This window comes from Xyrauchen texanus, chromosome 3, assembly GCF_025860055.1.
Source record: "Xyrauchen texanus isolate HMW12.3.18 chromosome 3, RBS_HiC_50CHRs, whole genome shotgun sequence".
In the NCBI taxonomy this organism is placed as follows: Eukaryota; Metazoa; Chordata; class Actinopteri; order Cypriniformes; family Catostomidae; genus Xyrauchen; species Xyrauchen texanus.
Window position 1 is genome coordinate 24103470 of NC_068278.1, and position 243793 is coordinate 24347262.

At 40.0% G+C, this 243793-nt stretch overlaps 7 protein-coding genes across 18 annotated transcripts; 3 read left to right on the forward strand and 4 right to left on the reverse strand.

The window, feature by feature from the left end:
- Positions 1 to 38160: 38160 nt before the first annotated feature.
- On the forward strand, positions 38161 to 42500 carry LOC127629827 (piggyBac transposable element-derived protein 4-like). Its single transcript, XM_052107092.1, has 2 exons — positions 38161 to 39684; positions 39793 to 42500. The coding sequence occupies exon 2, from the start codon at positions 40168 to 40170 to the stop codon at positions 42160 to 42162; it is 1995 nt and encodes a 664-aa protein (XP_051963052.1). The 5' UTR covers positions 38161 to 39684; positions 39793 to 40167; the 3' UTR covers positions 42163 to 42500.
- A 20229-nt stretch (positions 42501 to 62729) lies between these two features.
- zgc:110626 (uncharacterized protein LOC550588 homolog) lies at positions 62730 to 67342 on the reverse strand. The gene is made up of 7 exons (XM_052106042.1): positions 66685 to 67342; positions 66044 to 66085; positions 65889 to 65949; positions 65622 to 65769; positions 65412 to 65508; positions 64531 to 64787; positions 62730 to 64025 (listed from the first exon to the last, which is right to left on the reverse strand). The coding sequence occupies exons 1-7, from the start codon at positions 66944 to 66946 to the stop codon at positions 63279 to 63281; spliced, it is 1614 nt and encodes a 537-aa protein (XP_051962002.1). The 5' UTR covers positions 66947 to 67342; the 3' UTR covers positions 62730 to 63278.
- Positions 67343 to 87228: 19886 nt separating this feature from the next.
- Positions 87229 to 131560, forward strand: ssbp2a (single stranded DNA binding protein 2a). 12 transcript variants are annotated; one of them, XR_007968572.1, is made up of 15 exons: positions 87229 to 87430; positions 107918 to 107990; positions 112204 to 112265; positions 113994 to 114078; positions 125176 to 125253; positions 126986 to 127045; positions 127149 to 127209; positions 127666 to 127733; positions 127817 to 127884; positions 127983 to 128031; positions 128123 to 128158; positions 128303 to 128368; positions 130273 to 130301; positions 130433 to 130531; positions 130629 to 130771. XR_007968572.1 is itself a non-coding variant. In XM_052104379.1 (15 exons), exons 1-15 carry the CDS (start codon positions 87378 to 87380, stop codon positions 130778 to 130780), a joined length of 993 nt encoding a protein of 330 aa, XP_051960339.1. In that variant the 5' UTR covers positions 87229 to 87377; the 3' UTR covers positions 130781 to 131554. The 12 variants fall into 12 exon arrangements, 10 of the variants coding, with proteins under 10 accessions (XP_051960339.1, XP_051960364.1, XP_051960387.1 ...); XR_007968575.1 differs by having other exon boundaries at positions 128123 to 128162; positions 128314 to 128368; positions 130433 to 130496; positions 130629 to 130640; XM_052104379.1 differs by having other exon boundaries at positions 128314 to 128368; positions 130433 to 130496; positions 130629 to 131554.
- Positions 131561 to 133294: 1734 nt separating this feature from the next.
- On the reverse strand, positions 133295 to 135871 carry f2r (coagulation factor II (thrombin) receptor). Its single transcript, XM_052104340.1, has 2 exons — positions 135625 to 135871; positions 133295 to 134481 (listed from the first exon to the last, which is right to left on the reverse strand). Exons 1-2 carry the CDS (start codon positions 135695 to 135697, stop codon positions 133310 to 133312), a joined length of 1245 nt encoding a protein of 414 aa, XP_051960300.1. The 5' UTR covers positions 135698 to 135871; the 3' UTR covers positions 133295 to 133309.
- Positions 135872 to 136768: 897 nt separating this feature from the next.
- Positions 136769 to 202808, reverse strand: iqgap2 (IQ motif containing GTPase activating protein 2). The gene is made up of 38 exons (XM_052101137.1): positions 202529 to 202808; positions 193327 to 193426; positions 181503 to 181659; positions 180748 to 180825; positions 177363 to 177439; positions 171757 to 171824; positions 171114 to 171227; positions 170792 to 170970; positions 168354 to 168441; positions 167798 to 167961; positions 167619 to 167706; positions 166497 to 166657; positions 165667 to 165833; positions 165428 to 165552; positions 161821 to 161984; positions 156571 to 156661; positions 156153 to 156320; positions 155766 to 155908; positions 155480 to 155650; positions 154209 to 154292; positions 154043 to 154114; positions 153888 to 153957; positions 153550 to 153758; positions 152598 to 152750; positions 152235 to 152398; positions 150936 to 151160; positions 150540 to 150680; positions 150073 to 150157; positions 149589 to 149821; positions 145698 to 145830; positions 144394 to 144496; positions 143997 to 144138; positions 139643 to 139730; positions 139123 to 139335; positions 138701 to 138861; positions 138395 to 138538; positions 137789 to 137897; positions 136769 to 137622 (listed from the first exon to the last, which is right to left on the reverse strand). Exons 1-38 carry the CDS (start codon positions 202572 to 202574, stop codon positions 137509 to 137511), a joined length of 4992 nt encoding a protein of 1663 aa, XP_051957097.1. The 5' UTR covers positions 202575 to 202808; the 3' UTR covers positions 136769 to 137508.
- On the forward strand, positions 157240 to 161803 carry f2rl2 (coagulation factor II (thrombin) receptor-like 2). Its single transcript, XM_052101146.1, has 2 exons — positions 157240 to 158081; positions 160082 to 161803. Exons 1-2 carry the CDS (start codon positions 158018 to 158020, stop codon positions 161110 to 161112), a joined length of 1095 nt encoding a protein of 364 aa, XP_051957106.1. The 5' UTR covers positions 157240 to 158017; the 3' UTR covers positions 161113 to 161803.
- Positions 202809 to 207353: 4545 nt separating the features above from the next.
- Positions 207354 to 243396, reverse strand: sv2ca (synaptic vesicle glycoprotein 2Ca). Its single transcript, XM_052106441.1, has 13 exons — positions 243259 to 243396; positions 232054 to 232726; positions 227385 to 227565; positions 225918 to 226069; positions 219781 to 219914; positions 216995 to 217084; positions 216088 to 216195; positions 215842 to 215930; positions 213042 to 213206; positions 212756 to 212889; positions 212407 to 212610; positions 212044 to 212203; positions 207354 to 209955 (listed from the first exon to the last, which is right to left on the reverse strand). Exons 2-13 carry the CDS (start codon positions 232634 to 232636, stop codon positions 209772 to 209774), a joined length of 2184 nt encoding a protein of 727 aa, XP_051962401.1. The 5' UTR covers positions 232637 to 232726; positions 243259 to 243396; the 3' UTR covers positions 207354 to 209771.
- Between the last annotated feature and the right edge of the window lie 397 nt (positions 243397 to 243793).

The window sequence follows — 243793 nt, forward strand, 5'->3', positions numbered from 1 at the left end:
GATAAATGGAATGTACATTTTTAGTTAGAATTAGCACTTCTGTGTGTTCTTACAGTTTGAAAACATAGGTTAAAAAATTATAATTATAAATAAATAAATAAATATAGCCCAGTATTTGTTAAATAAAAGTGTCCCCCTTCTGTCACTTACTCAACGTTGTGTCGAATGAAGTGACACAAGGGGTCTTCCTGGGATGCCAAACGTACCTCTGAACCTGAGAAAAGGCCAATGTCAAGTTGGCAGACAGAATTTGCATGCCCCGCCCTGGACATACGGGTATAAAGGGAAGCGGGGCAGTGAGTGCCAGTCAGATTTGTTCTTCGGAGCCGAACGGTTGTGCAACAGCAAGCTGAAATTCACCACTGTTTCACTCACATCTGTCAGCGAGAAGCATTGCTGTTGGATCTACGGCGTGTTTCCAGCTTGTGTTCTCTCGCTGTGTAGACTACGCACCTTTTCACGACAGCGCTTTTCACTGTTAAAATAGTGTTCTCCTCCTAAAAGGTTTATATTTCTCTAAAAGAGATTGAGATTTCCACTCACAAAAGAGCAATACACAGCGGCATTGAACGTCCGTTTCAGGACGCGTCTGTTTCAAGATGCCCTTCCGCCCCTGTGTTGTTCCTGGATGCGGTCAATTTCTTTCCAAGACCGACGGCTACAGACGCTGCCTTGTGTGCCTGGGCAGCGATCACAATGAGGCGCCGTTCGTGGATGGCTCATGTACTCATTGCGAGAACATGACCATGGCAGCGTTGCGGTCGTGGCTCTCCTTCCTCAAGGTGAATGCCACTTCAGCCGCCCCCCACGTCGCTCCTTCTTCCCTTGGGGTTGAGGACGACCCGGCTGGCGATGAAGGCGATATGAGGATAACGCTGCATCGGAGAGTGTCCAGGCGTCTGACTCGGAAGACTCGACTGGGCTGCCACCTTCGGGCCAGCCCGCCCGGACATGCTGCAGGAACTGCGCTCTGCCACCGACCTCGCTCTCAGAGCCACGAAGGTCACTGCGCAGGCACTCGGGTGGGTGATGGCCACCCTCGTGGTCCAGGAGTGCCACCTCTGGCTGAACATGGTCGAGATGCCTGACGTTGACAAGTTACGATACCACCGTCTCCCAGCTCGGCCTCTTCAGCAACAACGTCGACGACTTCGCCCAGCAGTTCACACCGGTGAAGAAGCAGACGGAGACTAATTCTCACATCATGCAGCGGTGCCGCCCAACCAGCGCGCCCGGCACCCCGCCTGCTCACCGAGCGTGTCCCCCTGCACCAAACAACAGGTAGCTCCACCTCAACCTGGGCCCAGCCCTGAGCCCCAGCATCGAGAACCTCGCAGGCGGCTTACGCCTCATGTCTCCAGGACCCCTTCCAGGACCAGGAAAGCTCCAAAGCGTTCCTGAGACGGGCGACCCAGGCAGTCAGATGTTCGCTCCGGGCCGGTAGGAGAATCCTTGTTTTCATTACTTTCCTTTGCCGAACCACCTTCGGGCTGCGGTACCCACATTCTCAATAAAAGAGCGATTTCCTCACTCCCTGGGTCATCCAGCTGGTGCGCGCCATTCTCACGGCACCCCGGCCCCAAAACTCTACAGTCCCGGCTCCCCAGACGCAGTTCCCTCACCTTCGGCCCCGCAACTGCTCAGCCCCGGAGGCCAGCGCTGATGAATTCCGAAGATGCCTCTCTAGGACCTCTTCCTCAGATTCTAACCCGCCCCCTGCCGGGTGCGCGGAGGGAGGTAAGTGCTTTGAGACTTTTCTCAGCACCCAAGCCTCGGGATGCTCTTCTGTCTCCCGACGCACTATTACCTGCTCTCCCCGCCGTGAAGCCCCGCCCGGTACGTCAAAAGCGATCGTCCCATTAGTGCCCCTCGCGCAGAGTTTGGATGCGTGGCTTTCACTTCCCAATCCGTCGCGCTGGCTGGTCAGGTCCATCCAACTCGGCTATGTGATTCAGTTTGCCTGGCTCCCACCTCGTTTCAGCGGTGTTCGCTCCACTTCCGTGTACGGCGAGAAAGCAGCGCCTTACGAGCAGAGATCACGACCCTGCTCCTCAATGATGCGATAGAGCCCGTCCCTCCAGCCGAGATGGAGAAGGGTTTCTACAGCCCTTACTTCATCGTACCCAAAAAAAGCGGCGGGTTGCGACCAATCTTGGACCTGCGAGTTCTCAACCGGGCCTTACACAGACTCCCGTTCAAATTGCTCCCGCAGAAACAGATTCTTACCTGCGTTCGACAGCTAGATTGGTTTGCAGCGGTAGACCTGAAGTATGCGTACTTCCATGTCTCCATTCTGCCTCAACACCGACCCTTCTTACGGTTCGCATACGACGGCCAGGCATATCAGTACAAGGTCCGCCCCTTCGGCCTGTCCCTATCCCCTCATGTCTTCACAAAGATCGCAGAGGCAGCTCTTGCCCTGCTAATGGAAATGGGCATCCGCATACTCAACTACCTCAACGACTGGCTCATTCTGGCTCACTCTCGAGAGTTACTGTGTGCTCACAGGGACCAGGTGCTCAGGCACCTCAGCCGTCTAGGGCTTCAGGTCAACTGGGAAAAGAGCAAGCTCGTTCCGGTTCAGAGCATCTCTTTTCTCGGAATGGAGTTAGACTCAGTCTCAATGACAGTGTGTCTCACCAACGAGCGCGCTCAGTCAGTGCTCAGGTGCCTCGCTCTCTTTGAGCCTGGCACAGCAGTTCCTCTAAAACAAATCCAGAGGCTCCTGGGGCATATGTCATCCTCAGCCGCGCCACTCAGGTTGATGAATATGAGACAGCTTCAACAATGGCTACACACTCGAGTCCCGAGATGGGCATGGTGCCACGGCACATGTGACAATCACCCCTTCTTGCCGTCAGACTTTCAACCCTTGGACAGACCTCTGCTTTCTGCAGACCGGAGTCCCCTTGCAGCAGGTGTCCAGACGTGTCGTGGTGACCACAGATGCATCTCGACAGGATTGGGGCGTCATGTGCAACGGGCACGCTGCCGCTGGCCTCTGGACAGGACCCAGGCAGCGTTGGCACACCAACTGCATAGAGTTGTTGACTGTATCTCTTGCCCTACAGAGGTTTCTCCCACTAATCCGGGCCAAATACATCTTGATCCGTTCAGACAGCACCGCGATGGGAAAGTACATAAATCGCCATGCGCTCTCGCCATATGTCACAACTCACCCGCCGTCTCCTCCTTTTGAGTCAGCCGCGACTCAGGTCACTGCGCGCCACTCACATCCCTGGCAACCGCAACACGACGGCAGACGCACTGTCGAGGCAGGTCTCGCCCAGTGGAGAGTGGAGGCTCCACCCCCAGGTGGTCCAGCTGATTTGGACACAGCTGGCCCTGGGGGCTGCACAAGTACACATTTCCCCCAGTGAGCCATCTTGCACCGGTGCTGTGCAAGAGGCCAGCTGTGTAAGATCAGGGAGGACAAGGAACAGGTCATCCTGGTGGCCCCTTACTGGCCTTCCCTTTTCAGGCAAACTCCCTGTGATGTATTTCCCAAGGTACGGTCCCCCTGTTGGCGGAACCGCGTTTCCCTTGGGCAGCCCTGCTGCCCTTTCTTGTAGAGTCCCCACAAACTAGGCTGGACCTACCACTGCGCCATTTCCCACGTATGGCTTCACAACCCTCGTTGTGTATTTGCCACATGTTACCTCCCCCTGGACTGGGCAGGATGTGGCCTCCGCAGGGTTTTTCCCCCTGAAAGAATAGGACCGGGAAAGACCTCCTTCTCCGACGTATTTCATAGTGTTAAGATAGCCCCAGCCGCTTCAAGTCCTATGTGAGAGACATAGTGAGAGAGAAGGCCACAGCTGCCAGGCTTGCTACCACGCTAGTCATGTAGCACCTGTTCCCGCCCTCAGGGGTGCAGAGAACCTAAAGTCTGTATGTGACATCTCTTTGCGTGCGTTGGGGAGCGCTACCTGCAGCCAACACAGTTGCCTCTAGCACGCAGTAGCCTGCTTGCACCTGTCTCGACAGTTCACGTAGCATGGTCAGTGAGTGGCGTCTTTATATGGGACCCCTTGTGTCACTTCATTCGACAAGTCAAGTGAGTGACAGAAGGGAAACATCATGGTTACTGTTGTAACCTCCGTTCCCCGAGGGAAGGAACGAGATGTTGTGTCCCTCCTGCCACAGCACTAGACCTACCACTGTAAATGGCTGTACCTTATTTTCGGCTCCTCAGTGCAAAATCCTGACTGGCACTCGCTGCCCCACTTCCCTTTCTACCCATATGTCTGGGGCGGGGAATGCAAATTCTGTCTGCACACTTGACATTGACCTTTTCTCAGGTTCAGATATACGTTTGGCATCCCAGGAAGTCCCCTTGTGTCACTTAATTCGACACAACGTCTCGTTCCTTCCCTCGGGGAATGGAGGTTACAACAGTAACCATGAAGTTTTTCTGAGAATAAAACACAAATGATTAATATGCATTAATTCATATACTGTCAGAATAGGCAACATATTACTATTTAAGATTATCTTGCATAATATACTTTGATATATACAAATTAATGTCAACATTGAATGTATTATTTTATTTATTATTATTATTTTATTAAATGTTTTAGCTAATTCAGTTTTATATCTGAATCAAGCTCTTCCTCTTTTCTTCCTTGTTAGTATTTTCTGGTTTCCTTGCTAACATCCTAAAGGCATGTCAATGACTCAACACTGCCCCCTTGGTATAATGCTCTTAATCCTCTTTCCCTTATAGGTGCACAGAGCATTTTTATATATATATATATATATATATATATATATATATATATATATATATATATATATATGGAATGGAGAAATAGAGAAAATAATACTACAAACTGAAAGATGTCACTGAAATAAGAGTCCTGAGATACCTCACCGGTCTCTAGACTCTGTAAACAGCAAACAAAAATAGTGTCTCGCCCCCAGGTTGTGTCAAATTTCTAAGGAGGAGTAATAATAATGTTTAAAAAATACATACTAATAAAATACAAAAATTTCAGCATATGTTATTGAGCATTAATAATAAAAAAAAGTTTTAGGGGGCCCATGGTTTCTGTGGGCCCTAGGCATGCCTACTGTACCTTTACCTAGTTCTAAGTCTGCCCCTAAAGTTTATTACCATTTGCTTATAGCAGAAACCAAACCAAAATCAAAAGTGTAAGATTTTGGAAAATTATTAATAATGTGGAACTATCAAGCTACAAAATGCTATGAGCAACATTTCCTTAATAAACAAACAAATACTTTTCAAATCTGCCAATTTAGTCACATTGATTAGCCATAACCATATTAACCATTTAAGGAAATACTCTTGCCTGAGATTGTAGGAAAAATAATAGCTGCTTTTAACATTAGATAGTGCTTGTATGTGTGTGGGCATTCATGTCCGGCTTTGAATGTGTACACACACATTTTGGTAAATCAATGTGAAAGCTATTTCTGTGGTTTATTTCATCTAGGTGGGAAGTGCTTACTCACTGTCTGGGTTCTTTGGAATCAAATCTAGGCATCAAACTAGGCAGCAAAAGGTTTACATATAATGTAAAAACAAGACAGCATCATAGATCACAAACATATTGCTATTTGTGTTGTGCATACTGTCCTGTGATAGCCTAAAATGAGCATCTAAAATTATCCACTTAAATGAAGTAAAAATAGAATGTGTGCTAAGGAGCAGCTGAAGACAGAAGACTGACACATTCTAGAGGATCAGATAAAGCACTATCATCTCCTGAGAAAAACCCAGAACAGTCGAGGCAGTGCAGACATCTTTGGGCATGTGTCCGGTCCTTTAGAGGGGTCTGGAAAAGATACATACTAGTGAGAGGGACTCTCAAAACCAGTTCATTCTCTAGGACAGACAGTTAGGTTACCATTTCCTTAACTTTCCTAAATTTTACACATGGAATTAATAAAATAGTGTAGACTGATCTCAAAGTAAATTCGACAACAGCAGGTCAAAAGTTTTGCTGCTGAAAATCAGTCTGTGCTGACCAAAAATTTAACCACTGCCCCCCTGTAACCGAAGCTGATGTTGTTTGAACCTATGGACATGTGTAAGATTCTGATGGGTAAAATTGGAAATAATTATTTTATGTGTACATACTTTTATGTCATTTATGTAGGACTATCTGTTTAGTCAATACACAAAACAAGATATATCTTTTAGATTTTTAAGGATAACTTAACAGTGACATCAGACTATTCATAAACACATAGCAAGATATGCAAAACAAAATACAGTTTTTAAATGGATAAGAAAAAGTTAATGCAACCGTAAAATATACTACTTATTCATATTTTAATATTAACAGTTATGGTAAATGTATGTTTGCTTGTCTTCTGTGTATTGGGTCTTTCATTAACTGTGTAATAACTCTCTCATCTATAATATTTGAGTTTTTCATTTTTAGAATTATTTGCAGTAGTTTGTCAGGATTAAAATAATTTGCCTGCAGTTCCTCTTTGCTAGTGTCTTCATTCTCACCACAGAAACTCTTAACAAGTCAAAGCTTAAAGTGGTGAAAACAAATGCATGATGCTCTGAATCTTATCATGAGAATGCAGAGCATGTGTCCTTTGATAACCTCTGCTTCCACATTTACAGTGGAAACTCCAGCGTGTTGACAGGCTGTACACATCACAGGACAGATGTGGAGCCACTGTCCTGCCTACTCCTCCAAAGAACCATGGCACCTGTCAGAAGCTCCATATTTGAGCTCTTCCGTTCTACTTTCCAGCATGAAAGCCCATCCACAATCCTTAATGGTAAGAACACTGTTTTTCAGGTCTTATGTACAGTAGTTCTTCATGGGGTGGCGATGTCACTTCTGCAATCTTGACTGTGTATGTGAGTATATGTCTTCTATTTAGGGCAAATATTTATAGAAAATACAGCTATGATATGTTTTTTTATATATAGAGAGAGAGAAGTAAAACTTAAAAATTTTCCTCATCTGTTTTACATGAGTTGCTAATTCCCACCACATCTCTACAGAGTAAAGCTGTGAAAAAGAAAAAATTAAAAAAGTATGAAAAACACATGCAATACTCTTAGAATAAAAAAACCAAACAAATGAATCTTGTACAAACAAATGTGTGAGAACAATAATATAAACATTTGTCACAATGAAACATTTATTCAACACAGTCGAACATTGTTAATTTTGTTTGTGTGTGTGAACATGTGTATGCAGTATGTGCTTGCAGTCCAGTTAACTTGAAATTAAATACTTTTTGATTAAAATTAATTAAGTAGAGTAGAGATTAGTTGCTTTCATGTAGTAGACCACATATTCCTTACCTGATCGGTGTTGGATGCAACTGATTACAAAGTAATTAGTTACTGTAATCAAATCACTTTTTAGTCCATATGTAATGTAAGGCATTATATTTTACATTATTGTTATCAGATTACAGAGACTAACTTTCAAAAAAAGTTATTTATTTTAAGTGCATTATTTGTGCTTAAGTAATCTGTATTTGTAATACATTTAAAATATGAATTCATATGTACGTCTGTTAGCGTTTCTGTGACTGCTGAATGGTGTGTGACAATGAATAAGGAGAAAAAATTTACATTTTGAATTAGAGTGGAAAAACAACATTTTCTAGGAAAAGTGATTTAGAAAGTAACTTGAATTGACTAATAAGTAATGTGATTACTTTTAAGAGAAAGTTATGAGTACAGTAATCTGATTGCATTTTTAGAGAAGTACTTAGTAATTTGTAGTTGATTACTTATTTTGAGGAATTTACCAATGAGTAATTCTTTCCTCATTAAAAAAGTTTAACTCTTAAAGACATGAATTGTAATTTTGCAATACATGTAGGAAATCATGACCCCTCACATTACAGGGTTAGGAAGACTCCATATGAAGGGATATGAAGGCTCCAGTTACAGCACATGGGGGCTGCCATTTCAGAATCACATGACCAGCTGAATACTACTGGCTTGAAATCAGTAACCATCCTGTTATTTGACACTTTCACTCATTAAAGTAATCATGGCTGACTGTGAATACCAAATTTCTACAATGGCATCTGAAACTGAAATTATTGATTTTAAATTATGCTGCATCCAAGGCAGGTGTCACTGTAAGTCCAAGATGACAATGACAATAGTTACTTTAAGGTCAACTCTGTAATACTGAATTATTTCTAAAACTAGTTAATTATGATATCACCATATTTTTAGGTAAACCAACAAAATATTTTTTCAATGTATGAGAGTAAAAACAAAGGCAAAAGTGATGATTCAAATATTTTTCAGCTTGTTCTAATGTAACAATTTGTTGCATTCATATAAAATTATTTATTTGCAAATAATTTTTCAATAAATGTAAATTTGATCTGATCTGCTTAAAAACCAATAACCAGTTAGGTAACTGCACACCATTGTCTTACTTAAGAATAAACATTGTATGTCAGTCTAAGCAGAAATAATTGGTCACTTTGATCAGATTACATCTAATGGTGTTCATAACTCATTCACCCACAATGAACATGTAGCTGTTGACATAAAACTAACGAGAGCGTCTTCTGGGTCACTGGCCCATTGCCTGAAGAAGAAGGCTCTGCGTGTTCTCTTTGAAGCCTAAACATTTTCTCTCAGACTGCCCTCCTGCGGCAAGGGATCCAGGATAGAGGTTGTGGTAACAAGATTTTCCCACACAGCCTGACATCCCACTCACACTGATGAAGCTCTGACTCAGCCAAAGCTAGATTAGTTCGAGGAGGAGGAATAAAACACATGAATCTTCAAAGCCATCTGCTCAACAAGGGTCAAAACAAATGTTTCCACGTCAGTTCAATGATACAGCAAATACTTTCCATCATCTCCATACCTTTAACTCCATCATCTCCATACCTTTAACTCTCAGTCCAAGATGTGGGCATTGAATGCAGTGAGCGATGGCAGGGCAGAACTAAGTTGAACATCATAAATAGTAATCACTTTTCTTTACATCTTGTGAACACATGTATCTGACGCCAATTTTGCACTGCAAATGTTGCATTTTTTTCTCTATTATCTCCATCCCTGAAAGGCCATGATTAATAATTGTTGCTGAAAGAAAGTGTTTTGCTTTACAGTAAATGAGATCTGTTTTACTATTCTATGACTTGATATGTAGCCCTTCCAGCCAGATGGAGCAAGAACTGCTGGTCTGGTCTGCAGGCAGATCAAAAGGGATCTATGTCATTGTAGTGTACTTCCACAGAAACCAACACAATAATACAGCTGCTTTCCTTCACAAATTCTCAGATTTATTGAGCCTGTCAAGAAAAAGTCCATGTGCTGTGGCATACAATGTTTTTTCCTTAAATTTTCCTTTAAAAGCAAGGAACAATAATTATTTGCTAAACAGTTACATGAGCTAAAGGTTTATCATGTGTGCAGCAGAAGCTTGTACCTTCAGTTGCTCTGCAGATTATGCCAGTTTGCACTCCTTTGAATTTATCCCTCACAGTCTTTAAAGACCATGAATTTGCTTGAAGAGCATAGTTTTCTTTTCAGTGCTGACATACAGTATATCCTATAGAGTGCATCTGTAACAAAACAGACAAGGAGTGAGGATCTAGACGCAGTTTTTAATGGAAAAACATAAGTTGAACAGGGTAACTCAAATAACAAAACAACACAGAGAACAAATAAAACATCCATGATGGGAAAACCAAAATATAAACAAGAGAAACATCCACGAAAGGCACGGGTAGGAACACATTCAAGAACATACATACATTTAACCACTGACAACAAATGAACAAACAACAGGGCTTAAATACACAAGGATAATGATTAAATTAAACACAGGTAAGAACAATGAAACTGGCAGAGATGAGGGCAGGGAATTATGGGAAGTGTAGTAAATAGGGTTAATAGGGTTAATAAATAATAGCACAATGTTACAGTGATTTGTTAACATGAGTGTAATATATGAGGGTTGTTGTTGAAAATATCTCTGACTAATAACTGTGATATAAGTTGTAATTTGAGGGCGTACTTTATGTTAAACACAGTTACATATACGATATTTACAGTAAAAGAACCAAGAGCTCATGGGAAGGCTCGATGTTTATAGTTTGTGTGAAATGTACTGGTGTGAACATATAGATGTGGCAGGCCTTGAAATTACCTCTGTGGTCATGGACACTGGCAGAGACTCGTGAATGACCTCTGTGGTTGTAGGCATGGACCTAGTCTCGGGAACATGCACATAAAAGTATGTACACATAAAATAATGTACACATAAAATAATTATTTCCAATTTTACCCATCAGAATCTTACACATGTCCATAGGTTCAAACAACATCAGCTTCGGTTACAGGGGGGCAGTGGTTAAATTTTTGGTTAGCACAGACTGATTTGCAGAAACACAGGGCAGACAACAGGGAATCGTGACAGCAACAGTGCCCGCCCACTATTTCAGCTTTCTTGATTCCGGAAGTATATTTCCCATTCATTTCTTCCAAGGGATTTCATTAAATCCTTCATAAAAGCCTTGCGATCCATCACCAAACCAATCAGCTCTGAAATAAACCACAACATTAAAGACTTTGATTTGAAGCAAAAACTTTTTGATTATCATACAAAAAAAAAAAAGTACAAGACTGTGGCATGCTTTGTTGGCTTTGATACATTATTGGTGTATATTTTTCTGCTAGATCATGGGTAGTGTATAGTTCTTCACCAGAAATCTTCCAGGAACATTTAAGTTTAAATAATGTGGATTGATAACATTAACAGACACACATACCATTGATTAACACCCTCTGAGTTCACAGTAGGTCTGTCTTTAACCTCATGTGACCCTGTGTACACATGCATGGACATTGTATTTTGGCTTCGCTATATGCAACGCATAATTTTAATTAATTTTAATTGACTGATTTCAGTTCAGGAGATTCTGAGCTGTCAGTAAATGGTTAAACTTCAACATGCGTCATATGACCAAATAACATGGTGCCAACCACAGCGGAGTTGTCTTTGGGAGAAACGGCAACAAAACTGTATCTGGCAAGAAACTTAATTAAGTTTTTGCATTGAAACCCATTTTAGTCAAAAGATTGGATTCTCTAATTTCATTCAATATACCATTTTTTAAATTTGAGCAATTTATCGCAAAACACCATGCTGTTAAATACAATGCACACTAATGTGTACTTTAGTGCCTTTTTTTTCTATAAAACAAAAATCCTATATTTACTGTGCATTATCACATTGAGAATAAATTAATAAAAAAGATAAAAATAAAAATGCTTTTAGAGGCTTTATTTGGAGATGAAAATTAGGTGCATTTTGAACTGTTCTGAGGCCAGTATAGACAGACAGCACACTGGAGGCTAAGTCAATCACTTAATAGGGAGCAAGGGAACATCCTGTAGCTCTCTATGCAGCTATGTGCATTCAATCCAAACGTCCTATCAAAAGTTCAGTTTCAGGCTGCAGATTGATGTTTGGACCACTCAACATGTTTGGCAGACATGGGACAATGGTAATCAGAACACAGTCCTCACCTTTGTTTCATTAACTCATTATCCCTTGTGTATATAATGCCCTGATTTCTGTTCAGTCCTTGTGAGTTGTTATGTTTATGCATGTGATTCTCTAGTTCATGTTCCAGTTTAGTTCTTGTTTGTTTACGTTTTGACTTATTTCTCAGTTAGTTCTCAGTTTTACCCTATTTTGTATTTTGATTGATTCTTATATTCTTCCACACAGATTTATCCATAAGAGAATATTCCCACTTTTTCACCATAGTTGCCAGTCACAAAGAATTTGATGATTCCACCCAAAAATCCATTGACCAGATCAGACTCAGAGCTCGGCAGTGGAGGGAATTGCTGCAGACCAGAGGTTACACATGGGAGGAATACGTGAAGCTAATCTTAGAAACACTCGCTTCAGAGGATCCTCCTCTCTCAATCCCAATCCCGGTATCTGAGTCTTCCACATCCGCTCCACGTCATGTCACAGTCAAGACTGAGTCCGCAGAGGTCATTTTCATTTCTCTGCCAGTATTCACAAAGACAAAGTACCTTATTTCCATATATTACATATTAATAAAAATGGTCAATAAATACTCTATATTGTAATCAAATCACGTTTGCCTAGGCATCCACTGGTTACCAAGATCATAGCTCATGTTAACCATAATAAACCCAGGACGAGCTCCCCTTGACATCCCTTACTCAGCCCTCAGTGTGTCCATCTTAGCTTATCAGTAAAATAGTGTGGCCTTTTTTCTGGAATGGTTTGTTTCTTTTGTCATCTCATGAGAAAGTGAGCTCTCTCAATTCACACAAACATTCTGTCTTTCTATCCTATGAGAATACAGACCAGGGTTCGAAGTTTAGGATGGGAGGTCATGCCACACATGTTGCTGGCAAATCAATTTAAACATACAACGTAATGTTGCTCCAAGCAGAGTCTCTGAATAATGTGTGCCAATGCACAGGTTAATGATTCCTTATCTTTCAGTGTATGTCATAAAACTAAAAGAAGACTTTATTTATACTGCATTTATACCATAATTCACTGGTTTTCCAAGAAAAAGTTTGACAGCACCTTTCATCAGTGTATTTTACCCTTTTAAAATAATTTAATCATCAAAACAATGCCCACATAGCTTATTTGACCAGGTGTGTAATTACTGTATCATCTGCAAAGGAATTCTTAAGACAGTTGGTGGCAACATTTTCCCTTCACTATTAAAAAAGAGAATCCATAAATAAACAAGAATACTGCAGTTATAAAAGATATTCTTGCTGCTAATAAATATGTATTATTCACACATGCAGTTCCAATTTGTTGCTTAATATAATAAACTCTAAAAATGTTAGTTACATTTTAAGCAAGATATAATAAAGACATGAAGTTTGCTAAATTAAATAACAGGCTTTTATTTTCTCATTACACTAAAGTCAAAATAAATAGTAAATATATTATCTGGAAAATATTTTATTTGTATTAATTTAACAGTATTCTACCCACTATGAGAGTAATGTTAGATGTATAAACCTGATGAGAAACAATTGAACAAAAATTTCAATTAATATCTATTTGTTTTGTGGTTTTCAAAAAATATAAATAAATACATGTTCCAAAGCAACTTTATAGAGAATATTACCTAGCAACCCAGAGTGAGCAAGTGAAAGGCGACAGTGGCAATGGAAAAACTCTCTAGACAGATACACAAGTACAAACTATTTTTTTTTTTTTTTTTTTTTGTGATCAACTCTTTATTGTCTTTAGAAATAAAATAACATCCACTCAAACAAACAGACAGGGAAGGGGGAGCAACAGACATATTATCAATAATTTAACAATATGAAAGGAGGAGAAGAAAGAAATAATTTCTTTATATAGTCCAATTGTCACGGGCTCCTCCTCCTGAGCTTTCCAGAGCTCCGCCTTCCGAGCTTTCCAGAGCTCCGCCTCCCGAGCTTTCCAGAGCTCCGCCCTCCGAGCCTTCCAGAGCTCCGTCTTCCGAGCCTCCCGAGCTTTCCAGAGCTCCGCCTTCCGAGCTTTCCAGAGCGCCGCCCTCCGAACTTTCCAGAGCTCTGCCTCCCGAGCTACCCGAGCCTTCCAGGGCTCCGCTCTGCAAGCCACTCGAGCCTTCCAGGGCTCCGCCTCTCGAGCCTTCCAGGGCTCCGCCCCTCCAGCCTCTCCAGCCTTCCAGGGCTCCGCCTCTCAAGCCTCTCCAGCCTTCCAGGGCTCCGCCTCTCGAGCCTTCCAGGGCTCCGCCTCTCAAGCCTCTCGAGCCTTCCAGGGCTCCGCCTCTCGAGCCTTCCAGGGCTCCGCCTCTCCAGCCTCTCGAGCCTTCCAGGGCTCCGCCTCTCGAGCCTTCCAGGGCTCTGCCTCTCAAGCCTCTCGAGCCTTCCAGGGCTCCGCCTCTCAAGCCTCTCGAGCCTTCAAGGGCTCCGCTTCTCAAGCCTCTCGAGCCTTCCAGGGCTCCGCCCCTCGAGCCTCCCAGGGCTCCGCCCCTCAAGTCACTCGAGTCTTCTAGGGCTCCGCCCCTCAAGCCTGTCGAGCCTTCCAGGGCTCCGCCTCTCAAGCCTCTCGAGCCTTCCAGGGCTCCGCCTCCAGAGCCTCTCGAGCCTTCCACGGCCCTTCCCCCCAAGCCTCCTTCGGCTCTGCTCCCAGAGACTCCAGAGTTTTCTAGGGCTCCGCCTCCTGAGTGTCCTACAGCTCTTCTCCCTGAGCCTCCTTCGGCTCTGCCTCCCGATCCTTTTACGGCTCCGCCTCCCGAGCCTCCTACGGCTCCACCTCCCAAGCCTCCTACGGCTCCGCCCCCAGAGACTCCCGAGCCTCCAACGGCTCCGCCTCCCGAGCCTCCTTCGGCTCTGCTCCCAGAGACTCCAGAGCCTTCTAGGGCTCCGCCTCTGAAACCTCCTACGGCGACACCTCCCTCGGCTCCACCTCCAGAGCCTTCCAGGCCTCCGCCTCTAGAGCCGCCAACGGCGCCATCTCCCTCGGCTCCGTCTCTTGAGCCTTCCACGGCTCCGTCCCCTGATATATAATATTACCTAGCAACCCAGAGTGAGCAAGTGAAAGGCGACAGTGGCAATGGAAAAACTCTCTAGACAGATACACAAGTACAAACTATTTTTTTTTTTTTTTTTTTGTGATCAACTCTTTATTGTCTTTAGAAATAAAATAACATCCACTCAAACAAACAGACAGGGAAGGGGGAGCAACAGACATATTATCAATAATTTAACAATATGAAAGGAGGAGAAGAAAGAAATAATTTCTTTATATAGTCCAATTGTCACGGGCTCCTCCTCCTGAGCTTTCCAGAGCTCCGCCTTCCGAGCTTTCCAGAGCTCCGCCTCCCGAGCTTTCCAGAGCTCCGCCCTCCGAGCCTTCCAGAGCTCCGTCTTCCGAGCCTCCCGAGCTTTCCAGAGCTCCGCCTTCCGAGCTTTCCAGAGCGCCGCCCTCCGAACTTTCCAGAGCTCTGCCTCCCGAGCTACCCGAGCCTTCCAGGGCTCCGCTCTGCAAGCCACTCGAGCCTTCCAGGGCTCCGCCTCTCGAGCCGTCCAGGGCTCCGCCCCTCCAGCCTCTCCAGCCTTCCAGGGCTCCGCCTCTCAAGCCTCTCCAGCCTTCCAGGGCTCCGCCTCTCGAGCCTTCCAGGGCTCCGCCTCTCGAGCCTTCCAGGGCTCCGCCTCTCGAGCCTTCCAGGGCTCCGCCTCTCCAGCCTCTCGAGCCTTCCAGGGCTCCGCTTCTCGAGCCTTCCAGGGCTCTGCCTCTCAAGCCTCTCGAGCCTTCCAGGGCTCCGCCTCTCAAGCCTCTCGAGCCTTCAAGGGCTCCGCTTCTCAAGCCTCTCGAGCCTTCCAGGGCTCCGCCCCTCGAGCCTCCCAGGGCTCCGCCCCTCAAGTCACTCGAGTCTTCTAGGGCTCCGCCCCTCAAGCCTGTCGAGCCTTCCAGGGCTCCGCCTCTCAAGCCTCTCGAGCCTTCCAGGGCTCCGCCTCCAGAGCCTCTCGAGCCTTCCACGGCCCTTCCCCCAAGCCTCCTTCGGCTCTGCTCCCAGAGACTCCAGAGTTTTCTAGGGCTCCGCCTCCTGAGTGTCCTACAGCTCTTCTCCCTGAGCCTCCTTCGGCTCTGCCTCCCGATCCTTTACTGGCTCCGCCTCCCGAGCCTCCTACGGCTCCACCTCCCAAGCCTCCTACTGGCTCCGCCCCAGAGACTCCCGAGCCTCCAACGGCTCCGCCTCCCGAGCCTCCTTCGGCTCTGCTCCCAGAGACTCCAGAGCCTTCTAGGGCTCCGCCTCTGAAACCTCCTACGGCGACACCTCCCTCGGCTCCACCTCCAGAGCCTTCCAGGCCTCCGCCTCTAGAGCCGCCAACGGCGCCATCTCCCTCGGCTCCGTCTCTTGAGCCTTCCACGGCTCCGTCCCCTGAGCCTCCAGAGCTTTCCATGGTTCCGCCTCCCTCGGCTCCACCTCCTGAGCCTCCCGAGCCTTCCTCGGCTCTGCCTCCTGAGCCTTCCTCGGCTCTGCCTCCTGAGCCTCCCATGGCTCCACCCCCTGAGCCTCCAGAACTTTCCATGGTAGCGCCTTCTTCGGCGCCGCCACCCAAGTCTTCAACTGCTCCGCCTCAGAAGTCCTCCTTGACTCTGCCAGCTCCCCTAGTGGCCACTCTTCCTCCCAGGCCCCCTGAACCAGCCCTAGCCCTATGGCCACCTCCTAGGTCACCTAAGCCTGCCCCTGTCCCGTGGCTTCCTCCCAGGCCCCCTGAACCGGCTCTTGCTCAACGGCCATCTCCCAGACCACCTAAACCTGTCCCTACCCGGTGGACGCCCCCCAGACCACCCGACCCGGTTCCCTGCACACAACCCCAGAGACTGCTTACCTGCCCTCTCGGCCTCCCTGGTCTTCCTGTCTGCCCCTTGTGCCCCCGTGGACTGCCTAATTGCCCCTTGTGCCCCCGTGGTCTGCCAGTCTGCCCCCTCGGCCTCCCAGGTCTGCCTGTCTGCCCTTTGTGCCCCATGGACTGCCTGGTGGCCCCTTGTGCCCCCGTGGACTGCCTATTTGCCCCTTTTTTCCCCATGGACTGCCTAATTGTTCCTTGTGCCTCCTTGGTCTGTCTCTGTGTCCCTTGTGCCTCCTTAGCCTGTCTTTGTGTCCCTTGTGGCCCCTTTGGTCTGTCCGTTTTCCCCCTTGTCTAGCCCCTCTCTCCTTGACCATTTGTTTATTTTTTCTATTCTTTTGCTTCTTAGGACCGTCTGGAATCCGGTCCTTTTGAGGGGGGGGCTATGTCACGTTCCTGTTTGTCTGTCCTATGTTCTCTGTTTCTCTAGTCACGTTTATGTCACGTTGCTGTTTGTCTGTCCTATGTTCTCTGTTTCTCTATTCACGTTTCTGTCACGTTTCCTTGTTGTCCGCTCCGTGTTTTACGTTCACCCGTCACCGCTCTAATTCCATGTCACGTTTTCCTTGTTGCCCGCCCGTGTTTCACTCTCTATGTAAAATCTACAATTCCCACAGTTCCTGGCCTCTCTCACTGCCTGCACTCTTCATTGTTCTCACCTGTGTCTCGTTTAGTCGTCATTGTGTTTGTGTATTTAACCCTGTTTGGTTCACCATTCCCCTGTCGGTCTTTGATGTATGTGGACGTCTGTTATCCGTGCTCTTGGTCTTTGTTTTCTCCCGTGGAACCCTTTGTATGCTCTCCGTGTTTGGTTAACCCTTTGTATGCCCTCAGTGTTTTGTTTTACCTTTTTTCCCCTCGTGGATGTTTTCTTTGTTCATGCTTTGTCTTGTGATTTAATAAAAGATTCCACTGCAAGTAGATCCCTTGTCCCGTGCCTACCTTCACCGTCATTCGTGACACCAATATGTTGGAAGAAAAACGTTGCCATGCATCAATGGTACTAGGTTTAGCCTTGTTAATTCATGCTGTTGTAAATTCACAAGTCACTATTTTGTGGAGGCTATGAATCCAATATATTCGACGCATATTATTGGATGCATGACGCCCCTAAATAAAAACCGGTTTGGTCCTCCTTAATTAAGCTATGGATTACTTTCTCCATGCGAGAGGCAAGAACTTTAGCATAAACTTTTAAATCGCATAAGATGAGTGATATTGGTCTATAGTTGGAGCAATCTAGCGGATCTTTCCCCTTTTTAAGAAGCAATGATATCAAAGATTTTTTTGATCCCTATGAAATGCCCCGTGCTCAATTGCAAAATTAAACGAATCAAGCATGTGAGTCCCTACCAAATCTCATATTTCTAAATACAACTCAGGAGGGATGCCATCTAGGCCTGGTGACTTTGGAGCTCCTCCAAATTTAACGGGGCCTCCAAAGAGTCTTTATCCATCAGTGAGATCCGAGGCAGTTCTAATTTACCTAGATACTCTTTGCAAATTGACTCATCCAAATTGGTTTCGGCTTTGTACAAGTTTGTGTAAAAATCTTGAAATATGTCATTAATTATCACAGGATTCGTGGTGACCTGATCATCTGAAGATTTTATAGCACTGATAAATGCCTTAGAGTCGCATTCCCTCAAACTGAGGGCCAATAAGTGGGTAGGTCTCTCCGATTCAAAATAATATTTTTGTCTAGTCCTATGTAAAATAAACTCTGCCTTTGAATGTGAAAGTAAATCATATTCTTCTTTTAAGGAGGATAATCATGTAGCTTGTTGATCAGAAAAACTTTGTTTTTGTAAGTTTTGTAATAATTGGATCTTACAGAAGCAAAGCGTGCGAGTCGTGCTCCCCATTGCAAAGATTGGGGACAGTCTCGTCACCCTCAGCAGCCCCCAAAGCAAGACCTCAGGACACTAATTTCAAAGAGAAAGAAACCCTGACAATCTTGCACTTAATCTTGTGGGGGTAGCTCCCCTCGGAACGGGGCATGCGCTCTTCGCCCCTCCCGGTACCCCCACAAAAACCTCTCCATTCCTGCCGCCTCTGGTGTTTCGGGAGGTAGAGACTTCCATCAAAAAGTTGGGTGTTTCGCTGCTTCCTGGCTCCATGAATGAAGCGCGCGAGTAGAGGGGACAATATTTCATCCCCGGCCCAAATTGTGGAATCTTTCATATTTGGCCCCTGAAGGGTACCAACTGAGGTACACAGGGCTTTCTCCTGAGGTTATCGAGACCATTTTAAGTGCTAGAGCTCCCTCCACTTGGAACAAATCTGGGTGAGCTTTTACAGGGCAGAAGAGGACCTCTTCGCCTCTATGAACAACGCAATGTCTCCTCTACTTCTCCCTGAGTCACCCAGCCCCGGGGCTGGATGCGGTGGCGCATACATGGACCAGAATGCGCCTGTATGCGTTTCCCTCTACTAAAAGTTCATAATTCAGATCCAGTTAACTGACAGATTGCTTCAGTTCTGGACTTTCTGCAGGAAGAACTGTCAGCAGGCACATGCCCCGGCACTCTCAGGGTCTATGTGGCCGCCATTTCGGCTTGCCACGCCTTGATGGATGGGGTGCCCTTCGGGAGGCATCCTCTACTCGCACGCTTCATTCATGGAGCCATGCGACTGTGGCCTCCTGCTAGGTCCAGGACCTCTTCATAGGACTTAAAAATAGTCCTTGAGGGTTTGGTTGAGACTATGTCACATTGGGTGAGGGACGCTACTGCCCTGGCCTATGAGGCACGCGGTCAAGCTTCGTGAGTAAGTATCAGGGCTCGCCTCCTCTAAAGCCTTGGCCAGAGGTCTCCCTCTGCAGCAAGTTTGTGTTGCGGCAGGTTGGTCCTTTCCACACACATTCATTAGATTCTATAGTTTAGATGTTCATGCCACTCCGGGCTCTTATGCCCTCGAGTCGGCATCTCAAGCTCATGTCTGAGACCTCTCACGTTCTTGTGAGCACACTACACAAACGTAGAGGGTCCGGACAGCCTCAGTGCAGCGGCCAGGGGATTTCTCGTTCCCAAAGTGCTTCCGGCGCAGCATCAGAAGTGTAGCTTTTTGTAAATGGAACATCTCAGGTTACTTAAATGTAACCCTTGTTCCCTGATAAAAGTGGAAGGAGATGCTGCACTGGGATGCCCCGGGACTGCTCTTCAGACAAAATACCTGACGATGCTCCGGTGAAGCATCTATTTATAGCCCAGCCCCAGGTGCATCCAATGATTACACCGGCAGAGGCTATAAATTCCGGTCAATGTTCATTGACATGTTACACACATATTCACAGCTGGTCACACACATGAAGGTCTTCCCAAAGTGTTTCCAGCGCAGCAACCTGTTCTGCTTTTATCAGGGAACAAGGGTTACATTTAAGTAACCCAAGATGTTTCATTTAGGATTTTTCCGAAGAGCCGACAATGAGGTTCGGCCGCAACAGTGGCTCAGTTCAGTGACGTAGCCGGGAGGACACAATGTCTGGGACCATCCGTAACCTAGACGTTCCCCCGTCTGTCGCTTGTGTCGAAGAAGTGACAATAGGGGTCCAATTTAAATCACGCCATGCGTTGATCTGTGTTACGTGTACTGCTGACACATGAGCGGGCAGGTTTTTTATGTGAAAAAGCGACCAGCTGTGCCAGGCTGCACGTACCCTTCCCCAACGCCCCATAATATCGTCAAATCCTTCTGGTTCTTTACCCCCGACAGGGGGAAAAAAGGCGACGTGCCAAGCATGGGAGCAGGCCGCACCAGCCACACCTTTTCTCTCTCTATGTTTCTCGCATAGAGTTAAAGCGGCTGGGGCCATGTTAACGATATCATACGCATCGGGGAAGGCGATCTTTCCCAGTTTTCCTATTCTTTCAGGGGGGAAAGACCCTGAGGAGACCACACCAGCACAGACTGGGGGAGGTAAAGAGTGGGCTTTTAGGTCACATATGGAAAATGGCGCGGTGGTAGATCCTACCTCATTGGGAGGGAGGAGTTGCTACAAACACGGCGACCGGGGGTCCATGAGGACTGCCCAAGGGAGACGCATGTCCGCTCGCTAGGGGACCGTATCACGTAAAATACGCACAGGGTGAAAATTCCAAATGGGAGCCCGCCCTGTGGAGCACCTATTCCAGTACAGGGTAAATTGAGTTCCCGCATTGGTCTTGGTCGGCGAACTCCTCCGCTGAATTTGTACCAGATGGCTAGGGAGGAGTCATCCAGATAAAGATGCACAGTATTACCTCAGCGGAGGGAAAGGGTGCTATTTGCAAGCGGTCAACTCAGTCAGTTTGTTAGCATGTACCGAGTTCTACCGGCTTGGACCTGAGAAAACACAGGACGAAACTGACTCAACCCTGAGATTGTAAAATCTCGCAAAGGTATTGGGTGCTGCCCAACCCGCTGCTCTGCATATGTCTGCTAGGGAGGCACCCCTGGCCAGTGCCCATGAGGACGCAACACTTCTTGTTGAATGTGCTCGGACCCACAAGGGGGCGGGCATGGCTTGAGTGTGATAGGCCAATGTAATGGCATCCACTACCCAGTGGGTTAAGCCTCTGTTTGGAGACAGCGTTCCCTTTCCCCTGTCCACCAAAGCAGACAAAGAGTTGCTCAGAACATCTAAAGCTCTGCATGCGGTCCAAGTAAATAAGCAAAGCACGTACCGGACACAGAAACAAAGGGGCTGGGCCTGCCTACTCCCAGGGTCAGCGCTTGCAGGTTCACTACCTGGTCCCTGAAGGGAGTGGTGGGAACCTTGGGCCCGTAGCCCGGTCGCAGTCTTAGGATCACTTGAGTGTCTGCTGGACCGAACTCCAGGCAGGTGTTGCTGACAGAGAACACTTGCAGGTCCCCGACTCTTTTGATGGAGGCGAGTGCGATCAGGAGGGCCATCTTCAAGGAGAGTGCCCTGAGGCCAACTGATTCTAGAGGCTCGAAGGGGGGTCTATGAAGGCCCAAGAGGACCACTGGTAGATCCCAGGAGGGGAACAGGCTCGGCCGGGAGGGATTTAACCTCCGGGCGCCTCATAGGAACACGATAATTAAGTTGTGCTTACCCAAAGACAGAGATGGGACCAAGTCACACATGTGCAAGTCTCAAGTAAGTCTCAAGTCTTAACCTTCAAGTCTCAAGTAAGTCCCAAGTATTTTTTTCTTGGGCAAGTCAAGTCACAGGCTATGTCAAGTCAAGTCCAAGTCAAGTCACCTTATTATTGTAATTTTACCTGCAGAATCTGATCATAATAAAGTGAAAAGACAAGATATAAGTAACTGTCAGTAAATTACAGTACTCATGTTCAGTAAAATACATCATGGAATCAAACAAAATTTTAACTTCATAAAATTATTTATTTTTCACTTCTGCCAACAGTGTTTGAAATGTTTTAAATTTTCAACATTGAGCCCATAAAACAAATAACAGCTTAACATCCAACAGACTCCTCTCTGAACACCTCCCTCTCTCTCTCTCAAACACAGTTACGTACATTAAACTTTGTTACATTTCTCCTCTCTCTCTCGCACACACTCACTCTCACACACACTCTCTCTCTCTCACACACTCTCTCTCTCACACACTCTCTCTCTCACACACACTCTCTCTCCCACACCCACACTCCCACACTCACTCACACACTCTCTCTCCCACAATCCCACACCCACACTCACTCACTCTCGCGCTCACACACACACTCACTCTCGCGCTCGCGCTCTCACACTCCCACACCCACACTCACTCACTCACTCACTCACACACACACTCAAGAGTATATCCATTAGTCATTACCTCTTTTACAAGGTATTGCACTTGCAAAATATAAGATTCGAGAGAGTCTTGTCTGCAAGCACGTAAACGATGCACGATGTGGCCTCATGATGATCCCACCATGACTGAAGACCCTTTCAACTGGGGCACTTGAAGCCGGCACTGAAAAAGCTCTCATTGCAACAGGAAAAAGTGCAGGGAGGATACCCCTGTTTGCATCCCAGAAGGACAAACAAGCCTGCCCACAACAAAGACCAAAATAGTTATTTAGTTGTGTCTCTGGGTTGGTGGTTGTGTCCTGCTTGCGGCGTTTTCTGTACTCTGAGAATAAGCCAGTGCTCTCTTCCTCCTGGTTTTCATTTTCAACCTCTTGGAATCCAGAACTCTGGGATGTTGTGTCAGGTCGCACCTCACGTAGAATCAGATCTAATAAAAACAAAGACAAAAAAGTTAATTTAATTTAAAGGGCAAGTGTGAACGCCCATGATTGTTAGAAAGTGAACTTCCTCATTCATTATTTCACAGCTCAGTTTGATATGCTTGCAAAATCAGCTCTAAAAATGTATTATATTATTTATACAACTGTTGTGAATTTAATTTCCATAATTTGATAATGGTGACATGCCTAACTGTATATCATGTAATAAAAAAAATCACTGACCTTTCACCATGTCAACAGTGTCATTCTTGATGTCATCAGTGACAAGCACATCATGCTGAAGCCACATCATGAAACTGAAGAATATTCGGTACATCCTATACTGTACTCTAAAATTATCTCTAACTTTTGAAATTTCATTGAAAAGAACTTAGGCCCATGTAACCAGAAGTAAGATTAAAATAATTTTAAGTTTTTCTTTCCTCATGGGTTTACATTATATTCAACATTACATTAAATAAAACATTTGTGATAATCTGTTAATTGATAATCTCTATTAAAGAGTATGTGTACAAAGAGAATCGCACTGGTGCCAACTTTTTTTAAAATAAAAGTTGCTGATAACTTCTGGATTTGAAATACAAATAGTGAGTAAGTGTTTGTGGTACAGCCGCGGATCAGTTGAGCACTGCAAATGCAGCATAATGTGAAAGCGCTATAGCGCGTGCTGCTCCTGTACCATACGCACGCAGTATGTGTGAAACGGACGTAACATTTCACAGCGAGACATTTAAGTAACAGCAAAAAACAGCTAGCAGCTAACATGCAATCAACATTTCTGTCAGATGCAGGCTATGGTAGGACTTACCTGCTTTCGATTTCCGAAGTGCTGTCTTGTGTGTAGATCCAGCCGCATGACTTGAGAGCGCCGCTTCTCCCATGCTATCCACTTTGATTGATTTACAACAGGCTTTGCACCTGGCTAAGTGATGGCCCTTTGGATCTCTGGCAAGCCATTCTTTATAATTTTCTTTGGTGAGCCAAATATCCTGAAATTTACATTTTCCAGGCATCACGTTTCAGCCTATTTTTGCAATGTCTGTGAGTGGGAGGTACCAGCTCGCGTGAACGTCATGGCAACGTACAAAACAAAGTACCTCGCAGGGAAACACTTAACGTAAATGCGCGTAACTAACGTAAATCAAGCAGGCTAATATGCAGCATAAGCCACGAAGTGTTGGCGAAATTAAAAATTAATGGACAGATTTTTTTTTCCAAAAAACTTCTTGCACAAAATAAATTCAAGCACTTTCAAGGACCTGTATCAATGTATATTTATTTTCAAGAACTTTCCAGGGCCTTGAATTTTATTTTTCAGATTCACAAACTTTCAAGGATTTCAAGGACCCGTGGGAACCCTGCTATTATTACATTAGCTAACTACCAACTAACCAGATAAAATTAACAAATTGACAAGCACTTACTGGGCAGAATGGCTCTTCAAATGGTGGACGAAATTGGAGGTTGTCGTCTGGCTGTCCGCGATCTTAACGTTGCATGTCTTGCAAAGCGCTGTTCCTCTTTTGCCATCTTGATAATAATTTTTGAAGCCGAAGCTGATGACCCTCGGTAACGTTACCCTCCGGCTGACATGTTGATGTGTTATCTGATCTAAGTGGGCGTGGTGTGCATAAGGTACGAGAGGGCATGGCTGATGATAGCCTATAGTGTCGTGATCCAGTCATGACAAAACTATTCTCAGCCTGTGCTCCAGCTGGATCAACTTTATTTTTTAAAATAATGTACATATTTTATATTCAAACTGAAAACATGATGTGATTAACACTCAAGTCATTCAAGTCTTCGTGTCTCAAGTCAAGTCCCGAGTCTTTAACTTCCAAGTCCGAGTCAAGTCTCAAGTATTTTATTTTTTGTCAAGTCAAGTCACAAGTCATAAAAATAGCGACTCGAGTCGACTCGAGTCCAAGTCACCAAGTCACAAGTCCCCATGTCTGCCCAAAGACTTGCCGTCTACTGTGTCTTGGTGAGATCCGAGAACCAAGTCCGAGTGGGCCAATCGGGAGCCACTAGAATGACTTGTTCCCCGTCCTCCTTGACCTTGCACAGCACTTGTGCAAGTAGGCTCACTGGGGGAAATGCGTACTTGCGCAACCCCGCGGGCCAGCTGTGTGCCTGCGCGTGTGCCCCGAGGGAGCCTCCGTTCGGGTGTACCAGACAGGGCAGTGGGAGGTTTCTCGGGAGGCGAACAGGTCTACCTGGGCCTTGCCAAACCGTTCCCAAATCAGCTGGACTACTAAAGGTGAAGCCTCCACTCTCCACTGGGCAAGCGTTGTCGTGATAGCGAGTCTGCTACCACGTTGAGGTTGCCCAGGATGTGAGTCGGTGCTGGCTCCAAAGGAGGAGATGACGGGCGAGCTGTGACATGTGATGGACGCGTATGCCGCCTTGGCGATTTATGTACACTACCGTGGTGGTGCTGTCTGATCGGATCAAGACATGTTTGCCCTGAATTAGCAAAAATTACAGTCAACAACTCTACAACAGTTGATGTGCCAGCACAGCGGTGCCCCTTTCCAACAGGCCGTGGCTGCGTGCCCATTGCACACGGTGCTCCAATCCAATTTGGAGGTGTCTGTGGTGACCAGGACGCATCGGAACACCTGCTGCAAGGCGACTCCTGTTCTTAGAAAGCAGAGGTCTGTCCAGGGTTTGGCAGCAGGCGGGGTGATGGTCACACTGTGAGTGCCACAGTGCCATGCTCGTCTCGGGACTCGAGTCTGGAGCCAGTGTTGAAGCGGTCTCAAATAAATCAACCCCAGTGGCGCGACCACCGCGGAGGATGCCATATGCCCCAGGAGCCTCTGGAAATGTTTTAAGGGGACCACAATGCCCGGCCTGAACGCAGTGAGACATTTCAGCACTGACTGCGCATGCTCGTTGGTGAGGTGCGCTAACATTGAGACTGAGTCTAACTCCATGCTGAGAAAAAATATGCTCTGAACCGGGGTGAGCTTGGTCTTTTCCCAATTGACCTGAAGCCCTTAATGGCTGAGGTGCCTGAGAACCTGGTCCCTGTGGGCGCATAGTCGGGCGCATCTCGGGAGTGGGCCAGAATGAGGCAGTCGTCGAGGTAGTTGAGTATGCAGATCCCTACTTCCCGAAGAGGGGTAAAGGGCTGCCTCTGCGACCTTCGTGAAGACGTGAGGGGACAGGGACATGCCGAAGGGGAGGACCTTGTACTGATATGCCTGGCCGTCGAACGCAAACCGTAGAAAGGGTTGATGTCAAGGCAATATTAAGACATGGAAGTACGCGTCCATCAGGTCTACCGCTGCAAACCAAACTGGATGCCAGACGCAATTTAGAATGTGTCTTTGTGTGAGCATTTTGAACGGGAGATTGTGCAAAGCCCGGTTGAAAACTCTAGTCCAAGATCGGTCGCAAACCGCCGCCCATCTTGGGTATGATGAAGTAAGGACTATAGAAACCCTTTTTCATCTCGGTTGGAGGGACAGGCTCTATCACGTTATTGAGTAAGAGAGTCCCGATTTCCGCGAGCAGGGATTTGGCATCTTCGCCGTGTAATGCGGTAAAGCTGACAGGGGGGGGCCTGGCAAACTGAATTGCATAACCGGGTCGATTGGTCCTGGCCAGCCAGCGAGACGGATTGGGATGCGAGAGCCACACATCCAAGCTAGGGGCACAAAGGGGACGATTATCATCCAGCCGCGAAGGCTGTGGGGAGGACGGAGGGTTCCAGTCTAGCCCCACGCTAACAGCGGCCCGGGCAAGAATGTCGGACATCTGGGAATCAGCCTCAGACTGGGCGTGCTGGCCCAAAGGCGGCAGCCCAGTCGAGTCATCCACGTCAGACGGCGGACCACTCTCCAATGCTGTGGCGAGCTCATCCGGCTCGGGGGGCTCAAGAGGATAGGCAGGCTGGCCATGAGGCGAGCCGCTGTTCCCTCGAGCCCAGACGGAAGTCAACGGAAGTTAACGTGGGGCGGGTGGTTCGCAGGGACATACCTGCCGAAATCGCGTCCGCTGCCATCCCCAAATCGCCTCCATCACCAACTGGGTCGTCCTCAATCCCGTGGGAAGAAGGAGCAACGCAGGGGGTGGCTGGAGTGGTGTTCCTTTTGAGGAAGGAAAGCCGCGACCACGACGTTGCCATAGTCATGTACATGAGACCATGAGCTATCCACAAACTTTGCCTCAGTGTGATCATTGCCCAGAAACAAGAGACAGTGCCTGTGGCCCTCAGGAGTGGAGAGAGCACCGCACCAGGAACTACACAGGGGCGGAAGGGCATCTTTATAAAGAAGCGTCCTGAAAAGGACGTTCGCTACTGCGCTGTTGAAGCACCCAGGGGAAAAGCTGCACTGCCGTGCAGAGAAGGAGAAAGCCATTGATATGCGCCATAGATCCAACAGCAATCGCACTCAGAGATGGGAGGAACAGTGTGTGACTCGCAGCTCGCTGCATACACAACCAGTCGGCTCCGAAGAAAATTTCTGAATGAAACAGACGCATTTCCCTCCCTTTATACCCGTATGTCTGGGGGCGGGACATGCACATTTTGTCTGACAATTTCTCATTGGCCTTTTCTCATAGATCAGAGATGCAAAAGGCTCTCAAGAGAGACCCCTTGTGTCGCTTCTTCGACACAACATCGAAGTGAGTGACAGACGAGGAACTATAGTTTAAAAGTTATGGATTGAATAGCTCCATGAAACATAAAGTAGATATTTGAGATATTTGCTTGCTTTCCACAGAAAACAATGTAGTCACTTACAACAATGGCTTGTGGAGTAACGGGATGCGTTGAATGGCATTACATAATCAGGAAACAAAAATGTTAACAACTACACATAATCCATTATAGTTACATAAAACTCCAAATTAATCCAATTACAGTTAAATTTGGTAAACATTTGGGATTATTATAACATGTGGAGCACTTTTCCCAGCACTGGGCGTAGTTAGCACAATTACTTGGCTGGCAGTGAGTTTCTCCGCAAACTCTACTGCAGGGCTAGGAGGAAATCAACCAGGGAATGCATTTGTGAACACTGCTGGGAATCAACAATGCATATCTTCAGCTCGAGGGAGATAGGCGCAAGCAGTATACCCAGCCAGTAGATCCGGATTTACCTGTTTGTTCCTACTAAGACACGGGATGAGAGCGGCTCAACCCTGAGATTGTAGAGTCTCGTGAAGGTGTTGGGTGTAGCCCAGCCCGCTGCTCTGGAAATGTCAGCTGGAGAGGCGCTGGAGAGCTGGAGTTAGAATGTGTCATTTTGAACGGGAGATTGTGCAAAGCCTGGTTGAAAACTCTAGTCCAAAATAATCCGATTACACCCCAAAATAATCTGATTACAGTTAAATTTGGTAAACATTTGGGATTATTATAACATGTGGAGCACCTTTCCCAGCACTGGGCGTAGTTAGCACAAGTACTGGGCTGGCAGTGAGTTTCTCCGCAAACTCTACCGCAGGGCTAGGAGGAAATCAACCAGGGAATGCATTTGTGAACACTGCTGGGAATCAACAATGCACATCTTCATCTCGAGGGAGATAGGCGCAAGCAGTATACCCAGCCGGTAGGTCCGGACTTACCCGTTTGAGGGAACGAGGCAAGGTCTGGAGGGAATCAACCTCCTAGTGCCTCTCAGAATCCTGATAATCAGGTTGTGCTTTCCAAGGACTTGCCATCCACTGTGACGTTGACGGCAGTGTCCGAAGCCAGTGCTGAAGCGGTCTCATTTGCATCAAACCGAGTGGTGTGGCCACTGCCGAGGATGCAATATGACCCAGGAGCCTCTGAAATAGTTTCAGTGTAACTGCGGCCTTTTGTCTGAATGCCTTCATACAGGCCAGCACCAACTGGGCTCGCTCGTTCATGAGGTTAGCCATCATCGAGACTGAGTCCAACTCCAAACCAAGAAAAGAGATGCTCTGAACTGGGAGGAGCTTGCTCTTTTCCCAGTTGACCTGAAACACTAGCCTGCTGAGGTGTGTGAGCACCAGGTCCCCGTGTGCACACAACATGTCCCTAGAATGAGCTAGGATTAGCCAGTTGTCGAGGTAGTTGAGAATGCGGACATCCACTTCCCTTAACGAGGCAAGGGCAGCCTCTGCAACCTTCATGAAAATGCGAGGGGACAAGGTCAGGCCGAAAGGGAGGACTTTGTACGGGTACACCTGACCCTCGAATGCAAACCGCAGGAAGGGTCTGTGTTGAGGTAGAATCGAGACGTCCAAGAGTGCCCGCAACCCACCGCCTTTTTCAGTACATTGAAGTAGGGGCTGTAGAACCCACTCTTCATTTCGGCTGGAGGGACAGGCTATATCACGCATTTAGTAGAAGGGTGGCGATTTCCACGCGCCGAAGTGTTGCGTTCTCGTCCTTCACCGTGGTGAAGTGGATGCCAGCAAACCTGGGCAGGCGCCTGGCAAACTGAATCACGTAGCCGAGTTGGACGGTCCGGGTCAGCCATCGTGACGGGTTGGAAAGCTTGAGCCACGTGTCCAAACTCTGGGCGAGGGGGACCAGGGGAACAATTTCATTGGACGTACCGGCGGGAGAGGCCACATCCTCTCATGGTTCTACACTAGCACTCTCGAGAGCTTCCTGACTGGCTGCATCACTGCCTGGTAAGGCAAAGCACTGCCCTCAACTGCAAAGCCCTGCAAAGGGTGGTGCAAACTGCCAGACACGGCATTGGAGGTGAGCTTCCCTCCCTCCAGGACATCTATACCAGGCGGTGTGTGAAAAAAGCTCAGAGGATCATCAGAGAATCCAACCACCCGAGCCATGGACTGCTCTTACTGCTACCATCAGGCAGGCAGTGTCACAGCATCAGGACTCACACCAGCAGAATTCATGACAGCTTCTTCCCCCAAGTTATTGGACTTTTCAACTCTTGATCTCTCACAATCAATATACATAAGCACTGCACTTTAATCTCACACTAGACTGTCAAAAATTATATTCTCTCTTAACAACACACTGGCAACAGGCTATCAACCGACAGCCTGTATGTCAATACAGCACAATACAACCTACCAATATATTTGAAATATACTATTTTTATTGTATACTTAGTATTCTATATTGTGTGTCTGTGTATTCTATATTGTGTGTACATTGTATTACATTGTGTTGTGTAAATCTGATGTTTATTGTAAATTGTTATTTGTCTCATTGTCATGAGTGCTATGTTGCTTGGAACTGCACCCAAGACTTTCACCCACTGTTGCACTTGTGTATATTGTTGAGTGGCAATAAAGTGATTTGATCTAATTTTGGGGTGTCTGTCAAAACTTTACTGTCACTTCTAATTTCTATCCAGCCTGATTGCATACAATTTCTGTGACAATGGCATACTTTTTGCAAATCAAAATTACATGCTTCATTACACATTTGGCTGCAGTTTCCCAGTGAAATGTTCAGTGAGGGGTGCCAAAAGCAACTGAAATGATGCTGTAATCAGAAATGGTTCTTCAGGTGAATATTAGATTATTTTAATGAGTAAAATGTACCTCCCTAAACTAAAACTGTTGCCTAAACCTAACCTAACAGGATCAGTACTTCCAACTCCTGCTCCAGCCCCAAGCAGAGAACCGACTGATTACCCATGAGTACCTTTTAGATACTATTCAGGGGGAGAAAGCATAGAGGAGAGACCGCTGTTAATTCCCACCTCACCCATCCACTGATTTGGGGGATTAATTGATTTGCCTGATTTAAGAATTTATTAAGGAAAATATGTGTGGCTTGGTCCTGTGAAATAATGTCTCAATGTGTGACGTGATGATATGGCAGGAGAGGTGGTGCCAGGGTGTCTACATCTGCTCTGTATCATAATGATGCAAGGGAGGGAGTCTTCGTCCTGAGGGAGTTCCCTGAGAGCAATTTCCCTCTAGAGATATCACGTGACAAGTCCCTCAAGCACACATTTGACCAAGTCAGTGTAATCGATGGTCAACAGCTCAGCCCTAACGTCACGCTCACATATCCATATTTTTCAGTTATTAAAGATCAGTTGTATCAAGTGATGCAGGATACTCAAACAAAAGAAAATACAACTCAGTTATTAGTACAGAAGAGCTGTCAGGAAACTCTTTTCCAGGCTGCTCACCATAATCCGTTGGCTGGCCATTTAGGACAGAAAAACAAATTCCCATTTTTTTGACCAGCCATTCACGGAGACGTTCGCAGGTGGTGTGCAGCGTGTTATTAATTTCAGTTGGTGAATCCCCCAAAAGCGCCATTATGCCCTCTACCGCTAATTGAGGTCACCTTCGAAAGAATTGGCATGGACCTCGTCTGGTAATTAGAGCGATCGGCACTTGGATAATGCTTTGAATTAGTCCTGGTGGATTATACAACACAATATCCAGAAGCAGTGCCCCTGCACAATCTCAGACCACCTCGGGGTGGGGGTTTGTAGCCACCCCTACCGCCATCCTGCGCACAAAAAAAGTTGGTCAGGAAGAATTAGAGGCAATGCTCGAGATGGGCATAATAAAAGAGTTGCACAGTGATTGTGCCAGTCCAGTGGTTCTGGTAACTTAAAGCGACAGGACGGTCAGATTCTGTGTGGACTATCGAAAAGTGAACGCAGTGTCCAAATTTGATGCATACCCAATGCTCCGGAGTGACAAATTGCTCGATCGGTTGAACGCGGCTCAATTTTATTTGACACTTGATTAAAAAGGTTTGTTGGCAGATCCCCTTAACTCCAATCTCCCGAGAAAAAAACGACTTTTTCCACACTGTTTGGATTACACCAATTTGTGACTCTTCTGTTCGGTTTGTTCGGGGCCCCTGCCATATTCCAGCATCTCATGGACAAAATTCTCAGACCGCATACAGCATATTCTGCTGCTTATTTGGAGAATATCATAATTTATTGTAATGATTGGTGGCGGAATATTCAACATCTGAGAGCAGTCTTAAGGTTGCTGCGATGGGCGGGGCTCACAGCCAACCCAAAGAAGTTGGCTGTGGGGCAGTGGTGGCTCAGTGGTTGAGGCTCAGGGTTACTGACCAGAAGGTCGGGGGTTCAAGCCCCAGCACCACCAAGATACCACTGTTGGGCCCTTGAACAAGGCACTTTACTCCAGGTTGCTCCAGGGGGATTGTCCCTGTAATAATTGCACTGTAAGTCGCTTTGGATAAAAGCGTCTGCCAAATGCATAAATGTAAATGTAAACATAAAGAAGTGTGCAGGTGGAACACAACACAACCCCAAATTAACAAAACTGCAGTGACCGTGGTCGGTCCAAGGTCAAAAAGGAGGTGAGACAGTTCCTGGGGCTGGCTGGCTATTACCAAAATTTTGTGTCTAGTTACTCTGACATCACAAGCCCACTGACCTATCTCACTAGAAAGGGGGCGAGCTGGTTTTGTACTTTAGCCGTAAACTCTCTCTGAGTGAAACTAAGTACACCTCCATTGATAAGGAGTGACTGGCAATCAAGTAGGCCATCCTCTCTCTCCACTACTACCAGCTGAGGCAGGCCTTCACCTTCTGTTCAGATCACGCAACACTCCAGTGGCTCCACCACATGAAGGATCACCAGTGTGTGGATCACCCGTTGGTACCTAGCACTTCATCCGTTAAAATTTTAGTTAGTCCACAGACCAGGGGCGCAGATGTAACAATTTACATCATAATGATTTTACATTCAACATAAAAATCCAAGTTTTATATTTCTGTATTTTATATCTTTTATCTCAGTCAGTTATCTCACAGACATCATAGTGGTTATTGACTTGGGCTGGTAATACAGGGGTCTTTGGTTTGAAGCTCAGAAGTGAAGTTCCATGAACTGGAGAGTTGACCAGTTTCTTTATCACCATTGTGCACCTAACTGGCTACAATTCTTATTTCAACAAACTAAAACACTAACCAGTGACACATGTTCGTATTTTCTCTTGCTTCCTTCTGAACCTGAAGGGGGTAATTACTAGATAGATGAGGATATTTCTGATGTACTTTCCTGTGGGAAAAGAGTACAAAAAACAGTTGACAGATGACAGAAAAATGACAGGAGGTTAAGCATACAATGTGCAACATCAAATGTGCAATATGTTGTGGTAATACATTATTGTACTTACTGATGGCTACCCACACTCTTTTAGTCTCTTTAGCTGGATAGAAATGCAGAGAATAAACAAACAAAGCTGTTTTGCGGTTTTGAATTCCAAATATTTGTATCAGCTCTGGGGACACAAGTGCGTAAACTGAAACATAGTCATACGTAATGATTGATTAATGTGTGGAAAGTGGGATTACTGAACACAGCAACACAGCAAGATTTTATTCAGTGTATTATATATACTTGTGAATTTAGCAGATTTATTATGGTGTTAAGAAATATTATACCATATCCAGGAAATCACAAAATCCCAATCATTTATAATAATCAGTTTTATGGGACAAAATTGGAGTGGAAAGCAAGCCAGGTTTTAAACATTTGCTTACAGTCAAACCTATTGCATAACAAACTAGCCCTGTTTAGGAAGTATTCTTTTGTATTATACACTTATCTTAAATCTTAATATTGCATTAATGCTAACACCATAAGAATCAAATGATCTATAGGAGCACTAAAGCTAAATGTGTTAGGTTTCAGTACTCATATTATGACTAAAATACTGTATATACTGTAACAACAGCAAAAGTAGCCCCTGATTGATGCATAATGTGTAGCAAACAAATCTACTTTGCTAGCTTTTTATAAAGGGGGTTTCTCCTGTTCCAAAAATTTTGCTAATATTTGAGGAGATAAAATGCCTCCATTTTCATAAACTGATCAGTTTGGATGCCAATCTCCTGCAAAATTTGGAAAGAATTGTTCCGATGTAACTTCAATATAAAATTGGCAAACAATCTTTTTGACTATTTAAAAATAAAAAAATAAAAACATTTTCTTTCCAGAGTATTTCTAGCGAATGTACAACAATGTGCCTATTTTGTCACTGTAAGGAAAGATGTGTGACTGTTCTTTAATCATGACAGGCAGCATAAATTAAAGGCAACATAACTTTTAATTTAATTTCAGGATGTTCACAAACAGGCAAACATATTTAATTGCAATAATACACTTCATACGCAATATGTGGTGATACAAGTTAATAAAAATGTCAGATAGATAAATAATCCTAGGGTGGTGTAGTTGTTTTTCAAAACACAATGGAATTATTTATTTTCTCCCATATTGAAATGACAATGAGTCAACATTTCTCATGTTCTTTAAATTGACAAATTATTGACATCCAACTTACTTAGAAACATGGCTACATTTACATCATAGTGGATCTTTGAAAACTTCCCAAACCTTTGATCGTTTAGTACAAGGAAATACTTGTGCAAAAACAATTCTAAGAACTTTTACATTTTCCCATAAACTTTAGCCTATCACTTCTTTAGCCTTGGTCACTTACTGAAATGTTTGTCTGTAAATGTTGTCAGCAGGTTCTCTGAAGGTAGAAACTGTGTGAAAATGGCACTTTATCACTACACCACAGTATGACGGCAGACTGTGTGAAAGATTTTTTCATGATCCTGTCTCTCTGTCAGTCTGGGTTTTGGTCTGAGAGGGCCGTGGCATTTTCCACCTATGTCTGTCTTTGTATGAGCAAAACACAACAGACAGAAGAGGGCGCGGCAGAGAATATAACAGAAGCCATGTGCTCTTCTGTCTGTTGTGTTTCCTGTCTGGAGAATTATGTCTGGTCCTGACTTCCTGTCTAGTTCGATTCCGGTCTGTGTCGAGACCTGGACATTCATACTCCTTGTATGTCTGTTATTGACGTGGGTGCATCGCACATATGTCATCTTGACTGAATGCACACACGTTGATAATCAATGTCTTTGTGTCTGTCCCGCTTTGCACCGTGCGCCTGGGTCGCGAGCTGTCTTCTTGTTTGTGCTGAAGTTCGGTCACTTTGGTATGGTGTCGGTGTGTGATAAAGTGCCATTTTCACACAGTTTTTCTTGTGTATCGGTCCCTCTATTTATATGTCTATTAAATCGTTTGACAGTTGTTTTATGGTTTGTATCTGCATTCAACAATGCTACACAACCACAATATGCCCTCTGTTTTATACCTGTTTAAAACAGCATATTACATTTGACATTGTGTGACCTGAAGCGTTAAGGGTTAAAGTTATTTCCTCATCCCCAATAATAGGACACAATATTTGTTCATTATCCTACTTTGTCTTATTCTGCTGACTTCTGACTGATCTTCGATATCAATTTTGTCTTACTGTGAATTAAGTCAAATTTTCCTCTTGAAAGAAGAATAACACAAAACCCACATAGGTTTAAAATTGTGCTCAGGCCAGCCTGCACTTAGAAAAACATGGTCAAGCTAGGCACCGCGCTGTTTTGCGGTACGCGTATACACTATGCATCATGATAAGAGATTGTAAGAACTGATTTCAAAAGCAACCTTCCAGTGAACATAATTTCAGATTAAGACAGTCTGTCTGTCAATAATGAATGAATGAAAAAATAAATAAACAAATAAAACAAAAATTAAAAAGAATATATATATATATATATATATATATATATATATATATATATATATATATATATAAGAAAACGCCTGCAAACTTAATAATAAATTAATCATAAAGAATGCCTTTCCAAAGAACGTTTGATTTTTAAGCATTAAAATGACAGACGGACATGGAGAAACTCCGTTTCCAAAGAACACTTACAATTCAGAATGGTAGAATGTCAGAGCAGTCTGATGTTGAATTTCAAAATGAAAGCCCTAAAAAATATCCTATACATGCTGTGTTTGTAAGTCAGATAGATATTTAAACGAAACTCTGTTTCTAAAGAACAATTTCACTTCAAAGTGATAGTACACCACAATAAGAGAGACTGGAGTTAAAGCCAATCATACAGGAAGCAATCCAAAACTAGATTACATTTCAAATAATTTTAACTGCCAGTAATCTGACACAGCTTTCTTTCCATTTGCATTTTCAGTCTTAAAAGAGCTGTGTGAAGGTGAACAGAGAAACAAACTCTCTGAATGATGTTTAGTTAAGGAGGAATGTGATGCCATACTACATAAAGTCCAGATCCACATTCGTCACGATCACATGCCTATAAAGTCTCAGTACATCACAGTATCTGTTTGAATTACAGAACACATAATGCTTTATTTTCATATTTTGTTTTGAAATGGGCAATTTGCTGTATAGGTCTTCTACTTATGTAAAGTTTTAACTCATATAAACTGTCCACTAATCCACGGTTTGGGCCAATATCCAGTGCCTTTGAAATCGCCATCTCAAAAAATTAAAAATCATATTGGCCAAAAAAAAAGAGTGTTTCTCTACAGTCAAGATTAGTTATGGTGAGATTTTGTTTATTTATTTTTTTGCAGGAATACAAAAAAACCTTAGTTGAGTCGATCCAAAACCATTACTAACACAGTTCATCGCCATTCTAACCACTAATTAGAAACATGTGTTTTGACCACAAAAGAGTAAAGATGGCTAGATGGCCTTTACCTCCCAGGGTGTGTGTAGGGGTATCTCAGAGCAGTTCTCTATGAGAATTCAAACCAGTTTTGAGGAAGCAAAACTGTTAATTGTATGAAGTGTTGTTTTTTTGTTGTTGTTGTTGTTGTCGTCGTCGTTGTTGTTTTCTGGAAATGCACCATTCGTGACTTAAAGCTAAATATTAGTTGATCGGTTAGTTAATTCTTATGACTTTTAACTTAATTTTTCTTTTCTTTTTTTTTTTTAATCAGAATGTTAGATATAGACAAGGCAATACTCATCTTCTGGAATAACCTGAGCTGAGAAGACGGCTCTTTTGTATACTGTATGTTGCACTATAGCGCCATTCAGTGGTCATTATTGGTAAGGCAACATGTTTAGGTCTGCAAAACAATCTATATTAAAATGTATTTATGCAATGTGTGTGTGTGTGTGTGTGTGTGTGTGTGTGTGTGTGTGTGTGTGTGTGTGTGTGTGTGTGTGTGTGTGTGTGTGTGTGTGTAGTCAAAGAAACTTTAAGTCAAATACAATTTTTTAAGTTTTTTAAGGGTTGGATATCTCTGTGTTCCAGTGGCCCTGTTTGCTCAAGTCCTCAGCTGAGTAGAGACCTCATCTGGAACATGAAATAGATAATGAAGTAACACTGATGTAATTAAGAGTAAGGTATCCCTCTGGCAGAGCTTGCCTGAATCTCAGGGGTGTTTAATCCTATTTTAGAGACAGTATGCTAATATCTTCACGGAATAAGTATGTGCCACAAAAAGAGCATCAAAACAGTAGATGACTTATGCCAGTATATACTTTCACAGTTGGATTAGAAAATAAGACATTCATCTTACTTTATCTGCATGTCTTATCATTAGCTTACATTGATTCTGAATGGTTGAACTGCAGGTATCCTATTTCTCTTAAGGGTAGACATATCACAGAGGGGCACACCAGCTAAGCCAGACCAAGAGTCCGCACCATTGGAGGGATAGCATTTTTGTGTCTGGAGGACAGAAAGTGGTCTCAGCATATTTTATGCCCAGGTGGAGTATGTTGCTTCCATGGCTCACAGTGACCAGGATGCATCTGCTACTATTCTAAAGGAGCAATGGGAAGGTCAGTGCCAGAATGACTCTTTGTCATTCTGCATTGTTGCAGAATCTGGTTGATGAAGCCACAAAACATGTCTGGGTAATGTTACATCTGGGATCTGTGCTGCATTAATATAAAAAGGCATAGAGGATGTAGTTCTTTATTATTACCTGGTAAAATGACCGTTAATGAACTACACGTAAACTATAAGTTAGAGATACCAGGTGAAAGAAAATATAATAAATAAGCCTTCTGTGTCCATCCATTTGCCTTTATGTGAGCTACAGAACATTTGCTGAATGAGGTACTCAATACAGAAATGATCATATGGATAAGACAGGATACTAAATAAAATAAAAGGTAAATATCATACACTAAGACAACAACATTGATGATTAAATTAATAGGTTTGTAAGATCAATGCCACATATAATTTAACTCTGTACAAACCCTCCCCTTCATTTCTCGCACTTTACTCTCTCTACATCCTTTCATGTACTTTGTGTCTCTATTGGTCAACTGTCTCTCCACCCAACCAATAGAGTCACTGTCTGATCTAGGGGCTTGGAAATGCTGGAGAGAGTTGTATTTTGTATTTTTTTTTTTCTCTAATGCTGTTCAGTTTTTTTCTGTGTCTTTAGTTTCAAAAGAGTGATTCCAAATAGCCAACATTGCAAACAATAAAGCTCAAAATGAGCATTTCATTTTAGTATAATTATGTAATTTATATTTGTATAGCGATTTTCGCAACATATGCTGTAACAGAAAATTATGCTGTAATGTCTGTAGTGTCTTTAAATCCTCATATAGTTTAAATAAAAAGCGTGATTAAAAATCATGCTCTAAAAAACTTTAGTCCCTCAGTCATCAAGCCAAAACCAAAAGTGCTTTATTTCAGTATAATTAAGACAAAGTGATATAGTGTTCAACAAGCACAAATGAAATTATATAAAGCACTTACATTACAATGTGCTGCAATTTAGGCAGTTTTGAGCATGGGTACCTTGTTAGGTTACCCTAATCATGGTTGCTAAGCACATGTCTTTTGAGTTCATTATTCTTCAAAGAGCACTTTTGTTATAATAAAACACATCCTAATACATATATGATATATATGAATACATATAATACATATGAAATTAATGCATTTTAATTTCATAAGAAAATTCCATTAAACTGAATTTAGTAATATTTAACAAAATAAAAATATATATTTACTGTATACATTATGTATCAGGCTATTAATTTAATTGTATTAGAGTGTATCCAGCCAAGTCAGTTTAAACCTTAAATGCATGGGTGTTTCACCAAACATTATTACATACTTGGATTTTTAGAGACTTGGCACATATATCTATCACTAATGTATCTACAAAATGCCCAGATGGTGTCAAAGTTTCTAAACATTTTAAAAACAATTAGAAAATAAAATAGAATATATTATTATAAGTTTTGATGTATTATTTGTCATATATCAAAGAGACAATGCAACAAATATAATGAACAGAAATTAATAGGATTCATTACTTTGACACTGAAATTTCATGAGACACAACTGGCTGTCAAACATATAATGAATGAGCTACATACAGTATAACACGTAAGGCGCACTTATGTATTTTCTCATGCCTTTTTACTTACATAATCTCAGTAGTACACCCAAATGACAATAGCCAAATCATACTGTTTATGTGTTACACTTGCTATAGTTTACTTCCAAGTTGCTTCTTCATCTAATAGCATTGTCAAATGTAAATCAAGTCAATCACTGACACGTCAGCGCCACCTTGAGTAAGAAATAGCATGTATAATATCCATGTGTGGACACACATGTGAAATACTGATAATTCACAATTGTCATACAGAAAATCTGTGTAATTTGTATGAATATAGTACTAATTTGTCTTGTTATAAACAAATAACTATATATCATGTGATAGTAAACTTATATAGATAAGAAATAATCATACAAATATTATTTATGGAAGTGCCAAACAAAAACGAAGTAGTATATTGGTAACGAAGCAGTAAAAAAAAAAAATGTTTTGCCTTTATTATTTTGCCTTTTTTATATATATATTCAGAAGAGAACGGTTGAGGAATACTAGGTGTGCATGGGCATAGCTTAAAAAAAAAATTATGAGGTACAGGGGTTGGAATGAGGTCCCGGTCACTGAAGTATAATGCTGATATAGTTCAAACTAGGCAGAAAGGCCAGGTGTGATCCACCTTTCATAAAACATTATCAGAGCAAACCCCGTTATATGACCAATGCAGGTGTATGTATCATTGTAATCATTCACCTGTTTAGTTACAATTTGGCTTGCAAAAACAAACAAACGGATGTGCTGTCATAGGGCAGGCTATAGGAAGGTGCAACGTCAGAACACTTGTCACTATCATTCTCAATTTAAAAACTGGCGCTATCGGCTCTTTAACGCTTGAAACGCCGGTATGTCTCGAGGCATCAAAATAAGACATTGTTTGTTGCCATTACCCACTTCGTGTCAACGCGAACTTAACTGGTAGGTCACTGCTTTAACTCTTCGAGAAATAGAAACGAATTTATAATGACTCATTATTGTTTAATTTGATTTTTAATAGCTATATTAAATTCCTTAACTTTTTATCAGCCGTTCCATGGGGGTGCGTGGCAAGGCAAAGATAGTGGCAAGTGCCAACGGGCATTACAACAGCCAGGGGCCATCTGCCAGCCTAGCGAACTAGCAGCAACCCCACCAGCTGCAGTCGCAAAACGCCCTTACAAAGCAGGACATGCAAGCAGCTTCTGACGTCTGCGGCCACACTGCGCTACAAAGCGTACCGAAGAGAGAGCGGAAACCATGAGAAACTACCCTTCAAAACAGCGTGATTCTGAAACCAATGCGTTTGACGGGGGCACCAGCGAGAACATTTCAGCCGATTTGTAATGCGCGATTAGTTTTGACGAATATTTACCCCACTGAAATAAATAAAGGACTCATGCAGGGGCAGTTCAATACCTCGACATGGCGGCAAGAAAAAGAGGAGAGCTTTTTACTATTTTGGAAACTAGCACTGACACAGAAACAATCGCGGTATCCGACAGCGAGGGCTCTCCGTTAAATCTCCCCGTCGACGTGAAGTGGTTCGAGATTCCTTTCAGAAAGTCCGAGTCGGACGTCGAAGACGAAGAACTGCAGGAGAACAAGGGGGGGACTGAGCTGGAGATCACAGCGGCAGCAGCAGAAGAAGAGACTGCGGACTCCGCCAGCTACATCGCGGGAGGCGGCTGCAATATTATTTTAGTCACTGGAAACGGGATCACGCACGAAGAGTATGAAGAGGACTCCTATTATGCGACTTCCAATAACTGCTCTGAAACATCTTCAACCGATTCGGATATCGATTTTTCAGATTTAGAAGAGGAGGAGCACACGGATTTATTTGGCACGTATGATGCCTTTCATGAAGAATGCACCTCTCCGGATTTCTGGGGAGAGCCTGACCAGGTCATATCAATTGAGCCATTCACCGCTGACAGTGGCCCTCAGCACTCGCTAGGGGATGATGCTGACACTTTAGACTATTTCCGGTTGCTCTTCCCAGATTCATTGTTTGAACACATGGTAGAACAAACAAACAACTACGCCCTCTATCGGCAAAGGAGAAGCGGTAGATCCGACACCCACTGGCACCCAACTGACATTAGAGAAATGAAGGCATATGTTGGTCTTAACATTCTAATGGGTATCAATCAGCTCCCAGATTTTGGCATGTACTGGGCAAGTGACATTTTCATAGGCAATGCTGGATTTAAAAAAACAATGACTGCCCGGCGTTTTGAAAAACTCAACCAAAATCTGCACTTGTGTGACCGCGAGTCCGAGCCTTCCAAAGGTGAGCTGGGCTACGATGGACTTTACAAAATTCGCCCTTTGCTGGATATGGTTGGAAATACCATTTGGGATGCCTATCTACCTAACCGTTGTTTGACTATTGATGAATGTGCTATTGTCACAAAGGGCCGCTTTTCCCCAACACAGTACATGCCTTCCAAGCCTTTGCGAAAGGGCCTTAAGGTGTGGATGCTTTGTGACTCTCGCTCAGGCTACTGCCACCGCACTCATATATATGTTGGGAAGCCTAGTGACGATCTGGCAGCTGCTGCTGTGGGCCACAAAGTAGTGGTGTCACTGGTGAGGGGGCTTGAGGGTAGGCACCACCATCTTTTCATGGACAGCTTCTTCATATCTGTGGCCCTGCTGCAGCATCTACTGCATCAAGGGCTCTATGCCTGTGGCCCAACCAACCCATGCCGCCGTGGCTATCCCGATGACCTCAAACCTCGCAATGTTGGAAAACTCGCAACGGGTGAGTTCTATCAGTGTCAACATGGCAACCTTGTGGCCACCGTCACGAGGGATGCCAAAATCGTTAGCTGCCTTTCATCCAACTCTGCACCTGGCATTGTGGGCATCGGGCCGGGCAAGCGAGAAGGAGATGCGAGTGATGGAGACTGTGCTGGTATAGCAGGGCTTGCGATAACACGTCCGCTCCCTCTGCTTTTATACCAGGAGAACATGATGGGTGTAGACCTATGTGACCAGCTAAGGGAGTGCTACCACGTTGGGAGGCCTTGCAAAAAATGGTGGCGCTACTTTTTGTGGTTTTATATTAACCTCTGCATCGTCAATGCCTATGTGGTTTTGCGTGAGAGTCGAGGAGGGTCACCACCAGCAGGCTTTAATGGTAAACAGTTTACACAACGTCATTTCCGTATTCGCCTGGCACAGCAGCTGATTGGTGACTATCAGGGGGCAAGGGGCATGGAACGAGCCGCCCGCAAACGGCATGCAGATTCACCCCTGGAGTATGGGCACTGCCTTGAGCGCATGTCAGAACGGTCACGTCGCTGTCGGAACTGCACAAACAAAGGCCTGAGACATGAGAGTGTTTTTGGCTGTAAGATCTGCAACGTGCACCTGTGTAGAGGAGGGTGCTTCAGTGAATTCCATAAATAGGCATTTTGTTTATTTGTGTATGCAGCATTAAAACAGTGGATTTCTTATCTAAAGGCAACCACTGCAAGTGCTGTACCAGTCATAGTAGTCTGATTTGAATAGTAATTGTATTGTAGTAGTTGCCATAGTAATGCACGATTTGCAAGTAATTAGACAATTATACATTTGCATTAGAGTAGATCTAATTGACTTTCATATTGCAAACAAAAGGCCTTGTCACTTTTATATGATGATAAACAAAAATGCATTTTATGGATTAATAAAACTTTTCAACACATACATTGACACCTGAAATGGCATATGTTTTCTGTGAAAAGTTATTAAATTTGTAAAGGAGAGAGCCGTCTTTCATTTCAAAAAGGTGTATTATACTACAAAATCAAAAAGCAAATTAATACAAAATGCAAATAAATGTTATGTAGGTTTTGCCTTTTCTCTTTAGAAGGCCTTTCATTTGCTTCATTGTTGTTTTAGATGGTGAAGAAGCATTTAAATTGCTGAAATTGGGTTACTTTGCAGAAAAATAGATAAATTGTTGCATTTTGAATGCACTTAGCCTGCTACAGAAAAAAACACATCTGGGATTTGAGTCTTAATCTAAGTAAAATTGATGTTTATGAGACATGTTTATGTAGGGTATAAAGATTACTTTAATAATGCTCAGTCCAAAGCTCTGTTTATATACACCTAGCACAAATATACTTTCATGGTTGGACTGGTCATGTAGCTTATTGTTAACCTAAAATGCATGTTAACACACATTTTTAAGGTGTCTGTTTTCCAACCCTCATGAAAATGTGTACATATTTTAGGAGTTGGCTATTTCGTATGATTTCGTTCATATAAATTTGTACGATTTCATCACGTGCAAATGCCCGGAAGCGCGAGTTCTGCGCACAAGCTGTTAAGGACATGCTTATTAATATTGTGGCCTTACCCAAACCCCTTATCTAAACCTAACCGATCAGTAGAGTGTGTGAACATGATAGGAACTGGTGTGTGTGGCAGAAGCAAGTAATCGTTGTGTATTAGATGGAAATGATGTCCAGCGACATCATTGGCTGTAGTGAAAGTTGTTCAATATCATATGAATTAGCCAATTTTAGAGAAGTCGTATGAATCCTTCCGATTTCGCCATGAGAGTGTGTAGCTTTTTTCTTTGCATTTATGTATTTATTTAAATAATCAGGAGTAATATTGAAATTGTTAGTGTCTTGTGATGTTTGTGAGCGATGTCAGGTCTACTGGGTTTTTTTAGGGAACTGAACAAATCTACATGATTTTTTACTTTCATTTTTGTAACACATTATGATAAAGGTTTTAAAACTACTTTGAGTAATTATTAATACAACATCAGCAAGCTAATTCACCAGCTCAGAATGTTGAAGTGCCATTGTTTGGTTGTTCCCCCAGCTTGTTTTGGTGAGTCACAGCGTTAGGCCTCTTGAGGTTTTGGTTTTTCTCAGATCCACAGCACTACTTCTCGCTCCAGCTCTCTGGCGAAGAGCGGGTTAGTCAACTGGATGCCCCTCCTCATCTAGGGGGAGTCCCGCGGGGAGTTACCATGGCAACACCAACATGCGAAGACAGTGAGTTGCCAGCAGGCTCAAATAGTTGTCATGGGTACTTGCCGGCTGGGAGATAGCTCAAACCACACCCCATTGAGCTGCGTTCCAAAAACTGTCCACGTTTGAATGTGAAGGGGGGCAGTAGCAGAAGCAACAGCCGGGTTTGGTGTTTGGTTTGTTTAATCCAACAAATAGCAGTTAAATTTGTGTATATTTAAATGGCATTGAAAGCAAAACTATTTAAATGAGATAGGCCTATGTGGAGCTTATAACTTTATTAAATACTGTATATTATACAGTACATAGTGAAAAATAATTTGAGCCTGAAACATTGAGCATGAAACTTCAGTCAGTTTATATGGGGTCACAATTTATGTAAATAAATCTGGTTCACTTCAGTTTTCTGTTTGTGTACAGTGGAGTCAAAAAGTCTGAGACCACTAGTGAAAATGTTTTTTTTATTTTGCGTTTTTTTTCTATTCAGAATTTTGTCTGTCCCTCTTTTTCTTTAATGACAGCATGCATTAGTGATGGCACGGACTGTACAAGTATGTGCAAAACCTGATGATCCATGTTCTCCAGCATGATGCGAGAATGTTTCAAAGAGCATATCATGTGCTTCAGTGGAAGCAAGGAAATCTGACCTTTTGGGGGAAGCATGGTCAATGTTGATTAGTGACCTAGAAATAGTGAAGAATCTTTATACTCCATATAACTTTTCTTTGTTTGTGTTTTCAAAATCCTAAAACTTAGTTTATTTCCTGGTTTTAATGAAAAAATCCCAATGTGGTATCAGACTTTTAGAGCCCACTGTAAATGGACACAACCCCAATTTACAGTTGTGCATGAAATATTTGCAAACATGCAGAGCAGTATGCAGTGTCCTATTTTGTTGCCAATATTTGTGTATTTAATGGAAATAAACTTGGCATCAAAATCTATGCATTATCTTTGGGAAAGAAAAACAAGCATGCAATTCTACTGTTTAGTAAATTTGTTAAGGAGACTACACAGTTGTTAATCACGATGAACAACGTGTTGTTACTTCTACATGGGAGCAAATTAGGTATCAAATTAAATGCAAACTAAGGGCCAGGTAATCCGTGTAGAAGAGTATTAAGACAACAATTAACTTATTGATTGTCACAGATATCAAGAGTTGATATGAGCTTGGGCAAACATTGCAACTAGTGATAAAAAAAAAGAAAAACATTAGCAAACATGATGTGTGAAAAAAATTATTACATGAGATAGTAAATGAACCGAACATGTTGATCACATGATTAAAGGAATGCTATAAATTTATGTGAGGAATGATCAATAACATTTCAAAGCCCAGTGAAACCAAGCAAACAGCTCTGAAACAAGTAAGATGTCTAATAACTAGCTATTCTTTTATATTTTATTTCAAATACAGGCTAAATATGAATAATACAGAATCTGACATGTCAATCAATTATGAAATGAAAAAAACACTGTTAATGGAAATGGAACAAATGGTTTAAAAATTAAAAGTTAAAAATGACTTTTCCTGATTTTCAAACAAATCTCGTAATGATGGACAGTGAGGTGGGAGAAATCATGTAAAAATAGCTGTACTATCCGGTGCTTGGTCCAATTCCAAACACTGATGTTCATACTAAGACACAATCATTCTGGTTTGATGGAAATGGAAGTTTAATCTCTGAGTTTGTACAGCCAACCACATCTGCAATAAAGAGAAATAATCACAAGAAGTTCTTGTTTTTTTCTTGAGATTGACACCATTTTGTTGTGTTTACATGTATGCTCCTGCAGGGGGAGTCCTTCCTCAATGTGTTGCTTTCTTCAGTGGTAAAGCAAAAAGAATGTAGCCTAATGTAGTAATTAGCAATGTTCTAAATATTTAAACTGATAAAATGCATTTCCCTATAGGCAATAAAACAATAAAAAGATAATTTCCTTCTATCTATGTCATCTTGTATGGTTGCATACATATTGTGAGAACGAATGAGAGAAGAGTCAAAATTATGATGCATTATGTATAAATCATGCCACAGATGCTTAACTAATGTATTTAATATTCCTTTAACTTATGCATAAGGTCTGTTGATTAATGAGTAAATCCATGACTGTTTTTATACAGCATAATCATATGTTCAAGACATAATTCATGGGAAATAATGCACCAAAATTTCTAGTTAGTTGTTAGTCCTATCATACCTTGCTCTAGTTTTACAATCCTTGAAATAATTAGGAAAGATCATTTTGATTTTAGTGCTATGACTCATAAGTGATTGTGTTGCACCTCACATGTAATTTCAAACAAATGTAATAGGACTGAGGCTACGTCTACATTAATCCGGATACATTTGAACATGGCGTTTTCGTTTCAAAATGGTCTCTGTCCACACTAATGTTTTCAAGCGCTTTCCAAAAGTTGCTCGGCCACACTGAAACGTATAAAAATGCTTCATGTTAAAAAAATAAAATCATGTCACTGCGCATGCGGAAAATCCCAACTGCATGTACGGTCTGAAACGCAATTGTCCTCGTGTTCTGTTGCCGGACACCTATTCCGAGTAATCTTCCCTTCGCCTTTGAAGGAATGCAATGTGAAGGTTGTACAAAGTGACATTTAATTTTTAACAACGAGTATCAGGCACAACAGCACCGCTATCACATGACTAAAAACACGTCATAGTTTTTCAAAGCTTCAGTTTTCACAGTCCACACTACAACGCGAAAATTGTGTTCCCTATCGAGAGGTCTCTCCTATTGCGTAAGTAGCTTATGCTATGGGAAAAACGACTCGGTTACTAACGTAACCTCGGTTCCCTGAGAGAGGAAACGACTATTGCGTAAGTAGCTTACGCTATGGGAAAACTCCGTTTCTCGAGAAATATTGAAGTCTTTATGTAAAACGCATTGCAGCTGCACAGCAGACAGTGATGAGCGAAGCAGCTCGGTCATTGGCTGTGTTGCGGCAACTGCTCGAACCAATGACGGGGCGATTTAGAACTGGGGGCGCGCCCCGCTTTCACACGCTCATAGCCTGCTGAAATTAGCATATGAGGGCTATATAATGAGCATCCCGTCATTCCGGTTCTTTAGGTTCAATCGACTGAAGCGACTGACCAAGCACAGGCACGGCAGCTTACGCAATAGTCGTTCCCTCTCTCAGGGAACCGAGGTTACGTTAGTAACCGAGTCGTTCCTTATCGAGAGGTCTCTCCTATTGCGTAAGTAGCTTACGCTATGGGAACCCCATGTAAACGCCGTGCGTGCTGACTTCAGCTGTATAAAGCCAGAGGCGGGTGCCTGAGCCTTAAAGCAAAGTGATGTTCCACAAGCCGGCCAGAGGCTGAGCTATTTAGTGGGGTATGACAGGGCGCCCTTACCTACAAGGTGGGGTGCTCCTTGTACAAACACAAATACGTATCTTATGTACTGAGTTTTTTGTGTACTGGTACGCATAATAAACCCTCTAAGCCGGTCAGAGATGGACCTTATAAGGGAGGAGATAATGCCCAGCATGTACATACTCCAGTTCATTCCACAGTCAGACTGATAGAATGTTGGAATGTAGTGAGGGACCTGTAGGTTATAAAACCTGATAAATGTCGAAGGCGAGGCCCAGCCTGCCGCCGCACAAATATCTTCAATAGGTATCCCACTCGACCATGCCCACGAGGAGGCCATGCTCCTCGTAGAGTGAGCTCTGACGCCTAAGGGGCATTGAAGGCCCTTGGCTTCATAAGCTAGCGCTATAGCATCCACTATCCAGCGCGATATTCGTTGCTTTGAGACAGCGAGACCCTTAGTTCGGCCGCCAAAGCATACGAATAATTGTTCCATCTGTCTGAACAGGGCAGAGCGTTCCAAATATACTCTGAGCGCCCTGACCGGGCAGAGTAAATTCTACGTCGCCTCGTCTGCTGAAGACGATAAGCTGCCAGAGATATCACCTGTGCTCTGAAGGGTGTAGAGAGCACCTTAGGAATGTACCCGTGCTTTGGCCTAAGGACAACTCTGCAGTCGTTAGGTCCAAATTCCAGGCAAGCAGCGCTTGATGACAGCGCGTGCAGGTCAGCCCACTCTTTTAACTGAAGCGAAGTGCCAGCAAGAGCGTGGTTTTGAGCGAGCTGCTTGAGGTGCACGGTTCGGAGAGGTTCGAGCGGGCACCTTTGAGTGCGTCCAGGACCGTGGCCAGGTCCCAGATCGGCACCGAAGGTGGGCGAGGAGGGTTCATCCTCCTAAGCCTCTTAGGAAACGAACGATCAGATCGTTTTTTTCCTAATGAATGTCCTTTATCAGGATTGTGTGACGCCGCTATGGCAGCCACATAGACTTTGAGCGTGGAGGGTGTGCGGCCCGCCTCCAGCAGCTCCTGCAAAAAGGCGAGTACACTCGGTATCTCGCACGTTTTGGGTTTTAAGCTCTTGGTATCACACCAGTCACTGAACACTTTCCACTTTTAGGCATACAAGCGCCTCGTAGAGGGGGCTCGTGCCTCAGCAATGGTTTTCAGAACTCCACTGGGGAGGTTCTCGGGAACCCGTTGAGGGGCCATGCATGGAGGGCCCACAGATCGGGGCGGGGATGAAGAATCATCCCGCTGGCCTGTCCAAGGAGGTCTTGCCTCAGCGGAATCGGCCATGGGGCAGATTGCATCATCTATACCAGCTCTGGAAAACATGTCTGGTTTTTCCAGATTGGGGCTACCAGGAGCACTGCACATTTCACCTCCCTGATCCGACTGATGACCTGAGGCAGCATCGTGATCGGGGGAAAAGCATACAAGGGGCGGCTCGGCCAGATTTGGGAGAGCGCATCTGTGCTTTTTGAGAAGAAGAGAGGGCAGTGCGCGTTTTCCTTGGAGGCGAAGAGGTCGACCTCTGCCTCGCCAAAGGTTCGCCATAACCACTGAACCGTCCGAGGGTGGAGAGACCATTCTCCTGGGAGAACTTTGTCTCTGGATCGCATGTCCGCTCCTTGGTTCAGGACGCCTGGCACGTGCGCTGCTCTTAGCGAGCGCAGGTGGTGTTGTGACCATAGGATGAGCTCCCTGGCCATAGAGTGCAGGGAGCTCGACCTGAGTCCACCTTGGCGATTTATATACGAAACTACCGTCATGTTGTCCGTTCGGACCAGGACGTGTTCGTTTTGCAGGTACGGAAGCAGGGCTCTGAGAGCCAAGGCGACCGCTTTCATTTCCAGACAGTTTATGTGTAGGCGCTTTTCCGGGTTTGACCAAAAACCGGAAACAGGCCTGCCCTCGTAAAGGGCCCCCCATCCTATTTTGGAGGCATCTGTCGTTATCATTTTTCTCCGCGTATTCACACCCAGACTCATGCCGGTTTGATACCATTTTATGGCTTTCCAGGGCGTCAGGGCTTTTATACAGCCGTGATTCGCTCTGATCAAAAAGTGGCCTGAGCGCCACGCGTGAGTGGGGACGTGGCTCTTGAGCCAGCGCTGGAGAGGACGCATGTGCAACAATCCTAGCTGGAGTACAGCTGATGCCGAGGCCATGAGACCGAGCATTCTTTGAAATCGTTTGACGGGGGCGTGCGCACCCGTTCTGAACGATGTTGCAAGGCGTCGAATAGAGAGCGCGCGCTCTGATCTGCACTGAGTCTAGCACTATTCCCAGAAAAGAAATATTCTGGCTGGGGGATAGCACGCTCTTTGCAAAATTTATTCTCAGACCCAGGCATTGTAAATGGCTGATAGTCTAAGATCTGTGTGTCATTAACTGAACCTCTGATTGTGCTATGATTAGCCAATCGTCGAGGTAATTCAGTATCCGCACTCCCCGCTGTCTCAGGGGGGAAAGTGCTGCATCCATACATTTCGTGAATGTACGGGGGGCCAATGATAGGCCGAATGGTAGTACTGTGTACTGGTATGACTGTCCCTCGAAAGCGAATCTCAGAAAAGGCCTGTGATGAGGCGCTATCGGGATGTGAAAGTAAGCGTCTTTCAAATCCACTGATAGAAACCAACCCCCGGGGTGAACTTGCGCGAGGATATGTTTGGTTGTTAACATTCTGAACGAGCGAATCATTAACGCTTTGTTCAGATGTCTGAGATCCAGGATGGGGCGAAGGCCACCGTCCTTTTTCGGGACTAGAAAATAGCGGCTGTAGAAACCCGCCTCGCTCAAAGAGGGAGGAACAGTTTCTATAGCGCCCTTCTCTATCAGTTTGAGCACCTCGGTGCGTAGAACATGTGACACATCTTTCCTCACTTTCGTCTCGACCACCGCTGAAAAGCGGGGTGGTCTCTGAGCGAATTGAAGTGAGTATCCGTGTTTTATTATGTTCAAAACCCATTTCGGCATGTCAGGGATTTTTTCCCAGGCTTCTGCTCGCACAGATATGGGCTGAATGCCGGCTGGGGGTGTGTCGCAGTGACGTATGGGCCCCGCCGGCAAATCGCTTTGTGCTAACACAGAATCTACGGCTCTCAGAGGCGCAGGTGTGCGCTGAGCAGCTGTATTGAATGCCGAGTGCAGAGGTGCGTGTGAGAGTACAGGCACATGCGCTATTTCCAAAATGCTGACAGCATGAGTGCTTGAAACTGTATGAACAGTGTTTTGAAGTGGGGGTGCATTCATCATTATGGGCACGCGCGCCACGTTCATAAAGCTTTCCGCATTTAGCGGGGAGTTTCTTAGCTCGCGCATTACATCTGTGATGTTTGCGGCATAGCTGTTTGAAACTGTGTGGGTAGCTGTGTGTAGGGGTGCGTGCAATACAGCAGGCACACGCGCTACACTTATAGCACTTCCCGTTTTCACTGGGGAAGTGTTTATAACTGTGGGAACAGTGCTTGTGTGCACGGCACTTGCGGGGCAGTGGTGGCTCAGTGGTTGAGACTCAGGGTTACTGACGAGAAGGTCGGGGGTTCAAGCCCCAGCACCACCAAGATGCCACTGTTGGGCCCTTGAGCAAGGCACTTTACTCCAGGTTGCTCCAGGGGGATTGTCCCTGTAATAAGTGCACTGTAAGTCGCTTTGGATAAAAGCATCTGCCAAATGCATAAATGTAAAATGTAAATGTGTAGCGGTGCATACATGACAATAGGCACACGATCTACATGTTTGAGACATCCAGCCTGAGCTGGGGAGGTGTTTGGCACTGTTTGGACAGTATTGATATGTGGGAATGCGCACTTTAGTGTGGACATGCGAACCCCTAGTGACACAGGCAGAAAATGACTCTTTTGGTGATTTCTGTGTTGCCGTAAAAACGGCGTTTGATTGCAGGTGAGCGAGTTTTATGACTGGCCCATTGACTGCTGTATAGACATTTCCAGCCGCCTGTAAGGGGACTGGGTAATGTTTTGAATGTTTGAGAGGAAGCAGTCTGGCATCTGCGAGACACGTACTTCCTCTTTTTCTTCCTGCTGCTAGGAAGATTTACGAGGCTCCGTATTCAGGGTGATTCTGGGTCGAGGGCCTCGTTGCTCCTGCGGCTTTCTTCGGCCAGCGGAACGCGAGCGCCGTCGAGCGTCCTTCTCCGGTCTGCTCTTCGGCTGGGAGACGGGTGGCTCTGCCCTGGCTCGCTGCTGCTGCTGGGGCGGTTTTTGAGATGAGCTGGAGCCTTAGGCAGGAAGTGATGCATAGCTTGCGAATCTTTCCGTGCCGCAGTGAAGCGCTCCGTGAAATCTCTCACCGTAGGTCCGAACAGGTCGCTCGGAGTGACAGGTGCGTCAAGGAAGGGTGCTTTATCCGCGTCCTTCATCTCCGTTAGTGCTAGCCACAGATGGCGCTCAAGGACGATCAAGTTAGCCATGGCCCGGCCAATGGATTGGGCGGTGGCCTTTGTGGCTCGCAGAGCTACGTCCGTAGCACTGCGCAGGTCCTTAAAAGCATCAGGTTCAGGTCCAGACTCGTCCATAGAGCGGAGAAGTTTGGCTTGAAACACTTGTAGAACCGCCATCAAATGCAGATCAAGTGCGTCGAGAGAGGCTGTCATCCTTTCCATCGTCGTCCCCTGATGCGCCGAACGAGACGAGACCCACCGCTTCGTTGGAGGGGTGCAGGTCCACTCCCGTGAAATGGACCGGCTGCGGGGAGACATCTGGTAGCGGCGATGCACGCGGGGACTGAGCCGGCGTGACATCACCGAAGTCGGGGTGCTCTGGCAGCCTCTGTGAGCAGCGCTTTTTCTTGCGCGGCTCGAACAGAGTTGGCAGCACAGGGGCAGCCGGCTTGCTTGCGGTGAAAACGGCAAAGCGAGCGCGCAGCTCGGCGAGGCCCAAGGAGTCGCATTCAGGGCATCCGCCCTGAATGAGTGCAGCTTCTGCATGGTCCAGACCCAGGCAGCGAGTGCAGAGGACGTGCCGATCTCCGTCGTGAAGAGGGCCTCTGCACGAGGCGCAGGCTGAAGGCATTTGAAACAACGCCTTGGAAAATGACTCTTTTAATTCTAAAAAGCATCGCGTGGGCGAACGCTTGCAGAAGAAAAAGGATATGCGATGCGCGCCGGATGGCGTAGCAGAAGGCTTCGAAGGCGGCTGAAGGTGCCGGCGTCCTCTCAGCAGTCCCGCTGTAAGTGTGTCAACGGCGGCGAAAGACTCCAACAATCAGGAGGATCCAGCGAAGAAGGTCTTCGCTGAAGGAGATTAAATCTAAAGAACGAATGACGGGATGCTCATTATATAGCCCTCATATGCTAATTTCAGCAGGCTATGAGCGCGTAGCGGGCGCCCCATTGGTGGCGCGTTCTAAATCGCCCGTCATTGGTTCGAGCAGTTGCGCAGCACAGCCAATGACCGAGCTGCTTCAGCTCATCACTGTCTGCTGTGCAGCTGCAATGCGTTTTACATAAAGACTTCAATATTTCTCGAGAAATGGAGTTTTCCCATAAGCGTAAGCTACTTACACAATAGGAGAGACCTCTCGATAAGGGAAACTCCGTTTCGAGAAATATTGAAGTCTTTATGTAAAACGCATTGCAGCTGCACAGCAGACAGTAATGAGCGAGGCAGCTCGGTCATTGGCTGTGCTGCGCAACTGCTCTAACCAATGACGGGCGACTCTGAACGCAGCGACCAATGGGCGCCGCTGCGTTAGCGCTCAGAGCCGCCGAAATTAGCATAGCCAGGCTATATAATGGGCACCCCGTCATACGAGTTCCTTTAGATTTAATCTCCTTCAGCGAAGACCTCCTCTTCGCTGGATCCTCCGGATTGTTGTAGTCTTTCGCCTGCCGTTGACAAGCCTACAGCAGGACTGCTAAGAGGACGCCGCGCCTTCAGCCGCCTCAGCTTCTGCTACGCCATCCGGCGCGATCACTATATCCTTTTACTAAGCTACTTTGCAAGTGTTCGCCTTTGCGACACTTTTTGTGTTTAGTAAAGAGCAAATTCGAGGCGTTGTTCCAAATGCCTTCGACCTGCGCCTCGTGCAGAGGCCTTCTTCCTGACAGGGACCATCACATTATCTGCACTCGCTGCCTGGGACCTGACCACGCAGAAGCTGCTTTCACTCGAGGCGGATGCCCGAATGTGACTCCCTGGGCCTCAACGAGCCGGCCGCTGCCGCCTTCGCCGCGAACGAGCCTGCTACCACCGTGCTGCCGTCCCCTCTGTTCGAGCCGCGCAAGAAAAAAGCGCCGCTCACGGAGGCCGCCAGAGCACGCGGAATTCAGTGACGTCACGCCGGGCCAGTCCCCGCGTGCTTCACCACCACCCGAGAACTCCCTGCCGCCAGTCCAATTCACGCAGACGGACCAGCACCCCTCCAACAGAGTGGTGGGTCTCATCTCGTTCGGCGCGCCAGGGGACGATGGTGAAAAGGATGACAGCCTTTCCAATTGGCGCTGCATCCGACGACTGGCCGGGCTCGGCCTTCGACCCCGCGCTGTCGACATTAGCGGACACGAGCACGGGCACCAGCACGGTAAGAGAGTTCGCTCAACGCATCACTGCAGCGAGCAAAACGTGTAAAACATTACCCAGTCTCCTTACAGGTGGCTGGAAATGTCTGTACAGCAGTCAATGGGCCAGTCACAGAACTCACCTGCAATCAAATGCCGTTTTAACGGCAACACACAGAAATCACAAGAGTCATTTTCTGCCTGTGTCACTAAGGGGTCACGTGTCCACACTAAAGCGCGCACTCCCACATATCAATACTGTCCAAACAGTGCCGAATACTTTCCCAGCTCGAGCTGGACGCCCCATAAATGTAGATCGTGTGCCTATTGTCATGTATGCACCACTACACACAAGCACTGTTCCCACAGTTATAAACACTTCCAAGTAAAAGCGGGAAATACTATAAATGTAGCGTGCGTGCCTGCTGTCCTGCACGCACCCCTACACAAAAACACTGTATGCATGGCCAAAAACCCAGCCGCTAGCGGGAGGCTTTATGAAAGTGGCGCGCGTGCCTACCACAGTAGATGCACCCCCACCCATAAGCGCTGCCCATACAGTTCCAAACAGATCTCTGGCTCTCGCTGCGAGCATCACAGATGCGACGCGTGAGCCAAGAAACTCCCCGCTAAGAGCGGGAAGCTTTATGGAAGTGGCGCGCGTGCCTATATTACAATGTATGCACCCCCACCCGTAAACACTGTCGTTTCAAACATTTCTCCGGCTCTTTCTGCGAGCATTACGGAGATAGCGCGCGTGCCTGTAATCTCACACGCACCCCTACACTCAACAAAGCTCAGCGCGCGCCCGCGCCTCTGAGAGCTGTAAGCTCAGTGTTAGCACATTTTCTGCCTGTGTCACTAAGGGGTCACGTGTCCACACTAAAGTGTGCACTCCCACAGTTACAAACACTGTATGCATGACCAAAAACACCCCGCCGCGAGCGGGAGGCTTTATGTAAGTGGCGCGCGTGCCTACTACAGTATATGCACCCCCACCCATAAGCGCTGCCCATACAGTTTCAAACAATTCTCTGGCTCATGTCGCGAGCATCACAGATGTGACGCGCGAGCCAAGAAACTCCCCGCTAAAGGTGCGTACACACTGCCAGCGACTTTATCGCTGCAGGTCGCCAGTGGCTGGCGGTGAAGTCGCTAGTGGGTGTTCCCACTACTGGTTGCCTAGTAACGTTTATAAATTACATTCACGGATGCCATTCCATTGCTGTTGACAGCGAATCTCTTTTCTTGCCACTAAAAACAAACATTTTGGAGGGAAAAATGCAAATGCCGGTCTGTCTGGGTCCACAAAATCCCCGCGATCTCAGATACACCTTTCCACGCAGTATTTTTCTTAAAAATGTCCTTTTACGTGGGAAGAGACATATCATAGAGCAGTGGAAAATGTCTAACAGCAAGAATTAGCCTTTCATCCATCTTTCCGTTACTGCAGGAGCTGAGAGAGAGAGAGAGAAGGATCACGTGAGCTCTCTCGTCGTCTCTCCTATTGGCTGTCGCTTCCGTTAGTCGCTCCAAAGTTGAACTTTTCTCAACTTTGTCGCGTCGCAGGACACGCCCACATCTAGCGCCAACGGTCGCGACAGCTCGTGTCGCCGGAAGTCGCTGTGCTCGCATTGAAAATTAATGGTATTGAGTCGCTGTCGCGCGCAATGTCGCTGGCAGTGTGTACGCACCTTAAGAGCGGGAAGCTTTATGAAAGTGGCGCGCGTGCCTATTACAATGTATGCACCCCCACCTGTAAACACTGTCTATACAGTTTCAAACATTTCTCCGACTGCGAGCATTACGGAGATAGCGCGCGTGCCTGTAATCTCACACGCACCCTTGCACTCGCCACTCAACACAGTGCTGTAAACTCAGTGTTAGCACATTTTCTGCCTGTGTTACTAAGGGGTCACGTGTCCACACTAAAGTGCGCATTCCCACAGTTACAAACACTGTATGCATGGCCAAAAACACTCCGCCGCGAGCGGGAGGCTTTATGAAAGTGGCGCGCGTGCCTACTACAGTAGATGCACCCCCACCCATAAGCACTGCACATACAGTTTCAAACAGTTCTCTGTCTCATGCCGCAAGCATCACAGATGCGACGCGCGAGCCAAGAAACTCCCCGCTAAGAGCGGGAAGCTTTATGAAAGTGGCGCGTGTGCCTATTACAATGTATGCACCCCCACCTGTAAACACTGTCTATACAGTTTCAAACATTTCTCCAGCTCACGATGCGGGCATTACGGAGATAGCGTGCGTGCCTGTAAGCTCACACGCACCCCTGCACTCGGCACTCAACACGGCTGCTCAGCGCGCACCTGCGCCTCTGGGAGCTGTAAACTCAGTGTTAGCACAAGGCAATTTGCCGGTGGGGCCCATACGCCACTGCGACACACCCCAGCCAACATTCAGCCCATATCTGTGCGAGCAAAAGCCTGGGAAAAAATCCCCGACATGCCAAAATGGGTTTTGAACTTAATAAAACACGGTTACTCACTTCAATTCGCTCGCAGACCACCCCGCTTTTCAGCGGTGGTCGAGACGAAAGTGAGGAAAGATGTGTTACATGTTCTATGCACCGAGGTGCTCGAACTGATAGAGAAGGGCGCTATAGAAACTGTTCCTCCCTCTATGAGCGAGGCGGGTTTTTACAGCCGCTATTTTCTCATCCCGAAAAAGGATGGTGGCCTCCGCCTCATCCTAGATCTCAGACAACTGAACAAAGCTTTTATGATTCGCTTGTTCAGAATGTTAACAACCAAACATCCTCGCGCAAGTTCGCCCCGGGGGTTGGTTTCTATCAGTGGATTTGAAAGACACTTACTTTCACATTCCGATAGCGCCTCATCACAGGCCTTTTCTGAGATTCGCTTTCGAGGGACAGTCATACCAGTACACAGTACTACCATTCGGCCTATCATTGGCCCCCATACATTCACGTAAATGTATGGACGCGGCACTTTCCCCCCTGAGACAGCGTGGAGTGCGAATACTGAATTACCTCGACGATTGGCTAATCATAGCACAATCAGAGGGTCAGTTAATGACGCACAGATCTTGGATTATCAGCCATCTAGAATGCCTGGGTCTGAGAATCAATTTTGCAAAGAGCGTGCTATCCCCCAGCCAGAATATCTCTTCTGGGAATAGTGCTAGACTCAGTGCAGATGACAGCGCGCCTCTCATCAGAGCGTGCGCTCTCTATTCGACGCCTTGAAACATCATTCAGAAAGGGCGCGCACGCCCCCGTCAAACGATTTCAAAGAATGCTCGGTCTCATGGCCTCGGCATCAGCTGTACTCAAGCTAGGATTGTTGCACATGCGTCCTCTCCAGCGCTGGCTCAAGAGCCGTGTCCCCACTCACGCGTGGCGCTCAGGCCACTTTTTGATCAGAGTAAATCACGGCTGTATAAAAGCCCTGACGCCCTGGAAAGCCATCAACTGGTATCAAACCGGCGTGAGTCTGGGCGTGAACACGCGGAGAAAAACGATCACGACAGATGCCTCCAAAATAGGATGGGGGGCCCTTTACGAGGGCAGGCCTGTCTCCGGCTTTTGGTCAAACCCAGAAAAGTGCCTGCATATAAACTGTCTGGAAATGAAGGCGGTCGCCTTGGCTCTCAGAGCCCTGCTTCCGTACCTGAAAAACGAACACGTCCTGGTCCGAACGGACAACATGACGGTAGTTTCGTATATAAATCGCCAGGGTGGACTTAGGTTGAGCTCCCTGCACTCTGTGGAGGGCCCTCCATGCATGGCCCCTCAACGGGTTCCCGAGAACCTCCCCAGTGGAGTTTTGAGAACCATCACTGAGGCGCGAGCACCCTCTACGAGGCTTTATATGCCCAAAAGTGGAAAGTGTTCAGTGACTGGTGTGATACCAAGAGCTTGAACCCCAAATCGTGTGAGATACCAAGAGTACTCGCCTTTTGCAAGAGCTGCTGGAGGTGGGTCGCACACCCTCCACGCTCAAAGTCTATGTGGCTGCTATAGCGGCCGCGACAATCCTGATAAAGGACATTCATTAGGGAAAAACGATCTAATCATTCGTTTCCTAAGAGGCGTTAGGAGGATGAACCCTCCTCGCCCCCTCGGTGCCGATCTGGGACCTGGCCACGGTCCTGGACGCACTCAAGAGTGCCACGTTAGAACCTCTCTGAACCGTGCACCTTAAACAGCAAAACTGCGCTTGCTGGCGCCGCTTCAGTCAAGAGAGTGGGCTGACCTGCACGCGCTGTCATCAACGCTGCTTGCCTGGAATTTGGACCTAACGACTGCAGAGTTGTCCTTAGGCCAAAGCACGGGTATATTCCTAAAGTGCTCTCCACACCCTTCAGAGCACAGGTGATATATCTGGCAACGCTTATCGTCCCCAGCGGATCTAAAGCGACGCTTAATTTACTCTGCTCCGCCAGGGCTCAGAGTATATTTGGAACGCTCTGCCCTGTTCAGACAGACGGAACAATTATTCATATGCTTTGGCGGCCGCGACTAAAGGTCTCGCAGTCTCAAAGCAAAGAATATCGCGCTGGATAGTGGATGCTATAGCTTAGCTTATGAAGCCAAGAGCCTTCAATGCCCCTTAGGTGTCAGAGCTAACTCTACGAGGAGCATGGCCTCCTCGTGGGCTTGGTCGAGTGGGATACCCATGTAAGATATTTATGCGGCGCGGCTGGGCCTCAGCTTCGACATTTATCAGGTTTTATAACCTACAGGTCCCCTCATTGCATTCCAACATTCTATCAGCCTGACTGTAGAATGGACTGGAGTATGTATATGCTGAGCATTATCTCCTCCCTTATAAGGTCCGTCTCTGACCGACTCAGAGGATTTTTTTATGCATGCCAGTACATAGAAAAATGCATTCCAACATTCTATCAGCCTGACTGTAGAATGGACTGGAGTATGTATATGCTGAGCATTATCTCCTCCCTTACAAGGTCCGTCTCTGACTGACTTAAAGGATTTATTATATATATCAGCACATAGAAAACTCAGTACATAAGATATGTGCTTGTGTTTGTACTATGAGCGCCCCACCATGGACCACCTTGGAAGGGCGCTCTATACTATCCCATTATGTAGCTCGCCGTTGGCCGGCTCGTGGAATAATCACTTTGCTTTAAGGCTCAGGCATCTGCCTCTGGCTTTATAGAGCGAAGTCAGCATGCACAGCGTTTTACATGGTGTTCCCATAGCGTAAGCTACTTACACAATAGGAGAGACCTCTCGATAGGGAACGACTCGGTTACTTACGTAACCTTGGTTCCCTGAGAGGAGGGAACGAGTATTGCGTAAGCTGGCGTGCTTGTGCTTGTGCTTGGTCAGTTCGCTTCAGTCGATTGAACCTAAAGGAACTCGTATGACGGGGTGCCCATTATATAGCCTGGCTATGCTAATTTCGGCGGGCTCTGAGCGCACGAACGCGAGGCGCGCACCCATTGGTCGCGCGTTCAGAGTCGCCCCGTCATTGGTTCGAGCAGTTGCCGCAGCACAGCCAATGACCGAGCTGCCTCGCTCATTACTGTCTGCTGTGCAGCTGCAATGCATTTTACATAAAGACTTCAATATTTCTCGAGAAACTGAGTTTTCCCATAGCGTAAGCTACTTACGCAATACTCGTTCCCTCCTCTCAGGGAACCGAGGTTACGTTAGTAACCGAGTCCTTTTCGTTGTATCCACTTTGGAGTGCGTTTTCAAAAAGCTCCATTTTCGTGGACAAAAACGCTGTCTCAGTGTGGACGGAAGGCCAAAACATAGAGAAAAAGATGCGTTTTCAAACGAAAACGTATCAGTGTGGACTAGGCCTGAGTTGTATGGACCGATGAACAAACTGTTTTGTGTCTGCTGTCTTTCAAATCTGTATTTCAAAAAGTTGTGCAATTTCTCAAAGCCTTCATTATAACGCATGGTTAGAGAATTGAATTATGAATTAAATTCATTCTAAAATATGTTTTTATTATAATGTTTTTTTTTTATTTGTAATGAATTTTTTTATATCACCATAGAGTGCAAATAAAAAAAGTGTATCAGTGTTGTTGTCATGTAAACATTTACAGTAGATGGCGCTGCTGGTTATATATTAGTTGTAAATTACACTCCAGTTCTCACAAAAGTTATAAAGATGTAATGATTCTCAATATAAACGTATTTTCAGATTACAAAAACCCATGTTGTTCATTCAATCATTCGTTCATAAGGCATGGGCTTGTATGCTATGCCCCTGATCGGCCCCAAAGTTCGTCGGCCCACCGGGAAAATGCCCAGTATGCCAGATTACCAGTCCAAGCCCTCATTTTCAGTTGCAATTTTTTTACGAACATTTTCACGTCAGTTTCATCCTTCATAAATCCCGATTTATTCTTCACTTTTAACGGAGGATAAAATCCATGGAATTTAGGATTGAATAACATATACAAGTAAGCATTATAATCAAATGGTTTAGGTCAACTATTCAATATATCTCAAACAATGATAACACACCAGCAACGACAACTACGTCTCCTGTCATTTATGTCTATGAAAGATGAACAAACCAATGAAACTATGTTATGGGTGGGGCGGCATGTGTAGCTCCGCCCCATATGTAGCCCTGCCTTATTCTGCAGGCTAAAGCCAGGTCCTTCTCAGATGATGTGATCCCTCACTTCCTGTAGGATAGCTCTGGTGAGGGGCGGGTTTGGTACGACATTGTCATTCCTCATCTGACAACACAATGTATCCTTCATCACTGAAAATGAGTTGGAGAGGTGTGTGGTGGTGTTGACAAATTATACTTTCATTTTGGGATGTTTCATTTGCAAAACTGTGGTTCTCTGCATCATACTTATTTACATACAGTACTTGTTTCAGTGTCTGTATAAAGTTCATGGATATAAACATGTCTTTTTGATGTAGTTTACTACTATAGTGATCAGACCTTGTGTTCTGTTCCAACATGATCATGGGGTGCTAGTATCAGCAGTGTCATTGGTTTGATTCTCAGCAAACACACAAACTGATCAAATGCACTGTAAATTGCTGGTCCTTCAGCTTTTATAGACTCCATCTGAATGTTTGCCAAATCCAGAGTGACATGTGTAGTCACCAATAGTGCAAGTTCTGCTCTCATTTATTTAAATACAGAGGGGCTATATGTGTTGTATTTACTGCTTTAATTCTTCCCTGGGAGCTTCCACAGAGCAAAAGCAAGCTGCATTTATGTTCTACTTTTGAACGTGTAATGGTCAACATAAATATTGTTCCCCACATTGTCTACTTTGAATGTTTGGGTGTGGTAATGAGTCAGGTGTTTTACAGAAAACATGGAAAATATGACAGTGGGTCATATGTCATTCTGTCACTGATCTCATTTAGGCGACAACCTTTGAATTTGCTCTCAGAACTAACTCAACTTTTATAGCGCCATAAATTCATTTACCCACATTTTTGCCATTTTCAGTCACACAGTGTTAAAATAAACATGAATACATTTGACATGTATTGAAAGGACACATTTAAGGTAAGAATTTTTTTTTTAAGGCAGATTTTGTTTTACTGGTAAACCAACATGTCTTTCTTTGGTTAAAAGTGTGGTTTAGCTTTCTATTAAACTTTCTGGGATATATTTTTCGAAACACTATAGCATCTAAATTTTTTTATTTATGTATTTAATATCTTTTTTTTTTTTTTTGCCAATTATTGTAGCAAAGGTAAAAAAAAACTCAAGAAAGAAGGTGTTCCCAGAAGGCCTTAACATGTTATATGTGGTCATTTAAAGTGCATCCCTCATGCTATCCCAGATGTGTATGATTTCCTTTCTTCTGCAGAACACAAACAAAGATTTTTGGAAGAATATTTCAGCTCTCTAGGTCTATACAAATGAATGGTGATCAGGTCTTTGAAGCTCCAAAAAGGAGAAAATGGCAGCATAACAGTAAACTCCAGTGGATTAATCAATTGTCTTCTAAAGTGATCCAGTTGGTTTTAGGTTAGGACAGTCCAAAACATTACTCCTTTTAGACTGATCATCTTTTTGGGTGAACTATCCTTTTAAGATTATTATTATGCTTGCTTTACTCATACCAGAGATTTTTCTAGACACATGAACTTAAGTATTACACTTTGGTGCATAACTTGCCCTGCAACATTTGTGCAAACGAACGATAACTCAAAATGTGCAGCTTGTTGAGGAGAGATATGCCATTACTCTTTTAGGCCCATGCCTGTCATAAAAAGAATAGCATTAACATAGCATTTATAATGCTGTTGAACTTTAAACACACTCTTCAACAAAATTTTCACAAATGCTTAAATGAGATACAATCAACTTTATAATTGGACTAAAATGGACTTCTAAAGTATCTCTTTAGGAGGAAAAAAAAAAAGTGACATTTAAAAATGACAATTCTGCAGATTTAAGATTATTGATCATCTCATTGTATTGATATGCCCGGCAACAGGATCTCAAGTCTTTTTTAAATCTCATTGTTCAATTTGTACAAGGCTGAAGAATGTTTCCTCATAGTACACTTAAGTATGTTTAGGGCTATCTTTAGACCATATTAACTTTAGACCACAATGTGTCCTCTTTTAATTGAATCATGAACTCAGAACTGTTTATGTAACTCAGTATTCCTCATGACCCCTAAGGTATGTCTTCAGTGGCAAATATATTTATCGCATATTTTTTCTTTTGATGAGTGCTAACCTGTTTGTTGACAGTCAATATCATGATGGTTATTATCTGTAAGCTGCCCAGAGACAAAATGATTGCATTTAGCAAATCATGTCTCAAATGTCAAATATTGCGTGACTTGTACGTCATGGCATAGTAATCTCTTAAAATGTGGGTTGGGGTGTGTCAACTTGACAGTCGATACTTGAGAAAACATTACACACAAGGATTTGCCTTTTCTAAACTCCATTCACACTGCATTTTAAAATTATATTAAATTAATTAAATTGAATAATTTGAGCTAATCTTACTCTTAAGCATTTAAGAAAGAAGTGGTAAATTTGTAATATTACAGTAATGTGTATTTGAATGTATTCATTTAACACTGTCCTCAACTGATCTGTTTGTGTCATGCCACAAAGGAACCTTGCTGTATAGTTTAGTAGATGATAGGGTCAGTATTAAGGAGTATCTTAAGCAGATCCATTATTTTTTTAATCATCAATAAACAACAGAATGTCCACTATTACAAAGTAATATATTGAAGTAAAAACAGTTTTACTTATCATCACCTTCCTAAAATAATGTCTAAGTAATTTTTTCAGAAATTTTATCAGAGGTGGCCAACATCATGAGGAGATGATTCAGGCAAAAAAAAAAAAAAAAAAACATTTTTGTCAAAAAATGACTTAGGACATTACTTTAGGAAGGTGACGTTTATTCAAGAAAAAATTACTATATATAGATTTAAGTCTCGAGTCATTGTATAGAAGAATACTCTACTGGAAGATGGTACTCAACTTTGTTGATACATAATACAAGATTTCTTGGGCTTTAAATGAAAGTATGCAGGAGGTATCAAAACACTACACAGAAAAATTATAGAATCATATGTTTTGGCTTATTAAAATATAACATCACTTTAAAAAATAATAATATGAACTGTTCTAATCTTTACACAAAACAAAGAGCTCTAACTGGTATAATAATAATAAATGACAAAACTAATTTTGTCAAGATTTTGGGGGCAGTCCAGAATTTTCAGGGCCGTCCGGCATCTGTGGATATAACCGATATTCCTGGTAAGGAGGTGGAGCTGATGAGTCAGACTTTGAATTTGAAACTGAAGGACCAAGTTTACCTGGTACCCCAAAATAACCTGGAGGTCCAGGGTAAGCAGTTGCAGCAATTGGACCGGGAGGTCCAGAGTAAGCTGGGGCAGCATTTTGACCAGGAGGTCCAGAGTAAGCAGGGGCAGCAATTTGACCAGGAGGTCCACAGTAAGCAGGGGCAGAACATTGACCAGGAGGTCCAGAGTAAGCAGGAAAAGTAATTTGACCGGGAGGTCCAGAGTAAGCAGGGGCAGCAATTTGTCCAGGAGGTCCAGAGTAAGCAGGGGCAGCAATTTGACCAGGAGCTCCAGAGTAAGCAGGGGCAGCAATTTGACCAGGAGGTCCAGAGTAAGCAGGGGCAGAAAATTGACCAGGAGGTCCAGAATAAGCAAGGGCTGCAAATTGACCAGGAGGAGGCCCACAGCAGCCAAGGCCCCCAAACTGACTAGGAGGTCCAGCCACATTAGGTGGTGGGCCTGATGAAGCCAATGGAGGTGGATTGGGGTATGTATTGCCTCCTGCTTGTTGGTTCCAAATTCCAAAGTCATTGCTTGGGGGACCCTTTGAATCTGAGGCAGACTGAAGAGGAAGAATCACTATTGGCAATTTGATCTCTGGATCTGAGGCATACGGCACATCCAGGTACACCTAAACACAAAGTACACATATTAAACAACAGATGGCTCAGTTAGAAATGTGTAATGGCAAATATCATACAAAATGATATAAATCCTAATGTACATTACAACAGAACAGTAATATCTGCAAGGGCAACAAAACTTATGAAATAAACTAAGCCAGTTCAAATTAAGAAAAGCACCAAAAAGTTATTTTATTTATATATATATATATATATATATTAAATGTGATAGTTCAACATTGGCCATTTTATGTATTAAAGGCAAACAAAACATTATATCAATCATGGCAGTGGTCATTGTATTTATATACCCAGCAACAGAATCAAAAGAAAAGAAAAGTCCTTTTGAGAGTATTAAATCAGCATAGCCACTGATTTACGTATACTAATTTAAATGTGACAAGGTTAATTTAAAATACATACATATACTGTATATGGCATTTATTTCGTCACTGTTGCAATGAAAGACATCAAAATGTGTGTGTTTTGTTTGCTTTTGATGTGGAAACTTACTCGGAGTCTGTACTCAATCATAAGGATTCTACAGTTCAGGGTAGAGGCAGTAAGGCTTGGTGGAATGGTCAGCACTTTGGTGATATTTTTCTTTGTGTTTGGCTCGATGACTTCCCCCTCCTCTTTAAAAAGTTCCTTTGTGTGAACTCTTCTCTTGCCTCTTGCAAAAAAACTGTGTTTTTGATACATACAGTATTTTGGCTTGATTGCCCGGGATGAATTGTTCTGAACTTCAGCCAAAACTTTCAACCCCTCTCCTGTAGAGAGACATGGTAAAACACAAGAAGGTGAATTACTTAATAATAATTTTAAAAAAAAATCACTAGAAACTATAACTCTGTTTGTCATAATGACAAGCTAATTCAATTGATTGCACAAAATGTGATGTAACAATTGAATTTTCATAATGAAAACTTTTGAAAGAATAGACTGTAACAGTCTTAACTGTCTGTAGAAAAAGCTCTGTGAATATGCCAATGAAAAAAAAGAAAGAAAGAAGAAGAAGAAAAAAAAAGTAGAACCAGATCTACAAGTGGTGTGTGGGTTGTTATGGTTGATGTCAATCCTGAAATGTATCTCCAATGTCAAATGTTATCAGCTGAATGACATTTTCTGAAAAGACTTCCTTCATCGCAATCAACTTTGCTTACACAATAATGTTTACAGAGAGAGAGCACATCATTACCAAACCCATACAAAAGCCCACTGCATACATGTATTCCATAAAGATGCATGTTACAAAGATATAGGTATTATCATTAAAGCCTTTAACATAAATATATATATATATATATATATATATATATATATATATATATTTGGCACAAATAACCAAAAACAGATGAGGGAAAAGCAGTACTGCCGAGGTGGTCCATTCTTACCTAGGTAATATCCCATTTTCTCAGTGTTTATGTTCATAGAGACACTCCCAGAGGTAAAGAGTTTCATTTGCTTATCTTTGGTTCCATTCTGAGGTGCCTAACAAGAGAGATCATATAACAAATAGCTAGCTGAGACTCAAAGCATTAAAAGATAATTTATGGTAAAGAGAGGACCGCAAGTATGTAAACATAATATAGTAGAAATATCACCATTAGTTCAGGATTAGAGAGATCGGGTCTGGGTACGTAGTGGAACTCAGTTTTAGCTTTGCTAGAAACACGCATTGATCTGGCCAGTTTTGTCTTCAAAGTGTAGAGAACTTTTCCATCTCTACCTTGGAAAGTTTGTGGGAAGTTCCTATTTAGGAGAGAATGTGCCCTTTTTATGTAAAGTAATTTGTATTTAGATGTTTTACAAATCCCACATTATACTTTATGTGAAGAAAAGTCATTCAAGAACTTCTTTATGTAACTTACTGCTGAGGCAACTGGAAGATGAATGGATAAACATGATGTCCTGGTGCCACAACTGAGCTATCTATGAAGGCAAAAATCAAAGGCAAGTTCAGTTTAATTTTCAAGGTACTGAAACTGTTTTGCAATGTTCATATAATATTCACAAATAAACTTACAAGGCTGTCCTGAAGGATCTTTCAGCATTTCACAGTCTTTACCTAAAAAAGATCAAGTTGTAAAACTGTACAATAAGATTGAATTCGATAACATTAGTTAACCACATTACTTGACATTAACTAACAATGAATTAATGTATTCATTAATCTTGGTTAGCATTTCCTCCACATGCAGTGTAGGCAGCAACTAACACATTTTTATCATTAACATATGTTAACATTAATATTATTAATACCTTATGAACATGAACTGCCAATAATTTTGTAATGTTTTTAATTATTTTATTGTTATTATTATTTTGTCTTTTTTATTTGTTATTCTTATTGTGAGCCAGAGGTGTTCGTTGGGGGTCAGGTGGGGTAATAGTGGGGGTTAATTGTTATATGTTGATTTAACGTATATATGTTGTGTCTTTTGTCTATGAATCAATACAAAATTTAAATTCACATGAACCAAGGTTAATAAATATTGTTACAATAGGGTTAGAGTTAGGGTACCGAAAGTTTTTACTAACGTTGACAAATATAATCTTATATTAAAGTGTTACTGATCAGGTTAGCACATACAGATAAACTAAGTTCATATGTTTATGCAATGTTAACGTATACGCAAAAAAGCCAAATGCTTCACCTCGTCCTACCATGTGTGTTGTCGTCCTGAACGAAGAACCGCTCCACTGAATAATATTTTTCCTTGTCAGAGTAAACAACCGTGTTGTTACCATGTCGCTCCCACCAGAGGACTTCTGCCTTCCCTTTAATTTTGATACTTAAAGACTGCATTTGCGTGTCCTTGACAACATCTAGAATAACTTGTCCCGATATAAAATCTCCATTGGTGAAGGTATTGTTTTGATTAATAGGATTGTAAACTACAGAAATGTTCTTGACGGTGTGGAACATCTTGTCTCCCGTTGTTAGCTGCGTTTTCTCAATGAAATATGAAACAATCCGTCACCGTGTCGCCAGAATTTTACTCTGTGGGTGGCGCATACTGAAGAGTTTGAAGCCTTTTTCCAATGTGTGGGATGTTCCAGTGCAAAAACAAAACCTAAGACCGGTTTCACATATCCGGGGTTGGAATGCGGAACTACAGCAGGGGGAACTTGAATGGGAGTCCACAGCAAATACAGTTTGTGCTTGCCCGTTTACTTCAACAGCAAAAGAAAAAAAAATCAACGATTACGCTTTTGCTGCTTTCCAAAATAAGGAAAAAATTTTTAGAGAGCGGTGGATTACAGCAGTCAGAAGAAAGACTGCCGCAATCACTCCATCAGCAGCTTATAGGCCTAAACCTCATATGTTTTTTTTTTTTAATCCTTTCTTTTTTTAATGCCTTTATTATTTCCCTTAATGTTAGAGGACTAAACCAGCGAGGTAAAGTTGGTTGCAAGTATGGTGTTTAGGGAAAAATCCAAAAACTGATCTAAAACGTCACGGGCGTCTGAGCATTCATTCGACTGATGTTCTATCGTGAAAAACACTGCTGTTGGACAGACTGACTTTAATACAGGTGAAATCATTACAGTATGCCTTATCATTTGAGTACAATATTTAATTATTTTAGGAAAAAAAAATCACAAAAACTCAACACGTTATTTTCACATTATAAAGGTTGTAGTAAGCCGCTTTTGGACAGACTACCTCACTACAGATTAAATTATTGCAGAATTTCCTCTCACATTGGCAGGGAAAAAATGCGAAACAGTTATAACAACTCGTGCGTGTAGCCTACAGGCTCAACGAGAGGAGGTATAAAAAATGTATATCAAAGTGGACAAGAAACATCTCAAGACAAGTAGAGCAATGTGCTCTAAGAAACGCTGTTGTGCAGAGGATGCTGTAACAACCTCGCCACTGACTCCAGTTAATTTAAATGTCCAGTTGTACATTTGTCTTTCCAGTCATCTGCTCTGATGTACTGTTGCCTCCTGTGCCTGGCTAATAATCAGGTTGTCCTTTTCCCTTCAAAATCCACCACCAGCACTTTTATGTTTGTGATATTCAGCTACTGGTGGTTCATACTTAAACAATAGTAATCTATCTACCTCCTTTTTGTTTTTAGAGTCAGCTCCATTTTCAATCATGCATCCTGTAGAAGAATAATATTAATACAAGAACGTAATACAATAGCTTACTCTTCAATACAACAAATAAGTGTTGTTGTACGAGCATATCTCTGTATCTGGATATTTCACAGGACATTTAATTTTATTTCAGGTAAGATTTCACATAAAAGTTATTTTATTGTTATAATGTCTAGTAAAAATCTGCAATATTACAGTTATGTTAATTAATGTTTGTATATAGTAACTTGTAAAATGATTGAAATTATCATGTTAAAATTGTTTCAGAAATGCTCTACTTTTCCCTTAATAAAATGTACAAAATATCCACCAACATGGCTTATCACAATTATTATAATTGTATTACTATTTAAAGACAATTTAAAATTAATTTGAGGTCTTCAAAGAACGTGTGGGACCCATTTGGAGTTGTGAGTACCTTTTGTAGATTTGTTAGTGTAAACAACAGAATAAAATGTTACAAATTAATGTTATTTGAGTGACATTTAAGGTGGTTATTGAAGAAATACAATGGTTGTTTAATAGATGGTTGTTTCAATTAGGACCACTTCCGTCAAGTATATAACTTTATTGAAACTGAAGCAATCTGTTGGATGTATGGTTCTGTTCTTGGCCTTCCCGGCCATCCATGAAGCCATGTGTGTGAGGAGAGCAAACCATCTGTCTCCACCCTCAGGGGTAACAGAACAGATCCAGCAGAATTATATTACAACATCGTGCAGATTGTTTCATTTGCATTATTGTACATGTTTTTTTTTTTTTTTTATATATATATCATTTGTTGACACTTCATATAACTCAGGTGTCTGGGTTCATGGAGAAGGTAGGATTGCCAATTAACATGAATTGGTTTTGAAAGTCAATCAGCAGGTGAAATGATTAAATCAGGGTAAGTAAAACACAGCAAGAGTCACAAAACAGGGGAGATCACAGACTGAAATCATGACAAGATGTTAAGGAATTTTATATACATGTTAAGCTTAATCAACAGCAGTTGTGGCATATTGTTGTTTACCATAAAACATTATTTTGACTTGGTAGTCCTTTCTTTTAAAAAATGCATGAAATCTGGGTCACAGTGAGCCACTTAAAATGGAAGTGAAAGGGGGCAATTGGCAAACATTAAAAACTTCACTGTTTCAAAGTTATAACCATATATATGTAAAGAATATGAAAGTTAACATGATTTAATGTTAGAAAATTGCTTACTAACCTTCATTCCGTCAACGGAATGAACGATTGGACACCACCTAGTTTTAGTGTTGTGTGTGGAACTTGCAGATGGTCCCTTACTTACGCTAGGCAATGAACGTTCCCTTTACAAAAGGCTTCACTTTGATGTTGCGCTGCTAAGCGCTACGGGGAACAGCTTTCGCTGTGAGCCGAGCTGAATTATGTGTGGAACACGTCAATGAACATTGACCGGAATTTATAGCCTCGTTGATGTAATCATTAGATGCACCTGAGGCCAGGCTATAAATGGATACGTCAACAGGTGTCGTCAGAAACTCTTTTTTCAGAGCGATTCTGTTTCTGTGTGTTTCACACACCCTGTCAAAACTTTCTTTCCTCTGTTAGGAGATAGAATCAGTTAGGCAGTGTGCAGTGAACGTTGTTCTATTTTTCTCTTCTGTTTAGAAAATATTATATATATATATATATTTCTAAAAAAAAAAAAAAAAAAGAGAGAGAATGACTGAAACGGTGCGTGTTCCCCTCTTCTCGCTCTATAGCTGAAGACGTCACACATCAGTTTTTGCTGTTTGTTTGGGGGTAAGAGCACGCTGCTCTCGCGTTGCAGCAGGGCGGGTGCGAGCACTGCGATTTGCTTTAACAGGCAGAGTGCGTCGTGCTCGCCTCGCTTGCTTCCGGGAGTCAGCACTCACGAAAAGATCGTTCGTGGGGCTCGTGCATGGATTTGGTTGAGGAGCAAGAGACGGGTTGATCCCTTTCTCTCACTCGCTCCCCAAACCCAGCTGGTCCTTCACATGATCTCGAAGCGCGTTCCGACGCTTCTTCGGATCATGAGGTGTATCGCAATTCTCTTCCCGCCTCCAAGCTTTCCTTTTTTCGATGAAAAATCTACGGAGGAATTGCTCGATGTTGTTACTCGTGCGGTTGCCAGATTGGACTGGCCACGCGAAAAAGAGACCCCCAAACGCTCCAAATTAGGGGATAGATTTTATCTTCCAGTCTAAGAAAGGGAACGCCTCATGGGTCCCTTCCCTTTCTTTGATAACCTCCATGAAGAGCTTTTTCGCTCATGGAGAACCCCTAAAAAAAAACAACAAAAAAAAAATATATATATATTTTCTTCCCGTGTTCACATACCCTCGACATCATTATATTCGACTATCGTGGGTGCTGAGGCACGGGGTATTCAGTGATGCCGCCCGGTCGAAGAGACGGCTTGAGGGCTATCTCTCGCCGGGCTCGGCATCGTCACTTAAGAAGCCCTCTCTCTCCTCAAAGCCTTGTAGGACAACCTCCACTTTAGTGGGAAGGGCTTATCAAGGAGCAGGTCAGGCTGGTGCTGCTCTGCACACTATGCTGTTTTTCAGGCGTACCAGGCTGACCTCCTGGACGACCTGAGTGAGGGTTCTGCGCTTGACGAGCAAGCCTCAGACCCACCTCGGTCCTGACTGAAGGGAGGCTCAAAAGCAAAGCGTGGCCAGTCGTGCTCCTCCTCCCAGGGATTGGGGACAGTCTCGCCGCCCTCGCCAGCCCCCGAAGCAAGACCTCAGGACTTTAAATTCTAGTAAGAGAAAACCCTGACGGTCTTGCGCCTAGATTAGGGGGTAGCTCCCTCGGGACGGGCGTGCTTCACTTCACCCCTCCGGTACACCCTCGAAGCCCCTCCATTCCCGCCACCTCTTGGTGTTTCGGGTTGCAGAGGCTTCCGTCAAAATTGGGTGTTTTCAGCTGTTCCTGCATTTTATTCAGGACCTGAAACACCCGACAACCCTCAACAGGAAGTGTTAAAATATAATACCCATCTCAGAGATCCTGGCAGCGTGGAAACTTCTGCCGGATATATTCTTTTCTGTGGGTCTTATAAGGGCGTCAGGATTTAATTCTCTCGCCGCTTTTCCGTGTTTCAACGGCGTGTTCTCACTACCGTAAACCGGATTTCTTTTTTGTAAAAAAAAACAAAAACTCAATCTCCTGGTTAAAGGGGCCATGGTATGTGTTCCCTTCCAGAGAGAGAGTTAGGTTATTACACTAAATACTTCCCGTTTCCCATGGAGGGTGAGGGGTGGCGTCTGGCTTAGATCTTAAAGCTTGAACTACCCGTGGGTGTTCAAGTCCAAGATGATGCCTGTCAAGGCGGTCGTGTCTCAAGCCCTACAACTCGTTTGGCTGGTCACCATCGATCTTATGACGCACTTCTATACTTCATTTAGAAGTTCTGCCACAACATGGAAAGTTCCTGAGGTTCACTTCTGGGGCTGAAGTCTTCCAGGGTCAGGTTCTTTCACTCAGCCTAGCCCTTTTTACCTGCACATTCACAATGCATGATGTAGCGCTGGCTCCTTGCGACTCGGGGCATCTGCATTCTGAATTACGTAGAGCGACTGGCTGATCCTAGCGCAGTTCCAGGAACTGGCAGTTCAGCACAGGGACATCGTCTTAGCTCATCTGTTTCTCTGGGGTTGAGGCTCAACGCCAAGAAAAGCGTCCTCTCTCCCACTCAGAACACTGTCTATCAGGGCATCGTATGGAGTTCAATCTCAATCGCGGGCACAACTGTCTCCTGCTAGGATTGAGTCCATTCAGATCACCCTGAGCAAAGTCAGGCTAGGTCAAGGTTGCACTGTTATCAGTATCAACGATTTCCAGGTCTCAGGGCTGAACGCGTCCACGGTGATCCCTCTGGACCTTCTGCTCATGAGACCGCTTTTGTTGTGGCAAAAGCCAGGGGTTTTCTTCCAAGGGCCAAAACCCCTGGGCTAAATAGGGTTACTGCGCCTCAGGCTTCGTTCCCTTTCTATGTGGTTCAGACCCGGTTTTCTGCCTTGGGTCCCACTCTAGGTGCGTCTTGTTGTCGCAGACTGCTAACGACGGACGCCTCCCTGACGGGCGGGTAGCGGCCTTAAGTGGTCAGTCCAGCTTAAGGGGATAGGAGGGTCGTCAGCTCGGTTGTCACAGTCTCTGTCTCGGGTTGATGGCTGTATTTCTGGCCCTGAAATACCTCCTCCTGAGGCTGCCATGTCTTGGTGCGGGTGGACAATGCAGCGGTAGCCTCTTACATAAATCTTCAAGGAGACCCACGTTCTTGTCAGCTGTATTTCTGACACGTCGGATTCTCCTTAGGGCCCAGGGTAAGCTCCTGTCACTCAGGTCAGTTATATCCCTGGATGCCCGTATACGGGAGCAGATTTACGGTCCAGACAGGAAATACCAATGGGGGAGTTAAGAACTCCCTAAGGTAGCAGTTGCCCAGAGTTCGCCAGCAAGGGTTTTTGCCTCTTACTGATAGCACCGCGCTGGCCAAACAGGGCTTGGTTCTTGGAGCTAATCTCTTCCCTCGACGGCTCGCCTTGGGCGATTCCGAACAGGAAGGATCTTCTATCTCAGGCACAGGGCAATATTTCATCCCTACCCCAAATTGTGGAATCTTTCATGTTTGGCCCCTAAGGGTACCAACTGAGGGACACAGGGCTCTCTCCTGAGGTTATCGAGACCTTTTTAAATGCCGGGCTTTTTCCACTTGGAACAAGTTTGGGTGAGATCTTAGGGCAGAAGAGGACCTCTTTGCCTCTATGAATAGCGCAATGTCTCCTCTACTTCTCCCTGAAATCACCCAGCCCCCTTGGGTCTGGACGTTAAGACACATACATGACCCAGAATGCGTCTGTATGTGTTTCTCTCCTGGTTTCTCTGCTCCCAGGAGTCTTGGCAATGTTCACCAGCAAGGGTCTTGCCTCCTAATAATGGCTGCGCTGGCCGAACAGGATATGTTTCTCGGAGTTAATTCCTCTCCTCGACGGCTCGCCTTGGGCGATTCCGAACAGGGAGGACCTTCTCATCCTTGAGGTCATCGAGAGCATTTCAAGTGCTAGGGCTCCCTCCACTTGGAACTGATCTGGGTAGATTTTACAGGGCAGAAGAGGACCTCTTCGCCTCTGTTGATAGCGCAATGTCTCCTCAACTTCTCCCCGAGTTGCCCAGTCCCCCCCCCTCCCCCTCGGGAGGGGCTGAACGTAGAAACGCAAATGCGCCTGCATGCGTTTCCTTCTGCTATAGTTCTTATTACAGAACCAGCTAACTGCCAGTTTGCTTCAGTTCTGGATTTTCTGTAGAAAGAACTGTCAGCGGGCACTTGCCTCGCCACTGCCAGGCTCTATTTGGCCACTGCGGTTTTCCACGGCTTGGTGGGCGGGGTGCCCTCAAAGAGGCATCCTCATTATTGCCCAGGCCTACGAGGCGCGCGGTCAAGCTTCGCCAGTAGGTTTCAGGGCGCACTCTACCAGAGGGCTCTCCTCCTCTAAAACCTTGGCTAGAGGTCTCCCTCTGCAGCAAGTTTGTGATGCGGCAGGTTGTCCTCTCCGCACACATTCATTAGATTTTTATAGTTTGGATGTTTTGCCACTCCGGGCTCTTATGCCCTTGAGTCGACATCTCAAGCTCATGTCTGGACAAGTATGTGATGCGGCAGGCTGGTCCTCTCCGCTCACATTCATCAGTCTTTATGACAAGTTTGTGTTGCGATAGGGTTCTCTTCACACACATTCATCGAACTTTGTGGGCTAGATGCTTTGCTACTCTGGGCTCTTATGCCCTTGAGTCGACATCTCAGCCCATGCCTAAACAAGTTTGTGATGCGGCAGGTTGTCCCCTCCGCACACATTCGTTGGACTTTTTTTTTTTAGTTTGGATGTTTTGCCACTCCGGGCTCTTATGCCCTTGAGTCGACATCTCAGCTCATACCTGAACAAGATTGTGATGCGGCAGGCTGATCCTCTCCGCTCACATTCATCAGTTTTCATGACAAGTTTGTGTTGCGATAGGGTTCTCTTCGCACACATTCATCAAACTTTATGGGTTAGATGCTTTGCTACTCCGGGCTCTTATGCCCTTGAGTCGACATCTCAGCTCATGCCTGAACAAGTTTGTGATGCGGCAGGCTGGTCCTCTCCGCACACATTCATCAAAATTGAATGGTTTAGATGTTTATGCTATTCTGGGCTCTTATGCCCTTGAGTCGACATCTGAAGCTCATGTCTGAGACCTCTCGCGTTTTTGTGAGTACACTGCACAACCGTAGGGGTCCAGACAGCCCCAAGTGCGGCGGCGTGGGTATTGCGTTCCCCGTAGCGCTTAGCAGCGCAACATCAAAGTGAAGCCTTTTGTAAAGGGAACATCTCGGGTTACATGTGTAACCCTTGTTCCCTGAAAAAGGCGGAACGAGATGTTGCGCTGCTTTGCCGCACTGGGACGTCCCAGGACTGCTCTTCAAAAAGAAGTATCTGACGACACCTGGTGACGTATCCATTTATAGCCTGGCCTCAGGTGCATCTAATGATTACATCAACCGAGGCTATAAATTCCGGTCAATGTTCATTGACGTGTTCCACACATAATTCAGCTCGGCTCACAGCGAAAGCTGTTCCCCATAGCGCTTAGCAGCGCAACATCAAAGTGAAGCCTTTTTCAGGGAACAAGGGTTACACATGTAACCCGAGACGTTTTCCAGCATAATTTTCCACCCACACCAAGCGTTGACTGGTCTGGGTACAATTATTTATGCATTTATAGTATTGACTATAACTGTGCTAGTGATATCTTTGTAATATTGTCGCCTAAGTAAGATAAACTGATTATCCAACGAATATCGAACCTAAAGCTAACTTTACCCCGCTTAAGAAACCATACTAAACCTAAAGAACTTTTCCTATATCTCAACGGTTTAATTCTGACTTTTGCTTCTGGCAAGAATGTCACTCAACCAAAAAGGATTGACATTTTATGGAGATCATAATGGGACTTTGACTTATGGATGGCTCATGGAACAACAAACTCAGCTGATGTTTGCATTTTGTAGAATTGCTTTAAAGGGTAGGTCTTGTGCACTGACTGTGGATGACCCGACATTATGTTTGCCTTTTTCTTCAAATCTCAAATTTGACATATATTATTACAAATGTTTATGGATTTGACTAGCAAAAGGAAAATATAGCTTTTTATGATTGAATAGAAGAGTGAATACTGACATTGTTAATTCAATATCCCAATTATATATATATATATATATATATATATATATATATATATATATATATATATATATATATATATATATATATATATATATTTGTATTATCTTCCAATGATAATGGTATAAAGTTTTTTCCACCCTGTTTTTGGGCCTCTGTCTGAAACGCTCGATTTGGCCTTAGCGCCTTTTTAAAAATTAATTGTTAACACCCACTGTTATGATTAGCTAACATCATGCAGCACCTCAAATTCAGCAAACTCAATAAAACTGGAATTAACCTCAACATTATAAAACAAAACTGCAGGGTTTACACATAATGCACATCCAACAAATTGCATCTGAATATATTAAACGGTTCATCTCAAGCACAACTGTTAACACTCAGCACTATAATCTATCAAACAGTCATGACATTTGAAATATTAATTAATTAAATGGTTTAATTAGGGTTTTGAAATGTTTTTAACTGTCCATCCTTCAGTAACAGTTCCTTTCAAAGCTGGAATCGTATTATGACGGTTCACAAACAATCGAAACTGACATGAGCCAAAAAAACAAATGCATCATAGTCCAAATGATGAAATGACGCACACACATACTGTAGGCGCACATCACCAGAAACACATTGAAACATGATGTCCATTGTCAAAGACATCTTATGTTTACATACACCAACAATTAAATATAGTGCAGATGGGCAAAAGAATGTGTCCATGAGGTGCTTGAGCTAAAAGCAACACAGGCAGCAGCTGAATGAAAGAGAATTGCTTCTCCCTTTTAGAGTTGTAACTTGACAACGCATATTTTAAAAGCAGCGAGACACATGGCTGCTGTCAAAGAGTCTGTGTAGTTCATGTTCATATACAAAATAATTCAAAATAGTTCAGATGGGTCCTCTACTGTAGGTGTTATGTAAGGAAAAGTTAGCCATAAAAGGCCTGCTCTCTTGACTTGAACTGCTTACCTGTGGGTGGGGCCAAGGGTGCAATGATGCAGGTTGTGGGATGTGCAAATACAAATGAGCAATGTGTCATGACCTCACGAACAGATAGATTTCAAAATGAAATGTTTTAGCAGGGTGGAAACTATAAATGGTCTTTTTAGAACGAGGAGGAGGTTTTTAGTTTTGAAATTTACAAGTATGTTTTTATAGTAATGAATGTCTTATATGTCTAAATATCTAGGAAAATGTGATTCTTCACTTCATGACCCCTATAAGTTTTTGAAGGAGATCTCAGCATTGTTCTGAATTGTAGCATAGGCAGGTGTCTGCCAAAACCATCTTACAATTCTATCCTTTACTAAAAGAGATTAATGCAGAGATTTACTTTAGTTGATATCTGTAGAGAGACTCATCCCTTTCAAAAATGTATACATGGAGCAAAAACTCTCTCTCCAGCCTTTCTCGCATTGACCTGTGGCTTACTTCTAAGCAGTTGTGTAACATGGCTATCAACTGACATTATGCCATTGCCTTTTCCGATTATAAAATATTTGTATTCACATCGCTTTTTTAGCTACTGATAAGTCACATAGGACCCCTTCTTATTGGAAACTTAACTCCTACAACCTTGGTGACTTTAATTGTCAGCTATTCTGGTATCTGGGAATCCATAAAGTAAGGTACTTATTCTTATTCTTGTGAACAATATTTCTTCCCCACCTGCGATTTATTATCCGAATAACCTAAATCATTTAAATTGGAAAAAAAAAAATGTTGGTCCATGCAGCAAATATTTTTCTTCACTAATGAAGTAAAAGAAATATCCTTTAAGCTGATCCATAAGTTTTACCATGTCAAACAATTTCAAAAGAAATACAGAACTGACACTGACACCAAAAGATCCTTTTGCCAGATTTATAGAGAGATTGTTTTCCATTTATTTTGGTCATGCCATTATGCTCAACAGCTATAGAAAGACATTAGTATGTTTATTACAAATAATATCTTGCAATAATGTTTAATGCATTTTAAGAATATTATTTATGGGCATTTTTAGTGAGCTCCCCAAAAAAAGAGTGCTTGCTTTATTACAAACAAAATGTAATGTTCGAGCAAAATGAACTTTCAGAAATGTACTGTAAGATTTCAAAGTATATGCCTATATTTCTTAATTCTTAAAAGAGATGAAACATCATGTAAATACTGTATCACTGTCTGTTAACAACATGCACTTAGAATATTTATTTATTTGTTTACTTTTATTTTGTATTTTATGTAATTATTTTTATTTTGTCCCCTTATTTTCTGGTATAATTTGTTCTTCCTTGCTCTTTGTTTGATTTAATATGCTATTCCTTTAGTTAACTTAAACTTATTTTGTATGGTGATCTTTTCTCTTTTCTCTGTACTGTGTAATGAACAATAATACAAATACAAATAAATAAATAAAAAAACTCATAATAGCTGTGATCTTTTTTTTTTATTACAGAGTAATATAATAATGTTAAAAATTGACACTTAATAATTAATAAAAAAGGCGAGCACTTAGATATTATTTCTTAAGGTGCACTTGGTAATTATTTTCCTAATTAAAAAGGTTTTACTCTTAAAGAAATTAATTGTCATTTTGAGACAAGTGTGTAAAATCACAAGATGATTCACTCACATGAGATAAAGACAGTCATATCAGTAACCTTGTAAAAGCTGTTTTTACAGTATATGGAGAGGGTCCCCACCAATAGGGGCTGTCAGTTTTGCCCTGTCATTTGACACTTTCACTCTGAAGAATGGGTTTCTTTCCTTAAATGTATCATGGCAGACTGTGAATAGGCAATTTCTACAATGGCATTGCTATAAAGTAGTCTAACAAATTCTCAGCTTAAGAAATAAATTGATGATATCAAGACACTTCTTATTTAATATATTCTTTGTGAAATTACTTTGAAAAGTAATTTCCCTGATGATCATTGCACTGATAATCTAAGATGTTAACCTGAGACAGACATCCTGAGACCTGTTACTTAGAACTCAGAAGCTGATTTTATAATTGTTTGTCATACAGTGATACACTCACTGACTACTTTATTAGGAACACTATGGTCCTAATAAAGTGCCCGACATGGTCTTTTGTTGTTGTAGCCCATTCGCCTCAAGGTTTGACGGGTTTTGCATTCTGAAATGCTATTCTGTTTACTACAATTGTACAGAGTGGTTATCTGAGATACCGTAGCCTTTCTGTCAGCTCGATCCAGTCTGGCTATTCTCCGTTGACCTCTCTCAACAACAAGACATTTTCTCCAGAACTGCTGCTCACTGGAACATTATTTTTTTTTTGGGCACCATTCTGAGTAAACTCCAGATTGTTGTGCATGAAAATCCTAGAAATACTCAAACCAGCCTGTCTTGCACCAACAATCATGCCACGGTCGAAATCACTGAGATCACATTGTTTCCTCATTCTGATGGTTGATTTGAACATTAGCTTAAGCTCCTGACCCATATCTGGATGATTTTATGCTCTGCACTCCTGCCACATGATTGGCTGATTAGATAATTGCATGAATATGTAGGTGTACAGGTGTACCTAATAGTGTACTAAGATATGACACACGGAAGTATAGTAGGCTATATAGTTCATTTAAGAATTATGTCTTTGAAGATTCTCAGTTATTCAAGTAAAGAGTTATTCATTAACACTTTACAATAGCATTCCATTCATTAGCATTAGTTAATGCTTTATCATGAACTAAAAATGAACAATATATGTTTACAGCATTTATTAACCTTTGCTAATGTTAGTTAATAAGAATGCAATTGTTCATTATGAGTTCATGTTAGTTCATAGAGCATTTACTAATGTTAACATATTCACAGGTTTGGGTAGTAACAGAATACATGTAACGGTATTACATATTTAAATTACAAAATATAAGTAACTGTATTCCACTACAGTTACAATTAAATCATTGGTATTTAGAATACAGTTACATTCAAAAACTATTTTGATTACTGAAGAGATTACTTTGCATTTTATTGTAATTTGTTATTTAATGCTTTCAGATGGAAAACATTTATACATATAAATGATGTGATCCAAAGTGCATTTGAACAGTGGGGAAACATTTACATTACATTTATACGAGCAGACAGAGAAGTACGTTTGAAGTAAGTTTGGAGCAGAAGAAATTAAAATAAACCTTGTGTAAATTGTCAACTTTATGCTAAGCTTAAATGCTATTTCTAGCCATTTTACATGCACAAGTTACCAGGCATGATCATATTTTGTTATTAAAAAAATTCACGGATCAAAAATTATTTTTTAAATACTTTTATATTTGGGCAAAAATCATATTCTTGATGATATTTTTTTTTTATTATTATTATTGTTTTCCTGTAAAAATATCAAAACAATCCTTAAAACAAGATCAGTAGGATTTATCTTGTTTGAGAAACAACACTGCATAAGATATTTCGTTTTTTCAGAGAATGTATTTTTAACATGTATTTTGTCTTACTGTACTGGAAGAGTTTTAATAGTCAAAACAAGTGAAAAAATCTACCAGTGCTGAAGAAGTAATCCAAAGTATTTAGAATACGTTACTGACCTTGAGTAATCAAACTAAATAGGTTACAAATGACATTTTACAGCATACATTTTGTAATCTAGGGTGGAATACATTTCAAAAGTAACCCTCCCAACCCTGCATATACAACTTTTGATTTTGATTTAAAAATGTATTATTATATGTTGAAATTAACATTTAACAAAATGCTGTAAAGGTATTGTTCACTGTTAGTTAATGTTAAATATTGTTAACAAATGGAAAATTATTGTAAAGTGTTACCAGTTATTCTAGTCACCTGAATAGGGTGACCACCTCCAGTCAGACAAAATGTGGGACAAGTAGCATGGTAAAGTGGGACAATGTGGGACAGACGTAATAACTTTAAACTTAAGATATATTGTCTATCTAATTTACCCAGAAAAATTTTTTGAAACCCACTTTAAACTAAAAGATTAAGACACTACCTGACCCAAAATATCACCCAAAGTTTCTACAGCTTAAGGCATAGGCCTATAAAAGACAAAACACTAATTTCCATCCATCTCTCTTTATTGGGACTATCATATCGATTGCACTGATTTGCATGTTTCTTGATGATGTGCTTTTTTTCTGTGGTACTCACTTGCACCATGTCGCTTCACATCGTACTCTCCACCATGTCCCACAGAAAAACTGCTTTTGCATAAAATACAAAAAGCTCTCTCTGCTTCACCATCTACGGGTCTTAACCAAGAGTATCTTATGGTCCATTCGCTATTAAAAGAGCATCTTCTCTTTTTCGTGGCCGCAGCACTGGCCATGGCTGCTTAACCGACCGAACAGCGCGCCCTCCAATTTGAGATTGTTGACAATGTTGAGGAGGCGTTCGTGCACCAGTCAACAGTTTGATTGACACTCGACGATAGCCTATCGACTGCCGCATTTATTGCTCTCCTCTGCAGTATTGGACATAAGTTAACAGTACGCCTATGGACGCACCCGTGTATTTAGGCAGGGTCCAATGAAAAAGCGGGACAGATGCTCAATTTGCGTGAGGCGGGACAAAGGGTAAAATTGCTGTACAGTACAACGTAAAGCGGGACAGGTGGTCACCCTACACCTGAATGTCTTTCTCTGTTTCTCTAGATGTTTCGGCATCAGTCCACTGATGAAACCACGTCTTGGATATGTAACATCTAATTGTCTAACCTAAGGCTTAAACAGTGACCTTACAGATTAAACAGACAACTGAAAGATATTTGTTTTACATTGTGTTCTAGATATTCATATTGTAAATTTAAACAATCATAATGGCATGTGAAAACAATTATTTAAAAATAAATAGTTTTTGCATACATATCAGTCTTGGACTGTATATAATCAATAAAGTGGCAAGTGTGGATTTTGGAGGTCAATAAATAGCAAACAACTGAAATTAAGACTGTCTGGAGTGCATTCAATTGTCCACTAGATGGAAGCAGGCTTCACTAAACCATGTCTCTGATTGTCGAAAATGTCTTTATTTAGTCTTCCGAATCTCGTATTAAAGATCAGTTAAAGGAGCGATCTTAACAGAAACCTTGACAACTAGAAACAATAGTGTGATATCAACAAACCACTAAAGTCCGTTTCATTCCATTCTACTGAATACTTTTATATTTAGATTTACAGAAACACTAGTTCTCTTGCAGTGGTACTTTGCAATAACAAATGTTGTGCTGGCTGAATGGAACCCTAATATGAATCCTGAAGTCAGTAAACATTTGACATTTTTTAATACATTAAAAGGGTTATTAAAACTCCCCTAACATAAAAAATAAAATAAAAAATAAAATACCAAACCCATGTTAAAACAATTAGTTCATTCAATCAAAATGTCAGATTAAATGTTTGGTTCATTTGAAAAATAGCCTGTAACATGTATTATGCACCCCCTTTTTGAGTTTTAAAAGGCAATCACAATAAGTGATTATCTAGATTATCTAGCTCTGAAATGTCTGGTCATTCTATTAACCAACTTCATGAAGAGCAACCTGGTATGCTTTTTAACCTAACCTAACTTATTTAAAAAATAGTACCCAATATTCACTCACCTAAAGGATTATTAGGAACACCTGTTCAATTTCTCATTAATGCAATTATCTAATCAACCAATCACATGGCAGTTGCTTCAATGCATTTAGGGGTGTGGTCCTGGTCAAGACAATCTCCTGAACTCCAAACTGAATGTCAGAATGGGAAAGAAAGGTGATTTAAGCAATTTTGAGCGTGGCATGGTTGTTGGTGCCAGACGGGCCTGTCTGAGTATTTCACAATCTGCTCAGTTACTGGAATTTTCACGCACAACCATTTCTAGGGTTTACAAAGAATGGTGTGAAAAGGGAAAAACATCTAGTATGCAGCAGTTCTGTGGGCGAAAATGCCTTGTTGATGCTAGAGGTCAGAGGAGAATGGGCCGACTGATTCAAGCTGATAGAAGAGCAACTTTGCCTGAAATAAACACTCGTTACAACCGAGGTATGCAGCAAAGCATTTGTGAAGCCACAACACGCACAACCTTGAGGCGGATGGGCTACAACAGCAGAAGACCCCACCGGGTACCACTCATCTCCACTACAAATAGGAAAAAGAGGCTACAATTTGCAAGAGCTCACCAAAACTGGACAGTTGAAGACTGGAAAAATGTTGCCTGGTCTGATGAGTCTCGATTTCTGTTGAGACATTCAGATGGTAGAGTCAGAATTTGGCGTAAACAGAATGAGAACATGGATCCATCATGCCTTGTTACCACTGTGCAGGCTGGTGGTGGTGGTGTAATGGTGTGGGGGATGTTTTCTTGGCACACTTTAGGCCCCTTAGTGCCAATTGGGCATCGTTTAAATGCCACGGCCTACCTGAGCATTGTTTCTGACCATGTCCATCCCTTTATGGCCACCATGTACCCATCCTCTGATGGCTACTTCCAGCAGGATAATGCACCATGTCACAAAGCTCGAATCATTTCAAATTGGTTTCTTGAACATGACAATGAGTTCACTGTACTAAATTGGCCCCCACAGTCACCAGATCTCAACCCAATAGAGCATCTTTGGGATGTGGTGGAACGGGAGCTTTGTGCCCTGGATGTGCATCCCACAAATCTCCATCAACTGCAAGATGCTATCCTATCAATATGGGCCAACATTTCTAAAGAATGCTTTCAGCACCTTGTTGAATCAATGCCACGTAGAATTAAGGCAGTTCTGAAGGCGAAAGGGGGTCAAACACAGTATTAGTATGGTGTTCCTAATAATCCTTTAGGTGAGTGTATTTGTATTTTTATTATAAAGCACCCTGAACCTTTTTTAGTTCAAAAGTTAAAAGCTGAAACATATCGAACAGTTGATGGTGCTAGAGAGTCTGAGATAAAGACCCCCAAAATTGCCATAATAGAAGTTGAGACACTATTAGTGTGCCACATTTCACTTTGAACCATATGGTTTTATGGGCTGTCATAACTTTTTTAACTGCAAAATAAAAAGAAAATGTTACGCCTAATCATCGCTTCCACATTTAAGGTCCTTCCACATGATTCTCCAAAGAGAGTATGCATAGGCTTTCTGCCTCCAAGCACATTGAAAACCAGCACTAGGTCCTAGAACAGGATGGTAGGGGCCAAGAGGGTCTTGCACTACACAAATAAATTACTGACCAGAGGGTGTTTATCTACAGATAAGCACTCAAGAGGTCATGAGTGGAGGTTTATCCAAATGTTCAAACAAAAAGGAGAGTATCATCTGCACAGGGCAATTAGTTGGGTCCTCACCTCTGGAGGTACATCAATCGGCCACAATTTGGCATTTTAAGGCATGCAGCTGCCTCAGTGAGGGGGCCCTGGCCTGTAGTATGGTGTCTAGCATCGGTTTGCAACAACCCTATTGAGTCAGATGATCCCCATTCAGAGACCAGTCATGCGGCCTCCACAGCTCATGCCTCGAGCTTGAAAGAGCAAATCTGTCCCCAAAAGATATAATACATAAAAGGTAAAAAGTATTGTGTGATAATTATAATGAAGCAATGTTATTATTACTTTGAGATGCACTCTTCTGTGAGATACAATCATTAAAAACAGTTTTCAAGTGTAAAATATTTGAATTGTACATTATTGAATCGCACAAGGGCAACATTTGATTTGATTTGATTTGAAAAGAATTTCCCATGGGGGATCATCCACAGTTCTACCATCTCTGAGTTCCAGTGGCTGTTGGGCCATTTCGGTGCAACTAGTATCACTGTTTCCTTGTCTTCTTGTATCTTTCACAAAACTTGATGTAGCAAGATGATGGGGGAAACACATATTTGTGTTTTGCTGGCCATCTGTGAGCTAAGGCATCCAAACCTAGTGGAGCTTGTGTCACTGAGTACCAGATCCAACAAATCATGGTCCCTGGGGAGGCAAAAAGGGCTCCATGAAGGTTTGCTTCTGACCATCTTGCCGAGTGTCACACCTTTTCAATAAAAGCTCTCCTCCAGTAGGTAGTGTGGCTAAACAACAATGTGTTACTGGTTACTGTGTTGCCAATCATGATGAGTGACCCTCGGGCATAGCCAGCACTGGAAAGGTCTCATCCGTAGCAAGCCTAGTGTGGTGATGGCGGCTGCAGCAGCCAACTAGCCCAGTGCTCACTGGTACTGGAACAGCTTGAAGCTTGTCAAGTGTAAGAGAGTGGACTGAACACGTTCATCGGCCAAGTGTCGACATGGTTTCATTTCTAAAAATGAAACTTGCTGATTTCATTTCTAAAAAGGAAACTTGCTGACTGGGCACCAATACGCTCTTTATCCAGTTGACCTTGATGCCCCCAGTGCAGATAGAAGGCATCTTTGTTGTCTGTACTAGAAGTTAAACCGTGTCAGCTGAAATGTGCAGGTCAAGATCAGATCAAGAAAATGGTACAATTTCAGTGCATTCTGAACTGTAATTTTTATTGTTTGATTAATGTTCCATTCCTAAGAGCTCCATCCCATTATGCGGTCATACGTAAACTGCTCTCTACTGAAGAATAGAACTTTAATTTCAGATAAATGATGCCGTTATTGGTTTTGCATTGACTCTTCGGTTTTGTTTCGTTTGACCCTTGGCATTTTAGTTTGAACAATTTTATATACATAATTAGGGTGGTTCACATGACACTTAAATAAAACCATAAACATAATTGATAACTAAAACTAAACCAAACCCTCATTAATTCTATAGATGAATAAAAATAAAATATTACATTTGTACATTAATTCATATGTCTGAAGTTTTTAAAAGCTCAGATTGTAATGGGGCTGCTGTAGTCTGGGATCTAACCCAGGTCTGTAGTGCTCAAGTGTAAGGTGTTCTACCACTGAGCTAACTCCCCGATTGTTGAAACTATAATCTTTTAATCATAGAAAAAGGTAAAGTACAAAATAAACAGGAAAGCCAAGCTTCCACAAAACTGAGAAACAAAATAGACACAAGGGTCAAAAAGTACAAATAAACTGGGAGAGCCGAGCTTCCACAAAACTGAGAAACAAAAGAGACACAAGGGTCTAAAGTACAAATAAACTGGGAGAGCCAAGCTTACACATAACTGAGAAACAAGAGGGACACAAGGGTCAAACGGTACATCACGGATGAGACTTAAATTGAGAACTGGTCACAGGAGGAACACAGTTTGAAGGCTCAAAACTGAACACATGGTTGCAAGCAGGTTTACATAGGGCAATGTACAGGTGCAGGGAATGAGGGTAAATAAGCAGATGGTTAAACTGGGTTAGGGGCATTGGTGCCCTCTGCAGGTCTGGAGGGGAAAAGCACCCCAAAGAGGAGAACCTTTACAAAGACAATTTGAATATCCATCCATCCATCTTCTATTACCACTTGTCCTATATAGGGTTACGGGTAGTGCTGGAGCCTATCCCAGCTGTCTCTGCCAGAAGGCAGGAAAACACTTGGGGGGGGTAATGGAATACATGTAATGGGAATACATATTTAAAATACAAAATATAAGTAACTATATTCACTACGGTTACAATTAAATAATTGGTATTTAGAATACAGTTACATTCATAAAGTATTTTGAATACTGAAGAGATTAATTTGCATTTTATTGTCATTTGTTTAATTTAATATTTAGTCCTTTCAGATGGAAAAATGTATACATATAAATGATGCGATCCAAAGTGCATTTGAACAGCGGTGAAACACTTTCTTATGATGTGTTACATTCATAAGAGCAGACAGAGAAGTAAGTTTGAAGTAAGTTTGGAGCAGAAGCAATTGAAATAAACCTTGTGTAAATTGTCAGCTTTACGCTAAGCTAAAATGCCATTTCAAGCCATTTTACATGCACATGTTACCAGACACATATATGTCCCACCTCCATCACACAAAGTTTTCATTGGTAACATTGCAAAGGAAAAAAACATAAAAATCATTCAGACAGCAACATGATGGGACACTACGCTATAGATATGAAATATAATTAATTAGATGGTTTCATATTGAAGTACACAAAAATAACATTCAGGTGTCAAGGTGTTCATATAGGGTCTGTCTAAGATAACTATTTGCTCTCTAGGTGGTTTGCTAAAAAAAATAACATTAAATATTAAATATTTTGTATAATGTACATAATATAATGAAAATATAATATATGTAATATAATACATAAAAGGTAAAAAGTATTGTGTGATAATTATAATGAAGCAATGTTATTATTACTTTGAGATGCACTCTTCTGTGAGATACAATCATTAAAAACAGTTTTCAAGTGTTAAGATTGCCCCAAAACAATGCATGCTATTGTAATATTATGACTTTTTGTATTGAATACAAAATATGAAGTCTCACTCAATGTAAATATTTGAATTGTACCAGATCTGTTGGGACATATAAATGATTTTAAAAGACTGCAGGTCAATTTGATGTAGATAGAGATGAAGGAAAATGTAAAAAGTTACAATTGTGGGTCTACTCTATTTGATGAGAAATGTTTAAGTTATTGAAATCGCTGACTTCTCATTGTTTTAGTGTTTTAGCAAATCTGAACACAGTTTAAGGCATTTTGAAATCTCTTCTAAAACTCAATTATACTCAATGCAAAATGAACAATGTTAGTGTAGTCCGTAGGCTACAGTATGTGCATGAATATGATTTGAAAAAGTAATGTCGTCTTGTTCATGTAATATAATACAAAGATCTGGAGGTCAGGGTTTCAGGATTGTTTGAATACTTGTGTTGGATTAACTTGCGACATGTGTATGGTAAGACCATCTTGATTGACCATCTTGGTCAGATATCGTACATCAAACTCTCAGTGGGCGTGGCTGATGTCAGTGCAAAAGGTGCTGTGTGGGGGTGGTTATGCAGGGTTCTTTGCATCGGACATCTAAAGAGAGGGAGAAAGAGGCTATTAACCGCGGTCCATCCAATGGTGTGGTGCTTTTTAGAGTAGCTGTGGCGACGAGATTGTGTTGACGGAGGCTGTGATGGGTTGACAGGTGCGTGACAGTCGCGGTCAGTGCAAGCATGTATGCCAAAGGGAAGAGCAGCGTGCCATCGGACAGTCAAGCCAGAGAAAAGTAAGTTATATTGATCAGGGGCTGCAGGGAGAGGAAAATTCGCGATCATCTCTACAGTTCCTCACACACACACACATTTGGAAAGAAGAGATATGTCTGACAGTAGGCGCATATTCACTACTGTATGTTTCTTTACTCAAGTTACGTGCTTTTTTACATAATGGTGACCTCAGTATTAGGCTATAACGTTACAGTGTTACACTGTCAATGGTAGACATTGAATGGTATGGTCATGTATGCCTGTATGATTATCGACAGAAATATTGTTACCTCTATCGTTCAAGGTCAGAATTTCTCTGTAACAGCAGACTGGGAACAAACAGACAGTTTGCTTCCCGTTTTGTTTTTTACAAAGTGTTTTATGCGTTTTACGTTGGAGTGACCTTGTGATGGACTGGTCGGTTCGTTTCGTTTTAGACAGGTTGACTTGAAGCTAGAATTGATAAAAGCTGTGTTCACGACAGGTTTGGACGGTATTAATGTTATGGGTTTTTGGTTTTGTTGTTGCTTGTTTTTTAAATTGCATTTTAGAAATAAAACTTTTTTTAATGAGGATAAAATTACTGAGTGTACCTTTAAAGGTGGCCTCATTGTTTGTTGGGGTTTTTGTTAATTATCTGCAGGTCAGTTACATCTGATAGGCCTTGTAATTGATTGGCTTCAAAGGTAGGCTATGGTAATTTGTAGTGCTGCTTGGTTTCTCTCACTTTTCTGTGTCGATAAACTTTAATCTTAGTTTATGTCTCTAAATGTATTTATTTATTGAAAGCTGTACTACTACGCATTATATGATGTTTTACCCTGTGAATTTCATTGTTTTTAAATAGACAGTCATTTCAAATCAGATAAGACACTCCAAAAAAGTTGGACAGTTGACAGTGTTTACCATTGTGAAATATCACCATTTCTTCTAATAAAACGTATTAAGCGTTTGGACACTGGAGACACATATTTGTTAAGTTTAGGACATGGAATTTTCCCCCATCCATCCATTATGTAGGTCTCATGTAGCTGCACAATTGTACGGGGTCTTCGTTGCCGGGTGATGTGCTTAATAATGCGCCACACATTCTCTGTCTGAAGACAGGTCAGGACTGCAGGCAGGCCAATCTAACAGCTTGGATATATATATATATATATATATATATATATATATATGTTTAATATTTAAAGATAACTATGTATAATTATATATTGAAGATAAATATGTATAATCTTTATATATTGAATTAATGTTATATGAGGGGCTTTCTCAGCAAATATTTGTATATGCGATTAATTGCGATTAATTAATCGGGACACCATGTAATTAATTCGATAAAAAATTGGATTGACAGCCCTAATATATATATACACATATACATATGAATTGGCAGTATACAGTATATATAAAAAAATCACATAGGTGAATTAAAGGTAAAACATCATATTATGTGTAGTTATGGTGCTTTCAGTATAGAAAATGGTTCATATAATTTACAAATCACTCTTTTTTTTCTTCTTATTAGAATTTTTAAAACTGTCACAACCTTTTTGGAATTGTGGTTGAATTTGATGTGGTGAAAAAGCTCTGTCAAAGCAGTTGCTTTCAGTATAAAGGAGAATTTCCTGCTGCTGGAACACAGTTTTCCCACAGAATGCTTGGCCTCAAATATTTCTCTCCATCATTGATATACAAGCAGCATCACTCCGGCCTGACTGTAGGTTAAGTAAGCGTGATGGAACGGCTTAGAAACTGACTAGGAGTCACTCTTTCTATCTTTAGCCATAATACACACACACGCACACACGCACGCACGCATGCACGCGCACACACACACACACACACATACACACATGTGCCATTCAACCTGCTTGGAATCCCAAAAAGTTAAGCCGTTTCCCCTTTAGTTTAATATAACATTGGTCTATGTATCCTGTAGTTGTAAACTAGACTATTTTTTGTTATGCTTGTAAGTTGTAAGACTTCACATTTTCTCCCCTTTTTCATCTGCTAGATAAGCTGGCATTTCCTGTTGTCGAAGAAAGAGGCATTGTTTCATTGGCTATTGTGTAACATGCTCTTTTAAATGCATGTTTTGGTCAAACACCATTTCCTGTCATATTTGAATACATCAGACACATGCTCTCAGAATCATTGTTGCAGTTGCACCTTGTCTCTGTTTCATTCAAATTATTTCTATGTTCAGTTATTATGAGAAATATGAGCAAAATCTCATCCTATTAACCTTAGAGAAGAACTCAGGCCCAAGCTAAATTAATCCAGACTTGGGCTGAGGAATGTACTGTAACAGTTTCCTGTCCCCACTGCAGGATATGAGTTTCATTCCTTAGATTTACCAAAAGGCCACTTTTCCCTCCATAATTTTTTTTTATTGTTCTTCATAACTCCATTTCACCTGTTTTTGACTGAATGGCAAAGTGGAAGCTCTGCTTTCTTTTAATTATGACAATGTCTTTATACAGCATGTCTTATAGCTGAAGTGCGTAATTTCTGTGCCACTAGTGTCAGCAAACAGAATTATTAAAATAATTACAGTTCTGATATATTAAATCTAACAAAAATAGGTTAAATATTACATCAATATTACATCTTCTGTTACAGTTTTAGTCTGGAAGACCCCATTAGACATACTGCAACCTTCCCCTGAGGAACAGCCTCACTTTATACACCAAAAGCTCTCCTAATTTTCTTCACTCCATTCAAGTTCACTACCTTGTCTCCACAGTACCAAAACTTTTCTCTGCATGTCCAATCTTAATAAGCAAAATAAGCACTCTTGTCCAGGTCTCAAGAATGTTGTGACTAACCAATTCATCCCTGCTGTGAAGAATTCCATGGCCTAAGAATGTAGCCAAGATTGATAAGAAAATGCCAATTTTGTTTTTCTGTGACTTTTCCCCAAAATCTTTACAGCAGGTCATTTTAAAACCATACTACTGTACAGTATGTATTAAGATTGAGGATGCAGTTAATATAAATGAAAGGTCTACACAAAATTAAAATATTTTAATAAAAAATATGTTTGTTAATTCAGATATCCTTCCAAGCTCTTTAAAGGCTTTTAAATATTTGCGTAAGAGCTAATTTGAAAGGAAACAAGATAATTATTATAAATGTTTGGCTACTGTTTTTTACAGACCTCTTTAACATTCTATAACGATAATAAACTGTACAGATATAATTGGGATTATGTAGAGTAAGCCAGTCATTATCGCAAAATAAGCCCGGCAGGGTTATCAGGACACCAGTGTGAACTAGACTACAGTCAACTATATAGTTTAGCGATAATCATACAAACATTTTTACTGGCTGAATGCTATAACTCACAAATCACAATCATTAACATCTCAGGTTACTTTTACTGTAACCCCTGTTCCCTGATAAAAGCGGACCGAGATGCTGTGCTGATTTAGCACTTTGAGAACATCTTTAGGTGTGACCAGCTGTGAATATGTGTGCAACACGTCAATGAAATTGACTAGAGTTTATAGCCTCTGCTGATGACATCATTGGATGCACCTGTAGTAGGGCTATAAATTGATGCATCACAGGTAATTTGTCTGAAGAGAAGTCCTGGGGCATCCCAGTGTGGCAATGAAGCGCAGCATCTCATTCCGATTTTATTAGGGAACAGGGGTTACAGTTAAGTAACCCGAGATGTTCCCTATCAAAATGCTACACTTTGATGCTGTGCTGATTTAGTGCTTTGGGAACGAGAATACCCACACCACTGCACTGTGGATGTCCGGACCACCTACGGTTGTGTAGTGTGCTCACAAGAGCACGAGAGGTCTGACATGAGCTTGTGATGTCGACTCAAGGACATAAGAGCCTGGAGTGGCATGAACATCCAAACTATAAAATCTTATGAATGTGTGCGGAGAGGACCAGCCTGCCACATCACAAACATGCTGCAGAGGGACACCTCTAGCCAAGGCTTTAGAGGAGGCGATCCCTCTGGTAGAGTGAGCCCTGATACGTACTGGCGAAGCTTGACCACGTGCCTCGTAGGCCAGGGCAATAGCGTCCCTCACCCAATGCAACATTTTCTGCTTGGTGGCGGCCGCCCCCCCCGTTGTGGCCCCATGGCAAACGAATAGTTGCCCTGACTTACGCCACTGGCTAGTGCGGTGGACATAAGTCTGAAGGGCATGTACTGGACAAAGTCCGTGAAGACTTTCCTGCTCCGTTGTTGTAAACAGCGGGGAGCAGAAGGCTTTGAGAGTGACCAGATGTACAGTCGAGAATGGAACCTTAGGCAGGTAGTCAAGACGAGGGTGCAAAATTGCTTTAGCCATTCCTGGGGCAAAATATAAGCAGGCTGGCAAGACACACAGAGCCTGTAGATCCCCAATTCTTTTTAGAGAAGTAATTGCCATAAGAAAAACCATCTTGAGAGTAAGAAGTTTATCAGACGCTGACTCTAGAGGTTCGAAGGGGGTCTCAACCAGACCCTCAAGGACTATTGCTAAGTCCCATGAAGGGATCCTGGTCCTACCAGGAGGTCTCAGTCGCATGGCTCCACGAACGAAGCAAGCAAGCAGAGGATGTCTCCCCAATGGCACCCCGTCACATGAAGGTTCCACAGCTCGGGCCGGGGATGAAATATTGTCCCCTGCACCAGGGACAAAATGTCCCTCCTGTCCGGAATCGCCCAAGGCGTGCCGTCGAGGAGAACCATACCCTGTTCGGCCAACGCAGCACAATCATGAGACCTAGTATTCGTTGATACTGACGAACAGTGCAACCTTGGCCTAGCCTGACTTTGCTCAGGGTGTTCTGAATGGACACGATTCGAGCGGGAGACAATTGTGCCGGCATCATGATCGAATTCCATACAATGCCCAGATAGGTATGTAATTTCCTGAGTGGGAGAGAGAATGCTCTTTTTGACGTTGAGTCTCAGACCCTGAGAAACTATATGAGCTAAGACGATATCCCTGTGCTGAACTGCCAGTTCTTGTGACTGTGCTAGTATCAGCCAGTCATCTATGTAATTCAGAATGCGGAAAGCCCCGGAGTCGCAAAGGAGCCAGTGCTGCATCCATGCATTTTGTGAATGTGCGGGGTGATAGGACTAGGCTGAATGGAAGAACCCGATATTGGAAAGCTTTGCCCCCGAATGTGAACCTCAGGAACTTCCTGTGTTGTGGCAGAATTTATTTATGAAATATGCGTCCATGAAATCAATTGTGAACAACCAGTCGTGATGTTGTATTTGAGACACGACCATCTTGACAGTTAACATCTTGAACTTGAACGCCCTGATTGAGCGATTCAAGCCTCGAAGGTCTAAAATCGCACGCAACCCCCCACCCTTCTTGGGAACTAGGAAGTATCTGCTGTAGTAACCTGACTCTTTCTCTGGAAGGGGATCATGTTCTATGGCCCCTTTGACCAAGAGATTTTGCAGTTCTTTCCACAGTAGACATGCTTGTTCTGGTTCACAGTAGTGGAGACCACGCTGTTGAAACACTGAGGACGGCGATCGAATTGAATTCTTTAGCCTTTTTCTACTGTTCTTAGAACCCACATAGAAACACCTGGCAGTAGCTTCCATGCTGCCAGGTTCTCTGAGATGGGTATCATTTTTGACACTTCCTGTTGTGGGGATGTCGAATATTCCGCATCCTGGATTAAGGCAGGAAGCAACGGAACACCCAACATTTTACTGGAAACTTCTAACTCCTGAAACACCAGAGGCGGCAGGAATGGAGAGGTTTCGTGGGGGTATCGGGAAGGTACAGGTGAATGCTTCACGCGCCCCGACCCGAGGGGGGCTACTCCCACAAGGCTGTAATTACCTACGGCACTCTGCCTGCGGCCGAATCACAGCAGTGCTGATTTAGGACCATATAGCACGATTGCGAGTGTGATATTGCTTATATACAACAGTTCAATGAACAAGTAAATTAATTTTTTTTGGAAAAACCGATCATAAAAACGCATCTGTGCTTGGAACTACTTTCTTACGTGACGGATCAGAATCTGCCGTTGCTGGTTCAAAACAAATGATGCGTCCATTAATTCAAAAAGTTCATTTCAGAAATAGTATCACGGCTTGTGCTGTTTCTAACAAGTCATTGGATAAACAAGGATAGATGGCTGGATGTGTGTGTGTGTGTGTGTGTGTGTGTGTGTGTGTGTGTGTGTGTGTGTGTGTGTGTGTGTGTGTGTGTGTGAGAGAGAGAGAGAGAGAGAGAGAGAGAGAGAGAGAGAGAGAGAGAGAGAGAGAGAGAGAGAGAGAGAGAGAGAGAGATGGAGTGTGTACGATCACCTGTTGCCACACCCATTCAGAGATGCTGTCAGCATTCTCAGTGAAAAACAGACGTCCAAGCAGGGAATTCCTCTCTATTTCGCTGTAGCCATTTTAAACAGTATGTATCAAATGTGGAAACTCCGATAAAAGGTAAGCACATGAGTTCTGTAATAAATCAGTCAGTTGTGTCTCTCAGCATGAGCCTTAATCCTGAAGTTGTCTGTTTAAAGACCTTTAAAGCTATTTCCTAGCTTTGGTAATGTATTAGTAATAGGAGCGATCACGCAGCGCTGTTCTATGACAACAATGACTAACAGATTCACTTTACATCACAAACTGGCTCATATTACACACAAAAATTATCTTTTGCCACCACCAGCTGGTTAAAATATGTCATTTAATAAATAAAGACAGTAACTCCTAACAGCTCTGTACTGCTCTTACACGTTAGTTTAGAATGGCATGAACACAAGCAGATTGATTACACACACACAGTGAAGCGTCCAAGTGCTGATGCTGTCAGACCATCAGTGCTCATGGAACGTCTCTCGTTCAATCAGATTAGAGGACCGGAACTATCTGTGGTATATGTATTATATATAAAGATACATTTTATATAATAATTGTAAAATTTATTTAACAAACCTTGAAATTGCTACAGAAACCCTACAGAAATTTCTAAATATAGTATTTATATAATATATTTTGTATATCATGTGCATAGATATGCATGTCTGCAATCCTCCCCCTCTTAGCCATTATTACCATTATTGATGTAATTTTCATGCACACTGTTGAACTAGATCCCTGCATCCATTGAGAAGTCTTACTATTATGGAGTGTTTTGTTGAAAAAAAAAAAAAGGTGACTTGTCTATGTCATCAGGTAATTTACAAACAATGGTTAAAATATATTTTTTTTGTCTACTGTCACTCTCCTTCTTCCTTTTCAGCTCTAATCATTAATCAATTATGAGTTCTCCTTTTCTCTCTCCTCCTCTCCTGTATTTCCTGTTTCTCCTCTGCCACCCTTCTCTATTTTTGTCTTTCTGTATCGTCATTCTCTCTTCTCACTTTCACTGCACCAAATGTGTAACACATAGCAGGACTCACCCCAAATATATAAGAACTACACACACATAATATTTACTCCAGGAAATGTAAAATTGGCAAAGCATGTCTGTGAGCATTATCTTTTAGTTTTAGACTGTTGAAGCCTGATGGTTTCCTTGTCAATCCAGTCAGTAGCTGTAGGGATTTTGCTCATTTTGAGAAAAAGAAAACACGTCTGGAATATTGCTGTCTCTGTCTATTCTTCATCAATAGAATATGAACGTTTGCTGACAACCTCAGGATTATTAAATCTTAAGAGCTCTGCTCAAGACCCCCTGTGCTCCTCCAACATCCAGATCTCCTCCCTCAGTCACATTTGTCTTTGATATTGGTTTGCCAATGTTCTTTAAATATGCTGTCTTTATTCCAGCCGGTTCTGCTCTCTCTGTCATACAAACATTAACTTTTTGTTGTGAATTTGGTTTGTGCATTTACGGCACATTTGGAGGTCATTTAGTGCATCCAGAGTTGTGTGTATATAAACTAACAGCAGAGTGAAAATTTATTTTGTCTGCATGTGAAATATATACTGCCTGTCCAAAAAGTAGTTGTACACCCTAATATTGTGTTGGACAGCCTTTAGCTTTGATTACGGTGCACATTCGCCATGGCATTGTTTCGACAACCTTATGCAAAGTCACAACATTTATTTCCATCCATAGTTGCATTCATTTTTGGCCGAGATATTGTATTGATGACGGGAGAGTCGAACCACTCAGGAAAGTCTTCACCAGCACATCCCAAGACTTTCAAAAGGGTTAAGATCAGGAATCTGTGGTGGCCATTTCATGTGTGAAAATTATTCCTCATGCTCTCTGAACCACTCTTTTACAATTTGAGTCTGATGAATCTTGGGATTGTTGTCCTGGAATATGCAGTGCCGTCAGGGAGGAAACAAATCCATTGATGAGATAACCTGGTCATTCAGTTCATTCAGGTAGTCAGCTGACTTAATTTTTATTGCAGCATAACACTGTTGAGCCTAGACCTAAGCAACTGAAGCAACCCCAGATCATAACACTGCCTTCAGAGGTTTGTATAGTAGGCACTATGCATGACGGGTCCATTGCTTCATTCTCTTCCCTTCTTACCCTGACACGCCCATCTCTTTGGAATAGGGTTAATCTGGACTCATCAGATCACATGACCTTTTTCCATTGCTCCACAGTCCAATCTTTATGCTCTCTAGCAAATTGAAGTAGTTTTTTCTGATTAGCCTCATTAACAAGTGGCTTTATTGTGGTCACACAGCTGTTTAGTCCAAATCCTTTAAGTTCTCGTTGCATTGTGTATGTGGAAATCCCCTTACTTTCACTATTAAGCAAAGCAGTGAGTTCTACTGTCGATTTTTTACGATGAGACTTCACCAAGCATTTTAGTGGTCTCCGATCACAATCATTCAATATTTTTTCCAAACACATTTCTTCCATGAAGCTGATGGTTCACCACTATCCTTCCAGGTTTTACATTTACATTACATTTATGCATTTGGCAGACGCTTTTATCCAAAGCGACTTACAGTGCACTTATCCCCCCGGAGCAACCTGGAGTTAAGTGCCATGCTCAAGGACACAATGGTGGTGGCTGTGGTGATCAAACCAGCAACCTTTTGATTAACAGTTATGTGCTTTAGCCCACTACGCCACCACCACTCCAATAATGGTGGTTTTAATAATCTGTTGGACAGTTCTTAACCCAATTCCAGTTATTTCAGATATCTACTTAGTTGTTTTCTTCACTTGATGCAGGCCAATAATTGCCCCTTCTGAAATACAGTAATGTCTTTTCCACGACCATGGGATACGTATTCGAAATGGTTGTTTAAGAAATGAGAAGCTGCACACTGCATCAGTTAGGGTTAAAAGAGTAGTTGCCCGCTGAAACATATTAATCACAGCAATAATGATCCAATCATAGACTCTTAAGTATCTGTTTATTTATATCCAAATGCCGACTTTTTGTTTGGACAGGCAGTGTAATAAGATTTGACCCTACCTGAAATGCTAGAATTTGATATGATGCTGCTAGACTGCACTGACTCAGGTTCACTCACGAATTCACTATGATGATTTTAAAAGATTAATTTTGAAAATGTTATGTTTTACTACAGTTGTTCTCAGATGGTTTTAACATAGAAGATTTTACATTGAACATCATGTGGCAAACCAACACAGTGCCAACATTCTTAATTGTTCTATATATAATTAATGTAATCAGGGTCATACTTTCTTTTACCTTTTGTAGTTTTGTTTGTTGTTTTCAAGAATGAAGGCATGTCATGCAACCTGGCCACATTGGTATTCAGCTAATTTGGCTAGATTCTACAAAGAAACCAATTGTGACGAGGACTCGGGCTGGTTGGAATCCATGTGCGGTTTAAGGGGAGGTGTCAACTCGGGACGAGCAGACGGAGTCCGCAGACACACACAGTGAGAGGAGGACGGGCAGGCTCGTAACAAGAACAGGCAGTGGGTCAGGGCAGGCAGCGAACGATCGTGGGTGGAGAACAGGCAGAGTAAACTAGGCAGGCGGCAAACTATCGAGGTCGGGAGAAACAGGCTAGACTGGTACACGAGATAAACAAGAAAACGGGTAGAACGCTCAGAAATGTGGCCGGGGCTAACAAGACTTCGCGAGGAGGGAATTCACAGGCACGGTTTAAATAGACAGGGGCAATGAGAGGCAGCTGGGAACAATCAGGGCAGTTAATACTCGGGCGAGTGCGATCGCCGCTGGACAGGGAGAGAGACGCCCTCGTCGGTGTTTGTGACAGAGCCCCCCCCCTGCGAGCGGCTCCTGACGCGAAGACGAGACCTGCGCCGGGGTCTTCCCCGAGGTCGAGGGGCCGGTCTTTCCGGGTTGGCTCGGTGGAACTCGGTGATGAGGTTGGGATTGAGGATGTCGTCGGTGTCGACCCAGGATCTTTCCTCCACTCCGTACCCCTCCCAGTCCACCAGGTACTGGATCCGACCTCGGCGTCGCCTTGAGTCAAGTAGTTCTCGTACCTGGAACGCCTCCTGCCGTCTAGGAACAAGGGAGGGGGCCGTGGGTACCCTCTTCGTCTGCCCTCGGGGGTCGGCCGGTTTGAGTAGGGAAACATGGAAGGTAGAAGAAATCGCGGTAATCAGTGGGGAGTTGTAGCTGAACGGAGACAGGATTGATCTTTCTGAGGATCTTAAAGGGACCCACATACCTGGGGCTGAGTTTCTTGCTGGGCAGGCGGAGACGGAGATCGCGGGTGGATAGCCAAACCCATTGGCCAGGAGTGTAGTTTGGACCGGGTCGGCGGTGTCGGTCTGCCTGGGTCTTGGAGCGGTTCATGGCTCGTTGTAGGTGCACGTGCGCCTGGTCCCATACTGTCTCACTGCGTTGGACCCAGTCGTTGACCGCAGGGACCTCTGACGGCTCGCTGGACCAGGGGAATAGTGGGGGCTGGTACCCCAGGACGCACTGGAAGGGGGTCAGGTTGGTGGAAGGCTTGAGCAGGGAGTTCTGGGCGTACTCAGCCCATGGGAGGAACCGGCTCCAATCTGACTGGTTTTGATGGCAGTAGGTGCGTAGGAACCTGGTGATTTCCTGGTTGAGGCGCTCTGCCTGGCCGTTGGACTGAGGGTGGTAGCCGGACGAGAGGCTGAGGTTTACATTTAGAAGGCGGAAGAAGGCTTTCCAAACCCTAGAAGTGAACTGGGGCCCCCGGTCCGAGACGATGTCCTCCGGCAGGCCGTAGAGACGGAACACATACTGGAAGAGGTGTTCGGCGGTTTCCAGGGCGGTGGGCAGTTTGGGAAGAGGGATGAGGCGACACGCCTTTGAGAAACGATCCACGACGGTGAGTATGGCTGTGTGTCCTCGGGAACGGGGCAAGTCGGTGACAAAGTCCACTGCTATGTGGGACCAGGGACGCTGAGGTGTAGGCAGGGGCTGAAGAAGTCCGGCCGGCGACTGCTTGGGGACCTTTGCTAGGTTGCACGGTCGGCACCTCTGGACGAAGTCAGCGGTGTCCTCAGAGAGTGTTTCCCACCAAAAGCGGTTTCTCAGGAGGCGTGTGGTAGCAGTGATGCCGGGGTGTCCGGAGTTTGGGGCGTCATGTACCCAGCGGAGTACTCTCTCCCGGAGGCTGGGGGGCACGTATGTCCGGTCCGGCGGGCACTCGGGAGGAGGCGGGGCAGTGGCACCGGCTTCGGCGATGTCGGCCATGATGTCCCACTGGACGGGGGCTAGGATGAGCGCCGGGGGGACGATGGGTTCGACCGTGGTTTTCTGGGGTTCGATTTCGTATTGCCGGGAGAGCGAGTCGGCCTTGGTATTCCTGGATCCAGGGAGGTAGGTGATGGTGAAATCAAATCGGGTGAAAAACAAGGCCCATCTGGCTTGTCTGGGGTTGAGGCGCTTGGCTGAGCGTAGGTATTCGAGGTTGCGGTGGTCGGTGAGTACTTGGAAAGGGTGCCTGGCCCCCTCCAGCCATTGTTGCCACTCCTCCAGGGCGGCTTTAATGGCCAGGAGCTCGCAGTTGCCGACGTCATAATTTTGTTCGGCGGCAGTGAGTTTACGGGAGTAGAAGGCACAGGGGAATAGTTTCGGTGGGTCGCCCTGGCGCTGGGAGAGCACGGCGCCTATGCCGGTGTTGGAGGCGTCCACTTCAACCACAAACGGGAGGTCAGGGTCTGGGTGATGCAGGATGGGAGCGGTGGTGAATCGCTCCTTGAGTTGGGCTAGGGCCAGGAGGGCTTCGGTGGACCAGTGGAGTCTAGTTCGTCCCCCTTTTACCATGGCGGTGAGTGGAGAGGCGATGGTACTGAAGTTCTTGATGAACCTGCGGTAGAAGTTGCCAAAGCCCAGGAAGCGTTGGAGCCCCTTCACCGTGGTGGGTTGGGGCCACTCCTGGACGGCCTGTACTTTGTTGTCGTCCATGGCCACTCCCTCTGGGCTGATCACGTACCCCAAGAAGGCTACCGACCTCTGGTGAAACTTCGCACTTCTCGGCTTTGGCGTAGAGTTGGTGTTGGATTAAGCGCTTGAGCACTGTTCTGACTTGACTCACGTGTTCCTCGAGCGAGTCGGAGTAGATCAGGATGTCGTCAATGTACACTATAAGGCATCGGTTGAGCATGTCCCGGAAGATGTCGTTGACAAAGGACTGGAACACGGACGGACTGTTGGATAATCCGAGCGGCATAACCAGGTATTCGTAGTGGCCGCTGGTGGTGGAAAAGGCGGTCTTCCACTCGTCTCCCTCCGGATCGCGGATCAGATTGTAGACGCTCCTTAGGTCTAGCTTGGTATAGATTTTTGTGGTTCAGTAGTTGTTCCAGGGCCGCGGGCACTAGGGGCAGGGGTACGGAATTTGACAGTAACGTCGTTGAGGCCCCGGTAATCTATACAAGGACGAAGGGAGCCGTCCTTCTTGCCCACGAAGAAGAATCCGGCTGCTGCCGGGGAAGTGGAAGGCCGGATGAACCCCTTGGCCAGCTCCTCCTCGATGTAGGACTTCATGGCCAGGGACTCAGGCTCGGACAGGGGGAAGATTCGGCCACGGGGTGGCGAGGCTCCGGGTTTCAGTTCTATGGCGCAGTCACTTGGCCGGTGGGGCGGTAGAAGGGATGCTTTGGCTTTGCTAAAGGCCTTGCACAGGTCGGTGTATTCATGGGGTATCAGTGAGGTCACGTCGGAGACCTTCTGAACCTTGGTGCCCCCCAAGGTGGGAGGAATCACGGTCCTCAGGCATCTAGTCGAGCAGTGAGTCCCCCACTGAGCGATCTGGTTGGTCTGCCAGGAGATTCGTGGGTCGTGGAGTCTGAGCCAGGGGTAGCCGAGGATTACTGGATGGTGGGGGGAGGTGACGACGTTTAGGCGCAGGGTCTCAGTGTGCAGTGCGCCCACCTGCAGGAGGACGTCGGAGGTGGTGTAGGTCACACGTCCTGTGCCCAGGGGGCGACCGTCTAGCGCCGCCACTGTCAATGGAGGAAGGCAAGCCGTTAGGGGAATATTATGCCGTTTACAAAACCCTTCGTCAATGAAGCTTCCCGCTGCACCAGAATCTATCATAGCTTGGGTGTTCACGCTAAATGATGGATTGCTGAGCTTAACGGGCACTTCGAGACAGTCCCCGGCTGAAGAGGAAGAGAGCAGTAAACTCACCCCGGGGTGCTGAGGGTCGGGTGGTCTCGTCGGGCAGGTTGCGCGGACATGTCCGGCTTGGCCGCAATACAGGCAGAGGTGGTTGGCCAGGCGGCGCTCTTTCACCTCCTGAGTCAGGTGGGCTCGGTCGAGTTGCATGGGTTCCGAGGTTGTGGGATGCTGGGGTGTCGGCGCGGGCTGCAAGGTCAGTCTGCCCGGACGCCTGGAGCGGATGAGGTTATCCACACGGATGGCCAGCGAGATGAACTGATCAAGGGAGACCCCCTCGTCGCGACAGGCCAGCTAAGACTGGAGGGCCGTATTCAGCCCCTGGCGGAAGAGGAGTTTCAGGGTGCTCTCGAGCCAGCCGGTTTGTGTGGCGAGGGTACGGAAAGTGAGGGCGTAATCCGCTGCTGTGCGATTTCCCTGGCGGAGCGCCAGCAGCTGCTCCCCGGCGCTCTTTCCGCTCTCTGGGTGGTCGAAGACATCTATCAGGCTTTGCATGAATGAGTCGAATGTGAATTGCGCGAACCCCTGGTTGGTCCAGACCGCTGTCGCCCAGTCGAGCACTCGGCCAGTGAGCACTGAGCTGACGAATAAGATTTTGCTCTCATCGGTGGGGTACAGCGTTGGCTGTTGCGAGAGGAAGATCGAGCATTGCATTATAAAGCCCCTGCATTTGGCGGGCGTGCCGTCGAATTTCTCGGGAAGCGCTAGACGAGGGGTGGCGGAAGAGGGGGGGCCCGGTGAAACCGAGGACGCGAGGTTGGGCGGAGGCGCGGCGGCTGCGGGCATGGAAGCAGGCGCCGGGAGGTTTTGGTGGGAAGCCTGAACGGTGCGCATAATCTCTTCCATGGCGGAAGTGAGTCTTCCGAGCTGGTGCTGCTGAGCGGCCAATAGATTTGCTTGGGTAGCAAGCTCCTCCGACATGCGGGCGATAACCGCTGGATCGATGGGCGGCGAAGTCTTCTGTGACGAGGACTCGGGCTGGTTGGGATCCATGTGCGGTTTAAGGGGAGGTGTCAACTCGGGACGAGCAGACGGAGTCCGCAGACACACACAGTGAGAGGAGGACCGGCAGGCTCGTAACAAGAACAGGCAGTGGGTCAGGGCAGGCAGCGAACTATCGTGGGCGGAGAACAGGCAGAGTAAACTAGGCAGGCGGCAAACTATCAAGGTCGGGAGAAACAGGCTAGACTGGTACACGAGATAAACAAGAAAACGGGTAGAACGCTCAGAAATGTGGCCGGGGCTAACAAGACTTCGCGAGGAGGGAATTCACAGGCACGGTTTAAATAGACAGGGGCAATGAGAGGCAGCTGGGAACAATCAGGGCAATTAATACTCGGGCGAGTGCGATCGCCGCTGGACAGGGAGAGAGACGCCCTCGTCGGTGTTTGTGACACCAATGAATTTGTGCAAAAATACTGCACAGTTTGATTGGATGCGCTGTCTTTGGCATCAAGAACAATACATATGGGTAGCGATGCACAATTTTATTTTATTAATTGTTATTTTAATTGTATTTTATTATTTGCATGTATCATTGTTTTTCCCTGCTTTACATGAACATTAGGAAAGATCTGCAACCCATTTTTACCCATGAGTCAAGGACTACTGCTTTACCACACTTAACATTCACAAATAAAATAAATTAATTAATGAATGTAATGGTAGATATATGCATTTATAGAAAATATGTGTCCTACTGTAAATCTGAAAGTAAAAACTTTAAATGAACTCTGAGTGAACACCCCAATGTTTGTACACCCTTAAAGTCTTTCTTGATTATGATCTAACTAGGAGCTGCTTTGACTCATTTGAGAAGCTTTATTAAATTCTCAACAGTGTTTTTTAACCATATTAGAAGAGACTGTACACAGCTAGAAGATACAAAGAGCTAAATTTAGTGCCACTTCAGAGCTATCCAATTTAAAGTGCTGTAAGTGATTTTAGCCATTCTGGAACTTCCATGAGACTGAGCCGTTGAATAAGACACGCCCCTTTCCAAACCACCGTCCTGCTATGATAGTGTTGAGACTGTCACCGAACAGTAGCAGTAGTAGGAGCAGCAGTGCGTCTTCTCACAGTTGTAAGCAACAATAACAAAAAAACACCCTCAGCTGACAACTGTTATGAATTTAAATATGATACTAAACTAGCAGGGCTTGACATTAACACTTATTCGTTTGTCCGGGACAAGTTGAATTTTGAATAGCCATAATTTTACTTGCCTGACTGGACAAGCAGCCTGATTAAAATGTCAATAATGAATGTTAGCTCAATACCGTGGGTTTGTTGGTATTGAGCACAATTTTTATAATTCCTGCATGTTTCACTTTCAAAATGCAGGGAATTCCCTCTAACGCATCACCCTCTCTCCTTCTCGCCTTCACTTGTGGTGCAGCATTCAGCAGCTAGTGAATGTGAGCGGTGGGGATGCGCAAGTTTACTGAACTTTAGTTCCCCGTCTGTCGCTCTCTTCGACGTTGTGTCAGAGAAGCGACACTAGGGGTCTCTCTTGAGCACCGAATATACCTCTGATCTATGAAAAAAGGCCAATGAGAAGTTGGCAGCTAGTATTTGCATACCCCGCCCCCGGACATACGGGTATAAAGGCGAGGAAATACTAGAGTTCATTCAGAAAATTTCTTCGGAGCCGATGGTTGTGCATGCTGTTCGCGTGAGATCACACCAGTTCCAGTATTCCTCTGACGCTCTGCATGCTGTTGGATTGACGGCGCATTACAGCGGCGATTTCTCCTTCTTTGCACGGCAGTGCAATTGCCCCTGGGCGCTTCGACAGTGCAGAAACCCAAACTCTAAGAGAGTTATTTAAAAGAGTGATTTCCTCTAAAAGAATGATTTTCTCTAAAAGAGCAATACACAGTGGCGTTGAATGTCCTTTTCAGGACGCGTCTTTAAAAAGATGCCCTTCCGCCTCTGTGTAGTTCCTGGATGCGGTAGAGTGCTCTCCGCTTCAGACGGCCACAGGCGTTGTCTTGTGTGTCTGGGTAGCGATCACACCGAGGCTGCGTTTGTGGATGGTTCATGCTCTCACTGCGAGAGCATGACCATGGCAACATTGCGGTCGCTGCTCGCTTTCGACCGAAAGCAAGCCACTTCAGCCGCCCCCCGCATTGCTCTTTCTTCCCACGGGATTTAGGATGGTGCGAGTGGCGCTGGAAGCGATCTGGGGATGGCAGCGGGTGCGGCTCCGTCGGGTATCCCCCTTGGATCCCCCGGCACGCTCGTTGACTCCCGTCCATGCTCGCAGTACCCCTCAGTAATGTGGACACCGAGGAACTTGAAACTGCTGACTCTCTCCACCGGTGCTCCATTAATGGTGATGGGGCTGTGTACTCTGTCTTTTCTCCTGAAGTCCACTACAAGCTCCTTGGTTTTACTGAAGTTGAGGGAGAGGTTGTGCTCCAGACACCAGCGTGTACACGGCGAACGTGCCAAATCCCTGCGCGCGGAGATCGCTACTCTTTTACTCAAAGACGCGATAGAGCCTGTCCCTCCAACCGAAATGGAGAAGGGTTTCTACAGCCCTTCATTGTACCCAAGAAAGGCGGTGGCTTACGACCGATCTTGGACTTGCGAGTTTTCAACTGGGCTCTGCTCAAACTCCCATTCAAAATGCTCACGCAAAAGTGTATATTAACATGCGTCCGGCATCTAGATTGGTTCGCAGCGGTAGACCTGAAGGACGCTTACTTCCACGTCTCAATTCTGCCATGACACCGACCCTTCCTATGGTTCACGTTTGACGGCCAGGCGTTCCAGTACAAAGTCCTCCCCTTCGGCATGTCTCTAAAAAGTTGCAGAGGCAGCTCTTGCCCCGCTCCGAGAAGCCGGCATTCGCATACTCAATTACCTTGATGATTGGCTCATACTGGCCCACTCCCGAGAGTTACTATGCGCTCACAGAGACCAGGTGCTCAAGCACCTCAGCCGCTTGGGGCTTCAGGTCAACCGAGAAAATTGCAAGCTCACCCCGGTTCAGAGCATCTCCTTTCTCGGCATGGAGTTAGACTCAGTCTCAATGTCCGCACGTCTCACCAACGAGTGTGCGCAGTCGGTGCTGATATGCCTCGCCAAATTCAAGCCGGGCACAACGGTCCCTCTAAAACTCTTCCAGAGGCTCCTGGGGCATATAGCATCCTCCGCCGCAGCCACGCCGCTGGGGTTGATGCATATGAGACCACTTCAGCACTGGCTTCAGACTCGAGTCCTGAGACGAGCATGGCACCGTGTGATAATCACCCCTGCCTGCCAAACCCTGGACAGACCTCTGCTTTCTACGGGCAGGCGTGCCCCTGCAGCTGGTGTCCCGACGTGTCCTGGTCACTACCGGTGCCTCCAGATTGGGTTGGGGCGCCATGTGCATAGGGCACTCAGCTGCGGGCCTTTGGAGAGGGGCCCCGCTGCGCTGCCATATCAATTGCCTAGAGTTGATGACTGTTTTCTTTGCCCTGCGGAAGTTTCTCCCGTTAATTTGAGACAAACATGTCCTAGTCAGGTCAGACAGCACCACTGCGGTAGCGTACATAAATCACCAAGGCGGAGTACTCTCCCGCCACATGTCACAACTCGCCCGTCGTCTCCTCCTTTGGAGCCAGCAGCGACTCAGGTCTCTGTGTGCCACTCACATCCCCGGCAAACTCAATGTGATAGCGGACGCACTGTAACGACAACGCTTGCCCAGCGGAGAGTGGAGGCTTCCCCCCCAGTTGGTCCAGCTGATTTGGGAACGATTCGGCAAGGCCCAGGTAGATCTGTTTGCCTCCCAAGAGACCTCCCATTGCCTGCTCTGGTATGTCCGAAAAGATGCTCCCCTCGGGGCAGACGCACTGGCACACAGCTGGCCTGCGGGGCTGCGCAAATATGTATTCCCCCCAGTGAGCCTTCTTGCACAGGTGCTGTGCAAGGTCAGGGAGGACCAGAAACAAGTCACACTAGTGGCTCCCTATTGGCCCACCCAGGCCTGGTTCACGGACCTCGTATTCCTCGCAACAGCCCCTCCCTGTCAAATTCCCCTGAGGAAGGACCTTCTTTCTCAGGGGCAGGGTCTTCGGCCCTTCTTTCTCAGGGGCAGGGCTCCAAAGGTGCATCCAGACCTTTGGAAACTCCACGTCTGGTCCCTGGACGGGATGCGGAAGATCTAGCTGGTCTACCACCTACCGTCGTAGACACGATCAACCAAGCCAGAGCCCCTTCCACCAGGCAGCTCTACGCCCTGAAGTGGCGCTTGTTCGCAGATTGGTGTTCTTCCCGGGCTGAAGACCCACAGAGGTGCGCATTTAGGTCAGTGCTCTTATTCCTGCAAGAGAGGCTGGAGGGGAGGCTTTCCCCTTCCACCTTAAAGGTGTATGGTGCTGCTATCGCGGCCCACCACGACGCAGTAGACAGCGAGTCCCTTGGTAAGCACGACTCAATCATCAGGTTCCTAAGAGGCGCCCGGAGGCGCCAAGCCTGTTCCCCTCCTGGGACCTCTCGGTAGTCCTCGCGGGCCTCCAGAGACCTCCCTTTGAGCCGCTAGAATCAGTTAGACTCAGGGCCCTCTCTCTAAAGACGGCCCTGCTGATCGCGCTCGCTTCCATCAAGAGGGTCGGGGACCTGCAAGCATTCTCTGTCAGTGACACTTGCCTGGAGTTCAGTCCGGCAGACACTCATGTGATCCTAAGACCGTGACCGGGCTACGTGCCCAAGGTTCCTACCACACCCTTTAGAGACCAGGTAGTGAACCTGCAAGCGCTGCCCCCTGTGTGTATTCTCCGCAATACGGTCCCCTTACGAAGCGGACCCGCGTTTTCTGCCCTCCGGTCGCCGTGTTGTAGCAACTCCCCCTCGCTGAGGCTGGATCTAACACTGCGCCACTCCCACGTGTCGCCTAAAAACACATGTGATGTATTCACCAATTTACCTCCCTGCCGGGTAGGTGTGGTCTCCGCAGGGTCTTTTCCCCCTGAAAGAATAGGAAATTGGGAAAGACCCCCTTCCCTCGATGCATGTAAGGGCCCCGGCCGTCTATTGCTCTATGCGAGAAACATAGAGAGAAAAGAGGCCCAGCCAGGCTTGGCCCGTTCCCAGGTTGGCAAGCGTTGCCTTGTTCCCCTGTTTAGGGTAACCAGAAGAACTCTGACAACTTTGTTTGGGGCATTGGGGAAGGGTACGTGCAGTCTGATACAGCCGGCCATCTTGGTACGTAAAACACTGGCCCGCTCCTGTGTCAGCAGAACACGTACATGGCTCAGTGCATGGCGTGATTTAAATTGGACCCCTAGTGTCGCTTCTCCGACACAACGTCTTCCATTTCCGGCTCCTCAGAAAAATCCTGAATGAACTCTAGTATTTCCTTGCCTTTATACCAGTATGTCCGGGGGCGGGGTATGCAAATACTAGCTGCCAACTTCTCATTGGCCTTTTTTCATAGATCAGAGGTATATTCGGTGCTCAAGAGAGACCCCTAGTGTCGCTTCTCCGACACAACGTCTCGTTCCCTCCATCAGGGAACAGAGGTTACATTCGTAACCTAGACGATTTTACACATATAAACGTGTATAACCTGTTAATAGGACATGCAAATGGATTTGTGCCACATCTCTATAAATGAGCGATGTGATATAAATATTGCTCCTGTTTATTATCAACACAGCTTTCTTCATCGCAAGTGCGCAACTTTGGAGAGATCTCATTTTCTCTGCCATGTGTATCAGTACATTTTAATAACCATATAACAATATACATTATAATATTATTAATACTATAACATTAATAAGTCACACAATGAAAACATGATCTATCTTTAATATGTCTATCTGTTTTGAATATACAACATTACTGATTTAGCTGCAAGGTTCTCTCAGGATTTTATCTGTTAACATTTTCAATGCATAAAGGTTCCATTTGTTAATGATAGTTAACAGCAGCTCTATCAAAATAGTTCCTGTCTCTCGCCTCAATGTCTTCTCACCTTCCATTTTCTGCAGGTTAGCTCTCTATGTGTATGAATATCTGCTACATGTGGGGGCTCAGAAATCGGCACAGACCTTCCTTTCAGAGGTAGGTCAACTTTTATTATACCTATACCTATATACAGTACACAATTAAAATGAAATTTTAATTGTGAATGATACATGAGTCGCAATTCCTCTGGTTGCCACACTGGCAGAACCTGTTGGAGGACTCCTAGGCACCCTGAAATATCCTTTTGTGAACTTAAATATATATTTCAAGTGTTTCAAACTTTTAATTTATGATGGGAAATTTTTTTCTAAATGCTGCTAAAGTGAACAAGTTGGCTGTGTATATACAGTATTTTGGAATCAATTCAAGACACTGTAGGTTTCTTTCAAGATCTTAATATTTATTTGTAGGCTAACAATATTAAACAAAACTGTTGATGTTATCTGATCCCAGCTACATTTAATTAGACTGGATATAGACCTGCGCTGGCATGAAAAAAACTGGGTAATGTGTTTCTGTTTAATAGAACTGTCTCAGAGAGATACAGCACAGGGTTGTAAGCTTATTTACACAAATTATCCAGAAAGTGAGCGTCCACTTGTTCAGCCCATTTAATCCCACCGATCATTTAACCATTTTAATTTCAATTGTGACTGAAATTTATACGGAAATTGGCTGGGTCTAAAAAGAGTCATTGATGTATTTTACAGAGTTGTCCATTACAAATGAAAGTGCAGATTGTCTTGATTTCATGTTTTGGAACAGTTTATATGAGAGGTGAAAATAGTCACATGTTAAGTGCAATTTAATTCCACTGTGCTCCTCTGAAAGATGATGTCTGTGTCAATAATAGGAAGCAAGAAAAACCATAATACACACAGCTACCATATTTTATAAATATATTCTTTAAAGGTTCTATTAATTTATTAATAAGATTGCTTTGCCTCATATAAATCATACACCCAGGACAAGTAAACATGTAAGCTGTCAACATTTTGATCAGTGAGAAACATGGAGCTTCATTTTTAAAAAGGTGTCTATTTGAGACCCATTATAAAATTGTAAATTTCAAAGTATTGTTACAATACATGGAACAAAGGAAAATTAAAAAGAAAAATACAGTTAATCTAAGTTTGACATTCCCTTACCCCCAACAATTGCTTGTTAGTAAAAAACAAAAAAACTGTTACGTTATTTTTTGCAATTTTATATTGTCTTATTGAGCAATTAAGCAAATTTGATTGTAGTTTCCCACCAGTTACAGTTGTGACCCAGAATAAATCTCATACTTTTTCGATCTTTTAATTGTTTGTTTTTACACTACATTTTGTTTTGTATGGGTAAAATACCTCACTTAGCTTGGGAAAAAAATGGGATGTCAACAGAATTAGCCTTAGATAACCCAATACCAAGAGTAGATAATGTTGACCTGTTTCCAATGCAGCTGCAGTACATCAGACAGCAAAGGATACATTTTAGAAACCCTCTGAAGGGACTCTAAGAGAGACACTCAACATTAATGGCTTGCTGTCCTTCCCAACTGTGTTTATAAGAGAGATGTGTTTATAACATACCCACCAGTGTTTCAATTCAGGTTTGCTGATGACATGATTGCTGAAAAGATACAGTTAAACAGTTAGAGTAAAAGGAGGAAAAAATTTGTGTCAAAGCTCCGTGTCCAGTAAATATTTGCGAATGACAGAGGGATATGTTTACATTAGTTAAATAAATACATTTTGGAACAGAACAAAGATAGATGAGGAAAGAGAGAATGAGACTGACACGATCAGTAAGGTAAAAGACTGACCCACTGAAATCAATTAGCAAGGAATGCCGGTAAATAAAGCACTGACTGCTACGGTGTCCCAATTAAAGATCTTGGAGCCTTGTATATGTGTTATGAGACCTTTAATGGTTGCTCAGATTTGAACATGTGCAAGGTTTCTAAAAAAAATAAAAAATAGTCAGCATTTGAATTATTGAAGCATCACCACATAATTGTGTCACATAAAGAATGTAAATGAACATATCAGAACAAATAACATAAAAATACACATTCTCTCAGACAAGATTCTTGTATGAAACTCTGGATGATGCAATCTGCTAGGTTCTTTGAACTTGTTATCTGTTAGCCAATCAGCTCGCTGACATGTGATATGTCACACAATCGGCTCACAGGGTGTAAGTTGATAGGTCCTTTGATGTGTAATTGTGTAGCCAATCAACTTGCATACTCTCTCTTTGCCTAACATTTCAATTTGTTCAGTTTGCAATTAAGCCTATTTCTCTGCAGTGCGCTGTGAGTTTTCTCTGAAATGCTATTTACTCATGTGGTTGCTGAGGCTTTTTCTTCTATCAGCTTGCACATAACCTGTACTCAATTAAGGCACTGGCACACATCACAATTTTAGGTACTTAGTTTAAATAAATCTGCATAACTAGGCTAAGTCACTAGTTCAATAAGCACTTTGATTTCCTGTTCCTGATACACGGAGCTGTTTAAGCCTTTGGGCCAAGCAGGCCCAGGCACACATAGAGATTTAGTTTATTAGTGTCATACCATTCGGCCAAGCAGGCTAAGGCACACCTAGCTAGCATATACTCAGTGCACATGGCTCTTCGAATCAGCAGCAGTACACAAGTCTTGGGTTTGTATGTGTTTGTGCGGCTTCACTGATGTGGGATTGCAATTATGTCTAATTTTGCAGCAGCATGTCATACATGCTTGACGCAGCATGTCTTGCAGGATGTAGGGCGGTGCCGGGTCGTGATTCCACAAACCCAGCCCCTAATCAGGCTAATCAAGCCTCAGAGAGGGATAAAGGCCGACTGGAGACTGCAGTGGGACAGAGAGAGAGAGATTTACAGACAGCTGTCTGCACCTTTGTGTGTTTGTCTTTCTGTTTTTTCTTTCTTGTTCTTATTATTATCTTTCATAAATCATTTTTAATAAGAAACTTTATCAAAAAGACGAACACTCTCTCAAAATCTATCTCTCTCTGTCCCACTACAGTCTCCAGTCGGCCTTTATCCCTCACTGAGGCTTGATTAGCCTGATTAGGGGCCGGGTGTGTGGAATCATGACCCGGCCCCACCCTCCACCCTGCCACAGTATATTATAGCAGTAACAAGTCTTCATACTTACTCTGCAGCACAAGTGTAGCAGATCTAGTCCACCATTTAACATCGAGTTTCCATTCAAAGCAAAACATGCAGTCAATATCAAATAATAATGCAAATAATATCAAACTTCATTCTTTCCTAAAACACTCTCCGTATGACTTGAGCAATAAAACTTCTCTAGCATTATGAAGTGTAACTATGCCACCACATGGCCCTACTTCTGCTCATCAATTTCCGCAGCAATGCATATTGCTTACTGTTCGTAGCTGTGCTATTTTTAGACGGCTATGAGAGACTCTTATATGTGCTGCTCAATGATCACACCAAACTTGAAGAATTCTGAACACCCACCACTCAGATATGAATGCCAACAAGCTAGACAGCATGTTACGAGTCAAACCAGCCCTTGTGACTAAGCCACGCCCAATTTCTTTGTGATCTGCTTCCTCAGCAACTCCTGTCTTTGGCCTCTCTGCTCCTGTAACCAGTTCACACTGGACTTGCACCCAAAAATAGCCAATTCTCTTGCAACAATGAATTTAGATAATGTTGGGCACACTTGTGTCGTTTATTGCAGTTGCTGTTAGCCCTTTAATGTCTGTAAACCCATCTCACATTGTCAGTCACTTCAACCAACCATATCCACTAATCACAAATGACTGGAGATGTTATCAAATGAATGAGAAAATGTCATGGAAATTCATTGGTCATAAAAGATGGGAACCCTGTACAAAGACAGTATTTTAAGACATCACAGCTAAATTAATTTAACAGCAAAATTATTCTGCCTTCTAAGATACCTCGTTTTTGCCAAATTCAAAGGCAGCATTGCTTGTACCTTTTGTAGATAGGGCAATCCCAGAATTTATTGTGATGAGCTAAGTGGAAAAAAACTAAAAATCATCCATGGTGGTGACAAGAGTCAATAACTTATAAAGCCACTTATGAAGTTCCATTTCAGCTAGGATGCTGCCTTAGCAAGGAACAAATCTATTGACTGGTTACCCTGGGACTGGTTTCAAGCAGATGGCACTTTTATATCTCAAGTTACAGTTTTATCACTTAGATCTATATTTGGCAACATTACCATGCAGCGTTTGATCTTAATTCTGTTTTGTTTTTTTATCACAAAGGGAGTGCAGTTTCAGTTGTTCACACTGAATTTCTTCTCTGTTAAACTTGACAGATCAGATGGGAGAAGAACATAACATTAGGAGAGCCACCAGGGTTCTTGCACTCATGGTGGTGGTAAGAAACTCTAAATCTTTGCTTTTATATGACTTTAGCACTGTTCAGATAGGACATCTGCGTTTCATCTTATGTACTGATTTAGACAGGATTAGGATCTGTAGTTATTACTAAGGTGTAAGTGTCTGTTGTTGAATGTGGATAATATGGAAGTATAATGACTGAAGTCCTGAGAAGCAAGATGTAAGTGCAGCTTTTAAAGGAAATTGAAATCAAATGCAAGAAACCAGAACACAACAAACACTACAGCCTTAAGTATGGCTCTCACTATTCGATTGTCATACTACCTGAAGCACTACCAGTACTGCTCATATTGCACAACAAGGTTTGTTGTTATCTGCCGGCTTCTTGCACAAACTACAAGATCTTTGACGAAGAGCCAACCCGGACCGCAGCAAAACATCATTTTCTCACATAACTTCACGTGAGAAATTAGAGTGACCACAAGATTTATCCAAGAATGGAGGGACACGATCAGCTTGCAAGTTTTCTGTGGACTTATTTTGTCAGAAAAGAAAAGAAAATGTGATTGGCTGGTGCAGTTCGGACTTGTTCCTGCATCGCTCACACTACAAGATCATGTTAAGATAATATCAAGCACTGGGTGAAAATATCCCAGCATCTGTGTCTGCTTAAGTCTGGCTCAGATCGATGAACTGCTCATACTTAACAAGCATTGCCGACCGTAGCGAGCACCGATTTGTCGGCGGTCCAGCGTTTTTTGTTACAGACCTCGGAAATCTGTCTATGACAGCAAAATCCGCCTTAAAATCGTTAAGTGAGAGCTCGGCTTTACAAGAATAAGAACTGACAAAGACATAAAGACTAACAAGGACTAACATAAAGATTAAAAGACTAATAAAGTTACCAAGACTAGTAACAAGACACCTGGGACAAATCAACAAGGGAAACAGGAAACAAGTGCATAACTTAAAAAAAAGAGCCATACAAGGACAAGCACAAAAACAAAGACCCAATATCTTTACAGGAAGGTCATGGAACCTGTTTAAATAAACAAGACTTATATAAATGATTCATTGTATATTATAATACTTTGTAAATAATCAAGAATAAAAATACGCGGAGGCCATTCTCATACTTTGCTTATTGATTACGTTCTCTTTTTAAATGGATAGTTCAACCAAAAATGAAATTTCATGATGTTTCTATAACCATATGACTTCCTTTTGTGGAAAAAAGTGAAAAGAAGACTAACATTTTACATCTCATTTTGTGTTTTACAGAATAAAGAAAGGAAAAAAGATAGAAAGCCATAAAGGAAATGATGGCATCATTTTCATTTTTGGTTGAACTGTCCCTTTAAACAGAGAATGATATCAATAAGCAAAGTTTGATCACAGACTGCTAGAATGGCCTCAGCATATTTGTTCCCTTGATTATTTACAAAGTATTATCAAAGTATTAACTATTCCTTTATATTGGATGGGATACCAGCAGTACTTGAACTGTTATTTTATCCAGAAAGTTGACCAAAAACAGTGCACCAGAGAACCGATGATAAATTTAGCCTAAGTTACATTAGGACAAGCAGGTCGATGAAGGTGAAAATAAATGTGTTGATAGTTGGGGGAAAAAAGTAAATATTGCATTCACAGACATTCCTAACTAGTCCCATCCGGATCGGGTTTTAAATAAAGGAGAATAGTCATTTATTTTTAATCTGCAGCAACAATCCTTTTGTGAAACAGTGCACATCTTTTGTTACAGTGTTTTCTGGGATCTCTACTCTGCTGCTCCTGATAGGAGAGAAATGTGTGAGCACTCAAGTGAATCCAAAGCTTTTCACGACTATGTGAGTATCCACCGCACTGGCATTACTGCCATCTTTAATATGCATGCATTCTTTAGTACGTAGCCTATAGCACTGCAGGCAGTGAGTACAGCTGATCTCTTGAGACCACATAGAATAATTGTAAGTATACAGCTCATAGAAGGTGAGGTGAGATGAGCTTGAGGGGAGAGGGAAGCGAGAAGCTGTAGAAGAATAATGAATTGGTGTTGCATGCAGGCATTATGATGTAATACAATGATGTAATACATTTGCGGTCATCTTCACTAGCAGAATGAGGACACCTTGACCTCTGTGAGTGAGAGAGAAAAGAGGAGAGAGAGGGAAATTAAAGACTTGTCTGGAAGACATACGGACTGGTTTGCATTAGGTCAGCATAATGTCCCTTTGTTCCCCTAATACCTTGATTACAGACAGGTACACTGTAAAGTTAATCTATCATAAACTATACAGACCTCAGTACCACAATCAGGATTAATTGTTGACTAGATCATTAAAGTAAAAGCCTCAGCTTTTAGTTTTATGTTTTAATCATGTAAAGTACCACCCTGATCTTCATTCATTCATGCCATCCCCCATCAGACATTTTTGCATTGTTTCAACTGTGGTCAATTTTCCCTCTGTAAAAACTTTTAGTGCCGTTATGCTATCACAGACATGGTTTCTGGTCCCATAGGAACATACATTTTTACCCGTTCACATAAGCAATGGTGAGAATGATTTTACTCCACTGACAGTTAGGTTTAGGGTTTGGGTAAGGGGGTAAAGTTAATAAAATATGTATTTCTGCTCAATGTATTATATTATTTACAATACAACTCGCTTTTTGTTGGCTACCCATTCCCGTGCCATATAATAGCATCTTTTACCTATCAAATGCGCTGTAAAAATAGCCCCCGTTATTCTTATCCCATTCGAATTAACAAGTTGGTAAAAAGCCAGTGAACCCTTTAACTCATTGTTTCTAAAATTCACCAAGAGTCTGAAGTGGATGTTGGTCATTGAGAAGACACCATAAAATGTAAGACACGCTTCAAACCTTGGCTGTTGCATTTTGACCAATGCATGAGAAACAAACAAACATGATTTCTTTTGATTAGGAAAATTAGAATAGGACACAAGTGCTAATTTTGTCATTTGAGCAGAGTGAATGGGAAAATGTTTGTTAAGCCCTGCATTTCGCAACATATTTTCGGAATAAAATTACATAATGTGAAAAGAATATAAACATATATTAAAAATTGCACGTGTACATATGCCAGTCTATGTTACATGTCCTATTTTTGTATGACTGTTTATACTCTTACATTGTTTTATATTCTGTGTCTCAGTGTGCACTTGCTTTTTTCTTCTATCACCAAAAAAACACGAGCTCACTTGATAATAAAATCATTCTGATTCTGAAGATTGTCTTTATTTTAAATTCAAGAGTGTACTGTAGGATTACTGGCTTGCTAATTTAACCAGTGCTTTTGTACTTAATTGACTTAAATTTTTGTATTTAAGTCAATTTCTTCTAATAATCCCAGATACATATGAACATATTTATTGCTTCATAATTAATCAGCACAGCTAGCATACTTTTTCTGATGGGTCAGTTACATGTGACTGCAGTATGTAAATGCAGTCGACAATCATCTCTGTGATTTATACAGACATCGCTTATCCCGTGCGAATCGACGATAAACATTACACATGTTGTGGTAGCCTAATAAAATGATTTTACTTTACAAGCGTATGTCTGGGAAACGAATCTGTGTTTGAACTGCCTCTGCGCTCTCACCTCACTGTAGTCTGTTGTTGGAATTGGCACCTATCACCATCAGCTCGCGAATCACACAAGAGTTTAAACGCTGCCTCATCTCTGATAATCCACTCTGTTTAAAATCTTGGACACCAGATATTTGTCAGTGTAGAAGCACATACATATTAATATGACCACACATGAAATGTTGTGCATTCTGTTTGGAGCGGAATGTAAGCACCTCATGCGTGGTAGGAGCGGGGCTGAGCACAGTCTCGTGAAACACGCTCCTCGCTCCAGTGAATTTCTTATCGCTCCCGCTACACTCTGCTCACATGCTTTGGTGTACATACACGATCAGCCACAACATTAAAACCACCTGCCTAATATTTTGTTAGGTCCCCCTCGTGCTGCCAAAACAGCTCCAACCCAATTCAATTCTTGAGACTGTTGTGTGAGAATATCCCAGGAGATATTACAGAGGTTACAGAAATGCTCAAACCAGCCCATCTGGCACCAACAATCATGCCATAGTCCAAATTACTGAGATCAAATTGTTTCCCTAATCTGATGGTTGATGTAAACATTAACTGAAGCTCCTGACCTGTATTTGCATGATGTTATGCACTACACTGTGTCCACATGATTGGCTGATTGTAGATAATCGCATGGCATGATTGTTGGATCCAGATGGGCTGGTTTGAGTATTTCTGTAACTGCTGATCTCCTGGGATTTTCATACACAACAGTCTCTAGAATTTACTCAGAATGGTGCCAAAAACAAAAAACATCCAGTCAGCGGCAGTTCTGTGGACGGAAATGCCTTTTTGATGAGAGAGATTAACAGAGATTGTCCAGACTGGTTTGAACTGACAAAGTCTATGGTAACTCAGATAACCACTCTGTACAGTTGTGGTGAGAAGAATATAATCTTAGAATGCATGAGGTGGACCTACACAATATTAGGCAGGTGGTTTTAATGTTGCGGCTGATCAGTGTGTGGCTAATATGTTCACATTTTAGTCTAGTGGCATAAAGGTCTATGCCCCATAATCTTAAAATGGGTTATTTATAGACAATCATTGCTATATACACTTTGAATACATACTGCCTATTTACGTTTTAGTACTTTACCTTTTATTTCTACAATTATCACAAACTTCTAATACAACTACAGTATGTGTGTTATGAATTTAACATCATCCTTCAGGCATTCCCAATTTAATTGTATCCTTGACTATGCTAAATATTTAATTGACACAAGGAATGACAACTATCATGTCAAACATGTTTAAAGGTGCACTCAGTAACTTTTTCTTTGTGTCATCTTGGACTTACACTGACACCTAGCTGCTTGGATGCAGCATCATATAAAATCAATAGTTTTCAGTTTAAGATGCCATTGTAGACATGTAGAATTCACAGTCAGCCATGATTACTTTAATTAATTAGTGAAAGTGCCAAATAACAGGACGGATACTGAGATTAAGCGAGTAGTATTCGGCTGGTCATGTGATTCCAACATGGCAGCCCCCATGTGCAGACCCTCTCCATGTAGAATAAATCAGCTTTTATAAGGTTACTGTTATGACTGAAGTCTTCATTTTAATGTGAGTGGTCATGATTCTCTTACATATATTACGAAATGAAATTTTGTTCAGTTAATATGCCTACCCTATTGTGCAACTAATTTCTCACTCATTTTTTATTGTCTCACAAAATAGCTTTTATGTGTATGTATAAGTGTATCGGGAAATATTGTCTAGACTGCTGTAAGTGCTCTTCAAATTGTGTTCTCTCCTGCTTAAACGAGCACATTCCATTTTCTTGCCAATCGTAAACACACTTTATTTTTGACCAACTCTCCCTTATTGTGTTCCCGAAAAAACCTGCAGACAATTGACTGCATTTCTGTCGTTTAACACAAATGGAATGAAGGCTGATTCTCTGGGGATCAGTTTGATTTTCTTTTCTTCCTTTTTTTTTTGCTTTCCTGCAGTTGATCCAACCATTAGTGGCTTGCCTACACCTTAGAACATCTATAAGTTACATTGACTTATCCACAATAATATCTGCCTGTTTTTAGCTGTATTAAGTACACACAAATGTAGTTTCAGTGAAAACAATCAGATACCACTGGTTTAATGTCAAGCAAAAGATCACAGAAGGTCAATGTGTTCAGTGAACTACATCTTTTTTTGTTGTGCACAATAATAATGTTTAATAGCTTTTTTGTAGCCAAGACTTTAAGGCATGTGGCTATACAGAAACTGATTTTCAAAAATAAACATTCACTAAGAAATATTCACTGGCATAAAAATTGTAACAACTAGCCTGCCGTAGTTTGTGGATTAAACTACTTTTCTTTGTGTTCACACAGAGTAGAACAAAAACAGCAGCAAATTAAACATGAGAGGAAGGGGGAAGGCATGGCAGCATGAAATAGCTTATAATATTATGCAGTCTATTCAAGCATGGTAATAAAGATTTTCACCCCCACACTAAATAGTTTAAATGTGCATTTTTGATCTTTGCAGATGTTTGTCTCCCCATACTGTGAGGTTCCTGTAATGTCTATCTGGCTGTTTTCCAGAGGCAGAGAGGTGGAATCAGGATGGGGAGAGCTAGCAGCCGAGCAGGGTGTTTATTGCGGTTTAAACTGAAAACACTGTTGTCCTAAAGTAACCTATAGACATCAGCACACACACATACAGACTCAAACACACAGCAGTGGGTTAAAGTCTGCCATCTGTAGCAGAGTATGTTTCCAGCAGAGAGTAGATGTGGTGAGGATGACCTCATCACTTATACATTAGACTGCAGATATTGTGAGAAAGGTTGTCTGGTAGTTATTGGGCTGCATCATTACCCAGGAGGGTACTGGCTCCATTCTCGACACAAGTCAGGTGTTCTGTGGTGCCATCCAGATACTAAGACACCACATAACCCATTATCTGCTCCATGGGGTAGTGCTGTATCTGTATCTGACTGCCTGTTTGGTTTACTGAGAGGGACAACAAACCTGCACAAACCTACACAGTAGTAACTGTCCTTTTATGGCCTTTATGTCTTCCATGCACAAGTCTCTGAACAAATTCCTGTCATTTGACACATTTTAAGATTATCTGTAATTGCCAATACAGTATGTGCATTATCAAATTGTATGAAAAATTTTATTTGACACGAAAACAAATGTCTCTCTGGAATACTTTATTCAATACTGTCAATTATTTTTGTATAATGACTAGAGCTATCCTTTTAATGTGTTTATTATAGTTCACCCAAAAATTAAAATTCTCTCAACAATTACTCACCCTTATGCCATCCCTAATGTGTATGACTTTCTTAATTCTGCAAAACACAAATAAAGATTTTAGAAAAATATCTCAGTTCTGTAGGTCCATACAATGCAAATTAATGGTGACCAGACCTTTCAAGCTCCAGAAATCACATAAAAGCACCATAAAAGTAATCTCTAAGTGGTAAGACTCTATTGCTTTAATATACAGTGCATTCAGAAAGTATTCAGACCCCTTCATTTTTCACATTTTGTTAAGTTGCAGACTTATGCTAAAATGCTTTAAGTTATTCTGTTTTTTTCACATCAATCTACACTCCATACCCCATAATGATGAAGCAAAAAAAATATTTTTGATGACTTTTCAAATTTATTAAAAAGAAAAAACTGAAATATCACATTGACATAAGAATTCAGACACTTTGCTATGACACTTGAAATGTAGAATTATGCTAGATGCATCCCATTTCTCTGGATTATCTTTGAGATGTTTCTACACTTTGAGTGGTGTCCACCTGTGGCAAATTCTATTGATTTGACGTTATTTGGAAAGGCACAGACCTGTCAAAGGAACTGCCTGTAGAGCTCAGAGACAGGATTGTGTTGAGGCACAGATCTGGCGAAGGCTACAAAAAAAAAAGCCCCAGCTGAATTGAAGGTTCCCAAGAGCACAGTGGCATCCATAATTCTTAAATGGAAGAAGTTTGGAACAACCAGGACTCTTCCTAGAGCTGTTCATGACCAAGAGAGGTGTCCGATAAGAGAGGTGACCAAGAACCCGATGGTCACTCTGGTTGAGCTCCAGAGATCATATGTGGAGATGGGAGAAACTAGCAGAAGGAAAACCATCACTGCAACACTCCACTGATCTGGGCTTTATGGCAGAGTGGCCAGATGGAAGCCTCTCCTCAGTGCAAGACACATAAAAATCAAACAAACAAGATTCTGTGGTCTGATGAAACAAAGACTGAACTGTTTGGCCTCAATTCTAAGCGTCATGTCTGGAGGAAACCAGACACTGCTCATCACCTGTACAATACCATACCAAATGTGAAGCAGTTGTGAAGCATCACGCTGTGGGGATGTTTTTCAGTGGCAAGGACAGGGAGACTGGTCTGGGATGAAGAAAATCGGAACGCAGCAAAATACAGGGATATCCTTAATGAAAACATGGTCCAGAGTGCTCAGGACCTCAGACTGGGCCGAAGGTTCACCTTCCAACTGGACAATAGCCCTAAGCATAGCCAAGACAAGGCAAGAGGTGTTTAGGGACAACTATGAATGTCCTTCAGTGGCCCAGGCAGAGCCTGGACTTAAACCCAAACGAACATCTCTGTAGATACCTGAAAATGGCTGTCCACCGACGGTTCCCATCCAACCTGACAGCGTTTGAGAGGATCTGCAGAGAAGAATAGCAGAAAATCCCCAAATCCTGTTGTGCAAAGCTTGTTGCATCATACCCAAAAAGACCAGAGGCTGTAATTGCTGCCAATGGTGCTTCAACTAAGTACTGAGTGAAGGCTCTGAATACTTATGTCAATGTGATATTTCAGTTTTTCTTTATAATAAATTTGCAAAGTTATCAAAAATCAGTTTTTTGCTTTGTCATTATGGGGTATGGAGTCTAGATTTATATGAAACAAAATATTTAAAGCATTGTTGCAAAAGGCTGCAATACATCAAAATGTGAAAAAAATATGAATTGGTCTGAATACTTTCTGAATGCACTGTATGTCTTCTGAAGTGATTCAATCACTTTGAATGAGAAACCGATTTAGAATCTGAAAATGGAGATTTATAGTAAAAAAAGGAAGGACTAAAATATTGAGCTGTTTCTCACCCACACTTATATCACTTCTGAAAATATGGATTAAACCTATGGAGTCATATGGATTACATTTATGCTGCCTTTATGTGATTTGGGATATCACTATTCCCTTGCATTATTAGGACCTACAGAGCTGAGAAATTCTTCTAAAAATCTTTGTTTTCTACAGAAGAAAGTCATACACATCTGGTATGGCATGAGGGTGAATAAATGATGAGAGAAATTTCATTTTTGAACGAACTATCCCTTAAAGTGCAATTAATTTACTGGAAAATAATGCGTGAAAAATTAACGCAATTAATCATGCCCCCGATCGGTACGCAGATTCTGTAATTTGGAATGTTCCTACCATCAATGTTTTCGTACATCTGTGGTAAAAGGGGGCAGTCAGTGCAACTTCAGCTGTACAGGCAACATGCCGTGTCAAACCAAGGAGAGCAGGTAGCACAGACTTCCTCAGATAATGCGTCTTGCGCTGAAAGATAGCTGGACCGAGCACAACAGGATCTTGAGACACTTATGACTAGAGACACTGAAAACTAGTGAGATATGTAATTATTTCTATTAAAAAGGTTAATTGATAGACAGGCCCTGCGATGGACTGGCGACCTGTCCAGGGTGTCCCCCGCCTTTCGCCCAATGTTAGCTGGGATAGGCTCCAGCCCCCCGCGACCCTGTACACAGGATAAGCGGTTGACGATGGATGGATGGATGGAATTGATAGACAGCATTAAAAACGACTATAAAATTGTATACTTGACCACTGTCCCTGCCTGACACCTCATCCCTCATAATAGAGGCTGTTTTCTTAAAGTCTTAAAGGTACAGTAGCATAAAACAGTGCATTTAATTCTAATGGTCAGGTAGAGAAGGTTGAAAGTGTTGAAAATGTGTATGTGTGTGCATGAAACCCTGAGTAACATCATAACTGGACCTTAGTGGAAAAAATAACAACATTATTGAGTCTCATCCATCTCTATTTCTACCTAGCCTATATATGCACATCTGATCCTTGTTTGTGTTTTGGAGTATTTTTTTACATTCCAGTTTGCACGGGAACTGCCCAGTGGCATGACAGAGGAGGAATGGATAAAGAGAGCAAGGGAGAATTTAAAAGAGGAGGGCAGCTAGCGACTTCCTTCCTGTGCTGTATCATTGGTATATTTCCTGTTGTTATTTTGGTCTAGAGAGTCAAACTGTCTCTGTTTTCAGCTACTTTTAAAGTCTAACCTCACCATCCCATACACAAGTCATTATAATGTATCTTGGTTGTCTCGCCTTTCAATAGAGCTTGTTTAAGTTATCACACGCTTATTGGAACAGAAGTGAGAATGAGGGCGAAAGAGGTCAGACAGAATAGTGGGCAAGTCTTATTTGATTAAATTGCATTTCCGTAAATGTTTCTGGTTCAATACAAGTTAAGCTAAGTTATTTTTTTCACACTAAAATCATGTCTTGTGGTTATACTTTTGAAAAAGTGAGTATTATAACATTAAAATAAAGTCCCCCCATTCACTTCCATTATAAGTGCCTCACTGGAACCTTCTTTATTTGGAACGAGTCCAAATAAAATTTTGTGGTAATCAACATTATGCCACAAATGCTTTCGATTGAGCTTAACTTATATTGAACCCGGAACATTCCTTTAATTGCAGTAGTGACTTGGATGAGTTTTGGATGAATTTTGGGATGTGGATTTGGCATTTGTGCATTTTTCTAGATAAATATTACAAACTCTCTCCCTGGTTAACTTTGTATATGTTTGTCATATTGCATGCACTCTTTGGTTTGTGTTTCATGGTGAATTCCAGTTTTCCTAATACATTTTTCTTATAGTCAAATAATTCACTTTTTAACTTTTTTGGTTCTCTCTCCGTTGAGAGAACAACCTGAAGCAACTTGACTGAATGTTTTTTATTCATCTTTTTGAAGCTGTGTAGATTAAAATGTTTCTCTCTCACTCTGAATTATGGGCTGTTGTCCTGATGCAGCTGATGAGAATGTCTAGACGTGGAGACTTGCCATGCAACCCACATTTCACTAATGAGTATAGAAATGAGTCTCTACACAGCCAGCCTCTGGAGGAATCCTGCTCTCCATAGACTGCACGCACACACACACACACACACACACACACACACACACACACACACACACACATGTTGTGTTTCCATGTTTTATGGGGACTTTCCATAGACATAATGGTTTTTATACTGTACAAACTTTATATTCTATCCCCTAAACCTAACCCTACCCCTAAACCTAACCCTCACAGAAAACTTTCTGCATTTTTACATTTTCAAAAAACATAATTTAGTATGATTTATAAGCTGTTTTCCTCATGGGGACCGACAAAATGTCCCCACAAGGCCAAAAATTTCGGGTTTTACTATCCTTATGGGGACATTTGGTCCCCACAAAGTGATAAATACACGCTCACACACACACACACACACACACACACACACACACACACACACACACACACACACACACACACTATCACTCACTCACTGACTCACTCACTGCCTTCTTATTGCAGACAGAAGGACAGAATCTAATAAATATGAAAATGGGTGAACTTAGAGACAGAGTGAGCTAAAAAAAATAAATAACATACTGGAAAAGGTAGTGCCACAGCTGTTTCTTTACCAAGTTTAGTTTCAGAAATGTAATTTTAGCATCAGATCCTTTCCTTTGTTTTTTTATATATACAAATATACATAATTTCCCTTTTGTGTATGAGAAAGAATATTCCCTTATTTCGATGTTGTGCGTTGGCTAGCCCCAACCCTTGAGATTGGTTGAATTGTAAGAAAACATGTCTGCCACACCCCAAAATAATAATAATAAAAAAAATTGTAATATACATTTTGCATAAAGAAAATAAAGCCTATTTTTAGGACCATAATTTTTTTTTCCATTGCGACATTTTCACGACAATTAAGCCTGTTTTCCCAAAATTTGTATTCCCATAACTCATTACCTGGCATTTATACTTCCCTGCATTTTTTATTTACATTTTTACTGTATTAAATACAATTACGGTTCTACATTTTTAGCTGACCAATGCCACTGGCGCATGAATGGTCAGCTAACAGCTGACAATGTGTATTTATTTAAAAACAGGGGAAAGCAGTTAAGTATTATTCATTTTGATTGAGTAGAAATCCAAAACCACCCATCGAAACTTTAGCACATCAACACTAGTGCTGTTAATTATTCAGTGGACACAATGTGTTTGCCAGGAGGTGCAACTTCTGTGTCTCTGTCTTTCCACTGTTTCATATTTCCTCTCATTGTTTTGGTTTGTGTGTGTGCATGTGGGTTTGCTGGAGTAGTGTAGTGTAGGTGGCATCAGGCCTGAGGTTTTAAACGGCAGAACAAATAGTTAAGACTGCATGCTGATGACTGTTTAATGACCACCAACTCTGTAACATCACCTCAACTACGTGAAAAGTGCAAATATTTAGTCTTTTTTAGAAATATGTTATGATGAATATGTTCACAGGGTACCTGCTTACTTTATAACAACTTACAGGTATTTACTGTATGTAATTTTAATTTTTTAGTTGCTGACAATGCTTATTGGAATATCATTCTAGAACCCAGTACAGTAGTAACATGGCTAGCTATTAGAAAAGAGTTGCAATTTATATACAGTTCTGATATTAAATAACTAATATTGCCATTACAGACAGAGGGGAACTGGCCCCCACAGTGAGCCTGTTTTTCCCAAAGGTTTTTTCTCCATTAACCAACATCTTATGGAGTTTTGTGTTCCTTGACACAGTCGCCTTTAGCCTGGTCTCTGTGGGTCTAAATACAAATATTATTTACTTGCTTATTTATTTAATTATTATTTTTAAGGACAATTTACAATCATGTTTTGTTTTATTAAACCACATATTTTTTCTGTTAAAGCATAATTTTCTGTAAAGCTGCTTTGAAATGAAGTGAGTTGTGAAAAAGCACTATACAAATAAAAATGACTTGACTTGATATTGAAAGAGATTTTTTACTGCTACTATACTTCTCTTGCTCTTCAAAATGTCCATTCATTAACTGTTGGTTGTTGCTACTTATGCATAAGAACAAGTTTGTTATAATATAACATACATCCCACGCCTCCCCCACAATATCCCTGTGTCATATATGTAGTTTCTCAGAGGTTAGGTGAGGGTATTTTGTCTGTGTCATGTTTTTGTGTTTCTTTTGTATATCCTTTAGAGTGCAGCAACAGCACAGAGTCCTGTGATTGGAAGTCCTCCAGGAGAAGGTATGCCTATTCCCCCGGGATTTTTACAGGTACACACACACATATTACATGTATTGCACTAAAGCACCAATCTGGTTCAATAGATTGATCGATTTAGTTTCATAACTCTGTTCATTTAATTGGAAAATCTTCTGGATAAAGGTCATTGAATGACAGTATATTAGACCTGGTTCAGCTCCACCTGCACAGCATAGGCAGAGAGGCATTTTCACAGACAATGGCTGTGTCCAAACCAGAAAAATTCTGCCTTTCAGAGGCAGTATACGGAGGTAGGAAGGCATCAAGTCACATCCAAATGCAAAGTTTGTGTTACATCCTGTCTACTATGATGCCTTCATCTGGTTGGCTTTTGAAGGCAGTGTAGTTGTATCATTTGAATATGATATCCCCAATGCTTTGCATCTGGTTTGGCTGTTGAAAAGTCAGTTAATTCATATAAACAAGAAACAAGCATTGTAGTATTTAAATATGTGCTTAGTTATCTCTAAAACACAGAATTTGTCTTAAATCATTAGACATGACGTTATGGAATCTTGAAAGCCAGTCTAAAGCTACTTTTGCTAGGAGGTACCTTAACATAAAAACGCTAAATGGCAAGTCATTGACTGACTGTGCAGTGAGTCAGCAAGGCAGCTGTTTTTGGTTTTGTCTAAAGAATGTTGAAATAGTTTTCTTACCCTGTGATTGATAGATGAACCAGGAGAAACTCTGTGCAGAGTCAGGAGAGATTATGAATGATTCAGCATTTGAACTAAATGTGGAACGTCATTCGTTCAGCAGTGTGGCAGTCTACCACAGTAGATAATGCAAGGATTTTCATACTTCCATTTTTTAATTGGAAAGAGACGATCTGTGCTTTTTTAATATTGGGAGCATTTGAGTGCATAAATACTGGGCTGTTTGTACATCAGTGATAATGCACCAGACCTCATCAGCATGAATATATATATTAATTAACTGTCAGAAGTCAGTCTTAAGGCTTTCCTGCCTGCCTGATGTACATTTACCATCACTCATTGATAGTCTTAAGCTCAGACTGCAGAAGAATCCAGCTGTCAGCTCCAACAATCCCCCCTCCATTTTCTTTTCTAACTCATTTATTTTGACTCACTTCAGCCCTCTTAGATATCTGCTTTCTGTTCAAGTACCACTTCCCTTTATGTATTAAGTCATAAGAGAAGACAGCAACAGAACTGTCCCTTTAAACACGCTGTTTGTTTTTACAAACTGTAAAAGTCATAGATGGTGTCAGTAGAGCTTATATTTTGCCTAAGGCAGAATGTACTTTACTGTAAATGGTGCAAAATGATGACAGAAAAGGAAGTGTTTAAGACAGGCAGTGGGCTTTAGCCCATCATGAAGGCACCCAGAATTGGCTGGTGTTTCTCTATGTATTGCAATTGTGATCTTTCTTGTAGACTCTTCCTAACCTACAACTCCTTTGTATCGTACATGTCTCCTTGCTGGCTTATAATGCTTGTTCAATGTGCCGGAGTTAATGGATACCAAATACCTGATCTACCTAATTACAGTGGTATGGCTTTTACAAAAATGCACAGGTGCATAGTATCTAATGTGCACAAGAATATTAGCATTTGGCATTGGCTATTAAAATCCACTTAATGACTTTCATAGAGAAATGCAGTGTCTCCCTCTGGTGGTGTGAATTATGAAGGTCTTGTCCTTGTCTGTTTTTGCAAATTGTTGTGTGATTTATACTGATATAATCAGTTGTTCTCTGGTGCCCTTGTGTTTCCACAGCAGTTCATGTCTCCTCGTTACCCAGGTGGGCCTAGAGGTTCTCTCAAAATACCCAGTCAGGTATTTTTCTCTGTATACCCTGGTTAGTTGTGCTTTTGGGAACTGAGGTTTTCATTTAGTGAATGGAAATGACTTATTCTACAATCTGGTTTGTTTTGAGCAGGCTTTGAGTCCTGGGAACCAACTCTTCTTATCCAGTGGGATGGATCCTTCAAGACAACCAGGTATTTCAAGTCCTAATGACACTGAAATTTGACACTATACATGCTTCATGACCTGAAGCAGGCCCAGAAAAGATCTGCATATGCAGAGCTCCACAGATTTAGACAAAAATGGAACAAATGACATTTGCAAAGTTATATATTTTTGTATATATACTTTCAGGGACAAATACTATTCATTGCACATAATTCTGTAGATTTTCTTTAAAATAAGAAAAGAAAATGCTCAATGTCTTTAACACAAGTAAGATATCCCAGACATTACAGCATGATTTTCTGCAAAGCTTCTGTGAAATGATGTGTATTGTGAAAAGCGTTATACAAATAAAAATTACTTATGGAAATGTGAAATAAGTCTTCAGATTCCATCTGGGCCTGTTCCTGAGTAATATATCTGTCCATAATAACACATCAAACAAAGGAAAATAAATCACTATGTGGCTTTTTTTCTATTACAAGGCCATCCCAACATGAGTGGGCCCATGCAGCGAATGACTACTAGAGGAATGGTTCCTGTTGGACCACAGGTGAGCTGCCCATGAATAAGTAGAGAGAGCAAATGTGTGTAAGCATGCTGACAAACAGTTATGGATTGAATTGTTCTATCCAGAACTATGGTGGTGGGACGAGACCTCCCCTAAATGCCTTAGTGGGACCTGGAATGCCTGGGATTAACATGTAATTACACTTACAGTTCATCATACGTTTGTAATTCCCTTATTAAGTCTAAATCCTTATTGTGTTACTCAATACATGTGTTTCATGGCTTTGTAAAGGGGTCCTGCAGGAGGAAGACATTGGCCAAACACTGCAAATGCCAATTTGGTTAGTTCTCAACATGACACATGATTGATCAAAAGCCAATAACATCAACAGTAACAAAACCAGTACATAAACTCTCTCTCTTCCATCCCAGATTCCTTATTCATCTGTGTCTCCAGGCAGTTATTCGGTAGGTAATGTAACATTCTCTATGACTCTTATCAAATATAGTCTGTCTATGCTAAAATAAATAATTGGTAGAACATTTAAAAAAATTATTTACCATTGTAAATTTGGGGTAACATACTCTGGTCATTTGAATAAGCAAAATTAGTGTGTTTGCAGGGTCCCCCAGCAGGAGGAGGCCCTCCAGGCACACCCATCATGCCTAGTCCTTCAGGTAACCGATCCTGGATCAGTTGACTGAAGCACACATCACTAATTACATCAAATCCACTATTTAAGAGGTTCTTAAACTTTTTGACTCCAAAGCACCCCATGGTGCAAGACAATATTCGAAGGTCCCCTTTCATCGTAAACTAGAATTGTTAATAGGTTAAAATAATGAATCATCATTTTATGTTTATATGTTGTTTGTAGAGGTTTTCAGCGTTTTAAATGAGCTAGGTTATTGTAAAATAATAATTAAATAATTGCCCCCAGGTTTAGAACCACTGCAATATTTGACTGTTGACAAAGTATCAATCACTGTTTATCTGAGGTTTCAGACACCCGAGACATCTCAGTAGTGATTTCACAAAACCTATTGAGATCCCTATATTAACAATATTTTAAGGCATCATAGGCGTAATCTTCATACATAGTCTATTCCATTCCAAACAGTAGGTAGCAACACTATGTTGCCTTCTAAGATACCTCATGTTCTCCAACTTTTAAGGCAGCATAGTATATGTCCTTTGCAGATATGGCAGTCACAGAATGCAATGAGCTCAGTGAAAAATTTCTTCCAACATGATGGACAGTCAAAAGAAATGTTGATTATAAATAGACTAATTGTTATTCAATTCTGAGAAATGTTGATTAAAATTTGAGTATTTCACCCAATATTTGTGTGTATCTGTGTAGCGTATATTTTTTGCAATATGTGGTAATGCCAAATTTTTTTGTAATTGTAACTGTGAGTGTTAGTCAAGCCTCATGTGGTTTTCATGCTATTTGCCAGTATCTGTGTGACTGTTTATGAAGTTGCCAACTATGTAGATAGTTTCAAATATGTCATTTATGTGGTTCCATTTAGCATGCTATCGAAGACAAGACAAATAATGTAATAATAGTAATAGTAATAATAATGCACACAACCTGTAATGTAATAACTTTGATTTTAGAGTCAACCAACTCTGATGACAATATGTACAGTTTAATTAGCTCAGTCCCTCTGAATGGAAACAAAGCAAGTGTGAGCAAAGCCTTATTTGGCAGTTTTTAAATCACTTCATATTTAAGAAATATATGTGCTGTTTTCTAATGGGATTTATTTCTTTTCAATTTCCATATACAAGATTAATACAAATGCAAACAACTCACAGCAAATGTTAACCAAAAAGAAATCAATGAAATAAACTAAACAAATATGGCCAAAAGTATGTGGACACCCCATGATAATTTATGAGTTTGGTTACTCCATTAATTCCAGCAAAGACAAATCATAATGCTACTCCATACAATTGCGTTCTAGGGTATAGCGTGCTGCCAAAATTAAGGGCAAAGTTTGTGTAGACCCCTTTTTCTATTCAAGCTTGACAATGCCCCTGTGCATTAAGCGAGGTCCATAAAGAAATGCTTTCCTGCATCTGGTGTGGAAGAACTTTACTGGCCTGCACAAGGCCCTGACCTGAACTTCATTGAACATCTTTGTGGTGAATTTGAATGCCAAATGTGAGTCAGGCCTTGTTATCCAACATCATTCTGACCTCACTGATGCTCTTGTGTCTGAATGCTAGCAAATCCCTGCAGCCACGTTACTACATACAGTATAAAGGAATGCCTTCCCAGAAGAGTGGAAGCTGTAAAGGCAGCAAAAGGGGGAATTGATGCCTACGGTTTTGAAATGAAATGTTCATCAGGAACGTCCATAAACACATTCACCATCTTTTGGCTAACATATAATATAATTTATGCCAGGGGTAAAATTTTAATAAATTATAAATAAATAAATGACAGTATAAAAGTTGGGAAATTGATGCCTTGGGAATGAGAACCGGCTAAGTAACAATTTAGGCCTTATTTGTTTTCGATTTGCATGTTTTGTGCTTTATTACTTTCCTTTGTTGCTCATTTTGACAGGATCTGGTGACATTGAAAGCCTCCCAAAGGTATGGTACATATCCTTACTTTCTCAAAAGACAAATTTAAACAAAGACAGACATTCCTCTTGAAATTAATTCATGTTTGTTATAGTTCGCTAAGAGGCTTTGACCTCAAAATTCATGTTCACCTTACACAGAGCTCACCAGGAAACCTCAGCATAAATAATCAGCATGGCACACCAAGAGATGATGGAGACATGGGTGGCAACTTCCTCAATGATTTTCAGAGTGAAAATGTATATATGCAAAAAGCTTTTTCTCATTGGTGTTTATTACAGCTGTCATTTAAAACTATGTACATGTGTTGCTCTCTCTTTCGGTCTCTCCCTGCAGTATTCTCCAAACATGACAATGACTGTGTGAGAAGTTATCGCTGGATTCAATCAAGAAGCGGAATCTTTTCTCAACTGGCTTTTTGGTTTTTACTAATTTTATCTTTGGTGAACTATTTTGAATTAGAGTATATAAGTATACACCAAATCTGAACAAACCCAAGCAAGCCATGAAATGAGGCAGAAGAAGCCTTCAAGCAGCTTTATATTTTGACATTACATGGTTTATGTCTGTGTCCTATCAGCTGTTTGGAATTACTCCTGGCTGGACTTTCTTTTATTTTGCCATTTCCCCATAGCCCATCTCAATTTTGTCTTAAGATGACTACAGTCCAAATTATAATTTTTTTATGGAACTTCAGCTGATGAACTGAGATTTCTTTTTTTGTTTTTCTTAATATTCATCTATCAGTGTTTTCTTGAGCTGTGTATCAAACATATGCCAAGGAGAGGGCTGTATCTCCATGTATATGTTCCATAGTGATAACCTTCACTTTAAGATGCATTAATTACACAAAATAGTTTACACAATGCCAGATCTGTTATTGTTTAACAGCTTGACAGAAAATCAGTCATGTTTATACATTTATGTTTATTTTGTTTTTGAGTGGACTAGACTTTCAAGTATATCGTGAGGAATTTAGGACTTCAGCCTCAAACACCAAAACTGCCAATTCTGACCAAAAATTATAATAAATGTTTTTGACAGCCACCATCATAGTAAGCTGGAACATTGCCCTATATTAAATACATTAAGTTTAGCAAAACCAAAATGTTGATTTCATTTAAATTGGGTTTCAGCGAAACTAGGTATCACCACAACATTTCCTGTCATTTATTTTTCCTTTTCTTGTAAATCTATGAACAATTTGGGTATGCTGATATAAAGATCATTTTCACCATTTGTACTCTGTTTTGTGTGCATCTGGTGGTCTTGTGTGGTTATTGAAGAAGCAGTGGCTGAATTCACAAAACATATACCTAAACATCAAGAAACAAAACCATACTATTAACTTTTGAGAAAATTCACCAAGCAACTTTATAAAAACCAGCATATTACAGTAAACACAGAAATATACACAGCATATATAATTTTACTTCAGTCCTTACAAGCATTAAGTCTCTTATACTCTTTGTACAAAAGTGTTTTATTAACAAATATACAAGAGTTTTTTAAAAACACAAAAGAATACAAAAAAGAAGCAGAAATCTATGCATTATAAAAATGTTTTAAGAGCGCAGGAACAATTCAAGCGCAACTAGAGGGATACCTTTCTCAGATACAAAAATAAAAACGTAATGTTATCAATAAAGCTCAACAGTGTCCACCCACTTTTTCAGCTGTTTTGGTTCCGGAAGTGTTTTTACCATACATTTTTTCTATAAGGATTTCATAAAAGTTTTCTAAGCCATGAACCAAACAAACCAGCTCCAAAGTGAATCGTTACAAACATTACATACTTTATGAAGCAAAAACTTTTGAAAATCTGACAAAAAGACTGTACTTAATGTCTTTATGTAAATAACTAAAATCCCAATCCCATTATTCATTGCGAATTATGTAATCAAATTAAACATGATGGAAATATATAAAACTATTGATTTAAAGTTGTTGGTTATAGGTGTAGAATAATGTATTTTTAGTATATTGCTAAATAATAAAATATATTCGGATACACAGATGAACCAAAATATTATGACCACTTACAGGTGAACCGAATAACATTGATCATCTCATAACATGGCCACATGTCAAGGTCTGGGTAGATTAGATGTTAAGCGAACAATCAGTTCTTGTAGTCAATGTGTTGAATGCAGGAGTAAAGACCTGAGTGTCTTTGACAAAGACCAAATTGTTATGGCCAGATGACTGGATCAGAGCATCTCTGAAATGGCAAGAATTGTGTGGTGCTCCCAGTCAGCAGTGGTGAGTTCCTACTGATAGTGATGTGAGGAGGGACAAACCACAAACCGGCAACAGGGTGTTGGCCGTCCAAGGCTTATCGATGTGTGAGGGCAACAAAGGCTATCCTGTCTGTGCCAAACTGACAGAAGGTCTACTGTGGCATGAGTCACAGAACATTTTATTGATCTTACGGGAGGAGTGTGTCACAACACACAGTGCATCACACCCTGCTGCATATGGGGCAGACCGGAGTCCCCATGATGACCCCTGTCCACCATCGTAAGCTTCTACAATGGGCATGTAAGCATCAGAACTGGACCTTGGAGCAGTGGAAGAAGGTCGCCTGGATCTGATGAATCCCATTTTCTATAACATCACGTTGATGGCCGTGTACGTGTGTGCGGTTTACCTAGTGATGGCACCAGGATACATGGTGGGAAGATGAAAAGCCTGTGGAGGGAGTGTGATGCTCTGGGAATTGTTTTGCTGGGAAACCCTGTGTCCGGCCATTCATGTGGATGTCAATTTGACATGTGTTACCTACCTAAACATTGTTGCAGCCTAGGTACACCCTTTCATGGCAATGGTAGTCCCTGATGGCAGTGGCCTCTTTCAGCAGGATAATGCGATATAAGATCATTTTTACTTCCGGAACCAGACAGTTGCACTCAATTAAAGAGTTCTAAATAATGACAGTAGAATCAACTCAAACAACCTAAACTACCTGGACCTGGTACACCAAATACTGATTGAAAGTCCTCATAATACCTTGGGGCTCATGCCATCAGCTTCCTGTACTGGTTACTCACGCTGCTTTTTAAGGTCTCCAAATTGCTTGACCTGGTGCTTCTGGTAAACTGTTCATTCCTCTCAATGCCTGGTATCCCCTGACACTTCAGAGAAACAAGAACCTGCTTTTGGCACTGTGATGACCCAAAGTAGTAGATGAGGGGGTCCAAACAGCAGCTGATGCTCCCAATGCACATGGAGACCAGATAAGCAGCGTAGGACGTGTCATTGTACTTGTGAGCAAACTGCACATAATGTGACAACAAGATGATGTTAGTGGGGGTGAAGCATATGACAAAAACAGCAAAGACCGTGACAGCCATGAAGACAGCCCGTGTTTTTTTCGTACGGTTTTCCACGTTGGCTGCACACAAGGCTTGGATGATGCGCACGTAGCAGACGGTGCTAAAAATGAGCGGGATGAAGAAGAAAAGTGAAGAGAGGATAGGGAAGAAGTACAGGTAATACTCGCGGAGGTGCTGAATGTCAAGGACGTCGTGACAGGTGGTTATGCCCAAGTCTGCTAGGTGAATGGTCTGACTAGAGATCAGCAAAGGCATCACACCGCCGATGGACAAAAGCCACATGGCGCTGCACACGACGGATGCGCTTTGAGGACTGCGCCAGGTGAGTGAATTCATCGGGTAGACAACAGCCATAAACCGATCTATACTAATGCACATCAGCAGCAGCACAGAGCAATACATATTGCCATAAAAAGCAGCCGTGACCAAACGACACATCCCAGACCCGTATATCCAGTTATTTCCATTGAAATGGTAGGCTATCCTAAACGGGAGTACGAGCACAAAGAGGAGGTCAGCGAAGGCCAGATTCATCATATAAATCACCGCCGGTTTCTTCTGTCTCACTTTGCGCACAAACATGATAAGTGCCAGGAGATTTAGAGGAGCGCTTATGATGAAGACTAAAGTGTATATCGTTGGGATGACAGTGGTCACCACATTGCCAGTGAGGAATTGAGATGCTTCTTGAGAGATGTGGTAGTGCTTTTTGATCACAGCAGGGTGGTGATCTTTCTTGTGTTTGGATGCATGGTCGGAACCAGAGCCGCTGCCCTCCTGAACATCCAGATAATCAAAGGGCTCACCGATGACAGGCCGCAAATCAGCTGAAAATGTCCGAATATAGCTTGTATCTGGAAAAATTTAAAAAAGTTATTAACACTAATATTCAGGTATAAATGTCTGGTAACAGTCATCTGTGATTCTCACGAAACTATCAAACAATGAGGGTGGGGGAACTGCAGATTGTGTTGTATAGCCTACACAATTTATGCCAGACCAGTTTCTATGATTGTCAAAATCACAGTGACCGACATCAGTAGTTATTTATCGAGATAAATATTAGTCTCCTAACACAGATTGAATGTTGACGTAATAAAACTAAAGAGATTCAAATGCGGAGGGTGCTACATCGCTGATGATTATCCCTGCCAGGCACGTAGCATTTGTTGAGATTGATTGTGTTCATGGGGAGTGCTTGACACTCAAAGCGCTTCGCTCTTGGCTTGCTTCTGGGGAAGTTGATGCCAATCTCCTTTCACTGTATCTAGTGAGGGTGATTGCTGCTGGCTTGAGCCTGCATCTCTCATCTTCTCAGGAATAAACGTCCTTGCCAGGAATAGTCTTTACTTTTAAGGCAAGCTAAGAAGCACGTAGACACGACTAAATATATCCTGTTCCTTTTTCACTCCCAAATCAAAAGAAACTAATTATATATATATATATATATTGCATATACAAATGAAAATGAGGCCTAATTTAATTATATTAAGATTTGTTTACATTGTGATAGCTTATATATTATTTTTATGAAAAAAAAAATGTATGCCTCCTAATTATCATTTCCATCAATATGATTTTCTCATTACCGCAATGTGAAAAAATTAAAGGCCTATATTTTTTTAATTGAAAAGTCTTTATTCATCATAGTAGTACCCTTAATCTTCTATTAATTTGAAAAATCATAGTACAACGGCATCTTCCTGTAATGCGGTAAAAAGAAATGGCATGAGAATTCGTCTGGAAATCAGAAATGTGCTTAAGCGTCTTGAAAATAATGTCGCAATGCAAAATATTAAATGGTCCTAAATGTAGGAATTTTCTTAAAAGACCAGGTAATTTTTTTTGACAGATTTCGTGAGAATCAAGCTTGTAATCACAACAAGGCCATTTTTTTTAACAGTAGCCTATATTATTTTAATGTTATGTAAAAAAGAAAATATGTTAATTATATTTTAGCCTGTGCCTGGAAATAGAAAAATACAAAAGTTGTTTACCGTTTTGCGGCAGCACAGACGCAAAGGTCACGATTGCCAGCAGTCCAGTTAATACCACAATCCGCTTCATCATGTCTGAATTATACTGTTCCTCTCAAAAATAATGAAAAAGTTTTAATACAAAAAATTGACGTTTTTTCCCCCTGATCAAGCCAGAATATTCGAATCAGTTTAAACGCGCACACCAACTCTTCAGTTCTCACAAATCATAGAGTTGAGGGTGAGACGATCTCTTTTCTGTCTCTCTCTCTCGGATGTCAACACCCACTCGTCCAACTCAGGCTGTCTATATAAATGTAGAGAAGAGCGAGGCTACTTGTCACTTTTTATACCATATGTAATGTGAATACATGTGACTATTTCTGAGGTTATTTGTAAATTTCACTTTATGCTTGTATTATTGACCGTTAAGTCTTGACTGCAAAAAATCTATTTAACATGTCCACTATAATGTCACAATACACCGAGAAAGTTTTCAGTGTTAGTATTTGCGAATAATATATATATATATATATTTTTTTTTTACAAATGAAATAATTTCTTTAAATTTAAGTTGTAAAAAATCGTAAAAATAACACAACATATTTAATTAATTCAAGATACAAGTCTTAATTAATTAAATATACAATCAAGTGTCAACTTGACCTGATATCAATGTGGCAACTTACCTCAACCTGATATTTATGAAAAATATTAATAGATCCGAAGAACACAGTTTAAGCTTTCAGTAAAAATCTATTTTCATAGCTGATATTACAGTATTTGTATATGGCAGCGCTGTTTTATTGTGCTCCCTTATTTACCCAACAGCTATTTAAACACAAAAAATAAAATAAAATATATATATATATATATATATATATATATATATATATATATATATATATATATATATATATATATATATATATATATTATGACATTGGAATTTTGTTTGGAGGATGTAAAAAAATTCCACAAATATGCTAATTAAACACATGATGAGGTGTCTGAAGCCAACATGAATAACCACTAATAGAAAAGTTTTTGACTCAAAAGCTTATAGTTATTCTGAGATTCATTCCTTGTGGCAACTTTTCCAAGTGGCATCCAGCCCCGGTCTCCTCTATATTTAAATAATGAAACAAACATGCATATAGTTTTCATATACGAGATGTTATTTATTTTAAAATCAATAACATTTATTCATTTGATCAGATCAGAATAATATTGGATTTAAAAAGAAAAAGGAAAACTTTTGGGAATGCCCTTTTAATACAATCTTTTAAAATATGCACAGCTGAGCTTTTGGAAATGAAAGGCACTTGCTCATCACACTCCTGTCAAAAGGCTCGTCCAGTTTATCTTATTTAATATCCACATGGCAGTAGTGCAATATGAAACTCATTTAATCTTGTTAGTCCATCATTTTAATAACATCTTAAATGAGTACAACTATTAATACCATATAATATATATATTTCAATTATACTTGTCTTTAAAAAAATAATCCATACACAATCTTCAAAAATTAAATTCTAGTCATCATCAAATGTGCTCAATTTTAGTTGTTTAGATTATGGTATGATCGAAATTCCTTTCAATGTATCAGTAATGAAGTTAAAGCAATTTCTGTACAATTTGGCATGTCTCATATAACTCTTACAATAGTGATATCTAATTGTATAATTAATTTAATACCAAAGACCTTCAAAAACAGTTGCACAAATGTCCTGAATGCTCAGAGAAATTTATTTTACAAAAAACTACTAAAAACCAAAGGCAAATTCCATTATTTTTTGCACAATTTGTGTAAACTAACATCTAAAATGATGACACTTTGACATCTAGTTCATATTTCTAAGCATATGTGCATATGTTAATATGTTAAAACTACAGGGCTTTTCATTTTCCATAGAACTTTTTGTTCAAAAGGAAGATCAGTAGGTTGACATTGACTTTGGCCTTGTCAAACATTTTCATGACAGCTACTCCCTCATACTGAAGCTGCAACAGGTCCTGATAATAAAAACACACACCATGGAAAACAGTTCATTATTGATGTGTCCACAAATACAAATGTAATTATACTGTAATAATACAAGTAATTCCTACTTGCATTGCTGCATGGCTATGAGAAGAAAATCGACATGCATTGTAAGCTTTTGTGGACATGGCAACTGACCTGGAAATGCAATTGAACCTTCTCCATCTCAACTCCCATAAACTTGGCCTTTATTTCAAAGTCACCTACTTCCTCACATGGAGAAATGTCAAACATGACATTTTTTAACCTGAAACATATAAAACCCAGACTGAAGAACTGGAAGAGGTGAAGCTTAATACATTGTTGTGTGCAAATAGTTTCAAAGGAGCAAAATGACTTGTAGTGCCGGTTGAGACTCACCCTCACAGAAAAGTATTCTAAATTCCTGAAATTGTCTTCAAACTAAATGGCTGTATCCCTTAGCACTGAATGATAACATTGCTGGGCTAATATCTAACCATATTTGTCTCCCTAAACTCCCTTTTAGTTGGACAAAGACCAAACAAGGATGGTAAACTCCTCACAATTAATTCCTCTCTTTCTAATGTCACACAAAACTGCTAACCCAGCACTTGCACTCAATATTAGTATACTCTGAAGACCATCTTGTGCAAAATGTCATAGCTACTGGCCTGGGGTCAGTTTAGATATTCTGTTCTTGATGATTAAGGCACATTGTGAAGTTAGTACAATGTTTCATTATAAATGGAATGAAAATAAATGGTGAAAAGAGGAAGAACATACTGATTGGTTTGAAGGCCTTCAATCTCCAGAATTACTCCTTTCTCATGCAGTTTGGCAGCTGTGTACTTTAGGGATTGGACCTTGGATTTCTTACTGCCCTTAACCTCTTCCTTTTTGTCCAGTTTGATGGACCTGCGAGAATTCCTGTGACAACATAAATAGTTTAATACGCCCTATAGGTAAAGATTGTAGCCATTTTCCCCACCAGCACACTCAAATTGCAACTCAAGCCATTGTGTATGTATGTCAAGTGCATTATGAGCATGATTGTACAAATAGGAAAAATTCACATTCATTTCCACTAACTTTCTGTTGAGGTTATCCAAGCAGGTTTTGATGTATGTGTCGTAGTAGTTGATCTGTTCCTGATAGAAAGCCGCCTTGGAGTTGAGTGCTGTCAGAGTTTGCTGCAACTTTACCAACTCTGCTTTCCTTCTCTGCCTGTAGCGTCGCTGGTATCGAATGTCCTGTTTGACAAATAGCAAAAGAGCTGAAAACTCATATTACTTTTCTCCATGGAACACAAAAAGAGATGTAAGGCAGAATGTTAGTCTCAGTCGCCATTCAATATCATTGCAATGTTTTTCCATACAGTAGAGACAGTGAATGGTGACTGAGTCATTCTGCTTAACATCTCTTTATGTGTTACATGGAAGGAAGAAAAAGTCATACGAGTTTGGAATAAACAGTGTTCCTGCGCCCCTTGATTAAAGTCATTAAGGCCTAACCTTGGAGATGTCATTGATGATTTCCTGGTACTTTTGTTTTGAGCTGACCAAACCGGCCTGCTCCAGAGTTCTCAGGTTCCTGAGGATCTTCCTCTTCTTCTGCTCCAGAGGCAATTGTCGGTCCTCCAGCATGGCCTGGCTGCTCTTCAACCCCTCTGGAGTCTGAGCATCCTGCACAACTTGTCGCTCCACTAGCTTAGTGTGCTCTGACTCCTATAGCACAAGTGAGAGAGGGTTGAGGCATGTGGGGGATTCAGCTATTCATATACTCTCAGCTCTGAGTAAAAGCTAAATGATTAAGAGTAGAGATGTTAAATTAACTACTGGATGGCCAAATGATTCCACTCGCATTGATGCCACCATAGAAACAGAAGACGGCAAATGTATCTGATCTAAATATATCTAGATGACCTCTAAATCATTTGTCAGTATGCTGAATGATCAATAGTCAATGCATTTTTCCCTATGTTTAGTCTTTGTGTGGACAGACAGGTTAGAGATGGACACATCTGTATCATACCTGTGCAGCAGAGGCTGGAGTTTCCAGGATATTGGTCAGCGTCTCCCCTGATTGAATTCTCACAACGTCCACTATCAGTTTCTTTGTTCTGCATAGTGACAGACAAACAAAGAGGAGGATGTGCTTGTCAGGCTTATCAGAGTGTCTCAATATGTTCTTCAGTGTCACATCTTATAAGATACAGGCTGCCATTTTCCAGTAGTGAATGCAATAAAAATCTGTCTACTTCACACAATGGGGACTTGATAAAGACTGCAATATGTTGGCTACATAACGAAGAGGACCACTGATATCTAAAGACACTGATCAATTTTGACTTGGACTGTCAATCAATTATATTTTTATGTGATTTACCGATTAATTATTAAAATGATCTGTATTTGCCTAAATAAAGCCCATAGCAATCCATTTAGCTATTGAGTTCTCACAGGACAGGTTTTTGCATTGCAACTGTACATATGTGTCAGATAGACGCTTCTGTTTTTGCATTGCATTTCACTGGTGTTCAGTGTCTCTAGCCGTAAACAATGCATATTTATGATCAAATGCAGTTTGAAACTTAAAGAAAAAAATGTGTCTTGAGACCCCTACATTCTGTTCCATCCAGCATTCTTTGAACAGGTGACTGTACAGCTTTGCGATGCTTGTTCAACTGCTCTAGTCTTGCCTAGCCAGACCTTTGATTAAAACGGCAAAGATCTGGACCGTATAGCATCTTAGATTGGCCATGAACTGCCCACTTAGACAGCAAACACCATCTAACTTACATGTAAAGTGATCAATCGCAGTTGGTTTTGTCATTATGTGTGGTATAGGGGCGGGGTTATCGGAGGTAGACTATGCCATAATAAATATATATAGCGATTGCAAAGAAAACATGGGAAAATAGCAGAAAATGTGTAGAGTCTAAGAACATAACAACTGTAAGTAAACAAAGCAGAATATGCAGCTTTGCTCATGGATTTCCACTTTACTTTCGGCAACGTTCCTCAAACAAAACTCTGAATATCACTAAAAGATTTGATGTCACTAACCTGGAAAACTAGGGCAAACCTGGTGATTATTTTGTCCTCAAACGCACTCATTGGATCAACGTGGAACCTTTCCAGGTGGACTGAAAAAAAGTCCTGTGTGCTTCTACTTGTGCAACTTCTATCAAACATCCAATTGGATTAGGACTGTTTTACTTCAGAAAGCTAGCTACACCAATCAGCCACAATATTATAACCACCTGCCTAATATTGTGTAGGTCCCCCTCATGACGCCAAAACAGCGCAGAGAATTGCCAGACTGGTTCGAACTTACAAAGTCTACGGTAACTCAGATAACCGCTCTGTACAACTGTGGTGAGAAGAATATGCTGGTTGGCGCTGTTTTTGTGGCACGAGGGAGACCTACACAATATTAGGCAGGTGGTTTTAATGTTGTGGCTGATTGGCGTCAGACATTAGAACACTGATTGTGGGTGTTCTGTGGGCATGCCGTCTGTGGATGAAACTAGAGTTGACTGCGCCTTGCTGACTATGACTAGCAAAAACATGAAGGTGGTACTACAAGCTTGATTTGCTGTGTTGGTAATAAAATCATTTATGTATGGTCAGGGTGCATGATTTATTATTGTGTTTTTTTTTGTGTTATTTTTTTAATGCATTATTTGTTTATATGATTAATGACACAGAATTATTGTGTTAAATCGACAGCCTTCATTTTGACATCAATATTTATCTTACTGAAATAGAACACAAACCACTGACTCGTTGGACTGACAGACTTATAAATTATCCTTGACTGGATTTAATGCTCTAAGCGATGTTAGCTGTTTCGCTAAATTCCAACAGACTTAAGCCACTGAATTAGAATGCCCCCTCTCTCCAATATCCACACCTCTGTTTGCAAATCCAATGCTATTAAACCCAACGCTCAAATGCAACAGCGTTCTTCTGTGCAGTTTACGGAGCCTAGCGCAGTCACAGAGACAGGTGTGGTGTTACAGTCAGGATCACGTCTGTCAAATGAATAGTAACTTGAATATTGAATGAATAATTTATTGATTGTACACTGCTCTGGGCAAACTCCCCGCCCATCCATGCATCAATGCATTGCACCCATAAGATTAGGGAAATTGACTTCCAGCACATATACAATCAGCACTGGTGCCCCCCTATGGTTGTGGGCTCTCCCCACTACTCTTCTCCCTGTACACAAATGAATGCATCACCAATGACCACTGTGCCAAGCTCCTAAAGTTTGCAGATGACACTACTTTCATCGTTCTCATCCAGGATGAGGATGAGTCTGCATACAGAAGGGAGACTGAATAGCTGGCTGTCTGGTGCAGTCAAAACAAGCTGGAGCTCAACACGCTCAAAACAGTGGAGATTATTGTGGACTTTAGGAGGAACGTCCCAACACTGACCCCGCTCACCATTATGAACAGCACTCTGGCAGCAGTGGAGTCATTCAGATTCCTGGGCTCTACCATATAACAGGACCTGAAGTGGGAGACCCACATTGACTCTATTGTGAAAAAGGCCCATCAGAGGTTGTACTTCCTTCACCAGTTGAGGAAGTTCCACCTGCCACAGGTGCTGTTAATACAGTTCTACTCAGCAGTCATTGAGTCTGTCCTCTGCACTTCAATAATTGTCTGGTTTGGTTCAGCTACTGAAAAATATATATATATATATATATATATATATATATATATATATATATATATAAATCTGCAATTCCAACTGGCAATCAATTTTTTGTCTTAGAGCACAAAACAACAAGACACGGATATACAGAAAAACTAAAAGGCAAAGCTGCCATGCAAATTGTGGAGCTGGGGATGGAGGAGGGTGTTAAGTGCAGATTATAGCAATGGAAATATAGCTAAAGCAATGAATAAGAAAGGAGGACTTAAATGGGACCGCTCTGATCATCTGAATTGTGTTGGTAGACGTCATCATCAGCTGAGCATTAGCTGATTGCAAACTTACTAACGTGACCTGCCTGAACTGACTATATGCTTATTTTCAGGACATCTTATTCAGTGATATCTCTCTGGCTGTAGAGACATTTTCTGCACGCTATTCCTTAAAAAAAATGTTAGCACTTGTGATAGACTAATCATACAAAAACTGCCTGTAGGGAAAAAAAAACATCCATTTAACTCCATCAACGCAGACATCTTTAAGGTCTGTCAAAGCTAGTTCTTGGTTACAGTAATTCATGTTTAAATGGTCTGTAAAAAGAAGACAGTAAATGTCTGTATGTCAGGGACTTCACAAATGCTGTGTTTTCTCTGAGCAGAAATGGAGCCGAGTAAAAAACAGAGGCAATGAGCTGTGACATCCCAACCTTTGGCCTAAAACAATGAAAAGAGCCGACTCACTCTTCCTGCTTCCTCCCCAGGGACAGAACAGTCAATGGCCCAGAAAAAGACTGCATGGCATGAAAAGATCCCAAAACTAGAAGGCTAGCAGTTAGCATGTTAGAGTTGAACGAAAGGACAATACTGGCCAGCAAAATAGTCCACAAATGTTTCCTTCGAGTATCATTCCACATGATGCTCATTTGGCTTGGCTGCTTTCCTTACTCAACAATGCTAATTCCACAAAGCTGGTCAAAAGAGGCCCATTTTAACAGTGGATTTCATAACACCAGCCAACAAACCACTTCCTGCCATGGCTTAGGAGAGATATGGAGACAGGAAATGAAGACAGTGAAGATGTTGATTGTGGGCAGAGAGATATTTACACAGAATGCAAGGACATTTTAGTAGAATATGTGATGATTATTCTTATATATTTAAGAGTAATCACCTTTCAAAATCATGTTTAGTATGCCAATTTAATGCCTGTATTTTTCACATAACAGGCCTAGAACGGAAATAGTTGTGATAATATGTAAGGGTGACTATCTGCATTATACTATGTTTAAACAACTTGGTGCCTCAGAGTTCTCTCTCATCTGAGTTCCTTATCAAGGCTAACACACACTAAAAGAACCATAGTCATAAACAACATTTATAACTATACTGTTAAATGTCATTCTAATACCTAAGGGATTCATATCAACTTGGGCAGTGAATGCAGATGAAAATTAGTTATCTTGGCTAAATCTGGCATAGTTATTTTTTGGGTGAAATATCCCTTTAAGATCTATTGATATTTGACGAAAGTTGTTGTAAGATGTTACCATTGCCATTGAAGCAGATATAGAGTGCCTATATTAAGCAGTGCCTTCAGAAAAAAGTGGCCGTTGCTATTTTCACATTTTATTTTATATTGTGTTTACTACCAATATGTTTAAGAATGCATATTGTTATTTTATAACCGACCATTTTAGTGAACATGATCTCACTTACTTCATCATCAATCCCTTAATGTCCTTGTCATCCCCATCCAGCAGCTCAAACTTGTTGGTGAGGGTTAGGGAGATCTCAGTTTTGGCCATTTGACTCAGTGAGTTCTCCTTGCTGGGGTCATTTGGATCCACAGCACCTTCACCTGTGTGCAATAGAGTATTTAATATTCATATGTCAAGTCTCCTGTAGTTGCTATAATGCCAGTTTAGGGAACTATTTAAAGAGACAGTTTGCTATTAATTTCAGTATTATCTTATATTAATCAGCTGTTACTGACTGCACAAAGATATCAAACCATTTGTCTTAATACTTTACATACAATGTGGACATTACTGATGGTGTCTGAAAGGTGCTCCCAATCAATGAAATTATTTATAGGCATTCATGCAAATTTTACCAAGTAGTGACTCCACATCAGGAACATCTGCCAAGTCTTTCAGGAGTTCATGCAGAAGATCATTGTGGTCTGGAGCAATAGCTTCCTTGTGTTCCAACACCAGCTGTAAGATTGGAATAAAACAGTCCATTTAAGTACTCTAGTTCCAACCACAGTGTGTCTGTTTAATCTCCAATACAACACATCATGATATTGAGAGACAGCGAAAGTCTACATCAAGTATTCAAGTCAAGTTCTACTCTAGTTTTTGTCTTCCTGTCAAATAGATCAAGCTGAGATCTTATGACTGAAGTTAAAAGAAGAGACTGCATGATCAGTGATATTCAATTTATTTACTCTCCAGATTTGCAGATTAATAGAATACCTTATTAACCATACCAGAACCATACCTTATTCTGGTGAGAGGATGAAGAGACTACAAATACTGAATATTACAAATACTACAAGAGGTCATATAATTTGAATGCATATACAGAAGTTAAAACAGTACAGTATATTGGACCATCTTAGATTTTCCCTGTCTTTATATGCATGATTTATGTTTTTATATACATTTGGGATTTTATTTGTATTATTATTATCTGCAAGAAGCCAACTAAGGACATGAGGTATTTATTGTTTTCAATGCATCTTCTTGTTTTAAAATAAACTCAAAAACTTTGGTGTCAATACGTTTGAATTATGGGGAAAATATAAAAGGCAGTACTTTCCAATGTACAGCTCCTAAATTTCAGTTTTGGAAGCCATGTCTTCTCAAATCATACAACATATTCATACACAAGGATTCAACGAAATAATAATTGCTACACGCACTCAAATTACTCTTGGCAAAAGGGGCATCAAAACGGTTACAGATATGTGTTCCACAATAACATAAACTTACGGAAACGTCAGCCTGTTTTACAAAAGAGAGAATATAGGGGCTTGGCTGAGTGAGGGAAAGTAGGCAGACTGTGTGCTTATTATGTCTGCACAGGTCATGATGTCACTTCCTCACACATATGGAGCAAGTTAAGCTTCTCCCCACTTCCATCTCTTCTGCCAAATGACTCATGGATAAGTAATGAAGCTTTAAACTCAAAGACTTAAAAGTCTAAAAAGCATCCTATGTCATGTGCATACAGTATTCGCTGAAAAACCTTTTCATAATGAAGTGTATGAAAATTATTGTAGATAAAAGAGGATGTCATCTTCTAAACTGCATGGTGGGTTTCAAGATTTCAATTCAAGATTTAAAGCAACCTCTTAATATAACTCTTAATAAATTCATTTGAATTCTGGGTCAGTTATGTTGTATGTCTTACAGAGTGGGTGTTGATGATCTCTTCAACTGAGATGTAGATAACAGGTTTGCTGAGGGTCACCATGTCAGAGTACTCATCCACGTTAAACTTCTCCTCTGGAGCTGGGACATCACAAGCTGCCTGGAAAAAGCCCCTGAACACCAACATGCCAAAGTTACTACCAACCAACAATTAATCAATGGATAATATAATGTCTGTTTGTTTTGGCTGAGGAGAATATTTCCATATTGCACCATGGAAAGGAAAGACTGCCTCATAAATTATTTGAATTATTTGAAGAAGCAGGTTTGTTCTATTTTATTAACTGTAACTTCTAGTATTATTTATTTTCTTGATATACACTTGGAGTAGGATATTGATGATGACAATTAAATATATAAATGGATAATATAATGTCTGTTAGGGTGAGAGATGCACGTTTGAAAATACTGCTGTAATACAAACAAGCAATAATACAGTTTAAAATTTTGAGTTTACAACTATTTCAAAAATAAAGTATAATATTCCAAATAAAAAAAGAGTCCAGTCATTATTCCATTTCCAGCTATTGAGTGTCAGCATAGTCTACAATATAAAACAAGAGCAATAATCCAGCTCAAGTTTAAACTGCCAGGTCTATAATGGACATGTTCTTTGGCAGAGTTGCTAAGAATGAGAGAGTAAAAGAAAACTGGGAGTTTCCAGTAAGCATGACTCACTGGTATGGGAATGAGGGGCTTTGGGCAATAAGGTCATTTAGCATTTTCAAACCTCCCCCTACAGACACCCACACACACACAGTCTGAATTGGTGACACATTCCCTCCTCTTTGCTGATGCTTTACTTTCATACAAAAACACTTCCTCGCCTTTCACCTGCATTTCCATATACTGTATTCCCGGAGTCTGTCGTGACCCTCGGATCTTTGTATAACCCCATATTTTTTCTATTTATCAATTTTCACAGGACTGTATTTATGCTTTAAAAAAAGATGCTTGTATATGTTGCATGAATCATGTCAATTCTTAAGGACATGACCTGATATATTGGAACAATTCTTTCATTGTAAATTTCTGCTGAAGTTCACACATTTTAACTGTGAAGTCTACAGGCCAATGGGTTGTGACATGTTTAATGTCTCTGTAACATGTTTAAAGGTACATTTCACCCAAAAATGAAAATTCTCTCATACACATACCCTCATGCCCAGAGGTGGGTAGTAATGTTCTAAATTTACTGCATTACATTTACTTGAGTAACTTTTTGGAAGAAAATTTTTTTTCTTTTAGAGTAGGTTAAAAAAGGGTACTTTTTACCCTCACTCAAGTACATTTGTAATTATTTTTTTTACTTTTTCTTCATTTACAATGGGTGCTGTTCCTGGCGTTACATTACTGGGTTTAATTTTAGTAAATGTGAAATTTATTGAGAGATTATTGAATGGGACTTTTACAACAGTGGAAGTTCAAAGCTGCACACGCTGTCACAGACTATCACTCAAGCCGTGTCCATCACTGCTGCAGCATCATGCTCTTCTAACAAAGTGAAACACTTTCTTAGTTCCGCACAGTGAAAAAAAGAATAGTTTTGGCATGCAACACCATTTTACACCTAGACAAGCTGATATTTCAAGATTAAACTCACAGCTCCAACTTCAGGCAGCACGCTGAGGTAAGTTTTGGCTCTAATTCGAACGCAGGCTTTTCTTTGTGATGAGATGGTCATTTTCAGGGTGATTCTGTAATTGGGCTCTTATGACATCAGTTTCAAGTGTACAATTTTAAATCCATGCAGCAATATATCAGTGTGCTTTGTCCCGAGTCCCACATGTCATGAGCAGTATTTATGCATTTACTCCGCGCCCTGCGAGGATACTGTCAACTACGGCAGCTATGGGCTGGTTAACTGTATAAATCCATGTAAACATCCAAGTTAAGTGTAAATGTCTTTTGCTCTGTCGTTCGCGTTATTGACAACTGGAGCACGAACAGACAGCATTTCTGCACATGCACAGAGAAGTACAAGGGGCCCGCACTTGAGAGATGAGGGGGCGCGAGGCGATCGTATGGCGAAGACAGTGGCTGTGTCCAAAATAGCTCACTCATTCACTATTTCCAGTATAGTGAATAGCAGTGAGTGCCTTATATCTCAGCAGTGAGAGAACAAAATGTGTGAGTGAATACAGAAGCTGACGTATACACCAATCAACGTAGCTCTGGGGCTGTCGCAGAAACAACGACATATGAACTTTTACAAAACTTGAGCCTTACTTGTTATTCTTATTAAATGATATATTAATACAATAAATCTTTATTCTGTTTGTCATTTTTAATATATATGTTAACATAAAGAGTAAGCACAATTTAACAAATTACTTATTAAATTGTTAAATTTAACAAATGTACATTATTGTATTTATTTGTTTTACTTTAGTTTACTTTATCTTTAAAATCCAATACAAGCATTTCTGGGTGCATAGTGCCCTCATCCAACCATAAACAGCACCAACGTTATAATAACCTGCATGTTATAACAGAATATTTAAATCATCCACAGAATTATCATTTCCAATGTGTGTAGTGTAAATAAATAATTATTCAGCTGAATGGCAAAATTCTGTATAAATATAAATAAAGAGTACATTTTAAAATGTGTCTTTATGTTTTGCCTCTCTTTAAGTTATGTTATTTTAATCGAGTAATAATTTGTCAAAAAGTAATTAAATACATTCAGCATGAAATAAAACATTGCAGTGAAGGAAGCAGTAAACTTCCAGCTCGTACACATTCCCACGGTGGATTATGGGCAATTAGCCATCAATTATTATATATTATATAATTATTATAACTGAAATTAGAGCATTGTGGGTAATTTTTTTTTAACAAAAGTAGGGAATGAGTGGCTGACTCAGAATTCAGACACACCTACAAAATGGCAGACAGCGAAATAGTTGGTGGGGTTGGTGCCCTACACAGGATGCGTACTCTTCGTTTAGAGAGCGGAGGTACTGCTGTACAGAACTAATGATCTAAAAAATTTTAACACTCAAAAACTGTAACTAAACTGAAATAAGAATCCATGCAGGTCTTTAAAAGCTATGAAATAGTGAAAGTAGGCATTAATAATGCATGACCTTGCTTATTTCAGCATTATATATAATGTCCTATGGGACATTATCACATTTTCACCATAATATTTAATAGAAAGCTTTCCAAACCTTTCTTCTTATTGAAAAATGTATTAAGATCTGACAACAGTAGAGATTCTAACTGACCTAAGATTTTTTCTATGGTTTAATGTCAGGAATTGTGAAAAATGTGTATACATGTATTTGGCTAAGGTGTATGTAAACTTCTGACTTCAACTGTAGATTTAACAACTGGAGTCTTATGGATTACTTTTATGAAGCCTTTGCACTTTTTGAAGCTTTACAATTATGGTACCCATTTACTTGCATTGTGAGGACCTACAATATTCTTCTAAAATTTATGTTCAGCAAAAGAAAGAAAGTTATACACATCTGTGATGGCATGAGGGTGAGTAAATGAGAGAACTTGGGTGAACAATACCTTTAATCTAATATGACAAATCACTCTGTTGAAAAGGCCAGCGTATGTTGCTTTTTGGATGCTGGTGTCCAACATGGGATGCTGGTGCCCCCACAAGGCTTCTTAAAGGTATAGTTTATCCAAACATGAAAATTCTAGCATGAAACAAAGTGAAGAAGTATGGAAATTCATGCTAGTGTAATCTGGTCTTTTCAGCAGGGCAAGTCAGTATTTTACATATTCTCTTTTAGTAATTCGGTGTTCTTCAGTAGTAATGCTTAGTAATCAGGCGAGATAGCAGGCAGCCCGTTTACGGTTTGTCATTAAAGTTCCCAGCACATGGAACCTGCAGTGTTCACCTCACCTGAACCTTTGGTAGGTCTGTGAGATGTAGCTGTTCATGGGGGTGAGGTGGTCACTCTCGTCCTCAAACAGCTTGTTGGCAGCAGCATGCTGCAGCATCTTAGCCACTGAAGCCAGGTTCCTCCTCTGCTCTGAGTGTACCTGTCCTCCAGCGGTCATATCAATGATGTCAAAGCCATCAGGAGCCACAATGGCAGGGTTCATGTAACGGTAATAGAGCAGAGTCCCTACAATCTGTTGGAAGAAGATGTTACCATTCAAACAGCACATAATTTTGCTCGGTTCGATGAAATGTTTAGTCTTTCATTTATTGTGGTTTACCAGGGCAAGCAATTTTAGCAGCATTTCACATATGACAAGAACATGAAAATACTGTTTTAGTATAATAACAATTTATATAGACTTATTGATCTATACATTTCAAAGTGAAAATATATTTTAGAAGATCTGTAGATGTATTAAGACAAAAATTTTAAAAGACTGACCTTTAATAATTCATCCTCTGTGGCATCAGGGAATTTCTCATGAAGTGTGTCCTTCAGGACTTTAGCAATATATCTCATACCATAACTGCATGCATGCAAAAAAAAAAAACAAGATATGAAATGATGCAAAATAAAAATCACAAATCACCAGCATATTTGGCCATATTTTTAAATAAAAAGAGGTTAGCGATACATGAGCAAAATGTCAAATTCCATAATACTGACAATGTACTGAAAAAATCTGCAGTATCTTGTTTTCGGCTGACCAATGTTCGGTGCCATTACTTTATTTTTAAAGAAATTGTGCTGCCCCCTTATGCACAATGACACAATAAAGGCAAATAAAATGAAGGAACATTTCATAAGAGGCACATTTTATGAACACAATCAAATAAATGAAAATTAATGAAGAAGAACTGAACAGAAAGAATATGCATCTGATTGAAAGGCTGGGTCTGGCTGCTTACGGGATTGTGTCCAGCGATGACATGATAGAGCCGAGTACTTTATCTGTGACTGTGCGAAGTATCTGATTGGAGGATTCAAGTTTGACCCTCACTTCCTCATGTGAGAGAGCCTGTTCTGGTGTGACCTCATATGGAAGCTTACTGAGAAATAATGTTTAATAAAGTAAATATTTATTTACAGTAAAAATTCAAATTATAACACTTGTAAGGTAAGATACAATTTTTGTGTTCAGATGTGAAAAGTAAATATAATGTTAGCACTAATGGTAAAAAATAATTACATTAATGAGTGTAAATGAGAGTTGTGTGTAAGTGAACAACTATGTGTATACAGTTTGTGGAGTGTGAGTACATAGGTATGCAAGACCATTATTTTAAGAGTGAATGTGTATGAACCTGGCCTCTCCAGTAGCTGTCTCTAGCTGATTAACCCAGGTCTTGTAGATGTCTACAGGGTTAGTGTTGATGCCAAGGTTCTTGTCCTCGATGATCTCTTTAACCACAGGGCCTAGCAGCTGCCTGAGGGCATTCTGCCCGCGAGCACCACGGTAAAAGCTCAAAACCATCTTCATGACTGTAGGGTTCCCTGTCACTATTTCCTGGATATGATCCACCTTAGATCTGCCAGAGAAGTTAGAGCAAAGTTACAATCTGAATATTGTTGTGATATTTTCAATGTGTTATAATGCTACTGTACACAAAGGTCTAGTTGACATGGCATGTCACAGCAGTGCCTGCAGTATAATATGTTATACTACATCTGTGTAGAACTATTTTAAACAGCATTTGTTTCTAATTCTTTCACAATTAATATGCATGAAGTTGATATGACCTCATATTATAGGGATAGTTAACCTAACAATGAAAATTCTCATCGTCATGTCATAACAGATGTTATTTTTACAAGAATATCTTAGCTCTGTAGGCCGATACAATGCAAGTGAATTGCATTCTCCAGAGGTTAAATCCATATCTTCATTCAAGCGATATGATAGGTGTAGGTGAGAACCAGATCAATATTTAAATACTGTTTTTACTATAAATTCTCCTGCACGGTAGGTGAAGATATGCACGAAGAATGTGAATTGCCAAAAACAAAAGAAGGATGTTTCTCACACATACCTATCATATCACTCCTGAAGACAAGGATTTTAACACTGAAGTCTTGTGGATTACTTTTATTCTGCCTTTATATGCTTTTTGGAGCTTCAAAGTTCTGGCCACCATTTACTTGCATTGTATGGGCCTGCTGAGCTGAGATATTCTTATGAAATCTTTGTTTGTGCTAAAAACTGCCAAAAGGTGAATGCATTTTAAAATACACACTATTCCATACATTTATAATTTACAATATACAATACAATATATATAATATATATATATATATATATATATATATATATATATATATATATATTCAGACAGCAAAAGTCTAAGGCACATAAAACAAATTTGTCTTAAGATGGCTATTTATATCTTCAGCTTTAGTGTGTCAATAGGAAAATTACATTTTTCACATTTGCACAGTACTGTACAGTATATATTGTATCCAAAATAAGTTCTTAATTATCAAGAAACTGCTTAAAAAGCTGTTATTATAGAAGTTTGATCCAGAGTTTTTTCTACTGCATTTATATTCCACACAGAATCACAATGTTCTGTACTAAATATGTTTAAGTATTATTTGCATCTTACATGATCTCCTCTCGCAAGGCTGACTCAAAAAGCTTGAGCAGCAGGTATTCTTCACGCTGGTTAGATGCATAGTTATACAAAGTGAAGATCACAGTGTCCATGAACTTGGTGGATTTGTTCTGTGGCATTTGAAAGATTAGCTTGGCAAGGTATGAAGGGTTGGTCTGTTTTTTAAGGACAAAAACACATCAAAATAATGTTTTTAGAATGATATTAGAATTTACAGAATCAATAACTGATTTCTCCTAAAAGCCTTTGGTTAGCTGTTGTAAGGTGTTTAGCTGTGATTCAGCATTCCAGCATATTTCTAAACATATTTATATTGACCAAATTTAGTCTGTGAACAACAGGTACTTGTCTCACTTGTAGAAGGTAGAAGAGATGCTGATAGGCCTCCAGTTTCTTCCTCTTGTCTTTGCTCAGGCCCTTGATGCCCTGCTTCTCCCCCATGGCCAAATCCTCCTTACTCATTTTGTTCTTTTTGTTTTTCATTTTTTTGCTGTGTGACACCACATCCTGTCAGAGGAGACAACACAGCACTGGTTGGAATCATTAGGGTGAGTTGCACATGTCTCCTGCTGTGGGGCAAGGGCCTTTTTTGACTGGTTTGTACATCTGTAACTGCTTCTACTCTCATGAGACTTCTAAAATGAATTAAATTATTGTTTTCCCCCTCTCACTGACGTGTGTTTGTTGTATAATAAAATTTTACATCATGGGAAAACAAAACTATCCACATCAAAGGCTAATATAACTTCAAATAAGAGATGTGCACAAGTACTCGAATAATCAAGTACTCGTTCATCTTTAAGTATTCAACTACCTTAGTATAAACACTACACAATTATTGTCATTTATTTTCCTTTGTGCCTTTGCCTACTGTGGGCAACAATATAACGTCTTTTCTTACCTAAATCTTGACATTACAACTCAATGCATTGGTTGGCACTGTGGATACATAAAATTTTTAAAGGAATAGTTCACCCAAAAATGTCATTATTTAAAGTGATTGTATCTCTTCAGAAGAACTGAACTGTCCGCTTCCATGTATAAGGGCAAATGTTGTTTATGAATAGTGCTCATTCTTTCATCAGAAAAACAGGGTTAAAGGTTGAAGGCTGAACTTACCTTCTACATTTCTAGTAATCCATTAACTGTTTGTTTATGTGTTAAGAGTACTCGACTACAAACTTACTCAAAATGCTCATCCCTACTTCAAATAATTTATTTAATAAAACCATGGTTTTATTTACAATATCCTCAACAACAAGACATTTAAAATCACCAAATGAAAAATTTAGATTTTTCATCTAACCTGTAATGTGATCCTGTTCTTTACTAACAAGCCAATCTTAATATCCATCAAATTTAGATCCTTCTCATTTTGCTGATTAGCACGAATCTTGGTGACCACCTCTTCTCTGAGCCGTGTCAATTCCTGTTCTTCTTGTAGATCGAGGCTACTTTGTTCCAGCAAGTGCACAAATTTACGGACCACTGAGAGAGGGGGGTGCTGAGAACCAGCTAGAAGATGAAAAAAACACAATACTCTTAAACTTAAAAACAATTAATTGAAACTAAACTACACAAGTTCATATAATCAAATACTGTATATTAAGTATTACAATAAATATAATGAGGTAATTTACTCACTCAAAGTTCTGTAGTCAACTCTTGCTTTGTTAGCTTTAAGGAAAGCTTGAATCGTCACTATATCTTTCTCCTGAACACAAAATAGACAATGGAATAAGTATGACTGCACTTAAGATACTGTTCATGCACATCAGGGATTGTGAATGATGACTTACATGGTCTTTGAAGTACTGCAATCTCTTTGTGTACCCTTGTTTAGCTTTCCACATTTTCACCAACGACTGTAACTAAATAGTAGAGACAACAAACTACTGAACCACTGAGCCAGAAAAACTGGTATGAAATAATGTAATAAATGTCCATCAGTGATATAACTTTTACCTTAATCACAGTGACCACACTGTCTTGAAAGGTCTTTAATCTGTCTTTATAAGCCTTTCTTTGTTTGTAGCCCTTCCAAGATGCCTGTAGTCATAGAAAAAATCATATTTGACAAAAATAAATTAATATAAACAGTACATACAGTTTAGTTTTTTTAGTTTTTATTTTAATTTGAACAGAGTTGTAAAGAAAACAATACAATTCTGAATTTTACAATTCTAATAATTTTAACAAGTTTAGCCAATGTTTTGCATTTTTCAATACTTTCTCTGTATTACATTTCTTTTGTATTGTTAAAAGTGCTGTCAGTTGAATCAAACTTTTTAATCGCGATCAATCGCATAATTTTCCGTAGTTAATCACGATTATTCGCAGATTTTGAAAGTGCTGAAATTACAGTACTTCTACAGGACTTTTAATTATAAAGAAGACCAAAATACGCATGGGACTCTTATTTTGAAATGTGTGCGATCCCGGTTGTGAGGTCACTGACGGCTGATTCGCTGAGAAAGTGAATCTGTTTCAAACTGCTAACCTGAGCACCTGAGTTCAAACACTCAGTTCTTTTTGGGTGATTCATGAAAAAGATACAGTTCAAAAGAGTCATTTGTTTATGTATCTCTCACACTGGGTTTGTTGTTGCGTGAGATGCAGCGAGCTCATCAGAAAAAGAACGGGTAAAAAGCGGCGCAACACAGTGGTTGTGTGCATGCTAAAAATATATTCAATAAATCACAAGATGATATCTGACGAAACCGCATATGAACACTCACAATCCGACTGTCGCCAATGGAGAAGCAATTTTAAATTATTGTCGCAATTAATTATATTTGGTTGCATTTGCCACCATTTTAGTTGCTGTCTGGAGCCCTGATACACTTTTAAAATGAATCACATACGTTTACTCATTAATTTTGACAGCTCTATTTGTTAATGCTAATTTTTGTTAACTTTCACTGTCAGTGTCTTTTAATTTCTATTTGCAAAACACTTTCATGTGTAGTAATATGTGTACTGCAAAAAATATTTTTATGTGTACTCCTAAGACATAACTAAGAAATGACAGACACTATAACATTACAATCATAAAACAGTGGTCAAATATTAAAGTCTTGATATTAGGTAAACCTGAAGACTTAAACCTAGAACATTACAATTATATATATTTTGTAGAGATAATAGCGTGCAGTAAAACCAAATCTCAAGGACGTTGGTGGCCCTGAGCCAGTAATCAGGTTAAGTAGCAACACAGTGTGTTAAGAAGTATGCACCTGCAGTTTGATTACACTTGGTTCTTGGTTTTGTAGGTACTCCAGTCTGTTATTGTGGGCCTGCCTCACCAGGTATCCACGAATCAGAGCCTGCAGCTGGATGATGAGCGGCTCGTTAGCCAACCACAGCTGCTCTCTGTTATACTCCCCTGTTACACTACTAACAATGCTCTAGTAAGAGGGACAGAAGAACATACAAACTGAAATGCTTGAAAGAACTGCTGTGGTAATATATTTTAATTTACCACTAAAAACTCTAAACATATGTTTTTGCTAAATTATATACCTGTATATCTTCTTTGGTGAGCTGTGAGCTGTCGTGGCCAAAATTATCTGGCTCATCCCATGTCCCTTCTTTGGTTTCAATGTTATAGAAGTAATCATATTTATTCTTGATCTTGTGTTTCACCCATAAATTGCCACTGGTCCCTAAAGAAAACCCAATATGACAACAGTTAAAGCACTGTGAGCTCCTGTGAAGATTAGCATATACAGTATGCATAATTTGCCTCTTTTTGAAAACACTTTTTCTAGTACATATTTTACATATATAATAATTGATTATATTTCATGAGCATAAGGTAGACTGGAAGCCTTAAGACACAGCTAATTGAATGCTTTAATTAAAAGTTGACCCTACTGATCCCAGTCATCATTAGTGTGATAGAGTTACCTTGTTCTATTTGAGTGGTTTGCAATTGAGTGAGTTGAGTCTGGTAGATATGAGCACATTCAGACAGCAGTCCTTTAAGACCTGCATCAGGACACTGCAAAGCAGCCAGTGTGACCTTAGCATCTCCTTCAGAGATTGCCTTGTTAATGTCTGCTATTGCCTCAGCCACTGAAATGATACAGACAACATAACCAAGATTATATTACCTTAATGTTATACTGTGCGTATGCACTGCAACCACACAACGAGATGACTACTACGATATGAGATAAAAGTATTGCAGGAGTTATTAACCTTTAATAGGATTTATTAATTAGAATCTAATTTATTAACCTAAAAGGTATGTGTAAAAGAAATGAAACACCTTGTAGACTAAATCCCCATGATAGGTTTATTTATAGTTATGTGTTCATCTTACATTTGAGCGTGTCCTCCTGGTCCCGGTTGGCGGTATGCACAGCTTCCTGGATCTGGTCCAGCCACAGTAAAGCAGATTCATCTCCTGAGCTCTGTTACAGCCCAACACAGTACAGCGTCATCACATACTTAATACAAACTTGCACTGTCTGGTCAGACATGCTGTTATAAGCAAGCACACCACAGGCTACAGTACTTACATACAACCTTTTGTGAATTCAAGTGAAGGTGGGAGACTGGCCTATTATACATGCTGTGTAACTATTACTGTCAAGACTGGTTTCTCTCAGGCATATAAGTTGTTTAAGTGAAATACCTAGAATTTTCACAGCAGTGACATCTTTAAACAGCATGTCAGAAAATGTAACATGTTCAGAGATCACTATTATCGTCATCATTTTGTTATTATTATGATTAATCTATTTATTGTTGTACATTTACATTACTGTCTATTTACAGTAGACCTGTTGTAAGACAATTTTTTGTCCTCTTATATTGTCTCTGTGAAAATTAAATTGAAACTTGAAAATAAAATAATGTTATTTGCAAATAGATTTTGAAATTGGTAAGGCTCACTGTTAGGCCCAAAAATTATTTCAACATCAATGGATTTTCTGTCAGTGACATCCTGAAAGAAAACAAATATAATCTCCTTTACTTCAAGGGGCAAGACCTGAATAAAGTTTCAAACAGAGCAGAAGACCAATTTAACATGAAGAGAAATGTATACTATTCACACAATGCAGCATGAACTGTACATTCTTCAAATCTGAAAAAAATTAAATAAAAATACAATGTGAAAAAATTAAGACAGACAGACAGAAAGAATGAAAGACAGACATGAAAGAAGGAAGGAAGGACAGACAGGAAGGACGGACAGACAGACAGGAAGGACGGACAGACAGACAGAAAGAAAGAGACAGGCAGATAGACAGACATTTTCAAATGTTAAATATCAGGATTTTGATTAACTAATCACGCTCAGAAAACATAAGTAATTCTCGCATGAATAAGTACTATAATCTGCCACATTCATTTATTTATTATAGTCGTTGAGTTACTAATGAGGCCAGAAAACTTACCAAAATATAATCTTAGCATTCCTGAATACAATTAAGACATGCAGCAATATTTCCAGCTCACTGTTTGTAAACAGTCTGTTTGAAACCATTCAACAGAAGTCTCACATAATGAAGTATTTCCTGACATGCCTAACACATGAGCACTGAACAATTCAATCCAGACTCCCCAAGCCTTTCACAGGAAACAAGCACACACCCTTTAGGGAGGCATTAAGCTAAAAAAATGTATTTGAGCATAAACTTTACATTAACTTTTTTCAGCTAAAACATGTGATGGAAGAGTAGGATGAGTAATCCTCAGAAGAGATTCTAGTAGGTTATGCTTAGTTCAATGAACGTTGCAGTGTAAAAATTTACTAGAAAACCATGTGGAGAGTACTTGTGGTGCTGTTGTTACCATTGATGTTTGAGGACTCATTTCAAGAGACGGGTAAGTCAAACACTTCTCTCTAAGAAAGCAGTTACACAGAGATCAACACCTGATTTCTACGGGGATTCAGACTTGGGCTCAAGTCACAATTTTAAGGGCTTGTGACTAAGATTACTTGGCAGTCAACTTTGACTCTCCCAGTTGACACTTGACACTTTTAACTTCAGCTTTCTCCCTGTAGCTGTATTTGTTAGATTACACGTCAAATATATGTTGTTGAAAATCCTTTTATTCTAGTATGGTATATGGTAATAATGAATATGCTAGAAGATCTAAAGATTCAACCAGCTAATGTGAATTATTCACAAATGGTACTTGTCACAAATCTACTGACATTCACATAAAGCTAGAGAATATCTGAGAGGTTTGAGTGGTTGTACATTTCTGAGAGTGCAACAACTTGGACAGTCAGGACAGGATGTGAAATATACAACATATTTTAAAAAACAAGCACAAAACTGCATAATGTTTATTTGACTTAACTCCAAAAATAAGATACAACAATACTGTATAACAAACTGAAACTTATAGCTTTGTTGAGTCATACTCAGAGCTCTTTTATAGATTTGATGAGTTTATAAAGACTATATTAACAGCCACAATAAATTGACACTTGTTACTAATATTTGTATGTAATAATTTCATCGTAAGTCACCAATTCCCAATAAAATTATATATATATATATATATATATATATATATATATATATATATATATATATATATATATATTGTGGCTGTTAATATAGTCTTTATAAACACATCAAATCTATAAAAGAGCTCGGATCTTACATACAACAGTTAGTTCCGGTCCTCGAATCTGATTGGACGAGAGATGTTCCATGAGTATTGATGGACTCACACCATCAGCACTCAGATGCTTCAATGCGTGTGTGTTCACTCTGATTGTGTTCATGCCATTCTAAACTAAATTGTAAGAGCAGTGCAGATGTGTTAAGTGCATCTGTCTTTACATTTCATTTTGTAACATTACTTATTTTAGCCAGCAGGCGGAGGCAAAAGACCATTTTTGTAATATGAGACAGTTGGTGATGTGAAGTGAGTCAGCGTTACTCAGTGTTTATATTCAACAGTGCTCCGTGATCGCTCGTATTACTACACTACACTTCTAAATCTAGGAAATATCTTTAAACGGCTTTAAACTAACAACTTCAGCATTAAGGCTCATCACAGCTGAGAGACACAACAGACTGATTATTTACACTAACTCAAGGCGCTTACCTCTTACTGGAGTTTCCACATTGGATAGGACAAAATGGCGGAGGAGATTGCAGTTTCTATAGTGAAAGACTTTTGCGCACTGCCTACCGTGAAATAGGGAGGAATACCCCCACTTGGATAGCTGTTTTTCCACTGAGAAAATAGGATGTGTTTCACCAAAATTACATTATCTTCAGAAAGCTGACTAACAGACTACACACACACACACACACACACACACACACACACACACAAACACACAAACACATACACACACACACACACACACATCCTTGTTTCTCCAATATCAGCCCAAGCTGTGATACTAGTAGTTCTGAAGTGATGTTTTTGAGAGGCTTGGACACATCATATATATATATATATATATATATATATATATATATATATATATATATATATATATATATATGTGTGTGTGTTCAATAAAATAAACAAAAATTGACCAAACACTGAAAATGCTTCATATCCAAATTACTCAGGTGTGTCAGCTCAAAATGTCAAATACAATGTTTGCACACTGTCCATAGAAAAAAATCTGAATTGTATTCTATGCATTATTTTTTATATATATTTATTTTGTACTTTATTGAGCACGTTTTGCACTGTTAAACCTCTGAACAGAAAGAAGAAAAATATTTTGTCTATGATTACAGTGTGCAAAGTTTGAACAGTTTGAAATATAATGAATTAATCTAAGATCATATTTTATAACAACACTTTAATGTTGTATTTTTTTTTTTCCCCCCCAACATCAACAGATGTTGCATGCAATACACCACGCCCACCATTTCAGCCAAAAACATTTTTTGGAAGAACGGTGTGTAAGGTTACACAGTTCCCCAACTCATCCATCGACCAGCCTGCGATAAATGTCAGTGATAATGTCTTCAACCACACCACTGGAATTCTCAGCACGAAGATAATTCCATATGCCTATATCGTAGCAATCATTATTGGAATCCCCTCCAACGTCTTTGTGCTGGCTTGCCTCAGTAGAAAAAGGAATCTATCCACTGGCATCCTGTATTGTAGCCTAGCCGTTTCAGATCTACTCCTGCTAGTTTCTCTCACACTCAGAGTCCACTATCACATCAATAACAACAGCTGGATCTTTGGAGAGCTCATCTGCAAGTTGGTGACTGCCTGCTTTTACGGTAACATCTACTGCTCAATCCATGCCCATATGTGTATATGTGTAATGCGATACCTAGCAGTGGTTCATCCATTCCGTTACAGGGGACTGTCAAAAAGATACTGTGCGATCTGGGCAAGCTTAACTGTATGGGTGGTTTTTGCAATTGCTATGGTACCAGAGTTTCTGATTCAGCAGAGCTACTACGTTTATGGGCAAGAGATCATAACGTGTCATGACATCCAGCCCTATGACGAAAAATCTTACCGAGCTTTAATTCCATACAGATTCAGCCTGATATGCCTGGGATTCATCCTGCCCTCATTGATCATTGTCTTTGTTTATGGATCTATTATCCATCATCTAAATCGCTCCAGCCGTGACTGGGAGCATTACATCAAGGCAAGCACACTGGTGTTTGTGATATTTTTATTGTGCTTCACCCCAAGTAGTGTATTTCATTATATACATTATGTAAAGCTGTACACTCAGAATCAAGATTACTTGTATCAGTACTACAGAGCAGCAGTATGTCTGTGTTCCTTCCACAGCTGTCTGGACCCCTTCCTCTCTTATCTCTTAACAAAGACTTCAACTTCCCAGCCTAAGTTTAGATCCTTTACTTCTGGAGCTGAGAAGCCTTCTTTCATTATCTAAAGCCTAGGGATTTCTAAACATCAGGATGTTTTTGCTGTGGGCCCTGCATGAAGGACTTCCTTATCTACAGTGGTTCATCAGTGGGTTAAGGATGTTGTTAGGGTTAGACCCATCTAACTTAGTCCCTCAGTAGAGCTTGTTAACAGTGTAAATTGTGTGAGAATACCTATGTACATTATTAGCACAAACAGTGAACATAAAACATATAATAATTAAAGAAAAACTGAATTTGTGGGACCAGTAGAGAAAAGTCTAGTATTTTAACAACACTATTAGTAATCTCAATCAGATGGTCATTATCACAAAATAAACCCAAATGGGTTTATTAAGACCCTTTTGCAAAGTGGAGGGGTCTTGTATTACCCTGAAAGGGTTTATGTTGTGATAATGACCAGCTGATTTATTGATTTAAATTTAAATGATTTGATTATGTGTGTATTGCTATGATCTAGCACAGTGTGCAAAATTAGTTGAGAGCGCTAATTATACGGCTTAACGATCATTGAACAAAAATATTTGGTGCTGTGTAATAAGCCAACGTATTATCAGAGGTCTGAAAATGTTAAAGATGGCTTACAAATTACAGAACCAGAATAAACAATAGATTGTTCCAGATGCAAAAAGTAGCCTTCACTTTCAAGAAAACAAAGAGGTGACCTGAACTCTCAGACATTTTATTGGTTTTGGACAATGTTATGGTATTTTCACCTTGCAGATGAGGACCTTAGTGTGCAGCAGCAGATCATGATAGTGTTTCCCCATGGCAGGGTTGACTCCCTGTAGTTTAGCTGTAGGGAGGAGCAGGGCGGCGAGTGTCTTCTCTGGATCTCCAGAATTTAGGGCTTCATTGATCTCAGCTATAGCAATGACTCCTGCACAGAAAAAAAAAACAATTGACATGATAACCTAGTATTCAAACACCTTTTATCTAAACACTCATTAAAAAATATGTGAAAAAGAAAGAGTGAAATATGTTTCCATATGGGAGTGTATATGTATTGCTTCACTGTCTTTTGGGTAAGATCAACTGTACTTTATTAGGTAAATTAATGACAACTAGTGCTGTCGATTTAACATGGGATTTTAGTGTGGTTAATTATATAAAAAAAATAACATGATTAATTGCATAATTCATTTTTAACATGCCCTGTACATAAATTCCGTAATATGGAATGATTGACTATTGGAACGATTCAAGCTTGATGTACCACCTTGATGCAGTAGGGGGCAGTCAGCACTGCAGCTGTACAAACAATGCATCTCATCAAACCAACGAGCAGGCATCTCAGCCTTCCACAGACATGCTTTTGTGCTCAAAGACAGCTAAACCGAGCTGGGATCTTGAGATTTTCAAACAACAATAGGGTTGAGCATAGTTTAAGGTTTTTAAATGTTTCAAACTGTTTAACTTTGCACATTGTCCTGAAAAAACAGCGCTTAGAAATAGAGGCGCTGCAAACTAGTGAGACGCGGCACAAACAAAATGAGATGCTCCAAAAGCATATGTCTGACAGTAGTTCAATAGTTGTATTATGCTCAATGATATGAAAAACAATATATATATAAATATATATATATATATATATATATATATTTTTTGACTTTTAAAGCCACTTTGTATCTCTAAATTAGGGATGTTAATAATTAATTGATAATCTGTTAGTCCTCGTTAATACTTTTAATGATTAATCTTATCGATCGTCGATTAATTATTTTCAGGACAAATGTGTTCAGTAATCATGCCAGCTTTGATAAGGCTGACCTATACAGTCATCCGCCGCTAGAGGGAGCTTGCGCACTGCACGTCACATCTTCTCCGCATACTAGAAGAAGATGCACATATGAAGATGAAGCGGGCTCATTGTAAACAGTGTTCGAGGGGTTTTCTATAAATTAACATTATGTTTTCCATTTACACTGTGATAGTTTTTTAAAGTACAACATGAAAACAAGCACAGTTGGTCTCCTTGTTTCATCCCAACCTACAATTACGTCAGTGATCGCCAGAAAAGCAGATTCAGCTGACATCTCACCAGCACCAGAGAAACTGTATGCAATGTAGGCTACTGTGTTTACATAGCATGTTATGATTTGACTTCATTTTAAATAAAACAAATACGTCCAAAGGTCCGAATTGTAAGTTTTAATGAACTCAAATATGTAAACTAGGGCTGACAACGTCGACAATAAAAAATGGTCAACAAAAAATGTTGTTTGATCTAATTTAATGTAACATGAGATAACTTTAAACTCTAATGATGATGCATGAGAGCAGCACTGCAGCTCTCACCTGACTGAGGAGAGGAAGAATTACACTGCTCACAGTCCAGATGCATTCTATAAACTTTCAAAACAGCGTCAGGTGATGTAGATCACAAAGTATGAGGGAATTATAATGCAATAATGCTAAATAAGTAAATACAGAAGCACTCTCGTTGTGGAATAAATGGCTGTAGCTGCTGCTCCTTTAAAGACACTCGACACGCAAGTTTTGATTCAGTATTATTCAGTATTCATATCAGTTACATCACTGATGTAACACCCCGGCATTACATATTAAATGCAGTTATGTTTAATGCGGTATAGCTTTATTAAAGTTAAAATAATATGGAAGCAGATCATGTAAATAACTACAAACTCCAAAACTGGCATTTGTCTGTACAGTTAGCACCTCATCTATGAGTTGTGCGAATGTCCCAATCTGAGGGGGAGAGATTGAAACTGCACCCGGCTGATGCACACACTGTCACGGGGACGCTCCTCCCTTGATCGTGCACACTTGCTGCAACTAGATTATAACGTGATGGCTCACGACTTACTGAATCATAATATATGCCACTGTGCATTTCTTATCAATTGGCAATACTGGCAATACTCAGCTTTATTAATACGAGAGAGTTTGCTTTTTTGTGAGTTTAAGATGGATTGAAGCGAACAGAAAGGTGAGAGGGGAAGTCTTCGTCCCATTATACACTGAAACAAAATATGTTTTTTTTTTTTTTTTTTTGGCTTGTTTTCGAATATAAATATGTAAAACTCCTTTAAAACAATGTACATTTACTTTAGCAGCTAGACTATACTGCAGAAGAAAAAAAGTTTTTCTGAGAATGTTGAATATAATTTAAAAAATAAAAAATATTTTACAAAATCCTTTAAAAAAAGATGCATTCACCTGAGAAGCAGCATATAAGATATTTAGACTTGCTTTTAGAGAATAGATCTTGAATATAATATATTTTGTCTTTACTGCACTTTGCAGAAGTATAACCAAGTGAAAAATACACTTTTATACAAAATACACTTACTGTATATTTAAGACAAATTCTCTTAAAGCAAGTCTAAATATCTTATATGTTGCTTCTCAATTAAATGTATCTTGTTTTAAGGAATTTTAGATATTTTTAAATGGAAAACAAGACAAAAACACTTGATAACAATAGGATTGTTTAATTAAAAATGTTATAAAATTTATAACAAGTATTTGTTTCCCACTTTAATTCAGTGAATGTCATTTAGAGGTATTTTTAAAAGATGATTTTGTCCTCTATATAGTTAGGAAGCACGTTTAATACAACCTTTTAAGTCAGTGCACAAGCAGAATAATCGGTTAAGAGCTAATGATTAATCTTTGCAATAATCGCCAAATATTCGAATAATCGTTCGATTAATCAATTATCAAAATAATCGTTGGTTGCAGCCCTAATGTATACAAGTTATATATCTTGAATACAAGCTATTATTAACAGTAATTCATTCAAATAAATTAAACAATTCACAAAATCATACTAAACATAGCCTAAATGTATTAAAATACACTGAAGTAAGAATACTTTAAAGGTGCACTCAGTAACTTTTGTCTTTGTGTCATCTTGGACTCTGACACCTAGTGGTTTAGTGGAACCAAGTGTATTCATTTAAATTATATTTAAACAGAAGGCTACTCGCACATATTATATGGAGTCCTTCACATAATATGCGTTTTGCAGTATCAACGTTAACGATAAATACATTTATTGATTGTTAATATCCACAATGATTGATTATTAAAATTTCTGAAAATTGACATCCCTAGGCTAAATGCTTTACTTGTCTTTTGCCACAATATATGTAAATGATGTAATGTATTTGAATGTTCTGAATTTTAATATGTATTACAAATTACTACTTTTTGGGGCAACAGTTTGACTTTAGTTAAATAAAAGTCATCAAAATCAAAATCATCATCTTATAATTGTATCTAATGTTATAATGTTACACCCCCTATCTCATGTAATAAGCTTGTATTTTGAAACAATAACATGTTTGGGTCCCTTACTCTCATGCTCCTCATGGACCTGCATATTTACAGTGTCGATGGACTTCTGAACATCATTCCAGGTGAGGAACTCTTGTCCCTGGGCGAGAGACTCTGCTCTGAGTCTGATCAATGTGTCTGCATATCTGAGTCGAACAAAGCCAAGAAAGGCACACGGTGAAGTTAGTTTCATGTTACATCTCAGTATAATAGTGCCAGGTACCTTTCTTGTTCACTGAATTTTTCAGTATCACTCTTACCTCTGCATATTGTCAGCATCCAGGTTACTGAAGCCCATTGGAGAGTCACTGAGCTGCTCAATCACAGCGACTGAGTCTTTAGTGTCCAACACCTCATTTAACACAAACACGGCAGAAAGCATCTCCACAGCTACACACAGCTCCTCATGAGTAAGACCACTCTTGTTCTTATGCATAAAAGAGAAAGATGGCCAAAACATAAACTTTTTTTTTGTATGTAGGTAAGGACAAGAAAGAAAGTCCTGAGGACTGTGCCACAGAGGGCCTTTAAATGGGTGGTTGATGAATAACGTGACGACTGACAGTTATTTAAAATTAACAATATATTTTCATTTGTGTTCCACAGAAGAATGAAACTCATATGAGTTTGAGACAGCATAAGGGTTAGTAAATGATGAAGGAAAAATGAACAAAAGCATGCACATCCAATGGCAAAAAAGCTCAATGTGGGTGCCCAATTTGTCTGATGAAGAGCTGTAGGCTCCAAACGCCTGGGCTCTCGCTTAGGCGAGAACATTAAAATAAAATGATCTAATTTTGGAATTGTGATCTGCCGACTTTTCTCTCTTTTAGTAATTGATAAAATAATTATAATTTTGGTGTAAACTGCTCCTTTAACATCTAGACATTAAAATTAATATGAATACATAAGTGAAAGTTTTCAGACAATTTCTTTAGTTCTTTCATTATTTCTAATCACCTTTTTTGCCTTCACTAGTTTATTTTGAGTCACAATGGTTTAATATGGGTTTAGATGGAGTGTGGCATGTAACACAGAAGTATATGTCAATTTCCTAGGAGTATTTCATATCAACTAGCCAAATACTGACCTGAGATCCAATCTGCAGGCTGAAGAGCTCTGCCTGGTACAGGCTGGCAGCAGTGTGGTAGACGATGGGTAACTGGGCCTCTGGGTTCAGCAGCTCCTCCACTGTCTCTTCTGGAAAGCCACGCCGAATAGCTGCATTGATTGCAGCAACAGCCTCCTGCTCTGTGTCAATCAAAAATATCATATAAACAGATAGTCTGAAAAAAAAATCATGCAGCAGCAAATGTTTCAAATTATGGACAACTCTACTCACTTAGAGGCACTTTGATCTTGTAACATATTTACTTGTCTTAGTTTTTGTACTTGAATAGTATATACTGCCACTTGCTGAAGAATAATTGTAACAAAACAATATATAGAATAAAGCAATACATTTAAACATTAATCAAACTGTTGTTTTCTAGCTTTAATATATTATTTCCAAATCCAAGACTGCTAAAGGGATAGTTCACCCACTCATGAAAATTCTCTCATCATTCCCTCATCTTAATTCCATCACAGGTGTGTATGACTTCTGCAGAACAAAAATTAAGATTTTTTGAAGAATATTTCAGCTCTGTAGGTCCATACAATGCAAGTGAATGGTGGCCAGACCTTTCAAGCTCCAAACATTTCATATAGGCATCATAAATGTAATCCATACTCCAGTGGCTAAATCAATATCTTCAGAAGTGATATGATAGGTGTGGTTGAGAAACAGATCAATATTTGTCTTTTTTCTTCTTTTTTTTTTTTTACAATAAATCTCCACTTTCACTTTCACATTCTGAAAGTGAAAGTGGTGATGTATAGTAAAAAAGGATTTAAATATTGATCTGTTTCTCACCCAAACTGATTGGATCGCTTCAGAAGACATATATTAAACCGCTGGAGTCGTATGGATTACTTATATGCTGCCTTTGTGTGAGTTTTTAAGCTTCAAAGCTCTGGCCACCATTAACTTGCATTGAACGTATCTAAAGAGCTGAGATATTCTTCTAAAAATCTTTATTTGTGTTCAGCAGAATAAAGAAAGCCATACACATCTGAGATGGTATGAAAGCGAGTAAATCATGAGAGAATTTTCATTGTTGGGTGAATTATCCCACAAAAAGCCAAGGGTGCATGTACATGTACAACATACTTCGTCTCCCGGCCTCTGAAATCTCATTACAGGATGTGATGACCCTCTGGATCTCTTCCCTCTCTAGCTGTGCACTGGAACCACCATCCTACAAGGAGATGTAATAAATGTGCTCATCAAACTAATTTCACCTGACTTTGACTCTTGGTCAAGAGGAAGCAGAGTCTACTTCAGAGTACCTTAACTTTATGTTCCCTGTAGGATGCGAAGTGCTCCAGGTAACAGTGAGCGTTGGCGTCAGTGACTCCCACAAGACCAAGGGTAGGTAATCTAAGACTGGACAGGAGGGCTTTCTGATCCTGAGCATCAATAGCTTGGTTTACTTGACTAACTGCTGCTGATGCTACAAAGAGAAAATCTGCATTATTTTTAAACCTAGAGAATAAATATAATATCCATATTGGTCTAGAATGACATATATACAAATGTTATGTACTCCTACAGGCCCCTCAATGAGGCTCAAGTACCCTTTTAATTTTTGTCCACCATTTATACCACTTATATTTGTTTAATCTATTGACAGTCCTAATATTGGAACCCATATCAATGGTTGAAAATTGCTGATCTACTTGTATAATATTACAAATTCAAGGTTCCATTTTTATGAATGTATTCCCCAAAAAACATCTGAACATCCTCTTAGGATCCTCTTAATGCACATGTGAAATCATGAGGGGTTATGTATAAATATAACAGAACAAAAATGAGTAATAAAGATGTAAGTGCCAAACTTACTGTTTACAAGATCTACATTAGTCTGGATCTCTAGCTGTGTCAGTAATTCTTCATATACATCTCTCTCTTCAGTTGCAATAGAGGAGCGCTGAACACACATACAGACAAAGTTATGTGAGTCACAATTAGAGACATAGTGTTTTTAAAAGTTAAATAAAACAAAAGAAAAATCAGGGTGGGTGAATTCTGGTAAAAGTGAGCCATGACTCTCTAACATTGCGCCCTTGAGCAAGAAACTTAAGACTCTTTGCTCAAGGGGGATTGTCCATTTAATAAGTTGCTCTGAATACATTTAAAAAATATATGAAAAATGCTCTGAGCAGTTATTCAGAGGTCTGACACTGCCCCGAAACACCATTCACACACCCTTACCAGTGTACACACAACAAAAAGACTCTTTAGGTGATTGGATGATACTGGAGTCAGCTAAATATGTGTGAGGAGTGTTAGAAAACATCAGCATGAAGGCAAGGCTGATGCTGTGTTATTCCTTAATCTAAATCCTGCTGATTTTGCAAGTAAACAAATGCTGGACCTTGTTGGAAAGGAGGCTCTTTGCAGAAATAAAAACAAACTGGCTTTACATTTACCTTTTAGTTATTTTAATACCAAACAAGCCCAGCAAGATATTACCGGAATACTACTCCCTGTGCATTATTAGTGAAAAGGTTCAGATATTCACTTGTTTGGGAGTTTTCACTTAATCACAGAGCATAAGTATCAAAGTTTGCTGCTATGAGAAATCCTTGTTCTTACATTATATTTAGACATAAAGCATTTAATTTATTCTTGTGGCCTACAATCCAGGTAAAGGTTAAATGCGTAAAATCACTATATGCATATTTAAGCAGCTTTGAACTTTGACCTAAACAAATTTTTTCCACAACTATTTTAAAAAAAAAAAAAAAAAAGGTTTAAACATAAAAAAAAGGTTATCACCGATAACACAAATGCCATGAAATCAAGGCACAAACATTCTTTTAAAATAATTTCAATTATAAATAATCATTTAGTTAGGCTTTTTTGCACACTTGTTCGACCTTGCACTAATGGTTGTATTAAAAATAAGTACAAAATAAATACACAAATGACTTTTCATGTCTTAGAAGTGGTGTACCAGAAGAAGGGGACAATGATTTTTACGGGCAATTAACAATTTCAAATATATGTTCTAAAAAATTAGCAAAACAGAGTCAAGCCATTTCATATCATTACAGGAAAAAACTGTAATGCTTTTTCATGACTAAAAAAGTCAAGGGACAAGTTTGTAAACATATTTTGATACCGACCCAAATGATGTCAGAAATAACATATTTTGTGAAACACAAAGTTGTCTTTACACAAGGGGGCGCTAGAAGGCTCACAAAACTGAATCCTCCATTGATCTGCATTCAAATCATTCAAAACGTTTTATCTCATATATATTTTCCACTCTGGAGAGTAATTTATAATTAAAACTGATAGTTGCAAGGATTCATACTTGATAAATCTGCCACAGCAGTCTCTATAAAATATATATTTTTAAATCCTCCAGTAACAATTGATTGTGATTGGCCCATTCAGATCAGCGCTGCCAAAAGTAACAGGTGCCCTGTGACAGTGCCGTCTATGCGCTGCCTGCTTCAGCAGTGGTCTAGTGGTCTATTGTCGTGTTTTTCAGTAAATAAATAAATAGATATAGTTTATTAATTGATTTAAGCAACGTATTTTACGATTTTCAATAATTCAAGAACTTTTTAAGCACCTTAAAACAAAATGTCTATTTTCAAGGATTTTCCAGGACTTAAATTTGAAAACGTCAAATTCAAGTATTTCAAGCAACTTGTACGAACCCTGTTATATGCTGTCTTTTTGTACTTTTTGGACCTTCAAAGTTCTGGACATCATTCACTTGCATTGTATGGACCTACAGATCTGAGATATTCTTCTAAAAATCTTTCTTTCTTCTTCTGAACATAAACAAAGTCTTTCACATCTGTGATGGCATGTAAATGATGAGAAAATTCTAATTTTTAGGTGAACTATCAAGTCAATGGATCACACTGCATAGTAAATGATGACGACTTCTGCTAAAACCGGCCTCAAATTACTACATACTGTATGAACACTACCAGTCAAAAGTTTAGATAGACTTAACTGAACTTATTTTTGTCATGATCTTAAAAATCTTATGATCTAAAGGCTTATGCTTAAATGCTTGAAATTAGTTTTGTAGACAAATATAAATGATGCCTACATAAGAAGATGAATATAATAATGAAAGACATTTTGGTAATGCATACAGTAATTCATATACTTCCATTTGTGTTATTTCATAGTCTTAACTACTATTCTTAAATGTTGAAAATATTAATAATAAAGATAATAAAGTAAAATAATAAAAGTAGTTGGGTCTATATTAAGGATGTCTTAACTTCTAAAATGACTATCTAGATTACCCGTCCCGAGGCCTGATCCTCTTTCCTCCTCTTAGCTTTGCTCAGCGTGTCCTGGTAGGCCTGAGCCAATGGCTTTTGTGTGTTTCTCAGTGAGGCATTTGGATTCTGCAGAGCAACCATTGTGCTCTCTGCATGACCTTTGTCAATGGCCTCATTAATGGCAAAGACAGCAGCGTGTACTGCAGAGAAAAGGCACAAAAACATTTAAAAGATGCTTTAGGATGAGGATAATATACATTATATGTATTTATTGTAGACAGGTGTACTTACAAATGGCATATATATTTTTATACTGTAGGACATAAATTAAGTAGCAACTCACATGCTGCTTCATCTACTGAAAGCTCATTGGCCAGGATGCCACCAATCTTGCTGAAGGTGGGCATTTGGATGCCATATTTCTCCAGCTCTTTCCTCATGTTACTGATCTCCTCCTCTACAAGAAAGAGGATATTAAATGTCATGACTGTGTCTGGTATTCATTTATTTACTATCATAGTGCAGCACAAGTAACCTGCTCATGAATCCATCAAGACATATGGAGTGACACCATAGAGCCCCATGTGTTCTACAAATATGTCATGACAAGAAACAATGTCATGTTATTCCCCATAACATGAATCTAACAGGATTGGCACAAAACGTGATTTGAAAGAAAAATGTTATAGGTTATATTCATATATTCACTTTTCTATTCAAATGATAAGTAGCCTATTTGAATAAACTTACTCTGACAGGGTTAAATAATGTAGCGCTGTAGGATTAGGGTTATGAAATATATGTATAAAGATAAATAAGTACAGTTTTGGTACAAGGCTGAAAAGCTGTGGTTACTGTAGCCCTGATCCTGTACTTTAGGCCTGAGGTGGGGGGAAGTTATGTAAGTTTTGCAAAAAACTTTTCAAACAAGAAAAAAATAAACTAAAACTTTCCTGAGAATGACCCTACTAATCACTGTTCTGTACCTGTGAAGTCAACTTTCCCCAACAGGTCCTGGATCTGTGGGGCAATTCCCAATTTGAAGAGGTACAAACTGCAAAAAAACAAACAAAACAAAAAACAGTGATAAAAGCATTATATCATGTAGTTAGCGTGATCAAACAACAGCAAGATAATGATTATTCTCAGAGATAACAGAGCTGCTGGTCATGAACACTGGGGAGAGGACACACAATGAGTTTGAGATCAAAAAATTTGAACACTCTTTAAAACGTTTACCCACAAGATTATTAGCAATGTTAGTATAGCAACCTTTGTTCACACTGTCCAGCTCTTTTTTTCTCCCCAGTATATGACATTTTGTATGCCTGGATGGGAGGAAGCAGTCCATCTAAATGAACTGCTAAAATAGAAAACTGCACAAGTTTAGAAGCAGAGCAACCATTAATGCATCTAGGTTGCTAATGCTCATGCAAACAAAGCATCAGCATCTTGAGATCTAATATAATACAACCAAGTTATATGAGATAACCAATTAACATAGTAAAGGGATAGTTCACCCAAAAATGTGGATTCTGTCTTAATTTATTAAACATAATGTTGTTCTCTGGAACACAAAAGGAGATGTCAAGCAGAATGTTAAGACTAAAAGTCTCTGTGACCATTAATTTTAATTGCACCTTTACAATGAAAGTGAATGATATAATACTTTTGTGTTTCACAGAAGAAATCAAATCATAGAGCTTTGGAAAAATACAATGGTAAGTAAATGATGGCAGAATTGTTTTCTTTCTTTTTTCTGCGGTTGAAATAACCCTTTAAGTGATTAATTATGCCTCATTTTCTAAATATGTTTTTCTGCAAAACAGACCATTACGACAGATCACAAAATGTGAAGTTATAAGATTCTTCCACAAGATGGCAGTACAAAGCTGAGCCAATTGTAGCCCAAATCCACTGCATACAATTAGAGTCAAACGCTATTGGAAACTGTATTAAACTTTTATCTGTCTGCTGATTGAGGACAAATAGAGGAGTAATTAATTATTGAAGAGTTATGAGTGTTGTGCACTTGAGCATGTTTATGTTAGATAGACCCAGTTTGGTGTAAATTTATACTCGCTTGTATAAGAGATGTAGGTCACTACGGCTGATGAGTCACAAGAGGATCAATTACATTATTTAGAGCCAAACTGATAGCAGAGCTATGTGGACAAAGACTAGCTTTCAGACATCTACACTCACCGGCCACTTTATTAGGTACACCTGTACAACTGCTTACTCATGCGATTATCTTTTCAGCCAATCGTGTGGCAGCAGTGTAATGTATAAAATCATGCAGATATGGGCCAGGAGCTTCAGTTAATGTTCACATCAACCATCAGAATTGGGAAAAAAGTGATCTCAGTGATTTCGACCATGACATGATTGTTGGTGCCAGACGGGCTGGATTGAGTATTTCTGTAACTGCTGATCTCAGAAAACAGAAAACAGAGGCTGCAGTGGGCCTACCATTTGTGTAACTCAGCAGAAATCCAGATCTGTCGACCATGCAATGTTTTTCCAATCGTCTACTGTCCAGTTCTGGTGAGCCTGTTCCCACTGCAGCCTCAGTTTCCTGTTCTAGGCTGACAGTAGTGATACCCGGAGGGGTCATCTGCTGCTTTAGCTCATCCACCTCAATGTTCGATGTGTTGGATGTTCAGAACATGCTGAACTCCATCTAAAACTATTTTAATCAGCATTTAATTATTATTATGCATGCAGCTTTTACAACCTCATATTAATTAAAAGACTGCATTAAATATTTGTACTTTACCGTAATGTTTTCACACCACAGGACTTCTTAAAATGTGGTGCAATTAGGTGAGTACAAATTATGAATGATTGAAAGAATTAAATAATGTCAAAAACAAATGTGCACATCGTACATCAACTACCCATACATACATTTTAACCTATAAGTTCGATGTTGGAAAATAAAAAGTTCATGGACATGCTATTTATCAACAACCAATTCAAAGTATGTAGTACTTGTGGCTGATTTTTCTTTGGGTCTCTGCTGTGTCAGTGTTGTCTAGTGTCACTGAAGGGGTTAACTACAGGTTCAGGAAGGAAGAGCGTGTGCAAGGCAAAGGGAGGAAGCCAGGCAACCCACACACAAGACAAGAGAGAGAGAGAGAGAAAGAAAGAGAGAGCAGAAACACTATAAATCATTTACCAAAAAAGAAGCCATCTTGTGGTCATTCATTAGACACATTCCCCTGTGCACGCTTGAGTCAAACATCTAAAGCTTTGCATAAATTAAGATACCTATGCCTGTCACCAGGATTTCCATTTGAAATTGACCCTTTACCAGTTTTCTGCTCTCAGTCACACACTGCTTTTCTAAAAATGTATTTATCATCAAATAAAGTTCAATACATATAGTCACAGCTGAAACTCGATTTTACTAGGGTGTTGTGAGGGGTTGTCGGGGCATCACCATGAAGTTATGAGTGGTTTTTAGTGTGATGATATGTGGTTTGCTAGGCTTACAAGTCAAAAGAACCGAATCACTTAGAAAAGTAATAGCACACCTCTCCTCAACAATGTCTCATGATTTGAGGTATAATTCATGTCTGTAGCAAAAACAGTGCAGGCCAATATATGAACAGAAGTTTATCACTTATGTTATGTGTTATGGGTTTCTGAAAAAACTCTCAAATTGGCCCGGTTGCTAGGGAGGGTAGCGTCACATGGGGTAACCTCCTCGTGGTCGCTATGATGTGGTTCTTGCTCTCGATGGGGCGTGTGGTGAGATGTGATTGTATGCCACGGAGAATAGCGTGAAGCTTCCACACGCGCTATGATGCGTGGATTGATGGTCTCAGACGCAGAGGCAACTGAGATTCGTCCTCCACCACCCGGATTGAGGTGAGTCACTATGCCACCATGAGAACTTAGAGCACATTGGGAATTGGGCATTTCAAATTCCAAAGGGGAGAAAATAATAATAATAATAAATAATTTTTTTATAACAAATGTCATGATACTGAATAATGGCTAAAATGCCCTACAGATGAGATCTCAAATCAGTCTCTTGACTACACATTTATACTAAGCTCATCTGAGGGGATTCCCCCTGAAATTTCTAAGCATAATTTGCAATAAGCAAATAAGCAAACATTGATCATGATTGTGTATATAGCATGTTTCCACTGAAGGCAGAATAAGAAGGGAAACAGAAAGCTCAGCAAATCTCTATACACTTCCTGCAGGGCGGGAACCAGATTTCATAACAGTGTGCTGGATTACACCTCAAATTTCATAGTCCAGAGCATTCAGTCCAATGCAAGCCATAAAACAACAGAATGGTAATTATCAATGAAGTTTTATAACAAATAAAAACTAAAAAAATACCTATTGCACTAACTGAGGAGACATGTGTTGCTTACTCTTAATGATACTCTCAAATACTCTGATGACTCTCAAAAATGTAGATTTTGACATTACTGTTTTTATTCGAATTAATAAAGGTACATTTCTGATACATTTGTACTTCAGTTGTTTTGTTGGACAAAATTTGTACGTCCTTTGTTTTTTTTAACCAAAATACTGGCCTCATACCACATGACCCATATTTGGTTTTCAAACACTGAGGAAGTGTAACATCTAGGCTAACTATTAACGATTGAGAGACACATTTCTCTGAGATTAAACCATATAGTGTGTTAAATTGAATATACAAGGAAAGTTTGTTATGAACCAGAATCTAAAAGGATTTTAAGATACAGTATCTTCAATATTTCTGGAGTTATTGGCTCTCCAACATTGGAAAAACACTTAAAGGTGGGGTATGTGATTTACAAAACGGCCGGCAGATTTTGAAAATACACAACTCATAAGGTCCTACCTTCTCTCCTCCAACGCTGGCCCTGACTCCACCCATTCGAAAAACAAGGACGCGCAATCATGCACGAGCGAAAACTCAGATGCGCGAGAGCGAGCCAGGCTAGCATAGGTTGGAGTTTCTGCATGACGTCACCATTTACCTGCTAAGACCGTCAACATGGCACAACATTCAGCGTTAAGTTGCACCAGATATTATTAACATTCAACAGTCACATAAATCATTAGTATTGTTAGAAAATTTATGTTTTTGAAATGTAAATATATATTGTATAAATATATATAAAATATATAAAAATATATTGGACGTCCTGGTTGTCACCGAAGTTTATGGCTAAATATAGGGCTGACCGATATAATGTTATCAGATGAGATTGTTATGCGCATCTCGTCAGTAAAGCACATAACATAAAGTGCATTCATTGATTAGTAAATAGCCATCAGCTGCTTTCAGATGGAGGCGTATACTACACAGAGCCGTAGTTCACTAACAAGCTGGGCCGTGATAATGAAGGGTAAATTGCCCAGCTTGTCAGTGATGAACTACAGCTCTGTGTAGTAAATGCCGCTCCATCTGAAAGCAGCTGATGACGAACGGGACACGCGCGCCAGGGTGGTGGGGGGAGGGGGGCATGGTACGACCGTTTGATTGACACATTTTCTGTCCAATGATTCTAGATGGTCTTGAAAATGATTGGCTGGAGTTTTTCGAGTCCTGCCCGTTCCACAGATGATTAAATTGCTTAATTTTCATTTCAGTGCTTCTAATTTACATCCAGTAAGTGGGTTAGGAATAGGATTTCAAGTTATTTTGAAAAAATGGTCAAAAAAGAAAATCACATACCCCACCTTTAAGATTAGGAAACAAAAGTCTATTTCCAATTTTGGGACTCAAGCCACTGGCATAAAATGCAACAAGAGGTGTTCGAAATCAAGTGATTATCTCTTTGTAAAAATAAAATAATGACGCTGCCACCTTTTCAAGGTTATTTTCAGATCTGTACCTTTGCTCCAAATCACATTATTTCTCCCCCATCTGCAAAATAACGGATTACACAGAAACAATCCATGGCATTTAATATTTTGGCTGTGATGTGATATATTTATGTGCATCTTCCTTCAGAACAATCTGTTAACAAAATCAAATATTTCACCTGGAGAAATCTTGGAAATTAGGTTGGTTTGATATTGCATGAACCTGAAGGGTGTATTTACGTTCCACAGCACTACTTACAGTAAGTCAATGTTAGGAAACCCTTGCCCAGAATGTACAACAGAGCAGGTGTGACAAGACAGAAAGGTTTGTCTCTGGAGATAATGGCAGAAAATATCATGAAACTTTGACAGGAAATGACTTAAGACAGACAGGAAGTCAACCAGCGGGACTGATAGGTAGAGACAACACAGGGGGAACCCTTAGTCAAGCAACTAACCCCCCCACCCCAAAAAGTCTGCTTTTCACAGTGGTGAGATTGTCATGACAATGGCTAGAAAGAGGAAGCAGCAGTAATACATGCTTTACAAACCAGTTTTCATAAGTGAGAGATCACAAACCCATAACCACAAACTAACTGCCATTTTTATAACTGCAGGTTATGAAACTTGATGAAGCAAGCAAACATTTATAAGTACATAGCTAAAAGGTGTACATTTTTAGGTGTGCAATTCTTGAGTGATATGATATGATGATGTGAGAATTAAAAGGTGTATTAAAAATAACTAGAGTCCTGTTAATCTGTACCTTAGTGCATGTATGCAGTAGATGACTTTGGGCATATTCTTGCGATCATACACATCGGTTGTCTCAGGATAGAATATCTGAAAGAGAAAAACACATTAGACTTCCATCTTTTCTTTTGGTTCCATATAACACATCAGTCAAAGAAAAGACAGAACTCATTAGACACTCTGTTCAAAACCTATGAAGAAGCAAAAACCATCCAATAAGTAGGAGTACTGTACATGAAAGAATGTAACCAAATGCTCAAAACAGGGGATATATGTTATACCTTATGCACTGTAAAATGTAATAAGGTGACTTAATAAAAAAAAAAAAGTGAGGAAACCAATTGCTTTAAAGAAATCAAGAAAATATACTTACTGTATTTGGCTCAAGTAAAGTAGACTATTCCTAGTTCACTTTACTTGAGCCAAATAAGTACATTTATAAGTACATTTATAACACAGTGTGTTATAACACAACATAAGGTACTGTATAACGTATACCTTATATCAAATGTTTAAGTCTAACAATGTATCACTGAAAATTGAAAAACTTTGACCTCTAATTTGAATATTGGGAGGCTGTGTTCAAATATCTGTGGTGGTTAATATTTTAATATTATATAGATGGTAATACCATGGATCTGAATGACCACCATACAGTTATAAATATTGGGACATCATCACAATTCTAATCTTTTTGGCTCTATACACCACCACAATGGATTTGAAATGAAACGAACAAGATGTGCTTTAACTGCAGACTTTCAGCTTTAATTTGAGGGTATTTACATCCAAATCAGGTGAACGGTGTATGAATTACAACAGTTTGTATAAGTAATGGGACAATTGGCTGCTCAGCTGTTCCATGGCCAGGTGTGTGTTATTCCCTCATTATCCCATTTACAAGGAGCAGATAAAAGGTCCAGAGTTCATTTCAAGTGTGCTATTTGCATTTGGAATCTGTTGCTGTCAACTCTCAATATGAGATCCAAAGAGCTGTCACTATCAGTGAAGCAAGCCATCATTAGGCTGAAAAATCAAAACAAACCCATCAGAGAGATAGCAAAAACATGAGGTGTGGCCAAATCAACTGTTTGGAACATTCTTAAAAAGAAAGAACGCACCGGTGAGCTCAGCAACATCAAAAGACCCGGAAGACCACGGAAAACAACTGTGGTGGATGACCGAAGAATTCTTTCCCTGGTGAAGAAAACACCCTTCACAACAGTTGGCCAGATCAAGAACACTCTCCAGGAGGTAGGTGTATGTGTGTCAAAGTCATCAATCAAGAGAAGACTTCACCAGAGTGAATACAGAGGGTTCACCACAAGATGAACCACTCAAAAACAGGAAGGCCAGATTAGAGTTTGCCAAACAACATCTAAAAAAGCCTTCACAGTTCTGGAACAACATCCTATGGACAGATGAGACAAAGATCAACTTGTACCAGAGTGATGGGAAGAGAAGAGTATGGAGAAAGAAAGGAACTGCTCATCAGCCAAAGTATACCACCTGATCAGTGAAGCATGGTGGTGGTAGCGTCATGGCGTGGGCATGTATGGCTGCCAATGGAACTGGTTCTTTTGTATGTATTGATGATGTGTCTGCTGACAAAAGCAGCAGGATGAATTCTGAAGTGTTTCGGGCAATATTATCTGCTCATATTCAGCCAAATGCTTCAGAACTCATTGGACGGCGCTTCACAGTACAGATGGACAATGACCCGAAGCATACTGCGAAAGCAACAAAAGAGTTTTTTAAGGGAAAGAAGTGGAATGTTATGCAATGGCCAAGTCAATCACCTGACCTGAATCCGATTGAGCATGCATTTCACTTGCTGAAGACAAAACTGAAGGGAAAATGCCCCAAGAACAAGCAGGAACTGAAGACAGTTGCAGTAGAGGCCTGGCAGTAGAGCATCATCAGGGATGAAACCCAGCGTCTGGTGATATCTATGCGTTCCAGACTTCAGGCTGTAATTGACTGCAAAGGATTTGCAACCAAGTATTAAAAAGTGAAAGTTTGATTTATGATTGTTAATCTGTCCCATTATTTTTGGTCCCTTAAAAAGTGGGAGGCACATATACAAACTGTTGTAATTCCTGCACCGTTCACCTGATTTGGATGTAAATACCCTCAAATTAAAGCTGAAAGTCTGCAGTTAAAGCACATCATGTTCGTTTCATTTCAAATCCATTGTGGTGGTGTATAGAGCCAAAAAGATTAGAATTGTGTCGATGTCCCAATATTTATGGACCTGACTGTATTCATATACCATATACCATTAATTTACATGGTATTTCCCAGGTACCTGAAATAATAATATGGTTTTAATGTGGTGTATATTATAAAACAAGTTACTATCGTGATACCATGCCCAAAATATCATGTTAGTACCACTGTGTGCAGTACCATGGTCCGCACACCATTGAATATTTCTATAAATTAACATTAATTAATTTAATCTTAATATAGTTTGATAATGGAAAAATACATTAATAAAATACAGAACAGCAATAAATAATATGAAACAATTGAGTAATTTAGCTTAGGTGGCTTCGCATGGAGCCCTGCACATTGTACTGGGTTTCACTTACACTTGGTTGCAGCTCATGCTTTTCTGCCCTTGAGTGAAAGTTACTGCCAGTCAAACTGACTGACAGAGCAAGTGTGTGTATAATAATTTAAGTCAACAACTCACACCATGAGTAAATATTCAATAATAGCCTTTATATACTATTCTTATAACAATGGTAATCTATCTATCTATCTATCTACAGTCAGGTCCATAAATATTGGGACATCGACACAATTCTAATCTTTTTGGCTCTATACACCACCACAATGGATTTGAAATGAAATGAACAAGATGTGCTTTAACTGCAGACTTTCAGCTTTAATTTGAGGGTATTTACATCCAAATCAGGTGAACGGTGTATGAATTACAACAGTTTGTATATGTGCCTCCCACTTTTTAAGGGACCAAAAAAAAAGAAACAGGATGGCAATGATAGGCGTCAGAGTGTGTGTGTGTGTGTGTGTGTGTGTGTGTGTGTGTGTGTGTGTGGGCAGGTTTAAGTGGTTTACGAGGACTTTTGTTTTAGGTTACAAACTGGTAATTACAAGGGTATTATGCTATAAATGTGGTTCATGAGGATATTTCTAGCGTTCCCATAATTCAAATTGCTTAAAAAACATACTAAATTGTGTTTTATTGAAAATGGAAAAATGCAGAAAGTTTTTTGTGAGGGTTAGGTTTAGTGAATAGAATCTATAGTTTGTACAGTATAAAAATCATTATGTCTATGGAGAGAGATTATAATGATAGCAGCACCAACGTGAGTGTATGTGTGTGTGTGTGTGTGTGTGAGTGTTATTGAGAGTGTGTAACTGGACCTCACCTTAGGCAATCCTACAGACTCCATGGCTCTGAGCCACTGCACAGTGTTATCTGTGTGTCTGAAGTGGAGTCCTGAGTGCTGGAGAGAGCAATAAATACAAGAGCAGCACATTACTAGCAGCACATGCTTCATTTGAAATACATTTCTGTCTAAATATAAAGCTGTTTTCATCATTTTGGGAGACTGATTTCTACTGATTTTTTTAGTAAAATATGCACTAGAAATGAAATTAGAAATATACAGTATACAGAGGTGAGTATACATGATATTTTGAGGTAGTGAGGATGTCTGTGCAGCACAAAGGATAAGCTACATCCTGACAAATCATTGGGACATATTGTCACAAACAACTGGGCTTTGTAAGTGTCACAGATAAAAGCTGAAACGTAACCAGTCCAAGATGGTCTGCTAGTTTTAGCTTGTCTCCCAGCATGGTCAGGCTAGTCTGCCTATGTCCCACTTGGCTGGTTTCATAGGGATTTTAGGCACTTTTCATATGGTCAGCTAATAACCAACTTGGTCAGGCTGGAAGACCAGCTTAACACAGCAAAGATCAGCAAACCAGCTTAGGCTATTATAAGATGTTTTTTTATATACAGTACCAGGGAGAGGAGCATGATACATGTACAGACTCTATCCTCCATTTCCAACATAAGTACCAGTGTGTCAGGAGCATGTGCACTATCCACTACAGTGTGTCATAGGCTCCAACTTGGGTTTGATTCTGTCTGTTTACCTTAGAAGTAATTCAGTACCTTATAACGAGTTTGGTCCCTGTCATAAATCTTCTTCTCTGACACCAATTCGGGGGCGAAGAACCTGGCCAGTTTTCCAAGGTAGACCCCATTCCGCAAACCATCCTCCAGTTCTGTTGTTGGTGGTAGCATCTCCTCCAGACATGCCTCCATCCATCTGAAATAAAAAAGGCCAAAGTTTTAGCTTAAAAACTGCTTCAACCTAATAGGAATGTAGCAAACAGTAAGTGTTAAAACTGGTAGGACCTTCGTTATTGTACAAAATCAACACTTAAAAAGATGGTTTTTAGCATGACTTTACTGAACTGTATAACAAACAGAGATCTTTGGTGAAAACAAGTGTGCTGCTTTGGATATTACAGGATATATATACATTTAAATGAATTTACAACTATTACAAGCTAAAGAAAAAGAAACCTCGACACAGAAGCAATTAATAAAAGAACAACTCTGCATTCACAGTGTAAGAAAAAGTTAATTTTGCCTATGGCAGGGGGCATGGGAAGCTCAGCGAGTATTGACGTTGACTACCAACCCTGGAGTCAAGAGTTTGAATCTAGGGTGTGCTGAGTGACTCCAGCCAGGTCTCCTGAGCAACCAAATTGGCCCGGTTGCTAGGAAGGGTTGAGTCACATCGGGTAACCTCCTCGTGGTCGCAATTAGGGGTTCTCGCTCTCAATGGTGCGCGTGGTAAGTTGTTCGTGGATCACGGAGGGTAGAATGAGCCTCCACATGCTGTGAGTCTCCGCAGTGTCATGCACAATGAGCCACTTGATAAAATGCACGGATTGATTGTCTCAGTGTAACGAACGCTAATCCCCAAGTTCACCCCACCCCCTCTAGCTCTCACACTCGCTCCCAATCACCGGAATATTAGTTTCACCTGCACTGTTCTTTTCCCCTATTTATACCCTGCCCTTTCTCCCCACAGTTGTTGGTTATTGTTTAGTTTACCCCTTCGCTTTGCCAGCTCTAGTGTTTCGCTAGCTTTCCCCTGTTTAAACTACTCTCTTGTTTGTCTTGTATATTCTGATCTCCCGGCTTCGACCTTACGCTTCCCTTTACTACGCTTCTTTGGATTTGCCCCTTTGTTATATTCTGATCTCCCGGCTTCGACCTTACGCTTCCCTTTACGACGCTTCTTTGGATTTGCCCCTTTGTACTTTTGCCATTCTGCCAATAAAGCAGTTTTTCCCGACATTGTGACTATCTCTTCTTGTGCGTGTTACATTCAGAAGCGGAGGCAACTGAGACTTGTCCTCCGCCACCCGGATTGAGGTGATTAACTGCGCCACCACGAGGACCTACTAAGTTGTTGTAATTGGGCATTTCAAATTGTGAGAAAAGGGGATAAAAATTTTTTTTTTTCCTATGGCAGAGACATGGATAATGATTACAGTTAATGCTATTTTTTAACTTGTAAGAGAAGCCAAAAAAGCAGCTATTAAGGTATGCTTTTTAAAATCTATATAAGACTAGGGCTGAAACATAATTGCAATTATTTACAAGTTTATGTTGTTTGAAGTTTAGTTGACATCAGCCTTTTAATGCAGTGAAATACTTTCATCTGACTTTTGTCAACAAAAACCTGCAGACATGGGGTTATTTTAAATGTGTATAATAAATTGTAGCGGCCAAAAATGTGCAATTTAAGTAAATCCTAGGGTGCTTTAAATAATGCGCTCAGTGCACGTTAGCACACATAACTGAATTCAGAGCACATCTGTCACTCAGGGCAATGATCCCATTTACATGCATTTAAGAAAGCACTACACATTACTGACAAAATAGCCGTGCAAATAGGCACAGCACAGAGGGCAGCGTGTTGAGACTTTATTTATTTAATTAAATTGCATCCCTCGCGGACTCAAATTGAGATTTCGATTTTATTTTGGTTAAACTTTCAGCCCTTTGTCAGACTACAGTTCACGGGCCTTCCAGAGTTCTTCACTTTAACATGAAAGATAATTGACTAGGATGCTAGAAATCCCACAGAGTTTGAGCAACAAAAAAGAATTGCTATACTTTGATTAATATTAAATTCAGATGTAAGAGAGTTCCTAAAGCATACATAAATATAGAACTTCAGTTCCTCCAAAAATGTGAGAAACCAAGTGGACCAAAATCTGATATGTGATAATCTCTCATTTCCTCACAAAACCAATGCTAACTTTTTCCATAGCAACCCAGTAAAGTGAAGAGAATAAAAAAAAAAGTGACCTTCAACCATCCCCCAGTTTACGCCATTAAAACGTGTGTTCCAAAAAGTTAAAGGACATCAGTGCTTTAAACCATTTGGTAAATATTGGCTTTTCCAGCATAAACAGTATATAGTCAAGGTTGGGCTACAGTTATTCTCCATCCCACTAGGTGTCGACAAACTTGTGGAAAACTTCTGATCTCCTGTCACACTATTTTTACTAAAGCAAAGAGAAAAAGAAACATTGGCTTTAGTATTAGTTCTGCACTTACTTCATACATTATTTGATGCTGTTTTCAAGTCAATTCAATGAGATTTAGGCCTAAGCATGCACTCAGTTCACCATTCAGTTTTCCAGATCACTGATTCACTGAAATTCACCTTAAAACATTCAGGTCAACAAATTCCATTACATACTGGTTGCTAGTCTGTGACCAAGTGAAAAATTGACAGTTTTACATATTGGGAGACTGCTATATTGTGAAGGCACAAACACTGGTAGAGCTTTTCTCATGCCAGTAGGTGAAATTTACCCCTGCTGAACTGTCTGCTCTACCTTTCACTCAGAAACATGGAGAAGTCACCATTTACAATAAAAAGCTCAGATTTCCTTTAATAGTCAAGTGGCTTTTATTGTCATTTCAACCATATACAGCTAGTACAGTACACAGTGAAACAAAACAACGTTCATTCAGGACCATGGTGCTACATAAAACATCATAAAACAAACACAGAACTAAGTGAGACTACACAGAATTAAATAAGACCTACACATTACTACAACACATGTGCAAACAGTATAAGACGGCACAATAATTGCTAAATGTGTGTGGCAGGGCGGAGGATGGGGCTGGGTCGTAATTATACACACCCGGTCCCTTATCAGGCTAATTAAGCCTCCGAGAGGGATAAAGGCCGATTGCGGACCATGGTGCGACGAGAGAGAGATCGTTTACGGACATGTCCGTCATGTGAGTGTTTTTGTCTTTTGTTTAAGTTAATCATTAAAATATTGTTTATATCGCCAGGCCAGTTCTCGCCTCCTCCTTTCCATTGAACTGCTTTACAATGTGCAAATTGCAAAGGGAGTCAGATGGTGTTCAGTTGTGTGTGTTTTATGTGTGTGTCAGTCCTGTTTCTGAATATTGAGGATTCTGATGGTTTGCGGGAATAAACTGTCACACAGTCTGGCTCTGAGGGCCCGAATGCTTCGTTACCTTTTGCCAGACAGGCAAAAAAAAATTATATCACTTTACAGGGAAGTCTTTAAAATGTAAATAACAATTGCTAAAAGTTATACATATTATTGTATATGTTCAGACTGCTATTATAAACACAAAAAATAGACAATTTTGGAAAAACTGTAGTCTGAATTTGAATATGTATTATAACTCAGGCCCTATAGGCGCTGTGAAGCTGCTTCATTTTGTGTTTGTATCCACTAAGTGGTAGTTAATACTGGAAAAATATATTTATACAGTACTGTGCAAAGGTTTTAGGTACTGGTGAAAAATGTTGCACAGTAAGGATGTCTTCAAAAATAATGCCATAAATAGTTTTCATTTATCAATTAATGTCATGCAAAGTCCAGTAAACATAAGAAAATCTAAATCAATATTTGATGTGACCACCTTTGCCTTCAAAACAGCACCCTTTCCAGAAGGGTAGAAATGGTCTCATTTTGAAGAATACAGCCCAAGGCAAGAGAATATGTATTGCCTGTGGCTAGCTGTAGCCGATAGAAGCAGCAGTCGGAGCAGACATGTAAGTTTTGTCTTTGTTTGCTTGGAAATACCATTTTCAATGTTGCACTTCATTTGAAATGTATATGATCTGTGTGATTATGTCAACAATATACACTAAACGATTGCATTCTCAAGAAAGAGAGTTTGATAAAAGACTCAACTATGTCAGCGATGTTTGTGCAATATGTAAAATATTCATATTCATAGAAATACGTCATCAACCTCATGTAGTTCGGGGGGGTGCAGAAAGTATTTAAGCCTTAATATGTTACTTTATATTAAAATACACGCAAAAGTGATGGACATCAGTTAAATATAGAGGTTCTAAGCTTTCAAATGGTATCACTTATGACAGAACCGGTACAGAGTCCCAGAATGTAAGATTAAGCTAGTAGACTGCAAAACATTGACATATGGAGATTTAAGTGATTCTATTAAAATGCCAATGCCTATGCTGCAGTTTGCAAGCCTTTGGTTAATAATTTGCTACGTGACTCTTGAATTGGTCAGCTGAATGGAGCTTTTTAATAGGCCACCAAAAGTATATCCTTAAGTTGAAAAAAATGTTGGGTCAAAGGTGAGGTCACAAGTGTTCTTACTAGGCCTAATTCATTCTATGGTGCAGCACAACCTTCTGGCTTTTATTATGGTCTTAATGGGCTACACCACAATATTTCTGGTCATGGAAACACTGTTTGCTATTTGATGCTTACTTTCACATGGACCAAATGTCTATATTCCATAAACACCCATTAAGCTTTTTAAGTTGATTTAATTAAAGAAAACATAGAAGAAATTACAATGACAAGGAAAACATTGTGCCCAGGCATTTGTCAGCAATTCCCCAGCCTCCCACAAATACCTGCTCTCTCTTTGTCAACACAAACTGAGCTGCTAGAGCTAGAGAGTCTCTGTATTATATCACTACAGTACAGTACAGTACAGTACAGTACACAACATTTTGTCTCATTTCAGTGGTTGATATCTAACCTAAAATATGATATATTGTTTCAATACAGTATATTATGAGAATGTCATGTTCGTGCACAGAAGAATAACAGGAAAATGTAATTTATTCAGTCAAATAATAAATAATTGTTCTCTATAACGCAGCAACCTGGTCATGTGATCTCAACATGGCGGCCAACATTAAGAGGGCATTTCTATGGCTTTTGGCTTTTTGGGGGTTTTTCTAGGCCCTTTTACTCTCTTTAACACAACATATTTGTCATTTCTTTAGATTTAAAACAGAATATGCTTTGTGCACCTTTAAGGATGGAAATAACTAAGTATCGCTGTATCAGGATATGTGGCTGCTATAGACACCTCTCCCTGTTCCTGCTGCTCTCAACCAACAATGGAGGCGACTGTTACAGTGTCTTTAAGAGACCTGACTGTTTACTTCTCTTTCCTGTGATTGTTGGGCTGCAGTGGTTTAAACTCAATTTCAAACAGAGCTGAAAGAAATATTCAAAGAGATACACCATGTTAGTCTAAACAAACAGCTCTGAAAAAAAGATGTTTCTACATACTGTTCATACAAAAAGCTGAATAATAAAACAGTTAATTCTGCTCCTCCAATTTGCTTGGACAAGCACTCTTCCAAGTGTGCCGATACAGTATATGTATGACAGCATTAAGCCTGTTTAAATCACTCCACTTGTCTGTGTTTGCAGCACTGCAGACAGCATTTCAAAATTAGGTACAACTGATGTTCATTAGCATCAGCCTTTGGAAGTGGATGCGTTTGAGAGATTAAATGCACATTGCAATGAATGAACCTATAGAGATCAGTTCTTTCAATTAGTCAACCTTACACTTAGGCATTGGGAAACGTTTAATGTTACTTCTACTGGTGCTATTTCAGTGCATTTCTATCTTTATACTGTCAAAGGCTTTGATTGGAAAATGTTAATAAAACATTATTGCTACATATTGTATCATTTACTTTCCTGAGGAGGATAAAAATGGATTTTGCCAGGAAAAGAAACTATATAGAGTCAAATTTCAGCAGTTTCAAAATATTCGATGAATCGTGATTATGAAAAATTAAGCGATGAATAGCGATTATAATTTTTAATCGACTGACAGCACGAGTGTTTTGTTGCTTTTAGTCCATCTGTATTTGCTTTGAAGTCAACTATATTTAGTAGATACATACTTTTAAAATTTTCTTTAGAGAAATCAGAACAAAAATATTGATGACTCATGTACTCATTTTTAATTGGAAAGATTGTTATATAATCAAATGCTCTCTGGAATAAAAATGTACCTCCCTCTGCAACCGACCAGGAAGTAGCAAATCATGGTTCATGGCTTTGAAACAACTCAAATCTATTGTCTGTTTACAAAACTATTCAATAAGTACAACCCAAACTTCCTGTTTTAATAGGAAATACATCAACACAGGGCAGAATGTTGCACTTGTCAAGCGATTTCATGGGATCAGGCCTTGAGGTAAATGCTTCTGAGGCATAGATGACAGCTAAACTGCAAAACAAGAACACACTGTGGGATATTATTGGTTCAGCTGGAGAAGAAAGAATGCATTGAATAGCACCAAAAAATATCCCCTTGGTTTGGTGAAATGACTTGACTGCTGGTCCAAAGAATTCAGTTCTAAAGGATGAATATAACTGCAATCCTGAGGCACAGAGGTCATTGCTCTCTTATGACTTTTCACCTGTTTATCTCACTGCATGTATCTGTCTGATATGCTACTGAATTGAACAAATTCTAAAATGCTAAAAATGCCCAGGGTCTGTGTGCTGACTAATGAGTGGGTGATAGGACAGCTGACAGTATAGATTCTTATAATGGTGTAAACTCTATGAAATGAATCATGACATTAGCTCTGAATTTGCCTTATTTTTATGTAGCTAAAGCAGGATGGTGTCCCATTTTCCAGACTTGGCAAGTAGTGACGGTACTACCTGGAAAGTTCTGAGTGGAAAAGATGTTACTGGAGTACTAAAGTACAGGCACTGAATTTGACTCTGGGAAGTGAGAAATATCAGTGTCTAAACAGAAACCATTGGTCACATGAAAATGCCCTTGCACTGTATAAAAAAACAAACAAACATTGTGACTATTAATAACTGAGGTTTAGGACATCACACAAAGACAAAATTAGAGATAGAAAAAGTTTCACAACTGGGTCCCTCTATCTAAAATAACATGCTCTGTTTGCTTAAGTCAGTGGGTGCAAAGTCTTCCAGTCACAGTACTGGAATGGGAAGGCTGGGGGGGTGCATGAGGCATGCTTATCAGCTGACAGGTTGCAAAAGGATTCCATTAGATCTATAACAGCATAACAGACAACCATGCAAATTCCATCAGAGCTCATGTTGTTCCAAAACCATATGACTTTCTTTCTTCTGTGGAATACAAACCATCGGATCCTCACACAAAGCCATTACATGGTTTAAGAGATCTTGTAATATATTATATAGTAATTCCAAATGGACTGTATGAATAAAACTTGCCAGATATAATCAGGTCTGGAAATATCAAAGTTATTAACATCACATGTTTTGCATGCTCCATTTATTTTGGTGGCTTGGCTAGCCAGCTCTTTATTAAAACTTAAAAAATATCCTGTTCTAAACTGTTTTGATTGCAGTTTTGACTGCAGCAGGGGTCAGACCTCTGCCTGTGACTCCTGATGTAAGTGGAACACAGGGATGACATGTTTCCCCTTGTTAACAAGAAGATTAGTGGCCAGCATTATAATCCTGATCCAACAAGACAGGATTCCCAGAACAAAGGCTTAAAAACAGTCACTGCCACAATTACTCAGCAAGGAAAGTAATGATATGTAACAACTGATTAATTAATTAATGTGAAAATTAATCTTTTCTCCTTTTTTACAGTTTATCATAATCTGAAGAACTCCCTAGATTTTAGAACTGGTACGCTGAGAAGAACAAAGCTCAGAACAGCTCATCTCAGAACAATGCATGCTGTAATACTCCCTCACATTCTTCTTTGCTTTCATCAGATGTGGGTCAAGTTCCCAGTGATCGAAATGGCTGCTGATGCATATAACTGTTCTGTGTGCCTTAACGATTAAATGAGTCCCAAACCTCACAACTGGAAATATACAGGCCATGCACACAATATGCCTGGTTCATTACCAAAGCATATCATTTGTTGTAAATCTATAGCAAAACTACTTTTCCAAAATACAGTTGATTGCTATCAAATGTATTGCTTTCTTGGAGATTGAAAACAAGTTCATTTTGGTTGGGAATAGTAGTGATTTGCCCAGCTTATTGGGAAAATTTAAATGGTAAAAGTTTTTTTTTTTTTTTTTGGTGAAAAACAAAAGAAAGTCAGAGCTGTGGCATATTGGTAAAGCACATGTTCTTGAGCCATAACCACCCCATGGGTTCAAGTCTGGACTGTGTAGTGATTCTACAGCACGATGTTGTTACATTAGGCCTGCTACTAACAATTATTTTGATAATTGAATCATCTGATGATTATTAGAACAATTATTCGACTATTCAGCGATTATTGCAATGATTAATCATTATTAATGATTATTCTGCTTGTGTCCTGACTTAAAAGGTTGTATTAAACATGCTTACTAACAATAAAGAGGAAAAAAGGTGTATTTTTTTACTTGGTTATACTTCTGCAAGTGCAGTAAAGACAAAATATACTTATATTCAAGATCTATTCTCTAAAATCAAGTCTAAATATCTTATATGCTGCTTCTCAGGTGAATGCATCTTTTTCAATGATTTTTAAATATTATAAAATATATATTTTTTTTTATTATATTCAAAATTCTCAGATAAAAAAAATTTATTCTGCAGTATAGTCTAGCTGATAAAGTAAATATACATTGTTTTAAAAGGGTCATATAATGCCATTTTTGTACAAGTTAATATGAATCTTTAGGGTCTAAATGAAAACTTTGTAATATACTTTTATTAAAAATTCTCATTTGTATTTTAAGAAAACACTAATTTTACCTGCTCAAAAACGGCTCTGTTTTCAGCACGCCGTATCTGTGCATATGACTTTAAATGATAATGAGCTTTGGTCACCCCGCCCCTTCTTAGCAAAACCAGCTTTATACTGACCCTCGTTTATAAAGCAGTCTGGTGAAAAATGATTTGCGCAAACATGAACGCATTGACGTTGCTCGTGGGGAATATTCCCATCGTAAACAAAACTCAGCCACTGCGTCTTCAGCGGTTCAGATTTAGGAACATCAAAATGACTGCTGTGTTCGTTATTACACCGAAGAACAGAACACCACAATCGCTTAGGCGCCATTCTGCTCCAGTAATGATGACGGACTATGATTGACAGCTCGCTCACGAGTGAGGGCGGGTCTGTGTTGAAACACTGCTGTCAATCAACAATCCTGGGAGGGGCGTCCGACCGTGTGACGTCACACGGTCGAATGGCTCGATTTGAGGCAGGGGAAAATATATAAGGAGATTAAAACAAAAACACTGGATGGATTTTTATCATAATAGGATGGTTGTGTACAGGCACAGCCAACACACATTTCAGTACAATCAACTTGAAAAAGTGCATGTACCATTATATGACCCCTTTAAAGGAGTTTTACATATTTATATTCGAAAACAAACCAAATCAAAAACGTATTTTGTTTCAGTGTATAATGGGACGAAGACTTCCCCTCTCACCTTTCTGTTCGCTTCAATCCATCTTAAACTCACAAAAAAGCAAACTCTCTCGTATTAATAAAGCTGAGTATTGCCAATTTTCTTCATGATAAGAAATGCACAGTGACATATATTATGATTCAGTAAGTCGTGAGCCATCACGTTATAATCTAGCTGCAGCAAGTGTGCACGATCGAGGGATAAGCATATGCATCAGCCGGATGCAGTTTCAATCTCTCCCCCTCAGATTGGGACATTCGCGCAACTCATAGAAAAGGCGCTGACCGCACAGACAAATGCCAGTTTTGGAGTTTGTATTTATTTACATGATCTGCTTTCATATTATTTGAACTTTAATAAAGCTATACCGCATTAATAGCTGCATTAATTTAATGTTTACTTTAAAGACGCTCGACACAAAAGTTTTACTTCAGCGGAGCGGCAGCTCCTGCTCCACTTATTCCACAACGAGAGTGCTTCTGTATTTACTTATTTAGCATTATTGCATTATAATTCCCTCATACTTTGTGCTCTACATCACCTGAAGCTGTTTGGAAAGTTTATAGAGTGCATCTGGACTGTGAGCAGTGTAATTCTTCCTCTCCTCAGTCAGGTGAGAGCTGCAGTGCTGACATTCGGGTAAGTGAAACTTTGATTCTCGCAATTGATTCATGTAGGCTGCATTTAAAAGTGTGTAAACACATTTTCGTGGTATAATATAGCACAGGCATAAGCCGGAGAAATGTTCCTGTGGCCACGGCATGATTATACAGATACATACAACGTGGAATGATCGCTGACTGTTTGTGCATCTGAATTGCTTTGTTTTAAAGCTATCTTTAACTACTCCTCTAGGATCAGTTTGCATCCGAAATGCTCTGTGTTAAAGCATTTAACATTCAACATTCGGTTGAATGACACAAGATTGATTCATGTCATTGATTCATATTAAATCAATAAATGCATTTAGGCAGAGGGATTATAAAACTAGTCTTCCACTGGCCATGGCATGATGCAAAGGGTGAAATACTTGCTCAATTCACTGACCTATGCAGCCGAACTGCTCTGTGTTACAGCTCCCTGTAACTGGGAAAATGGAATGAGAAATGCTACTCAGCATCAGTGGCTCTGAGCAACATTCTACATAAATAAACAAGTAATGTGATTTGTGAAAAATATCGTTTGTATGACATTTTGGTAGCAGTAAATATATTACATTCAAGATGTATCAACTTGTGCGTTTGCAGTTGTATGCAATCAACCAGTGGCATCTGTACGCACCGTGGAGCAACTCAAAACAAGCTTGCTCTGTGATTGCTCTTAAGAGAAAAATATAAATGTATTAATCAGACTTATTCCTTGAATGTGTTAGGTTGGCATTCCCCACTGAATTTTATCCAGACTTCTGAAAAACATCTCAAGTTGACTCTAACATTGTCGATGGGCACAGCACATGATGACATATAAAGGTTCAAGTGTTGGACTTTGCTGCTTTAGGTAAGATTACGGCAAGGTTATTCTTCATTATTCATGTTGGCTGCCATGTTGAAGGAAAAACAAATCATGCATATTCCTGTTATTGAGTCTTTATTATAAATATGACGTGAGGACATATTTTCTAAATATCTGTATATTTACTATGTTGTTTTGACATTGTACAGTGTTGTACAGTAGCTCGCATGACCTGTAATATCTGTTGTATGCAGTGCATAGGTTATTTGTATGGAATGCATAGCAAACAGAAGAGATTGTGGCTGTAAGAAAAAAGTAACGCAAAATTAATGAGAAAGTAAAGTAACTATTTACTTTATATAAAAGTAACTTTTTAAAGAGTAACGCAATATTCTAACCAGTTACTTTTAAAAGTAATGTTACCCAACACTGTTTGTGAGAAACGCACTACCCTCTGTCACTGCTCCGACTACAGCATCATTTTGAACAGTGTACATAGCCTGCATTTGGTTTTTAATTGAATGGAAACCTAATGCAACTTTTGTGCAGCTGCTGCTTAAAGCAATATTGACTGATCACAAATAGGCTACAGTATTCCACCATACTCCTATGCTCTCCAACTATGAGCACAGCTGAAGCTAGAAAGCATTCCTTCATGTAATAATCACGCAAGTCAATGATCACAGTGTTGAATCTAAAACGTTAATTATGTCCCATGACCATGGTTGTATATTCATCAGTAGTATGACTCAAAAAAGTATTGGGCAAGTTTTACTTACTGTTTGGCTTCTTCTAGGTGACAAAGGTATTCATATGCTATATTCTGTCTTCTCCTTTCATCCATTTCTTCTGCTGAGAGCCTCTCATCATCCACAATGGCTGTAGAATAAACAAAGGAAAATAATGGTTGGAGAATGCAGCACCCAACAGACAGAATAGTTTTTCCATACTGGTAGAATAACACATTAGAATGCTGAGCGTGATATTTTCCTCCCCACAGGTTAATCAGCAAACTGTACCACAGCCAACATTATAACCACTGGACTCTCTAGTTTAGAAAACTACAGTAAAAGCCATTTCATGAATTTGATGATGCGTATAATAGGGATAGAAATTTCAGTTATTTTGTCTACACTACGTTTTTAGGCACAGCATGCCAAGTTAAAATTAATTTAACTGATGTGTGCATTTTTACATGGTTTTTTTTATATCCCAGATTAATATGCAGAATAAACTGCATGAAACTAAGTAAGACTTTTGTAGGTGGATTTAACATAAAAGTGTAAAACTGTGGCTCTGTAGTGCTATCAAAACATTCCTTTGTTTGTCCAGCCCGACTCATCAACATTGACTCACAAACAATGTAAGTTTGGGGCCGGACTACTGTATCTGTTTGTTCTACCAATGGAAGACGGGGGGAGTTTTCCAAATAATATTGCATAATATTGTTACTGGTTTTTGATCGTATTTGTTTTGAAGTAAAAAAAAAAAAAGTTGTGCAACAAAATAAAAAATTTATTGTTCTTAAAAGTCACAGAATTATTGTTCTTTCATGATTAATCATTGCTGTCACTTTCCAGTACTCTGTTATTCATGCCCAAGTTCCATTCTGTTAATTATTCTTTGTTCACTCTGTAGTAGTCTTTGTGACAGTTTTAGGCCATGTGAACAGTGGTGGGCTTTGCATTTAAAGTCTAGGCATTCAGTGTGATTCATGCCATTAAGAAAACACAGTTTCACAATGAATAAGACACCCTATGCCTTTGGGCAGCTAACTAATAATACCAATTTACTTTTTAAAAACACGTCCACGCATGAAAGCCGAAACTTGAAACGACACATAAAGCCAAATTTTAACTGCAGTGTGACTGTTTTGTGAAATTAACATCTCCCGAACAGACATTCAAAAATCATAATTTTTCATACGAATCTACCAAAGAGGTCTATAATATCTGGAAAATCTATCTAATAATATTTGCGATTTAAAGTTGCTTGCAATAAATTTAGTTTCGTCAGGGTACACTGTTATGCTGCGTTCCATTCAAGTTGGATGTGGGATATTCCTACTTGATATATCCGACCATAAATGCATTCCATTCCCTGATATTCTGAAGATGATGTTTAAGGAAACAAACTTATTAGAGATGTCTCCTAGCAACCCAACTGATAAACAAGTCTGCAGCGCTAGCATTTGTGCTTCAGGTGCACGATTATCAAAAGAGATTATAATGTTTTATACGCCTGTTTCTGCAGGTGTTTGTTAAACAAGTTTTAAAATCATGTAATGTGGAAATGAACTAATTTATCGCTATTATTTAATAAAGTGAATGTTTATCACTTACTATAGCTCCCTGAGTGTCGACATGTTTGTGTGATATCATGCTTCTGCTTCTCGGCAAAATCGGAGTTGAGGATTTCTGCAGAAGCCTACAAGTTGTAATTCTGACTTTAAGATGCTTTCCATTACACTTTTCCTAGTAGGAAGTTGTAAAATCTGACTTTCCTAGCTAGCTAGTCTATTTAGCTAATGTCAGCTGTCAGTACTTTTACATTATGAAACTATTTGTGGCTGCCAAAAGCTGACCTTTACATGACTATTGCTACATTCCTTTTCCATCTTCACAACACAGCTTAATCCAACCCAGTCTCTTTATTTCTGGTTAAGTACATCCTACATCCTCATCCCATGCACACACTGCTTAAGCTTTTCTCAATATTTAGGCCTCAGCCAATGTAGCTAAGTGGGACAAACGGATTTGCTAAACTACTCTAAAGGAAATGCCATTGACTTTCCTTCCTCTCATAATCTCACTACAATACATATTTAAAAAAATGTTTACATATTTGTTATTTAATTTTTTTAGACCATCATCTGTGCTGTAAAGAGAAACAATGGGTGGATATGGCCTTTGCATAGTCAAGGTTTGGGACAATGTATATTAAACATAATTACACAACAAAGTATGAAAATCCTACAGCTTGAAAGTTAATGGAATAGTCGTTCACCCAGAATGTTAAATGCTGTCATCATACTCACCCTCATGTTGTTTCAAACCAGAATGACTCTATTTCTTCCTTGGAACACAAAAGGATGTTCGATCTCAGTCACCATTCACTTTCATTGTAAGGAAAAAAAAGAATAAATGGCAGTGAATGGTGACTAAGGCTTTCTGTTCCAAACATTCTACCTAACGTCTCATTTTGTGATCCATGCAAGATGGATTTGAAAATAAAAAGGGTGAGACTAGGTTATTAATAAATAAGGGACTTTAGCAGCAAGCAATGCTAAGCAGCTTCAAAGCCAAGGAAAATGTATGTTAGATGGATGGATGTTGATGAGGGCATGGTATAATATTTCTAATAGTACTATAACAGAGGGTTAATAAGCTCCACAATAACCAGAAGTAGAAGTAATATTGCAGTGTCCCCCTTTGTGCATTCAGCTGCTGCTAAAATTTCACATGGTCCATTAATTTTCTTGATGCAACGTCAGCTGCACGCTTTCTAAACTGCATGCAGTAGTGATGTTTCGTTCATTAACGAATAGTCTTTTTGAACACATTTTTTTGTGAACAAATCATTCTTGTTCACCTCAATCCTCAATTCACTGATATCTCTCCCTCTCAAAGCCAATGTGCTCTAGTTTGAAAAGCGAGACTGCTTTGATGGCTTTTCATGCCTGTAAAGACTGAGTATAACACAAGCCACGGGTGAAGTATATCATTTCTGCACTAATAGTGGCACCAAACAGAATTACAAAAATAAAGTATGTTTTCAAACAACCCCTTAGACTCACCATGCCTGATTTCCTATGAACAATACCACTATAGCATATACACACCGGATATAGAGCGTGGTAGAGGAATCGGTTCTGATTCCTTCGCCTGATTGAACGGCAGCTGGGTGTGCAGAGGATCAATGAGATAGGAAGGTTCTGTTCTTTTGGTAACTAGTAAATGTGACGATACAACTTACGAATTTAGCTGGAGCTCAACAGTAATGAGCTAACTTGTGTCGCTTTAACTTGAGTGTAGTTTACCTGTTGTACAACTCTGCAAGTTTGGCATCTCCATCAAACCCCAAAAATTTCCACGAAGTCCTCCACCTTGTGAATGCGATGCCAATGTTCACTCTGGTTTTAGTCTCTGTGTCTTTTAGTGAGTCTTCAAATTTTGCCGAAGTTAAAATTGTTTTCCTGTGTACACGTCTGCGATGGATGTTCATATTCCTCTGGCTGAACAAGTAGCCACACCCAAACTCACACTATAGGTGGATTTAGAAATGGATGGGTGGAGATATATACTGTATAAACATCAAGGTTTTGATAGTGCCTGGGTGGCTCCGTGTTTATACTTTTGGGGGAGGTAAATAGGGCCCTATGATTCCGTGTTTGCGGAAAACACAGACGAAATAGTGGAATCCAGTCATAAAAATTGTATTCACTATAGAACGCAGCATAAATTGGTATATTTGGGATAAAATTGAATGCATATATGCACAATTAATCAAATTCAAATTTTGATGTCGTAGTTTGATGATTAAACCACAAAAGGCTGAGATTTAATTAAACAATATGGTCTTGCTGAGCTGCGTGCCTCATCAGTAAGTGAAAGTGAGATACCACTCCATACACACCTACCGCATCATTGACATCACATGCACATTGTGCGTGTATTAATGACAAAAAGCAGAGCTTTTTTCAGACATTTTTCACTGTATACTGAAAGCACACAAGGACATGCACACTATATATTCATATAATTAAATAATCATAGCCTTTTGTAGTTTAATAAGCACATTAGCCCATTTTCTGCCAAAATGTCAAAATAAAATCTCCATTTAACTAAATTCCTGAAAATGAAAAAATACAACAGAAATATATTACTTCTGTTTATTAAAATGTAAAAGTCAATGTAGTAGTAGTAATAATAATGGTAATAATAATATATAAATAATAACTATATTTTCATGCAAGAGTTTAATTTCTTCTTTTGTTAAAACTGTGATGCTCTACTGTGCAGCTCTGTAGTTGACAAAATAAATCAATAAAAATTCAAATTTGGATTTTGGATTATACTGTGAGGATCAACATAGAAGCTCTTCATTTGATAAAATAATGCAATGGTGTGTTGAAAAGTAATTGTTCTGTTTTCATTTTCATAGATTTTTCAGATAAAGTCTATACATTCATTTGATTAGATAGTTTTTTGTTTTACGATAAAATGTAGTTAAACTTTAAAACTCGGAATTTAGAGAAAATAAAATGGAAAACATGGAATTTGGAAAACAAATTATGGAATTTGGAAAACAATAAAACGGATTGCATAGGGCCCTACTTAAACCCACGAATAGCTTACTTATAGTTGTTAATGGACAATAAACTGAGATAGTAGAAGATATTTTGTCATCAAAAATGTTACATACTTCACGTTTCATAAATGGAGAACAAAAAGGAATGATTAGGACAGATGAAACATACTGCCAGTAAATAGACAGCTACAATAATATATGGTTTGTCTGTATTCTTCAAGTAATTTCAGTTGTTTTTATAGCTTTATAAATGTTTATCATAGAAAATGACAATATTCTGAATTAATATTAGCTGCTTTTACATCTTATATTATGTAAAAACACAGTTTAAAAAAAACACAATCTATGCAATAGAGTGGAATGAAATACATTAAATGTGTACATCTTACAGTATAGTAATTATGGAAATTGTCGTAAAGACTAGGGGTGTACCCCGGTGCCCTGGCTAAATTTCTCCCATTGGCCCTTTTATATCATGGCCTCCCAATAATCCACATCTCTTAATTGGCTAAATTACTCTACTCTCCAACAATAGCCGGTGTGTGGTGGGCGTTCTGGCGCACTATGGCTGCCATCGCATCATCCAGGTGGAACACTGGTGGTGGTTGAGAAGAGTCCCCTGTTCACTGTGTAAAGCGTTTTGAGTGCCAAGAAAAGTGCTATATAAATGTAAGTAATTATTATAGTGTGTCATTAGGGGATGAGCCCCCCAAAGATTGAAATCTTAGACCACCTCTGGTTTATATTATATATTTGTTTTTATGTTTAATAAAAATAGTGCAAGTAGATTTCCATGCAAAGGCATTATAATTATTTGACAGTTATTACTAAAGCTATCTATGCTTCCGGAGCCTTTTCAGTGTCAAAAGCTCCCAGTAAATAAATAAACACATATATGACAAGGCAAACATGAATGACCCATATAAAATTATTCTAAGGTAGTTTTAAGCTATTCCTCCAACGCATGCAAACATTGGTCTGGCGTTGCAGGCTTGTGAGTGCAAGCACAAAAGCACCACTGCTGAAGAAAATCCTAGGGGAAACATTGTATTGTGTGAGGTGGTGCCTTCGTTTGACATACTGTGACCTAACACATCAATGTGTCAGGCTACCTGTAAATTAAACTGTCAAGCCTACCGACTCAATTTTGGGTGAAAACATTTCAAGGCCCTCAGAAGACTCTTTATGAAAGCAGCAATTTTGCACAAAACATTGGTTGAGTTTACCACAGTGCCCTGATTTCATTCTTAGAATAGGTTACTAGAAGATTTAGTGGCACATCACACAGTTTTATAGGACTAAGTCATTTGCTTTTCCTGACATCTAAGCTCACTATGGAGTATCTCCATGACCTGGTAGACCTCAATATATTATGATCAGATTGTAGTTGAAACATCAATAAAATAGTAAAACATGACACTTACAGTATATTGACTCTTGGTAAGGTAGGTCACACCCATTTCTCACACAAGCAAAAGGCAATACAAGGGTACAAAGAGTGGTACAGTCAAAAAAACAACTCCAAGATAGGTAAGGTGCCACTTAAAGAGAACGTGTGATGCTGTGACAAGAAATTATGGGAGCTGAGACATTTTTACATCAGATCAGAGCAGGGATATTGAGTCACCACATAATCAGGACAGGAGGGGACCAAATGAAGCAATTTCATAATCAACCATTGAAAAATCCATTTAGATCAATCACTGATCTGAATATTGTGTGTGGGGGGGGGGCGGTATGTCTATGGTGTCCATCCCCTTAATATTTATGGTGGTTACGGCCCTGGTTCAGGCTGTGTCCAACTACCAACAGTTTTCACAATCCTCACTCATCTAGTAATAATTAAGCTTGCTGAAACACAATCCCATGCTGGCCTTTGTTCGAGCAAATGAGATTCAATTCTGTAATGATAAACAGCGCTGCAAATTTCTCACCCTGATTGCACAGGTTCAGACTTGTCGGTTAACCTCTGTGGGGTTTTATTACGTAGATCTTTTGCTCAGCCTTATTGCCAACATCTGTCCCACTCACAATAAACTCAATATTTTGAAAATATTGCGACAAAATATCATTAAAGTGCCAGTGCAATTTGATAATTTAAGATATTAAAAGTAGTGGGACAACAGTCAATGACTGGAGGTGCAATGCACTGGAGTAAAGATCAGAGGGTCAGTAGCCTTCAAATGAGAATCTGTTGCAACAGCAAAACAGTAGAGGTAAATTGTGCCAAAAACCATACCACCCAGATGTGAATGACTTTCTTTCTTCTGCTGAACACAAATAAAGATTTTTAGAAGAATATCTCAGCTCAGTAGGTCCATACAATGCAAGTGAATGGTGGCCAGAACTTTGAAGGTCCAAAAAGCATATACAGGCAGCATAAAAGTAATCCACAGGATTCCAATGGTTAAATGCATTTTTCAGGGGTGTTATTATAGGTGTGGGTGAGAAACAGATCAATATTTAAGTCCTTTTTTTACTATAAATTCTCCTTCCTTACCAGTAGGTGGCGATATGCACAAAGAATGTGAATCGCCAAAAACAAAAGAAGAAGCCTGTGAAACTGAAAGTATAGACTTATAGTAAAAAAATTCTTAACCTTTTTATGAGTAGGGTCTAAATTCCCCTCGCGCCAGAGTGAGTTATTTTGAGCGCAATACTGCACAGCCGGTAGAGGGGGTGGAATGTAGACAAATTGTTTGTTGAATTATTTATTTCTTGTCATTAAAAAATGAAAAAAAAAAAAACACACTGTAGATACCATGGCAAACATTTGAAAAAACTGGGTATGTCTACTCTACTGTATTTGTTTTATTTCTTTCATTTAAATATAACTATAAAATAAATAGACAAATAATATAAGGAGTACAGGGTTGCCTGTACACTGTTTGACGTATGTCTGATTCAATATTTGTGTGACTAAGAATGGCAGGAGCTTGTTCAGCGCATCTCTGTGTGTCGGCGCGAAAGCTGATTTGAATCTTGCAGCTTGTAATGTAAATGGCTGTTGCAGAATCACATATGTGTGACATTCAAAAGTTCTGGCCACCATTCGGTTGCATTGTATGGACCTAGAGAGATTAAATATTCTTCCAAAAATCTCGTGTTCAGCAGAAAAAACAAGGTCATACACATCTGAGATGGCATGAGGGTGAGTACATGACAGAATATACATTTTTGGGTGAACTGGTTGAAATAAAATTCTACTAAGGTAATCACAGCCGTGTTGATAGCTGGATAAACACCACTCTTGCTTGTGTGAAATTGCTTTAAGATCAATTTGGGTCTCAGCTACATCACATGATAATTAGGTGCAAAGCAATGCTGTTTTTTTTTTCAGTCTTCCTTTCACAACAGTAATTTTCTGTACACTTACATTCAAGGTTAATTCTATTTTACGACAAAAGTATATGTTCTCAAACATGGGATGTCACATGTTATGATGCACAATTTGATTACATTTTGGTCCCACTTATTGAAAGCATATTTGTGGGATATCTTCAAACAGCATCAGAGAAAGGGAATAGAAAAGGCAATCCATAACAAAAGGCCCAATGTAAACACCCTATATAAATCTTCTGAAATATACCACCAGCAGCCTTGTCAGCAGTTTAGCTGGAATGCAATATCTGTGCCAGTGTTGACATGAGTTAAATAAACTTTATACTGTAAAAATGGTGGTTAACATTTGCAAGTAAATCTCCAAACTGATATGATGGCGTTAGTCTGAGAGTTCATCTGAATCTAACACTTTCGAAACCAGCGAGGTTCTCATGAATAAAATGTGTGTTACACAAATAGCATCCTAGAAGTTCTACACCACTCTAGACATCAACAATACAGTATGACGACACAGTTTCATTAATAACACATTTTCAAAGTCTTTGTGTTTTAAATTGTATAAATTGTATAAAAGAATATTTAAAGACTTCTCATGATACCTAATCAGCATGCACCAAATCCACACAGATAAACTGTGCAAACAGAATACCTCAAATATCTCAACTGTACAGACTGTCAGGTGCTTTTACAAAGGGCAAAGGTAATGTTTAACAGGAGAAAACTCTTAATGGAGCTTCTCTTTGCACAGGCCACAGCATGAGATTTAATGCCAAGGATATAAAAGCAACTTTCTGAGGCAACATAAGTGCCAAAAAGGATAGGTCAGAGAAAGAGCAAAGATTCAGCTCTAGACAAAGAAGGGCTAAAAAGATGTCATGATCATTAAGAATCTATAGAGTGTGTAGTCTCATAGTATTATACATTTTATCATGGCTTGCTGGTGTAAAGTAGGAAGTGGGTTTGACAAGAATGTACAGTAACAGGCAAATGAGTTTAAACTGCTTTGAAATATTAATAACAACTTAAATTTCATAAAAGGGGTCATTACAACTACTTTTATTGACCAGACCGATTAATTGGACGATTTTTGTCATTTTTAAACAAATGGCTGTGTTATATTCAGTTATATATCACTTTAGATATCGAGAAAACCCGTTATAAACAGCATATCACAAAACCACATCATTTGTGTAAGGCCACCCACCACCCAAACCATCCATTGATCATGGGCGACAGATGTTTGCTAAAATGGATCCATGGTGCATTCATTCATTTCAAGTTTGAGTAAAAACTAGTTTCATTGACATAAATTGAAGTGACGTTACTTACATCCATATCGTGGTCTGAGAGAGTTTGCGCCGTCTTCATGGTACATCCTGCTTCAGTTTCCGTGCCCCTGAAACTCTGCTGGGCAAGCCACAACTTATTTCAGACTTCTTTTCGAGGAGTCAACTTGGGATGATGTCTTTGCGAAAGAAAATGTGCTCGTCTTGTCATAGCATTGGTCCCCTGTAAAGCCCCGTATCCATTGCATTCAGGCGCTTTCGGTTACTGCTTCTCTTCCTTTGCCTGACTGTCAGACTGATCTATCCTCTCGATCTGAGTGAGGCTCAAACTGAGCGCACCTCTGGCAGAAGATCAGCAGAGCTGAGAGACTGAATGACACGGCTCCACCTGCTGGCGAGTCACGCTCTCCTGACTTCCCGTCAACAGTATTTTCATCTATGATCTGACCCTTAAAAACGACTACCTAAGTTGATACAGTCATTTTAAATTATAATATTTATCACATGAAGCACATCTTTAGGTTACCTGAACAGGATAAAACAGGCTAGGATAGGCCTAATGCACTTTTAGGAAGACAATGTATCAGTTAATGTGATGTTTAATTGCTTAAAATTGTATTATTTTCTATTCTAACTATTAACGTATTAAGTGAAAACTAATGAAACAATAATAGTGGATAGAAAATAATATAATTTATTTAAATCACTTAATCATACTTAGACACAGATACAATACATTTCAAAAGTTAGCATTTCACTATTGGTAATAAAAAAAGGGATTGTTCACCCAAAAAAGAAAATGTTCTCATCATTTACTCACCCTCATGCCATCCCCGATGTGTGTAACTTTCTCCTGCTGAACACAAATTAAGATTTTAAGAAGATTATTTCAGCTCTGTCGTTCCTTACAATGCAAGTGGATTGTGGCCAGAACTTTGAAGGTCCAAAAAGTATATAAAGGCAGCATAAAAGCAATCCATAAGACTGAATAAATCCATGTCTTCTGAAGCTTTATGTTTAGTGTGGGTGAGAAACAAATCAATATTTAAATCCTTCTTATGTTTACTATAAATTCTCCTCCTAGCCCAGTAGGTGGCGATATGCATGGAGAATCCAAATAGCCAAAAACAAAAGAAGTGGAAGTGAAATTGAAATTGAAAGAGGAGATTCATAGTAAATAAGGGATTTACATAAATATTGATCTGTATCTCAACCACACCTATTATATCACTCCTGGAGATATGGATTACTTTTATGCTGCCTTTATGTGATTTTTGGAGCTTCAAAGTTCTGGCCACAATTCACTTGCATTTATGTTTAGCACAAGGAAGTCATAAACCTCTGGGATGGCATGAGGGTGAACAAATGAGGAAATTGTAATTTTTGGGTGAACTCTCAAAGATGAGGATCATAGTCATAGTGTTTGGTGTTTCCTGTAATCTAAATAATTATATTTTTCTAAATGCGTTTTTTTTTTTTTTTTTACTAGTGTAACAAATCATTTTAAGTTATTGTAATCAGACGACAGTTACAGACATTTAATTAATGTAACTACAAAAGCACATTACTTGGGTTACACACATTTCTAAAATAACATTATGTAGAAAACATGAACATAATTCATGTTTTAAATATGTACATCTGTTTGCATTTCATGACAGATGTCATTGTAAGGGAGAAATGTGAGGTGCTGAGCACATGACTTGTGTGCAACAATGAACGTAGAAATATAAACACCACTTCGAACGAGTGGAAACATTTTTTAGAAAGTAAATTAAAAGTAAAACAATTAGTAATGAGATTACTCTTCCAATAAAGTAGCTGATAAAAGTAATAGGATTACAATTTAAGAGAAGTAATTAGAGATAGAATGATTTCAGTAATTTAACCAACACCTCTGCTGATCAAGGAGTGCTTGCTACAGTCAATAGATGCCTTAAGGAGCACTTCGTGATCAGACCCTTCATTGTCTCTGTTTTTTGAGGAAGGACCCAAGATGCAGGAACAGCAATGGAGTTTTATTGGAAAAAAGTAAACAAAACAACTTATAGGCAAAACACTCACGAGGCACTAAAAAATAAAACAATAAAACTGAAAAACAAACCGACAGGGAGAAAGTGGATACACAGGAACTACATGAAACAAACCAACTGGGGGTAACTGGAATACACAGGAACAACACGACTTAACTGGGAACAAAACACAACGATCTGGCAGGAAAGACTAGACAAAGGAGAGAATAAATATAGGAAAGGGAGACAGGATACAGGTGCTGCCACTAATTACCAGCAGTGCAAATCAGTGCAGCCATGACAACTGATTTCTGCTGAGCAGCACCTGTAAGAAACACAAGACAGAGAGAAACAAGCACATATGGGACAACCTGAGAGATGGGCGGAGGAAACTGTCACAATCCTTTCAACAGAAGAATAAAACAAGACCGAAGAGGCAGGATCGTGACATCAATGATTTAATATTCTTTATTAATCTCCAACTACTTTTATTTTACATAGAAATTTGTCAAAAAGATCAAAATCCATGATGAATTTGCATTAGGAAATGCTTTTGTTTTGATGGTGATTTTAAAACACACACACACACATGTTTTACATGAAGCCGAAAACTAAGCGTGGCTTCTTTGTTTTCACGATGCTTTTGTTTTGATGGTGATTTTAAAACACACACACACACATGTTTTACATGAAGCCGAAAACTAAGCGTGGCTTCTTTGTTTTCACGATGCTTTTGTTTTCGAACCTGTGCTTGAGTGGAACATGATCCTCTACAGCACTGGTGGTCAGAGTGGAAGAAATGCGATTAAAGTGTTTGCATGCCCGTATAAAGCGATTAAAATAAGAGACATCTACATATTTTACTGCGATTATCATTACTGATTATAAGCATAATCGCAATATCATAATCACAATATTCTGTTTACATGAGCAACAGTTTAATCGCAGTATTGCCTTAATCGCATTATAATTGCATTATGAGGGTGCATGTAAACATGTTAATAAAAAATAACTCAATCACAACATTCCCATATGGATGTGATTAGATTTCTTAGGACACCCGAGTTATCTAAAAAAAAACAGCAGGTAATTTATTTGTGCAATTTTCACAGAGGTATGAAAAAAACGCATGACAAGTTCGATTTATCTTACAGTATGAGGTCCTGTGTGTGGTGTACTAGTAGTCCGCATGCCTCCTAAAGATGTCAGTATGGTAGTATATTGTAAATGAAGGAGGCCACAAAAGAAAAGTCAGGTACGGTGGCCCAGTAGTGCACAACACAACGAAATTCAAAAAGCAAACATAAGTTCACAACACAACGGAAACAAGCCACAACACAATGCAAAAAAGCCGCAACACAACGGAAACAAGCCACAACACAACGCAAAAAAGCCGCAACACAACGGAAACAAGCCACAACACAACGAAATAGCCACAACACAACGGAATAGCCACAACACAACGGAAATGATCCCGACCACTAGGGGGCAGCGTCGGCACTAAAAAGCCGATATTTCACACACACACACACACACACACACAGCGTCAAACTCGGAGGAGAGGAGAGGAAAAACACATGTGAAAAAAAAGCAAAAGCAGGAAAATGAGTCGGAAGCACAGCAGCATTTGGAACCACTTTAATGATGTGGACAATGTTAAAGCACAGTGTAGAATTTGCCAAAAAAAAATATCGCATAAAGCCGGTTCTACGCACAATCTACACCGGCATATGCGAACTATGCACCCAACTGTGAAGCTAGCGGAGCTTCGAGAAACAGCTTTTTCTTTAATATGGGTTCTATTATGTTCAGATTGTATTTGTTTTGAATGTTGTTTCTATACATTAAAAAGTTCTAATGCAAATGCTTAATAGTATTATTTTTTCATAACAAATCAATGCATTTTTAAAGAAATTGTGAGACATTGCATATCATACCTATCATAGAGAAAACATTTTTTTTTTAAAGAGCCGTTTGTGAGCCAAAATAGCCGGCTCTTTTCAGTGAGCTGAGTCAAACGAGCCGACTCACGAAAAAGAGCCGGATTGCCCATCACTAATCCAGACCGCCAGCGATAACGCATGGGAGATTGAGAGCAATTTACCGTTTCCGGAGACCACCTGTCCCCCTAGTGGTCGGGAGCATTTCCGTTGTGTTGTGTCTATTCCGTTGTGTTGTGTCTATTCCGTTGTGTTGTGGCTATTCCGTTGTGTTGTGGCTATTTCGTTGTGTTGTGGCTTGTTTCCGTTGTGTTGCGGCTTTTTTGCGTTGTGTTGTGGCTTGTTTCCGTTGTGTTGTGAACTTATGTTTGCTTTTTGAATTTCGTTGTGCTGTGCACTACTGGGCCACCATAGTACGGGACAGTAAAAATGTATATGTATATAAATAATGTTCCATTTCCCAAAGTCAGATCTCTTCTATCATTTTATGTAAAATAAATAAGTAAAGTGTACCCAAAAACAACTTTTTAAAGTCCTGCAACGTAGAGTAGAATTATTTTAAGAAAACAAAATAAACAATATAATGAATAATTATATATTTTAAAATGGAAATAAAATAAAATTGTAAAAGTATATATTCCTTTATCATTTGTTAAATTGCATTTGCACATACTAAACATAATTTCTGCACATACCTCAACTCATTTTGGCCATTCTGTGTGAGCCTCTGAGAGGAGCCATGTTAGTGTGGTTGTAAGACAAAGAGGGTTTTAACTTTACTAACCGTTTTTATGTTGCATTCCTCATTATTCTTGAAGGTTGAAACTTTTGTAAAGTTTATATTTTTAACTTCTAATAAGGATATATTAAACAATAACAGGCAAAGACACTTTTAAACACATCTTTATTACCTTCACAAAATATTAAAGTTGCTTCTTTTCTGCCATAAAACAAAACAGTACTACATTCTTTTGTATATTTGACTTTTTTAGTTTGTTCCTCTGCAACAGGAAGCACAAGAACTCAGAGCTGAGCACACAGACCCAAAAAGTTTAGTACATGCAATTTTGTTGGTGTCTTAGGGCAGCTGGCTCTTGGTAGGGATAATACTGCAATGACAGATGTATTGTAAGCGGTTTCAACAGTGTACATATAGTAAAGCTGCATCTATTGCTGTCCCCGAAAATATGCACACACAGTATTCAGCTTGTCAGTCACAGTAACCATATGTACAAAATGTACACAGACAAGCATACATTTTTTACTCATACACGTATATGTACATATACTGTACTGTTCACAAAAGCAGACACACATAATTTCAGACAGCATTTTAAAACTACAATATATACACAAATACAAGAAAAGGTCTTCGGGTGAAGACAGGCTTACATTAAATACAGTACAGCAACAGTAATTTCAGTAAATTATAACATAATCTCATTTATAAATAATGTTTTCAGGAAACTGCATAGCTTTGCTGAGACTGAGACAGCATTAAGCCACTTTGGTTAGTTGGAAGCCTAATCAAACATATAAAAAGTTAGACATCTTTTGCTTAGAGCTAAATTGATTCTGTAATCCTACTAATAAAAGTTTACATGATTGCTGTTGTGTTGGGAGTACTGAATTTGGCACAGAATGCAAAAGCAGACAATGATTTCATGTCATCAAACACATCAAACTGCTGAGTCTCAAAAGCACAGTTAGCATAAAGTTAGAAACAACATATATATTGACTGTAAACTGACCAAAACAAAAATGTATTGAGTAAAGGAAAAAGATTAAGCATTAAACAAAACATTATGGGCTATAACTGACATACTGTATCTGTATAACAAATATCTTCAACTGCTCTGGCTTATGCACCTGTGTTCACAAAGTCTATCGTGGTACCTTAATAAAAACCTAAATATATATATTTAATTCTTTATGTAGAAATAAGTAACCAAATAACAAATTCGAAACACTCTTAATGAACTTGACACTATTAATTAACTCTTAATGCCTTGGTGTCTTGTAATTATCTCTGTCCCTCTCTACAGATTGTAGATCCCATATGTTGAGGCGGGCCCTCAAACTCCCTCTGCACCTACAAACCTTGCTGCTCGCTGTCAAGTCAACAAGACTAGTCTTTGACATTGTACATAAAAGAGGCTTTTCAGCACAGCAGTATCCTTACCACCCTGATCCTCAATCTTTTCTGCCCATGTCATATTGAAAAGATTCATGAGGGTTTGCATGAGTGAACATGGAACATACTCTCTTTGAGTTACCTTAAGGTAATGCTATCTGCTTTTCTAGTTCATATGTGATGGAGAGGCACAGTTTCAAAAGGCCATTTACTGTTAGACAACTTAACATCACAAATGACCATGTCTTAGTGACAGAACAAAATAATTTATGCTTAAAGACTGCATAAAATATGCTTAACTCAATATGATCATCTGCAGAGCAATAATAATAATAATAATAATAATAATAAAACAGGAAATTTGATAATCCTAATTTTGTAAATCTGTCTGCAAGTACATCGTAAAATCAGTCTTTCTATATATTTAGCATGAGAACAATGTACAGCTGAGGCCTTTTCTTCAGAGGTTGGCATACATGTGCAAAAGGCTTGGTAATAAAAGTACAGGGTTATTACACTTTTAAATAAATAAGTGTCTGAAATACAAAGATTCTAAAAACAAAACGTAATATTTAATTGAATATATACTGTCAAGCCCTAAAGCTAGGCACTTGCAGTAGAGACTTGTTCATTGGGAGAGTTGTTTATCAGTATACCCTTACTCCTACTTCAGCTATTCTCTCATCTCTACATGTAATTCTCTGGGTTCAGTCAACCAGCTGTGATACAGCTGTGCAGCTTTCTCAGTTTTCTGATCATCCAGGTTCGCTGAATATTTACAGCAGGCTTGGACTGCTCATTAATAGCTTGCTTTGCACAAGTCTTAATAAGGGGACATTAATATTTATGCTCACTTCCACTTCCAATCCCCCAAAAAGCCACCCAGGAGAGACAAGGGCCATTTGAAGAATGCTGTTAAATCATTGCAAAGAAAAAACAGAAAAATATATTTTACCATCTGAAAGTGTATTTACTGAAAATGTAGCTTAATAAGGGAATTATATTGTATTGAACACAATTGCCTGTGGTACTGGCTATTCAATAATGTAACTAAACCACCATTCCCCATCTTCCTCCTGTAGAAACATCATTAAAAAAGTAAAAGCATTTGTGTAAAGAAGTGCACAACGCACCGTAATGAATTTAGGAATAAGGGTTAAGTCAAGCCTTTTGAATTTTTCCATACCTCTGACAAAAGGGTTACATGAGGACATTGAACCTGGTGTCAGGTAGTCGCAATCCCACTAAACCACCACCAACGAGCACTGATGAGGCCAGAAGAATGGGGATGGCTTTGGTGATGCCTACTAAAGAGCCAAAAATCAGATTGCCCATCACTGCAGATAATTTGCACAGTGCATTACAGAAGCCAAATCCAGTTCCTCTGAAATAAAGAAAAAGTTGGATAGGAAGAGAGTGTAAGAGAAAAAGACAACAACAACAAAAAAAAGGTTTAAACTGAGCTTTGAAGACACTATGAAATAAAAATGAGAGACCTTTCAGTTAATATTTATTAGCTTTGAGGCCAAAACGTTGACAAAAATAAACTTAAAACTGAAGTATGTTACTTTTCCTTTTTTAAAATAATTTCTTCTATCCCAGCTTAATATGGAGAGACAACTATTAGTAAGACATTCATAGGTTAAATTTCTCGAAAACTGTAAACACTGTGTTTCTGTTGCGGAATTAAAATTACTCTGTTTGTTTTGAGTGACCCACTTTGACCCGCCGCCCTAACAACATTTAGCCCAAAGTATACTTCGCTCAGAGGCGAATGCTGTGCGTCCACGCACAGGATGCATGATGCAAATGTTGTCATCCGCAGAGTGCTCGAGCACTGAGCATGCAAAGCCCGATTTTTATAAATGCATCTTTAAACAAGCAGAATGCACATGCGCCTAAAATTATTTGTACTAATAAGTCTGTCCACAAGGTGGCAAAACTCATGTTGGAGCCATTGCTGTTAGGGATGGGCGGATCGATACTAAAGTATTGATAATTCCGATACTGATGTGGTATCAAGAATATCGATCCTCACATAAAAATATTGATTCTGAATTGATATCTTATTTAGATAACATGAATATGAATGCATCTCATAAGCTTTGAAGTGGAAAATTAGTGAATAGTTATTATTATATTAGCGAATAGTTGCATGGCATCAGAACCTTGGCGTGCGGAAATGCTAAAATACACTAGCAGTCAGAGACAGCACTCACTCCTTCAGTCATAGTGCTCCTTCAAAGAGGGAGCAGTGCTTTCCTGAGGTAATGACAGAAAAACAGCATCTGGAGTTATTCACACCAAGTAATGACAAGCCTAGACATGACATGTATTATAATGGGCTTGTTTGACCATTTCTACAGGCTTATTTAAATTCAGAGTTGTTAAAACATCGATAATGATCTTTGATCCTCGTTAATAAATGACACCCTTATGAAAATTACCAATGTATTTACTGTAGTAATATTTTATTAGCCATGACTAGTAACCACGACTGTAGTAATCATGTTTTTTTGTTTTTTTTCGTAACCAAGCTTTTGATACAATTAACCATGGTTTAGCTACAGCATTACTATAGTATCCATATGGTAACTTGGTTTTAGTAATAGTAACCATATATAATAATATCTATGGTTAATTTTGTGGTTTTATATGTTGCTTATACTTACACATTTTTAAATGTAAACAAAGCAGCCTAATAATTTTCTGCTTAGGGCTATAAATATACAGTATATATATAAATAATAATTTAAGTTACTAATTTTATCCAAAGAATTTGTATAAATGTAATTTTATCTGTATTGGTATTGATATCGGCAATATTGGCCTAAAAGTACATGGTATAGGATCGAAAAGAAAATAAGTGGTATCGCCCATCCCTAATTGCTGTCACTAAGAAGCACTAGAAGAAGATGTATTCGCTGCTAAAAAACAGGTGACGAATGTGGAAACAACAACAGTCAATGTGCACATCAAGAGCACATTTGTGATGTCAGGAGACACCTGCATTTATACTTGAGTTTGAAGGAATATAAAGACATATTTATGCATCTAAATTGCTGATGAGACCTGGTCGAGTATCTCATAGCAGTTTTAGCACATATGCGCCAACTGATTGTGTATGCACGCACGGTCAAATAATGTATAATTTGAAAAGCTCTCATTCCCAATAAAATGCTCTCTATGAGAATGTTCCCTCCCCTTAATACCCCCTGCAAACAACTAGCAAGTATGTTTACTGCTATGACGTAACTAAAGCCTATTGGCTATTTAAGGGATGCTGCAGAGTTGAGTCCTTTAATATGTCCTGGCCAAACATTTATATTCAGTTCAGTTCAACATAGGACAGAAAACTGCCCTTGTCAAGCAATTTCATGGGGTCTTTAATGAGCTTTGAGCTTTGGGATAATTAAACTTTTTTTTATTTGTGTGTTTTAGCATATATCATAATGTATGAGTACAACCCCACCTTCTGTCTGTAGGGTAGAGCTCGACTGTCACAACGTCCAGGGAGTTCCAGGCAGAGATACTCAGCCCATTGTATAGGCACAGCATCCCAATCATCATTGACTCACTGGTGCCAAACCACAGGAAGAAGCAGCTTATACCAGATAGGATCATGGAAAACCCTGATAAAACACAGAAAATACTTCCATAGACTAAAGGACTATTCTTTCATGTTTTAATGATAACATTTACAGTAAGTGTTAATCTCAGTATAGTTTTATTTTGACAGTACCGCAAAGTATTTCAATTCACATAACATTACATATCTTATCCTTTAGCTATTTTGTTGTAAAAGGGTGTAATTTAAGGAAAATATCTGCCTCACCTAACATAGACAAGCGGCCAATTTTGTCCATGAGAAGTGCAGATACGATGTTGCCTGGCAGCACAGCTAGTGTTCCCAAAAAATTTACAAAGTAGACCCAGTAAGCACTATAATCATCCACAAACGTCATTTGACAGCCTGTTTTGTTGTGGTAAAATGTGCTGTTTATGATGTCCGTATTTATAAGTTTGGAGTCATCAATATCTGTTAAAAAAAATTATAAATCATTTCATGAGGTTTAGATCACTGTGTATACAGATTGTTATGTATGCATGGATTTGTCGCAAAGTGGTAAAATTCCAATATGATTATGATTATTCCAATATGAGGAATAATTGCCTTAATTTACCAGTGTTATAGAAGACAGCTTCAATAAATGTGCAGTTTCGAAAGGATGATCCTACAGAGGTGACATCATCAAAAAAGCAACTTTGAAAGGTGGAATTTATGAAAGCGACTGACTTGAATTTCATACTAATAAACCTGGGGAAAGAAATCAAATAAAAAGATTACTATAATAAGTAATGGGCAATCAATATAATATATATATATATATATATATAGTTAATAACATTTAAATACCACTTAGTACATTCATAAAAAGATAACTTTACATTAGCCTTTAAATAAGTTACCTGTCATTGACAAATAAGCCATTAGTGTGTATCTGGTTCTCTAGGGTGAAATTAAAGGTGAAGTCTTCAATCCGTTCGTTGGCATGCCTTTGTACTTTGGAGGCATAGTCATTGGCCTGAAGGTGTCTGATGACATCAGGGAACCATACAGATAAACCATAATACCTGCAGAAGTATTGGATTTCTTTAAAGAATAACTTTTTGCTTGCATAGACACATGTTTTGTCAAGACCAGTATCTAGTGAAGACCAGAAGCTTATTTTAGAGCTACAGAAGAGGGGAAGATTCTCAGTTCTCAAAAAATGTCTCAACAAAGCTATCATACTGTATGACTTCAGAAGAGTACAGCACACAAGTTGTAAAGATTACTTTTCTATATACTTTAATGGCGCTTTTTGTGTTGTTTTGTTTTTTCATTTTTGGAGCTTCACAGCAGCTGTCCCCTTTCACCTTCATTGTTCACTTTCATTTAGCAGTGTAACACAGTTAGGTTTTATTTTGTGTGTTCTAGAGAATAAAGTAAGGCATATGGATTTTTAATAACATAAGAGTGAGTAGATTCATTTTCATTTTTGAACTAGTACATTAACCTTCTAAAGGTGGAGTAAGTAATTTTAATCCAATACACTCTTTCAAAATTCCGTGAAAATCTATTCAAGGTCAGCTAGCTGTCTGTTCTGTGTGTGTGCTGAAAAAAATCTGGTGTTTGTACACAGCCCTGGCTCAGTAAATGGGAAAATAAACAAAGTGGATCAGACCATACCACACAACAATATTGAGCATACATGAATTTGGGGGGTGGAGCTTCTGAAGGAGCACTGAAGGGAGAGGTGTGTTTGTTTGGCTGTTAAGTTCAAATATCAAATGTCTTTCTCAGGAATTGCTTACTCCACCTTTAAGCTCTCAAGTTGTTTAAAATATTTCCTGTTTCTTATAACTCAGGCTTATAACTCAAAAACAAAACAAACAAACAAAAAACATTATGGTACCATTTTAAATCAACATTTATAATTATATATATTACAATAAATTATGAGACTCTCATCCTAAGAAACTGCTGAAAATTCAAAATTAACTTTTTTCTTATTTTTCTGAATTGACAATATATATCTCAGGGTTTAAATAAGGTAGATCCGAAAAACTGCTTTTATTTTGTTCCCAATCACGTCACCTGTAGCTTAGTAAAATGTTGTGTTGATACGATAAAGCAATCAAAAGTTATAATATTACAAAAATTATTTATCCTAGTGTCCAAAAGCCTTTCCAAACAAATAAAACCTAATTGTAAAAGGATCAATGGAAAGGAGGAGGCGAGAACCGGCTTGATAATATAAATAATAGTTTAATTATAAACTTAATAGAAGACACGAACACACACATGACGGACATGTCCGTTAACGAACTCTCTCTCCCGCACGATCCTCTGCAGTCGGCCTTTAACCTTCACAGAGGCATAATTAGCCTAATACGGGACCGGGTGTGTATGATCACGACCCGGCCCCGCCCTCCGCCCTGCCACATTAAGAATTTTACAGAAATAATTATGCATGCAAATACAACAACGACTAAAGGTATGCTCTCTCTCCAAAGCCTGCAGGCATGAGTAGCAAGATCTCATTTAGTTCCATTCTGTGTCTGCACATATTTGAATGACTTCCACCTCTGGTAGCATCTGAATCCTAATATGATTGGTTTAGCATTCCATGATACTGGATAGCCAGATTGCACATAATGTGCTGTGTGCACATTGTGCTTCATGTGGATTTTCTAATTATCTATGCATCCGATTATGTTGCTTGTAGGCACTTTTTAACAGACATCCCCTCCTCTAAGTATTGGTATGTGATATTTTGTGTTCTGTTTATTTTGCGTGAAGTTATATGCGAAAATATGGCTTATAAGCAACCCCTGTTTATATGTAACATCTATGTCGAAGACTGTGAGTAAAACAAATAGGCTGGATGTATTCTACTCTTTGAGAGCTTTCCAAAGACATACTATTGGCCATTTGATCAGTGTAATGTTTTTTTTTATAATTTGTTTTATAAATTATTTCTCCCCAATTTGGAATGCCCAATTCCCAATGCGCTGCTAAGTCCTCTTGGTGTCGTAGTGACTCGCCTCAATCCGGGTGGCGGAGACAAATTTCAGTTGTCCTGAGACCGTCAATCCGCACATCTATCACATGGCTTGTTGAGCACATTACCGCGGAGACATAGCGCATGTGGAGGCTTCATGCTTTTCTCTGCGGCATGCACGCACAACTCACCACTCGCCCCACCGAGAGCGAGAACCACATTATGGCAGCCACGAGGAGGTTACCCCATGTGATTCTACCCTCCCTTGCAACCGGGCCAATTTGGTTGCTTAGGAGACCTGGCTGGAGTCACTCAGCATGCCCTGGATTCGAACTTGCAACTCCAGGGGTCGTAGTCAGCGTCTTTACTCGCTGTCCACCAAGGCCCCCTCAGTTTGAACTTTGTGTGCAAATAACAAAGTACTTGTTCAGTTTTGGTCATAATACCTGCATGCTTTGTAAAGTACAGCTTCTAAGCTTTAAAATGATACCTATTTTGTGTTGGTCAAGACTGTAGTTATTAACATTTTGATAATATTTTTTTTCTTAAAGGGATAACAAAAAATATAAGCTTGTTCTTTATTTTACCTACAGTAAATGACTAACAGTACACAAACAGTCTTTCTACCTTGAAGCAGTAATCCTGCCTTTTCAAATCATGAGCAGTTATCTGCATGTACAGTTTAGCTTAGTGACCTGTAGTTACACATTTTAAGGACTTACCCAAATGATAGTGTAAGCCACACAATCGCAAGTTTCACTGTACTGTCTTTCACTGGATAATTAAAACACTTCAAGAAATTCAACCAAATCTGGAAGGACAAAGAAAGATTATAGAAAGTATATATATATATTATTATTATTATTATTATTATGTGTCATAAACATTACAGGTACACTGTAATTCATATCAGTCATAAAATAAGATTTATTTATTTTTTCTAAAAGGTGACACATAATGAACATTACCCCAAGAAGTTCAGTCTTTACTCTGAAGAACACTTTTGAGAAAAAGTTGCCAACCGTCTGCATCTCTACAAACTCATCCATCTGCTTTGGGACCTTAATTCTGTTCACCTATAAGAAGAAACAAAAGTTACCAAGATTAAGCCAAATGAGTTTAACTTCATTGTGCAGTCTTCTGAACGTACAGTGGCCGCAAATGTATTTGCACACTTAAGACACAATTTAAATGCATAATCCAAGTTTATCGATATCAAACCATTAATTTAAAAGACAAATAATAATAATAATAATAATAATTCTAAGGTTTTTAATTATAAAACAACATAACAACTATCTAGACACTTTCTGGTTGTCAAACTTGGTGGAACAATTCGATAGTTAATGAGATGAACTGCACTTATGGTTACTTTGCTAGGACACCTGTGTGAACTTGAAGGTAACTGATTTCATAAATGTATTAAAATTACATAAGGACAAGATGGTGAACAGTCATTTAAAAAATTGTTGCGAAAACGAAAATGTTAGTTATGAGAAAAGGTCAAGCAGCATTTGTTTGCAGGTGCCACTTTCTTATCTAATTCAATGAAATTCAGACATTAAGTGTTCAAAAAGTGTATAAAGTGTACTTTTGGTTGCCACTGCATTTTAAAGCAGATAGAGTGCTGTTTGTAATAAGAAAGGAAAAGATTGACCCATTTTTCTGACAGCTTGATCGTTGGGGTAATCACAATTTTGATGCAGGTTGCAAGCTGTCTGTAATTGTAAAGCTCATTAAATGACACAAGCCAACCTTAAAGCCCACATACTGGGCAAGATGAGGCAATCAGTCATGAATTTATGCAACTTTAAAGTACATTATGGTTGGTGCGCTAATCTGCTTAAAGTTAACGCACTGAGGGAATCAACTCACTGTGAAGACTTTTTCAGGCTGTCCACGCGCTCGCATGTTTGTGTCATGAATGTGCTTGAGGATCATCCAGGCCTCATCGTGCTTTCCCACCTGAAAGGATAGAGCAGAAAAATCCCTGAGAGATTAAATGGATTAAGTGCCACCCGCAATGCAAGATGACAGCCGCCCACCTCAAATGCGATGGCAAGCCCTAAAAACGGGTTTAGGGAGTCACAACAAGCAGGAGTCATTAGCTTCAAAGAGAGTCGTGTTCCCTTAAGTCAGGCAATTTCCTCAGTTGTTTAAGACTGCTGTAGTGAATGGAAGTACTTGTAAATATGTTGTTAGCAACAGAGCATCCCACTTCAATTAAAGAGACATTTGAGAACTTCACGGTGTATTATCATTAGGGTCATCCCTGTTATGCAGTACCTTTTGTAACAAATAAATAAATAAAAAAATGACTATGCTTGTGCTGCATTTCAAGAATGTATTTCTATAAAAATGTATGTTAGACATTCAAAAATTTGCTAGCTTAGGCACTTAAAACCTTATTTATTATAGCATGATTATTTACTAAATGAAAAGACAATTAACATGAAATCCAACAGAATGGAACCCAACAAGGTGAACATAAAGCCATAAAGTCAATTTGCCAAGTTAATTTGTTTTTAATTTAAGTTAATTTAACTTTCTATTGACATTTTAAAATCATACCTATTTCTGTGCTTTAAAACTTTAAACATTTTCAAACTGGGGTCCGGGACCCTCAATGGAGTGTGCAAAATTACAAATAAAGCCAATAAATACATTTTTGAAAAAAGAAAAAAAATCTTAATCTACAATATCATGCTTACTATTTTTCTCTCACAGTATAAATGGGTCTTTATACATGAAAATACACAGGTGCCTTCATATTTTAGAAAAGAAGGCCCTCGCAAGATGATCATTTTTGGAGAGTCTTTGTCATTATACAGTTTGAAAATCTATGAAAGTGATATGGAGGACAAAAGAAAAACCTATAAAATCATAACCTACAAAAAATATTCCCATGAAAACATATTTGGCTTGTAAAGTTTTCTGATTAGAGAAGGGAAAAAATATAACAATCTGGAACAATGCTTAATAAATGGCCAGTTCTTCATTTTAGTAGTTTTTAGATGACAAAAATGGCTATTATATTACATAATATACATATAATACATACATATTATATAATACTATATTATATATTTGTAAAAATGTTATATATTTGTAAAAATGAGTTGATAATCCAATATGCCTTTCCTCTTAAAGGGGTCATGAAATGGAGAATACAATTTTACTTGATATTTAGACAAATAAGAGGTAACTGTAATATTAAAAACATACAAGTTTCAGAATTCAAAACTTCCTCCTCAGTCCTCACCACCCTGCTTAAATGTCTCGTTTTGAAATTTTTGAGTTTATGACATCACAGCACATTGCTCATTTGCATGGACATGGCCCACAACATGCTTCATCGTTGTGGTTGTACTGTTAAGGAGAGAACGGCTCAAGTTACTGTTGTGAGGTGAGATGTTTGCTTTATTGAAAGATGTGGCAGTGCCAACTGTATTGCACCCGGCAGTAATCCTGGTGAGTAAACCATTTATTTCAAATTTTTCATTAATCAGTGTGTTTGTAATAAACTGTAAGCCATCGTTTATCACTAAGTAGAGATCCCATTGGATTCAGGTCGGGTTCGGGTCAGTTTTTCAAGTAGGATTTCGGGTTTGGGTTTTAAATAATGAAAAAATAAACAGGCCTACCAAATTGTTCCATGCTCTTACTTGCAGCACACAAACGGATGAGTTAGGAGGTGTTCACATCGAATGTGTTTTTGTGTGCATCTGTTCTGTTCATCATCTCATCATTGTGTTCCAGTGTAAACACATGCTGGATGAACCTCTTTGACTGTTGCATCGCGTCTCGCTCTTTCTTCAGCCTCTAGTGCAGGACCGGCACATTTTTAGACATTGTGCCAAGTTACAAAAAACTTCAAGTCTCAAAAATGCACGTCAAGGCACCTGCATCTGTTTCATTTTTTTCGCTGCATCTAGATTGTTTTTAGCACAGGTGTCACAAAGATTCAACATTTTGAACAATTTCAGGCTGCAAAGAAGAGACTGTTACATTGTTCAAGATTATTCCAGATTGTTGTGCACATAGCAAAGTTTCAAACCTAATAAACGGTAAGACAATTTCCCTCCTTTCTGCTCTAGTGCACCGAGGGGCTGCCGTGCCTTGTTAAAACTGTGTGTATTTACAGTTACAACACTATTAAGATTGTTGCCTATGATGCTAACTTGAAATACAGCCTATTCCAACAGTACTTGCTAGGAGAAAGAATGATATAGACAGTGATTGATTTTGAGTTTGGGCTTAAAATCACAGCAATTTATCAAATGAATACATAAACGGATAAAGAATATTTGTTAAATAATAGTATTATATGTGAAGAAAGCAAAGTGAAATTAAATATATTAAGGTGTTGCAGCTAATATACTAATATATTCGGCGGGGGGTGTGGATACTTTTTTCTGATGTAATGATGTTAGCTAATCAGAACAGCGGGTGTTACATTTTTAAGTTTTAAAGGAGAAGCAGCCAAAAATTGAGCGTTTCTGACAGAGGGGCAGAACTAGCATGGAAAATTAACATGTTTTCAAATATTTGACCATTTTTTGTGCAAATAAATGTTTATATCATTATAAGCTAACCTCAAGGAACATAATAAAACAATTTAAAGCATTTAATGACCCTTTTAATTCCTAAATAAACCTTACCTCCAAGTAGAACCTGGGACTCTCTGGCATGAAGGTTAAGGCTACCACAGCACAGACACATGGCAGAGCACACACCACCACAAACACCCTCCAGCTGTGGAACTGATAAGCTGAACCCATACTGAAACTCCAGCCTGAGGAAAACAACAAACAATTTTTCATGTTATTGATCCAGCAAAGACAAAAGTTTGGGCTGGTAGCAATTCCAGTTTGGTCCAAACCGTATTATAGGATCTGAATTGGCAACATTTATCAGTAACTGCCAGCATATCACAGTGTTTATGGGAATTTCATTGTTCAAGTGCTGATTGATTATAGTAGACATCAGTCTAGTCTTAATCTAGACTTTATTCTGCCAAAGAGGCCTACAGCCCTTATAAAGTCCACAATGGTACAGTGATTGTGAACAGATAATAATAACAGTGTTTTCTTATACCGTAGTAGGTTGATATACTGTATACTGAATGATTACACCAAATTCATGTTCCATGGTACTTTTTATTTGTATTTATTTGTTATTGAAAAGAGTTGTTATCCAAGTTACCCTAGCATTTCTGTCAGCTCAAACTAGTCTGGACATTCTCCGCTGACCTCTCTCAGCAACAAGGCGTTTCCGTTTTCCAAGATCACATTTTTTTACCATTCTGATGGTTGATGTGATCATTTACTGAAGATTATGGTCCATATTTGCATGATTTTATGCATTGCACTGCTGCAGCATGATTGGTTGATTAGACAATTGCATGAATAAGTAGATGTACAGGTGTTCCTAATAAAGTGCTAAGTGAGTGAACACTTTCATACTTCATTTTCCTATGGCACTTTTTCCCCAGAATGGAGACAAAGGCTAAATCAATGCAAGAATCCAGTGAAAGATAAGGAATGATGTTTTAATGGGAAGTGTTTTTATATACAGTATGTTACCTATTTTACACACCAGGGAATAAAAACAGTTCAAGGAATGAAAACCAAAACCAAAAGGAATGATTTATTTGGCAAAACGCAACCAAAAATCTGAATAAAGTCCCCTTTCAATTGTTCTGGAGTGAAAACGTCATTTTTAAATGCTGGTAACCAGCTAATAACTGGTTAATTTTGTGCCAATAAAATTAAATTTACAGTTGAAGTGGGAGGTGACTGGGATTTATCAATGCATGAAAATGACACATTTAAATAAGTCCACATATGCATTCAAATAAGACTTTGATGAATGCTGCCGATTATTGATGTTGGGATTAGTGTGTGTTCAAAGAAACCAGCATCTCATGACTGATGTGGATGTTGAAGCATTATGACTAAAATCTGCACATTAGAAGAACCACATTACAGCTGGAGGATGGAGGTTTCTATATTATCTACTGTATGTCTGAATGTAAATGAAAGAGTTCGGGGTTCTCTAGTTTTGCTTTAGGATACAGTTTTTACACTGAACATCAAGTGACGACCAAACACAGTACCAAAATGTATTATTGTACAAAAAATAAAGCAAAAATGTCCCCAAACATTTTATTATTTTAATAATAAGCAATGTATTCATATCAACATGAACTGCATTGGCCCGACAATATGCAACATTATTAAAAGGTTAGTTCAACCAAAAATCATCAGAACTCGTCATTTACTCACTCTCATGTCATTGCAAACCAGTATGCATTTTATGTTCTTATGCAGAACACAGTTGATAGTGACTCATTTCAAAGCACTTCAACCGATGTGCTTCTAAATGAAAGATGAATTTGTGCCAAAATGACGTAAATCATGACCTTTGAGGTATTTTCTCCTTCATATAGAAAGTTGACAAGCCCATTTATTTTGCTATCCTATCTATGCGCAATTATATGATTAGTTGCATTTAATTATTTGCATTTAGCTTTGTTTTTCCCCACTGTATCCGCAACCCTATTCAGAACATACCTGCAGCCCATTTCTGGGACACAACCCACCAGTTGAGAACTACTGCTATAGGGAATGGTGAAGCACTGTGTGTGTGTTCATCTGGGGATCACTTTGAGGACCTGTTGTAAATCATGAAAGCAACACTATTCTGCAGTATAAGTGAGTGCAATGAAGCTGTGATTGCGACAGCAAGCAGACCCAGAGGGTTAATGTTTCGCCCATGTCATTGGAAATCTCATTACGTAGATTATGTGCATAATTGACTAAAGGAACGGATGACTGAGTCAGCAGCTAGCAGACCTATCTGTTTTTTGTACAGTGGTTTGCCTGTGGCTCTACTACCTTGGCCTGTATTCACGCTTGTAAAGCAGACTGTAGTTAAAAACACAAACAAACAGACAGACAGACACTTTAACTTTGTCTTTTAATACTGTGATGACAGGAAATGTTTCCATTTGTATCTACACTACCACTTTGTTTCCTTTTATGAATAATGAGAAATTAATAAATGCCAGCTTGTGTTCTGACCTCTGAATCATTCATAGGACTTTTTTCTGTATTTCTGAGGTATTACAGTATACAGCTTTATATATTTCCTACTTGCATTTATTTTCAATGTATTAGTGTCCATCTCTATTGTTCTGAAAGGAATAGTTCACCCAAAAATGAAATTCTCTCATAATTTACTCTAATTTAATTAACCTTATGCCATCCCGGATGTGTATGACTTTATTTCTTCAGCAGAACACAAATTAAGGGTTTTAGAAGAATTTTTCAGCTCTTTTGTACAATGCAAATGAATGGGTACCAAAAATTTGAAGGTCCAAAAATCCCATAGGTCATCATAAATCATTATCCATACGACTCCAGTGGTTAAATGAATGTCTTCAGAAGTGATTTGATAGGTGTGGGTGAGAAACAGATCAATATTTTAGTACATGTTCACTATAAATTCTCCTCCCTGCTCAGTCAATCTCCACTTTAACTTTCACTTTCACTTTCATGTTCATGTGATTTTGGGGAATTAATTTCTTCGTGCATATGTCCAATACTGGGCAGGGAGAAGAATTTCTAGCAAAAGTGGATTGAATATTGATCTGTTTCTCACACACCTATCATGTCACTTCTAAAGATATAGATTTAACCACTGGACTAATATGTATTACTTTTATGCTGCCTATATATGCTTTTTGGAGTGTCAAAATGTTGGCACCCATTCACTTACAATGTACAAACCAACAGAGCAGAAATATTCTTCCAAAAATCTTAATTTGTGTTCAGCAGCAGAAAGTCATACACATCTGGCATGGCATGAGGGTGAGTAAATGATGAGAGAATTAAAATTTTTGGGTGAACTATCCCTTTAAGCCTAGAGTTTGATTCGTATTCTAAACGTAATAGTCGTAATGTCTCAAACATTCTAGCCTTTCAAAGTATACTGTGAAATGTATACATTGTATGAGCCTATACAGATGCATTTGACAAAAAAAAGCATGCAGACAAACCATGGACATTGCTGATGATGACATTTATGTCTCATGCACTCGGACTTACAATTTACAGGGACCCGAAATACATATATGCGACCAGAATAACATAAAGATGTAAACAATATGCATGTTAACATGACTTTTGTACACCTCTTAAACCTTAAAACCCTAAAAAGACCATAAACAAATGATTTAAACAACTTTACAGCTCAAATGATACACAGGTTTTAACAGAAGAATTAATATAATGTGCTTTTATAAAATTAGAAGCTTCATATTTATGCCTTTAAACCCTCCCCATTCACTTCCATTGTAGCCACACTGTAACCTTGATTTTTGCTCTTTTTTTTTAAATAATAAAACAATTTTTAACAACATTTTGTCATAAGTGCTGTCGATTGAGCTTGACTTTTATTGAACTCTGAATATTCCACCTGTTAACATCATATCAACACTTTGGCAACCTCTCACATTCCTTTTTCTGACATTTGTTAACCTCCCACAACACCATAGGATATTGGTAGTGAGTTTTGGATGGGCAAGCAACATTTAAATATTCTTCAGAAAAGTAAAAATCTACTTCATATTCATATATCTTGCACTGTGTCAAACCAGGGAATATAACTCTCAGTCAATGTTTCCACACTGTATATATTGCTCATTGTTTATCTATGTTAATATCTCTATGTTTATGATAATATATATATATATATATATACTGTATGTTTATTGTTAGTATGTGTTATTATGTTATTGGTAACACTTTACAATAAGGTTGTATTCGTTAACATTAGTTAAGTACATTAGTTAACATGAACTAACAATGAACAATACTTTTACAGCACTTATTTATCTTGGTTAATGTTAATTTCAAACATTAATATTGAATTTCTTTACATGAATTAACACTTAACAACTGTATTTTAAATTAGATTTTATAAATGCTATAAAATAATATTGTCAACTGTTAGATCATGATACCTAATGTATTTACTAATGTTAACAAATATAATTTTTTTTGTAAATTGTTACCATGTCATTTAATGTTAGGGACGGGTACAGTATCTACAGTGTGTGTGTGTGTGTGTGTGTGTGTGTGTGTGTGTGTGTGTGTGTGTGTGTGTGTGTGTGTGTGTTGTGCTTGATCTCACTTGACTAGAGACAGAATGCTTACTATCCACCCAAGACTGCTGCGCTTCCTTGCATCCCCCTTATCAACAACACACACATATACAGTATACACACAGAATCCCAATGATTGTTTCCCATTGATTCCCTTCATATAGACTGCCTAATACACTCCTAGACACTGTGTCTGATAGCCTGTCCCCTGTCTGGGCTCCACCGAGGGCCATTCATAAATCAAGCTCTCCTCTCGCTTTGTCTCGCAAGGCAAGGAGAAAAACCTCATTACGATCTGTTCAGAGAACAAAACTGAACAACCCCCCCAAAAAAGGAGTGAGAATGGTCTGTTACAGTGGCCGTTTTGGCTGAGCGGCTCTTCTCCACATCCATTCAACTTCATTCCTCCTACTTTCTCTATTCCATCATTTCTTTACTGATGAGTGCAGCTCATTTCCAGTGTCAAGGTTCTCATAAATCATCGAGCTATGCCTTCCCCCACCGGTGCGCATCCATCCTTTAAATATCCCTGCAGTGCTCTGTTTCTACATTAATCACTTAACCTAAAGCTCTGCTCATCTCTCCTCACTGCTAGCTGAGAGGACAGTACCTTGAAATGAGCTCCTCGAGAACCTGGTTGTACTGTAAGATGCCTGTGATATGCCTATTTGATTTTAACGGAAATGAGGTAACAGGTTTATTATTTTCAAAATTTGCGTCACTTACAAAAAAGTACCATGGTATTACCCATTTTTCTGACATGGTAACTTAAAAGGCCATGCTTTTGGGCATGTAATGTGGTAAAACCATTTTATTTTAAACAGATAGCTCCGACTGTTTAAATGAGCCATGTTATAACTATAAATTATTTGAATGACTACATGACTAAAATGGACATATGTGACTGCACATTCTAGTCAATAATGTGCCAAGTTGCTACATTGCTTGTCATTCCCAAACTCTTTCAATTAGGATAATGAACTATATTACTTGGCAGAATATTTTTTTTTATTAAATACATTTAACTGCTGACAGAATATTTGTGTCTTTTCTCATATTAGCTGTTTACAACATTGTATAAAAGCAATAAGTCAATGGAATATGAACATTACATGATTTTACCACAATAATTTTGTAACGTGCCTATGAACGTCCCTTAGCAATTGCACAATAAATGCATGTCCTCTCATGGCTTATTGCTGCACTATGAACATGTGCCATGGTAGTACTATAGTATTCTTTGAGATAGCTTGCAGTACCGTGAAATTACCATTATATGTCAATCTGGTAATACTTTGCTACTTTGGTATGAAGGATTTTATGTATCAGAGTTCCGTTGCATTACCATTTGACACCACTTTTTTACAATGGTTCCACCACAGTACTCATTGGTAAGGGTTAGGAGACTTTAATTGCCTTCAATGTTTTGTTTTGTTTAGTTGAGGTCCATGCTGAGCTGTTTGGATGTGCTGTGACCAAGAATGTAACCAACCATTCAAGAAAGGAGGTGATAAAATGTAAAATGTTATTGATCAACCTATTCTGCCCTGGCCAGGTGGTCCAGCACAGTAATGCGGGGAAAAATATGCTCTCGAGCAGATATAAGTAAGCATGATCTTGTTCTCTTACCATAGTGAGGTATGATGGCCCAGGCCATTGCTGAGGCATAGATCTCTCCAATCATCCAAAACATGCAGAGCCAACTCAGGTGTTCTCCACGCTTCTCTCTTGCCAATACCTCAGCAAAGTATGAGAAGACGATGGGCACTGCTCCACCAATCCTAAAGAAAATGGAAATCCAAGAGCAGGAGAAATTATGTGCAGAAGGACAACCTCAGGTCAGTGCACAGGATCTGAGAGCTTAGCGAACTGTGACAGCTTTGTTTGTTCTTTATAAAAGCCTTTACAGCAACAAAGTTTGAAAAACAGTAACTGTAGTTATGTATAGCTTTTTGTTTCAACTAGCTTAAAAACCCATCCATTCACCCATCCATCCATATAGCCATCACTCTACACAGCCATCCACTTAGCCATCCTCCCATCCACACATTCACCCATCCACCCATCCATCCATACATCATCCACACACCCATCCAACTGAAAATGTTCTTCAAAATTTCCCACACAGAGAGAGGATACTAATGGGAAATATTCACAGTGTTACAACTGTACTCCATTACAACAGTTTTCAATCTACCCTACCTAATAAATCATGAAGAATGTACAAGGAAAATAATACAATAACCATTCCACATTTTCTATACCAGCAACAATGAGTATCCATCTGCTGGGCCTGTAAATAAACCATAACCAAGCACTATTCCAATATGAAATATCCGACTCTAACTCTTGCATATAATGTATACTTTTTTAAATAGGCATGATGACACCACTAACATCATTGTAGCCATATGAGCATTTTTATCAGCAACAACATCCTGTGAAAAGCTCATTAGGATGCCCAGACTTTAGTGAAAGTCATTACAGGCTGATTGTGTTCAAAGAATCACAATAATCCCATCATCAGAGAGACAAGTGCGGACCCACAGGCATTCTCAGTGACAGAGTCAAGAAAGCAGCACTGCAGCGGCTATTGATCCAGCCAAATTCAATGTATTGTCTGTTTGAAAAAGACTAATACCTAAATAATCGTGGAGACATTCACGTTTAGTGAACAGCTGATAAAAGATGCCCACTGAATAATTCCTCATGATATCAGCTCAGAATGCTCTCCTGAAACCCATGATATAATGCCACACCCTGGTAGCATTTTTCTATGGGGCTGATATGATTTTTAAATTTCTGAAAAAATAAAACTACTGTTGCAGGAACAAATATGCTAACCCTTTAGATTTACCTGTATTCCTGTATAAATTGGTCATGAAATGTTATTTGATCTACAACAGTAAAATAACTAAAAGTCACACCACTAGACTGCCTTCTTCAGCCCATACTCTGTATTGAAGCAATGTACAAAATCAAAGTCATGTTGTCATTCTTTAATGTCTTGAAAATGTGCCAGTCCATATCTAATAAGTTTTCAGAATGTATTTACCATGGAACAACGTGATCGAGTGGGGTGGGAGAAGGACTCACCCGAAGCCAGCTATCATGCGACAGAATAAGAAGACGCCATAGCCCTGCACAAAAGATGACAGGAAGGCGAAAAAGCCATTCATGGACATGCATATGAGCAGACACTGCCGTCTGCCCACCTTGTCAGCCATGCCCCCCCAGAAGAAGGCCCCTACCATCATCCCCAGGTACACAATGCTGCCTAGAGTGAAAGAGGTAAGAGAGAGAAAGAATAAGTGAAGAACAAGTTGAGACAGAAGAAAAACACACCTCAGGAAGATAAACATACAGACGGAAGTAGAAGTACTCAACAGTCAACAGAGACTCAAGGTTGGATTAAGGACCGGGCCAAAAAGACCAGTGTCCCGGGGCCTCTGACTGCCAGGAGCCATGAACTGAGATGCCTGCTATGGCCCAACACTCATAAACAAGTCACTGCAGATTTAAAATTGTGTGGTGGTGACTGTTGGAACAATGTTATATAAACAAAGTGAGACATGAAATCTGTCCTGGTTTCTCCTCAGCACTAACAATGCCTTCTGAACACCTTATTGCAGCTTTGATGTTGCATAGTCGTAGACCACTGTTCAGTCTCTTTTGCAATGTATTACATATATGGATGGTTCTTCTTATAATTACATCTTTATTTCTTGTATTTTGACTTTCTTGCTATTGTGACTTTATTTAAAATGTTTGCATCCTTTTTGCAATAGCGATTACAAATCGCTATTGCGACAAGAGTTCTCCAAAGAGGCTTCCAGGGGCCTAGCAGAACCACAATCCATACTTACAGACACTGAGAGACTGACTTTATATAAGAATAAAATTGTTTACATGCAACTGCTTCTCAGAATAAGTAAAAATGTAATTCCAAGTATCATTCCAAGGAAGTTTTTGACCCGTTTACCTGATTACATAAGGACAAACAAATAAAATTTGAGCGATCTCAGAATTCTAAGTGTTCAGAAGTCACTACAAAGGACAATTTAGCACCAACTTTAACTCAGTTAATGTAAAAAGAAAATCAGCATATTTAATTAAAAGTTACATAAAGTAAAGGATTTGAAAGACTATTATCTACTATTGTGCATTGTAGACGTGGTATAAAAAGTCTTAGGTCTTTTATAAGGAAAATAGATAATTGTGCTTTGCTCCACTTTATTACCACACAAAACACCCACACTTTGTGCACATACACCCACAGATAGCACAAACACTCCCACCCATGGCGACTTACAATTTTCACTGGCACAAACATTTAGCTTAGAATTAGCGCCCTCACGGAAATTGGATATGATGTAGCACATGGTCTTTGCATGTAGCGCTGAGCTTCACGCTAGGCTTAGCACGCTAACCAAAACAGAGCCCACAATGTTGTTCCAAACCTGTGGGTGTACTATTCTTTTAAGAAGCTGTGCAGGTCTTATAATCTCTGCAGTGGTGTGAGATAACTGCAGTTTAGCAAGCTCAGTTTCTCCCAGAAACCAAAGCACAAAAAGAGGCAGATAAAGGAGCGAATGAGAGAGAAACAGAAAGAGGGTTATGAAGAGGTCTATTGGATAAAACAGCACCTGATTAATAGGTAAAGATGTACTCCTGGATTTGAGCCAAAAGTAATGGAGGATACCACACATGTGTTCAAAGCCCATACATTATTGTAATTGCGTGCTGCAGCAATTTTGATTTCTTCTTTCAAAGGAAGTCTAAATGTCCCTTAGGTGCAGTTCATAGATTTCAATCAGGATAAATGTGTAAACTGAATTACACATTAAAAGAGAGTGTGAGAGTCTGGTTTATGGGTTAGTACATAGGCGGAAATCGTGAGGGGGGAGGGTCGGGGGTCAGGACCCCTATCTGAGGGTTGCCCCCCAAATATCATTAAAATATGTGTATTGTAAATAATATAATGATATATTCTTAAAATAATTGTTTAAGAAATAAAATGATACAAATGCAAATGGGGCAACAACAAAAAACCCTTGGTGTCCCCTTCAAAAATTGCTCTTGAGAATTGTTATGTTTATTGTCCCCCCCCCAACATTTTGATGAAATTTTCGCCCCTGGGTTAGTATAACCCTAAACCTGCATCCACATGTATTTCAGGAGTGCTCAGGGTTTTACAGGAACCTGTTAGTGATTATAATTCAGAAGTAATTAAATTCTATAATTTGGTCAGCAATTTTGACCACATGGTGATGTCATTAGCATAACATTACCATACAGTATGTGTTCATTCTAAAAATAAATTTGCGTTAAAATTAGTGTCACCAAAGAGAATAGAGTGCAACAGTCTTGTTCTGGAATTAAAAATCCCATTTAATTTACCATAGGCACATTGTTTTTTTTTTTTTTAACAATAACCAGAGCAGAACGTTGATGATCATGAACAACACGGATGGGTTTTGCCATTGCGCACCCTCTCTGTGTTTACATCAGCATCTTTACAGAGGACGTCAACAGGAAAATACCATGACTGGCCTACAAAATTATGAGTAAATGATGACAGGCTTATAGATCAGATGCCATTGCACAAAAATAAGATGCCCCAACGACATTGTGTGAACTAGGCTTTATGGTGTTTTTTATTCTTCCCTAGTCATTGTCTGCTTTCATTGAATGGGGAAAATACAGCATGCACAGTCTGCTAAATATCCCTTTTTGAGCAATCACACAAATGCCATTGCACTAGGTACACTGTTGCAGAGCATTAAATAATGAAAGACACTGATCTCTGAGAATCAAGTCTAAAGCTTTTAAAAACAAATCAGCTAAAAGAATACTAATTCAAAGCTTTTAAAGTGGGCAAGCACAACCAAGGATGTAAATGCTTGAAGCTGTTGTCAACCAAACATTTATTTTTAGTGATTTGTACACAGTGACCTCTTTAAAAGAAGTTATTTTTGATCACACAACATCATAATGACCACTTTATAAATATATGAGATTAGCCAATGATTGATTAACCTTTCAAATGACAAAATTATTTTAGCTTCAACAATGTCAGGTTTTAAGCATTTGAAGTTAAATGATCTATATATTTATTTTGATCTCTACAAAATGTGTGCATGTATGTGGATGGATGGATGGATGGATGGATGGAAGGATGGATAGAGTTTACTGTGAAGTTTTATTGAAGAGCAAGTCTTCTAGCTGATGACCATATCTGATCTCAAATGCCAGGTCGTAGCGGCAGTCACGGACGGCCACGTGTGATTATGTCTTAAAACCCAGTGACAGAGTAAGGACAAAGAAAGAGAGGGAAGCAGAGCATGACATGCAATGCCCACAGGGCTCTCTAGATGAGTGTATAAGGGAAGAAAATGTGAGGCCAGGAGTATAAAGTAAGATAGAGTGCAAAAGTGAGATGTTCAGACTTGATTTAACTGATAAAATACAGAAGAATGTCAACTGATAGGATGACCCTGAACCAGATCAAAAATAACTAGTTGTCCATTTAAACAGCAGAAGAAAAAGAGGAAAATAAATTAACCAACCAGTGATAAGAGAGAAAAAGTATAGTAGAAATGTACTGTATTTTATGTCCTCTTCAAATCAATGGAAGATTATTCTTTAATTTCATTCAATTTCATTTTCTCAGATTTTTCCTTTATAAACAAGGCCATTCTCACTTAAAATCTATTGGAAGATAAACTGTCTCATTCCCAGATACAAATACTAACCTGATGGAGAGGTATGTTGGAGAACTTTGCTAGGGGACAGTCATGATTGCAATCATGCAACTTATACAATGGGTGCTTCTCAGTCGGAAGGCCGCAGCCTAGTTTGGCTGTGGCCTTCCTAGACCAGTCCTTCTGAGGCTGTAGGTTAGGCTACTCCACAGCATTCAGCGCTAGAATGAGACATTCTAGTAAGTATGTATTGGCAAGGGATTGTGGGTGATTGAAGGCTGTGAAGGATACATTTGATATATGTGACGAACGAAGGCTGCAAAATGAGGGTGGCTTCCAAAGGTCATCACATTTGAGATCTTTGACGGTGCTTGATGAAGTGGAAGCTGAGACATCCAGCCTAACTTGGCTGCAGTCTTCTGATTGAGAATATTTTTAAATAGTTTTAAACAAAAAAAAAAAAATTGTTTAACCTTTTTGGTTGACTGGCAGTGTAGACAGTAAAAAAAATTTGTCAGATAACCTATAGAACATGTTTCTTGAAGTAAATCTTAAATTAACTGCTTTTATATTATTTAATCAATCAACCTGCCGAATTTGATTACAAAAATTTGATTGGAGTGGTGGTGGCGTAGTGGCTAAAGCACAGGGCTGTTAATCAGAAGATCACTGGTTCTATTGTGTCCATGAGCAAGGCACTTAACTCCAGGTTGCTCCGGGGGGGATTGTCCCTGTAATAATTGCACTGTAAGTCGCTTTGGATAAAAGTGTCTGCCAAATGTAAATGTAACAATGAAAGTTATTATTAAAAGTTATATCAAGTACACTCTCTGAAAAAAAGGTACTGTTTAAGGTGCAAGGCCGTCACTGGGGTGGTACCCTTAAGGAGAGTAACAAAATTTATAAATGTATCTAAAGGTTTTTCAGGAGGTTTTTCTTTTCTTTTTCTGAGAGTGTAGAAATAGCTCCTTGAGGTAACAATTTCAGGTTACCACTTTTTTCAGTGTATATTGTCATGCAAGTATATGTATTTTCATTAAGTTCATTCCAATTATTCTTACCTAGCCAACCAGAGCTTGAATCAGGCACACACATATCCGTCTCTGCACTAGGGAGAACAAAGCCCACCACAAACACCTCCACACCGTCAGACATGAGTGCCAACCCAAGTGTGAAAAACAGCTGCCACTGAAACCTCCCATGTCCACACTCCTGCATGATCAGCTCGTACTGCTGGGCTAGTTCCTCCTCATCTGCTTGCCTCTCACTCTCCAGTTCTCGCCGGTCCTTCAGTCCGTCACCCAGAGGTTGCCCCAGAGCCACCTGCCCATCTCTGGGCTTAGCGTCTGAGGGGATGCCCTGGTACTCCCCTTCATATATCTCATCCTCATCATCATGACCCTCAGTGGCATCGCTTGAGCCCTCTTCATCGTTGGCATGATTGCCTGTGTAGTTCCCATCTGGTTGGCTGTAGTAGTCATCATCTTCGTCCTGGAAGCGATGGTATGAGTGACTGTGGGAATACTCATCTGAGGCACGGTCCACAACTTTGCTGACCTTCTTAACGGCTTGTCGTTTGGCCACCTTAGCAATATCTCTGGCCCCCTTCATGAGGGAAGTGTCTTGTGGAGCTGTATCATCCATGATTAGAAGGTGATGGGGATAGAGGAGGGGAAGAGGTCTGCAGTCACCACAGAAGTAAATCCTTGTCTTTTTTGGTCCTCATCAATGAGTCTGGAAGAAATACAGAATCAAGGTTACAATTTGCTATGTGTGGGGTGTGTAAGACATTGGGTTTCAGTAGTTCATATACTGTACAAGGTTTTGTGATCAAAATGCTTCCCCAAGAGCATTAAAGCCATTCATAATTATGGAACATTTGTATTACAGCTGTTTATAACAATTACATTGACAATTTTGTTTATAAAAGATTATAACATCCATTTTCCTTTCACAAGGGTTATATAGTATCTCCACAATATATAAAATTAAATACATAAACTATTTAGCTTGGCCAAAACATTTTAGCTTCAGAGGCTTCATTAGTTTTAATTCAGTATCCTTTCAGGTTCAACTTACAATCGATTTGAGATTTGCATATATTTGAGAAAATGCAACAGCCCAGAGAACTAAAAAAATACTTATTTTATAATCAATGTCTTTATGTATTAAAGCAGAGATTGGTTGCATCACTTTACAAAACAAATGGCAGTGTAATACTTTTTATTATTCATAGCCATATTCATATGCATAAAGAATGTAAATGTAGCCAGAGCTCTTTAAATCTAGATATTTCAATAAAGCCTGACCTTAAATATATTTGTATTTCTTAAATAAATTGACCAATTTTCAATGAGAAAACAGGCGAATTTGTGTCTTTTTGTTCACATAAAGTCCGAAAAAACAACATATGAATCAAAACAAAGCTGTTCCAAGCCGCTTTCTCCTTAATAGTGAGCTTCTTGAGGAATTCATTGCACTCCAAGATCTTCTTTATCTGTGGTCCGATGAAGACACCGGCTTTGACCTTTGCCTTAGACAGCTTTGGGAAGAAGTCTTGAAGGTACTTGAAGGCTGCCGACTCCTTATCTAGAGCTCTGATAAATTGTTTCATAAGGCCCAATTTGATGTGCAGTGGTGGCATCCAGTGGCTCCCACTTGACGTTGTTCCTCCCCACAGAGAACTCGTTCTGCTGTGGCCAGTCCCATCTGTCGTAGTGCGCCTTGGTGTCCCTGCTGTCCCAAAGGCAAAGACTGCACGGAAACTTGGTAAAACCACCTTGGAGACCCATCAGGAATGCCACAATTCTGAAGTCTCCTATGACCTCCCAGCCTTAATTATCATACTTCAAGGCATCCAGCAATGTTTTGATGCTGTTGTAATCCTCTTTGAGGTGCACCGAGTGAGCCAGGTGAAGAGACTGGTACTTGTTACTATATGGAGCAGCACAGCTTTGAGGCTCCTGGATGAGCTGTCAATGAAGAGATGCCACTCATTCTGGTTACAGTCAATTCTGATTGCCTCGAACAGACTAGTCATTGTGGCAGAAGCAGAGCCCATCTAGACGGGTGAAGAAGCTGGAAAAAGGTTTGTGACGCTTCCTCTGATCTGCGACTTGCACACTTTCATCCAACAGGTTCCACTGCTTGAGCCTAGATGTCAAAAGCTTGGAATTGGACTTGGTGAGACCAAGATCTATAATCAAGTCGTTGAGGTCTTTTTGGTTGGGGAAGTACGGGTTTCTCTCCTCAGCGCCACCTCTGAAATTGTCATCTGGATCTACAACATCTTCCTTGCTCTCTGACTTGCTGCTCTCTTCTAAAGACGGCTGCTCTCTCTCTCTGGAGGAGTGGGTATGGGGAGCTCATGGCAGTGTTGCACCATGGATTAAGGAAGGTCCGAATACGTGATAGCAGGTCCACCATGCAGAAGTAGCAGTTGCTTGAGTGGTCAGTGGGTTCCTGCCAAATTCTTGGGATAGCGAAGTTCATGGCTCTCTTTTCCCCTATGTACCATTCTTCAAAAATAAATGTAAGAATTTAAGAGATTCTTGCAACATTTTCATATATTATATATTTTTTCAATAACATTGAACATTTAAAAAAAAATTAAATTAAAAACTTTAACAATTTTAAAAATTAACACATTTTATAATATAAAATTTCGAGCAACAATTGTTCATCTTACTTTCCAGAGTTTTTTTTGCAGTGCTTGCAGGTAAAATTAGGTGCCCAGGGTTTGTCTTGATCCCCAACAGGCATACTGAAATATGTCTTTTAGGCCTCACACATCTTAGCAGATGCTTCCATGGAGTTCGTTTTCACTCTTGTCTTGATAAATTGGCTTATAAATACATGCAGCCTCTTGATGCCATCTCAGAAAAATGCAGCTATGTATCCACTTAGGCAGCTGGAACTAAACTGAACTGGTGGGCTTAAGGCCCCTGTATTTATACTACTATTTATTTTACTGGAATGTTCTAGAACATTCTAGAAGTTACTCCAAGTTTACTCAGCACTGAATCTATTGGGAATGTTCTAGAAAATATATATAAGAATAATAGCCATTTTTCTATACTTTTGAGGCATACGCAATTAGGAAATAACACTTACTGCCAGGGAACCAAAAAACTAAAAGAACAAAAACAAAATCTAATTTGTTACACAGTGTTATACTAAAATATTTAGTTATTAATTATAATGAGTTATAATCCAGAATTGGATGTCATAGGATAATACTTCATACAACTTGTTTTAACATTGTTTTCAAAATATTCTGGCCTTAAGCCATTTTAAACAGTCATTTCTCATTAGAGGTTTAAAGCATGAGAACTGGATACACTGAAAAAAATGTGTTGCTTTAACTTACAAAAGTGTGTGTGTGTGTGTGTGTGTGTGTGTGTGTGTGTGTGAGAGAGAGAGAATTAACAGATCCCCAATCAAAGGGTTGACCCTCAGTAATTGCTTCATGAGAAAAGCAATACACTGATTTTTCAATAGTAATGCAAGTAGGTGCAGTACATAGTGGTATGGTGGCATAGTGGGCTAAAGCACAAAACCGGTAATCAGAAGTTTGCTGGTTCAATCACCACAGCCACCACCATTGTGTCCTTGAGCAAGGCACTTAGTTGCTCCAGCGGAATTGTCCCTGTAATAAGTGTACTGTAAGTCGCTTTGGATAAAAGTGTCTGCCAAACGCATAAATATAAATATGGTAACCACCAAAGAAAATTCAACATGACAGAAACTCCTGTAAATCCCAGCATAACATAACAGTAACACTAACAAGTCTCCTACTGGTTTCATTTTGCAAATAAATACATTAAAATAACACTTAAATTTAAAATGTACGAAATGTGGAAATCCCCAGCCCGGTTTCAGAAATACATGAATGCAACAATTATTATTCACATCCAAACACAATTGGATTAGTGAACATAGATGGATTATACACAATTAAATTAAGTTGAGATGCTAAAGAATTGTGTTGCATTAGCTCATTTTAAATACGTTCATTGATCAAGCAGTAAACATGACACTGAATGAACACCATCTGTTAAGATGTCTGAATATATTTTAATGTTTCATAGCAATGCGATCATATCACTCATAACACTGACTTTGTTGATATCACTTGGACTTTACACAATTTAATTATGTTCTCGTCTCAAACATAAATGTATTAAGTTGATTTCAAGTGGTTTAAAATTTTCAATAGAGCTGCTGCATTTTTCAGTGAAATGCAGTGCTCACAACCCACTGACTAAACAGCTTAGGCAAGATGGCTATAAAACAGGGGGTTCTTGATCCTGCTCATTAAACACTTCCCTGTAATTTTACAGAAAGACCCTGAAGACCTTGATTTAGGTCAACTAAATTCAGCAGGAATTCTGTGCACACCAGGAATAAAATAAAATATAAAATGATCTAATAACTAAAGAACACATTGATTGAAGTTCATGGTTATGATAGTTGTTTTATTTTGTCTATGCACTAGTTCATTTTGTTTTAAGTTGTGACAAATTTTGAGCTGCATGCAAAGAAACATTTCTCAAACAGTAAAAGTGAAAAGTCACTAAAAGTTTAGTACATAATTAGTGATCAACCAATATGGGTTTTTAAATTGCCAATGATTCCACCAATATCCAGATAGTAAGTGGCCATTGATGAGCAACATTATTGCCCATATATAATGCACTCTAATGACAGCATTAGGCCTATTACACAATAATTAATTTACTAAATGTAATTTTGTTTTACCCTAAAAAAAATTACTATTTGAAAACAGAAAATATCTATTCATTGACAAGGCTGAAGGTAGATTTTGGAATTGACACAAAGAGGATTGACCTCTTCTGTTATTGGCCAATCAAGCACAGTTATGATTGGCCAGTGCTTATAATCAAAAAATGGTCCAATGTTTAATAAGCCCATCACTAATTTTAGGTCTATAGATAGATCTATAACTACATATAATTGTACAATGCCATGAAATATGTTACCCCTTACTGTAGCTAATGGAGCAAAAGACAGAGCTTGTTTCATTTTCATTATGTTTACGTGCACAGGCTGGGAAGTAATACATTGTTGACTGACAGAATGGATGTGGACTATGTGTCTGAGAGGTCTGTCATGTACAGTATTTGGCAGCCCCAGTGAACTGCATGATAGGACCCTCTGAACTTCCCCCAATCTACCTGCATACTGCTGGTGGCCGAGGAGGGATTGTGAATCTCACCAGATCAGGCAGGTATGCTTCTTACAACTGTAGGATTGTATAGTAGACAACTATAAGGACATACAGCTGCAAACATAAATTATGTATGTACCCAAAGATTCAGTGTGTGTGTGTGTGTGTGTGTGTGTGTGTGCATGCGTGCGTGTGTGCGTTAGTGCATGTGTTATACACACCCACAATAACATCTTTAAAACAAGTTTTAACGACTTAAATCTTATGTCATTTTGCTTCTCAAGTAAATGTATCTTGTTTAAAATATGTTTAGATATTTTTACTGGAAAACTACTACTAAATAAATAGTTTGCACTGTTAGCTAATATCTAGTTATGGACAAAATGATTACAAAAGCATAACCCTATATACTCTAGTTGGGCTTAAATGTAGAATTCAAACTCAACTAAATCAACTAAATTTTATTAAAATGAATATATTGTGTATTACAGCTGTGATAATTTCACAATTGAAAAGCAGCATTATCCTCAGCAACATTAGCTTTACTAATCTGATTAGGAACAACTTAACCTAAGTGCACAGTTTAGGCACAATCAGTCACAAGTGGACTGAAAATAGGCCTTGCACTCTCGGTAGCCTCTGTCAAAATGATGTATGGCATTTCTGTTCCCTCCACTTTCTCTAGTGCATTGAGAGCCAGCAAGTCATGTTATATATGCAAGAACATTATAGCATCTTTTGCAAGCTGGCTGATTACAAATTATTTTAATGGGCAAACTTTAAAATTACCTGTCGATATGTATGAAGATATGGTGAGCTAGCCAAATAAAACAGGAAAACTGAAAAAAAGCTGACATTTTAGTCTAAAACAATCCATATTTTTGTAATGTTAGAAGCAGGAATTAGTTCTTTATTGAACTTGGAATTGGAATTCCAAGTTCAATAAATTGAAGGGAATTGAAGGGCATTCTAAAGAATAATCATAAATAAATTGATTTCCTTGGTGTTTGGTATATTGAAATACATGTACATTTTAATCCAATTTTCATGCTGATAATATAATAATTAATTAAAACATTTTAATTAAATTATAAAAGAGTGATAAATAAAAAGTATTTTCACCAGTGAACCCCTCTATATATTTACTAGGAAAAAAAATAAAAAAATTCAAAAACACACAAATTATATTAATTGCTCAATCAAAACTAGGGCGCACACATACTGAAGATAAATATACAAACATAAGTACAAACTTTCCAGAGTGTTGGTCCAGTATAATCTTTGCGATTGATGTTAATGATCCTGGATTCAAACACCTCTGGTTGTTCATCTTTTTAATAAACCAATCAAAATTGCAACTGTATATCATTGAATGTCAGAAATGGGTGATCTTGAGCAGGGCTTTTCAAACTGGGGTCTGGGGGCCGCAGAAAATGTAAAAAATAAATGTTTAATGTATTACAAATACATTTGAATTTACATGAGAATGTTTCTTTTCGAGTTTATATACCAAAGTTAATAGTGAAATAAAAATAAGAAAAAAGATACACTGTAAACTTAATATCAAATAAATATTTTTGGAAATAATATTTTAATGGCTTTAGTACAATGACAATATAAAGCCAATTATTTAAATCTTTATAATATTACATTTACTTTTTTCTCACATAATGAACTTGAAAGCTTTTTTGATTAATTACTCTCGCTAAATGAAGCCAATGAAGACAGAATGTTTACAATGGATCAAACAAAAACCAGACTGGAGCATACAAAAAAATTGATTGTTCAAAAACAAGCTGACATTTACATATATTCTTTACATTTTTGGGATAAAGGGTGCTGCTGGAATGCAGTTGCAGACCCTTCCAGCCCTGTGAACAACTGCTGGGTGCTGCCGGATGTTACTTCCATGACATGGCTTATTTTTTTCTAATCAGGTTGGACTTTAACAGGCAGACCTACAGCAATGATATATTTTAACCTAACTGAATGGAGAAAAGAAGAAAGAGTGAATGTCCCTTTCTTTGTTGTCAGGCAGTGTGAATAAGCCAGGTTCAATCTCCTAATGGTTTGTAGAGGACATAATCACATTAAAATAAAAAACAAATGACCTTGAAGAGGCCAGGGAATCTTGTGCTAAGAGATTGCTCTAACAATTTATGATATAATGGAATATTTGTGGGAGGGGAGAATCAAATGTTCAAGCAAACTGGACAAAGTCACTGGCATGTAACATGTTCTTATGATTTTCCTTTATTCACAAAAATGTTATATGTCTTGCAATTAACATTTTAATTGTACATTACTCAAAAACAGAAAAAAAGCTTGCATATTGTATACTGTATGACAAAGGAATAGGCACCAGTATGTTTGAAGAACACTATTTTGTATACCAAACTCGCCCTGGATTACAAAAGCATTACAAGCTCAGCTTTATCATTTTAACTGTATTTCTATGTCTATGTTCTATTTCTATTATGTCATAATTACCTAAATTCTCAGTCTCTGACAAATCTGATCAAATCAGGGTATCATAATATGGGCCATTTGCATGCACTGCCACACACGGTAAAAAGAAAAAGGAGGCTCAGATTATATGAGGCTTGTCACTCTCAATCAGGACACAGCCGGCTGCATCACTCTGCAGTTAATTCAATAAAGCCTTTTCTCAATGGGCAGAGCGGTGGGCCAGCAGAACCTTCCGACATGCATGAACACTCCGCTACAGGGAATGACTACACATGGTTCTCCTATTAACATTGGGCATGTGTTCTCAATCATGCAAACTATATATAACAGAGAGAGAGAGATAGAGAGAGATAGAGAGAGAGAGAGAGAGAGAGAGAGGAGAGAGAGAGAGAGAGAGAGAGAGAGTTCTTAGAAATATAACTTACAAGATTTAGGTTACATTTATCTTACATTCAAATTATAAAGTTATTTTTAATAATGTTCAAGTTATAAAAGCATCATACATTAACAAAACAAGATGTACCTTTTTTCGGATGCTGATCTTAAAGGACAATTATTCAAAGTTCTCAATACTAGGTTATAAAAATTACAGCAAGTTTACGTAACCTCCACAAGTGACACATTTGATCAAATATTATGTTTAAATTGCTAATCGCTTAAAAAACACAGCCTAATCAGGCAGGCTGATGCATACACCATATATTAAAGTAATGATAAATGCTTGGTAAATGCTGCATTGCTAATGAAGTACAGACCTCAAGGATACAACCTTGAGGTCTGGGACTCCTCTGAAGAGCTGAATCTGTTTAAGGAGAGACTGAAATGGAGAGGTTTCTACTTGTATAGTAAATGCTGACCACAACTGGCACTGTTTAATTATTTATTTTATAACATATCTGAAATGAGAGGCTTACAGTGACCATCCATAATCATTTCAGGGGATTTTAGGTTTAAAGTTTAAGTTTGTTGTATAGTCATCAGGGGCAAATTGAATTTTCTATGGGCCCCCCTGCCAGTCATCCAACTGGGGGAGGAGGGGGTTGCTTTCACTGTTACACACCGTCTCCGTGTTTATATCAGTTTCTTCCTCGGAACGCTTTTACAAGCTTTTTTCCTGTGAATGTTGCCGGGTGAGAGCAGGATGGAGAACACCATGGATGGGAGTCTAATAAAATGAATCAGCCATTAAGGGACATATCCTAAGCCTTATCTGACTCAAAATGTAATTGCCTGTATGGAAATTAGTACAATATATAAATACAATCAAAATCAAGTTAATACCAACTGCAACAAATTAACTTATTATATTAAATGAAGTTCCAAATGTTTGTTCGGGAAGAGCTTGTTCACCTGCCAATCATATCCCAAGGATATATAAGAGGCTGCTTCCCTCGCTCCGGCGACGATTCTTCTGCCATCCCTCAACCTTCCCTTCTCTACCTTTATATTTCACAATGCAGATACCAATTATTTCAAATTGTCTTTCCAAAAAAGTAAATTCATTACTTGATGATATATGGATGTTTTGTTTTACAACATAAATTACACTTTCATACCTCAAATGTGAATTTTGAATCTGTATTGAATACTTGAAAAAAAAAAAAACACGGCTTAACAATTCAAGTTTGAGGAATGAAAGTGTGTAATTTATGTTGTAGAACAAAACGTCCACATATCATTAAGTAATGTTTACTACAGACCTTATTTTACACATAAGCTGAAAACGCTCCTTTTAAAACCCATAGGAAAATCCAGAGGGAACCCATGGTGAATTAGACTTCTGGGTTCACCTACAAATTGACTCATGGCTGAACAGCTCTATACTCACTATAAGCATTTACTCACATTCACACCATACTTTCGGAGCTCAATGCGATCAAAATGAGCTGAAGGGAGGCAAAACAGGCAATGCCTCCTTCTGAAACTTTTTTCCATTAGTGTCACTGTTGTACACTTTTGAAATATGATGGCTAAACACATTATTTGAGCTCACATTTCATAATATTTTATTAATGTACAATTATTTTTCTCATCCAAATTTTTTGAGCAGGCACCACCTCCCTTGGAGAAAACGGCACTGCATAATATGCGCCAGGGGTGTGGGTAGCTCAGTGAGTAATGACACTGACTACCAACCCTGGAGTCGTGAGTTTGAATCCAGGGCATGCTGAGTGACTCCAGTCAGGTCTGCTAAGCAAGCAAATTGGGCCAGTTGCTAGGAAGGGTAGATGTTGGGGTAACCTCCTCGTGGTCGCCATAATGTGGTTCTCGCTCTCAGTGTGGCGTGTGGTAAGTTGTGCGTGGATGCCGCGGAGAACTGCGTGAAGCCTCCACACACACTACACCTCCACGGTAACGTGCTCAACAAGCCACCTGATAAGATGTGCAGATTGACGGTCTCAGACGCAGAGGCAACTGCGATTCGTCCTCCGCCACCAGAGAGTCACTACGTCACCGCGAGGACGTAGAGGTCATTGGGAATTTGGCATTCCAAATTGTGGAGTAAAGGACAATAATGAAGTACCATGAACTCTGTGAAACATGGCAAGGAATTCTTTTTGCATAGTCCACTACGATCTGGGCAGATGTATTCTTCAATATAAATTTTAAAAAAAATCGAAAATCTTTATTATTCAGTAAGACTTTCCTCATGTTTTGATAAATTAAAATGTCTAGGCTATAAACAGAATTTAAATTTTTTGGGTGAACCATTTTCTAATTTTAGTAATTTAGTTAGTATAATTAATTACAACAGCAATAATAACAACAATATTGGCTATTGTATAGAAAAACAAGGTATTTTACACAGAGAGTAGCTGAAATACATGATTTTTGTCTACAGCCTACACCAGTATTAGCCTATTAAGTTAATTATCATTATTCGGTAACAGATAGCCTACTTAACTATTATTACACTGTTATAATGACTCTGTCAGAATATTTTTTAAGAAGCCCCAGATAATATAAGTATATGAATGAAATGACACAAAAGGGGCTTTTTAGTGCAGTGATAAGTGCCTTTAGCCCCCCTCCTCTCTTTGTGTGTGTGTTCTATTGCCCGCGGCGGTCGATCCGCGCGCACTGTGCTCTCTCTATTCAAGCCACCGGCCAGTCGCATTCGCTCATGTCAAAAATGACTTTTAGAAGTGCGCTGGGTCCCATTCTTCGGTACCGCACATTCTCCTCCCCTCAAATAATTAAGTCAAAGTCTAAACCTAATGCATAAGTACTGAATCTTTCCGTTAGAACTTATAGCAAACCTTTAGAAAGCACGTTTTAGTTTGGGATTTTGGACATTGCAAGTCTGAATAAATAGCCTAACTTTTGTTTCTTGAACAAACTGAGCTGTCCGGCATGTTCTGGCTTCTCGCTTCAATACACTGACGATCTATTAGAGGACCATCGCGCGCTCAGATATTAGAACATGTATGTCTAATATTCCTGATTTTGAGAAGTAAAAAATGTATATATATATATTTTTATTATAATAGCATATATATATATATATATATATATATATATATATATATATATATATATATATATATATATATATATATATATATATATATATGTAAGCCTAATAAGTTTTACAGGTTTCACTCACCCTTTAGCGAGACGAGATGAGATTTCTCTGTTGGTTATCCATTGCTGTAAACGAGATGCCAGGCGCTTTAATGAATACAGATTTATTTGTCTCCTAAAAACATCCAGAATCTACAGCAAGAGCTGACGTCAAGTGTTTTACAGCTGCAGTTCTGTCTCTGCAGTACTTCAAGAAAGAGAGAGAGAGAGAGAGAGAGAGAGAGAGAGAGAGAGAGAGAGAGAGAGAGAGAGAGAGAGAGAGAGAGAGAGAGAGAGAGAGAGAGAGAGAGAGTAATTTGCTGTTTTGTAGTATGCGGACAAACCTGGTGTGACGTAAAAGAAACCACTACAACAGTCTGTGCATGAGTTATGGCGTACCCTTTGTCACATTTCAGTTAAAACCGGCATCACTTTGCTTGGTAGAAGAGATTGTAGTGATTTAAAGGAAGTTTTCACCCAAAAATTAAAATGTACTTATCATTAACTCTTAAGCCATCCCAGATGTGTGATTTTCTTTCTTCTGCTGAACACAAAGGAAGCTTTGTAGTAAAAAATAT

Bases quoted from the DNA above. Each gene is read 5' to 3' on its own strand.
- sv2ca (XM_052106441.1), bottom strand. From the start codon at position 232,636: ATGGATGATACAGCTCCACAAGACACTTCCCTCATGAAGGGGGCCAGA. The intron at 217,085-219,780 runs GTAAGGTTTATT...CTATCCTTTCAG, and splicing joins GTCCCAGGTTCTACTTGGAG to GTGGGAAAGCACGATGAGGC. The intron at 212,890-213,041 runs GTAACTTATTTA...TTCTTTCCCCAG, and splicing joins GGCTTATTTGTCAATGACAG to GTTTATTAGTATGAAATTCA.
- LOC127629827 (XM_052107092.1), top strand. From the start codon at position 40,168: ATGGCGGCAAGAAAAAGAGGAGAGCTTTTTACTATTTTGGAAACTAGC.
- zgc:110626 (XM_052106042.1), bottom strand. From the start codon at position 66,946: ATGTTCCACACCGTCAAGAACATTTCTGTAGTTTACAATCCTATTAAT. The intron at 65,950-66,043 runs GTAAGTTTATTT...TTGCCTTCATAG, and splicing joins AGATCCTTCAGGACAGCCTT to ATAGCTCAGTTGTGGCACCA. The intron at 64,026-64,530 runs GTAAGTTTCCAC...CTTTGTGTTTAG, and splicing joins TGATTGAGTACAGACTCCGA to GTGTACCTGGATGTGCCGTA.
- iqgap2 (XM_052101137.1), bottom strand. From the start codon at position 202,574: ATGTACCATGAAGACGGCGCAAACTCTCTCAGACCACGATATGGAT. The intron at 139,731-143,996 runs GTAAGTGAGATC...GTCACTATGCAG, and splicing joins ATTAAGGGATTGATGATGAA to AACAAAGAAACTGATAGTGG. The intron at 137,623-137,788 runs GTCAGTTGCCAT...TTTTATTATCAG, and splicing joins AGGTTCAATTGCATTTCCAG to GACCTGTTGCAGCTTCAGTA.
- f2rl2 (XM_052101146.1), top strand. From the start codon at position 158,018: ATGTGGAGAGTACTTGTGGTGCTGTTGTTACCATTGATGTTTGAGGAC. The intron at 158,082-160,081 runs GTAAGTCAAACA...CAACATCAACAG, and splicing joins GGACTCATTTCAAGAGACGG to ATGTTGCATGCAATACACCA.
- f2r (XM_052104340.1), bottom strand. From the start codon at position 135,697: ATGATGAAGCGGATTGTGGTATTAACTGGACTGCTGGCAATCGTGACC. The intron at 134,482-135,624 runs GTAAACAACTTT...AAATTTTTCCAG, and splicing joins GTCTGTGCTGCCGCAAAACG to ATACAAGCTATATTCGGACA.
- ssbp2a (XM_052104352.1), top strand. From the start codon at position 87,378: ATGTATGCCAAAGGGAAGAGCAGCGTGCCATCGGACAGTCAAGCCAGA. The intron at 112,266-113,993 runs GTAAGAAACTCT...CTTTTGTTACAG, and splicing joins TTCTTGCACTCATGGTGGTG to TGTTTTCTGGGATCTCTACT. The intron at 127,210-127,665 runs GTATTTCAAGTC...TTCTATTACAAG, and splicing joins GGATCCTTCAAGACAACCAG to GCCATCCCAACATGAGTGGG.